Source organism: Phalacrocorax carbo, chromosome 27 (genome assembly GCF_963921805.1).
Source record: "Phalacrocorax carbo chromosome 27, bPhaCar2.1, whole genome shotgun sequence".
In the NCBI taxonomy this organism is placed as follows: Eukaryota; Metazoa; Chordata; class Aves; order Suliformes; family Phalacrocoracidae; genus Phalacrocorax; species Phalacrocorax carbo.
In genome coordinates this window covers 2,126,666-2,365,393 of record NC_087539.1, presented here as the reverse complement: position 1 = coordinate 2,365,393, position 238,728 = coordinate 2,126,666, and the positions used below count along the sequence as shown (strand labels likewise).

The window sequence follows — 238,728 nt, the reverse complement described above, 5'->3', positions numbered from 1 at the left end:
ACTGAGCACCCCCCAAAAATCACACAGTTAAAAGCAACCCCCGCCCGCAGCAGAGCTGGTTTTAAGACCGGGGCATGCGGCTGCAGCCTAAGACAACAGCAAGGGGGGGGAAGAGACAACTCTGGGGAACAGGAGGCTGCGTCGCCCCACAAGGAGAAGCTCCCAGACAAGGAGGAAGTTCAGGAAATGAAATGGCTAAAAAGCAAAGTTTGTGATTTCCTCATTTTCCTTAAAAAAGAAAGCTCGACTCATCATAAATCAGTGGGTTTAGAGAAGTCGTGTGAGAAGCTCATGACCGAGAGCGGCAGGGACTGTGCAGCGCAACAGCCACGGAGGTTGGGTCGGTGACTCCGGTCACTGGTCCCAACTGCCCGGGGTGGGAAGGGAGGTGCTTCGCTGCTCTCTTGCTTGAGTTACTCAGCCCCAAACCCCAAAAATCACCAGTAGAGAATAGGCGACATGACACCAGTCACACCACAGAGCGCTAACTCTAGGACAAAGTTTGATTTCTGCAGGAGGAAGCCAGAGCTTTTCTTTGAATAAAGGACTCTGCACAGAAATGTACAACTCGGCTTTAATAAGTAGAATTCACTCCTAGAAACACCGTTAGGCAGAAACGCCACTTTTTAAAAAAGCAAGGTGTGCTTTTAATTCACACTCACACAAGATAAAGTATCCTTCATTGAAAACCACCACGATCCCTTTCCCTTGCAGCCTTTATCTGTGCTTTTTTACCACACACACACACACAGAGACCCCCTGTCACACAACCTCGCATCCAACAGGCAGCCAGAGACAGGCGTAGGTGCCGGCAGAGAGGAAACGCGGGCAGCCGCAGCAATCAAGTGCCAGAAAAACTACAAAGGGCGGAGGCAGAATGAAACGCTGCCGGCTGCAAACGGCACAACTCCGCAGCGAGAACCGCGGCGGGCTGAGCTTTCGCATTTATTCGCTTTAAGAACGGGGTTGATGCCGTCCGTCGGGAACGGCTCCTGGGGGTAAGCCTTTGAAAACAGCAACCCCCACAAAATCAGTTTAAATCCGGGCTCGTTTGCTGCAGGCACAAGTAACAAAGCAACACTGAGCTGCGAGTTCCCCGGTTTCAAGCCCCAGAGACCCCCGCAGCTGCCAAATGTGGGGAGAGGAGGGTTCAGGGCCGTGCGCGGAGGAGGAGGAAGGTCTAATTCACAGGGGCCCGTCGCACGTCCCCAGCAGCGCCGCGCTTACCGAGGCCCTCTCATTAAGACAGGGGTGTTTTGGTATTGGTTTGCTGTAGGTGGCCTCAGCTGCCAGCAAACGAAATCTGCACAACAGGGAAAGTGTGTTTCGAAGGTTTCGATTCCTTTGCCTCCTACTAGTGCAAATTAGAGAGGTTATCTGTGCGTTCCTCGCAAAGAACTATCCCTTTTTATCCAGCCAGGCTTTGAAACAAGCCAGCGACACCCTGACACCAAACACAAGTGGAATAAATTAATTGCACAGAACTAATTTCTGTTTACCCTGAAAGGACCCGACAACAGGGCTAAGCTTCAAAACAGCTGCACAAGTCAACTCTAAATCTTTGGGATCTTCAGACCCCAAAGCATGAAGCTTGGCTGTCCAGTTTCCCTACCAAAAGCTAGTTCTTCAGAAGCCAAGAGGAAGGCAGGCCCAGCAGGACCCCGACTTTGGGAAGGGATCTGTGCGCTTGCGTGTGAGCAATGCCCCAAGCGGGTTATGCAGACAGGCCAGCAGCGCAGCCCAGCTGCCCACAGGAAAGCGCAGAAAGGACCCAGAGCTTCCAAACAACTCCCACCAAAGTCACTGGTTCCATTTGAAAGTTCCCAGTCCCTTCTCTAAACCCATCTGCACAACCGCCCGCCCACGGAAGACGTCAGCTGCGCCCTCAGGCCTTGCTCTCGGCTTTGGCTGCGCCTCGTGTCAAAGGGGGTGGCAGAGGTGGCAGGTCCTGGGCGGCCGTGGAGTTGGTGCTGCAATCCACGTAGTGGTACGTTTCCAAAGCGCTCTGCGTCTTGTGGCCGATGTACAAGAGCTTCACCGATGTCCTGGGAGAGGAGAGAGCAGTTTAGTGCGGACAGGACCTGCGACAGCAAGCCCTCTATCAAAATAAAGCCACCCCATCAGGTTTTTACATGCCTCACGTAACCCCTCTTCCCCCTCAAAAGCTGCAGATCCTCAAATTTTTGCTCAAGATGACTCGCTGCAGCGGGCAGGGATGCGCAGAGCTGGCGAGCGCAGCCTCTGGAGCACACCACCCCTCGCGTGAAAGCTCGGCACGGAGCAACCTGGTGTCCTCTCCTCTGTCTTACATTTCACCCAACTGTGTCAACTGGCCTGGATTAAAAGCTGACACAGTGAACCAGGCTGGGGTGCTTGCCAAGTGGGATTTTCTTCATGTACCCTAGATTTGCTGCGGCAGCAATTCCCTTTTGAATCAGGAGCCGAGCAGAAAACCACCTACCTCATGAAGATCACTATGTTGTGTACCTTCACCTTGGGAAACGTGCAAAAGAAACTAGAAGAAATCAAAACAAAGAAATAGGTCAGGATGGGCTAAACAGGGCTGCAGAAACACTTGCGTTTCTCGGTATCTTCTGATGATATTTTCTCTTTGGTGCTAACAAACATGGTCCAAAAGCCACGTCACAACACCCCGACAAAGTGGCCTTTCAAGTCATTTCTAGCAAAGAGTTACTTTCCTGGAAGTTAGCAGAAAACAAGTCATTTCCAGAGCAGATTCTAATTAAAGCAGCTTAAACCCACCCCCAACCCCAGCTATATGCAGAGAGTAGCAAATCCTTACTACACATAGGAGAAAGGTCCACCCAGCTCCACCTTCACAGTGAAGTTCACCTGTAAAAGATAAAGACACATCCACATGCAGCTCAAGTACTCGCTTAAATCCACCCCCTTCAGAGTCTTTCCTACTTGCTGTTGCCTTTCAGCTGGCATGCGTAAAGCACAGGCTGCTCTAGCCATGAGGCTACTTTGCCAAGCAAAGCTTTAAGGTATGGACAGACTATCATCAAGTTAACTCGTAGCAGCCTGCGGGTTTCACGCTTGATTTGGTGACGCCTACATCATAACTGCAACGAAAGACAAATACCAGTTTGTCACTCAGCGGCTGGATGCTGGAGACGTTGGTGATCTGCTGGGTTCCTATGACAGTGTTCATGTACTGCACCTGACTAGTCAGGCTGGTCACCGTCACTGAGTAGAAGTTGGAGTTCCTGATCCGTAAAGTGGCCTGGATGGAAAAACACAGGGGGAGGGTGTGAGTAGGAGTGACCTTCCTGGCAGCTCAGCGCAGAATTTATTCCCTCAGGAACAAAGACGCACGAAAACCGTACCGTGATGGCAAGAATGACAACGGAGTTCTTCTTGTCGAACCAAACTTGAACCACTTTAATACCATCGTCATCCACCAGGACCGAGTGTGGGAAGAGGAAGAAAACCACCAGCCCCGATATCAGCAGGCAGAGCAGCACCGACAGCAGGACATACAGCTTCCTGGAAGAGGCAGGGAAGGGGTCACCTCCTTCGCCCTAACGCAGCGTCTGCAGCTGCAAGAGACCTCGTATCTGAAACCCAACCTACGCAGCAAACAACACGTATTTGTTCTTCCCTAGAAGGGACACAGAAGTGCTGCTCTAATGTTTTCAATATCTGAAATTGCTCAAAATCGTCACCCTTTAAACAGCTTATTCTTTGGTAATGAGTAACCAAAGAATCATTTTAGCCCCCACAGTGTTCTCATAATCTAATTTTTTTTGCTGTTGGCGAGGTTCTCTCTAAAAGCTTCAGTAAAGGTTGCGGGGATGAAGCGTGTGAGTAGAATCATTGTTTCCACATTCACCCCACAGTGGGATTTCACAGGAAGCAAAGTTAAACTTTAAATTGTATTTGTTGACATACTTGGATGAAAACAAACCACTAGAAGAAGCAGCAGGCTGGGTGAAGCGTTTAGTTGTGGCAGCAAACAACAAAAGAGCCCTCTTTGCAAAGATGTAATTGCTCTCTTACTACACACTTACGTTCTCTGCGGACGAAGCCGTTGGTCACTGTAGGGTATCAGAGCCACCAACTCATTTACCTGCTCTGGAAAGCAAAAGGAGCACGTTAACCAATTCCAAACACATGTGAGGTTGCTCACTTAAGTAAGCAACGTTTTCTTTTCTTATTTAAGTGGGAGGAGCAGTCACCTGTGGGAATGCAGCCGGTGCCTTGGCAAGTGGGACAGGTGATGCTGTCCTGACCTGTGAATTCAACATACGGGAACTTGGCAATGTCTTCCACACGGTCTCGGCTATCGAGTAAGTCATCGTCATCATCCTCAGCCTTCTTCCTCTGCCTTGAAGAAGCGTTATTAACGGAGAGGGAAAGCACAGAACCCATTGCAGCTGCTGTAGGAAAGCCGCATAACCTATGATGGAGGCAGCAAGAGAAGTCCTGGTCATTAAATAGGTTTTCAGCCTGCTTCTGGCCAACGAGGAAGCCCTACCCTGAACTACAGGCATGAGGGGAACAACCTTCCCCCCAACATCCCTTAGAGAAATACCCGCACACAGAGACACCCTGCCAGGGCAGGGGGGTCCAACACCCACCACAGAGACCTCCCCCCAAAGGGGTGACTTCCACAGCACCCCACAAAAAGAGACACGCTACTTCAGGACACCTCAGTGGAGGCTCACTTCCAGAAGGCCCCCCTAAGCAGAGACCCCCCCCAGAAGCCAACAGCCTCCAGAGAGAGAGACCTAGAGCCCTCAGGACCCCCCAGAGGGGACCTGCCCCTCCTCCACAGTCAAGCATACCTTCTTAGACACCCCCCGCCTCAAAAAAAGACATTCCCTCCAACTCCCCTCTCAAACCTCCCCCCTCAAGGGTCCCACAGCCCCTCAGACCCCCCCCCAGAAACTACTGCTCCCCTCAAACGACCTCACAGAGACGTGTCCCCCAACACCCCCATGAGAGAGACACCCCCCCGCCGCCCCTCAGACCCGCCGCCGCAGCCTCACCCCCTCCTGCGCAGCCGCCGTCTCTATGACAACGCCGCGAGGCGGCGGCGGGCGGAGCCCAGCCCTGGCCCCGCCCCCCCGTGGCCAGCGCAAGCGTACAGAGCTCAGGGCGGGATGAATGGGGCGGGTTCCCGAAGAGCCCGCCCCCTCGCTTAACGCCCAATGCACGCCCGGGCGGGGCGTTTCGTCACCGCGGGGCCGCCCCACCCGCCAGCTCAATGGGAGGGGCTTTGTGGGCAACGCCTCACCGTGACGAAAGGCCCCGCCCGGGCGTGCCTCTCCATCAGTGCGCATGCGCTGCGCCGCAGAGGGGGCGTGCCCATGGCCCCACCCTTTTGACGAGACTGAAGGGCGTGTTCCGGAACTGCGCATGCGCCGCAGCTACGCGGGGGGTCCTCCGAGGGCGGATGGGCGTGTCTTTGTGCGCATGCGCGCTGTGAGTTGCCCCTCCCTCCCTGCGCATGCGCACGCACGGGGCCGGCCGGCGGGGCAGAACGCGCATGCGCGGGGGGAACGAGGAGGGGCTCGGTACGGAACTCACCCCCGAGCAGTGGAAGGGCATCGAGCCAGTATGGAACCTTCACACACCAGTATAAGGGCCCCTGTCCCAGTCTGGACCCGCCTATCCCCAGTATGAGGGCACCTGACCCAGTATGGGACCTTCATACACCAGTGTAAGGGCCCTCATACCAGTATGGACCAGCCTCCTCCCAGTGTGAGGGCACCTGGCCCAGTATGGAGCCTTCACACACCAGTATAAGGGTCCCCGTCCCAGTATGGACCCGCCTCCTCACGATGTGAGGGCCCCTGACCCAGTATGGAGCCACCCCCCACCCCAGCATGATGGCACCTGACCCAATATGGGACCTTCACACACCAGTATAAGGGCTCTTGGTCCAGTAGGGACGCGCCTCCCCGCAATGTGAGGGCACCTGACCCGGTATGGAGCCCCCACACCCCAGTGTGAGAGCACCCAACCCCGTATGGGACCTTCACACACCAGTATAAGGGCCCCCATCCCAGCATGGACCCACCTCCCCGCAATGTGAGGGCACCTGTCCCAGTATGGAGCCCCCCCTCTACAACTATGAGGGCATCCATCCCAGTATGAACCACTCACACATCAGCAGGCCCAGTCTGGAACCCATACACATCAGTATGAGGGCAACCATCCCAGTATGGAGCTTTCCCACACCAGTATGAAGGCTTGTGCATGGCTGTGCAAGCTCGTGCGATGTTGTGTTTGCTCGAGCAAGGCTGTGTGTGCTTGTGCATGCTCGTGCGAAGCTGTGCATGCTCGTGCGAGGTCGTGTGTGCTTGTGCAAGGCCATGTATGCCCGTGCATGCTTGTGTAAGATCACACGAGGCCGTGCATGCCCGTGTGAGGCCATGCAAGGCTGTGTGTGCTTGTGCATGCTCATGCAAGCTCGTGAATGCTTGTACAAGGCCATGTATGCTCGTGCAAGCTCGTGCAAGTCCATGTGTGCTCGTGCGAGGCTGTGCAGGGCCATGCAGATTTGTGCATGCTCTTGCAAGCTCATGTGAGTCTGTGCAAGGCCATGTGTGCTTGTGCAAGCTCGCATGTGCTTGTGCAAGCTGGCACAGCAATGTGAGCTGGTACAAGGCTGTGCAAGACTCTGCGTGCTCATGCAAAATGTGCGAGGCCGTGAGAGCCTGGCACGCTCCACCCTTTGCCGCAGCCTCACCAGATATCAACTCATTCTCCCCCGGCGCTTCCTGGGGGTGTCAGTCGGGGGGTCCTCAGCACCCTCACCCTGGGCTCTGCACCCTGGGGACGTCCCCACCGCAGGGAGAAAACTATGGAAAAAGCCCAATTCCCCCCTGAAACGGACCCGCAGGGTCTCTGCCCTCGTGACGGCAGCGCCAGGCGCTTGATCTTTGCTCCGTCTCCTTTACGATCCCCTCCCCAACTCTCCTGACGTTTTTATTTCGTTTTTTTTTTTTCCAGTTTTACAGCCCGAAGGCCCCGGTGCAGCAGCCGGTTCAGCCCAGCATCGCCCCCAGCACCCCACGACCCGGCCTTGATGTAATGCAGCATCTCAAGTGTTTCTAAACCTCTGAATTTTGGGGCAAAAAAAGTCCAACCAGCTCTTTCCTCCCACCACCCCCAGCCCCGACAGCTCTGGGTCAGGAATGAGCAAAAACACCCCATTTGGGTCAACATTTATTTAATGAACTCCCTCCCGTGCAAACACTGGTGAATTTTTTTTCCTCCGCAACAAACGTGAGAACTTACTGGAAAAACGAATTCCTTCCCCTCATAATCACCCAAACCATCAAAATAAAGTTTACGGCGAAATTAAATATTTCCATCGGCCTCGCACGCTCCGGAGGCAGATGCTTCCTGCTGCTCTCCCGTGCGTCGCCGATGGAAACTTTATGGATCATTTATTCTCTCCTTCCCAGGAGCAAAATGCCAGGGAGAGGGAGGCTTCCCAGCTCGCCTTTCCCCCCGCGCTAATTGCCACCTCCTAGTTGCCTAATTGCGGGCTGTGCATCTCCCATCGCCCCTGAGATGGTTGTTGCACGCCCGAGGAAGGTGCTGGGTGCAGGACTGACCCATGCGGACAGACGGCTGCATGGGTGGACGCTGCGAATGGCATGTTGAGAGGGGACAGGGAAGGGGAAACCAGCACTGAGCCCCCTGGGGACGGGCTGTGGGGCAAGCTCAACCCTATATTAGACAACAGAGAATCGCCAGGTGGGTGGGGAAGACGCTGCCTCCAAAAACGGCAGTGCAAAACCCCGCAGCAGCCTCTCCTCAGCTCTTCTTGCCGTGGTGTATCCTGAGCTTAATCCCTCTTCTTCCCATTTTAAATCCATTCTCCCCACAAAGCCAGTGGGGACGGGTGAAAAGGGGAGGGGGGGTGCCAAGCCACACCCCGCCCGGCACATCGCCACACTGGCGGGATTTTGCAACCGCTTCCTGAGAAACTTTTGCTCACCGGGGGGACGGAGCAGGCACGTAAGTCGCCCCGGGGAGAGCTGGCTCCATCCCCCTGCCCGGGGCGGAGCGGGACGGGGCAGCGCCGCTCCCGGGGGAGCTGCCGCCGCCGCGGTGGAACCCCGTTGGTGAAGCCGGTGGCTGCGGAGCAATTTCCAGCCCAGTTGTGGAACGTTTCCCTTCTCCGTGTGCCCGTCAGGGTTAGCTGGGGAAGTGACATGATTTGGCCGTGCCCGTGGCCGAGGAGGGCTTTGATTCCTCCCACTCAACATCCCACCCTGGCTGTTGAACCATCCTCATCCTCCCCCAGCCCCACCGATCCCCCACCGAGGCGAGGGACCCCTTTTCCCAGCCTGGAGGAGTGTGAAGACACCGGCTCACGGTCACAGCTCTCGGTCACCGTTCCCACCCCATGCGTGGTGCAAGAATTAAATCCTCCTGCATCCGCGCGCGCCCCCGGGCTCCCGCGCAGGAGGGGTTTTGCATCCTCTTGTGCAGCTTCTTGCCAGCACGATGCAAGTCACGGGGGTGCAACGACGAGCCGAGCAGGAAAGCAAGAGCTGTGCCAGGGTCTGGCCCCGGATTCCCTCGTGTGAGGGGGATTGAGGGGGGAAAGCAGCAGGAGAGCTGCTGGAAAACAGCTATGACCACCACAGGTCATGACGGAGGGAGCAAATTAAACCTCTCATCAGCTGCAAGCCTTCCCCATAGCTTGGGGCACAAACGCAGCCGTGGCTGTGGAAAAAAAAGGTGGGTTTGGCAGGAGAACAGTTTTTTATGGGGTTGAGGAGCATGTTGCACCGGTCCCGGCAAGGCGAGGTCAGTGGGACATCTGTTGTCCGAAGGCTTGGGACATATTTTAACATTTAAATGGCTGCGATGGTGGAAATCAGCGGCGATGGAACGTGTGTGTGCGACTGTGCCCGTGCAAAATCACCCACTCCCCACCCTCCTGAAAAGGTTCTGCGCCACTAAATTGCCTCTAATCGTCTCCCATTTCTTCCCAGACGTTGTTTTCTCTCATTGGCCTCATTAAATCCATTTGAAAACAGTTAGTGAAATGTTTACCCCACGCAAATTAGAGCTGTTGAACCCGGTGATTGCAGCTGAGAGGCGGTGATTGCCGTCTGCCTCGCTCGTGTGCGTTGGGGGCTCATTTTCACCGGGGATTTTGGGTTTAGGGGACACTTAATAAACCCTGGGAGCATCTCGTAGGGCCTTTCTCAGGGCATTTCTTGCTGTTTTATTCGATGTTGCTGGTGGCTGAACCCTGGATGGGGTTTTGAAGTTGGAAAGGGAAAAACTGCCAAACATCCTGAGTTTTTCAGACTGGGGGTGTAACGAGCCCGAGCGATGGAGCAGCTTTGGGTTGGGGCTGTGACACCGGCTGAACCGGCTCAGCCCAAACCCCCACGCTCCAAGTTTGACTCACGTCACCGGTAATGGGATTTTGGGTGGTCAAGGTCAGTATTTGTGACCCAGCTTATTGCGCTGTCCCAAATACCACCAGGTCCCACAGAAGCAGCCAAACCGAGGTGTCCTGTGAGCCCTTGGCCCCCAGACTTGCGAAGGTTTTGCACAGGGTCGGTTCATGCTTGGGACATGAAGCCCTGGACTCTGCGGCATGCCGAGAGCAGCCGCGGGGCCGACCGGAGCAGTCTGGATGCTGCAAACAGCCACGACTCTGCCGGGAACCTGCCCACCCTTGGTCGTACACGTCTCCGGCACTTGGAGTTGCGCTGAGGCCCTTGCAGATGCTGCTGTCTCTAGTCTGGAGGCAGAGGATGAATCAGCTCTCCCTCTGCCCTTAATCTGATCTAAGAGTAGAAAAATACAAGAACTCTCTCAAGGCTGTAATCAGATAGAGGTTTTGCAGTGTGCGGTGGCAGGTCTCTCGGGTGTCCTCCTGAAAATAGGAGAGGAGGGAGATAAGCCCAGCAAATACTGCAGCTGCATAAGCCAGATGGAGTTTGTTTGCTAGGTGATGAATGCAGCGAGCGCTCCGAGTACGTGGGGGCTTGTTACTTAGAAATCCGGAAGGGAAGCAGCCTCTGAACCGCCACCGGCTCCAGGGACAGAGCTCTGCAACCTCTGGGCTTCCAGGAGACACCAGAGCAAGGGTGAGGTGCGGGGGGGGACACACACACTCAAATGCGCTCAGGACCTGGTGCTGCAGGGAGACAGTTTGCCTGGGAGTGCTGGGGGGGGCACTATTGTACTGGTGGTGTTTGCCCTGTCCCAGTAAGGGACTGATCACAGGCCGGGAGGAAATGGGTAAGCTGCCTGAGCCCATTGGGCTTTCTGTAGGGCTTGTGCCCCCCAAAAGTGCCAGGCAGCGGCACCCCAAAAGCCCCCCGCGGCATCCCTGCAGCCCCTGGCAGAGCACAGGGCTCCCCACAAGGCACGGGAGCGGGGCAGCACGGGCAGGGGCTGGGCCGAAGGCGGTGGCCGGGCTGGGCAGGGGGGCTGCGGCCGTTGGGGTCCCCAAGCCGGGCAGCCCAGTGGGAGCCCCCGCGCCGCAGGCAGCCACGTGCAACCTCCCGCCAGCCCTCGCCACGCCCCTAGTGGGCGGAGTTTCGCGCAGCAGCGATCCTTATTAGGTGCTGGTAGGCGGTGTCGGCGCAGACACGCCTCCTAGGGGGCGGTGCTGAGGCGGCGCCGCGCTGGTATTGGCGATGGCGGGGAGGGGCGTGTCTCGGAGGGGGCGTGGTCGCGGGGAGGGGCGGGGCGCGGAGCCGGCCGGTTCCCGTCAAAAGGCGGCTCCGGGGCCATGGAGGGGGTGGCGGTGCCGGAGCGCAGGTACCGGGCGGGGGGCGCTGGGGATGTTGCTTCTGAGGGGAAGCCCCCACTCGGTGCCCACCGTGGGCTGGGTCTTGGGGGCGGTGGTGGCTCTGGTGGTCGCTGGGACACGGGTGGTGCCGGGCGTGGGTGGGGGTCGTCGGGGTAGGCGGCTGTTGCCGTGGTCCCACGGACACGGGTGTCGGGGGACACTGGTGCCCCCCGTGGCCGGAAGGGTGTGGGTGTGGGTCAGCCCGGGTTCCCCCTGCTGGTTAGAGGGTCCTGTGGGTTTGGGGGGGGGGGTGTCCACTGAGTCCCCCTGGGGTTTGGGGGTCCTGTGGGGGTATTGAGCCTCCCCTGGTGCTCTGTGTGCTCCCTGTCTTGGGTCCCACGGGGCTCCACGTGTTTCTCATCCTGGTTTGGGGATCCTATGTATGTTTGTGGCCCCCCCCACCAGGTTGAGGGTCCCACATGAGGTCCCCTGACACTCAGTGTCTCCCCTCATCTGGGGGCTATCAGGGTTGTAAAGGGCTTCACCTGCCAAAACTGGGGACTCCTTAGGGTTGGGGGTGTCCCTGTCCCTTGTAGGCTCTCTGAGCTGTGGGGGTGGCTCCTGGTTTTTGGGTGTCAGGGCCCCCCCAATGCTGCCCAGTCTCTGCTCTGACCACCCCTTACTGGGCCCAGAAATGAGGGTTCAGCTTGGAGCCGTGGGGTGTCCTGGGGGCTGAATGTGACTGTGTTGGGGGTGCTTTCCTTCCCCCTAAATTCTGGCTCACATAACCCTTTCTGGGCTGGCTGGCAATTCCCACGGAGGTTGGCATGAGGATGGGGAGCAACTGGGCCCAGTCATGTACCCCTTGTTGGTGTGAACTCCCCCTTTCCTCTCTGTAGCCCTGAGCCCCTTCCTGAGCTTCACTCTCTGGCCCCCACGAGGGGAAGTCACCCCTGTCCCCTTTCCCTGTGTCCTGCCCTTGTGGGCCCTTCTCTGGGGCTCTCCAAACCCTTTCTGGGGGGCTCTGAAACTGGTGAGTTACCTGGGTGCTGTTGGGGTGCTTAACTGGTGTTTCAGGGTTTCCAACCTGTTTCTTATCAACAGGCTGGCTTCTGATTCAGATAAGTGCCTGATTAATGGTTGGCTTTAAAATGTATCTTAATCTCCCAATTAGTATTTTTTTGAAGCAGGGGAAGCGATTTCAAATGCCAGGCTGAGACCCCAGCAGGGCAGTAATTGCACTTGTTGGTAATTCCCCAGTGACTTTTCGTCTGCCTCTGAGTGATCCCGTTGACATTGTTGGATGTGACTGCCAGGATCTTTCAGCTGCGAGTTCCCAGCACAAAGAAAACGAAGGTACTGGGGATCTTCCTGCAGTTCCTACATGAGGAATGGGGGATTTCTTTCTCCCTAGGCTAAGCAAGGCACCCCTGGGCCAGGACCAAGCATCCAAAGGCACTTGGGGGGTTGTGGGTGGTGCAGGGCAGGTAGATGTGCCCCTTCTTTAGGGTAAGCTGCTCCTTCCTCTTTATTCCCCCTTATTTAAGCCTGGGGCAGGAGCCTTCAGCATTAAAAGTTTCTTCAGAAGCTGGTTTTCATGAGAAGCCAGCTCTGGCTTTGCAGCGTTTTGTGGCATGCTCTCCTCCCACATGAGCTGGGCAATGACTCATCTTCCTCCGAGGACTTGGTCAAAGGAGTACCAGCGATCTCGGGGCAATGTGCGCCGCCTCCTGAAGGGAGATGGACACATGCTTGGCATCTCACGCCGGTCTGCAGACCCCGTCGGTGCTTTTTCCCCGTCTGCTGGGGAACAAGAGCGAGCCAGGCTGCCTTGGGTTAGTGCCCCGAGTGCCTCTGCACAGGTAGGGAGGAAGATTTAACCTATCTGCTTTGGGGGAGGAAGTTAAGGCTGTAATTACTCATTTGAATAAAACCTCTTCTTCCTTCTCCAAAGCAGCCGGTTAGAACTGAGTCAAATCAGATTGGGTCAGTAGCTGTCGGCTGTGCTGTGACTTTCGGATGGGCCTTGTGAAAGTGTGCTGAGCTAGGGGGGGGAAAAAAAGTGCCAGGCTGAGGTTTGGTAGCTCTGAGAGCCACGTGTTGGCACTGCGTGGCTTGGACAGCTGTCCCTCTGGCATCGCGTACCAGCACCCGGAGGAGTGAGGAAGAGGAGTGAGGAAGGCCCATCAGGTGCAGGAGGCGTTGGCAGATGTCTGCCCCAGATCGTGCTTGTCTGTAAACAGATCAGGTGTAAGATCTCGCGGTGGAATTCTGAATGACAAAGGCATGAAGCGCAAAAATAGGTTTTTCATCAGGCAAGAATTTGCCTCGGGTCAGTTAGTTTTTCACTAGGTGTTTGTTTCCTGAATCCCAATGTACTTAAGACAAAATAACTGGATAATCCAGCCTCTTTTTCCATTTAATAGCTAACTGGATCTGCGGCTGTCCCCCTCTCTGCGGCTAGAGGTGCACTCAGGAATAATTTTTAACCTGCTGTCGTGGAGCCAAGCGAAGTCAGTCTGGCCCAAACTCCCTGTGGCTCGCAAAGGGGCAAATGCTGAAATCTCAAGTCACTGGGAGAGGAATAATCAGAGTTAAAGGCTATAAGCGTGTCTGGTTTTCTCCCGTGTGATGTCTGAGCATGAAGGTGAGGGGGGTAAGCTGTGCCGCAGCTTGGCTGACATCTTCCCCTACTTGTGCAAGGGAATGTGAGTCCACAAGAGCGATGAGAGGAAGGGGACGTGCATCTGGGTAAGGTCTGATTGCTCTGGCGTGAACTTCCTCGGTCCAATTATGGCCACAACCGAGGGCAATCAGCTGATGCTGCAGCTGGAGAAAAGCTGTGCGGGGATGCAGGAGGCGTGGGGGCTGTTACGTGGGTGGGCACTGGACGCTGCTACGAGGGACTTTCCTCAACCCACGTCACGTGGGAGGAATTAAATCCCACTTCTGTGGAAGGCGATGTCATTTATGGGGTGTCCTGTTTTGGAAGTGTCTTGCAGGCAGTGGGTTTTACATGGTGCCCTTCTGTATTTGAATATGATGCAGGTGGCATCTAAATAATGGTACTGCGTTGGTGGGGACGCATCTAGGTGCTGAGTAGGGTCTTGTCCCATCCTGCAGATGCTGGGTGCAGCAGCCCCGGGGGGAGAGCTGCCTGCATCACGGTTCTTCCTCCCAGCAGGAGATGCTGGGAACCAGTGCTCTGGATGGCTTTTGCCCCAGCTCCTGCAGAAGTGGCTCTGCTCTGACTCTTCCCTAACCATAGCTACAAGGGGGTGGTTCCCCCTTTGGGTAACCTCCTGGTTATGTCTCTTGGGCAAGAGGTGGCAGTGGAGCGATTCAGCGCTCTGCTCTGGGGCTTGCATAACTGGTGAGAGATGGCTCACGCTCACCACGCATCACTGAGGCCGAAAGATCGGGGGGCAAAACAACCGCCGCGTTTTCAGGCGGCGGGTGAAAGTTGTTGCGACAGCTGGCTGCTTGTCTCGCAGCCCGTGGAGGGCAGGCGCGGAGCATCTGGTTTCTGTTGATGGTTTTCTTCCCCCTCACATGAAAGCGTATTTCAGGAGACCCGGAGCCTGACTGCTTCTGCACCGCAGCTTCCCAGTTACCCTCTTTATTGCCCGCTCCGGTGTGATGGGAAATGTGGGGTGCTTGTCCCTGCGCGTGGGCACCCCCCTGCTGTCTGGCAACACCCTGTGGTGGGGATGAGAGGCAGTGGCATTAATTTAGAACAGTTTGGCAAAGGTGGAGATTAAAATACAACCCCAAAATGAGAGAAATGCAAACAAAACTGCTTCTTAAAAGAAATATATTGACCTACGATGTAGTGCTGAGTGTTAATGCGGTGATTGCGGAAAGCGTCCCTGTGATGTGGGCTGTCTGGGTTAAACTGGCTCTGAAGCTGTACCCACTGTGGAGGAGGACAACTGAAGAACCAGGTGAAAATGGAGATGGAGTAGCTGATCGCTGTAGGTCCCTTCCAGCTGAACTACTCTACTGTAAAAATGAAAAGGACCTTTTTTTTTTAACAAGACCTGTGTGCTGGCATTTGGCTGAGAGCCCACGAGGACGGCTTGTGCCCCTGGGGTCGGGAGAGGGAAGGACGGTTAAACCAGGGTGTGAGGAACACTAACGACCAGGGGAGCAAAAGTCCAGGCAGATAAGGAAGGTCAGAGATTCTCAAAGGCTTTAAAATGGAGCTTCTCAGCAGTGACCTGAAGCAGCAGCGCTGATGTCTGGGGAGCGGGTCTCCTCTTAGAGCCGAGACCTCGGTGAGACTTTAGCTGAAGGACCAATGTGGCAGGGTAGTCACTGGTGCCGCTCTTGCCTGCTTCCACCTTCATTTTATTTGCTGAATCAGCTGCAAGTCCAGTGCTGTTTTCTTATCTGTGGTGTTTAACGGCAGTATCAGTGTAAACCTCACGTGTAAGTGACTTTTGGCTACTAATAAATGGAAACGGGGTGTAAAATGGTGAAAAACAATACCTGGAACCTTTATCTGTCTATCTAAAAGTAGTTTCCTCATTGCCAGGAATACATGCTGCCTGCCCAAGGTGTCAGGACCTGCTGACGTGACTTCTGAGCTCTGATTTTCCTGGTCAGTGGGACACTGGTGAGTGACTCTTCTGTCTTAAACAAGTCTTGTGTGTGCTCTCAGTTCCTAGAGGCTTTTGGTGGAAGCACTGGGGTGCTGGATGAGGGGAGTTAGGTTGAAAAGGGCGTTCTTAACACACAACACCTTTCTACTCTCAAAGCCAGTGCCTTAATCCTAAGGGTCTGCACACCAGAAACCTACGCTCCCCTTTGCTACAGACCTTTCTGTCCCAACTGCTGCAAGCTGGATGCCCGGCTCGCGTAGGTGCTCTTTCAATTTCTCAATGCCAGGCTGCAACGCACAACACCCCTTGCTTTTATCAGCGCTCCCACTCCACCAGCTCGCTTGGGCAAGAAGCCTCCCACGACCGGCTGGTGCGATGGGCGAGGTGATCGGCGGTGGGGGAGAGCCTGTTCCCTTGCCTGCCGGGCAGGCTGGCGTCCTGTGCCGTCTGTCCCCTGCTGCCAGGCGAGGGACGGGGCTCTGGGAGCTGCCTGTCACATCAGGTCTGTACAGGTTTCGCTTCTCTCCCCTGCCGCAGGGACATGGATAGTGCTGACATGGGGGGTTCCTTGTAAATAAACACTCACGGCTCCATAAATATGCCCGTTTAATGGAACGCAGATAAGACACCACATGGTCTATATTTAGATTTGCTTAGTTTTGTGGAATATGTGCAGTGTCCTTGATCAGAGCTGTGAGCGTTGGCTCACCCTTGCGTCCCCAGAGGGGTGGTGAGTACTGGCTGCCACATGTAGATCTTGAACGCGATACCCTGGGAAATGTGGTCTGAGACACTTGTCTTTCATTGATCCACAGTTTCCCAAGGCCCTTATGCCCTCTTAAATAGGACACTTTTTTTTAGCTCGTTGCTGTTTTCACCAGGTAAAGAGATTTTCTTTCCATAGCCTGGCTTACGCTTAGTGTGGAGACGGTGCCGACTAGTTCCTAATCCTGAACTGAAATCTCTGTTTCTGGGGGCTCCTCCCTAAGGAGCAGAGCCCTTCTCAACCCAGTAGTCCCGGCACATCCGCCTCCTGTCCTGGGATCTGGGTGCAGGCAGTTCTTGTACCTGTCTGTGCCTGATGACTGGCGTTTCAAGCTGTTCTCACTGGCACGCTCAAAGGAGAGGCGACTGTTTTCCAAGCGTCTCTGCTTCATGCTCAGACATTCGAGTAATCCTGTGGTCTGGTCAGCGTTGGGCAGAGGAGGAGAAACCTGTTTTTCTGTGCTCTGGCTGCTGCCCTGGGTGGCCTCCCACACTGTCCTCTTTGTTGACACTGCGCATTACTGGGAGAGGGCACGAAAACTGGTGTGGTCGGGCTGCCTGATGCTCTTGAAATATAAACTGTCGCTCACCGTGGCAGGGTAGGAGGCCCTACGTCTGTGCCAGAGCCCTTGCACACGCACAGGGCTACTGCACTGCAAGAAACACTTCCTTCTGTTTGTTTTACTTGTCATGGATGACAGAATTTCAAACCAGTGAAGTATGTTGTGACAGACTGTGACCGTGGTGGTGTGATCTTTGCTACACAAACTTAGCAGGGAGGAGGATGAGCTGGGATCTGAGGCAATGCACCAACGCTGGGTGCCTAAATCCGTGGGTAATGTGTAGACCTGATCACAGGAGAGGTGATGCTTAACTTCTGGCAGGTCAGGGAGAGTGTTCAGTGGCCTCCTCTGCTCGCAGACACTGGGTCACAAGCACAGAAAACGTAATTTCTCTTTCTTTCTGCAGCCCAAACATACCTGGCCGGGGTGCCTTCTGCTCCGGGACAAGCTGAAAAAGTGGCTGATGGGGGGAATGGGATTGCTGCAGGTCATCTCTGGGAAGGAGGAAAGCAGAATTAACCACAGATTTCTTAGAAGAGGGGTGCAATTTCAACCCTGCCCACCCACTCACTTCCTTAAGTACCAGTAAAATTGCTGGAGAAGGAACTGCCTGTTGAGGGCAGGGCATGACTCTGCTCTGGCATCACGTGCTGTGCCGTGGCTGTACTTAGCTCTGAATTTACCCATTGGCTCGTCCAGACAGGCAAGAGAAGCAGAGAGCTAGGAGCCAGCTCCTCCTAGTCACGCTCCCTGGGCACCCACTGCAGGTAAACGGCTGTCCTGGTCTGGGAGAGCAGCCTGGCTGGCTGGGGAGGACCAGGGGCTCAGCAGAGCTCGGCTTGCGGGCCCGATTCCTTCCTTAGGGTCCCCCTGGTCTGCAGCAATAGGCTGGAATTCCGACCAAAACTTCACTTCCAGGAAAAATAGCGATTAATGCCAAAGTTTAATGGTCACTGGGCTTGTTTTATCTTTCATCCGCCTGGTGAGAGATGACATGGGGATGTCCTCTTTGTTTTGTCTCACTTCTGTTTTGCTGCTTGCTCCTTCCCTCCCCGGCTCCTTTGACTGGTCTTTTAACCTGTGGCTGCTGCGTTTCTAGTTGTCCTTTAATCAGCTGATAGAGGTCTGCTGAGAAATCACCGCTCTGCTCGCGGCTCGTAAGGAGACCAAAGTTTCTCAGGATTGCTTGGGCTGGAAGGAGGTACGGGTGTACGGGCTGGATTTCAGCATGGATGAAAGGTCGGGGGCAAGACAGCGAAGAATTAATATAAGTAATGAACAAGAAAACATTGCTATGACAAGCTGAGCTTCGGGAGCTTGTGTGCAAGGCAGAGATCTCTCCTGAGGAGATGGAGAGAGTTAGTCTGGTCCTGGGGACGTTCACTTGTGGCTCCTAATCTACACACATGCAAATAATCCTGGCTGTGGAATAGCTTCAGAGATGACATGACTCAGGGGTTTTATTTTTTTTGCTCCCATAAATCAAAAGATATCCCACGGATGCTCCAGCTTCGCCTCTTCAGTGCAAGCAGCCCAGGGATGTGCTGATTTTTCTTTTGGGTCCCATCTCACCCACAAGCTGGCAGCTCCTGTGGTCCTATTGTAACGTCCTGCTCGAATGCAGTGACGATACTTCGGGTCTTGTTATGCTGTATATTGGGTGCTAATCTTTTTTCTTTAACAATAAGACTCTTGTAATGCCACTTAATGTCTGCTGTAATGCCAGATTGCTGGGGAATGTGCTTGGTGGTGAAGCTGGATCTCTCTTAAACCAGTGGGGAAGCCAGCTGTGTTTTTCTACTCCTTGTAACAAGGGCTGGTCAAGGCTTGTGTTTCTAAGGTGTTGATTTAGGGTGACTAATCCATCACAAATCAACTCTCCTGTCACTCGCTGCTTCTCTGAATGCAGCTTTCTCTGCACTGATGTCTTTCCCCACCCTGATAAATGCCTTACAACTATTTAGGAAATAGGGCAGCAGGATAGAAAAATCTGTATAGGTGGGTGTATTAGACCTCTTACAGCAAACATCTGCTAACATAATCTGCTTCCAGCACAGGTTGACCAAAACTGCCAGGTCTTTACTTCTGGGAATGACCTCAGATGTTGTCCTCTATCTCCTGGAATCTTAGTAAATTAGTTTATTATTTCAAAGGCCGCCGGAGCAGATAGGGCCCTTCTGAGGCTGCCGATCTTTTCCACGTACTTTATGACTCTGTGAATCCCAAGACCTTGAATTCTGGACTCTTCCTGCAGAGCTCTGGGTTGGTGCCTTGCAAAGGGGAGCTGTTCTTCTGTAGCCTAGTCTTGATCTCCGAGTGCCACTGGGGTGGCTTGCCTGGCTTAAGGCACTTATTTCAGGCAAGTCCGGGGAATGTCTGTGGTGTAACGTCTGACCTGGCTGTTTGGGTTCAGCTGTGGCATTGAAAGAGAGCTTGTGTGGCTCTCCCAGCCCTCCCATCCTCTCCTGGGCAGCCTGAAACCAGCCAGGATCTGCCTCTGCTCAAGAGTGGATGTTCAGCTCCTGGCACTTGCTCCAAGGCGGGGGATAAAGGTTCAGATTCTCTTCAGCCAAGCTTCAGTTCCTCTCCCAAATCCAGGGCATGTCTTCAGCAGATCAGTATTTCTGTGCAGACTTCAGTAGCATTCTGCAGCTTAATCAGCTGAGGTTTTTCTTCCATTTCTAGCAAAAAAAGAAGATACAAAACCCAAACCCCACTATAGGCTTGATATGATAAATGAAACATTTTCAGTATTAAAGCTGGAGTCCCTGGGGGGTTGTGTATTCCTGGTGCAATTTCTCTCTGAAGTGATAGAGCAATTTGCATTCTTAGCAAGAACCTGTTTGCATATATTTCGAAATAAGGGAGAAGCTCTTAAGGAGTGTGGTATTTGCCACATGCAGGGACAGCTCCTTTCTGTTGGCCTTTCCTGAATCTTTGGAATATGAGAGAAAGGATTCCTCGGCTGCTCTTACCGTGGAATTCATGATTGGGAAATGAAGAGATGCACGCAAGCATCTCCTCATGAGCGAGAGGAGGGGATGATTGAAATCTGGGAAGGGTTCAGGTGACCCTAAGTGTCACAGGGAAGCATCTGTGGAAATAATTGCGGTTCTCAATTTGTTGGGAGCAGAATATTCCCTTTGACCTGTCCTTGCTGTGCCCTGCAATTAGCTGGGTGCAAACGTGGTGGTGTTACTTGGAGGCACAACGGTACAGGCAGAGCAACGGTGATATCAGCGTGGAAATCGTGTTGACTAAGCTAAAGGCAGAGTTTCCATTGGAAACATTAGCTTGGGGAAATAACTCTTCTAGATAAGAAGTGAAAATGTGGAAGAAGGAAATGGCTATTACGTGCTACTCCTGTCTGTAGTTAAAATTACAAGCTGAAGGGGGTAGGAAAGGCAGAGACATCTGCGACTGATAATTTGTGAATGGGTTAGGGTTACAGCACCTTAATGCCAAGTACTGCACAGTGCAGCTGGTGTAGATTTGATTTAGGAGCCTGTTCTGCGGCTGGAAACGCTTCGTGCTCAGCCAGCTCCGCCGTCCTGCAGGATTTCCATCCGGGAGCCAGGGTGAGCAAGTGCCTGATGGGGCGATGCCGCTTCCGTATCCTCCGGCTGCAGGCGCAGACCCTGCACGTGGAGGTCGACGACTTTAAATGTCAGTGAAACCATAGCGGGCAAAATAAGCGCCGGCTGTACAGGCTGTGGTGCCGCAGGGAGAGGGGCCGTGCTGGTAAACGTGTGTGTGTGTTCACTGCATCCATCTGAAAAGCAAGCAGAGCTCTGCTCGTGGCTTGGCAGCCCCAGCCCTGCAGTGGCCTCAGCTCGTCATAAGGTGCCTCTGGTAGCTCCAGACTTGGGGTTTTTTGTTTTCCTCCATGTCTCTGATTTCTTTTTTTAATAGCTTCCCATAGCTAGCGTTATTCTGCAGCTCTTGAACACCTTAGGACAGTCAAACAGGATGCCCTGCAGTTGAAGATCAGGCTGAGCATGGCTTTTCTCCACTTCCCTGGCCTGCAGTAAGTCATAAAAGGCAGCAAAAAAAACCCTTTTAGTAGGACTAACTCTTTTTTTTGTACTTTGTCCCTCTTTCTCCTGAGCTAATGAATACTGAGGACGGGGCGATGCTGGCTGATAGCTGGCCTGCCTGAAGCAGCGTCGCCCAGAGAAGCGAGCAGGGAGCTCGTGGCAGCCTCCTGCTGCCCTGTGAGCAGACCTGCCGTAGCTTTGCAGGGACAGGAGCTCGGGGCGTCTCCTGTGGCCGGTTGGATGCGCCTGAGGCGCAGCCAGGAGCAGGCTCTTCCCCTGAATCTGGGCAGAGAGCCTTGCGGGCTGCTTCGGTGAGTCAGAGGGGAAGTTGGATGGGGCTGAAGCCTTCCCGTGAACTGGCACTCGTGCACCTACTTTCCTGTTAACTTCAAACCTGAATGATCCTCTTCCAGCATCTTCCAGCATCACAAGAGTGAGGTAAAACCGGGTTTCGACACCAGTGCTGAACCAGCTGCAGCGTGACGGGCATCGCAGGGTTCCTTCCGCGGCGGGAAGGAGCCCGTAGTAACCGCTTGGCTGAGGTGCAAGCGTGAACACGCCACACGCGCTCACTGCGCCTGCAGACCAGTGTTGACGGACGGGAGCATTTAGGGGCAAACATGCGCAGAGCAAACCCCTCGGCTGCAGCGGTGTTGACCACCTCCACCGCCGTGGATGTCACGGTGCCCTTGGGCGAAGCAACGCAGTCCTTGGGAAGAAGCTGTAGTGACCCAAACTCATTGCACGAACCAGTCTGTCACTCAAAGAGCATCTTTCCTGGGCTCTCCATCTCAGCGGAGCTGCTTGCCGGGATCGCAGCCCGGCATAGGCTGCGACTGGGAAGGTTTTAGGCTAACCCAGCTGTGCTGGAGAGCTGAAAGGTGCTTATGTTAAGCCTCGCATCAGCTAAGCTGGCCAGGCACTGGGTCTTTGGCTGCTGGGCTGGGTCTGGAAGAAGGTCCATATGTACTCTCAGAGCAGGTGGTGAAGTGGTGGGGATGTTAAGTTGGGGAAAACCTGGTGTCTTGCAGGTTTTCCTGGTAGAATAGGAGTGAAAAGGCTCTGTCCTGTTCTGGGGGCAGTGTAACTGGATTTGGCCGTAATCAAGGGGCCATGTTTTAGGTAGCGCAGACAAGCGGTTCTACCAGCATTTAAAATTCTGATAGCAAATACAGCACCGTACTAGCACCTAAACTACTATTGAGATAATCCAGTTTAACATCTTACAGCTGCCTTTTTTTTGTTAAACAAACCATAAATGCAGCAGCTTCTGAGCAAAGGAAAACCAACACAACTTCCATTGTGCGGCTCCAGTGTGTGTTTGGTTTGGGGTTTTTTTTTGTTGTCTGGTTTTTTGTTTTCTGGCCTGTGAGATGTGGGTTTGGTGACTGCTGTCACTTCTTGTTCATGACTAACATCCTCCCTTGGCACTGCTCAGGAAATGAGGCACCCTGCAGCTCGCTCGCTGCAGGCACGGTGGTCTCCCCCCTCCAGGAGATGCCTATTATTATTTTTTTAAGTTGCTGTTGAAGCCTAAAGCATCGGGAAAGGGTGTTTTTTGCTCTTTGTGGGTTGCAGGCTTGCAGGCATGGTCCCAGGTGGTGCTGCCTGCTTCGATGAAAGCCTGCGGAGCAAATGCATTGTCTGTGGGCAGGGGATCCTTGCCAGGAGGAGAGGTATCGCTTGCAAGCCACGTGCCTGTGTGGTTAGCTTTTTTCCACCTGTGATTTGGGCAGGGAGGCGGTGATCTATGGTGGTGCCCTCTCTTCGAGGCACAGAGGATGTCAATCCAATGATTAAATAGAACTTCTTTGAGGCGCCAGCTCCTAGGAGGATCAAATGAACAAGGAATATCACTGTGCTTGTGGCAGGCTCTGCAGATTCTGTTATCCCAAATACCATGGCTGGCCTCATCCAACACATGGGATCCTTGTCTCTTCCATGTCTGAACTTGGCTTTGAGGGCTGGGAGCTCAGAAGCTGCTGGGCTTCCCCCCCCTTCCCCCAACTTCTGCTCCCTGCTCTCCTGTTCCTGGGGTGCGCTGCCCTAGCAGAGATGTTTGATCTCACCTGCTGTTTGCTCTATCAGTTGGCAAACTTTCACAATTCCCTCTCCTTGTTTTCCTGGTTTTTTAAATCTCTGGACCAGCTAGAGCTGCTGCAAATCACCTCTCTGCCATATCAGCGGGATCTTCTAATTAAGAAGCATCACTTGGGGATGGGGCAAGCAGTCCCTGTGGTTTGGGTGCTCAATGGAGGAGAGGCTGGGGGGGCCCTAATGAGGCTGGGAGAGGCATCTCCTGCTTTCCTGTCCCAACTGCAAGCGGTCGTGACTTCCTACAACAGGGGAAATAGAATTGTTTAGCCCATTCCTGGAAACCAGCCCTGGTCTGTTCAGACAGAGCCCTGCTACACTCTGATGGGAAACAGTGCCAGCTTCCCTGACCCCCCCAGGGGCCCTGGTGCTGCTGGACCCTGACTCTGGGGTCACCAGTGCTCCCCAGTTTGGGTCTGCTCAGCCCTGCAAAGTGCTATTGCTGTTCTTGTGTCAGCTCAAACTGGAGGAGGCAGCGGGGTTGGGAATGGTTAATCTGTAGGAATGGGGTGTTTTGGCTCATTGTCCCAGAAAATGGAAATTCCTACCGCTGTAGCTGATAGATGTGTGTCCTTAAATAAGCGTGTGATGTTTTCGGGGCTGCTTTACACAATGTTGTGAATCATAGCTTAATGCTTTCTTTGAAATCCCAGTCCAAGAGAGTGATGCTCTGCTGAAACTGTCCTCCTGTCTAAAACCTTGTTTTGATTAGTTTTACCCTAGAAGTGTTTTTGGGCTCTGAATCTCTAAATGAATCTGTGTTGCAGATGTGAAATGTTAAAATGCAGCAGCTCCTTCATTGTTACAAGCAATTTAGAGCCTTGCTTTTCCATGATTAGTGAACACAGGCGTTAGGAGCTGGTTTGATCTAGAAAGGGGGTTTTCAAACAAGGAGGAAGAGCTCCAGATCAAGAGGTGGCTACTGACAAGGCTTCTCAGGAAGCCCAAAAGTCTGATGGAGCCCATGGCAGCCTGTGATGCAATGCTGGAGGATGCTCCACCCTTCCCACTATGTGTTTCCTCCCAGTTCCCATGCTGTGGTGCTCACAGTTCCTTCCCCAGCATTGAAATTCACTGAGTTTTGGGCCGGCTCTCTCTTTCTTGCCTCTTCTGCTGTGTTTGCTCCTCGGGGCAGGGACGGGGGTCTGTGGGTGCTCCTATAACTGAGCACTACTCTGTTATTACTGTTATCGGCAGCCGATGGCCTCCGCTCCGTGCGGGGTGTGCCAGGCTTGCTCATCCCAGTTGGCAGACAGTCTTGAGACCTGGCTCTGTGTCTGCAAACTCTTGCATCGAGTTAGTCCGGAGAGGATGTGTGCTTGGATGAGGCTCATCGGTCGGGAACGAGGGCAGAGCCTGAGCCGGGCCGGCGCCAAACAGCCCCCTTGAGTTTTCCCACAGTCAGCCCGGATGGCATCAATAGGTACCGGCTTGTGCCGAAAAGCCGCAATGCAGGGAAAAGGCAAAAAAGGGAAGTTCTGCCAGCCCGTGTCGAAGTTGTAGCTGCGTGAGAAGTTGCTTTCATTTATTTGTTGAAGGAGAGTTTGGGAAAGGGTGTGTTTCTCGCATATTAAAGCCATCCGGCCGCCAGTAATGTGGTGCCGGTGGGGTCTCCCTTGGCTCGCGGATCCAGACGGGGTGCTGCAGTGAGTGCTCCGTCTACTTTTTGTGGCTTAAATGACACAGCGTTGTGCCAGTGAAGAGTCAGGTCGGAGGTATTTTTGATGTGGTGCCCAAGCCATAATCTGGAAATCTGTTTACTTCATTCCTTCTAGTCGGGGGAATGGCACAGAAGTGTTCTCTGCTTTTACCTGCACATGCAAGGATTTGTTGTCTAATTACAATGTGAGATCCCTTAAAGATCTTTGAGTAATGTGGCAGAAGAGCTTGTAAATGGCATGGGGTTTTGTCTTCTGCCTCTCCACGCTAGTGAAGCCGCTGGGGGTTTGCGCAGTGATGCTCATCTCCAGCCAGCCCTTGTCCCTGCCGTACGCTGTCTCCCTTGGCCCCTTTCCCAGGGCGCCGAACAGGCTTCTCCTGTGCTTCCCATCCAGGGTGGATGCAATTTGTGCCTGGACTCCAGCCCCTGTCTCCTGTCTTGCAGCACGTGAGAGGAAGCACATCTGCCAACCCTAGACCTGCCTCGCACGTGTGTTTGTTTGCTTGAGGACTTGTTGCTGTGCCTTTGGATGTGGGAGGCTGGATGTGTTTTGCAGCCTACCCAGAGGGCTGCACGCTCTGCAGCTCCTGTGTGCCTGCAGGCTCTCCTGGCGCTGCTCCGACACCTTGGGAGAGCGACCACCCCTCTCAAAAGAGTTGGGAAGGGCGATATTGTTGTGCGGATGACCCTGGAAACCCAAACTGGGGCTCTGGACCTGTGCATCCCGTCTCTTCCCTTCCGCTTTCCCAGATGCGATGGCTGGAGGTGTGGGGTCACGGAGAGTCCTGCTGGGCTGAGAGCAGACCTGGGGTTGCTCAGTCGACGCTTTATTTTCTTTAGCTTTGCTGCCAGGGTTGTGGCTGCTCAGATGTCCGCTCCTAACTGCGTTACTGGGGAGCACTGGTGGCCGTAATCGAGTTCAGTGTGTCCCCAGGCTTGCTCACTCCCGTACCACAAAACCCATAAGTGCCCAATTCCTCACAAGAAATGAGATTAGCATCCTGTTCCTTAGAGGGATGTTTTAAAAGTCTCTCTGACCTTCTTGAAACTAATATTCGTAGTGGATTGTCACACAGCTGGATCCTCCTCTGAATGCCTCACTGCGGTGACATGTTCGCAGACTGGGAGTGTCTGGGCTCTCTGGGGTAGGAATTGTCATGCTTACGTGTTGCCTGACATGGAGGAGCCTCCTGCCTCGGTCTGGGGGTGTTAGCGGAGGCTCCAGGAGGGTTTCACATCTAATCAGATTAATGGAGGAAGGGGTGGCATGAGCTGTCTTGCGTCAGGTAATAAATAGCTGCCAGTCTCCTGAGGCTGCCAGGCTTGCCAGATCTCCTCGCCCAGCTCCCAGAAGGTTGCAGCCACTCTGGGTCCTGCAAAAAAAACACCAACCCCCAACGTTCCTCCAACCTAGAAATGGAGGTGAGCGGCGGCAGGAGGGATCCAGCCATGCGGCAGCGCAGGGAGCCTCACCTGCTACATCCGTCCACGTGCAACGTGCAGAGCCACACGTGGGCTGGTGCTGGGCTCGTGTGGGAGCAGTGCTTTGCCGGCTGTCAGTCTGCTGTCTAATAAATTATGGAAAGCAGCTGAATAACAGGGCTCCCTGGAGCTCCAGGAGGAAATCATTTAATTGTTCCTTTTCTAATGGAGAAAGGGGTTGCTCACATGCTGCAACTAGATGTCATGAATAGGCTGATTTGTACTGGGGAAAAAAGGCTTCTTAAAATGCAAGCGTGCTGCCAGAGGCTCTGCAGAGACTCCGTGGAGCATCGTTTTGTTTTGACATGTCAACAGTGGTGCTAACTGAGTGTGAGCCAGGAAAATAGTAAAACCTCCATGTAAATGAGTGGGTCTCTCCAAGGCTTAACAGAGTCTTTAGTAGCAAGTCAGAGCGGTGCTAGGGGTGAGGATTTACTTAGACTTCAGAAACCAGCCTGTTCCTTTCAGGCCACGCAGGTAAAGATTTTTTTGTTTTGCTTGGCAAATAAATTAACAAAAAAAAATCTATTTTGATGGAGCCAAAAGAGATTGAGAACGTGACAAATGCTTTCACGGTATTGTAACACTTTATTTTCTGCATCCTGAAAATGTTTAATGATGTTAGTCTCAAATTCCAAATACTTCAAAGCCTTTTTAATGAAATGTCACTCTTGTTTTTCTGGGAATGTTCAGCTGTTCCTTAACTGGCTTTGTTTCTTCCCCAGATTTCAGCAAAGTCTGAACCTCCTGGGGAGCAGTTGGCTGAATACAAACCTGCATGTTTGGTCAGACAAAGCCCTGGTCTTGCTTCTACATATTTCTTACTCTGGGTGTTCATGTTTAAATGTGTTTCTGGCTTTGCTCGTCAGGAAAGCGCGGGGCAGCTGAAGCCCAGCTGCCACCCGAGCAGCAGCCCCAGGACGAGCCTCCCATGCTGGGGTTTACGCATCGGCCTCTAGCGCTGGTTTCTGGCTCTGGTTTTGTCTTAGCTGGCGTGTTACCCCCAGCTCTGCCTATTGCTGTGGCTAGTGGAGGAATGTCCTGTTGGAAGGAGGCATTTCAGTGCTGGGGGCGAAACCTGCTGCTGTGCCGACACGGAACGGGAGTGACTAAGGCTTTCAGCTGGAGCAAATCGTCCTCTGAAGCCTTTTCCCTCCTGCCAAGTCCTGATGAGCTGTGAGTCTGAGTTTTGCAAGTTGTCCAGAGAAAAATGAAAGTGATAAAGCATGAGAAAAGCCTACAGCAAAAGACTTCCTACCAGTCCCCGAGTGGCTACTGAGGGTACTTAAAAATAAAAGGAGACTTAAAAGTAAAGGATTCTTCCTTGGGCTCAGCATAAAGGAGGAAGAAGAGCAGACGCTTGCCCATCTCCCTGTATGAGCAGGAGACTTTCCATGCTCTCATTTCTCCCCCAGGAGCCGTGATCCCCCTGCTGCACCCCACACCAGAGGTCCCAGCACTCGTGCAGCCACCCCACAGTCGTTGGGCTGTGGCTCCAATGCCTGTTACGCTACTTTTCAGGGTGACTTGCCCCGTTTCCTTTACGCTGGGTTACGTTTGGGGAATGGCAAACCCCTCCAGAGGATGCTCTCCTCTTTGTACAGTTGGCTTGTTTCTAACAGATGTGGTTTAGCTTCCTGGCTGTGTGTTACTTTCCCTGAGCGCAGCTGGTGAACCGCTGCTCACACAGGGCTTTCAACCAGCAGTGTGCGGCTCCGTCCACGCTTCACCATCAGCCACCTGCTCTGGGAAGCTGCCGCCTGCCCCCGGTCCACATCTGCGAGGCTCCGGTTAGTCAGACAGGGCTGGAGGCCAAAGCTGGAGACGTTTCCTGCTTGCGATTAATGACTCCTCCAGTTGCGGCGATGGAGGCTGCGCGAGGGCTGTGTCGCTGGCCCATCGCACGCCGGTGGGAGACGGGCCAGCTGTGCCACAGCGATGTACCAAAGGGGAGGTACGGCACCACCTCGGGCTGCGTCTTCCTGGCACCAGCGGCCAGCAGAAGTGAGTCACCCCTCCGGGTAAGGCAGGGAGGGGTGCGCAGGGGGAGCGAGCTCTTGCCTCTGCCTTGCCACATCCTCCCAGCATCCCAGGTACCAGGGTTCTATCGCAACCCTGGCCGAAATAACAGCTGCTGGCAGGGAGGCTGGAGCCGAGCTACCAGCGGCAGCCCTTCGCACAGCAGTCAGCGGGCTGATTTGTGCTGTTCTTTCCCTCTGCGTCTCCTGCAGGTGAGCTTTTCCCCCCCCCCGTGTCTTTTAAACCTTGACCATGGTGGCTTCTGTGCTGCTTCATCACCTGGCAGTATCCCAGCGGAGGGCTCCGGTTGCTAATAACAATCGTGCAGCCTTCCCTGGCACCATCTTGGGGCTGTTTGAGCTTTGCTGTTGTGACAGCTCTGTACAAACCCCAAAAAAAAGGATCATCTAAAAGTTGAAGTTTCCTGACCTGGGCGTGGATTTGTCGCCTTGGGAATGAGGTGGTGAGAAACCTCAGCTTTAGTGAAGCACAGCTGCTCAGAGCCAACCCTGGCGCTTTGGGGTGACAACAGGGTTGCTGCAGCTTTGCTATAACCGGCTACAAAACTGGTTTGACCTTTCTGGTGCCTGCCTGAGAGAGGTTAGCGCTTCTAACAGAAATTATTTTCCTTCTTCCAAGACGTGAACGCTAAATGTCAGGTTTGATGAATGAGCAACCTTTCATGGGGGCGGAGGGAAACTCCTGTGCACGCTCCACCCTGCTCACTGACGTCACTTCCATTATGGGGCTGAGTAACGTTTTCCAAGAAGTCAGAGGTGGTAGGTTGAAGCAGCGCTGTCATCCACGTGGGAATTACATCTGGCTCAGACTTACTTTCTAATGAACATCAGTGACCTCTTGCTTTTTTTAACTGGGAGCTGGAGAAAGCAAGAAGCATGATGATAAGGGGAGACCCCTCCGAGGCTGACTGGTTGCCATCAGTACTTGCTTTCCCCATCCTGCCTTGTGATACTGCCAGTGTCAGCATCCCTATGCATGGTCCTGGGAAGACGTGCTAGAGCAGGGAGCAACACAAAGCACTGGAGAAGTATTAAACGGTGCATCATATGGCAGGGAGAAGGTTTGCTGAGGCCTCCACAAGGGTCTTTGTCCAAAAGCAGCCCTGCTGCTTGCTGGAGAGAGGTGCCCTGCATGATCAATGGAGCAGCTTCCAGTCTGGGTGCTCAGCAGGTGTTTTTTGCCATGGCCCAGTACCTGGCGGCTGGCGGCACTCCTGGAATCCAGCCCTTCAGGAAGGGGAGCCTCCTCCGGGCTGTCTGTGCCCTACTTCCCCCTGCAGACCTTGAAACCTGGTGGGATGGAGGTGGATGCTCAGCACGGTGCTCGGGAGCTGGCCTGAGCAGGTTTCTGCCAAGCACAAGTGAGTCTTGGGTGGCTTCTGGATCCAGAAGCTCCACCGTGCGCTGCTTTCCCAGGGGGAGATCCCCAAGTGTGGCTCTTGGCCCTCTCGAATGGCCAGCCGTGCCCTGGGGGGCACCGAGCCCCGCATCGCAGCCGGGCGAGGGGGGGATTGTCCCGCTCTGCCCCGCGCTGGGGCGGCCTCACCCCGAGCGCTGCGGGCAGCGTTGGGTGCCACAGGGCGTAGGATATCAATGATATAAAGGGTATAGAGAATATAAAGGGTATAAAGCTACTGGAGAGTGTCCAGAGGAGGCCACAGAGCTGGGGAAGGGTTTAGAGGGGAAACCGTACGAGGAGCGGCTGAAGCCCCTGGGTTTGTTCAGCTGGAGCAGAGGAGGCCGAGGGCAGCCTCATGGCGCTCTGCAGCCCCCTCCCGAGGGCAGGAGGAGGGGCAGGGCTGGTCTCTGCTCTCTGGTGCCCAACGCCAGGCCCCGAGGGAACGGCAGGGAGATGTGCCAGGGGAGGGTGAGGCTGGGCATTAGGAGAAGGTCCTTCCCCCAGAGGGTGGTGGGGCCCTGGCACAGGCTCCCCAGGGAGGCATCGCGGCACCAGCCTGGTGATGTTCCAGAAGCGCTTGGCCAAGGCCCCCAGAGACACGGTGTGAATTTGGGGTGTCCTGTGCAGGGCCGGGAGCTGGGCTCGATGGTCCCTGCGGGTCCCTCCCAGCTCAGGGCACCCTGTGGTTCACCTCTGGCACGACCCTCAGCGGCAGCTGCAGCACCACCCCGCAGCACAGCATATGGGGAAAATAAGCCCTCCTGGAGGCACGTTTTGTGAGCTGGCTGGCCGTGGGATGTGGTTTGCACCCACAGCTCTCCTTGCTTTGGCCCTACATTGTGGCACCTTCATCATTTCGGGCTGTGAGCCTGTGTTGAACATGTGGGGTGACCCACGGGAAGAAGCCAACCCATCAGCCTGTTGCTAATACAGGTTAGCCAGGCCTCAAGGAGAAGCTCGGGGAAGGTAAAGCAGCTCAGTAAAACCTTTTCCAGGCTCTGTCCCAGCACCGTGTTAGCCCAGTGTCAGTGTGGTGCTTCCCATCCAGGAGCAGAGCTGCTGAAAGAACAAAATGACACAAGAAGGGAGGGGAAACTCCCGCCACTCGGTGCTGCAGTGATCCCATTGACTTTGAGCATACATGCTCTGTTGAATGAGAGCCTGCGTTTATAGCAGCCATTTAGCTCTGCTTTATGCCATCCCACGCAAGCCGGCGGGTCTCACACTGCTGCACGCTTGACAGGCTGAATTGTGAAATTTAAATTTATAGGAAAATATTACTGAGGGTGAAGGAACGAGCTGAGCACCTCTCGCTGTCTTCTTTCCTTCCTGTGCCCTTGCTCTCACCGAGGGTGTCTGCTCTGAGTGCCGGCGCGTTCCTCCCGCTCCCTTAGCAACCCGCCAGCACGTGGAGGGTGGCCGGGCTGCTGCTCTATCTCCTCCCGGATCCACAGCGAGGAGGTGGTGAGGGAATCAGACAAGCAGCCCCCGAGCTGGCAGGCTATTTCGAGGTCACCCCACCCTGGGCACGGTGCTCACACCTTGCCAAGGGGCTGGAGCGAGCTGTGACCGGGGCGTCCGACTGCACGCCCTCCTTTGACTCATTGACCTCAATAGGTTTTGAGCTGTCTCAGACCGTGTCCTGTCTCTTTTTAATTGCAGGTGGCTCCATGTCCCGGCTCCAGAGCTCCTGGGAAATGCACCAGCAGAGCGTAGCGTATCTTCCAGATACAGGTAAACACTAGCCCTCCTCTGCACAGAGCATCTTCTGCTTGGGGTTGTTCCCTCTGTCTTTTCCTGGGAGCTTTCTCCAAGCAGCGTAGGTGACTACAACTCCTGTCTAAAGGTGCCAGGACCATTAGCTGTGCTGTTTCAGGTAGGGACAGATGAAACCAAGAGTAGAGAAAACTCCATGCTCCTGGAGTTGCTTTGGGAGCTATGCACGCCCAGGTACTCCGGGGATATCCCTTGCTGGCCGTAGGGCCTTTGGGCTTCCTGTGGCAGCTCTGCAGAGCTGCTGGCAGGGGATCCAGGGGAGTCCAGGCTTTACTGGGATCAGGCAATAGCACTCCAGTAGGCTTACAGCGAGACTTAAATTGCAGGGTTGTTCTCCTGCCTTTTTTCTGAACTCTCTTTTGCTCCAGACTCACTGTTTGGAGTTACTGAGTGATAAAGAGTATTTTACACAGGGCAACTCTAGCACCAGCTAAAAGCCTTTTGAAGGCAGCCTAGATGCCGCAGCTATCTGCAGCGCCTCTTGAGAAAACACCTAGCCATACTTAAAACAGGTTGCTTGAAGCTCTTGAATCCACTTAAAATTGCTCACCCTGGGATGCGCAGGTGGGATAACTCTGCCCTGTGCATGGGGAGACCGAGGCACGGGAGCTGCTGAGAAGCCGCAGGGTGAGCTGAGCTACAAACGCAGCCCGTCCTACCGAGCTACCGGATGGTGCTATCTGAAACTTCACCCTCAGCGTGGCCTTTACCAAGATTTGGCACCACGAGGGCTTCTAACTTTTAGTTTCCCAGTGCTTTTAGATATTTGGCCTTTCTAATAGGAGACAGACTTCTACCAGTGGATATTGTAAGGCAGGGAAAGTCTATTAAAAGCTCTGTATTTATATTAAAACTCCACAAGTTTCAGCGATCTGCACTAGTGCTATTTTTTCCCTCGCTTGTTTATGTCCCTGTGGAGGACTTTTTTTTTTTAAACAATGTTCGCTTGACTTGCGTTTGGGATTTTTTTTTCTTACTTACGGGAGCTGGCGTGAGCGTGCCGGTGCCGCTTCCTGTCTGAGCGCAAGGGAAATTCTGCGCCAGCGTACGGGCGGCGTGACCTCTTTCCCTGTGGTTTTGCAGCATCGATGGGGGTGAATTCTGCTCCCTTCAAGGCTTTCTGAAAATAAACGCAAAGGAGCGTGTGTGGCGAAACGATCTGGGGTTTGGGGTAGGCTTATAGGAGTTTTCTCCCTGATGCAGGGCAAACTACCATAAGCTCTGCAGCGTGTTTAAGGCTGGGGGTGCGGGAAGTGGGGATCGGTCCCGGTTTTACTGGGTAGGTGAGTAAACCTGTACATGCACTAAACCTGCTTTTTGCTGGTGTTAGTGCACAGAGCCAGGCGGAACACAGAAGCTTTTCTCGCCGGCTTGTGCTGACAAGGAAAAATCCTTTACTTGTATCTAATTTGCTGTTAGTGTAGCTGTGATAGCTTTACAAAATAAAATACCTGGCTTTCTCTGCTGTCCCAGACATGGAGACTATGGCTGCTAGCACATCGCTTCCCGACCCAGCCGGCGAGTTCGACAGGAACATGCCCCGTATCTGTGGCGTCTGTGGGGACAGAGCCACTGGCTTTCACTTCAATGCCATGACCTGCGAAGGCTGTAAGGGCTTCTTCAGGTGAGTGAGAGTCTTCAGGGAGGAGGAGTTTTACTCCATAACCAGCAAGCCTTGAGGAGCAGGCGATCTGACCCTCAGGGTGCTGCCTGGCTGCTCTTCCAGTTACCTGCATCCCTACAAAGCTGGGCTATTGATGGTCTTGCCAGACCTGTGCCTACATCTGCAGGCACGTCAGCTGTCTGCAATCTTGATGATGGAGAGATCACAAATTATTTCCATTCTTGTGGCACCCTGGTACCAGGAAATAGGTTGTTTACCCCTTAGCCAGAGATTTCCATCTGTCTGGGAGCCTTGCAGACCTCCACGTGCTGCCTAGGCAGGGATGTAGCACGTTGTGGATGGCACCTGGGAAAAATACACCTGAAACTAGCAGTCTTTGAAAACTAAACTGGTATGATGGCCACAAGCTTTTCTTTAAAGCAAGCTGCCTCTGCTCTGAAGGTCTACATGCTTGTGAATGGAGATGTGTGGTGCTCTCTGCCCACCTGCTGGAGTGGGCACCAAGCTCTTTCCAAAATCAGGCAGTCTTTCACTCCCAACTCTGGCCCTTGCGGGGTTTAAAGTAGCTGTAGGCTGGATATGCAGCTGTTTTGAGGCTTTTTCCCCCTGTCAGGTGGGGGTCTTGTGTGCTCTCAAGCTGGTCCTCAGCATGGCAGAAATATCTTTGGAAGCTGCTGTGGTCCCTGAGTCTGGAGGGTTGCAGGTGTGTGGATATTAGCGACTTGGTTTTGCCCCTGCATCTGTCGAGGCGATGCTCCCGTACAGCCGGCGCCGACCCATTCACGTGGGAGTTCAGATCGCTTGCACCAAGTGAGAGAATGACTAAGCGCTGGCGAAATGAAGCAAGATGATGATTGGTGTGGGACTGGCTGGGAAAAGCCTTGCTCAAGTATTTTGCACTGTAATGAGACGGTGGCACAGGTGGCTGCGGGATTGCAAACACCCGAGCGCCCAGCTTTACACCTTGAGCTGGGCTCTTACAGCAACCAGAGCTTGAACTTTCACAGCAGAGTCATAACTCCTCCTCTTGCAGGAATTTCGGGGCTAGATGGGGGTTTTCACATACCGCAGTCTGTTTTCGAACGGGGCAGCTTCAAAACCTGGCCAACCTGAGCAACAACATTTTCCTCAATTACTGCTGCTAAATGAGTAACTCTTCTTTCAGGTGCTCTGGCCTAGCGTCCCTGACCTTCCCTGTTCCCGTTGTGGCCACAGAGACAACGGTCTGGCTTTTGACCTCTGAAATGGCCGGTGCTGCTCAACAAACCCTTCCTGGGTGCGATGTGGCTCTTGCACTGATGTTGAGAGCCCTGCTGCTGTGCTTCCCCACCTCTCCTGTCACACCATTGTAATCATGCAAGGCTTACAACTGTGACAGTATTTCTGAACAGACATCTTAATGGTGTGAAAAGCTCTCATCTTCAGCTAGCCCTTCATGCCCCATATAAAGCATTTATTTTCAATTTAAGGCTCTTACTACTACTTTTAATCTTGCTTTCCAAGCACACTCTCCCCATGCTAGGTCTTGGTGTGCTCCCTCTGGCTTACACAGGCTTGTTGAAGTGCCATTTTCAATCAGTGAATTAATTAATGCTTGCTGCTGCCACAGTATCTAAGTGCTTTCTGCATTAAAATATAGCAGCACTGCCGTGGAAGAGCCTGGACCCCTTAAACTCTCCTTAAAAGCTATGCAGCCCTTTGCCAGCACCCTGGGTTTTAAAACGGGCTGTGTCTGCGGGCACTTGCTGGTTGTTAACGTCCAGCTTGCGCTCCCTGTGCAGGTCTTTGAGGGGGCAAAACCCCCCTCCCCATGCTGGTATCAGTTTGTGGTGGCTGATTACGTGTACCTGGGAGGTCAGACTTGCAGCCTTGGCTGGAAGGGGCTAAAAGAGGGCAAGCAGCTGTGAATATCGAACTGCAACAGCAAAACCCTGGGAAGGTTTCACAGCTCTTTTTTTTTCACCAGTGCACTCAGGCTGCAGACACGAGCCTTGGCTCGCTGGGGTGGCTGCAGAACTGCTGGAGGACCTCCACAGGGACGACGTACCTGCGTGACGTGATTCCCTGGTATGAAGTCCCCCAGGAGATTTTGAGTTTAACGGCTCTATAAAAGGCATTAGCAATTTACTGCCACCTCTGGGTGCTCAGACGCACGCGTAACCAGCAGCACAAACAGGCGTGAGGCAACCTTTGGCTGGTTGCTTCAAAGTCCGCTGTTTACTAATGATGCCAACGGCAACAGTAGCCTTTTATTGAGCGCTGCTGTTTGTTCAGGAGGTCTTAAAAAGCAACTAAGCCCGAGTGATTTATTCTGCTGTGACTTGGCTGAAGCATCCACGATTTCTCTGGTTTCTTCTGCAGTCCTAGTTTTCCCCCGGTGCGATGATACTGGGCATTAATAGCAGAGCTGCTTGGAAAGGCTCCGGGTATTTCAAAACCTATGAAGTCCCCACCCATCCTGTCTGCATCACTGCATCTCCCACTCCTGTAATCTTCCCCAGTTCTTTGCCATGTTCTACATGACACTTTTTAAAATAAATCCATCCCCTCCTCCTCTTTCCCCAGAAGTCTCTATAGATACTTCAGGGAAATATGTGGTTGTCTGGAGGGTTCCTGGGATCAGATGTGGGGGATGGAGCTGGCAGGGTTTGGGGGAGAAAATGCAAACGGATGCAAAGCAGGTGCCAGGGAGCTGCAGCTCTGCGCCGGTGTTGGCTTGGCTGTTGGTGTACCGAGGGGCTTCCCTGGAGGGCTGTGTAGGTGTAATGGGGGAGAAACAGGGGATTATCCTAAAAAACGGTTTATGATGGCTGCGTGAGATGGTTCTGCTGCAGCCTTGGTGCCAAAATGACTCGTCATGTAGTAGCCATGTGGTGGGTGATGGAAAGGACGTAACAGGAACGCCGCTGTGGGGTTTGGTTATGAGTAGGGTAGCTTTCAGGAAACGGTATTTCACAGGTCCTGCAAATGTGAGAGCTGTGTATCGAAAGCCCATTTTGCTAATAAGAAACCCAGAGTTACTTTGAAGATCAGTCCTGGCTGGTAAAGGGGAAGGCCCAAGAACTGCACTAATATCTGCCGTAGGATGCAGGTCTGGGCTGGGCTTCGCCCCCACTCTGGTCGGGGCTGTTATTCACCATCTGGTTTTTATGTAACTTCACATCTCTGATAACCTAAAAGCCGTTTTATAGAGGCACCGGGGCTCGCTTTCTCCTCAGCGTGCTAGGGAGGGCTGTCGGGCATGTGCCTACCAAGGATGGGGCTCAACCGCTACACTTGGGGGGTGGTTAAAGGTCAGGTTTCCTGGCTTGCAGAGCTGGAGTTAGGCAAATCACAGACCTCAGTGTGGCTGGAGTGCTCTCTATCAGGGACGGGATCTGCTGGGCAAGACAAAACCAGATGGGCTCTTCCTGCCTCCATGAGATGGGCATCCTGCAAGCACCCTGAGTGACGGACGCTACCCCTCCGTCCACAGCAGCCTGTCCTTTGCAATGCTGCATTTGCACGCATGGGAAAGCTGTGCCTATTTTTCCTGCCACCCCGACCTCAAAGTAACATCTCTCCCTGCTCAGCAAACCCCAGCTTCCCTTGCTGCTGGCTGTGGCCGTGTTTACTCTCACCCGCAGACTGGGTTTGTGCAGGGAGGAATCTCGTTATTTTTAACGTTAGGCAGCTTGCCTGAGACACAGATCTTAAATGAGCCTTGAAATGGGTAGTTCTGGAGCTTTATAAAAATATACCGGAGCTGGACGGTGTGAGCTCCGGCTGTGGGGTAGACGGCCGCTCCTCTGTGCTGCTGGTGTAACGTGGGGCCCCTCGTAGCCGAGAGCCATGGACCCTTGGGGCAGAGAAGCGACTGCTTAGAAACCCTCTATTGTGTGTCCAGCCACCCTGTATTCGACTAAACTACAATTTTCATACCAAAACCATAATGTTGGCTTGCCCTCGCAGACGGGACATCTTCCCTGCCCAAGGGCCTCGTGTTTCTCTTGCTTGTTTGTGCATTCCCCAGCCTTGCCCTGGGCTGCAGGGGAAAAGACGAGCTGCCTGCGTGCCCTAGGTGCTCAAAACTCGAGACGCTCACCAAAACTGGGAGATTTTGGGATGGTCAGGTCCAAATCCTGACGTGCCCCTGAGCTGAGCAACATTCGTCCCCGTTCCCGGGAAAGCAAAGGTCCTGCTGGTCTTGGTAGAAGGGGAAAACCCCGAGAAAAGCAATAAACTGAGACCCAGCTGCTGGGTGAAAGAGCGTAAGGCAGATTATGGAGGGCTCTGCCACCCACCTCTCCTGTATTAATTCCCCTAAATGCATTTATTCATCTGTGAGGCGAAGGGAGAGTAAAGCCTCTTTGTTTACATCTCCCTTTTTAAAATAGCCTCTAATTGCACGCTACACGCTGCTCGGGTCTGCAGCCCAAAAACATATTTTATATTTATACCCTATAAGCGCAGGCTTGGCGCCGTTCCTGGGGCGGAGGGGCCCCTCTGCCGTCGCCCTCTCAGACCCTCCGGTGTGGTACGTCCGCGTCGTTGGCCTGTGGAGCGCAGGGTCGTGCACCATCAGCTCAGCTTTGCGCAGGGATTTTATTGCTAGAAGAGAGACTCTTTCTAGCAGGAGACTCTTCATGCCGGTGCTGAAATACAGCATTAACTTGGTGGCAGATTCCTGGCTGTTGTACCTGAATTGTGTCTCAGCTCTGCTTCTCTGCTGCATTTATCTCTGAATATCCTCGCTCTGACTTTCCAGCCTGGAGGCGTCCTAGGCTTGGTTTAACCTCCATTCAAAATCACGCCTCCATTTAAAGCAAGCAGCACCTTTAGAAATACTTGAAAATCCGGAGATAATTTTGATTTGCTCATGGCAGGTCATTGAGTAACTTTCTCTGAAGCAAAGACGGGGCATCTCTGAGAGCCCAGAGGAGAAACTGCCCTTAATGGACCAGCTCAGCTATGCCTGTAATGTGTCATTAGTGGATATCGCGCAGGACGGCCCCGCAGAAAGGCGAGTTCTTGCTGGGACCTCTGGCTTTGACCCTTTGTACTTGGAAGGTTTTACAGTCATGATTGCAGCAGCAGATTAACGTGGCACGGTGTGGTTTGGGTGGAAGAGAGGGTTATTGTGTTAAGTGTTGTTTCTCTTGTATCCTGCAGTGAGATTTTTCTCCTGCACACATAAACATGCGCTCCAGCCAGTATTTCTAGCAAAGCCAGGCTTTAAAGGCTGGTAAAGGTTTAATAACATGGGCTGCTCTGGTACATGCCGGCCTCCACTCTAGTTTGTTTTGCTGCGGGTGGGGGTTTCTCCACAACCTTTCCACCTTTCTTTTGCCCTTCAAAATACCTGTTCAAAACCAGAAAGCTGCTTAACCTGTGGTTGAACCCCTGAGCTGTGTCCTTGTAAGAAGTTGTCCTTTTTCCATACTGTCCAGCAACGCCTGAACGTCTAAGATCAAACCTGTAGATGCACCCAACCAGGTACAGCCTCTCCAGCTTAGTCTTCTCAAGCAACCAGCTGAGCTGAACAGTCAGGCCAGATGTTTCCAGCATCCTCTTAGCAATCTCTCTCCAGCCGTTTGCTGTCCAGAGAGCTAGATTTGCACTTGCATCTCTTCCTGATGTTTGGAGTGGCCTCTTGCGATGTCAAAACGGTGTTGATTTGACCCAAAATCTATTTATTTTTTTTTTTCCCCCCCTGTTCCTCTCCAGGAGAAGCATGAAGAGGAAAGCGATGTTCACGTGTCCCTTCAACGGTGACTGCAAAATCACCAAGGACAACCGGCGGCACTGCCAGGCCTGCCGGCTGAAGCGCTGCGTGGACATCGGCATGATGAAAGAGTGTGAGTATGCGGACACGCGTCCCGTGGGGAGCGGCCCGGCTTCGCCCGGTGATGTCCTCCTCCTCCTCCTCAATTACCCTGCGGCGCAGCAGGCAGGCACGCGAGGGTGAAAGCTGAAAGCCCTATAAGGACTCGAAGAGGACGCAAAGGGCAGGGGATGTGGCGGGTAATGATTGAGAGGAGCTTGTTTAATGATTGAGGCTGTTCCTGTGGTGGTTAGTGATCTGGGGGGTTGCTTTTATCGGAGCCAAGTTGCCTTTGCTGGCTCTTGGCGGGGGGGGGGGAGCATCAGCTTAGAGCATCTGGGGCTGTTTGTGATTAACTCCCAGTTACACTGACTGAACTCACTCCGTCCTGCCCGTGCAAAGTCATCGTCCTCTCCGACGTGTTTTTGCGTGCTCCTTGCTGCATCCAAACAGGGATGAGAGCTGAATGAGCTTCCCCACAGCGACAGTAATTCCCGTTAGCGTGGAACCGGCTCGCGTCTTGCTCTGCCATACCTCTTGGGTTTTTATGTCTTTTGGGGCCCTTATTCTTGCAAAGCGGGTCTGTCCATCCAGCCACGTGCGCAGCAGAGACTTAAATAAATAGCAGAGGGAAGTAAAGTAGTTTTTAACCCAATCCAAACACGCTAATGTTGTTCAAATATTTATTTTCTTCAACTCTATTTATAGATAAGCAGCTTTTAAAAATAAAATGTTTGACACACTTCCTCCTACATACACATGCTTTCCACGTCCTGAGTCTTCAGGAGAAGGCTGTTCTTCGCGTAGTATTCAAACCAAAATAACAGCCTTCTGTTAGGGGACGGTGCAAACAGGACGTCACATCGAATGATTGATGGACCTCAAAATTTGGAAAATGAAAGTGGTGCTCGTTTCCTTACGTGGTGAGCAGAGAGCAAACAGCATCCCACGTCGCAGAGTGCCACCAAAGCACCCGGGTCCTTCAGGAAATCAGAGCTTGTAGGTGTTTGCAGGAAAAAAAAAAAAGCCTAAATTTCCAATTGTCCCAAAGATCGAGCAGAACCATGATGAAGAAAAGATTCCTGGAGCTTCTTTTTTTCACCTAGCAGCTGTGTCCTATAAACAGGGAGAAAAAGACCATGTAACACACTATATGTACCCGTGTTTTGGGTGAATATGAGGACGTGTGAGCCCATGGGTAGCCCATTGGTGCGGTCCATTTGGTGTAGCTGTTGCTAACGAGGGAAATGTGTTGACTTGTACTGGTTAATTACCTGGGAAAGGCCGGAAAATTCAGCGGCAGCGAGGCACAGGGTGCTCGCACCCAGCCGGGGCCAGGTCCCGGGGGGGTGTGTGCTCTCCGCAGGAGTTAACTTGTAAACGACCCCGTTAGCAAACTGTTACTGGCTTAACAAAACCTAACCTAAGGAGATTAAAAATAGCCTTCCTGTGGACTTTGCTGCTGGTTAAATGAAGCGGAACGAGGTGTGCTGCTGTTATTTTTAGGTCGAATCAGGGATCTCGAAGCTCTTGAGGGGGGTTTGTGTCTTCCCCAGGCTGTCTTTGAGGGCGATGAGGGTTGTCACAGGCAAGGCTGGGCCAGTTTGACCCCGCTGCCAACAGAATCTGAAGCAGAAAAGAGGGAGTGAGATGGGGATAAAGAGGAGGAAGAAGAGGGCAGACCCCCGCAGACCTGGTGCCTGTGCTAGTTTGGGGTTTGGTGCAAGCAGACCCTTCTCCATCCCCCGAGTGTGGCGTGGTTGGATGGCCTGGATGATTTTAGACATCTTCAGCTCAACCCATGCAGGGCTGAGCCGTGCTGAGGGTCCCTTCCCCGACGCATGATCCAAGTTTGGGTACAGCCGAACCTGTGGACCAGATGCTGCGGTGATGGGCTGGAGGAGCCGGTGCTTGTCAGGGAGGTGAAGCAAGGAAGGGATCACGTGTGTTCAAGCTCAGAGCAAAAGCCCTGAGCCACCGGGGAGCCGGGGACGGCGTTGGGGCAGCCACTGTCCCCTGAGGAGGGAACAGGCAGGGGAGGAGGTCGAAGCTGGAGGGCAGCCAAGGTTACAGCCATAAGGCCGGAGCAGGATTTATAGCCCCGTCACAATGCCTGGGTTCACCCCAAGCTGTCCGCAGCCAACGTTAGCAAATATTTGTGGTTTTCTTCCTGTCTTATCTGCGCGGGGTAAAGCGCAGGGCAAGCCTGCAGGGCTGCGTGGCGAGCGATCGGCCAAGGAGAAATCGACCTCGCAGCCAGAGCCGTGGTGTTTGGGAACGCTCCTTTTGCCGCTCTCGGGAGCGGTTCCCCTTCGGGCGGCTCCAAGGAGGGCAGGTCTCCAGCCTAGGGGTGCCTTGGTTGCCCTGTCCGCTTGCCACTGGTTTTTCCTAGGATGATGCTTAACTTGAATGTACTTTAAAGCAGGGCAAAGGGTCTGTTGGACTATCCTGCTGGCTTTGGCACTGTTTTGGGTGGCAAAATGCTGAAGTTACCCCTTCCACCCTGCAAAATTGCCTTTTGCCAACTGCCTGGAGCTCAGGAAGGGATGTTTTATCCTTTGGGGCCATGATGGCCAAAGCGTGGGGCATTAGATGGACCCAGGCTCTGCAGCCACCTGTAACCTTTGGGTGATTCACCTTGCTTAGTGTCTCTGCCCCTTCTCCCCCAACTTTTAACAGCTCTCCAGCGTTTGCAGCATACGCACACAGGGACAGGTCTCCTGCCCTGCATGATCTTAAAGGTGTTGCTGCAAAGCAGGAAGATAAATTATGCATCACCAAATCAAGCAGCTGGAGGCACCCACAAGCTTCCTGGAGCTGCAGCAGTCTCATGGCATTGAACTTATTCTCTCCCTGTCACGTTATGTGCTGCTGGGGAGTTATTTTTTGTGCTTGTCACGGTGCCAGTCAGCTGGGAATCAGTGAATATCCTTGGGAGGGTCCCCCGCTGTGTCCTGGGGCAGTTTGTCTGAGGACACGGCTGCAGAAGGACATCGGTGAAGGTGGTTGCAGCTCATTCCCCTCCCTGGTGCTGCAGAAAGGTCTGTAGCTCGCCTGGGATCAGCACCCCATGGATCTTCCCTCCCCTTTTCCAAGGAAAAGGCTTGCTGGGATCTGGTTGAAGTCAGGAGCAGCTGATGCTCAGCATCCTCACTATGAGGCTTGATTTGTGTTCTCAGTGTTGAAAATCCCCAAAGGGGAGGAGGGGAAAAACCAAACCATCATCTTGAAGCCAGAGAGAGGAGTAGAAACTGGAAGGAGATTGTGTGGAGAAAGGGAAATTTCCTCAATTGGTTAGGTGGGGAGCAGAGATGCTCAGGGGGACAGGCAGCGTGAGGGCAGCAGTAGCTGGCAGGGTTACGATGGTTTAGGGTGGGACTGCAGGATGAGGGTGAGCAAGGAGGGAGGTGGTGTTTCCAGCTCTCCTCCGCTTCCCCGAATAGGCGTTGATAACTCAAAACAAAAAAAGCCCCTGCTGTCCCAAACGTGGAATGTGTTATTCCCCGGCCCGGGAGCCGCTGCAGAGCAGCGTTGTGCAACGCTGGCCTCCGGGACGTACGCTGACGCCAGGGACTGGCCAAGAGGCAAAGCAGAAAACACAAGAGGGAGGGAAGAGTCGTGGCTGTCCGGGAAAACGTCACTTGGCAGCAGCTGGAGTTCGCAGGCTGGCCGGGAAGCGTCTCTGCTCCCTGTGGGGAGCTTGAAGCACGTGCTAGAAGCATCCAGCATCCTCTGTAACTAGAGCAGGCTTGGAAGCCGGCAGGGGTTGAGCATCTGGAAAGCCCTCTCTGAAATCTATGGAAGCATAGCTTCAGTTAGCTGTGTCAGAGGGACACTGCCTCCTTGGCAGGAGGAGAGCAGGAGCCAGCGGCCCTGCAGCTGCTGTCGCAGCTCCGATTTGCTCCAGCGCAGGCCTGGGACCTGCGACTTAAATTGCTGCAAGCTTTCCTCCTCGCTGCTTTCCAGGCAAACCCACGTGCTGTAGGAGATGCACACCGGCCAGCCCGTAGCATCCCGTTCACCTCCCTCCCACCATCGCAGTGTTTGTGTTCCTGCCGTACAACATGGGTTTTCTTGCCCTGCCACCCCTTTCCCCATCCCTGTTTGCCGCTGGTTGCACTGTCGACAACACCTGCAGGGGTCTGGCCGCCTTTAGAAATGCTCTGTTTTCGGGTGACAAAGGTGTCTGGGGTGGTCGCAGCTGGGGCTTGGAGGAGGTCAGTGGGGCTGGAAGATGAGGTTTTGGGAGAAGCAGCAGGGATGAATTAGGCTTCACTCCCTGGCTTTAAAGGCTGCATCCTGAGTATTTATTACATGAACTGGTGTAGAGCGATCCTGGGCATCCTCGGCAGTTAAGAAGGCTTACAACACCCTGCAGGGCTGCTCTGGGGATGATTCCCAATCTTGATGCATATGCCTCGTCCCTACAGCGTATTAAACTGCTTCTTTTGCTCCTTGACCCTCATTTAGCCAGGAATCACCCTAAAGCTGCTCCTGCGAGGGGTGTTTCCGCAGTCCTCACTGCAGCCGCTGTCCCAGTGAGATCCCGAATGCCACCCCACAGGCAGGCTGTCCCAGGCTGGGGGAGCAACCACGGGGCTTTTTGCACCCCTGGGGCTGGATGGTGTCCCTGGCTCCAGCTGGGGCATTCAAGCTTCAATGAAATGCTCAAACTCCATCCAGTGAACACGTTTCATGCTTGATGTTTCCTAAACTTCATTTTTGCTTTATATTTGACTGTTCTTTCCTTGCCTGACGGAGTGAGTCTGCCTTCGTGCTGCTCCACATCGTTCTCCAACACTTCCAAGTCCCTGTTTTTGGCCGGGGTGGCAGGGTTGTATCCTTGCCTGGCTGGCTGCATCCTCCTGTGCTCGGCAACCTCAGTGCAACCCTCGGTGTCGGCCGTGGCTCTCCCTGCTGTCCTTGTGGTGCCTCCCAAAAAGGGGCCAGCGTCTGTCTGGAAGCGATGGGCAGATGTTATCTCAGCCTCCGCATGGACTTTGGGTCAGGGCAGCCCACAAACGCTCAGCCACATCCCCGGTTGTGCTAGGAGTCTGTGGCTAGATGTTTCCAGCTCAGGATTTGGGAGGAGATCAGATCCGGGGCGTGAGCCAGGATCTTGAGGGGAAGGTGCAGGGGTTGAGCTGCTTCCCCATCCCATATTCCCCCTTGAGGCAGGCCGGGATGCAGCGGGCAGCATCTATCCTTTGAGTACAAAGTGAGTGAGTCAAATCCTTTTCCCCAGGACTTTATAAAAGCAGGTGAGTCACTGCCCTGACATCCCTCATCCACGTTACCACCGGTTCTATTGAGAAGCCGTTCCTCTGGCACGGCCAAGCAAAGCGCGCCTCAGGTTTGCCGCTCCCCGGCGTCACCGGGAACGATTTCACCAGAAACGCTGGGGGCGGTTGGGAATCCGCAGCACTGGTGCCAGGCTGTGTCTTGGCTTGCACAAGTACCGCTGTGTCATGGCATGAGCGTTCACAGCACCAGACAAGCTGGGAGGGAATCGTAACTCCCTTTTATCTGACTTTTTTTTTTTTTTTTTAAACACCTGTAGGGCTTCCTTTGGGTTTTAGTCTCCTGTGAGCTACAGCAAGGGCTATCAGAGCATAGGCCTTTAGTAAGGCCTTTGGCACTGCCTCCCACAGCATCCTCCTGGAGAAGCTGGCTGCTCTCGGCTTGGACAAGCGCACTCTGCGCTGGGTTAAAAGCTGGCTGGTGGCCGAGCCCAGAGAGTGGTGGTGAACGGAGTCATGTCCAGTTGGCGGCCAGTCACGAGTGGTGTTCCCCAGGGCTCAGTGCTGGGGTCCTCGTGTTTAATGGCTTTATCAATGATCTGGGGGAGGGGATCGAGGGCGCCCTCAGGGAGATGCAGGTGACACCAAGCTGGGTGGGGGTGTCAATCGGCTGGAGGGCAGGAAGGCTCTGCAGGGGGACCTGGGCAGGCTGGAGCGATGGGCTGAGCTCAGCCGTGTGAGGTTTAACAAGGCCAAGTGCCGGGCCCTGCCCTTGGGTCACACCAACCCCAGGCAGCGCCCCAGGCCTGGGGCAGAGGGGCTGGGAAGGGCCCGGCGGAGAAGGCCCTGGGGGTGCTGGCTGACAGCCGGCTGGGCATGAGCCAGCAGGGCCCGGGTGGCCAAGGAGGCCACCAGCCCCCGGGCTTGTGTCAGCACTGGTGCGGCCAGCAGGGGCCGGGCAGGGATGGGGCCCCTGTGCTCGGCCCTGGGGAGGCCCCACCCCAAATGCTGGGCTCAGGTTTGGGCCCCTCGGGACAAGAAGGGCCTGGAGGGGCTGGAGCGTGTCCAGAGAAGGGCAGCGGGGCTGGGGCAGGGTCTGGAGCACAAGTGTGCTGGGGGGCGGCTGGGGGAGCTGGGGGGGTTTAGCCTGGAGAAGGGGGGGCTGAGGGGAGCCCTTCTCGCTCTCTGCAGCTGCCTGAGAGGGGCTGGAGTGAGGGGGGGGCTGGTCTCTGCTCCCAAGTCACCAGTGACAGGGCGAGAGGGAACGGCCTCAAGCTGCGTCAGGGGAGGTTTAGGTTGGACATTAGGAAAAACCTCTTCACCGACAGGGCTCTCAAGCATTGGCACAGGCTGCCCAGGGAGGTGGTGGAGTCTCCATCCCTGGAGGTATTTAAAAGAAGGGTAGACGTGGTGCTTGAGGCTATGGTTTAGTGGTGGCCTGGGCAGCGACAGGTTAGCGGTTGGACTCGGTGCTCTTAAGGGTCTTTTCCAACATTAACGATTCTATGATTAAGTACAAAACCCAGGACCTGCTGCCGGCCAGAGCCACGACCCATTTTTGTCACCATGGCTGGCAGTTTGGCGATGGATTCACAGCAGCGCGCAGCCCCCGTGCTCTGCCGAGCCTCGGTGCAGCCGGCAGCCCTGGGGTGTGCAGGGGAGCTGGATGCTGCATTGCACGGACCCCGTACAGGGAAATCTGGCTGCCTTAGGGGATCGCACCTTGCCAGCATTTGTTCCCTTGCTAAGTGATGCTTTGGGAAATGCTTTTGCTTTTCATCTCCTACCAGACTGAGAAACGCTGTCACCTCGCTGTTTCAAATCTGTTTGAGGGCTGGATTTCCTAAAGGTGGGTGGGAAATCCCATGGAGGTTTCCCTTGCAATCTTGCCCCAACACAGAAACATCCTTTTCTTTCTAGTCCACTCTGTGGATGCTTCCTAATTTCAGGTCAATTCACTTGCAGGCTCTGAGCTGTGCTTGGTGTAGACACCTGCACTAATCCCTCCCAAAGCCCCGATGCTCGGGACAGACCATGCTGGCAAAGACTTTGAACACCACGGCCACAGCCCAAGTGCTTGGCTCTTCGCCCTATCCTCCTTCCCAGCCCCACGTGGCTCTTTTCCTACGGATGCTGCCTCATCTATGAAGTTTCCCTTCTTGCATGCAGTGCCCAGATGGGATCTGATGCTTTTGTAATAAAAACCAGGATGGGAGGTGGCAAAATCCTCATTTTTCTCCCCAAGCAGTCGTGCTGCTCCCTGCAGAACTGGCTGTAACGTGCCGATGGTGGGAGCAACCTTTTGGCCCGAGCCGGTCGTTCCCGTGCCTCTTAGATCTTCAAGGCCCCTCAGATTGTGCAAGTTTGAAAACATATTGGAAAAATGCCGTCGGCTAAAGGTGGCAGAAGGGAACGGGGACTGCAAACAGTTCCTTGCCTCGAGCCCTGCGACCGTGGCTCCTGCTGCCCTTCGCCAACCTCTCGTCCCAAGTCCCACCTCGACTCGCCCAGCATCCAATCTCTCTGCAACCCAAGGCAGGCAGAAAGCCGCCTGTCATCAGATAACGTGCTTGGGTTTTTTTTTATAATGATGGGTTAAAGAGCTAATAACATCTTGAGGAATGGGCCTTGCTATTTTTAGGACCTGCTGGTTGGTGTGTATTAATGAGCTTTTCTGAATGTGTGACTCTTACAAGGATGGGGGGTTACTACCCCAAGAGATCACTGCGGTTCCCTGTTGCTTTTCTGCTCTTTCAAGCCTGTGAGCCTAGTCAGGTCTTTAAGCTCTTTTTATAAAGGTAAGATTTGAGCCTAAATTGCCTGTGGAAGCTCCCTTTCCCTAAATAAATGCGAGAAGCCTCGCGGATCGCCTTTGAGTCCAACCCTTGGCTGCTGCCGAAGGTTGTCACCCTTAACACAAACCATAAATACCCAACCCTGGGCGTGGGGGTACATTTATATCTCCCCTTAGCTTAAAAGTACTTGTGATGCTGCAGAAGTGCTGCTGGATACTTAGACTATCGCCGCTGCAGCGTGATAGCGGGACACGGAGGCTGAGTGATGCCGCAGCGGGCTCCCTCTGTTGTCGGGCGCTGACAGCGGCGCAGGAGCCATGCTGGAGTGAGATGAACCCACTGGCCTGCCTCTTGCAGGACCAAGTTTTCTTTCACCTGAAAGCACAGAGCAAACAGCGGGGTTGCAGCACGGAGCAGACGTGTGGCTGCGCTGACGTGACCTTATTTGCACCTGGTCCTTGCCTAAAAGCACCCAAATGGGTTATAAACTGTTGTGGTCTCATAGCGGGAAGCTGTGACCTGGCAGTCGAGGACAGGAGCAGGACGAGATTGATGCAGGTTTAATAATTGATTAGCAAGGTGATGGGGGTGCTGGCTGCAGTGGCCCGGGGTTGCTTCAGTCCCTGTTGCCCTGCGCCTGTTTCTGATGCTTTCCCTGTCCCTGCAGTCATCTTGACAGACGAGGAAGTTCAGAGGAAGCGTGAGATGATACTGAAGCGCAAGGAGGAGGAAGCACTGAGGGAGAGCTTGAAGCCCAAACTCTCAGAGGAGCAGCAGAAAGTCATTGACATCCTCCTCGAGGCTCATCGCAAGACCTACGACCCCACGTACGCCGACTTCACCAAGTTTCGGGTACGTCCAGGGCACACCAGCCCTAATTCCCCTGCACAGGATCAAGCAGTTCCTGCCCAGATACACCAAACCCGTTTCATCCCATGCCCTCTCCCTGGAGAGGAGTTAAAAACCCCAGCGTAAGAACCCTGATGCTGTTGGCAGCAGGTGAACACCTGCCATCAAATTGCTCTCCCAGCCCTGTTCCTCACATCCTGCTCTCTCTTCCAGCCTCCCGTGAGAAGCAACCCCAGCAACAGGGGTGCAGCAAGGTCCCCCTCCATTCTCACCCAAGATTTGTCATCGGAGGACTCCACTGACCTCTTTGGCTCCGATGCCTTCAGTACGTTTCCAGGTACCGCACTCGCCCCTCTGTATGTGATAGGGGTAGAAGTGCAGCAGCTTTACTAAGTCTGGCCATTTAGACCCTTGTTTTACCTCTTCTGGGGAGTTTATTTGACTGTAAGACCTTCCTGGGGGGTGTTGCAAAGGCTTTTTGGGAGCAAAAAGCATTAAGCGTTTGGCTGGATCGTGGCCCTGCAGACCTCTGTGTGTCTGAGCCCTCCAGGATGGCCAAGAGGAGCGTGAACGGGAATGCTGGGCTGCATCATCGCTGCTCTGGCTGCGGTCAGACTTGATCACTGCACAGGAGAGGAGTTAAAGGCCTCACTGCAAAAGTCTTGATGCTGTTGGCAGCCAGCGAACAACTGCTCTCCCGGCCCCGTTCCTCGTGTCCTGCTGTCTAAACGCAACGCAAAGTGCTCCTGGCCAGCGGGATGCCGTTCCTGCTGCGGGCTGGCATCACTCTCCTCACCTATAATGTCTTGCCCACAACCGAGGTACCCTCTGACCATCTCCCTCTCTCCAGAGTCTGTGGAGCCCCAGATGTTTTCGAACCTGGTCCTCTCCGAGGAGAATGACGAGAGCTCCTCCATGAACATCGACTTCTCCCACCTCTCCATGCTCCCGCACTTGGCCGACCTGGTCAGCTACAGCATACAGAAGGTGATCGGCTTTGCCAAAATGATCCCGGGATTCAGGTGAGATGTTTGCTCCCAGATCTGATGTTTGTGGTGGTTTCCGCTCTTGGAAATCCCGTCCTACTCTTCACAGCCAGATCACTTTTCTTTGTTTCATCTTCACAGCTGTCCCTCAGGCTCTGTTCCCTTCCCAGGTCTGTTCCTACTTTCATGTTTTTCTGCCTCTCCTCCTTCCTGGGGTTACTCGTCTCCTATTTTACCTTGTCTGATTCACCCAGACTCTGTCAGCAAAGTGCTTGAGCTCCTAAGAAAGATGCTCGAGGCGACCATGGGAGTGGTCCCGTCCTGGTCTGTGAAGGACTTCAGGTCCTGTTTAACTCCAGGCTGGTGCCCAGGGTGCTGAGTGGTGCCACTCAGAAAATGTAGCTGCAGAAATACCTGCTGCTTAATTACATAGAAACCTGGGGTGAGGGAGAAGCTGGGGTGCCCCCAGCAAAGGGACCAAGTTACCAATGGAGAACCTGGTGCATGGGCAGTGTGGGCTGTTCCTTCGCTCACCAGACAGGTCTCACATCACCCTCTTCCCCCGTCCAGGAACTTGGCAGCAGAGGACCAGATCGCCCTGCTGAAATCCAGCGCCATTGAGGTGATCATGCTGCGCTCGAACCAGTCCTTCACCCTCGAGGACATGACGTGGACCTGCGGTAGCAATGACTTCAAGTACAGGATCAGCGATGTCACCCAAGGTAAAGGCTGCCAGTCACTCTCCTGCTTGCTGCGGGCTAAGAAGTGTCATCCCAGCCTTAAATTCAGATGCAAAAATCCCATGCTGAGCAGTCTGGAAGCAGGGATGTGTTGGCAGGGTGCATGGCTGCGGAAGGCGGTAGCACCAGCAGCTCGGCAGTGCCACGGCTGGGCCGAGATCCCCATCCCCGCATCAGCTGTGCTCTGTTCATCTCCCCAGCCGCGCTATGGCACGTGTGGAAAGTGCCCGGCGGAGAAGGCCCTGGGGGTGCTGGCTGACACCAGTGACAGGGCGAGAGGGAACGGCCTCAAGCTGCGTCAGGGGAGGTTTAGGTTGGAGATGAGGGAAAATGCCTTCCCTGCCAGAGGGGTCAGGCCCTGGCACAGGCTGCCCAGGGAGGTGGGGGAGTCACCATCCCTGGGGGGGTTCAAACACCGTGCAGCCGTGGCACTTGGGGACATGGTTTAGGAGGCCTGGGGGTGTTGGGCTGGACTTGATGATCCATGAGGTCTTTTCCAACCTTAATGATTCTATGATGCTGCAGCTGGACCAGGTGTTGGGAAAGAGCCATTAACTTGTGAAGGAAAGCAAAGCTGGAGCATGGCTGTAGCTCAGAGCTTTCTCCAGCCCCTCTGCCCTGCAATGAGGGTTGAGTTCAGTTTGCTCCAAGCTGCCGTGAGGGCTGGAAGGCTGCTGTGCCTTCCCGCTGCTGCTGCTCTGCAGCCAGGAAGCCCTTCTGCTGGGAAAGGTGGTGAATCCTGGCCTAAACCTCCCCCACTTGAGCATCTGGGGACCAGCATGGAGAACAGGATGTGCAGATGATATAATATGGACCTTAAATCTCTCCCTGCACCTGGAAGAGCCTTAGAGTAACCCAGGGATGCCGAGATCCTCAGTGCAAGGGCAGAGATCCCCCAGCGAGGTCCCAGGAGAATCAGAGCAAGCAGCATGTTGGGACCAGGCACAGGGCAGTGGGTACCCACTGAAAACAGGAGAGAGCTCTGCTTGCAGCGAGGGCACACAGGGTGTGGACTGTGATACTTGTGCAGGACACGGGAAGCGTGGAAGTGACGATAACGAGGTAAAATATCTGTAGGTTAATTATCTTTATAGATTTCGAAAGCAAAATCTGCTCCATAATCTCCTGCTTTAGAGAAACTGCCGGGGAGAAAAGTACAAATAAAAACCAACAAGTTTTAAGCTCTACCAAAAGTTGTCTTCCACTGTCCCAGCTCTGCTGTGCTGAAAGAGGAGGTGTTGAGCTCCATGCTCATCCTGCAGCTGTGGGAGATCTTGTTCCAGAGCAGGCTGTGCTAAAGCTCCTTTTCTCTTCCCAGCTGGCCACAGCATGGACCTGCTCGAGCCGCTTGTGAAATTCCAGGTTGGCTTGAAGAAGCTGAACCTTCACGAAGAAGAGCACGTGCTCCTCATGGCCATCTGCATCCTGTCCCCAGGTAGGAGGACACGCATCCCCCAGGGTCACGAACCTGCCAGGTTTTGGCTGCATCCCCAAAAACATCACCTTTCCCTGCCTCTCCATCACGACCGGCTGGGAAAAGGGAATCACCCTGGGTCCCTGGTGTTTCCTAGATCGCCCAGGTGTGCAGGACACCTCGCTGGTGGAATCCCTCCAGGATCGCCTCTCGGAGATCCTCCAGACCTACATCCGCTGCAGGCACCCTCCTCCCGGCAGCCGCCTGCTCTACGCCAAGATGATCCAGAAGCTGGCCGACCTACGGAGCCTGAACGAGGAGCACTCCAAGCAGTACCGCTGCCTCTCCTTCCAGCCCGAGCACAGTATGCAGCTCACGCCGCTGGTGCTCGAGGTCTTCGGCAACGAGATCTCCTGACTCCGGCCGTGGGGTTGAACCACCCACCAGTAAAGGGATAAGTCAGCCTGGCTTCCCCAAGGCAGCGAGCGGAGGGACGTGACCCCGGGCAGGAGTTTTGTACATAGACGGTTTGGTTTCACACTACTGGAGGTCCTGCTTTGTCTCCTCATCCACGGCGCCTGAGGTTTGCCTGCTGCGGAGCGGTGACAGACCCAGATCCGTGTGGTTTCCCCCCACTCCGCGAGCAGCTTTTCCGCTCGCCTGCCGTCTGGGAGAGCTGACTTATCCCTTTATGGATATTTTGAGTCTGGGTCGCCTCAAATCACTTCTTTCTTGACCCGAAAAATCGGGCTGCTTGGAAGGAGTAGTACTGTGGTGTTTTTGTGTGGGGAGATGGACTCTACTCCCCTCCTAAAATCTGCAATGCTCGCCCCCCACCCCTGCTTTTAAAGGGAGATGCTGATTGAATTGCACCCCCTCAAAGCCCTGCCAGAAAATGCCATGGGCTGTGTCCCCACAGACCAGTTAAAACCACTCCCGTGAACTGCTGTGAGACTGGGACGAAGCCAAAGACACCTGTATCAGCCCCGAGAGGGGGAATTTGTCCTCGGCCCTCAGAGGGAACAGCCGGACGAGCTGTAATGAGCAATCCCAACACTACTGCCTGGCTTTGGGGGAGCAGGGCTATCTCGGGGCCACTCCTCCGCTCTCTGAGCTGACCCCCTTTGCTGCGGATCTTGCGCAGGACCCGCGTGATGCCCGCGCCCCGTGACGGCGTCGCGGGAAAGGACCGCAGTCCCGGCTCGGCTTCGGCACCTTGGGGTGTCCCGTGCCATGCTGCAAGCAGGTGCTGGGGGCTCCTCTGTGCCCCCATCCCCCCTCGGTGCTGGTGGAGCAACCCCTGGGGTGGGGGGCTTGGGGCTGGGGGGGGTCTCGGCGCCTGCACAGTGTCTGGGAGGGGTCCCAGCTCGCTGCCGGGTGCTGCTCCTTGCAAATAAACTCTTGCTTGGGAACGGCGCCTGGGGTGGTCTTTTTTATTGCGTGTCCGTCTGTCCGTGGGTGGGCTGTGCAGGACCGTGTATGTCTGTCCATCCTGGGAGGGGCTGGTGCAGGTCTCCGCGTGGGCCGGGCAGCCCCAGTGCCCACGTCCGTGTCTGCGCGCCCTTGCGCGCTCCCGCGTGCACGCCGCTGTGCCCGTCGGTCCGACTGCGCGCCCCCCGCCCGCCCCAGGGCGGGGCGCGCCCCGCCCTGGCCCCGCCCCCGCGGTGCCGTGCAGGGCGCATGCGCAGCCGCCACAGGGCGCGGTCGGGCGGTGGTCGCGCGCATGCGCAATCCCGTAGAGGCGTGTGCTGGGCGGGGTGATCTGGCGCAGGCGCGCGGCGGAGGGGCGGGGACCAGGGTGAATTGGCGCATGCGCAGGGCAGAAGGGCGAGGACTGGGCGGGACTGGCGAAGGGGCGGGGCGGATGCGTGGAAACAGGGCGCGGTTGACGCATGCGTAGAGCGAATGGGCGGAGGGGTGGGCGGTGCGCCGCTTGCGCAGAGCGGCGGGGAGGGGTCGGGTGGGGCTGACGCATGCGCAGACTGAAAAGCCGCAAGGTGCGCGGGAGACATTGGCGCATGCGCCACATGGAAGCGTAGGGGTGCGGCTCTGCGCATGCGAAATACCGTGGCGGGGGGGAGTGTGCACTCGCGCGCATGCGCAGTGCAATGCGCGCCGTCCGCCTCATGGCCGCCGCCGTGGGTACCAGGAGCGGGGCCGTGGCCGGACCCAAGCGGCCGCGGTCCGAGCCCGCCGTGAGCATCGGCACCCACGATGGCACCTTCCACTGCGACGAGGTGTTGGCGTGCTACCTGCTGCGCCTCCTGCCCCGCTACCGGGTACGGCCCTGAGGCACCGGGCGGCGGCACCGCGGTTGCGGCCGTGCTCGGGCCCCCTCTCAACCGGGCCGGCTCCCTCCCGGGACCCCTGCGACGGGACGGAGACACCGTGCAACAACCCGACCCCTGCTCGCCCTCGAGTCCCGGCCACTCCTCGGAGCTACCCTTAGATGCCCAGTGCCCTTTCGGGGTCCCCCGTTACCCGGGGGCATCTCTCCGGATTCCCGATCGCACCCGGAGGCCAACCTTAGGTCCCCAGACACACCTGTGAGTCCCTGGTCCCGCCTGGGGGCCACTCTTCGGGTCCCCAGTCCCACTTGGGGTCCCTGGTTGCACCTGGGAGCCACGTTCTGGGTGCCCAGACACGCTTGGGCATCCCTGGGACCACCCTTCAGTCCCCAGTCCTACTTGAGGATCCCTGGTCACACCTATGGGCCACCCTTAGGTTCCCCAGACACCCTTGTGGGTCCCTGGTCCCACCTGGGGGCCACCCTTCAGTCCCCAGTCCCACTTGTGGCTCCCTGGTCCCACCCAGGGGCCGCCCTTATGTCCTCAGTCCCTCCTTGGGGGTTCTTGGGACCACCTTTCAGTCCCCAGTCCGACTTGAGGGTCCCTAGTCACACCTGGGGGCCACCCTTAGGTCCCCAGTCCTTCCTTGCGTGTTCCTGGTCCCACGCAGTGGCCACCCGTAGGTCCTCAGTCCCTTCTTGGGGTCCCTGGGCCACCCTGTGGCCACCCATAGGTCACCAGTCACAACTCATGGTCCCTAGTTGCACCTGGCAGCCACCCTTCAGGTCCCCAGTCCCACCTGGGGGCCACCTTTAAGTTTTCAGTGCCTTCTTGGGGTCCCTGGTCTCACAAGGAGCAGCTCTTGGGGGTCCCCGGTTGCTGCTGGAGACCACCCTGGGGCTCCCAGCCTCACTCCACCCCTCTGGCAGGATGCGGAGGTGGTGCGAACCCGGGACCCCCAGCGCCTGGCCCAGTGCGATGTGGTTGTGGACGTAGGGGGTGAGTACGACCCTGAGCGACACCGCTACGACCATCACCAGAGGTGAGGCCCCCCCACGTTGGACGCCAGGGTCCCCTGGATGCTGGGGGTCCCTTGGAGCTGACCCCGTGGCCCTGCAGGTCCTTCACACAGTCCATGCGGAGCCTGCGGCCTGACAAGCCGTGGACCACGAAGCTGAGCAGCGCCGGGCTGGTCTATTGCCACTTCGGCTCCCAGATCCTCGCGGGGCTCCTGGGGCAGCCAGAGGACAGCCCTGTTGTGACAGCGCTCTACGATAAGGTACCGGGGGAGCCAGGAGAGTTGGGGGGGGGGTGTGGAGCTTTAGGAGCTTTAACCCTGCCAGTGCTGCACAGCTTTTCCCCAGGGCTTCTCCTTGGTGGGGGTCACCCTGTAGAAGTGCACTCTGGGAAGGGGGACCCCATAAAAGAGGGGACCAGTTTGTTCCAGCTACTGGTGCGCAGTGGGGCTCCCATCTGGGCTGACCCCCAGTGCCCTCCGCTCTGTCCCCAGCTGTATGAGAACTTTGTGGAGGAGATCGATGCCATCGACAACGGCATCGCACAGGCAGAGGGGGAGCCCCGCTACGCCCTCACCACCACCCTCAGCGCCCGCGTGGGACACCTGAACCCCCGCTGGAACGACCCCGACCAGGACACCGAGGTGGGGATGGGGACTGTGGCATGGGGAGGGACACAGCATGGGGCCACCCTGCTTGGGGTCACCACTGACCCTCCTCTGTGTCCCCAGGCGGGGTTCAGGCGGGCGATGGAGCTGGTCGGGGGTGAGTTCATGGACCGACTCGACTACTACCACCGCGCCTGGCTGCCCGCACGGGCACTGGTGGAGGAAGCCATCCGTCGACGCTTCGAGGTACCCACCGTGCCAATTCTGGGAGGTCAGAAAGTTTGGGAGGGGCATGGGGTGAGGAGAGGCTGGGTGCCCATGGTATAAACCTCCCTGCACAGCCCAGGGCGTGCCTTGCACCCCATAGCCCTACGCACAGCTGTGCACCCCATCCCGTACCCCTGCACACAGCTGTGGACCCCCTTCCATTCCCCTGTACACCTATGCACGGCCGTGCACCCCCTCCTGTGCCCCTATATCCTTACCTATGGCCGTGCACCCCCTCCTGTGCCCCTATATCCTTACCTATGGCCGTGCACCCCCTCCTGTGCCCCTATATCCTTACCTATGGCCGTGCACCCCCTCCTGTGCCCCTATATCCTTACCTATGGCCGTGCACCCCCTCCTGTGCCCCTATATCCTTACCTATGGCCGTGCACCCCCTCCTGTGCCCCTATATCCTTACCTATGGCCGTGCACCCCCTCCTGTGCCCCTATATCCTTACCTATGGCCGTGCACCCCCTCCTGTACCCCTATATCCTTATCTACGCCTGTGCACCCCCTCCTGTGCCCCTATACCTATGTATTGCTGTACACACCCGTACCCCCACACGGCCATGTACCCCACGCCCCATACCCTGCACATGACCCACCTGTACCCTAGTATCCTCATGCACCCCCCCGTGCACTCCCACATCACTGTGCATGATCACACACCTTCCCATGCTCCCCTGGACCCCCTTTGTGCACCCCAACATCACACACACACGCTCACGCACCCCAGAGCTCCCTGTGCAGGCTCGGCAGAGCACCCAGCAGCAGACACATGTGGGTGGGGGCGGGAAACCGAGACGGGCGGCAGTTTGGGGGCCGCGTGGGCAGGACCCCCGTGTGCCCAGTGTGTGTCCCCCCCTCCCCAACCAGGTGGATGCGAGCGGGATGGTGCTGGAGCTCCCGCAGGGCGGCTGCCCCTGGAAGGAGCACGTCTTCAGCCTGGAGCAGGAACTGGCGCTGCCCAAACCCCTCCAGCTGGTGCTTTTCGCCGACCGCAGCGGGCAGTGGCGGGTGCAGAGCGTCCCGACGGGGCCACACACCTTCCAGAGCCGGTGAGACCCATCCCCTCGCCGTGTCCCCCCGCCACGGCAGCATCCCCCGCCACAGCAGGTTGTCACCCACTGCCTCCTTCTCCCCCCCGACAGCCTCCCTCTCCCCGAGCCCTGGCGAGGCGTCCGGGACGAGGCGCTGTCCCAGCTCACCGGCATCCCCGGTTGCGTCTTCGTACACGCCAGCGGCTTCATCGGAGGCAACCGCACGCGGGAGGGGGCGTTGGAGATGGCCCGGCGGACGCTGGCGCAGCGGCCTGAGGCGGGGGCGCAGAGCGGATGAGCCCCCTCCCATCACCGTCACCCCAAAAGGGACCCCTTGCCCTGCGTGGGGGCGGTTCCAGGGACGGCTGGGATCATCCCGCATGGCATGCGTAATGGGATCGTGGTGGGATGCTAACTGGGAGCTGGCTCCCCCCCAGGGGTGTTGCTTCTACCAGTCCCAGTGTTGGACTGGTGCAAACCCAGTCAGAGCCCAAACCACGAGACTTCTTGGATCCATTTCTCTGAAGGTTGTCCCCAGTCTTGATATGTATCTGCTGCCAACAGGTTTCCAACGCCAGTAAAAACCAGTGTGTTCCTAGTGCGTTCGCTCCTCAGGCAGTGGGGGGGCTAGTGGAGGGAATGTGGGGGGCTCTTTGGGGGGGGTAGGGGGATTCTTGGGGGGGGATAGGGCTGTGTGTGGTGATACGGGGTTGCAAGGGGCTGTGAATTGGGGTGCAGAAGTGGGTGCAGTCATCACCCCCCCCTACAGGGAGAGGAACCCAGGCGTCCTGCTCCCCCCTCCCGCCATAAAACCATGCATCTGGCAGTACGAAGCGGGGGGACGCAGAACCCCCCCTCGCTCCCAGCCTCCTGTCGCAGGGCGATGCGGGCGACCTGGTTGCTCCTGCTGGCGCTGGGGCTGCCTGGCTGTCCCTGGGGCTGCCGGTGCCCTGGGGGGGGCCCCCCGTTGCTGCCCCCCACCGGCAGCCGCAACGAGACCCTGGTGGGGGGCGGGCGGCCGCGGGTGCCAGATGTGGCGGTGCTGGTGGCCGTGGGCGGGTGGCTCAGCGCCATCCTCATCTTCGTGGGTCGATACGTCCGGAGGAGCCGAGCAGAGACCCGGCTGCACCTCGAGTACCTGCGGGCACTGCCCTGCGAACCACCCCACCCCAAGGAGGAGGAGGAGGGTGAGGAAGAGCCACTCAGCACCATCCTCTGAGGCGCCGAGGGCACAAGCCATCACCAGCAGAAAACTGGGGAGCCCTGAGGAGATGAAGCGCCCCCAGACCTGGCCCAGCAGCTGGAGCAGGTTCGTAGCCTGTTGTTTTCACCCCATATCCTTGTGCAGGCTCGGCTCCACTCCCCGCGTGACCCCACTGAGGTGCTGGCTGCTGCCGTCCTCACCCGTGTGGGGTCTTCCCTGCCCCGTGTCAGGGTGTGCCCTTGGGGAGGATTTTGGGGGTCCCAGGGGGGTGTTTGTGTAGCCAAGGATGTGGGGGTGAGTGGGGCCCCTGTAGTCTCCCCATCATCTCTGCCCCAGCTTTACCAGAGGGTTTACAACGCAATTCCAGGGATTAACCATGTGTAATCCCAGGGTTTAACCACACTACGCCCCTGGCACCACTGTTAATCCCCACTCTGGGCAGGAGGGCAGCCTGTCTGCTCCCCACGGCCACGCCAGCAGTGGCTGGGCTCACGTGGGCCCGCACGAGTGCTCAGGGCTGGGGCTCAGGCTGGAGCAGACCCTCCAGTGCCGTTTACCACCCCGTTGCAGCCCCAAATGGGCCAAATTTTGGTTTTTACGGACCCCCAGAGTTTTTGGTTCACTTTGGGTGGTTCTTCTCACTCTCAAGGTAAAGCCCAGAGGCTGCACTCACAGCCAAGGAACGCCTCAGCCCCTTCTGCCCTCACCTTCCCCCTTAAGGCAGCATTTTAACCCCCCCAAAAAAGCCCCAGGGCTGCAGAGGGCTCACACCCACCAGTGCTGCAGCCTTAAATCTGTCCAAATTAAAGCACAGGGAATAGCTGTTCTCCTGCAGGTTCATCCTGAGCTAGTTTTGACATCGAAAAGCAGAACTGGAGCCCCAGAAGCATACCCAGACCTGCAGAGCTTCAAGAACTTACCCTCCCCAAAAATTTCAGCCGTACCCAGGGCAAGGGAAGAGCGAGGTGCAGAGAAGGCGAGGAGCGGCAGGGGGGAAAGAGCCGGCTTTATAAGCTACAAGACCCCCGCGGAGTTATTAAAGGCACCCAAGGCCGTGCCGTGTGTCCCAGGAGGAGGAGGATGGAGGGCGGAGGGAGCGTCCCGGCGCCGGCTCTGCAGGAGGACGCTGTTGAGGAGCCGGGTGTTGTCACAGCTCCGAGAAGAGGGGCTGCTCCCGCACGCTGGCGCTGGCCATGACCGTGACGGGGCTGCGGCTGGGGCTGGCGCAGGGGACGTGGGCGCTCACAAAGAAGAAGGGGACGTGGCTGATCTTCCCCGTGGACCAGCACTGGAGGGGAGAGAGGACGTGAGCAGGCAGATACATACAGGACACAGCAGGGGATGAGAGCCTGAGCGTCACCCTCTTGTCCTCCCCGTGATCCCGGCAAGGACACCTTCCCCACTCTCTCCTCTCTGCAAGGACACTCTGGGGAGGTTTCTCCACCCACCCTGCTCAGCCACTGGATTTATCTCCCTCAGCGACAGCGATGGGGAGCCCCAAAAACTGCTGCTGAAACCGGGGACTGCACTCACCACAGTCAGGAGGGCGCCTTTCTTGAAGCAGGGGTGGAAGGCGATGAGCTGGGGCTGCGCACCACGCTCGCCTCGAAGGAAACCACTGCAGGGGGAAAGAAAAGCCCTAAGTTACAGCACGACTGTGGGGCAGCACTCGGTCACGCTGGCAAACGCAGCGCTTTCAGGGTAGTCTGTGGTTAAGCGGAGAGATCTGGGCCCTGCTGGGATGCACCAGGCAAAGGCAACCTGAAACGAAGTGTTTTCACGTGGATAATGGACAATATGGCCAAAACACAACTGATTCTGCGGTAAAACGGCGGTGCTGCCCGAAGCAGGAGCACAGGCGGCAGCATCTCTCTGCTCCGAGGCAGGTCCACTCTTCCCCACCAAGCCCCAGCGGATTACTGGTATCCAACCAACCCCAAACCAACCCAAAACCCGGCGCTACGCACCACGGCAGGAGCTCAAACACGGGGCTGTTGCGGGTGCGAAACACAGCGATGACCGTCTGGCTCCCGGGAGCATCAGGATTCCCTGCAGACGGGAGAGGGGAGCAGTGAGGCTTTCCCTTGTCCGAGGGACGGCGCAGACGGGCACCTCCACACCAAACCGGGGACACGGAGGTCAGGTTTTTGCAGGGAGCAGCCGGGCGCTGTGGAGACCGGGGCAGGCAGCCACCGAGGAGGGCGAAAGCTGGCTGCAGACCGCGTTTTCCTCACACCAAGGTGCGCAGGAACCCAGGACAGGGCTTTCAAAAGACCCTCAGTGATTTAAAGCTGGCTCCGAGGTTTCGGGCAGGTAGGTTTGGCTGAAAAAGGTTTGGGCAACAGATGAGGCGATTCCTTTGGAAACACCCCAGCCTTTAAGGTGTGACGTGGGGGCCTGGTCTCTCCAACGTGAAGGTTATTTTCCATCCTATCGCAGTTTCTGCACTGAGACCCTCGCAGGATGGACCTGGAGGTGCAGAGGATGAGGGGGAGCCAGCTATGGGAGTCCTGATACCCTCGGATTTTCTCCCAACCTGGTTTCTTCCCCACCCAGCTTTAAGCACAGCAAAAACCCCTCACGTTTGGGCCCAGCAGCTTCAGCCATCTCCCCACCGGTGACGTGCAGGGAGGGAGCCCCAGGCAGCAGCATCCCCAGCACTGTGTTTCAGTGCTCCCTCAAAGGTCTGCTTTGTCTCAGAGCATGGCCCATCCAGAAGAGCCTGAATGGCTCGATTATCCCAGGGGCTGCTCCTAGAAATGGAGCCAAGAGGCCCAGTCGGGCTCTAGGCGTAATGTGGGCACTGTGGGAACACAGAGACCTTGCTGGGGGGTTGGGAGAGGTGATTCATCCAACTGGAAGTGGGGAGGGAACTGGGATGCATCCCTCTCCGAAGGATACAGAGGAACCAAGTCGCGGTGAGGAACGAAGGCGCTGCCTTCTCGACCTGACTCCTCACCTCAGCGGGGTTTGCCCCCCTTCTGCCTGCTGGAAGGGGGATTTTCAGCCAAAGCCCGGCGCTGGGGCAGGCAGGGCAGAGGCAGGACTTACCTCTGATGATCACTGCGAGTCTCTCACCGGTGGGGTCCCACACCATGGAGTGGACTTCGCCTCCAATCCTGAAAGTGGCATGAGCAGCAGTGAGATCCCCCATCCCAGCCAATGTCCCCAGCACTGGAGGACTGCTACCGAGGCGGGCACGGGCCCCCTCTGCCTCCCAAGTGTCGTGTTAGGGCAACGGATGCAGCCAGACCCACCTCTCCTCACCATAGAGCGTCTCGAAGGTGGTCTCGGACAGATCTGCCACAATAGAAGCTGTTTTTGAGCCTCCCACTTGCCCTTGCATCTCCCCTGAAACAAACAACCTGGTCACTTCTTGTCTCCTGCTTGAATTACTGCATGGGTCATCTCGCTCCATAAATCACACTTTTATTTCCAAAGTGATTCATCATTTAGCTCTGTTTCTTAGGGCAGCTGTGGAGCAACATGCTGCTATCCCACAGCATCTGCCTCTCTCCGGGATGAAGGACAGGAGGTTTCCCCTCAACAAACATCAGGACCAGTCACCTCCATGGAAAAAAGCCATGTGAGCTGGGCATTTAACTCATTGTAAAAGTTTCCCTGGGAACTGTTTGTGAATATAAGATCATAACTGCAAGCATGAAGCAATGGTAAGGGGAGAAAAAAAAGTGACCCCACAGAGATTCTGTGCTCTGAGACACCCCCGGGACACCCTTCCCCCTGCACATCCTGGCTTTGCCACGCTGGGAAACACAGCTAATAAACAAAAAGCCCGTCTGGCCAAGCCCAGCCGCAGCCAAAAGCAAGAAGATGGCTTGGGGACCAGCCACCAGCTCTTGGAAAGCTTCGCCTCGGTGGCCAGCTGGCGCAGACTCACCCCTATACTCCGAGAAGGACAAGGAGTAGATGACGGACTCGCCCAGCACTGTGAAGAGCAGTCGGCTGCCATCAGGGCTCCAGCACCCCGTCTGTGGGACACAGAGCCCCGTTAACACCCGCAGCCCAGGCTGGGGAGCTGGCAGCTTGCAAGGCATGTTTTAGAGCCAGCTGGAAACAGAGGAGTTTTAATAATGCATGTATGTTTTAGTAGTGCATACACGCACCCGAGGGCCTTAGAGGCAACATCTGCCCGGTGTGGGTAGGAAATGCCCCCATCCTACCTGGCAGCGTCCTTTGATAGTGGGCCATCGCTCACACGTCCACATCTGAGCCTCCCACACTCTGGAAGAGAGACAAGCTGAAGTGAGCGGGATAAATTGCTGGGATACGCCCCAATTCTGCTGCTCCAGGAGGAGTCCAAGACATCAGACCCCATTACCCACCCGTTTTCCCCCCGCCACATTGGATGCAGTAGGAGTGGGAGCAGTTAGGACACAGAGAGTCCAGATCTGCTTGGTTTTGAAGTCAATGAAAATGACAATAAGGGCTGAAAGAAGACATCTCGCAGGCAGGGAGCTCACCTGAACACCGCGGAGGGAGTGGCCGCCAGGACCTTGCTGCCGTCTGGTGACCAAGCCAAGTAAGTGACGCCACCGCCCCCAAACCACTGCAGCTGGACGCAGTTTTCGGTGGACACGTCCCATACCTGGAGGAGGGGGACAATGGGGAGGATAACGACACCAGGACCTGAATGCTGACCGGGTAATTAGCACAGCTTTGGGCAACTTTTTGTATGGATTAGGAAATAAAGACTGGTGCTTTCAGATCTAGTTCAAATTCAGGAGCTGCCTAATCCATCCTCCAAGGAAATGCTGCCTGTGCCGAGCAGTCCCACAGCCAAACCATCCCCTGGTGACCTCGTGGCGTGTTCACGGCTCCGGTATCCCAAAAAGCACCCCGGGAGGCACAGCCTCTTACACACCAGCATGGCCGTGTTGACCGGTGATGCTGAGAGCAGCAGGTCCCCGCTGGGAGCCCACACCAGGCTGGTGACGGGGCTGTGCCCGGGGTAGGACAGCACCTGAGCGCAGCCGGACGAAGGTCTGGAGGGAAGGAGAGAGAAACAGCCGTGGTTGATTGCAGGAAGGGCTGGCCCGCATGCCACTGAAGGCTGGGGTTGTGTCCGCTGGCAGGACAGGCACCTGCCTGGATTTAACCCCAAGCCAACCCTAAGGGGCTCGCAACAACCCACAGCAGGGCTGTGGAGACGCCCGGGGCTGTCACCTCGTGGAGAGGGAGGTGGGATCCAGGTGCCACACCAGGACGCAGGTCTGGCAGGCGACGGCGAGGATGGAGGCGCAGAGCGGCTTCCAGGCCATGGCGGCCACGTTCCTCTGCAGGCGATGCTTCAGCGAGGGGATGGTGGCGCTGCCAGAGAGGAGGGAAGCGTGACAAGAGGGAAAATGGGGGATTGGAGCCCTCACACCACCCAGAGAGGGCTGTGGACCATCTCCCAGTGTCCTCTCTCCAGCTCTGACCACAGTGGGGGGCCTAAAAGCTTAGAGTGGGAGAGGGAGTGTGCCCCAGCATGAACCGCTTCCATGGGGGGGGACAGAGGAGATCCCAGCCAGGTGACACCGGCGCCGTGCAGCGAGCCAGAGCACACCTCGTGCGATTAAGCACCATGCCCTGTGCTGCCCACGGCCAGACCCCGGGGCGGCAGATGGCACTTGCTGGCTTGAAATCCCAGCTGGGGGAGAATGCCTCAGCGGGGAGGCGCGGGGAGGGCTGCAGGACCAGCCGGCAGAGTCTTCTCCTGAGGGAGGCTTTACATGCACTGGGGGAGCAGGGAGACCTGGAGGAGAAAGGAGACTCAACGACGCTCGAGAGGCTGCTCTGCCTATGATGGCAGCCAGGCCATACGCTGCCACAGCCTGCGCCTGCCCAGGCTGCCCCGAGGAGCACAGAGGGAAAGAAAAACCAAAGCTTAAGTAGGCCAGAGATTTTTGGAGATGTCTTGCTGGAGAACACAAGAAGTTCTGGGGACATGGTGCCGGTGAGAGCAAAGCCTGAGCAAACACCGAGGCAGTGCAAGGCAGCGAATCCTCAGTACGAGCTTGAGGTGGATGTGAGAGGGCAAAATGGGGAGCAGGGGGGTCTGTGGAGGCACCCCCCAAGGAGCAGTGTCTCCAGGGATGTGGCCAGTGGTGCCCGAGGAGCAGCCCAGCCCTCACCTGTTGGAGTTGTAGACCCGAATGGAGTCATCCAGAAGAGCCACAGCAAACTTGCTGGTGTGGGGGTGCCAGGCGAAGGCCCGGATGGTGCAGCCAGCCCTGGAAGGAGGGACGGGGCAGGTTGAGGCACACCAGCTGCCGCACCAGCATTTTGGGCTCAAGGCAGCAATGATGGGCTCAGGCATCAGGCGTGACCACCCAGCAGCCCCCCAAGACCAACAAAGGCAGTACCCAGAGTCACCAGTGAAATAAAGTCTTTTCGCTGTCGAATGGGACCGTTTTCTCTGATAAATTCCCCATTCCTGGCAATGATTTGCAGGTCTTTGCCGAAGGGCCAGTTAACAGTCAAGGGATGATATTTCAAGGAATTTTCCAAGCCCTGATCTCGTTTAATGCAGCTCCCCCCATGTGCAGTGCATTAGGGCACGCTTTGCTCCTTGCTGTCATAGACAAACTGGGGCAGCCAGAGGCAACAGGGAAATAGTTGCTGTAACATCTACCCAGTGGGGAGGTTGAGCACATAAAAAATGAGGTGATCCTGCCCTTGTACCCCCACCCCTTTCACTCAGCTCCCCAGCCCCATTTCACAAGGTTTCACAGACACCCAGACACGGTGGTCTCACAGCACGCAGGACTCACCAGTCCACTGCCTGGGAGAACTCTGCGATCATGTCTTCGCTGGTTAGCTTCAGGGGAGAAGAGTTAACACTGAGCTGGCAGCGCACGTGAGAGCAGGAGCTGCCTCTGGTACAGCAGCGAGGACCCCCCCGGTATCCAAACCCCTGCTTCCCTCTCCCCCCTCCTCGATTTCAGTCTCTTTTGGAGTACTTTGTTGTCCTAATCCCTTTCTAGCGCCCATTCTCCTCCCTTTGGAGCAGGAAACCCGCAGCATTCATAGCTGGGCACCACCAGGAGGAATATTTTGCTGTGTTTTCAGCTGGGAAGCGCCCACCCGCCAGCCAAACCATCCCCCTGGTACAGGGTCAGTGTCGCAGGACATGCCGCATCATCCCTGCCTTCCTGAGCACAAGGGTTAAGTCCTGCAAAGACTCACCGAGAGGTGGGGGAACAAGGAGCCGTGCAGTGAGGAGAGCCAGTGGCACACGGCCAGCGTGTAGCTCGAGCCTGTCTTCACCCACTGCAGCCCTGCGGAGAGTAAAGGACCATCGATCACTTCTGTGGGCTTCAACAAGAGGCCCGACAGGCAAAGGAAACACAGGCAGCTGTGACAGGCAGGGACAGCAGCGGTGGGAAAGGGGCTGAAGGGAACCAAAGGATCAAAACGAGATCCAGAGAGACCCAGGAAATCTTCAGGTCCTCCACGAGCAGCCCAGACTCACCCTCCTCCTCGGCACTGGCGATCTCCTTCAGCACCCCGCACAGCCCCACGTCCCGCCTGCAGCAGAAAGCTCAGTCAGCCTCCCTCACCCTGCACGTTGGTGACACAAAGCCCAGCCACCTCCCTCCCCCATCCCCTCAAAATCCCCCTCACCTGCTGAGAATCCCCCCAGGCCTCCAAGGCAGTTCTCCCCTCAGCTGGCTGCACTTACCCCAGTCACCAGTGACTGCTGGACCTGCCCTGAGCTGCGCTGAGCTCTCAGCTATGTTATGAACACCCAAACTCTCCCAGGAAGCTCAGACTGGGGTGTTGCACAGCGCTGTGAAGGCCTGGGAGCCAGCTGTGCCCTCCCACGGCTCGTTCAGCTGGAGCAGAGGGGGCCGAGGGCAGCCTCATGGGCTCTGCAGCCCCCTCCCGAGGGCAGGAGGAGGGGCAGGGCTGGTCTCTGCTCTCTGGTGCCCAACGCCAGGCCCCGAGGGAGCGGCAGGGAGATGTGCCAGGGGAGGGTGAGGCTGGGCATTAGGAGAAGGTCCTTCCCCCCGAGGGTGGTGGAGCCCTGGCACAGGCTCCCCAGGGAGGCATCACGGCACCAGCCTGGCGATGTTCCAGAAGCCCTTGGCCAAGGCCCCCAGAGACACGGTGTGAATTTGGGGTGTCCTGTGCAGGGCCGGGAGCTGGGCTCGATGGTCCCTGCGGGTCCCTCCCAGCTCAGGGCATTCCATAATTCTGTGGGTGAGGGCTGGCAGGGCAGCAAGGCCTCTGCGATGCTCCTGGGCAAAGAGGCTGCAGAAGAAGTACGGGGAAGGGGGTTTGTGCGCAGATATTCGGTGAAGGGGCAGCTCCTGGCTTTGCCTCCCGCAGGCCTGGCTGTTTCAGCGGGGCGTGCACTCACCAGGCACTGAGGCATCTCTTCCAGAGGGACTCGCGGTGGTGGATGAAGGCCGGCCGGGTGCTGTGTTCCAGCCGGCTGTGAGCCTTGAGAGCTTCCTTGGGCAGGCTGAGGACGGGCAGGTCTGCCAGCTGCGAGCAGAGACACGCTGAGTGGTGAGCGAAGCACTCGGGGCAGGGGGGCAGCTGGGGAAAGGCCCCCCCCCCCCATTGCAGAAAGCAAACAGCAATGTGAGAGAAGGAGGGGCACAAAGACGGGGTGAAGGGATGAAGAAACACCCTAGGCGTGAGCCTCTCTCCTCCATGCTGAGGGCAACCTCTGTGGGGGGCAAGGAGGCACCCCCAGCTGAAGGGGCTGGAGCTCCAGTCACAGCTGGGGGGGGCACAGTGTTACCCCGAGCCTGGAAGGGCTCACCTGGCTCTGGAAGGCGAGCGGGAGCTGCTCATAGAGGCGGCCACAGACCAAGGCGTTATTGAACTCATAGAGGGTGATGTCCCCAGGGGGTGGCGGGGGGGGGAACAGCGCCAAGGAGCACATCCCGCTGGAGGTCCTGGGGGTGAGAGACGCGCCATGGGGCTGAGCGGTGCAGCTGCCCCCCTCCCCCCAAAACAAGGGGCTGAGCAGTGCAGCTGCCCCCTTCCCCCCCAAAAAAAGGGGCTGAGCGGTGCAGCTGCCCCCTTCCCCCCCAAAAAAAGGGGCTGAGCGGTGCAGCTGCCCCCTTCCCCCCCAAAAAAAGGGGCTGGGCGGTGCAGCTGCCCCCTTCCCCCCCAAAAAAAGGGGCTGGGCGGTGCAGCTGCCCCCTTCCCCCCCACCAACCGGGGCTGAGAGGTGCAGCCCACCCCTTTACCACCCCAAAGAGGGGCTGAGAGGTGCAGACCCCTCTTCACTCCTAAAAAGCGACTGAGAGGTGCAGCTCCCCCCTTCCCCCCAAAAAAAGGGGCTGAGCGGTGCAGCTGCCCCCTTCCCCCCAAAAAAAAGGGCTGAGCGGTGCAGCTCCCCCCTTCCCCCCCAAAAGGGACTGAGAGGTGCAGCTCCCCCCTTCCCCCCCCAAAAGGGGCTGAGCGGTGCAGCTCCCCCCTTCCCCCCCAAAAGGGGCTGAGAGGTGCAGCTCCCCCCCTTCCCCCCCAAAAAAAGGGGCTGGGCGGTGCAGCTGCCCCCTTCCCCCCCACCAACCGGGGCTGAGAGGTGCAGCCGCTGGGGAGGGGGCATCCTTCCCCCCCGGGGCGCGCCAGCTCCAGCCTGAGCCCCCTCCCCAGCCCCTCACACACGCAGCGCCCCCTCCCCGCCCTGTCAACGGCCCACAGCCGCCCCCCTACCCCGCCGCCCCCCGCTCCCTCGGGCGCCGCCATCTTGTCGCCCCTCACCCTTTTCCCGCCTCCCGCGGACGGGTCCCGGCGAGGGCCAATCCCTTTCCGCGGCCGCCTTCGCGCGCCCCCTGGCGGCGGCGGCGGTGGGGAATTAAAGGGGCCGCGGCCCCGCTTGGCGCAGAGCCGGGGCGGCGGGGCGGGGCGGCACCCGGCCCCCTCCCCGTCTGGCTCACTCCGGCAGTGACTCGTCCTACCCTCGGCGCCGACCCCCCTCCGGTGAATTGGGGGCTCCCCCGCTGTAATGGTGGGCTGGTAAATTGGAGGGTGCAGCTTTGGGGGAGCATTTCCCCTTTAAGAGAGGCGGTGCGCCCCCCGCCCCTTCGCAGGGGCGGGAAAGCGGCGGGTGGTGCCCGAGCCGCGCTGGGACCACCCCCCCCGCGGTGTCCTGCACCCCCCCGTGGGGTCCCCGCGGCACCCCCGTGTCCTGCACCCCCGGGCACACCCCGCACCCAGGGGTGCCCCGAGCACATCGTGACCCTCCCGTGCGCGGTTCCGTGGGGTGGGGTGCTCACCTCCGTGGGTGCCCTCCCCCCGTGCTCGGGTCCCATGGGTGCAACCTTTACCTGCCCGCACCCGGGCCCCGTGGGTGCCCGTGTCCAACCCCACCCCGCACCCGGGCCCCGTGGGTGCCCGTGTCCCCACCCCACCCCGCACCCGGGCCCCGTGGGTGCCCGTGTTCCCCCCCCACCCCGCACCCGGGCCCCGTGGGTGCCCGTGTTCCCCCCCCACCCCGCACCCGGGCCCCGTGGGTGCCCGTGTCCCCACCCCACCCCGCACCCGGGTCCCGTGGGTGCCCGTGTGCAACCCCACCCTGTGCCTGGGTCCTGTGGGTGCCTGTGCCCCCCACCCTGTACGTGGATCCCATGGGTGCCCGGGTCCTGTGGGTGCCCATGCCCACCCCCCGCCCCAGGTCCTACAGGCACCCAGGTCCCACGGGTGAATATGTCCCTCCCCACCCCATACCTGAGCCCCACGGGTGTCCACATCCCCCTCTTTCACCACACCCAGGTCCCATGGGTGCCTACATCCCCCCAGGCAGGACAGTGGGTCCTGCGCCCCCCCTCCCCCCCAGCCCAGCCCCCTCCCCTTGGATCACTCCCAGCTCCTCTTCTTGGGCTCTCAATTTCCCTTCCCCTCCTGTTTTCGGCTCGCTTTTATTATATTTATCTCTGTGTTTTCCTTAGCGGCCGCAAAAGTTATTTTAATTTTTTCAGGATATTAAATAAAGGCTGCGGCGGGGGGGGCTGCGGCGGGGGGCCCTGCATTCCTCACCCGTTACGGAGCGAGCGGGGTTTGATAGGAGACAACGATTTGGACGGCGCCGACATCAGAGCCACCGCAGGGCTGGCGTGGCCTCGTGGCTTCCCTTCCCTTGGACCCGGCGGTGGGAGCTGAACACATCATATCCCCCCCCAAAAAAAAAAAAAAAAAAAGAAAAAAGAAAAATAAGGCCCCTTGGGGCAGCGAGAAGGGAAAAACTGGTGCTGCCAAAGTGGGGGAGGCCCTGATGGGGTTTTGAGGGGGGGTCTTTGGATGGGTTTGGGCTCCGTGGTTTGGGTGGCTCCGGGCGGTCGAGCCCTCGGTGGCCGCCGGGTCGGGGTTTGGCTCGGGAACGTGGCTGGATGCTCTCGTTGGCACTGGCCCACCCACGGCGAGCGGCAGCGGGGCTGGTGCGTTCGGGGGGGGCGGGGATAAACACCCTGAAAAGAGCAAACCTGTGCCTGGGAGGGGGGGCAGAGTTGGGGGGCTGTAAGGGGAGCTGGCACCCACCACTCCAAATTCCCCCGGGAGCCACGCTGGGGACGGCTCAGTCACCCTCTGCGGCGTGGCACTGGGCTCCGGCCGCCCTGTTGGCACGGGGACACCTCCGTGCCTCAGTTTCCCCACTTCTGGGGGGGGAGGGTAACGTGTCACCCCCCCCCCCCGTTCCCCGGGGACACCTGGGTCCTGGCCAGCTCTGCGCAGCCGTGGCCGCCGTGACTCACCCCAGGGCTGGCACACGTGGCCGGGGGTGGCACCGGGGGCTCCGCCACGCTGGCACGGGGACCCACCGCCATCCCTGTCCCCATCCCCCCGCGGGGTGGTGGGTGCCGGTAGCTGCGCCCCCACCCCCGCCTCCCCCCTTTGTGCTGGCACAGGAGCCCGTTTCCGCCTCCTTTGCCTTTTTCCGTGGCTTTTTTGGTGGGTTGGTTTTGGTTGTTTTTTTTTTCAGAAAAGCCCCAAACCAGGGCTGGGCACATCAAAGGGCTGGCAGGAGCCCAGGGCAGCTGAGGGGGGGGGGCTGCTCGTGGGGAGGGGGTGTGGGGTGCTCGCCAGCCCACGGCGCCCAAAATTGGGGTGTCCTCGGTAACACATGGCCCTGCCGCGTGCCCACGCGCTGCCACGTGGCCCTCGCCCGTGATGTTGCCGTGGGGAAACTGAGGCACGGGACAAGGTTTGGCTGAGCTGGGCGGGGGCCGTGCTCGTGTGTCCCTGTGCACACACGTGTTTGTGTGTTCCCGTGCATGGATGTCCCTGGGACCGGGGACGCGTGGTGTCGGGGGGACGCGTGTGTGGCTGGCTGGGGTGGGTGTGCGGGGCTGGGGCACACTCGTGTGCGGGACAAGGCCGGCGTGAGCATTGCTGTCACGTGTGGATGGCAGCGTCCCATCGGGTCCCCGAAAGTGGCTTGGGGGGGGTTCCTGAGCTTGGGGACATGGGGACACAGGGACAGAGGGGTATGGGGACATGGGGACACAGGGATGTGGGACGGGGGGACATGGGGACACAGGGACAGAGGGGTATGGGGACATGGGGACACAGGGATGTGGGACGGGGGGACATGGGGACACAGGGATGTGGGACTGGGGGACATGGGAGGACAGGGACAGAGGGGTATGGGGACATGGGGACACAGGGAGGTGGCACCGGGGGGACATGGGGGGACACAGGGACAGAGGGGTATGGGGACATGGGGACACAGGGATGTGGGACCGGGGGGACATGGGAGGACAGGGACAGAGGGGTGTGGGGACATGGGGACACAGGGATGTGGGACGGGAGAACATGGGGACACAGGGATGTGGGACCAGGGGGACATGGGGACACAGGGACAGAGGGGTATGGGGACATGGGGACACAGGGATGTGGGACCAGGGGGACATGGGGACACAGGGATGTGGGACCGGGGGGACACGGGGACACAGGGACAGAGGGGTATGGGGACACGGGGACACAAGGATGTGGGACCAGGGGGACATGGGGACACAGGGATGTGGGACCGGGGGGACATGGGGACACAGGCACAGAGGGGTATGGGGACATGGGGACACAGGGATATGGGACCAGGGGGACATGGGGACACAGGGACAGAGGGGTGTGGGGACATGGGGACACAGGGATGTGGGACCAGGGGGACATGGGGACACAGGGACAGAGGGGTATGGGGACATGGGGACACAGGGATATGGGACCAGGGGGACATGGGGACACAGGGACAGAGGGGTGTGGGGACATGGGGACACAGGGATGTGGGACCAGTGGGATGGGGGACACAGGGACAGAGGGGTGTGGGGACATGGGGACACAGGGATGTGGGACGGGGGGACATGGGGACACAGGGACAGAGGGGTGTGGGGACATGGGGACACAGGGATGTGGGACGGGGGGACATGGGGACACAGGGACAGAGGGGTATGGGGACATGGGGACACAGGGATGTGGGACGGGGGGACATGGGGACACAGGGACAGAGGGGTGTGGGGACATGGGGACACAGGGATGTGGGACCAGTGGGATGGGGGACACAGGGACGGTGGGGTGTGGGGACATGGGGGTGTGGGGCCATATGGATGTAGGGACATGGGGACATCAAGATATGGTGTCATGGGGGCATGGGGCTATGGGGTCTGGAGGACACACGGATATGGGGACGTGGCACCATGGGGTCCCAGGAATGGGGAGAGACAGGGGCAGGAGACCACAGGGACCCAGGGTCCTGGGGCTGTGGGGACACAGGGACCCAGGGTCCTGGGGACATGGGGACACAGGGACACAGGGTCCTGGGGACATGGGGACACAGGGATATGGGAGCACAAGGCGCCAGCGGCGTGGGGCTATGGAGGCACGGAGCCCCAGCGATGAGGGACAAGGGGACAGAGCTGAACTGACCCCACTCAGCTCCCACCACCCCCCAGAAAGGGGGGGACACGGTGACCCCGAGCGGAGCCACGTCCCCTCCGTGCCTCAGTTTCCCTTTGAGCACCGAGAGCTGCAGCAGAGGAGGAGCGCGGGAGGAAGGCAGAGCCCATCCCTGTGATGAAGCTGCCCGGCCTCAGCCCCGCTGACGCAGGAGAAGGGGGCACGGCTCCGCTTTCACGCCTTAGCAATCCCTTTATTACTTTTTTTTGGGGGGGGGGCAGCCAGCTAAAAAAAGGGGGGTGTGTGGTACGTTACATTAGCGCCTAACGAACCGGGCGTGCTAACGAGGCCGGAGGAGAAGGGGTGAACCCTGTCCCTGAGCTCTGTGCGGGGGCGCGCGGCGACCGGCGAGGTTTCGGGGGCGAGAAGATTGGGGGGGGGTGGGGAAGAAAGAGGAGGGGTCTCACCTCAACACCCCACCCCCCAGTGAGCCCCAGAGCACTCGGAGAGCCCCCCCATAATTTAAGACATAAATTATAATCGCTAACGAGGAGCTGCCACCAGCCCCGGGGCGGGGGGAATGCGGGGTTTTGGGGGGGGGGGGGGGCAGCACCCCGTAATAAATATCCCCAGCGGCGCAGAGGAGGATGAAGACGGAGGATGAAGGCTCAAATCTCCAACAAACTGCCTGCCTCGGGGCTACCGGCATCTTTACCGGGAGAAGCCGGAGGCTGCCGAGGAGAAGCGGGGGGCTGCTCCCCGGTAGCGGCGGGGGTCGGTTTTGGGGGGCCGGCTTCAGCGTGGGTCTTCTGATGCTTGCTGAGATGATCGCTGCGGGTAAAACGCTTGCTGCAAAGGAGACACGTGAATTTTTTCTCTCGCGTGTGGGTACGGACGTGCCGTTCCAGCTCGTCGGAACGGGTGAAACGTTTGCCGCAGAAAAGCCAGTTGCAGACGAAGGGGCGTTCGCCCGTGTGCCAGCGCAGGTGGGCTTTCAGGTGGGAGGCTTTGCCGTACACCTTCCCGCAGCCCGGAATGTGGCAGCTATGAACCGGCTTTCGTCGGGATCCTCCCGGACCCCCCAAACGCTCCAACTCTTGGCAATTAGGACAATCGCAGGCCGGACGACCCCCTAACGAACCGCCGCGTGGTCCCTTAGGGGTTTCGCCCGGGTTGGTTTTAGGGGTAGGGGGTGCGGCGGGGTTACTGGTGTACGGCGGGGGGTTGAGAGCCCCGAAATCGGAGCCGTAAGTGGGAAGCGGGGGGCTGAGGGTGGGCTGGCCCTGCAGCGAGCCCTGCAGCCCCTCGGCGCCCGCCGGCCCCCCCAGCCAGCCCCCGTTGGGGTGCACGTCCCACCAGGAGGGTGCTGCCGGCCCCGAGCCCCCCGGCAGCCCCCCGCCGATGCCACCCTTGTACCAGGAACCGTAGGGATGTGGCATTTCCAGCGAGGGGTAGACGCCCGGCAGGCAGTCGCCCGGTGGGTGCCCCTTGGCCGTCACCACTACGGGGGCACCCAGCACCTCCTGGGCACCGGTGGGTGCCGGGAAGGGGTGGCCGAAGGGGCCGTAGTCGGGGCCGTAGGGGCCGGGCGATGCCTGGGGGCTGGCCGAGGGCGAGAGCAGCCCCGGGGCGCTGGGGAAGGCGGCGGTGTAGGAGTCACCCATGGCGGCGGTGAGGGGGACGGGTGGGAGCACCCCGAGGTGGTGGGGGCGGCGTCAGCGGGGGCACGGGGCCATGGCGCCCGGCGGCCTGCAGGAAGAGGGAGACGGGTGTTAGGGTGCTGGGGGGAAGGAGATAGAGGCGGGTACCCAGTTGTAAGGGGGGCCACCCAGTACAACGGGGCACCCAGCACTGTGGGGCACCCGTATTGGGGTATCAAGGACCATGGGGCACCCAGTGCTGTAGGGCACCCAAAGCAATGGGTATTGGGGTATCACAGACCACAGAGCACCCAGCACTGTGGAGCGCCCAGTATTGGGGTGTCAAGCAGGGCAATGGGCACCCAGTGCCGTGGGACGCTTGGCCCCATGGGTGCCCAGTATCGCGGGGCACCCAGCCCCAGGCAGCACCCACACTCCAGCTATGCCCAACCCCACGGTGACACCCATCACCTCCCTCCCCACCCCACCGCCCCCCGGTGCTCCCTGCTCCTCTGTGCCTCAGTTTCCCCCCCTCCCACAGGGTGAGAACACCCTGTATCCACCCACAGAACAGAGGCATCCTCACAAGGGGCTTCTCTGAGGGCTAACAGCAGGGTTGTACCAGCAGCGGGGGGCCCCCTTCCCACCACCCCCCAGCCTTCCCCTGCTCCCAATCTCAGCTCCTTCTGCTTTTATGGCCTTTTAATCGAATTACGCTGTGGCCGCCCCCCTCCCCGGGTGACTTCCTCTGCTTTTATGCCCTTCATGGCTTTCAGCTGCCGTGGGCTGAGACCGGGCGTCATGAGCTGCTCCCCCCCATCACCCCTAGTTTTTTCCCTTTATTTGAATACTTTCAAATTTATCCCTCCCCTTCACCCACTTTGTGGCTTTTCCAGCTTTTTTTTTTTTTTTGGGGGGGGGGTCCCCCGCCTTTTGCCGTGGTTATTGCGCCTATTTTTAAGCCGGCCCCGGCCGCGGCCGCAGCGCGCTCCCGGTTTTCCAAGGATAACAAGGGCCAGGCCTATGCCCCGGGAACGCTGCCCTGCCGCGAGAGCCGAGGTAATTAAAACCAGGGCGAGCGTCTAACGGAGGCACGCTTAAAATAGTGTAAACCTCCCATAAATCAGCTCCGCTTGCGCCGGGAAATTAGGAGCAGGGCAGGCGCCCCAGGGAGCCGGGAGCTGTGGGCTGAGAACGGCGCGAGCTCGGTGCACAAGTGGCTGCTGCAGGGCTGGGAGGGGGGAAATGCTGGTGGTTTCATGGCTCTGCGTGGCCTCTGCACTGGTGGGGACCCCGACCCTTCCTGTGTCCCCCCCACTCTAGAGCAGCCCCCCAGGGTGGGATGGGTCCAGCCCCTGCTCTGGGGGTCCCCGGACCCCAATTCCTAGTCCCTTGTCCCTGATCCCCCGTGCTCGGTTCCTGGCCCCCAGTCTCAGGTCCCCAATCCCTGTCCCTTTGTCCCCAGTCCTTGATCCCCACTCCCTGGTCTCCAAACCCCAGTTCTGGGTCCCTCGTCCCCAGTCCCAGGTCCCCACACCCCATCCCCGGTCCCCACCCCTGATGTGCCCCCAGCCCTGACCCCAGCGGGTGCCCTCTCAGCCCCTGCCTCAGTTTCCCCGGACACTGTGCCCATGAGCCCCCAGGCCACCCTCCCGCCACCAGCCCCCGTCCTCACTTGGCCCCGGCTTCCCCCCTCTCCCCATCCCGTGAACCCAGGCGTCCGGGACGCCCCACCACCCAGGGCCCTGGCTCCCCCTGCTCGCACGGTGAAACCGTCCCCAAGGAGGGGGCAGTTTGGGGTGGAGGTGGTAGTTAGCCGCCATCCCCGTGTCCCTGTCCCCTCCCTGGGGACAGTGGGGTGCAGGTCCTGCTAGGGTGGGGGACACCCTGGTGGCACAGGGACAGTTGGGGCAGAGGATCGGGCCCCACACAGGGATGGGGGGTGGCAGGTCCCCATCTGCCGGTCCTCACGGCTCCCAGGGACTGCGGTGGCCTCTGGTGCCTGTCCAGGGGTGGCCCCGTGCCAGGGACGGACGTGGCCCCGTCACCGCGGCCTTGGGGACGGATGTGTCCCCAAGGGGTGCCAGACTCCTGGGGATGGACGTGTTCCCATCGGCTGCTCTAGGGGTGCCACGACCCTGGGGACAGATGTGTCCCCATACCCAGGTCTGGGGTGCGATGGCCCTGGGGACCGATGTGTCCCTAACAGCAGGTCCCGGGGCATCGCAGCCCCATCCAGCCCCTGCCAGCACCCAGGGCTCAGCACCCCGGGGTGCCCCAGTGCCGCAGGACCCCAGCGGTCCCCGGGTTGGGTTCTGGTGGCCGGTGCAGCGGTGGCAGTGGTGACAGGGTGGGGCTGGGGGGGACACACACACAGAGCCTGCCTAGGAACAGCCACAAAGTCCCTGGGCTGAAAATATCCCCGGAGCTACCGAGCCCCACGCCCGGACGCCTGGGTCCTCCCCAGGCCAAGTCCCATGCGGGGGGGCGGGGGGGTGTCCCATATTCCAGGGGACCCTTCCTGACTCAAAGGGGTCTCCTTTTCCGGGGAGGGGTGTGTTGGTCCTGTCCCAGAGGGTCCTGGTCCCAGGGGCATCACCCCATCCTGGGGGTGTCCTGTATCCCGGGGGACTCCCCCATCCTGGAGGGGATCGTTGTCCTGGAGGGTCCCTGTCCCGGGGCGGGGGGGGTCACTCTCCTCAAAGGGTCCCTATCCTGAAGGGTCCTATAACCCGGGGGGTCCCTATCCCAAGAGGGTCCCCATCCCAGGGGAGTCCTCCGCCCTGAAGGGGATCCCCCATCCCACGGGGTCCCATATCTCAGGGGTCCTTGTCCCGAGGGGTGTCCCCCATCCCCGGGGTTCCCTGTCCTGGAGTGTCCCACACCTCGGGAGTCTCCCCCATCCTGGAGCGGGTCGCCCACCCCACGGGTCCCGCACCCCGGGAGTCCATGTCCCGGGGCGGGGGGGGGTCCCCCATCCCGAAGGGTCCCTGTCCCGCGGGGTCCCCCCCTCCCTCAGACCTCCCGGGGGTCGGGGCTGTCCCGGGTCCCTCCCCGGGCTCCTCACCGCGCTCCGGGGCTCCGCGGGTCCGGGGATGCCGGGGGTGGGTGGGTACCGGCCGCGGGGATGCCGGTGTCCCGGGGTGCCGGTGTCGGGGTGCCGGTGTCTCGGGGTGCCGGTGTCCCGGGGTGCCGGTGTCCCGGGGCTCGGTGCGGGAGGGAGGGAGCGCCGCGGCGGCCGCCCGCCCCGCTGTGCCGCTGCGGCGGGGCTGGGCCGGGCCGGGACCGGGGCCGGGAGCCCTGCCCCGAACCGCCCCTCGCCGGGGGGGGCCGGGGGGGTCGGGGGAAGGGAGGGGAGGGCAGGGGGAAAGGGAAGGGAAATGGGAAAGGGAAAAGGAAAGGGGAGGGAAAGAGGAAGGAGAAGGAGGAAAAGGGGAAAAGAAGGGAAAGAGGCTGAGCAAAAAGAACAAGGAGCTGAAAGGGGGAGAGAAATTAGGAAGGAAAGGAGAGAAGAGGGAAGAGATAAGAGAAGAAGAAAGGAAAGGAAAAAGGAAAGGGGAAAGGAAAGGGAAAAAGGAAAGGGAAAAGGAAAGGGAAAAGGAAAGGAAGGGAAAAAATATAAGGAAAGAAAAGAAAAAGGAAATAGAAAGATAAGAGAAAGAAAAGAAAAAAGTTGTGAAGGGAGGAAGACAGGGAGGCTGAAGGCTGAAGAAGGGAGGCCGGGGGCTGGGGGACAGGGACGGTGCGGGGGGGCAGGAGGAGGGGGGGGAGAAGGGGAAGGGAGAGGAGTGGGGAGCGGGGGGAAGTGCAGAGGGGCTGCCCCGGCAGGAAGGGAAGGGGAAGGAAAAGGGGAAAGGCGGAGGAAGGAGAGAGGGGAGAAAGGGCCGGGCGGGGGGAAGGGATGGGGAAGAGGGGGGGAAGGGATGGGAAGGGGAAGGAGGGGGTGAACGGGAAAAGTGCTGGAAAGGAGGGAGGAAAAAGGCAAAAGGGGGAAGAGAGGGACAAAGGGGGGGGGGGGGGCTGTCCCCCTGTCCCTCCGCCTCAGCCCAGGGTCTGCAGGGGTGAAACAGGGCAAAACTACCCCAAACCAGTGCCAGTGGGGAGGGAGCAGGGATGAGGGGCTGGGATGGGGCTGGGGGACAAGGGACGGGGACAGGGGCAGGATAGGGATGGAGCAGGGATGGGGACAAGACAGGACCCAGGATGGAGCTGGAGGTACCAGGGACGGGGCTGGAGCAGAGATGGGGCTGGAATTGGACTCAGGATGGGGACAGGGGAGGGATGGGGACAGGGGGAACTGGGGATGGGGGGAACTGGGGGTGGGGGTCAGGGATGGGGACGGGGGAACTAGGAATGGGGATGGGGGTCAGGGATGGGGACAGGGGGTACTAGGGATGGGGGTCAGGGATGGGGATGGGGGGAACTAGGGATGGGGGTCAGGGATGGGGACGGGGGAACTAGGGATGGGGATGGGGGTCAGGGATGGGGATGGGGGGAACTAGGGATGGGGATGGGGGAACTAGGGATGGGGGTCAGGGATGGGGATGGGGGGAACTAGGGATGGGGATGGGGGTCAGGGATGGGGGTCAGGGATGGGGACAGGGGGAACTAGGGATGGGGATGGGGGGAACTAGGGATGGGGATGGGGGTCAGGGATGGGGATGGGGGAACTAGGGATGGGGGTCAGGAGTGGGGACAGGGGGAACTAGGTATGGGGATGGGGGTCAGGGATGGGGATGGGGGGAACAGGGATGGGGTCAGGAGTGGGTACTGGGGGGGCGAGGGAAGGGGATGGGGGCCAGGGTGTGGGACAGGGCTGGGGGAGCAGAGCTGGGGACAGGAACAAGTGACACTCGCAGGGGAGCAGGGCTGGGGACAGGGTCATGAGTGGCCCTGGAGATGGGGCTGGGGATCCCCCCCCGCCTCAGTTTCCCCACTATGGGGAGGTTATTCCAACCACTCTTTTTCTTCCCCTCTTCTCTTTCCCCCCACCTCTTTATTTTTTCCCTTTTCTTCCTCTTTTCCCCTTTTCTTTTTTATTTTCCCCCTTTCCTAGCTTTTTTCCCCCGACACGGCCGTTTGGGAGCCAGCGGGGCCCTTTCCCAGCCCTGAGTCAGGGCTTTCCGCTCCGGAGCCGCCGGCGCCGCGGCCGCCCGCCGAAAGGCCGCAACCACCGTTGCCCCCCCCCATTCCCCCCTCCCTCGTCAGGGCTTCCACTGCCCACAAACTGGGAGCAAACTGGGACGGGCCACTCCATCCCTCCTCTTCCTCGGCCGGTGGAGTGGGGGCACCCCAGGGGTTTTTTTTTTTTGGGGGGGGGGTCACTGGGGTTTGGCTCCTGCCAACGTTGACCGCAAAGGTTTGGTTCACCGGTGATGGGGGGGTTTGGGAGCCGCCCGAACGCAGGGGTCCCCTGGATGGGGGTCCAAACTGGGGTTTGGGCCTCCCCCCCAGCTTTGGGGTGGCAGGGACCCCCCCGTGTCCCCTGGGGACCTTCAAAGCTTGGCGGTCGCCCGCCAAGGGGAGCCGGGGGGGGATGCGAGGGCTGGCGGCGGCGGGGGCTGATTACAGGGCGGCGCCGGGCCCGGCCGCCCACGGGCCCCACGGCCGCACTCGGGGCCCCCGCAATTACCCGGGTATTTATACCCCGGCCGGACGCCTGGGTTCGCTCGCGGGGGTGGGGGGAAATGGGGGGGCTCCTTCGCCACGGCTTGTCCTCGGGCTCTGCTTCCCTCCGGCAGCCCTCCACCCGCCACCCCTCCCTCCCTCCCTCCAGCCTCCCTCCCTCCAGCCTCCCTCCCTCCATCCCTCCCTCCCTCCCCCTCATCCCTGACTCATTTACCCCCATCTGTCAGCCTGGCTCAGGACCTGACATGAGTTTGGGGGTCTCAGCCCCCCGACATGAGTTTGGAGGGTCTCAGCCCCCATGGCATGAGTTTGGGGGGGGTCTCAGCCTCTGTGGCATGAGTATTGGGGGGGTCTCAGCCCCCATGAAATGAGTTTGGGGGGTCTCAGCCCCTGTGGCATGAGTATTGGGGGGTCTCAGCCCCCATGGCATGAGTATTGGGGGGGTCTCAGCCCCCATGGCATGAGTATTGGGGGGGTCTCAGCCCCCATGAAATGAGTTTGGGGGGTCTCAGCCCCTGTGGCATGAGTATTGGGGGGTCTCAGCCCCCATGGCATGAGTTTGGGGGGGGTCTCAGCCCCCATGGCATGAGTATTGGGGGGGTCTCAGCCCCCATGAAATGAGTATTGGGGGGTCTCAGCCCCCATGACATGAGTTTGGGGGGGGGTCTCATCCCCCTGACATGAATTTGGTGGGACTCAGCACCCATGAAATGAGTTGGAGGGGGGAGCAGGTCTCAGCCCCCATGGCATGAGTATGGGGGGGTCTTCAGCCTCTATGGCATGAATATGGGGGGTTTTCAACCCCCCTAAGATGAGTTTGGGGGGGCGTCTCAGTCCCCATGACATGAATTTGGTGAGTCTCAGCCCCCATGACATGAGTTTTGGTGGTCTCAGCCTCCATGACATGAGTAGAGGAGGGTCTCAGCCCCCGTGGCATGAATATAGGGGGTTCTCAACCCCCCTGACATGAGTTTGGGGGGTCTCAGCCCCCATGGCATGAGTATGGGGGGGGTCTCAGCAGGACAGAGGTTGCAGTCCCCAGGCAGGGCTGGAGATGTCCCTGTCCCCATCCCAGTGCCTGTCCCCAGGGGCTGGGGGACACCCCCCTAGCTGTAACCGCGGACCCCCCCCGCGCGGGGACCCAGGCGTCCTGCGGTAAGCGCCGGCAGCTGGGCCGGGGGCACCGCGGCCCTTCAAAGGGGAGCGAAAATCAGCCCACGAATCGCTTCCATGTGTGCGCAGGGGGGCACTGGGGGCACTGGGGGCACTGGGAGAGGGGACTGGGGGTGTTGGGGATGGGGACTGGGAGTGCTGGGAATGGGGACTAGGGGCACTGGGAATGGGGTCTGGGGGTTCTAGGAATGGGGACTGCGGGCAGAGAATAGGGAGCGCTGGGAATGGAGCACTGGGGATACTGGGAATGGGGCACTGGGGGTACTGGGAATGGGGATTTAGGGCACTGAGAATAGGGAGAACTGGGAATGTGTTACCCACCCCCCCTTCCACAGCAAAATGTCCCCAAGCCCCTCAGCCTGGTGTCCCCCCTCCCGGTGTCCCCAAGCCCCCCAGCCTGGTGTCCCCCCTCCCAGTGTCCCCAAGCCCCCCAGCCTGGTGTCCCCAGTGGCACAGTGTCCCCCTGCCCAGTGTCCCCAAGCTCCCCACCCTGGTGTACCCCCTCCCAGTGTCCCTAAGCCCCCCAGTCTCATGTCCCCAAGGCCCCCCCCAGCAGATGTCCCCAACCCCACCACAACACAGTGTCCCCCTACCCAGTGTCCCCATACCCCCCAGCCTGGTGTCCCCCCTCCCAGTGTCCCCAAACCCCCCAGTATGGTGTCCCCAGTGGCACAGTGTCCCCCTGCCCAGTGTCCCCAAGGCCCCCCCCAGCAGATGTCCCCAACCCCACCGTAACACAGTGTCCCCCTACCCAGTGTCCCCATGCCCCATGGCAGGCTGCCAGCCGGGGGACACCCGGGGTGGCCCCGCGCGCCCCCACCCCACTTGGCGACGACAGCCACCACGTCCCCTCTGTCCCTCGTCCCCCCCCGCCACGCTCCGGCCCCCGGATGTTTCTCTTGCGGTCAGAGGCCCCAAAATAGCGGCGGCCCCAGCGCGTGTGGGTGCGCCGGCCACGGCGTGCCAGCACCCGCGGGCTCCAGCCGGCCGCGGGGACGGGGGGGTGGATGGGGGGGTGGAATGGCGGGGAGTCTCTGAGGGCTTGTAGCAGGGTTGAGCATCTCCCCAGCACCCCACTGGCTCTGCTTCCCACCCAGTATGGGGGACCCAGGTGTTTGGGTGGCCCCCTGGCATCCCACCCACCCCCCAAGTTCAGCCCCCATGTGGGGTGGGGCAAGATGAGGGTCTGGGGGGACCTATAGGGCATGGGGGGACAGGAGGGGAATAGGGGTGACATGGGGAGCGGTCCATGAGTACACAGGGGACACAGGGAGGCCTGGGGGGTCCCAGGGAAACATGGGGGACCTGGAGGGATGCACAGGTCATGGGGGAGATTGGGGGGGACCCACGAGGACACAGAGGACCCAGGGGGACATGGGGCAGATTGGGCAGGGACCCATGGGGACATGGAAGAACCTGGGGGAGATTGGGGGGACCCATTCAGTCATAGGAGAGATTGGGGGGACACAGGGGATGTGGGAGACACTGGGGGAGGTTGAGGTGGGACATGGGGGACCCCCAGGGACCGGAGACACCTGATGGATATGGAGGGACCCAAGGCGACATACAGGATGTGGGGGACTCATGGGGATATGGGGGGACCCAAAGTGACAAGGGGGACCAGGAGGAACCTGGAGGGACTGGGAGGACCCAGAGGGACCTGGGGGTTGGGGGGGGTGGGAGCTGGGGGTCCCCAGACCCCGGGGAAGCCGGGGGCAGAGGTTGCCCCGGGGCCGAGCCATGCCCACGTCCCTGGTGCTTCCTTCCCACCCTCTAATTATCCCCCGGCTGGGCTAGAAATAACTGTGGTGGCCACGGGGGACAGGCCTGGCCCGTGGGGACACGAGGACAGACCCTGGGGGGACTCCGGGGGGGTCAAGGGGGAGACCCCCAGGATGGCCAGACAGACCCCAGGATGGCAGGACAGACCCTGGGGTGACAGATATGGACCCCAGGTGCCATGGAGAAGCCCCCATGGTCTGCACCCCATCTGTCTGTCCCCCATCTGTCCCCCCATCCCTCCCCCCACCCTGTTCTCACCCCCCTCCATCTCCCCACCCCACCATGTGGCTCTCATTGCGCTGCGGTGCAGAAGCCGCATCAAAGCAGTGGCAGCAGTGGCCGCGGGGCTGGCATTGGGGGGCCTGACCCCCCCCCTCCAGCTGCCAAAAGACCCCCTAAGGGGTCCTGGGACCCCCCCTAGGCATGCCAAGAGACCCTCCCCCAGATCCTGCATCCCCCCCCAGGCTGCCATGGTGCCCTGGGTCCCCCCTAGGCTGCCAAGGACGCCCCTATGGCAAGCTGTGTCCTCCCTTAGGTCCCGTCCCCCCCAAGCTTTGTGACCCCCCCAGGCTGCCAGGACACCCCCATAGTGCCTTGGGGACCTCCCAAGCTGCCAGGGATCCTCCCCCAGCCCTGAGACCCCGCCAAATGTCCTGGGACCCCCAGACTGCCAGGGATGATGGTGCCTTAGGTCCCCCCCAGGTCCACCTCAAGACCTGTGACCCCCCCAGGCTGTCAAGGACCCCTCCCCATGGTGTCCTGGGACACCCCCCCCACAAGCTGCCAGGGTATCACCCGGTCCTTAGGACCCCACCATGATGCCCTGTGTCCCCCACAAGCTGCCAGGGACCGTGGTGCCTGGGGTCCCCCCAAGTCCCTCCATGGTGTCCTGGGGCTCCCCCCCCCGAAGCTGCCAGGGGACCCCCCCCCGGTGGCCTGGGCCCCCCGGGCCATGCCCTGTCCTTGTCCCGGTCCCCGTCCCAGCGGTCGGGCCGGGCCTGGCTCGCGCCACGCTGCATTTCTGTGGTTCCCAACCCAAAATTGCTGGGAGTCGCCCGGCGTCGCCCTGATTCCTCCGCGGCCGCGACCTGCGGGGGGGCCCGGGGGGACGCTCCTGGGGGGGGGGGGGGGCCCTGGGGGCTGGGCACCCCAGGCTGCTCCCACTGCCCCCACTCCCACCCCAGCGCCCCCATTCACTCCCATACTGGTCCCAGTATCCGCATTATCCACCCCACTGCCTCTCTCCCTGCCCCAGACTGGTCCCAGCATCCTCATTTCTCATCCCAGTGCCCCCCTTCCCTGCCAGACTGGTCCCAGATTCCCCATTACACACCCCAGCGCACCCATGACCCACCCCAGTGACCCCCTTCCCTGCCAGGCTGCTCCCACTGCCCCCCCACCCACCCCAGCGGCCCCATGACCCCACCCCAGTGTCTCCATGCCCTCCCACACTGGTCCCAGTGTCTGCATTATCCACCCCACTGCCTCTCCCTGCCCCAGACTGGTCCCAGCATCCTCATTTCTCATCCCAGTGCCCCCCTTCCCTGCCAGACTGGTCCCAGAGTCCCCATTACCACCACCATTTCTCATCCCAGTGCCCCCCTTCCCTGCCAGACTGGTCCCAGAGACCCCATTACCCACCCCAGCACCCCCATGTTCCACCCCAGTGTCCCCATTCACTGGTCCCAGTGTCTGTGTTACCCACCCCAGTGCCCCCATTTCTCATCCCAGTGCTCCCCTTCCCTGGCAGGCTGCTCCCACTGCCCCCCTACCCACCCCAGTGCCCCCATTTCTCACCCCAGTATCTCCATTCCCTCCCACACTGGTCCCAGCGTCTGCGTTATCCACCCCATTGCCTCTCCCTGCCCCAGACTGGTTCCAGCACCCCCATTTCTCATCCCAGTGCCCCCTTCCCTGCCAGATTGGTCCCAGAGAACCCGTTACCCACCCCAGTGCCCCCATGACCCCACCCCAGTGTCCCCATTCACTCCCACACTGGTCCCAGTGTCCGCGTTATCCACCCCACTGCCTCTCTCCCTGCCAGACTGGTCCCAGAGTCCCCATTACCCACCCCAGTGCCCCCATGACCACCCCAGTGTCCCCATTCCCTTCCACACTGATCCCAGTGCCCCCATTACCTACACCAGTGCCCCTGTTACCCCCAGGCTGGTCCCAGTGCCCTGTTTCCCCTCCCGGTTTGCCCTCATACTGGTCCACCCCCCTGGCCAGAGCTGAGGGCTCCTCAGGCCCCCATCCTGTGTCCCCAGCACTAACGCAGGTGGTGTGAGATGGGGACAGGGACGGGACGGGGACAGGGATGTACGTGGGGACAGGGAAGAGGGATGGGACTGGGTTAGGGACAGGGTCGCGACTGGGACGGGAACAGGGTTGGGGACAAGACAGGGGCAGGGATGGGAACAGCAACAGAGCTAGGACAGGGACAGGGACAGGGGGAGAGAGAGGTTTGGGGACGGGACTGGGACACTGACAGGGCAGAACTGGGAATGGGGCAGGAACTGGGACAGGACAGTGACATGGCTACGGTTGGGGACAGGAGAGGGTACAGGACAAAGAAAGGCCATTAACAAGGTTGAGGCAGGGGAGGGACAGGAACAGGACAGGGTTGGGGACAGGGACAGGACAGCACTGGAAAATGACAGGGATGGGGACAAGGACAGGGCTGTGGACAGGAGAGGGTTGGGGTGAGGACAGGGTTGGGGACATTGTTGGGGACAGGACAGGGTTGGGGTAAGTATGGGGCCAGAGCTGGGGACACTTCTGGGGACAGGACAGGGCCAGGGTTGGGGACCCTGACAGGGACAGGACAGGGTTGGGGACAGCACATGACAGGGTTGGGGACCCTGCTGGGGACAGGACAGGGTTGGGGACAGCAGAGGACAGGGTTGGGGACCCTGCCGGGGACAGCCGGGCCAGGTGCCCCCGCCAGGCGGCAGCAGAGACCCGCGCCCGGGGGCGGCACCGACCCGCTGCGGCCACCGGGGGGCGCCGACACTGGGGGTGGACTGGGAAGGACTGGGGAGGGGCTGGAGGGACTCGGGGAACGAGGGGGGACTGGGAGGGAGGGGGGCGACTGCGGGGGACTGGGAGGACATTGGGAGGACACTGGACGGCACTTGGGGAGACTCGGGGGACTAGGGGGGACGTGGGGGCTGGAGGGCTGGAGGGACTGGGGGGACTCATGGGGACTCGTGGGAGGCTGGGGGGACTGGGGGGCTAGAGGAACTGGGGAGAACTGGGGGGTTGCTGCGGGGCTGAGGGGGACTGGGAGGACACTGGGAGGGATTGGGGGAGACACTGGGTGGGACTGGGAGGGCTGAGAGGGTCTGGGGGAACCCTGGTGGGGCTGGAAGGATGTGGGTGGACTGGGGGAGACTGGGGAAACTAGGGGGGACTGGAGGGACTGGTGGGACTGGGGTGACACTGGGGGGCTGAGGGGGACCGGGAGGACACTGGAAGGGACTGGGGGGGACTGGGGGTAACACTCAGTGATGCTGTGGGGGCTATGGGGGCTAGAGTTACTGGGGGACACTGGGGACACTGTGGGGCTGGCATGCTAAGGGGTGGGGGGAGTAATGGGAGGCAATGGGGAGCTACTGGGACAGGGAGCAGTGGGATTGATGGTGTGCCACTAGCGGGGGGGATACTGGGGATGATGGGGTGGGAGGCAGTGGGGCGTTAATAGGGTGTGGGTTGATGGGGGGGTTACGGAGGGGGCAGATGGGGGTAACGGGGTGGGGGGTAATGGGGTGCTAATAGGGTGGGGGTTAATAGGGGGGGTCCTAATGGGTGGTGGTGGTGCCACGAAGGAGGGGTTAATGAGATCAAGATCCTGATGGGAGTCACAGGGTGCTGGGGGAAGGTGAGGGGCTCTAAGGGGAGCCCTAATGAGGGGGTGGGGGCCCTGTGCTGGCTCTCTCCAGCCCCCCCTCCCGTGGCCCCCAGCCCCATCCACCCAGCTTGTCCCTCATCATTCCCTCTCAGCGGGGCTGGGGGGAGGCCAGCGTGGGGGCCAGGAGGAGGAGGAGGAGGAGGAGGGGGAGGAGGAGGAGGCAGCCTTCGCCCTCGAGAGACACAGGCAGGTCCAGCCTTCGCCCCGTACGGGGGTGGTGTGACGAGCTGGCCGGGACTCAGCGCCGGTGGCAGGATGGGGACAGTCCCCACATCCCCCACCCACCTTGTGTAGGTGTCCCTGCGTGTCCCCAAGCGCCACCGCTGTGGGTTGGGAGGTGAAACTGAGGCACAGGGATGGGGGGACACATGATCCGTGTCCCCGAGTGCCACCGCTGTGGGTTGGGAGGTGAAACTGAGGCACAGGGATGGGGGACACACACTCCGTGTCCCCGAGTGCCACCGCTGTGGGTTGGGAGGGAAACTGAGGCACAGGGATGGGGGGACACACGCTCCGTGTCCCCGAGTGGCACCGCTGTGGGTTGGGAGGTGAAACTGAGGCACAGGGATGGGGGGACACACGCTCCGTGTCCCCGAGTGGCACCGCTGTGGGTTGGGAGGTGAAACTGAGGCACAGGGATGGGGGGACACACACTCCGTGTCCCCGAGTGGCACCGCTGTGGGTTGGGAGGTGAAACTGAGGCACAGGGATGGGGGACACACACTCCGTGTCCCCGAGTGGCACCGCTGTGGGTTGGGAGGTGAAACTGAGGCACAGGGATGGGGGACACACACTCCGTGTCCCCGAGTGGCACCGCTGTGGGTTGGGAGGTGAAACTGAGGCACAGGGATGGGGGACACACACTCCGTGTCCCCGAGTGGCACCGCTGTGGGTTGGGAGGGAAACTGAGGCACAGGGATGGGGGGACACACACTCCGTGTCCCCGAGTGCCACTGCTGTGGGTCAGGAGGGGAAACTGAGGCACAGGGATGGGGGGACACACACTCCGTGTCCCCGAGTGGCACCGCTGTGGGTTGGGAGGTGAAACTGAGGCACGGGGATGGGGGGACACACACTCCGTGTCCCCGAGTGGCACCGCTGTGGGTTGGGAGGTGAAACTGAGGCACAGGGATGGGGGGACACACACTCCATGTCCCCGAGTGCCACCGCTGTGGGTTGGGAGGTGAAACTGAGGCACAGGGATGGGGGACACACACTCCGTGTCCCCGAGTGGCACCGCTGTGGGTTGGGAGGGAAACTGAGGCACAGGGATGGGGGGACACACGCTCCGTGTCCCCGAGTGCCACTGCTGTGGGTCAGGAGGGGAAACTGAGGCACAGGGATGGGGGGACACACACTCCGTGTCCCCGAGTGGCACCGCTGTGGGTCAGGAGGGGAAACTGAGGCACAGGGATGGGGGACACACGCTCCGTGTCCCCGAGTGCCACTGCTGTGGGTCAGGAGGGGAAACTGAGGCACAGCAGGGGACCGGTCCCATCCCTGGCTGCTGACACCACAGCTGGCGGGACACGGACCCAGATGAAAGGAAGCACCGTGTCCGCTCGGCGCTGGGGGCACAGGGCCACGGACCCCTCCTCGGCCCCCAACAGCCGCGGCAGAGGCGACTTCAAGGCCGCAGCGGGGTCTGGGGTGACGCGGCAGCCGCCTCCCCGCCAACAAAGCCATTGCTTCACTCATCTGGGAGGGGACAGAGGGCAGGATGGCTGTGTCCCCCCACTGCCAGGGTTTTGGGGGACAGGCCCCGTGCAGTGCTAGAGCCAGGATGAGGGGTTGTCCCCAGAAACTGCCAGCTGTGGGAGGGTTTGATTTTATTTTGGTTCAATTTTACCTCCCCAGGGTGGGTCTCTGCTCTTCATCCAGCGTTGTTTTAATGACTCCAGGGGCTCACAGCTGGCCGGCAGGGCCGGTGCCGCACCAAAAAGCCGAAATAAAACAGTTCCGCTGGAAGCGGGGTGAGGTCGCGGTGAGCAACAGCAATTTTCCAGCTGCGGGATGAAGGGAATTAGGCCAAAAAAAGTGCAAAATAAAAAGGTCACGGCGAAGACAGCATCTGAGCAGTCAGTGGGGTGCCAGGCGAGGGGCTCGCTGGCGTCGGCAGCGCCTCCAAAATCAACAGCAGGGCTGTGGGGAGGGTGCTGGGGTGGGGGGCTCCCCGTGCTGTGGCCCCCCGACACTGGGGGACATCAAAGGGTGGTGACCGGCGGGGACGGGCAGCGGGTGGAAAGGCGGCTCCGGTGGGGTGGCTTTGATACTGGAAAGCAAAAAAAAAAAAACCAAAAATAAACAAACAGAAGAATAAGGCATTAAATGTCACCTCCCGTCTCCCCTTCCCGGTTTGTCACCCGCCGTGCCCATGTCCCGCCGCCGGGGTGGCTGCGTGGCCACATCCCCAGGGACTGTCACGCCTCGATTACCATCAAAAACCTAATTTCTTTGTAAACCTGGGGCTTTTTCCTATGAGCCCGCCCAAAAAGCTCTACCCCCACCCCCAACCGGAGCAGGGTTGACCCCAGGAGCTCGCACCGGAGGCGGGGAGAGGACCAGGCGTCCCGCTGGTGACAGTCCCTGTCACGACAAGGCTGGGTGCTGTGACAGGACGTGGGGCAGGTCGTGACAGGGCCCTGGGGATGTTTTCACAGGAACGAGGGCCTGTGAAGACATGTCACAGCGGGATGGCGGCTGTCGTGACAGGGCTGAAGTGGCTCGTGACAGGAAAAGGTGACAGGAGAACGGCTGTCGCGCCATGGGTAGGGCTACCGAGGCAGCGTGGCCGCCCCGGGGACGCCGCCCGGGCTGGGGGACGCCCGGCTCCCGGCAAAGCGGCCGCCGCTGCCGGGGCGGAGCCAGCACCAAAATGGCGCCTTTTCCGCCACATTCCCGGCGCCGCCAAGCCGTCCCTCCAAGGGCGCAGCCCGGCCGTTCGCCCCGCCTCTTCGCGGCGCCCATTGGTCAGTTTGAGACGGACCGCCGTTATCATTGGCGGGGCGCCCCGCCGCGGCCGACGCCTCCGAGTTAGGATTGGGCAGCGCGCCCGTCAGTGTACGAGCCCGCCTTCCCCACCTCGGCGCGATCTGCGCGGCCGATTGACGGTCCGCACTGCCAGTCACTCCTCCGCCCCGCCTTCCCCTCCTCATTGGCGGCGGCGCGCGCCCATCACGCCGCGGCCCACGCCGCCGCGGCCGCTCCCATACGGGGTCTCCCCTGCGAGCCCGCGCGGGCGCCGATTGGCCCCCGCCGCCGCCGGCCCCCCCCTCCCGCTCCTCCATTGGCCGCCGCCCGCGGCGCTCCCCCTCCCCCACGGGGCGGGGCGGCGGGGGCGGTGCTCCTCCCGCCTCCCTCCCCCCTCCGCCGTCCCGCCCTCGTTCTCCACTGGCCGTTCCACCCATCACTCGCCCGCCCGCGGCGGTGTTTCATTGGCGGACGGGTCGGCGGAGGCGGGCCGCGGGGCCGGGGCCGCGGCGCGCGGCTCCCTCCCTCGGCAGCCCCTTGGCGGTCACCGGCGGGGTTAGGCCGCCTCGTCAGCGAGTCGGGCCCGCCCGCCCCTCCTCTCCCCCGCCCCGCCGCCGCTCGGGCTCGCCCCCCCCGGCCACCATGAGCGGTAAGGACGGGCCCGCCGTGCCGGCGGAGGAGGAGGGGGGAGGCGGGCGAGGGGCGCCAAGGCCGCCCAGGCACACGCAAACGACGGCGCCCGCCCGCTCGGAGGGGCCAGAGGCGGCCCCGCCCCACGCCGGGCCGGGCCCCGCCGGGCCGGGCCTCGCCGCGCCGCGCCGGGGGGACCTGACGGGGGAGGGACCCGGGGGAGGGGGAAGGCCTCGGGGGAGGGACCCTGCGGACGGGCCGGGCCGCGCTGGGAGCAGAGGGGGGGGCGTGATGGGGGAGGCCCCAGTAATTGGCGGGGGGGGGGCAGCGGCGAAGTGGGGGGTGTTTGAGGGAAGATCCCGGGGGATTGGGCGCGGAGAGGAGGGTTTTTTGCGGGGGGGAGGGTGTAGGTTTTGGGGGGAGGGGGTGAGGGCGGGTATTGGGGAGAGGGGCGCTTCTCCCACCACCACCCCCGCCCCAGCTGAGGAAGGCGCCGTGCGGGGGCGGATGCGGGGGGGGGGGGGCCGTGAGGAGGGTGTGACCGGGTGGGGGTGTTGCGGGGGGGCCCACGGAAGCGGGGCTGGGGGGGGACCTTGGTGAGGGGCGCTGGGGGCGGGGGGGGGAATGGGGGGCACAAAGCCCGGGTTCTGGTTGGGGAGGGGGGGTTGCAAGCGGAGGAGGGCGTTCCTGATCGGTGGGATTTGGGGGGAGCAGGGACACCCTCCCCCCCTTCGGCGGTGGGGTCACAGGGAGTGCGGATGGGGGAGCCCCGGCCCGGGGATCCCTGGGGAGCCCCGTGGGCTGGACCCGCGGTGGGGAATCCCGTGGGCAGGGCGGGCAGAGCGCCTCCGGGGTGGATCCACCGAGGGCCGGGGCAGGAGGTGTGCTCCCAGGCAGCGGGGAAGGGAAAGGGGAGGCCCGGGGAGGACCTCGACGGGGGCCAGGGAGTGTCCCGAGCAGCCGGGGAGGAGCTGGGGCCTGGAGCTGGGCCGGGTCCTCCTCTGCCTGTCCTGCTGCCAGCTCCCCTTTGGCAGCTCCCTCTGGTTCCCAGCCCCTTCGCGCCAGTGCCCGGGAAAGCACACGGTCCCCCCAGAGTGCCTGCCAGCGTGCCATCCCCACTCTGCCCAGCTCTCCTGCCTTCCCTGCCCGTGACTCCCCGTGCGTCCTCGCACTCTTCACCCCCCTCTCCTGCTCAAAAATGTCTTTAACGCCGGCTGTCGTTTCCCGCCCGCGCAGACCAAGAGAGTCCCGAGGAGATGGCGACAGCCAAGCCCGAGAAGGGCGAAGGAGATGCCAGCAGTAACAGCAGCACAGGCGGTGGGGAGGGCCAGGTGAGTGTAGGGAGGGAGGAACAGCACCAAGCCCTCGGCCTCCTGGCTCCACTTGCCCTGGGGAACTCACTGTCCCCGTGGCAAAGTCCAGGGCCAAGCTGAAGTGTTTGTTTGGCCCAGCCAAGCGTTACTGCAGCTCCTCTCCCTGGGGAGAGGAAGAGAAGGGTGAGTGCGTGCCGGGGGGATCGTCACACTGCCAAATGCCCCGCTGGAGCGCTGACCCGCAGCGCCTGTGGCTTCCCCTCCTCCCCCAGCTCTGCACGGTGCCCTCGAAAACATGACAGTTCCCCTGCCCCCAGTAAACACCACGGCCCTGACTGGCCCTCTTCCAGGTCGGGGTGCCTAGAAATGGCCCTCCTTCCCTGGAGTTCTTCTCCTGTGAAGAGATTCGCCTGCTTTGGGGTGGAAGAGATGTCTCTCCTTGCCTTTTACATATAGAGTCCATCCCCTTTGCTCCCTCTCACAGGGTTTTTCCCTGTGGGTTCAGTCTGTCCTGGCCTGACAGCCCTGTGTCTGGCAGTTGTATTTTTCCGGCTGTGGGTGGGTTTTCTCAGGAAGGAGTGTTTATCTTTTCCAAGTACACTCCTCCTTGCTTTCTCTTTTTTTTTTCTTTTTTTTTTTTTTTAATTCCCCCGTTGGGCCGCCTCCCACTTCCTTAACTCCTCCTCTCCTTCCCAGGAATCACAGCCTTCCCCGCTGGCTCTGCTGGCAGCTACCTGCAGCAGGATCGAGTCTCCCAACGAGAATTCCAACAGCTCCCAGGGCCAGCAAGGCGGGAGCGGCGAGCTGGACCTGACAGCCGCCACTGCTCAGATCGCCCAGTCTGCCAACGGCTGGCAGATCATTTCTGCTGGCTCCAGCACACCGACGGCCTCCAAGGAACAGGGTAGCAACGGCAGCAATGGTGGAGACGCCTCCAAAAGCCGGCCCATGAGCGCGGGGCAGTACGTGGTCACGACTGCTTCCAACCTGCAGAACCAGCAGGTGCTCACGGGCCTGCCGGGAGTTATCCCGAATATCCAGTACCAGGTCATTCCCCAATTCCAAACCATTGATGGGCAGCAGCTTCAGTTTGCCACCACCCCTGCCCAAGTCAACGTGCAACAGGATGCCTCTGGTCAGCTCCAGATCATCCCTGGCACGAACCAGCAGATCATAACAAGCCGAGCGGGGACGAGTAACCTCATCGCCATGCCAAATCTGCTGCAGCAGGCTGTCCCCATCCAGGGTGTGGGCTTAGCCAACAACACCCTCTCAGGGCAAACCCAGTACGTGGCCAACGTCCCGGTGGCTCTGAACGGCAACATCACTTTGCTGCCCGTCAACAGCGTGGCCGCCAGCCTGGCTCCCACCTCTCAGACGGTCACGTTGAGCAGCTCCGGCTCACCGGACAGCAGCTCCCAGCCGGCCACCTCAGGCGCTGCCATCAGTTCCACCAACACGGCCACATCTCACGCTAGTTCCAGCGCCTTTTTTACCAACGCCAACAGCTACTCCACCACCACCACCACCAGTAACATGGGCATCATGAATTTTTCCACCAGCGCGACGGTGGGGACCAACGTCCAGGCGCAGACACCCCAGAGGGTCAGCAGCGTCCAGAGCTCGGACTCTCTGCAGAGCCAAGTTTCTGGGGTGCCGTTGCAGCCAGGGCAGCAGAAAGAGGGGGATCAAAGTCAGCAGTCGCAGCAACAGCAGCAGCAGATTCTGATCCAACCTCAGCTGGTCCAAGGAGGGCAGGCAATCCAAGCCCTCCAGACCACCCCACTCTCTGGCCAGACCTTTGCCACTCAAGCCATCTCCCAAGACGCCTTGCAGAACCTGCAGCTCCAAGCTGTCCCCAACTCCGGGCCCATCATCATCCGAACGCCCACGGTGGGTCCCAACGGGCAGGTGAGCTGGCAGACCATCCAGCTCCAAAACCTTCAGGTTCAAAACCCCCAGGCCCAGACAATCACCTTGGCCCCCATGCAGGGAGTGTCACTGGGGCAGACAGGCAGCACCAGCACCACGCTCACCCCCATCGCCTCCCTCCCCAGCGGCACTGTCACGGTCAACGCTGCCCAGCTCTCCTCCATGCCAGGCCTCCAGACTATTAACCTCAGTGCCTTGGGAGCGTCTGGGATCCAGGTGCATCAGCTGCAAGGGCTGCCGCTGGCCATAGCAAACACTGCTGGTAAGTTGTTTTGTCTTAGTTCCTTTCCATAGCCGGGCAGAGGAAATTGAGGGCGAAATGATGTTGCCTGGCTGCACACAGCCGCCTCTGTGCGCCGTCTGGGCTCTGCAGGGTTCGGGGCGCTGGCACACCCGTGCCAGGGCTAGAGCTGGGGGTGATCAATGCCAAAGCGAGCTGGCAAGTGGGCTGGTGCTTATGTTGGCCCTGGGAAGGTATTACTAAGTCTCTGCCTATCACCAGAAAAGACTGAAACTAATTTTGGGGAGTTTCTGATCTAATTAACTCTCTTGGGCGGCTGATTGCATGAAAAGAAACAGGACGTGCCTGGGAATGGGGAAGGAGGGAGATCAGAGGAGAGGCAGGGGAGAAAGGGGATGCTGTGTGCGGCGCTAAGGGTGAAGCGTGGTTTTGTGCGAGGCTTCTGTCCTGCCCTGAGGGTCTTGGGTCGGGGTTGGGGAGCGGAGCCGAGTCCAACTCAGCTCCTCAGCTGCGGGAGCCCGCAGAAAGTGTCACGCCTTATAAAACTCAGGAATAACCTAAATTCCGCTGCCCTCCCCCTAGAAAACAAACAAACAAAAAGCCCTGGGGAGTTTCCTTGCAGGGGCGGAAGAACGGGCTCTTTAAGTGTATATTTAGCCTAAAGTTGGGTGCTGGTGTGGGACGCTGTGATCTCATCCTGCCCGAGATGGGCCCATGTTCACGGCTGGCACGGATCTCCCTGCTCAGTTCCCCCTGGATCAGCCCCATCGTCGGCTCCCAAAACCTCCCACCAACCCCGGGGGGTGTGTGTGTGGACACGGGGGTGTGAGCTTGAGTTCGCTTGGCTTCCCTTTGGAAATGCCGTGCCTGCCTGTACAAGGGAGCTGTAAGCTCCTGCTGCAGAAGAAATTGGTGCTGAAAAGGAGCCCTGCTTGCTTTTCCAGTGTTTTTCTTTTTCATTTTCTTTTTTTTTTTTTGTTCTGGCTCCGGCTAAAAAGGCAGTTGCTAGATTTAGTCACAGCTGAGAGGCAGCAAAAAAATGTTGCTCAATCCAACTCGTGCTTCCTTCTCGCGAGAGGAGGCGGCTGCTCTCCCGGAGTTGTTTTGCAGCAGTATTTTGGGCTGTTGCTACAGCAGCTTGGCTTGCAGGCATCCACGGGTTTATTACAGACCGCGCCGCAGTCGGGATTAGCCTGATCCTTGGATTTCCCCAAGCAGAGAGACCCATGTGTGCTAGAGCACGTTCGTTTTTACATCCAGAGCGGAGCCGATCGTGCGTCACCTCTTTTAGACGTTGAAATGCAGGTGGTGGAGGATCCCTTTGGTCTTTGCCCCCCCCCCCCGGGTTGGGTGGGATCCCCTCGCCCTGCAGCCTGGCGGGGTGGCTTGCGTTGAGGCGCGCTTGTTTTGAAGGCGCCGGAGAAACGCATGGGCGACTCCTAGTTCCTGTATTTGTGCCTGGCTCTGCCCTCGGAGGTGGGGCAGGGAGGAACGCTCCAGAGACCACCCATCCAACGCGCTCACGCTGGGGAGCCGCCTCCTCCTCCCCTTTTTTTTTTAGCTCAGCAGCATGTTTAGCTTTTGATCCGCAGTGACAAATTCACCATCCGACGCTGGCGGCTGCACCGAGAACCGCAGCCGAGGGCCTCGCTCTTCCCTAGCTCAGAGGATGTGACGTTCAGGCGATGCTTAAATGTTTTGTACATTTGAAAAACCAGAGCAGGGTTCAGGTTTCAAAGGGCTTGCGGGGACCCACCGAGACTCCCCCGCTCGATGGGACCTTAAGTCGGGCTCCTAGGATGAGATCACAGAGGCTGTGGCTGGGGCAGAAAGCTTCCTGGCGGGGATCCATTTGCGCAGTTTGCACAGTTTAACCCCAGGCTGGAGGAGTTTTTCTCTAGCTGGGTCTGTCAGATGTGGCGGTGGGTCCGTTTGTCCCCCTGCCACCTGCAAACAGCCCCTCTCTGGTGGATGCTGAGGCCCCCCCCAGCCCTTGCACTGGGTGCGTTGTCTTCATCTGCACCCTAGCCACGTAGCTGAGCCATCCTGTACCATGTTGGGGGGGCTGTGAAGGCCGATCCCTCCCGGTCTGAGCTGTCTGACGGCAATTTAAGGGACCGGTTTGTTACCGACTCTGCCTGTTGCCCAAATTTTCCATGAGAAGCCTCCCCTTCAGCTGCTGGCGGCTCTGCGAGCACACACCACGTGTGCTGGAACTTTCTGCGCTCGCTTTCTGCTCGAGGCTAAGAGTTGGGAGGGTATTTTTTGTAGCAGAAAATGCTCCTCTGCTTCCGAGGGAGGTGAATGGAAAATAAAACCCAGGTTTGCTTGGGAGGGGAGACTGACAGCTGATCTTCCCGGCCCCTTGGGTTTTGCCACGTGTTACAGTGTGGTGGGGAGAAAGGGGTGCGTGGCGAGGGGTTTCGGTAGCTGAGCGTGCACCCCAGCTGCCTCCCGGGCTTGCAGCCACCACGTTTCCTGCCACTTCCCTGCAAATCTGCCTTAGCTGAGCTGCTTCGAAGAGCTCAGCTCAGCTTCTTTCGGGGCTGACAGCAGCTCTGGAGTCCCAGTTTGGCTGCTGCCGTGCTGCGGGAAGCACACGTCTCCTCTCCTGCACCCCGCTCCAGTCCACGGGCAGGGGGACTCCTCTGGGCTGTGGCTTTCAGCCTCTTGTGAGGGCTCGGGGCGAGTCACTGATGAGATTTCTGCTTTTTGCTTTCCTTTTTGCAAAACCAGGGAGGGGAAAGGTCACCCTGGAGTAAATGACACCTGAAAATGTCTTTTAAAATCAGATTTTTGCTCCTAGGCTTGAGGCAGAGCTTAGTGCTCTCTCTAAATGTAACTCATAACTCAGCTTGTGTAACTCAGCTTGTGTTTGAATCACTTAGGTGGTTTGCAGGCTGCCTCCTTCTCCTCGGTGTTAGATGGGCTGTGAATTGGGCCCCCGTGGCAGAGACATGAGGTCTGTGACCGTAATGAGCTGGTATGTGGGCAAACAGGCCTTGCAGCCGGCTCTGCTGGGGCGGGGGGGAAGGCAGACGCAGAGCTGGGGAGGGGATTTCCTCAGCTGGCATCGCCCCAAAAACCCACGCGTGAGTTTGGGTGTCACCTCTCCCCGTGCGAGTGGGCAGCAGGACTGCCTCCAGGATGAAGGAAAGAGGTTTTGGGTGCTCTTCTGTGGGTGTAGCAGTGCAGAGGTGAGCCTTGCATTGCTCGGACACCTGAGTGGGGTCCTTACCCCAGAGAGCAGTGTCACCCGAATGTCACCCCAATGCTGGCTTGCTCAGGGAGGGGACGTCCTGCACGAGGCCCCTTTGCACAGAGGCTCTGTGGCAAGCAGGGTGGGGGCGATTTTGAGAAGTTTGCGATGCCGGGGTTTCTCTTCCCCTTTTGATGGAACTTTAGGGAGGAGGAGAGGGACTTTTTTTAGCTCCATGTCCATATAGTTTTGCCAGCGAAATGGCTCTGCCCCACATACCTGTCCCTGGCAGAGTCCTGCTGCTCAGTGCTCCGTCCCTCGGAGATAAAGAGCCCTGCCTGGCTGAGGTATGTGCTGGGTAAACAGGCGTCCGCCAGTAGCTTCCCATTAGGCCGGAGTTAAACCCCTCATCCGAGGCCCTTTTTTTGTGCAAAACAGCAACAGCCTAGCGCTAAAGGATGTTTTATTCCTGGGGAGGATGGAGCTGGGAGGATGCAGGGGGCAGTAGTGGGACTGGGGATTTGCACCAGCCCCGAGCCACGCCGCTGCCTGGGTGTGTTTGGGCAGGTTGAGCTCCCTTTCTGGGTTCTGTCTATCATTCGGACCAAGGCTTGTGGTCGAATCGAGCAGTGGGACGTAGCAAGGACATCCTTCTGAAAGAAAAAAAAGGCCTTCATGGGGGAAGTAACCCTTTGAAATCGGTTTACCAAATGCATCCACAGCTCTCTGCTGCGACTTTGTTCTTACCAGGGCTCTTCCCAGCTATCGGGGCACTGACACAAAGACCTGATTGTCTCCTATTTTCTGTTTTTTAAGGGAAGCTTTGTAGCAGGGCCTTGATGAGACATCCACATGGCATCGTCTGCAAGAGGGGAGGGGAGAATCGGAATCAAACTCGGGCCAGCAAGCCCTGACAGGATCTCTCCTTAACGTGCTGTAGTTGTTTGTTTCATTACGCCCATGACATCACGTCAGAAAATAATTACATTGTGAAATTTCCTTCTCTAAACTCTAACTGGGCTGGACTTTAAATACCCTCCCAGCTTCCTTGGCTGACCTCTCTCCTTGCTGTAATAAAGAGGGTGGTTTACTGAAGAAATTACACAAATCCCAAGGGATCCTGGGGTCTGCTTGGGAAAAGGGAATGATCGCGATACAGAGCCTGTGTTATTGCCGTGCAGCTTCGTCAGGGCGAGGCTGTGCCCTGCCCAAAGTTGCTGTGGGTCTGGGGCTCCATGGGGCAGCCCTGCTCCTCTTCCTCCTCCTCCTCCTCCTCCTCCTCCTCCTCCTCCTCTTTAAGGCTCGGCCGCCCAGGAATGGGAGCGGGTTGGCAGCTGTGCTGGTCGGACTGGTTGGGTGCTGCACGCCCCGTGACTCCCCGCGGAAGAGCTTCCTCGCCCGGCTCCGGACTGTCTCGCCGGGCCCTAATCTTCCCCTTCCTTTTATCTGTGGCGACCTCAGATCCGCTGCCTCCTCGCCCAGGAGCGTGGTTTTATCACCCCTTTGCAGGAGCTGGATCCTGGGCCCCAGGAGTAGGGGTAGTTTCAGCGTGGCTCCTTTCCAGAGCGTTGGCTTTCAGGACGCTGGCTCCGCTTCGGAGAGGCTCGCGCCATCCAGCCATCTCCCCATCCCAGCGCAGGACCTGTAGGTTAGATGCTGTGAGCGATGCCGGCACGAATTCCTCCCTCTCTGCAGAGGGGCATGATTGAAAACATGGGCTTTGAGGCTCGGGAAAAGCATCCGCCCTTGACTGCGGTGGACGAGAGGAATACAGAGGATCAGGTGCAGTGAGAAATGCATGTGGGGATTTCCCCGTCTCCTGGGTGTGCTTTAGGCTGGGCTCAGGCCATAGCCCTCCTCCTCAGCGGTCACAGGGATCGCCCTTCCCCATCTCAGCTGGGCATTTTCTCTCTTCTGTGTTCCTCGCACATCATCAGGGACTTCTGTTTTTAACTAACCTGATTTCTTTTTCGGAGTGGTTTGGTAGGACCTGCCTATGCTGGAGGGTGAGGGTGCTCTGGCTGCCGGTTGCTGGTGGTCCGCTTTGCCCCGGCAGCACCACCCCAGTGAAGGCTTTGGCAGGACTAGAGGCTTCATCCCAGTTTCGCGGCGACCCAGACTGGAATTTAAAGGGCAAAGGAGATCCGTGTTTCAGTTTGCAGTGCGACAAAGGTATTTAGCAAGTCCTGGGGGGGTCAGGGATCTTGTGGATTGGATGAGGTGACTTCCTAGCTCACCTCCACGTCTGTCCACCCATCATGGGGCTGGACGGACGCAGCTCCGGCTCTCCTTGCAGCCCACCTCACTCTTGACCTGACAGCTCCGTCCCTATTCCTTCTCCAAAGGAAGTGTAATTTATTGTGACGCACAGAAATGTCCAACAATTAAAGGATATCGCCGAACTTGCCATGTGGCTTTTCAAGTCATTAAACTCCAGATTAAAAGACAATTATTCAACGTGCTGCAGTCCGACTTCAAAACTGCACCGTCTTACACAGCCGGGCACCGTATGTTCCCCGCTCCACTGTCCATAACTCCGAAGAATTATTAAGCGAAAGCTTGGCTAATTTACATGAATGACTTCCTACTGCAGATTAACTCATTTTGCAAATTAGTGAGGAAATCAAACGAGATAAAAATCATGGGGACTGCGTTACAAAACCTACTTTGTTCCTTTGTGTAGCAAGTGCAGCTTAATTGTCTTTGATCTGTCTGGAGTAGAGCGTGGTGGTGTGTTTCGGGGCAAGGAGCGAGCACTGGCGAGGCAGCGCTGCTCGCTGCCACCCCGGGCTTTCAGACTGCAAAAGAAAAAAGAGGAGGAAACGGGGAGAACTTGAGTTGTGAGCTAGAAAGGTTTGATTTTGGGGGTTTTTCTTAGGCTCATGCCTGCTGTCTGTCATCCGCTGTGAGTGGAGATGCACCAAGAGGTTCAGGGAGCCCCGGGGCTGCATACCACTGGGTTTTGCTGCCTTTTCTTTTAACCTTAAAACTTCCTCTTGCCTCTTTTCGTTGCGTCTGGAAGAAGCTGACATCGGTTTGTCATGCGTGCCCTGCTCTGCGTGGTGACGACTTACCCCCCTCTTCCTCTCCTGCCTCTGCAGAGTTGCAGCTGCCAATGTTGCACAGTTTGCACAAGAAACTGGTTTGGTGTTTTTTTTTTTTCCAGATCCTTCCTAAAAATGAACATCGAGTCTGTTTCCCTTCTCCTAAGGTCAGCTGGGGTGGATCTAAAAATGCTCCTCTCTTCTATCCACAGGGCATTTCTCACCTCGTTTTAGTTTGCTAAATAAAACTACTAAACCAAAGCATTTTTCCTCCAACGAGCAGTTAGAAGACAAGAAACACCTTGTCTTGAGAGAAGTCACAAGCCAAGACTCGGGTGCTTTGGTCTTTTTTTTAATGTGTGAGACCAGCAAATGACAGCCCCTCTTCTTGGGGGTCTTGGAGGTCGGTACACCCATCCCGTGCTGAGGGAGCAGGGGCTCCTTCGGGCAAAGACGGGTCGGGTACAGGAGCCAGGTGTGGCAAAGCAGGGTCAGCTCCTGCCCCTGTTGCCTGTCTTCGCAGGCAAGTCCCTCCCAGGGGTTTTCCAAGGATTAAACCCCCTCCTTGCTCTGCTATTAATATATTTTCTCAGGATTTCAATGACCTGAGCATGGACCAGGGACTTGGCAGCCTTTATGAAAGCTTTGGTCTTAGAAGTAATCTATATTAGTGGAGATAATAAATGTAAATTATCCAGCTGGTTTCTTTCCACCAAGCGTTCTCCTGAAACTGCAATATTCTGGAGGCTTCGGCGCGTCCTGATATGCGAAGAATGAAGCGTGTACGTACAAGATCTGTCTTCTCTTGCCATAATTTATTTATACCTTAATTAGATGCGAGCCATAGATTACCAGAAGGAGGATTTGGGTTTTTTCCCCTCCATATGACACGCCAACAGACTATAAAATGCTGCGTAGGCTTTTGCATGTTTGAAGATTGAAGCCATTCCAAGACATCAGGGCTGGATTCTCCCCCTCCCAAGCATATTTTTGGGGAATGCGTGTGTGTCTTCTCCTTCCTTTTTACAACAGCTCTCCCCGGATGGCGCATACGCGACAGGGAAATCTCTAATCTGTCGCTGTAGTGCAAGCTGTTGTCGTTGGCTTATAAAGCTTAAAAAAAAAAAAACCCTCCCTGGTTCCCTCCATGCTGGTTTTAGACTGTAAACATATGTTGCAAGAGCTGGAGGGGGGACTGAAAAGGTTTTGTCCTAAAATTGCTAAACTTTGTGGGAGCGCAGGAATGTTACCGATGAGGTACGGGAGGGCCCAGCCGAGATTTCTGAGCGGGGCTCAAAATTGTGTCCCCTTTGGGGGGACAAAGAATTTCCTTCCTCCTGCCCGGTGGTGGTGTTGAACAGCCAGACCTGGCCTGGTCGCTGTCACTCGATGGCCAACAATATTCCTCTGCAGTTTGGTGTCCTGGTGTGAGGGCAGACACAACCATCGCCGTTGTGGTTATTAACGCTCCTGCCACGCAGGAGCCCCATCCAAGGGCTGAACTGGTCCCAGTGTGTCGGTCACGGGTGTTATTTGTCGGGTCTTTCAGCTGTGATTCAGCCGAGCGTTTCCTCCCACCCTGGTGCGGGCTGGAGGGGACCATCCACAGGGTTATATGGTCTTTGAGGCCGGCGCCATCCTTTAACACACGATGCTGGGGCGCGGACACGTGAGCGCAGCCCATCGCTGTAACACAGATGACATCCCGGCTTCTGCTTAGACGGTGACGTGTGCCTTGTCCCCCTGCAGACAAACCAGCCCTGGTGTGACGTAAGTAGAGACGGGGCGAGCAGATGAGTCAGGGTTCGTTTCCTTGATCGCAACCCGTCTCTCTTGGTTGTTGCTTTGATGCTCTGCGTGTCTCAGTCCTCGACGGCAAAGGGCTTGCCCAGTGCTGCCCTCTCCCAGGAAATCTAGACCCCTGTGGGCTTGAGGGGCAGAGCGGTCAGCCCTAATTTTAAGCCTCCCTGTTTGTGCGCTGCTGCCTGGGAGAGTGGAGCTCCTCTTGAGCCGGCCTGGAGGACTGAAATCGGAGCTGTTCCTCTCGCTGGAGGAAGCCCAGGCTTGGAGCTTGGCCCAGCTGCGCACATAAACCCCCACCGGCCGCGCAGATCATTGGCAGTGCCACTGCAGAGCTGTTGGGTGTCGTGGCCCTGAGCTGGCTGGTGCCCCAAGTAGCCAGGCATCTATTCCTGGTGGCTTTTGTCCTTTCCTGAGCGTGGGCCCCTGCCCCAGCTCCTCCGCTAAGCTTTGCCAGGGCACCACTGACACCTGCTGGTAACAGCAAAGCCGTGGGGCCCGAGGAAGGCTGCCCGCTGAAACTCTTCGTCATTCCCCCCTCGCTGTCTCTGCGTTGTGAAACTCCCTCCTGGCCACAGGACGAGAGCCCAGCGTGCTGCTAATGGGCGTTTCGGGCCGGCATAAGTCTGAAGTTTATCCTTCTTCAGCGCCAGCACCTCTCCTGCGGATGCTTGGTGTGCTCCCTCCCGCCTAGAAGCTGTTACGTGGAGAATCAGGTTTTTAAAGCACATTTCACGGCTTTGCTGAAGGTACTCGTCCCAGCTTCTCAATACGGTGGCCTCCTGTGGTACCACCGCTGGCGGCGGCATCTCAGTCCCCGTGCCGGGGAGGGGGCCTTCATTCCTGCAGCCCCGTCGTGACACGGCTCTGGGGGACGCTGGCAGCGGGACCATGGGCTGTTTTTTGCGAGCGCCGGCTTTGGAAACTGCAGCCTTGTGATGTTTGCGCTCCCGGTTTAAGAAGCACCTTCCAGGTACGGGGAAGAGGAGATGGAGGGAGTGAAGTGGCATCCCCCAGGCACCACGTTATCCCTTACGTCCCGATATCCCCATCGGCCTTTGTCAGGGCTGGCTGGCACGGTCCTTCCCATTAATTCATCCTCGCTGGAGCCAGCTGGGCAGCTGCTGATAAACAGCATCGGGAAAGCCCCCAGATGGGTGTTTTTGGGGAAGACACCCCGCAACACAGCCTCATTTCCCAGCAGTGGGAGAGGATCTCCGGAAAGAGCGGCAGAGCGCAGTGTCATTTGCTGTTGGTGACAAGTGTGTGCTTGTTTTACACTCGTTTTGTCTCAGCCCTGTCTTCAAACGCCACCACGTTCAGGCAGCGGTCTCGACCCTGGCTGCCTACTTGCGAGGAACTCGGTAGGAAAAAGGTGAATTTTGGGCTCAAATCGCAGCCCGTAGCCAGCCAAGGATGCCGCCGCCCGTCCGGCGGAAGCGGCTTGGCTCTAAATCTGCCGTTAGACCTATTGGCATATGTTAATTGCAGCTGAAAAGAGATTACTCAGCCTGCCGTCTCTGCGCCCGCTCTGGCTTTTCAGCATGAAAATAATCAAGCAGCGGAGCTTGAAGGGAAATAAAACACTTGTGAAGTGTAGATGGGGTTATTGGAGAAGCAGTTAGATGACAGCATAAGCGTAGAGCAATAAAATGGCAATGAAAACTGATAGGCTTAAAAACTTCCTACCCCTCAACCCTGCCGTTACGGATGGTTTATATTTGTCTGCATTTGGGAGATCGTCAGCACTACCCTGCGGTTCCTACGGCTTTTATAATTGGGAATTGCTCCTCGGGAGAGGGAGGGACTGCGCTCCGTGAGCAGCGCCAGATGATTTTTCAACTTTATATATATATCTCCCTTTCTGTAATCGCAGTAATTAACCAGTGAGCGCGTGCCGGTAATATCTTTGCTGATGGATGCTGCTGAAGACTACGGTCTTCCAGCCCGCTTTATTTATCGCTGCCTTTTTTTCTTGGGGGTGGGGGGGGTTGGCAGGAAGGTTTGCATCTGCTCTGTAGATTTATCCTAAATTGTTGCTTTCATCAAGTTCAAGCCGGAGAGATGCTGGAAGAGGGAAAACTGCCTCTTTCAGCCCAAAAAACAAAGGGGGCAAAGGGACCTTGGTGAGGTCAGTAGCAAGGTGTGATTTGGAGAAGCCCAGGTTTCCCTTGGCAATATTTTGACACTTGCCTTATCGCTGACACCGATTCAAGCTGGCCGGTGCTGCTCAGCTTACATTTTTGCTCTGTTTTCTGCGCTGGTTTAGCTGAAATAGCTGAAATAGTTGGCAGGTGGCTGGAGTGACGTAGGGGGACTGTTTTTCATGAGAGACGCGGCTCTTGCCTCTCCTCTGGACACAAGTCAGAAGGCGTGGACCAAAATGTGGGGCGATGTGTGGGAGCTGGGGGGACCCCGCTGCTTTGCTGGGGGCTGCAGAGGGCGGGGAGAGCCCCGGGGCTCTAGGGAAGGATTGGTATGGGATTGCCAGGGCTCAAAAACACTGGAGCCTGTGGAAAGCCGAGGGAGAAGGCTGTAATTAATGACTTCCTTTGGCTCAATCAGGCTGAGACCCTCCCGGCTTTGCGGCTGTCGTGGGGAAAGGCCGGGCAAAGCCCCTCTCGCTTCCCTCCTGCTGCTGGGGGCTTTGCTGACTGAGAGCCCACAGTAACCTCCTGTGGTTTTCTTCCAGGCGACCACGGTGCTCAGCTGGGTCTTCACGGCACGAGCGGAGATGGGCTGGGAGACGAGAACGCGGCTGTAGAGGAAGGAGAGACCAGCCCGGACCCACAACCCCAGCAAGGACGGAAAGTACGGAGGGAAGCATGTACCTGTCCTTACTGCAAAGACAGCGAGGGAAGGTAAGGCTGCTCTGCTGCAGATCCGGCAACGCCGGGCTGCCCAAGCAACCTCCGAACCTCCGGGAGCAGGCTGAAACCCCAAAAGCACCTTGTTTGGCCCCATTCTTCCTCTCTCCAGTCAGCTGGAGCTTTCAGGGTTGTTTTAACTCTTTCCATCGGACTCTTGCAGGAGCTCTGGGGATCCAGGTAAAAAAAAGCAACACATCTGCCACATCCCGGGCTGCGGGAAGGTGTACGGCAAAACGTCTCACCTCCGGGCTCACCTGCGGTGGCACACCGGGGAGCGACCCTTCGTCTGCACCTGGATCCTCTGCGGCAAGCGTTTCACCCGCAGCGACGAGCTGCAGCGACACAAGCGCACGCACACAGGTAGGGCTCGGGACGCTGCTTTCCCTGGAGTCCGTCACCTTCTTGCCAGCCTGGGTTGGGGGAGGGCCCAGCCTCTGCCTGACCCCTCTCCCCCTCCCTTCTTCCAGGGGAGAAGAAATTCGCCTGCCCGGAGTGCCCCAAACGTTTCATGAGGAGCGACCACCTCTCCAAGCACATCAAGACCCACGCGAACAAGAAGGGAGGCGCGGGCAACAACGTGGCCATGAACGTCTCCACCGTCCCCATGGACACGGGGGCCTCGGCGGAGGGTAACGGCGGGGCCACCCCCTCGGCCCTCATCGCCACCAACATGGTGGCCATGGAAGCCATCTGCCCCGAGGGCATCGCCCGCCTGGCCAGCAGCGGCATCAACGTGATGCAGGTGGCCGATCTCCAGTCCATCAACATCAGCGGCAACGGGTTCTGAGGGCGAAGCGGGACGCGGGCACCGGCAGGCGACACGGCGGCGCCGGGCGGCACGGGGCCGAGAGGCGAGCGGAGACGGAGCCGGGAGCTATTTTCACCGCGAGGGCGATGTCCCTTGTCACCCTCCAGCACTAAAGCCCAGCTCCTCTTACCTGGGATCGCAGCCCTCCTTGAGCTGTCCGACCTCCGGGGCCCGGTGACCACACACGAAGGCCAGAGCTATATATATATTTTTTAATTTCGGCTTGACCTTATTATTATTATTCCCCCCCACCCCCCACCTCCCACTCCCTCCCTAAGATCCATCTGCCCCTCCGTAGCTAGCCTTCGACGCCATCATGCCTTGGTAAAAGTATATGATCGTTGAAATACTTTTTAGGAAAAAAAAAAAAACAACAAAAAACCCACAAAAAAAATCAAAGAAAAAAAAGACAAAAAAAACCCAGCCAAAACACACACACCCCCCCTAAAAAAAAGGAAAAAAAAAAAGGAAAAAAAGATTCTATATTATTATTATATATATAAAAATATAAAATGTGTTTGTTTGAGAGAGGAGAGATTTTGCTGCGACCATGGCTTGGTCCCTTTGATGCCTTATCTTGGAACAGGTCGACCCTGTGGGGCAGTTCGGACAGTGCCCGAGCTGACCTTCAGACCTTATATTACATTTTACATTGTAATCTTAAAAGAAAAAAAAAGGAAAAAAAAAAAAAAAATCCCCCCGTCGTTTTTGTACGCTTTGCTTTTAGGTTGTTCTTTAATTTCTTTGTAATTATTCGGGTGAGGTTTTGCTTCCCCCCCCCAGCCCTCCACCCCCGACCTTGTAAAAACAGCTGCCCTCTCCTTGCCCTTCACTGGACTTTTTGATCTTTATTTTCCAGCGATCTTCTTTACGAAGATCCTTTTCCTCTGGCTTTTCTAAATCCTCGCTCTGGCGGGCTGAGCGGTGACTCTACACGTGGAATCGAGTTGTAAAGGGTTTCGTGCGGGTTCACTCGAGCTATTTAGCAGAGGGTCTGGGACCCGGTGCGTTGGGGTACGGCGGGAGACGGCTCGGGAGGTCCTCCTCGGGGAAAACGTCTATTTTTCTGGGGCCGCTGTTGGTCATAAGAATAATAATAATTCTGAAAAACCAGTGCCTCCGGAGCTGGTCGGCGGGAGATGGCACTTTTCCACCCCGGAGAGGTCCCGGCGGCGAGGGGACGCGGGACGGGTTTTGCCTCGTGGGTTTTGCCGTGACGCTGCTGGAGGTGGCTCCTTGCGCTTCCCCCTGAAAAAAGGTGTTGGAATTGGGGGACGGTTCAGGGAAAACCCTTTTCGGTTTTCCATACCTGGCTTTTTCCCCACCCTGGGAGGGCCGGGACAGCTCAGTCCTCTTCCGTTCTTCCTCCCACACCCTCCTCTTCCTGCTCCAGTCCAGACAATATCTGCCCTTTCCCCTCCGGCTGTAAACAGGCAGGGGCTGCCCTGCCCGCCGCAGGAAGGAGCCGTGGGGGGGCCCGGCGCCGTCCCCCCGATACCAGGGGGGATTTCATCTCAGGGTGATGCAGAGCACGTGGGGCAGCTTTGATTTCATCCCCGAAACAAGGCAACGGTGGGACGTGGGTCCCAACCACCCCCTCGAAGGCAGCAGGGAGCCTTTTTGGTGAAATCTCTTTGTTTCCGAGCAGAAATTTTGGGGCGAAACGAGGACGAAACGGGTTTGAGCTGGAGAGGAGAGCGCGCCGCCGGGAAGCTTAGAGGAGAGCTGAGCAGAGCAGGCAGCGTCGGTTGTAGGAGCGACCCCGGGGTGTGGAAGCAAACCCCGGTTCGGAGCTGGAGAGCGTGTTGAGTGGTTTGGGGAGGTGGAGGCGGCCGCCGGCATCCCCGTCTCGCTGGGTCGACGCTCGTCGTGTGTCTCCCCTTTGCTTGCGGGGGGAACCCGGTGCGGAGGCCAGAAAACACACACACACACACCCCCCACGGGTTTTACTCGCAGATCTTGGATCCGTGAATCCCACCTGCCAACGGCGTCTTCCTCCCTCCCCACCCGAACGCGAGGGGTTCTGCTGTATCATTTTTCTACAAGCGTTTTATTTTTCCCTGCCTGAGGATAACCAGGAAATTTCCCGGGATGCGGAGGGTGGGTGACACACACACACAGAGCCCCCCGCCGTGCTCCCCGCGCCCGGAGATGTCTCCTCCCGCCCTGGGCTGCCCGGTGGGCTTCGGCATAGCCGGGGGGCAGATGTCGGCTCGGGGCTGAGGTTGCCAAAATCACTCAGGTGGGCTTGAAAGGCCTTTGGAGAGGAATTAAACCAGCGTTCCCCAGCCGGGGCACCCCCGGGGGAGCCTCGGGGGCTGAATTTTCTACAGAACCCCGAGTTTATCCACGCTCGGATGCTTCTCATGGCAAGGTGGGCTCCGCCGGAGCCAGGGAAACCCCTGAATCCACACCAGGGACCCCCCCTCCCCTCCCCGGGGCCGAACCATCGGTGGCAAAACCCAGCCAAACTGTGAAGCGCGAAGGTGTTTTTACCTTGGTTTGTTGGTTTTTTGGGTTTTCGGTTTGTTTTTTTTTTTAAAAAAAAAAAGAAAAAAGAAGAAAAAGCTCTGCAGGGAGGGAGGCGGCGAGCGTGGCGATTCCTCCGGCCGATCTTTCCGCTCTCTCTCTCTCTCGATATATATTTTTGCATTTGTATATTTTTATATAGGAAACTTTAAGCATTTGTATTTTAATAATCTGTGAAGCACTATGAGTTCCCCAGCGCGTCGTGTCCGTCTCTTCCCCCCCCCTTGATACTGGAAGCTACAGAGAATTGGTAGAAAACAGGAATTTTTTAATTTAATTATTGATATGGGTTGGGTTTTTCCCCCCCCCCTTACCCCCACCCCATAACCTGGGGGTCCCCGAGATCCCCGTGCTTGCCGGCTCTGCTCCGTCCCAGCCCACCCTGCGCCCAGCAGGGATCAAGTGCCAAACCCGCATCCCAAAACCTCGCCGAGGGGACGGGCTGTGCCGTGGGATTTTGGGGTGTCCTCGTTGTCCCCCCCCACCCCAGGTTACGTTCCCCATCATCCCTGATGAATCTTAATTTTCCTATGGAAACGCGGCCGGGAGGTGGGGGGGCCCTCGGTGGGGTCCTGGGGGACCCTGGGGTCAGCGGGGGGGGGGGGGGGGCTCCACACGGAGCTCGGGGTGCTTGCCCTCCCCCGTGTTTTGGGGGGTCAGAGGGTTTGGGGGGGGCGGTGAGGGGAGGGCAGCTGGACCCGTTCATCCCCTTTTTGGCTCTGTGGCACCCAGGCCCCCACCCTGCTCCGTGCACCCCACGGGCCCCCCCAAAACCCCACCAGCCACCCCCAGGGCGGGGGGGGACACACAAAAACGTGCCTTGATAAGGGGGTGACAGGCTGGGGATGAGCCCCCGCTCCCCTCCTGCCTCCCCCGGACTTTTATATCCCCCTCCAGGGGGTTTGCAGCGGGGGGGGGGGGGCGCGGAGGGAGGAAATTAGGGTGTCAGGGCCATCCCCAAGGCTCCCCCCATCTCCCAGCTTTAATCCACTGTCACCCCTTAATTTTGGGGGGGCCGGGGCCAGTCTATGCAGCGCGGGGGTGGGCAGGGGGGTCCCGCAGGATCCGGCCCCTCCACACTGGCAATAATTCTCTCTCCCTGTCTAAAGACTGTTTGATCTTGTCATGTCTGTGCTATATATTAAATCTTTTTTTGGGGGGGTGGGGGGGGTATTTTGTGTTTTAAAAATCAGGTGGCTGATGTAATAACACCCAAAAACATGGGTTTTGGGTTCGTTTGGGGGTTTGTTTTGTTGTTTTTGATTTTGTTTTGTTGTTTTTGTTTTGTTTTGTTTTGTTTTTTCCCCAAAGTGCTATTTTTTGTACAAAAAGACTTAGATTAAAATGTTAGGTTTTTTGGGGGGGCTCCTTTGTAAACGGGGAATGACGATTTCTTTTTGTAATAAACACGAGTCGCTGGCGTTGTCTGGAAATCTGCGGGGGTTCGACTGGGGGAGCGCGGCTCGTTTTTTGGGGGGGGGTGGGGGCGGGTTCAGTCCCAGGTGGGGAAACCGAGGCACGGCACCAGTTGGGGGGGGGGGGAACTGAGTCAGGGAGCGCGATTTGGGGAGGGGGGGGTGGCAGAGGTGCCTTGGGGCGGGGTTGGGCTTTGGGTGACGTGGGGTGGGGGTGCAAGGGCTGGCTCCCACCAGGGCACCCTGTCCCTCTCTCCTCCCTATTGCGGGGGCAGCACCTTCCTCCTCCTCCTCCTCCTCCTCCCCAGGGGCTGCCTCTGGCCAAGGCCCGCTTTTCTCTTCCCACCGGCCCCCGCACGCATCCCGCCAGCTCCTTCCCCGCAGCCGGAGGCACCCATGGGGCTGGCACGGGGGCTGCCAGGTGGGTGCTGGGGGAGCCCCCTCACCCTGGGGTGCTGCCCTGGGGGGTGAGGAGTTGGTTTGGGGGAGGGGGGGCTGGGAGTCATCGGCACCCTGTGTTCCTTCCCCCCCTGCCCCAGGCCCCCACAACCTCAGCTGTGTCTCCTACAAGCACCCCAGCGTGCGGGGTGGGTTGGGGGGGCCGGGGGGGGCCAAGGCTGGCACCATCCGCTGCCCCCCCGGCCAGTGCTGCATCGGGATCTGGAACCAGAGCCATGCGCTGGTGCAGGGTGAGACCCCCGCCCCAGGGGTGTATGCTGGGGGGGGGGGGGTCGGGGGGGGACAAGGGGCCTGATCCTGCCCTGGGGTATCGCTGGGGAGAAGGGGCCAGGGCCTGATCCTGCCCTGGGGGGGTATGGGGGCAGGGGAAAGGGCTGGGGCAGGATGGAGGGGCCTGATCCTGCCCTGGGGGGGTATGGGGGCAGGGGAAAGGGCTGGGGCAGGATGGAGGGGCCTGATCCTGCCCTGGGGGGGGTATGGGGGCAGGGGAAAGGGCTGGGGCAGGATGGAGGGGCCTGATCCTGCCCTGGGGAGGGGTATCGGAGGTGGGCAGGAGGAGCTGGAGCAGGTACAGGGGCCTGATCCTGCCCTGGGGGGTATCGGGGGGGGGGGCAGAAGGGGCTGGGGCAGGATGGAGGGGCCTGATCCTGCCTTTAGGGGCCATTACGGGTTTTGGGGGGTGCTGGAAAGCCCGGATGCCTGAGTCTCTTCCCAGCTGCTACGCTTGACCTTGGCCTTGAGAAGTAGCTACAGTGGTGCTGGGATGGAGCAGCGCTGGGGGGGGGTTCGGGGAGGGGGGTCCCAGGCAGGGGGATGCCAGGGAGGGGAGGGGCACAGGGGTCTGGCCTGGCCCTCTGCCCCATCCCCGGGCCTGGGGTCCCCCAGCCAGCACCCTGGGGTGCCCCGGTGACGGCAGTGTCCCTAGGCTGCTGGGGGGGTGGGGGGGCCGCCTGCCCCTCTCCCACCTGTGCCCCCAGTCCCGCGGGACCCCCCGGCGGCGCCGTCCTCGTCTGCCTCTGCCACGGTCACCTCTGCAACGGCAATGCCAGCGGGATGGGGACAGCCCTGGGGCTGGGGGGGCCCCGCCATGGCCCCGGTACTGGGGGGCACTGGGGGGCTGGATGGGATCCACTGGGAGGCATGGGGATGCTGGGGGACACTCGCGGGGGAGGGGGCAGGCTGGGGATGCATGGGGGACTGGGGGGACCCATGGGGGACCCTGAGACCTTTGGGGACCCATAGGGGGATGTGGGACCCATGGGGAGGCCCATGGGGGGCTGGAGTCCCACGGGGGAAGGCCTGGAACCCATAGGGGACCCATGGGAACTGGAGGACCCATAGGGGGACCTGGGACCCATAGGGGACCTGTGGAGGGGACCTGGGACCTTTAGACTTACAGGGAGAGGTGGGTCCCACAGGGGACTGGGGGAATGATGGGGGGTCCTGGCACCTATAGGGGACCTATATGGGGTTGGAGGACCCATGGGGGGGGTTGTCCTGGGACCCATGGGGTGTCTCTGACCTGAGTCCCCAAAGAAGGGGGCCACCCTCAGGTGTGGGGGCTCCCTGTCACCACAGCCTCTGTCCCCAGTGCCTGGCCGCACGGGGTCTGCGAGGACCCTGTGGCTGTGGGGTGCCGGTCCCCTCCTCCTCCTCCTCCTCACCTGCCTGGCCATCCTCGGTAGGGATGGGGACACAGGGGGGACACAGGGACCCCTGGGCACAGGCCACCCCCTACCCCGTGTCCCCTGGGAGTCCCTGGGTGCGGGTGCCCCCAAGGGTTGGTGACCCCAAATGCCACGTCCTTGCTGTCCCCAGGGTGCGGGTCTCCTGGGGTGTGAGGGGTCCCCAACTGCCATGTCACCCTGTCCCTGGGCCAGGGGGGGTCCCAGTGTCTTGGGGAGCCCTGGGTGTGAGGGTGCCCTAGTGGGGTGTCCCCTGTGTCCCCAGGATGGGGGGGTCTCTGGGGTCCCCACATCATATGTCCCTGAATATGGGGGGTCGCTGGGTGGGGGGTCCCTGGGTGGGTTTGACCCCGGTGTCCCTGTGTGCCACACATCCCCCTCCCAGGGCTGCGACGGGCAAGGACCCACACAGGGCGGCCACCCCGGGGGTGCCAGGGGACCAGGGTGCCCCCCAAACCCCCCAGCCCAGACCTGCCTGCGCTGCGCTTCCTGCAGGTGCGGGCACCCATGGGGTGTGGGGCACCCACAGGGGGGGGCACCCATGGGGGAGCCTGAGGGGACACCAGGTTTTGGGGGGTACCAAAATGGTGGCACTTAAGGAGGCAATACTGGGGAGGCACCCACTTGGGAGCACCTGTATGGGGAGGGGGCAGGGGGGCACCCATGGGGGGTCACAAATGGGGGAGCAGCAGTTCAGGGGTGGGCACAAGGAAGCCCAGGGCTGAGGGTGGCCACGGGTGCCCAGGACTGGGGCTACTAGGTTTGGGGAGCCCGGGGCTGGAATCCCTGGGTATGGGGGTGTCTGGGGCTGGGAACACCCATGGGTGCCTGGGGATGGGGATCCCTGGGTGTGGGCACGTCTGGGGATGGGGACACCCATGGGTGCCTGGGGATGGGGATCCCTGGGTGTGGGGGTGTCTGGGGATGGGGACACCCATGGGTGCCTGGGGATCCCTGGGTGTGGGGGTGACTGGGGATGGGGACACCCATGGGTGCCTGGGGATCCCTGGGTGTGGGGGTGACTGGGGATGGGGACACCCATGGGTGCCTGGGGATCCCTGGGTGTGGGGGTGTCTGGGGATGGGGACACCCATGGGTGCCTGGGGATGGGGATCCCTAGGGCTGGGGACACCCATGGGTGCCTGGGGATCCCTGGGTGTGGGGATCCCTGGGGATGGGGACACCCATGGGTGCCTGGAGATGGGTATCCCTGGATGTGGGGGTTCCCAGAGCCGAGGCCACCCATGGGTGCCCTGAGCTGCATGTCCCTGGGGCTGGGGTCACCCAAGCCCGGATGGGATCCCATTGCCCTGAGGGGACACCCGGGGTGTCACTACGGGCACCCATGGGTGCCAGCAGGTGCTGCAGGCGGGGCGCTTCTCGGAGGTGTGGCGGGGCACCCTGCAGCAGCGGCCGGTGGCCATCAAGGCCTTCGCCGCGGGGGCAGCCGGGCGCTTTGCGGCCGAGAGGGCCGTGCACGGGCTGCCCCTGATGGAGCACGACAACGTGGCCCGGCTGCTGGGCACGCGGGGTGCTGGGCCCCGCGCCCGTGGGGGGCTCCTCGTCCTCCAGCTCTACCCCGCCGTGAGTGGCAGTGGGGGGCTGGGGGTGCTGCTCATCGTTGTGGGAGGGATGCTCAGGGTGTGCGTGGCGGGGGTGCGGGGTGCTCAGGGTGCACGTGGGCATGCTCGGGCTGCTCGGGGTGTGCATGGGCTGCTGGGGGTGCTCAGGGTGCACATGGGTGTGCATGGGCTGCTGGGGCTGCTCGGGGTGCACATGGGTGTGCATGGGCTGCTCAGGGTGCACATGGGTGTGCACGGGCTGCTGGGGCTGCTCGGGGCGCACATGGGTGTGCATGGGCTGCTCAGGGTGTGCATGGGCTGCTCAGGGTGCACATAGGTGTGCACGGGCTGCTCAGGGTGTGCATGGGCTGCTGGGGGTGCTCAGGGCGCACATGGGTGTGCATGGGCTGCTGGGGCTGCTCAGGGTGCACATGGGTGTGCATGGGCTGCTGGGGTTGCTCGGGGTGCACATGGGTGTGCATGGGCTGCTGGGGCTGCTCGGGGTGCACATGGGTGTGCATGGGCTGCTGGGGCTGCTGGGGGTGCACATGGGTGTGCATGGGCTGCTGGGGCTGCTCGGGGTGCACATGAGTGTGCATGGGCTGCTGGGGCTGCTCGGGGTGCACATGGGTGTGCATGGGCTGCTGGGGCTGCTCAGGGCGCACATGGGTGTGCATGGGCTGCTGGGGCTGCTCGGGGTGCACATGGGTGTGCATGGGCTGCTCAGGGTGTGCATGGGTGTGCATGGGCTGCTGGGGTTGCTCGGGGTGCACATGTGTGTGCATGGGCTGCTGGGGTTGCTCGGGGTGCACATAGGTGTGCACGGGCTGCTCAGGGTGTGCATGGGTGTGCATGGGCTGCTGGGGTTGCTCAGGGCACACATGGGTGTGCATGGGCTGCTGGGGTTGCTCAGGGCACACATGGGTGTGCATGGGCTGCTGGAGATGCACGGGGTGCACATGGGTGTGCATGGGCTGCTGGAGATGCACGGGGTGCACATGGGTGTGCACGGGCTGCTGGGGCTGCTCGGGGTGCACATGGGTGTGCACGGGCTGCTGGGGCTGCTCGGGGTGCACATGAGTGTGCATGGGCTGCTGGGGTTGCTCGGGGTGCACATGGGTGTGCATGGGCTGCTGGGGTTGCTCGGGGTGCACATGGGTGTGCATGGGCTGCTGGGGCTGCTCGGGGCGCACATGGGTGTGCATGGGCTGCTGGGGCTGCTCGGGGCGCACATGGGTGTGCATGGGCTGCTGGGGTTGCTCAGGGTGCACATGGGTGCACATGGGTGTGCATGGGCTGCTCAGGGTGTGCATGGGTGTGCATGGGCTGCTGGGGCTGCTCGGGGTGCACACGGGTGTGCATGGGCTGCTGGGGCTGCTGGGGGTGCACATGGGTGTGCATGGGCTGCTGGGGCTGCTCGGGGTGCACATGAGTGTGCATGGGCTGCTGGGGCTGCTCGGGGTGCACATGGGTGTGCATGGGCTGCTGGGGCTGCTCAGGGCGCACATGGGTGTGCATGGGCTGCTGGGGCTGCTCGGGGTGCACATGGGTGTGCATGGGCTGCTCAGGGTGTGCATGGGTGTGCATGGGCTGCTGGGGTTGCTCGGGGTGCACATGTGTGTGCATGGGCTGCTGGGGTTGCTCGGGGTGCACATAGGTGTGCACGGGCTGCTCAGGGTGTGCATGGGTGTGCATGGGCTGCTGGGGTTGCTCAGGGCACACATGGGTGTGCATGGGCTGCTGGGGTTGCTCAGGGCACACATGGGTGTGCATGGGCTGCTGGAGATGCACGGGGTGCACATGGGTGTGCATGGGCTGCTGGAGATGCACGGGGTGCACATGGGTGTGCACGGGCTGCTGGGGCTGCTCGGGGTGCACATGGGTGTGCACGGGCTGCTGGGGCTGCTCGGGGTGCACATGAGTGTGCATGGGCTGCTGGGGTTGCTCGGGGTGCACATGGGTGTGCATGGGCTGCTGGGGTTGCTCGGGGTGCACATGGGTGTGCATGGGCTGCTGGGGCTGCTCGGGGCGCACATGGGTGTGCATGGGCTGCTGGGGCTGCTCGGGGCGCACATGGGTGTGCATGGGCTGCTGGGGTTGCTCAGGGTGCACATGGGTGCACATGGGTGTGCATGGGCTGCTCAGGGTGTGCATGGGTGTGCATGGGCTGCTGGGGCTGCTCGGGGTGCACACGGGTGTGCATGGGCTGCTGGGGCTGCTCGGGGTGTGCATGGGCTGCTGGGGGTGCACACAAGCGTGCATGGGCTGCTTGGGCTGTGCATGAGTTGTTCAGGGTGTGCATAGGTTGCTCGGGGCGCACATGGGTGTGCACGGGCTGCTGGGGTTGCTCAGGGTGCACATGGGTGTGCATGGGCTGCTGGGGTTGCTCAGGGTGCACATGGGTGCACATGGGTGTGCATGGGCTGCTCAGGGTGCACATGGGTGTGCATGGGCTGCTGGGGCTGCTCGGGGCGCACATGGGTGTGCATGGGCTGCTGGGGTTGCTCGGGGCGCACATGGGTGTGCATGGGCTGCTGGGGTTGCTCAGGGTGCACATGGGTGTGCATGGGCTGCTGGGGCTGCTCGGGGTGCACATGGGTGTGCATGGGCTGCTGGGACTGCTCGGGGTGCACATGGGTGTGCATGGGCTGCTGGGGTTGCTCGGGGTGCACATGGGTGTGCATGGGCTGCTGGGGCTGCTCGGGGTGCACATGGGTGTGCATGGGCTGCTGGGGTTGCTCAGGGTGCACATGGGTGTGCATGGGCTGCTGGGGCTGCTCGGGGCGCACATGGGTGTGCATGGGCTGCTGGGGCTGCTCGGGGCGCACATGGGTGTGCATGGGCTGCTGGGGCTGCTCGGGGCGCACATGGGTGTGCATGGGCTGCTGGGGCTGCTCAGGGCGCACATGGGTGTGCATGGGCTGCTGGGGGCACGCCCGGGTGCACATGGGTGTGCATGGGCTGCTGGGGTTGCTCAGGGTGCACATGGGTGTGCACGGGCTGCTGGGGCTGCTCGGGGTGCACATGGGTGTGCACGGGCTGCTGGGGCTGCTCGGGGTGCACATGGGTGTGCATGGGCTGCTGGGGCTGCTCGGGGTGCACATGGGTGTGCATGGGCTGCTGGGGCTGCTCGGGGTGCACATGGGTGTGCATGGGCTGCTGGGGCTGCTCGGGGTGCACATGGGTGTGCACGGGCTGCTGGGGCTGCTCGGGGTGCACATGGGTGTGCATGGGCTGCTGGGGGCACGCCCGGGTGCACATGGGTTGCTGCAGGTGCAACAGCCTCTCGGGGGTGGGCACACGTGTGTGCAAGGTGCTGGGGGTGTGCATGGGTGTGCACAAGCTGGTGGGGGCACAGATGGCTGCGCACGGGCTGCTGTAGGAGGGACCGGGTGCGTGTGCAAGACGTGGGTGCGCGTGGGGTGCTGGTGCATGTGGGAGAGTTGCTGCGCGTGTGCCCGTGGGTGTGCACGGGCTGCTCGTGTTGCACACGCACGTGCACGGGCTGCTGGAGATGCCCACGCAGGTTGTGCTGTGGCCATGACATCGGGGTGCTTCTGCACGGGATGCAGCTGGGTGCGGGCATGGGGGGGGGGGGGGGCTGCCCTCTGTCCCCACGCGTGTCCCCACGCGTGTCCTCACGCGTGTCCCCACGCGTGTCCCCGTGTCCCCAGGGCTCCCTGCGACACTTCCTGGGGCAGCACGTTGGGACGTGGGCCGGCAGCGTGCGCCTGGCGCTCTCCCTCGCCCGCGGCCTGGCCTTCCTGCACCAGGAGCTCTGGCGTGACGGTGAGTAGGGCCACTCCTGCACCGAGCTCGCCCGGTCTCTGCAGGGGTGTCACCCCACGGCTCCCCGTTCCCCCCACCCCACCCCCGGCCCCCCTCCCCAGGCCTGTACAAGCCCAGCGTGGTGCACCGGGACCTGAGCAGCCAAAACGTGCTGGTGCGGGAGGACGGGACCTGCGCCATCGGGGACTTCGGGCTGGCGCTGGCGCTGCCACCGCGCGCCCAGGCTGGCACCAGCGCCCGCCACGCCGTGCCCATCCGCAAGGTGACGGGGACGGGGATGGGGTGCGGGCAGCAATGGGGAGGGGGCCCCCCTCACGCTGCTGGCGGTGGGGCGCGGGTGCAAGTGCCGCCCTCGGGCGTATGAAGGGACAGCTGTAGTGCAAGGAGGGGACTGGTGCATGTGCAAGCATGGCCCTGGTGCAAGCTGAGCCCTGGTGCAAGCACAGCCCTAGTCTAAGCCTTACCCTGGTGCACGTGCAAGGATGACCCTGGTGCACGTGCAAGGATGACCCTAGTGCACATGCAAGGATGACCCTGGTGCACGTGCAAGGATGACCCTAGTGCACGTGCAAGGATGACCCTAGCGCAAGCTTCACCCACTGCCCGTGCAAGCCCAGCTCTGGTGTGAGCTGGTTACCTGGTGCATGTGCAAGCGTGGCCTGGGTGTAAGGTGGGACCTAGTGCACGTGCAAGCACAGCCCTGGTGCAAAGCTCACCCTGGCGCACATGCATGCGTGGCCCTGGTGCAAGCTGAGCCCTGGTGCACGTGCAAGGATGACCCTAGTGCGAGCCTTACCCAGTGCACGTGCAAGCACAGGTCTGGTGTAAGCCAGCACCTGGTGCACATGCAAGCACAGCCCTCCTGCAATCTTTACCCTGGCAGATGTGCACATGTGGTCCTGGTGCAAGCTGGGACCTGGTGCACGTGCAAGCACAGGCCTAGTGTAAGCTGGGCCGTGGTGCAAGCACAGCCCTAGTCTAAGCCTCACCCTGGTGCACGTGCAAGGATGACCCTAGTGCACATGCACGGATGACCCTAGTGCAAGCCTTGCTCACTGCACGTGCAAGCACAGGCCTAGTGTAAGCTGGGACATGGTGCACACACATGCGTGGCCCTGGCACAAGCCTTACCCTTGTGCACGCGCACACACGGCCCTGGTGCACGGCCGCGGGTCCCCGTCCCTCCCTGCGTGCCGTGCAAGCCGTGCGGGTGGGCGCAGGCGGGCACCCAGCGGTACCTGGCACCCGAAATCCTCGACGAGAGCCTGGACCTGCGGGCGTGGGGCCGGGCGCTGCGGCAGGCGGACGTCTACGCCCTGGCACTGCTCCTCTGGGAGATCCTCTCACGCTGCCAGGCCCTCAGCCCCGGTGAGCACCCATGGGTGCCCCCACGCCCCGCTCCCTTGGGTCCCCACCCACCCCGCCCTGCTGAACCCCACCCCCCATGCCACGCAGGAGCCCCCGTGCCGGCGTTTCGGCTGGCGTACGAGGCGGAGCTGGGTGCCAGCCCCACGGGTGCCCAGCTCCGGCACTTGGCCGTGGAGGAGCGGCGGCGGCCGCTCATCCCCCCCGCCTGGCACCGAGCCCCCCAGGTCAGCCCCGGCGGGCGCCCGTGGAATGGGGTGTGTGTGTGTGTGTGTGTGTCCCACCTCGGTGCCAGTGGGTGCTGAGGGTGCCCATGGGTTGGGGTGACCCAGGGGGGTTCATGCCCAGAGGTCCCAGGGGTGTGTGGGGTGGCCCAGGGTACCTATGCCCAGGGGAGGTGGTCCCTGCCTGGGTGCACAGGGGTGTTTGGGGGTATCCAGGGGTGTATGTGGGTGCCCAAGGGTGTGTGTGGGGTCCTTCCCCCTGGGGGGGTCCCTGCCTGGGTGCCCAGGGTTGTGTGTGGGTGCCCAGGGGTGTGTGTGGGGTCCTTCCCCCTGGGGGGGTCCCTGCCTGGGTGCCCAGGGTTGTGTGTGGGTGCCCAGGGGTGTGTGTGGGGGCCTTCTACTCTGTGGGGGGGGTCCCTGCCTGGGTGCCCAGGGGTGTGTGTGGGGTCCTTCCCCCTGGGGGGGTCCCTGCCTGGGTGCCCAGGGTTGTGTGTGGGTGCCCAGGGGTGTGTGTGGGGTCCTTCCCTCTGGGGGGTCCCTGCCTGGGTGCCCAGGGTTGTGTGTGGGTGCCCAAGGGTGTGTGTGGGGTCCTTCCCCCTGGGGGGGTCCCTGCCTGGGTGCCCAGGGTTGTGTGTGGGGGCCTTCTACTCTGTGGGGGGGGTCCCTGCCTGGGTGCCCAGGGGTGTTTGGGGGTACCCAGGGGTGACCATTCCCAGGGTGGTCCCTTGCCACAGGGGCCCCGGGGGGGGGATCTTTGCCTGGGTCCCCAGGGATGCTGAGGGTGCCTGGGGGTGCTCCTGTGTGGGGGGTGGGTGTCCCTGTTTGGGGGTGTCATTTCCAGGGGGTCCCTGCAGGGGGGGTGGTGTGTGTCTCTGCTGGGGTGCAAAGGGGTCCCCCTATGCTGGGTGGGGCCAGACCCTTCTTGGGGGTCCACTTGCCCGTGAGGGGTCCCTTCTTGGGGGTGTCATGCCCGGGGGGGGGTCCCCCACCCCCCGAGGGGGTCCCTTCCAGGGGCTCCCCCGGCCGAGGGCTCCCCGCTGAGGTCGGGGTGGGGTTCCCGCAGCCCGGGGGGGCTCTGCCGGAGCTGCTGGAGGATTGTTGGGACCCCGACCCCGAAGCCCGCCTCTCGGCCGAGCGGGCGCTCCAGCGGCTCCAGCGCCTGGCTGCCGGACCCCCCCCGCCCCCCGGACCCCCCCCGCCCCCCGCCGGACCCCCCCCGCCCCCCGGACCCCCCCCGCCCCCCGCCGGACCCCCCGGGGGCCACGGCCTCCGGGCCGCCCCCCCCCCCAGCTGACCGAGAGGTGGGTACGGAGGGAAACTGAGGCACGGGGGGGGGGAGGGGCGTGGGGGGGGCGTGGGGGGAGGGGAACAACAACAACAACCCCGGAGTCCCGGCCCCGCCCCGGGGAGGACCCAAACGTCCGGCCCCTCCCCCCCCCCCCCGCTTCCTGACGGGCGGGGCCGCGGCCGGAGCGGAGGCGGCAGGTTGGAGCCGACACCCCCACCCCCGACCCCCTCTGCACCCCCAAATCCTCCCTGCAGCCCCTATGCACCCCGAGTCTCCTTCTGCAACCCCCAGATCCCCTCTGCACCCCCCAGCCCCCCCAAATCCTCCCTGCAGCCCCTATGCACCCCGAGTCTCCTTCTGCAACCCCCAGATCCCCCCTGCACCCCCCCAGGTCCCCAAAATCCTCCCTGCAGCCCCTATGCACCCCGAGTCTCCTTCTGCAACCCCCAGATCCCCTCTGCACCCCCCAGCCCCCCCAAATCCTCCCTGCAGCCCCTATGCACCCCGAGTCTCCTTCTGCAACCCCCAGATCCCCCCTGCACCCCCCCAGGTCCCCAAAATCCTTCCTGCAGCCCCTATGCACCCCGAGTGTCCTTCTGCAACCCCCAGATCCCCTCTGCACCCCCCCAGGTCCCCCAAATCCTCCCTGCAGCCCCTATGCACCCCAAGTCTCCTTCTGCAACCCCCAGATCCCCCACTGTGCACCCCCAAATCCCCTCTGCACCCCCCGGTCCCCCCTGCACCCCCAAATCCTCCTTGCAGCCCCTATGTACCCCAAAGTCTCGTTCTGCACCCCCCCGATCATCCCTGTGCACCCCTACATCCTTTCTGCACCCCAGTGCACCCCCAGCCCCCCACACCCTCAAATTCTCCCTGCAGCCCCTATGCACCCCCCCAGTCTCCTTCTGCACCCCCCAGATTCCCCCTGTGCACCCCCAGTCCCTCCTGCACCCCCAAATCCTCCCGGTGCACCCCCAGATCCCCCTGCACCCCTCAGATCCCCTGACCCACCCTGTAACCCCTGAGCCCTGCCGCAGTGACCTCTGAGCCCCCCACCCACCCCACCCCACGTCCCCCCAACCCCCAAGTCCCCCCTACACCCCCTTGATGCCTGCACCCCTAAACCCCTCTGCCCCCCCCAAATGCCCCCCCGGCACCCCCCACTCCCCTGGATCCAGCCCCGGGACGGGGGACACAGCTAGGCCCCCCTCCGAGCTGCTGTGACTCAGAGGCAGCTGGGGGGGTCCCCACGGATTTGGGGGTTCCCCACAGTGGTGGGGGTTCCCCAGAGACCCCTCCTGGGGTTTTGGGGAGGCCTCTGCTCACCCCATGTGCTCCCCCCAGGTCCCGGAGCTGCCACCCGCCATGTGGGACCCCAGTGCAGGTAAGGTGGGGGTCTGATAAACTGTGGGGGGGACACCCCCAAATTTGGGGGGTGCTGCCTGGCCCCCACTCCTGCCCCCCCGGGGCAGTGAGAGGGTTGGAGTCCTCCACTCAATTTTCTCTTTTCTCCCTCCCCAAGGGCAGCCACCCCCCCCCAACCCCGTGTACCCCCCAAACCCTGTGCACCCCCCCCAGCCCCAACCCCACAACCCTGTGTACCCGCCCCCCGGGGTACCCCCAAACCCGATGGGAGGGCCTGGGCAGCCCCCATACCCCACCGGCCCTGCTCCGTACCCCGCAGGGGCTCCCTTGGCCCCCTCAGGACCCCCCTTGTGCCCAATGGGACCCCCAGGGTGCACCCCCCTGCAGCCCCCCCACCCCAGCGTACCCCCCTTGTACCCCACCGGGCTGGACAAGAAGGCGGCAAAGAAGATGAAGAAGAGGATGAAGAAGGCCCAGAAGAGGCACAAGGTGAGGGGGGAGACTTGGGGGACACAGGGGGGTCAGTGTCAGCCCCCCTCCTGGGTGCTCATGGCTGTCTTGTCTCCCTGCAGCGCTCTTCGTCGTCGTCGTCCTCCTCCTCCTCCAGCAGCGACTCAGACTGAGGCCACCATCACTGCCCGGCATCCGTGTCCTGCCATGGCCACCCGTGACCACCCATGACCACCCATGGCCTCCTGTGTCTTCCTGTGACCACGCGTGTCCTCCTGTGACCGCCCGCGTGCCCACGACCACCCCAGCCCCGCCATGTCCTCCTGGGTGCTGGGACCATGCGTGGCCAGACATGATCACCTGTGTCCTCCCATGGCCAACCATGTGCCCATGACCACCAGCACCACCCATATCTACCTGGGACCTCCCGTGTCCACCCATGACTATGCATGACCAACCAGGATGACCCATGACCATCTGTGCCCATCTGTGACCTCTTGGAACCACTCATGTCTACCTGGGACCTCCTGTGTCCACCCATGACCACGCATGACCAACCAGGATGACCCATGACCATCTGTGCCCATCCATGACCACCTGGAACCACCCATGACCATGTGGGACCTCCCATGTCCACCCATGACACCTGTGCCTACCTGTGTGCCCATGCCCATTGTGTCCCCATGCCCATGGGGTCCCCCTGTATCCCCTCACCCCGTGGTCCCGTGGGGGGCCCAGCTGCCGGTTGCTGTGTGGTGGGGTGCCCCTGCTGCCCCCCAATAAAGCCCTGGGATACCCCGTCGTGTCAGTGTCTCCTTCTCACCATTGGGGTGTTGGGGGGATGACAATGGCCCCCGTCGGCCCCTGGGGGGGGGGGGGGGGCTGCACCTGCCCCACCCATTGCCCCTCGTTGCCCCCATGGTCTCCTCCTCCCCCACCCCGTTTTTGCCCCCGACCCCCATTACCCCCTTTCTGCCCTCTTGCCCCCCTCCCCTATTGCCCCCCATCCCTATTGCCTCCATTCCCTCCCGTTGCCCCCTCCTGCCGCCATTCCCCCTCCCACCGCCTTCCTCATGCCCCCCCATTCCTTTCCGTTGCCCCCCATTCCCTCCCATTGCCCCCTCCTGCCACCTTGCCCCCTCCTCTATTGCCCCCCGTCCCTATTGCCCCCCCATTCCTTCCTATTGCCCCCTATTGCCCCGTTCCCTCCCATCGCCCCCCATTCCCCCTCCTGCCCCCTTGCCCCCTCTCCTATTGTCCCCCATCCCTATTGCTCCCCCATTGTCCCTCATTGCCCCCCTTCCCTCTCATTGCCCCCCATTGCCACCTCCTGCCTCCACCGCCCCACTGAAGACCCTTTCCACGAAGTCCTCCGAGCCGCCGGTGGCGCTGCGGTCCTCAGCTGCCGCTCAACCCTCTGCCCCCCCCACCCCAACTCTCTGGTGCGAGCGCGGCAGGGCGGGGCGCGGGGAGGGGGAGGTGGCCGCTCTATCCCCGCCCCGCCGCGCCTCGCTGGTGCGCGGCGTCCGTTTCCGGGTCGGGGCGGGGTGTAAATCGGGCCGCTCCCGCCGCCCCCTCCCAGACCCGCCGCGGCCGCCGCAGCAGGAGCAGCCGCCGCCGCCGCCGCCTCCTCCCGCCGCCATCCCGCCCGCCCGCCCCGGCGCGCTCCCTTTCCCCCCCCACCTCCCTCCCCTCCTCCCCGCCCTCCCTCCTCCCGCTCCGCCCGGAGCGCCCTTCTCCCGCCGCCGTTACCGGCGCCGCTCCAGGTAGGCCCGACCCCCCCCCCCCCACCCCCCCAAAAACGCCGCCTCCCGACCCCTTCCCAAACCTCGCCCCGCCGCCATCCGCCGCCGGTCTCCACAACGGCCGCGGAGCCGCGGCCTCGCGTAGCGCCCCAGCGCCGCCCGCCGCCGCTCGTCGCCGGCCGCGCCCTCACGCCAGCCCGCGGCCTACGTGCGGCCTAGTCGCGGCCTAGGCCGCGGCCTGCGCGCGCGCTGCGCCGCCGGCGGAGCGGACGGGGGGGGGGAGGGGAGAGGAGGGGAGGGTGGGGGGCACAGCCACCCCTTCCCCCCCCCCGGCGGGGACCGGGACCGGGGGGAAGGGCCCGGGGAGCCGCGTGCGTCACATGGCGCCGCCACCCCCACCCCCCCCCCCCCCCCCGATACCGAGCCGTTTCGGGGGGGCGGACCGGGGGGGTGGGGGTGGGATTTTTTTTTCACCCTCTTTTTTACCCTTTTTTGTGTGTTCGTTTTGCTTTATTTATTTTTTTTTTTCTAACGGCCGGGCCCGTTTTTGCCGCCATCCCGAGTTGTTTCACCCCGGCCCAGTTCGCGGCGCCGCCGCCGGGGGGGGACGGGATGCAAACACGGCTTGGAGCCGTCAGTCCCCCCCCGCCCCCCACCCCCCCAGGGGGTCGGGGTTCCCCCAGCGCCCCCCTGGACCGGCCCGGTTCGGAGCTGCGATCCCGGGCTTGGGCTCTGTCTGTGTGTCCCGTCCCTCCCCTCCCCGTCCCGTGGTGTTATTAGAGCCTCAAAGCCGCCTCTCCCGGCTCGGTTTGGGGCCCAGAGCTGCCCCCCCAACTCGGGACCGAGCTGGGGCTGAGCTGTCCTCCCGGGACTCTGCCGGTTTTTCCCCCTCCGGAGTCCGGATCCGGTTTAAAGCCGTGATCCCGGGCCTGGGGACCCCCCCCACCCCACTTTATGGATGGGCCCAGTCCAGAGACTCAATCCCAGACCTGGGGATCGGTCCGTGGCGCCCCCCCCGCCCCTTCGGGTTTGGAGCTGGGATCTCCAGCCCTGGACTTGTTTCCCTCTCCGCCCCGCCACAGGGATGAGCTGGTTTTAGGCCACGTTTCCTCTCGCCTGAGGGACAGGCTGGTTTTGGAGCCAAATCCCTGTCCCGGCAACCAGTTCCCTCCACCAAAACGGTCCCAGTTTGGGGCCGGGATCCTGAGCGGGGAGGCCCCTGGGTGGGTGTTTGATGCCGGTACAGGCTGTGGGCAGGGGCTTTCCCTTCCATGTGCGCTGTGGAGGCAGGCAGGGCTGCCGGATGGAGGTAAGGAGAAGTTTGACTCTCTGTGAGCCCGGATTGGAGTGACGGCTGCCTGCCAGCCTCGGCCTGCCCTGCACGGCTTCGCTTCTCCCTTTGCGTAACCCCCCGGCAGGTTTGGTCGGCTCCTTTTGTCCCCGGCGGGCTGCAAGGCGGCCCTGTAACCGACCCAAGCTCGTTCGACTGGCAAAACCGCTGCTAGGAAAGCAAATTAATGCTAACGAAGGCAAACTGGGACGCTGAACTGGTGGGAGGAGGAGTGGGTTCAGAGCTGGAGAGACGCGGCGGGTGCCAGCGAGGCTCCTGCCACCTCCGGTGAACTGGGAAACTCGTAAACAACCAACTCGTGGGCTCGGGTCTAGACTCTCCTCCTCGCTCTGCCACCACTGGGCTCGGATCCTGAGCCCTTCTTTCCAAACTAGGAAAACGGGTGCCTTTTTGGATCTGATGGGATGTCAGGCAGAGTTTTATGGAGGCTGTAACTCCCTGCTAGGGCAAAATAACCCTCTTCTGTGCCAGTGGCTTCCCCTTAAAAGAGCATTAACCCAGAGTGAGGCAGCACTGCCCGCTTGGCATGGTCCCCTGCCAGATTAATCCCCCTGCCCTTGCCCCGGCTTCTCTTCCTGGGCTTGGTTAAACTTTGATGGGGCTGTGACCAGCTGGACTGATAAAAAAACCAGCTGCAATTTAGTTTATTTAATTTATTTTTAAAGCTAAATGGCTGACTGGTCGAGCTGGTGGCCGGTCGTGGTGTTTTGCAACTGCTGTCGACTCAGGCCGCAGGTTGTTTGAAACCCGATCGTGTGCTCATGTGGCCTTATCTGGTTTGAGTAAATCAACTTGGAAACTGGTCTGAAAGGCCTCCCCACGCAGGCTCAGGGTGCAGATAAGTTATTTTTTAATTTTTTTCTCAACAGGCCAGCTCCCCAGGTGGGTTAAACCAAAGGGAAATGGGGCAGTCGCTCCGTCTGGTGTGTGTGTGTGTCTACACGCAGCTGTGGAGGAAAACTCATAATCTAAATTAAGGTGTGGGGCTCACAAGTAGAGGCAAGTTCCCCGGAGCTGTAGGTAAAGCCTCTGCGAGGAGTGGGGCTGGAAGGAGGCAGGGGATGAGCAAGACCTTTGTAGCTCTGGCTGTTGCTTGATGCAGGTGGGATTGTGCCAGTTCATCTGCCCTGGAAAATGTCTGGCAGGAGGAGCAGCGTGTTGGGGAGCTGAACCACTGTGGATTGGCTCTCCTGATCTCTGCTTGGAGAGGAGCGTGGCCCTAAAACTGCCGGGGGGTACTCAAGGGGAGAAGAAAGTAATAGTGGGGCTTGAATCTCCCTGGGATGGGCTTGAAACTGGCTGGGGAGGGTTGGTCGAGTCCTTCAAATGCAATTCCTCTCTCATTTGTAGCTCTGCTCGCCCAGCGACCAAAGATCTGACAACTGACGAAGCCTGACTCAACCCAACGCAGCTCAAGATGGACACCGGTGTTATTGAAGGTGGTTTAAATGTCACACTCACCATCCGGCTACTTATGCACGGAAAGGTACGTGTCCGTGGGACGCAGGGCTGTGCCAAAACCCTTCAACCAACGCAGGGACGGCCCTTCCAGCAGGCTGCACAGAGGCTGGGCGCTTCCATGGCAGTAAATTGTGTCGGTCGGACGACTCTGGGCTGCCTCGTTATTGCGGCCATTAGGCAGTGGTGTTAGGAATGCGCTCCTTGGCACCCGGCCCACTCCTGGATATCTCATGGCGAGTGAGGCGGCGTTTTAAAAACGCAGCGCATCAATAAAAATAACAGCCTGGGAGAGGGGGGAGAAGTGACCTGATGGAGAGGTCAGCTGGGAGCAAGGTGTCACTATGTCTCTGGGGGGGTATCTGGGGTCCTGAGGAACTTGTTTTGGCTGAAAAAAAGGAGTTTTTAAGCTTGGGACTCCTGGAGTTTTTAAAGCACTGACTAAACGTGGCTTTTGTTTCCATCTCAGGAGGTGGGAAGCATCATTGGGAAGGTAAGTGAGCAACAAACCCCCTTGCCCTGCCTCCCTTTCCACCCCCCTCGCTGCCCAGCACAGGCTACACTAACGCCTCTCCCTTCTCTCCCTCCACACAGAAAGGGGAGTCTGTGAAGAAGATGCGCGAGGAGGTGAGTCCCGGGGCCGGGAGAGTTGGGGGGGACCCGGAGGGATCCAGCAGGGCTGTGGTGGCGCGGACCTTAAAAGGAATTTGCAGGCAGTGCGGTGCCAGCGGCACCGGCAGCAGATGGGAGCCGGCGGGCGCGAGGCATGCTGGGAGGTGTAGGCAGGGCCGGGGCAGGAAGCCGAGGAGGCTAAGATGGCTGCCCGGAGCCGAGCCGAGGGAGGGAGGAAGGCTTCGTCAGTGGCAGTGGATCCCAGGGGACGCCAGCCGCCCCGCACAGAACTGAGCCGGCTGCGTGGACCCGCTGCTGCTTTTGGGGATCTGAGTGAGGGGGCAAGGAGCCCTGATGATTGCTCCCTTTCCTCCCGCAGAGTGGTGCTCGCATTAACATCTCAGAAGGGAACTGCCCCGAACGGATCATTACCCTCGCTGGACCCACCAATGCCATCTTCAAAGCTTTTGCAATGATTATTGACAAACTGGAAGAGGTGCGTCTGCGGCCTCGAGCTCCCCCCGCCCACAGTGAGCAAGCATCGGCTGCTGCCCTCCCTGCAGTCATCCTTTACCCCTGTCCCCAGATAAATTTACCCTGGGATCTGCCCCAGAGCGTGCCAGGGAGTCGGGAGTACAAGGAAAAGCTTTTCCCTGGGGATGAGCAGCAGGATGCGCTTGTTCCGCATGGGCTGGCGGTGTTTTCTCTGTGAGGCCTGATCTTTGCCCGGCTGTGAGCTCAGGGTCAAGGTCCAGGTAGTGACACTTCCCAGTGTGCGCTCAGCCATCCTTAAGTGGCTGCTTGCTGAGTGCTAGAGCTCTGTCCTGGGCTGAAAACACCCTGTGGCCACTGATTAAACAGTTTAAAGCAGCAGGGCATCGAAACTCCCCTGGCTTCCCTCATCCTCCTGCGTAGTCGTGCTGGTTCTCCTTTAGCATGCCCTGGTGGGCAGTGGGGGCTTGGCTTTATCTCCGGCCCTGCTGAGGAGGGGACCTGGGGGCGCGGCTGTGCGGCGCTGAAGGAGGAGCTGCGTTGTGCCCCTGGTCCCGCTAAGTCGGTGGCTTCTTGGGGGGATGTTGATCCTGGATATCCTGGATAACCCGGATCCTGGCTGCAGGTTTTAGAGCCTGCTCAGAGCCGTGGTGTTGAGGAGCTTTCTATCCTGCTCCGCATCGTTTGGAAGGTGTGAGCGCTCCTTGCCTGGTGTGGGGCAGAGCTCCATGGCCCTCCCCTTGCCTGCGGGGATAAAAAATCCTGTTTCCATTTGGATTTGGGACCCTTTCCTGGGAGGAGACAGCCCAACACCAGCAGATCTGTCCCCAAGGCCCCTCTGCTCTCGCCTCTGCCTAAAAGGCTGCTGAGCCCAGAGCTGTTTCTGCCATACCCTGAGAGCTGGAGTCTTCTGAGGGCTTCCTGTCTGAGCGTGGCTCCTGGCTGCCGGCACTCTGAGCGCTGGGCTTGGAGTTAAAGCTTTTATTTTAGTAGGTCAGCTGAGCTGTGGCCTTGTGCCTCCCCTCCCCCTGCCAGCACATGACCACTGTAATCGGTGCTGGGCTTGTTTTTTCCCTGGAGCCGTTCCTGCCTTGATCCCCTGATACAACAGGAGGCTCCGTGCTGAACTGGGAGCTGTGGGTGTATCGAGCCCCCAGCCACTTGTTCCCCTCCAGCACTGACACAGCCAGTTCCCATTTGGCTGTGGTGTGACCAAGCTGGTGCCTCTGGGCTGGTGGAGGTTAAACCCCCATTTTTGTTGAGACAACCGAATTTGGCTGCTTCCTCCTTCCCCAAAAAGTTGCCCTGTTTGTTTCTGGGCTGCTAATGAAGTCCTGGGAAATAGGACTGGGAGAACCCTGGGGTCACCTTGGCCTCGGCTGCCCGTGCCAGCGTCATCCTCTCTGTCCCTCTGCCGGGTGCGTCACCTCCCTGCGTGCCATTCTGGCGAGGGCACTGCGCTGGGCTGACCCCTCTGACTAACTCGTCTTCCTCGCAGGACATCAGCAGCTCCATGACCAACAGTACAGCTGCCAGCCGGCCCCCTGTCACCCTCCGGCTCGTGGTACCTGCTAGCCAGTGTGGTTCCCTCATTGGAAAAGGAGGCTGCAAGATCAAAGAGATACGAGAGGTGTGTGTTGGCCAGCCCGAGGGGGGGGGATGCACGGGGTCAGGGTGCCCCCAGGGGTAAATCCTTGCGTCAGCCCCCACCCCGGGTGGTACCACATAGTAGAAATGTGGTGTCATTCGACCTTTTTAGAGCTTTTATTTTTAGCGCTTGTGAAACTGAGACTTGGGGCAGACCTTCCCCTTCCCGGCGCTGTCCTGCACAGCGGGATGCCTGGGTTCCTGCTCCCCCTTTCCCCGGGCTCTCAGTCACCTCCCTCCAGCCTTTCTCCAGTTGTGGGAGGTGGGGGAATGCACTACCAGGCCTGTGCTGCCCTTGGTAATACCACTTAGCACAGGGTGCTGCCGACCCTGGGCTGCTGGGGGATTAACTCTGTCCAGCTCTGCTGCCTGCAGAGACAGGCTTGGCTTGGGTTACAGGGAAAGGCTGCAGCCCAGGTCCTCCTCTCCTGCCCCGGGCTCCTGATCATCGTGTTATTTCCAGCTAGGATTAAAGGACTTTATTTTTGGGGAAAGGGCGGGGTGGGGGGGAGTTTTGGCTATGTATAACCCGGCCACGGGTTTTGTTGTTGAGGTCACAGCCCTTGCCAGGGTCTGACCGCCTATTTTTAATCGTAAACTTTGCAGAGTACGGGGGCACAGGTCCAGGTGGCAGGAGACATGCTGCCCAACTCGACCGAGCGAGCCATTACCATCGCTGGGATCCCACAGTCCATCATTGAGTGCGTCAAACAGATCTGCGTCGTCATGCTTGAGGTAGGGCTGCCCTGCGGGCCTGTTAAGAACCCCCCCAGTGAGGCACGTGCAGTGCAGGGATCCCCGCTGTCCTTGGTGAGCTGCAGCCCTCCTCGTGAGTGGAAACCACTGAGGACAGAGAAGTGGCTGCTAGGGGATAAAGGGATATCTGGGGATTACAGCCTCATCCAGGTGAGGCAGGGAGCTGCTTAAAACAGGGGTCGAGCCAGGCCTCTAGAGCTGCTCACTGGCTAATGGTGTCACCTATGGCTTCATGGTGACAAGTGCCTGCCACAGTGACACCAAGCAGCAGCGTCCTGCTGTCCCAAGCCTCCCTCACATGCCACTCTGCTCCTCGGGCATCCTCCCTCGGCCCCATGCCTGGGATGAGGAAAGAAGTAGGATTGCTCAGCATCCTCCCAAATGGCTGATTTTAACCCGAAGCAGAGTATTGGCATTTAGGGTGCAGGGAGGGGGTTGTTGGTGCCAGTGGCACTCGGTGTCTAACCTCTGCTCTCTGCCTGTCACCCAGTCTCCCCCGAAGGGTGTCACCATCCCGTACCGACCCAAGCCATCCAGCTCTCCCGTCATCTTTGCAGGCGGTCAGGTAAGGCCTCTCCTCTGCTCCTGGGGTGCGGGGTAGGGAGGGGAAGGGGATGTGTTACCGAGCTGCCACGCTGCCAGCCCACATCAGCTGCTCTGCGTGCCTGTCACCCACGCCGCTTCCTCCAGCAGAGAGAGGCTCTGCTTGGCCTCGGCCTCCCAGAGCCCTCTCCGAGCCTTCCTCGCTGAGCTCACTGAGGGATGGAAGAGGGCAGAGGTGGGATGGGGTGGGGGTCCAAAAGGTTGATTTTTGGGAGGAGGGGTTGCTGGCAAACAGCTCTGGAGTTAACCAGCCAAAAAAAACCAAAAAATCCCAGTGTGGTGGGGGATTTGAATCAGGCCGAGACTCCAGCTGCCAAATCCAGGCTTTGCCCCTCTGCCTGGGGCTGGCTCTGAGGACTCGGCGTGACCCATTATGGGTGACCGGCCCAGAGGTTTGGGGGGGTTCTCTGCTCTCCGGGGCTGGCTCTTGAGGTGCAAAGGCTTAGCCTGGGGTGCGGAAAGGTTTTGTTTTGCATGAGGGGAGGGTGTCAGATAGGAGTAGCCATCAGGTGATGTGGGATTTAGTCCCTCCTGCGCTGAGCTGATCCAGGGGAGTTGCTTGCTCCCTGCTGCCGAGCCAGGTTACAGGTGACAGGGCTCCCTTGGGATCCTGTCTGCTGTAAAGCCCTGAATCCCCCTGACCCTGTTTGGGGTGGGGGCTGCTTGCTGTGCATCCTCGCCTGTGGTCCCATCTGGGCCACTGGGCAAGATGGGAGGCTCAGACCTGGGTGCGGGTCACTGGTTCCCAGGGATGCTGTAATGCTTGGAGAAAAACGCGGCGACTCGTGCAAATGCATCCGCTGCCTTCCTGCTGTCAGGGAGACCCCTCTGGGGTGGGCTCTGGCAGGGCCTGGAGCCCCTAGCCGGCCCAGGGGACCCGCTCAGGGCAGCGCAGGCAGAGTCTGGCATTGTTGATGGAGGCCTCCGTAGGCAGGGAAGGGGGTAGCTGCCGCCGGCCTCCCTGAGAGCCAGGCCTGACTCTGCCCTTCCCCCTCACCCGGCTGGCACGCCATGCTTGTTTTGGGGACTGACCTGCCGCCGTCCCCTTCCTCGCCTTGGCCCCCCCACCCCCCATCCCTTGCCCTCCCTGCCTCTTCCTCCTCCCTTCCCTGAACCCGGTCAGCCCCCCCCGCCTCTCCGACAGCTTCTCCTGCCGCTCTGCGCCCCGGGGGAAGCGCCTGGCCGGTACGTCAGTGCCCCCCCGCGCCTCTTGCAAGCGGAGGGCCGTACCATGCGGCCCCCCCCGCGGCGCGGGAGCAGGTTGCCTTCCCCGTTAGAGCAGTGAGGAGCAGGCTTCCCACAGCCACGCATCTCTTCCCTCCCCTCCCCTTTCTTCTCCCCTCTCCTTCTCTTCCACCCCTTTCCCCTGGCCCAGGGCCGCGGCCAGCCCCATGCAGCCATCCGGGCCCCGCTCCCGGTGGTGTTGCGCTCTGTCTTTGCAGCTCAGAGTCGTGCGTAGAGCAGGGTTAGCCCTCGAAAAGCAGAGCTAATGTCGATGTGACTTTGGTGTTAGCGGAAGGTTTCGGATTGACAGCCCTGGAGACTGAAGTCCTCTAATTTATCCACAGGACAGGTACAGCAGCGGCAGTGCGAGCTACCCCCACACCGCCCCATCCATGTGCCTCAACTCTGACTTGGAGGGACCACCTCAGGAGGTGAGAGGGGAGTTCAGTCTCCACGGCCCGTTCAATCCTTGGCCTCTCTGAGACTGCCAACAAGGGTGGCATCCCCGTCCCCGTCCCCCAAAACCGTCAACGGTGGCTTTTGTGCTGTGGACTCCTGTCCACTGGGAACTGGACTCTGAGCCCACCAACCTCTCCTCACGCAGGCCACCCGGCAGCCACTGCATGGCAACGAACTTGGGCCAATTCCAGCCTGGGCTGCAGTTCTTCCGGTGACCTGGAAGTGAGGCTGTGTACCCCCCTCTCCCCTTCCTATCCCACCCACCCCCACCTGCCCGGCCCCCCCCAACCCCCCCAAACCTTAGCCAGCCAGGCCCCAGCCAGTGACTCGCCCTTTCTGGGTAGCTTCAGGAGGAATCTGAAGTCTGTGGCTGTCCCTTTAACCTCAAGACATGGAATTGTGGCAGGTCAGGCACTCAGCCTTGTTACCCCCCCCACCCCCCGAATGCCTCTCTTTTGCCTTGTCTAGCATCGGTAGCCAGCTCCAGCATTTACCTCTAGCTTGCCCGGCGACGTTTTCCTAGGCGTGCGGAAGTGACGAGAGGACTCGGAATGGGACTTTTTTTTTGGGGGGGGGGCTGCTGGGCCGGGGAAAGGAGGGGCCGGGAGCTAGCAGGGCTGGCGGGGGCGTTGGAGATCTTCCCCTGTCGGCGAGGCGGGGGGCGCAGGGCTAGAAGCATTGTCGGACTCCACCACACCATACATCTTCATCAAGATCCCAGCCGTTCTGTTTTTGTCTGCCACTTTTTTTTTTGGGGGGGACGGCGCCATACTGTCCACTCCCTCCCTGTAACCGCCACGTAAGGCCAATTCGAGTAACCGCCCGACTAGAAACTGCTTGTTACAGCATTTATCCGTCCCCTGCCTCTCCCTGCCCCACTTCCCTCGCCCCGGAGAACTCTCCACCTTGGCTCTCTGACTTCCTGGCTAGTTGAAATCTGTCTGTCCCTGGGTGGCTGTCCGATGGTTGTTAATAGGACTGTTTTCCTCCTTTTGTAGGCCTATACCATTCAAGGACAGTATGCCATTCCACAGCCAGATGTAAGTTTTGTTTACAACTTCTTGTCTTGAAATCCACCCTCTTCCTCCCCCCTTCCAAAATTTTCTCCGTGCTTTCTCGACTCGAGCCGCTAGCCGTCAGCTTGGGCTGAACACTCGATCCGATCCGAACTCCCCCCCAAAAAACTCGCCTCCCTTCAATTCGCCCTCCTGCAGCCAGCTTCACCCGGTCTCAGATCTCTCCTTTTTCCTTCCCCCCCCGCTTCTTTCTGACACTTCCCTCCTATATATATATATAATTTTTTTTTCCGACCCACCTCTCCCTGGCTTGGCATTTCACACCAGCTCTGGCTTTTCCCTTGCCCCCTCCCCGCCCTCTCCTCTTGAATTTGGCACGCAGCCCATCAAGAGAAAACAAAAACAGCACATGATGGTTCACTGTCATGGTGGTTCTCCTGGGGCAGGGGACAGCTGGCCCAGCGAGCGGTCGCAGGTGGCAGTTGGGGCGGGGGGCGGGGGGTTGGATCCGGCCCGGCCCAGGCTGCTGCCAGCCTGTCGGGGACCGTTTGGGAGAGGCGTGACAGTCCAGGCAGCGGCTGCCTCTCCCAGCCGGCGCTGTCCCGGCTCGCTGTCGGACACCACCATCCTCTGGCACCCATGCTCATCCCGTATAGGCTCGTTGCAGGCTCGGTGGGGGCCGATCTCTGCGCCTGGCACCCTTAGAGCAGCGAGGGCGGGGGGCTTTGACGCGCCAGGCCAGGGAGGAGAAGGACTAGAAGGAAGCTGGGCTAAGAGCTACTCTGGGGGCTGAACCGAGCCGGGCTCCATCCCCATCTCCCTTCGTGGCACTACTGTCCCCGCTGCCGCTCCCTGCATGGTGTGGTGTGAGCACCCTGCCGTCTCGTCTCTCCTGCTCCTCTCTGCTTCTCTCCCTGAGTTCCTTTCACACCTTGCTTCACCAGGAGGTGGGCACAGCCCCTCCCAGCCCACCTTGGCCTGGTGCCTTCCTCCTCTCTGTGCGGAGAGGGCCAGGCCGTGTATGGAGGGGCCGGGGAGGGTCCCAGTGCCTCTGGCAGTGTCTGTGTTGATGTGCGTGCTGTGTGAGTCCTGGCCCCCTTGGGCTTGGGAAATGGCTAACATCAGCCTTTTTCTTTCTCTCTTTCCCCTCTAGCTGACCAAGCTGCACCAGTTGGCAATGCAACAGTCACACTTTCCAATGTCTCATGGCAACACTGGATTCAGTGGTATGGAAACTCCTTCTCTCTTCTGTACGCTAGCGTGGGCCAAAGGCCAGCCTGCGAGCCGCTGCTTGGCTCCTCTCTAACGGGGCCTCCGCTTGGGTCTCGCGCTCTCAAAACAAACCAAACCAAACGTTCCCCCAGAGCCGAGCCCGGCCAGGTAATGATTTTTGTCGTGACGTCTCTGGGGGCGACTTGGTACCGGCCTCTGCGAGTCGCGGGGGGCCGCAAAGGGTAGAAAAAAGAAAACCAAACCAAACTACTGAGCAGGCAGGGCCTCCATGCTGCTTTCCTTCCTCTTCACCCGCATCCTCCACAGCTCTGCCAATGCACCGGGAGACCCCCTGACCCACAGCACCCTCTCTCTCCCCTCCGGCTACTCCAGTCCTGAGCAGGCAACTGTTGAGTTGTACCAAATTTGCTGTAGATTTGCTAAGATGGCTAAAATATCCATTTGGGGCTCTAAACTTGAGACAGCCAAACTCATTGTCACTTGTATCTTAACAGGCATTGAATCCAGCTCTCCAGAGGTGAAAGGCTATTGGGGTAATGATTAAAAAACAAAATCTGTAGTTATTCTATTGTGTATTAATACTGACCGGGGTCTCGTTCTCCCTGTTAAATGCTGCCCGCCTTTGTGCACGGATGGGAGGGGAAAGGGGGGGTCAAGGGGAGCCTTAGAAGGGCTGGAGGTACCGACTGGCTTGGTTGTACGTGCCCCAGAAGTCAGCTGGACGGTGGAGAGCAGCAGGACTTGTTGGAGGGCTTGGTCATCCACCGCCTGACGCTGTTAGCGAGCCTTGGGCCCCCCCCTTCCTTTACCCCCAGCCCCCAACCATGCACTGGGAGGGGGGAAGCGATTCCCCTTGCTCGAGGAGTTGCTGGAGCAGATCGCCTGCAGCAGCCGAGCCCTCGCTTGCTGCCAGTGGCAGAACCACTGGCGACTTGGGGGGAGACAGCACCGAGTTAACCCCCTTGGCTGCCTGTGTATCCCCAGGCTGCTTCGCCCCTGCCAAAGCCTTAGGGTGAGGTCTTGAGGCTCCCGCCGCTCCCTGTAGCAGGGAGCGAGCTGGGATGGGGGAAGTTAAAAACACCTTTAAAAAAAAAAACCAAATCCACTTAGCACACGCACTTGACCCCACCTGAAACGTGAGCAGCCTCGCAGCGCCCGCGCCGGCCGGCGTAGCACTGCCCTGCCGGGGCTGTGGCGGCGAGGAGGAGGAGGAAGAGGAGGAAGGGGGGTAGTGTAGCCTTTTGAAGCTGGTGAAGGAGCGGGCAGCAGAGCCGAGTGCCCGAATGGAGCCCCTGCAGTGAGGGTGCACTGCTCTGGGACTGTCCTGACCGGATGGAAGATCCTGTGGTGACATTGTGGGGATGGGGAGAAGGGGGAAGAGAAACTGGGGGTGAGCAAGGGGGGGAAAGCAGGCGAGCGGGGAGGAGGTGGGGAGCAGCGGGGAGGGTTGGAGTAACCTCACAGCTTGCTCTGCCCTTCCCCTTCCGTTTTAAACCGTCTTCAAGGTAGCCATGAAGCCAGCAGCAAATGCTGGCTTGACTGCTGCGGTCTGTCTGTGCTGCGCCCCTCTGTCCCACCGCCTCCCCCTGAACTTCTCCTGCTTTTTCTCTGTCTCTAAGCAGGTTTGGATGCCTCCGCTCAAACCACCTCTCACGAACTCACCATTCCAAATGATGTAAGTATCTGGATGGGATCCATCCTTCCCAGCCTGGGTTGGGGAGGGAGGGTGGTGGGCCGCGGGCAGGCAGCTGCCCCCTTGTCCCTGTGGGTCACCGGGCTCTGCTTCTAACAAAACGGGGTGTGGGGTTGCCCGTGCTCAGCTTTAAAGCTGCAGGAGGGCTTGTGACAGCACCCACGGGTGATGGGCTGCGCCCCAAACTGCCTCCTTGGGCTGCTCTTGCTGGCCCTTCTTCCCTTCTCCCGCTTCCAGCCAGCCTTTAAGGCAGAAAACCCCTTTCTCTGGCCCCCTGAACCCTTCCTCGAGGTGCCACCCCTGTCCCTGTGGGGGCCAGACACATGACAGGGGAGGAGGAGGATGGGTTAACATGCTTGGCTCTTAACCTGCTGCTAATGAAGCCGTGTTTCCCCCCCCTCCCAGTTGATTGGCTGCATCATCGGGCGTCAGGGCGCCAAAATCAATGAGATCCGCCAGATGTCTGGGGCGCAGATCAAAATTGCCAATCCAGTGGAAGGATCTACTGACAGGCAGGTTACCATAACTGGATCTGCAGCGAGCATTAGCTTGGCCCAGTATCTAATTAATGTCAGGTAAGTCTCCGGGCGACGAGGCTCCGCGGGTCGGCGGGGGGGCTGGCACTGCACGCCCGCGCCGTGGGGTACCACTCCTGGGGCCAGGGACCCTCCTTGTGCCCCAACGCATGAGAGGAAGGGGTTTCCTCTCCCATTTTTGGTTGTTCCCCACCCCCCTTCTTTCCTTTCCTTTTCCCCTCCCTGTGCCTGCTGTCCCATTTTTCCTGGTGCGATCGCCTCCTGGTCTGCGGGAAGCCGTAGGGTAACGGACCCTGCTGGAAAGGGGTCTGGCCACAGGGAGCCTGTGGCTGCTGAAAAGCCGTGCCTGGCCCCGCCAGGCTCTCGGCAGTTAGGGCTGTGCTGTTTTGATCCGGCGCTCGTGTGGTGAGGGATTTTTTTGTGGGCTGATAGAGGAGGGACTCCCCTGGGCCTCCTCCTGGAGAATCCCAGGCATCTCCCAGTGGGATGCTGGGATCCCAAGGAGAAAAGTTGGTGCTGGCTTGGCTCCTCGGAGCGGCCAGCGAGCCCCGATGGGGACGGCTGGCTTCCCTGCAGCCCGACGTGGGGCCTGGCCGCCTGCCCGCCATGCGGCACGCTGCGGCTCGCTCTGCCGCACCGGGGATTTAGCGCCCGGCTCCGACTCGGTGCGCTCAGACCCATCCCGCTGCGGCATCCCGTGTCCGCCGCGATGAGTCGGGCTGGGAGCGACGTCCTCCCCGGTCCTCAGCCCCCGGGGCTCTGGATGGAGGAGAGCTGAGCGAGCCCCAGGTCTGTGCAGGGACTTGTCACCTTTCTGTGTCGCGTGGGTTGATGCCGCTGTGGCGTGGCAGCTCCAGCCTGCTCCCAAGTGGGAGCAGAGGAGAAGCTGCCTGTGATTTCTCTTTTCTTTTTCTTTTTTTGGCTTATTCCACTTGCTCCCCACCAGTTGTGTTGAGGTGCCCGGCTCCAAGGGCGCTGGGATGACCTTGCAGCTGAGCTGACGGCTCGGCCCAGGGCTCTGGGGTGCGCGGGGGGTCCCGGTGCAGCTCAGAGGTGAGGCCAACCCTCGCCTGGCACGGCTGTGTCCTTGCAGGGCCATTCCCTCCTTCCCTCCCTCCCCGAGCTCGGCTCGTGCGACTTTACGCTGTTTGTCCTGTGCTTTTTTTTTGTGGTGTTCCCTTCCACCCACCCGTATTTTTTTTTTTGTTCCTTTTCTCCTCTGTTACAGTTTAGAAAGCGCTAAACCCTCCTCCCAGGCAGCCTCCGTCACGATCCCTGACCACCTCAGCATCAACCTCTCTCAACCCTCCACCCCTTCTTCTTCTTCCTCCTCCACCACCACCCCCTCGCTCGCCACAGCGGGGGCCTCCGAAGCACCCGCCAGCCTCCCCAACCCTCTTCCGACTGCCCCTTGTGTCTCCAGTCTGCTTGGCATGAAACCTGTCCCTCTCCTGGCTCTAAATGTTGTGTCTGCTGCTAAGGGTACCTCCGCTCCAGCTGTGCCATGTGTCACTAACAAACTGAAAGCGGAAAAGCAGAGATTTTCTCCTTACTGAGTCTGCTTGTGGCCTTAGAGGACCAGCAGATCGGTGGCAGCATGGAGACCCCATAGAGGAGACTTGGAAGAGCAATTTTTTTCTCTTTTTCACTGGGTTTTTCTTTTTTTCCTCCTCCTCCTTTTTACTCCAAAGTGAGCTTGTGATGTTTCTTAGAACGGAGTTTTCTTGCCGGCCGAGAGACAATTTTCCCTGTGTCCCAGCCCGGCCTGGAGTCTAGTGATCTGTTCGATTCCTTCTCGATCCTGCTATCTTGTAGCCGTTGCTTTATGGTTTTTTTTTCCTCTTTTTTTTTTAGTAGCTTGGTTGCAATCGCGGTTTTGGGGAAGGGGGGGGGTGGTGGGGTGGTGGGAGGGGTTCGTTACCGAATAAACGAGTTGGGATTTAATTGCATTCCTGGTGACGTTGCCCACGGGGCTCGCGGCCTCGCCTGTCTCTCTTTAATGTCTGTACCTGTAATAAAGTTGCCACGGTGAGAATCTGCTCTGCTAGATCTGTGCTGACAGCGGGGGGCTGAGCCCCGGGGAGGGGGCCTTGCGGGGTGCCCTCTTTCTGGGGAGGGGGCTCGCTGCCACTCAGATTGGGGTGCCCCCCCCCTTAAATTGCAGGGAGGGAAAAGCTTTGAGCCGCGGAGGTGGCAGCTCCTGGGGGCGCTCGGTGCGGGTTGGGGGTGCTGGCGTTGTCCCTGCTTGCTCGGGGACCCCCTTGCATCGTGTGTCCTCACCCCCCCCGCTCCCTGAGGGGTCTGTGGTGGGGGTACAGCCCTCCCCCTCCCCCAGCCTCTTGCTCTCTCCCTTCCCTGCAGGAATCGCTGCCTAATTCCTGCCTGCCCTCACCCTGGGGTGCCCAGGGCACCCCGGGGTCCCCCTTCCCCTGGGTGTCCCCACCCCAAAAGCTTGGCCCCGCTGCTTGGAGCAGAGCCTGCTGACACTCTTGGTCTGGATCCCTCCCACCCTGGGGGGAGCCCTCCGGCTCCATTTTGAGGAGGGGGGGGGACATCATTGGGGGTGCAGCAGGCTCCACCTCCCCCCTCCTCTTGCCGCACCTTCCCTGCTGCTTGTGCATAAAGCAACCCCCTGCACCCCAAAAACCTCCTCCCTTCCCTCCCTTTGGGGGACTGTTTCCCCCTCCAGGGCGCTCCCCATGGGGAAGCCCTTCCTCCTTTGCACCTCATCCCTCCTCTTCCTCCTTTCCCCCCCTCCCTTCCCCAAACTGGGGCCCACTCTGACGCCCTTTTCTTCGTTGCAGGCTCTCCTCGGAGACCGGGGGCATGGGAAGCAGCTAGGGGCCCCGACGCGGACCCTCGGCCTCACCTCACCATCCATCTGTGTAGTCCCTTAGCAGCCAGCCCCAGGTTTTAACTAGTTTGTAAATTTTTCGGTTCCTCCATGCTCTCCGTGGCCACTCACGAGGTTTATTATTTTTTTGGTTTTTTGTTTTGTTTTTTTTTTTTTAATTACAGCATTTTAATTCCTTTTTCTCCGTTCAGCTGTTAAAACGCTGAGCCACAGATCTTAGTTTTATAAAGCTTCTCTCTCCTCCCTGCCCCCTCGCCCCCACCCTCCCACCCCCTTTTTTCGGCTCATGAAGTTTCTGTTTTGTCATGAAATGTAAGAGTGGAAGAGAAACATTTCAGTTTAGTTCTGTAACGTCAGGAAATTTTTCAAAAAAAAAAATTAATAAAAAGATGGACTGGAGCTTTTCCTTGTGAATAGAAACTGGAGGATATTTTGGTTAATGGATCTGCCTGTCTCAGTCTTTATTTGACACCCACCCCCCCCCACTGCTTCTCCCCAGTGCTCCCAGTATGGGTTGGGCTCCCTCTGGGGGTGGAAGGGAGCCCCCAGGCTCGATAAACTAGGCCATGGGGGGGCGGGTTGTCTTTGATACTCCAGATGAGTTTTGGGGGTTTCTTTGCCTCTCCTACTGCCTTACACATGGGTCTTTAATGGAAACCAGTATCCCCCCACTCTGCCCTCCCTCCACAAAATGCCCCTGGGCCTGTGCTTTGGTTCCCAGGGGTGAGGGGTAAGAGGTGTGTGTGCCCCCCCGCCCCCCCTTTAGGGGTCTAGCACTGCACCTCTGCCGCATCCAGTGCTCCCAGTTCCCCCAGTAAAGAAGGGGTGGGACTGTAGCCCCTCATGTACTGTATTACCCACCCCCTGCTCCAAATTACCCCTCAGCCTGTCCTGGGGAGACAGGCCCTCTCCAGCTCTGGGGTGGGGGCTATTACAGGAGGGCCTACATAAACACAAGTGAGGCAGCCCCCACCCCCAAAATAGCCCCCAGTGCCCCCTCCCTGAGTCCTGTTTCCCCCCCCCCACACCTCCAGGCACAGAGACAGCACAGAGCTTTCTGTAGAGATCGATAGATATTTATATAAATATTTGGGGCTGTACAAGTAGGGGGGGGTGTGTGTGCAGGGGGGTGGGGGGGACAGGTCACAGGCCGGGGGGGGCTGTGGGCCGGGGGGGCCCCTCGCCGCTGCCTGAGTGGTCCAGCTCCGCGCTGTCGCAGTCTGAGTCCTCGGAGACCTGGGGGGGGACGGACATAAAAGGGGGGGGTTAAACATCCTCAGAGCCTCCCCCTGCCCCACAGCTGGCACTGGGGGGGCTTAGGGGACCCCCCTTCTGCAGGGCAGAGCCCTGAGGACTCTCCCCCCCCCCCCCCAAACTAGTCCTAGGGAGCCTCTCCCCAGGGACCCTGCTATTTGGGGGAATCCCCTCTCCACAGCAGCCACCCCTGGGGGCCTTGAGGACCCTCTCCCCAAGCTGATAGATCCTGGGGGCCTTGTGGGACACCCCCCCCCCAGACATGACACCCAGCACTGGAGGGACCCTGTCCCCGTGGTACCTGGTCCTGGGGGGAACTCAGGGGCCCCCTTCCCCTGGCCTACCGGGCTGGGGCACCCCTTCCCCATGTTACCCATTTGGGGGGGGCTTTGGGGGACCTGCTCCCCATGAATCCGATCCTGGGGGTGCCTCTCACATGGCATCTGGTCTGGGGGGGGCTCTGAGCACCCCTTTGCTGTAGTACCTGGTCTTGAGGAGAACCTCATGGGGACCCTCCCCATGGTACCTGCTCCTGGGGGGCCCTGCAGGACCCCTCCCCATAGTGCTTGTTCCTGGGGGGGGTCCCTGGGGACCCCACTCCCAGTGATGCTTTATTCCGAGACCCCCCCTGCCCATGGTACCAAGTCCTGCGGGGCCCTGGGGGACCCCTACCTATAGCACCTGGTCTTGGAGGACTCCTGCAGCCCCCTCCTCAAGGTGCTTGGTACTGGGGGACCCCCCTCCCCTTTTCCTCTGCTACCCCATCGTGGGGAGCCCTGGGGAACCCCTGGATGTTCTATCCAGCCCTGGAGGGCCCCGGGGGACCCCTCCCCATGACAGTCAGTCCCTGGGGGCCCTGAGAGCTCCTCCCTAAGGGACTCGGCCTTTGGGGGGGGCTCAGTGGTGACCCCGCCCTGCTGCCCCACTCCCCCCTTGCTACCAGTCCTGGGGAACCCATGACCATGGTGCTTGGTTCTGGGGGACCCTGGCACCCCCTCCCCATAGTGTGTGTCCCTAGGGGGGATCTCCAGAACCTCCTAGAAGACCCACTCCCCATGGTACTTGGTCTTGGGAGGTCTCTGCCTCCCCCCACCCCTTCCCCTTGTTACCTTGTCATAGGGGGGGTTCATAAGACTCCTCCCCAAGGTACCTCATTTGGGGGGGGGGCACTGGGGAGAGCCCCTCCCCCTCGATAACCCCATCCCAGGGGGCTCAGGGGACATCTACCCCATAACACCCAGCCCTGGGGGGGCCCCAGTGACCTCCCCCCCAGGCAATAGCACCCAGCCCTGGGGACCCAGGGGACACCCTTCCCCTTGCTAACCCCATCCTGGGGAACTATCCCATAGTACCCAGCCCTGGGGGACACAAACGTCACCCCCCACCCCCAACCCCCGGGTAATGGTACCAAGCCCTGGGGGACCCTAGGGACCCCTCATTCCATGGTACATAGCCTTGGGGTCCTAGGGACCCTCTTCCCCTTGCAAACCCCAGCCTGAGGGGCTCAAGGGACCCCCTACTCCGTAATACCGGACCCTAGGGGACCCTAGGGACCCCCACCCCCAATCCCATAGTACCAAGTCCTGCACCATCCTAGAGACCCCCTTCCCCTTGCTAATCCTGTCCTGGGGGGCTCAGGGGACCCCTATGCCATAATACCAAGCCCTGGGGGACCCTAGGGACCCCCAGCCCATGATACCCACCCCTGGGGAACCTTGCTAACCTCATCCTGGGTAACCTTACGGACCCCCACCCCATAGTACCAGCCCTGGGGAACCCTAGGGACCCCGCACCGCATGCTACCCATCCCTGGGAGCACCCCCTCCCACGATGCCACCCATCCCTGCGGGACTGTGGATGCTCCCCAGCACCCACCCCAGGGTGGGGGCATCACCTTGGGGCTGAGCCCCCCGTGACGGCGGCCGGGACCCTCAGGGGGGGCGGCATCTAGGGGGATCTCGGAGCCCTGGGAGAGCAGGTCCTCGGAGCGGTCGTCGGGACGCTCGTCCGTGTTGGTGCTGCCCACGTCGGGGGTGGCACTGTGTGAGGGCTCGCTCGTGTGCCCCTCGTCCCCATCCCCATCCCCGTCCCCGTCCGAGAAGTTCTCCGAGCTGAAGGTCGACAGCGACTGGCGCTTGCTCATGCCTGGGGGCCACCTGGGATGGGTTGGATGTGGGGGGGGTAAGGACCCAGGCACCCACAGAACCCTCTTGCCCCCATCCCAGGTGTTTGGGTTCTCACAGCCTCCCCTACATCCATCCTGGGCAACTGGGCACCCGCTGACCTCCTGCACCCAGACTGGGGTGGCCCATGACTCATGGACCCCCCCCTACACCCATCCCAGCTGTCTGAGCACCCATGGACCCCTCCATGCACACATCCAGGGCATCCAGGCACCCATATGCACCCATCTTGGGCTTCTGTACACCCATGGACCACCCCCACCCAGCACCCATCCTGCACTTCCAACCACCCATGGACTCCTTCCTGCAACCATCCTGGGTGTCTGAGCACCCATGGGCCTCACCTGTGCACCCATCCCGGGCACCTGGGCACCCACCGACCCCCTCCACCCATCCTGGGCTTCCAAGCAGCTATGGCCCCCCCTGCACCCATCCTGGGCTTCCAAGCAGCTATGGACCCCCCTACACCCAACCTGGGCTTCCAAGGACCCATAGACACCCCTCCTGCACCCATGCTGAAGGTCTGAGCACCCATGGATGCCCCTCTCTGCACACATCCTGGGTGTTTGAGCACCCATGGACCCCCCTGCCTAGGGGTACAGGCACCCACTGGCCCCCTGCACCCATCCCAGGTGTCTGAGCACCTACAGACCCCCAAATCGATCCTAACATCCAGGGTGGGTCAGCACCCACCTCTGCCGCAGCGGCAGCTCCACCTCGCTGTCCACTTCACCCTCCTCCTCCTCCGACGAGACCCCCCGCTTCTGGGGGTGGAAAGGGGAGGTGTTGGGGTCCTCCTGCTACACCTCAGGAGGGACCATGGGGTCCTGATCCCCCACCCCCACCCCTGGAGAGGACACAGGGGTCCTGACACCCCCCCCCAGGATGACCCAAGGGTCTTGACCCTCCTCCTCAGGAGGCACCTCTGTGTCTGACACCCCACCCCCACCCCAAAACCTCTTCCCAGAAGGGATCCAGCCCACTCCCCACTGCTGGGATGGACCTGGGGGTCCTGTCCCTCTCCCCAAACCCCCCCAAAAAGGGAACCAGGTGGCCGGGGCTCTCACCTGCCCACGGGTGACGGCCGCCCGGTACAGCAGTGCCGCAGGGGTGAGGTGCTGCCCGGCCCCCACTTTCCCACCCCGGCCGGCCCCGCTCTCCCGCTCAGGCTCGCCAGGAGCTGGGGGCCGCGGTGGGGGGGACCCTTGGGTGCCTGTTGCCCCCCCAGGTCCTGCATCAGGTACCGCAGCTGGGGGGGCACCCACAGCCTCCAGGGTGCCTCCAAGGAGGTCAGGGCCGGCAGTGGTTGGGGGGGGTCCGGGCAGTCCCCGGGGGGGTCCGGCCTCGGGGCCCAGCTCCGCGCAGCCCCCCCGGGGTCCCGCTTTGCGATGGCGCCCTTTGGCCCGGCGGCTGCGCCCGGGTGAGGGGGGGCCCTTGGGACACCCCGGCAGGGCCACCTGCGCCATGGCCGCATCCAGCTTGGGCAGCAGCACCTCCGGCTTCAGGATGTCGGGTCTGGGGGGGGACATGGGGAACAACTGCAGAGGGGAACCCAGGTGTTCCTGGAATACCCCACACACAGCCAGCAGGGACCCCCATGTCCAGACCCCCCAAAAGATGCCCCCCTCCAAGGGACACTGGCATCTGGATCCCCAGAGCCCCACAAGCACAGAATCCAGGCGCTGAGATGCCACCCCCCCTCCCCAAAGGACCCCAGGCACCCAAGCCCCCAGACCACCCCCCAAAGGACCCGAGTGTCCAGGCTCCCAAACCCCTCCAAGGTCCCACATGTCCATGTCCCCAGACCCACCCCAACCTTGAGGGACCCACATATCCATGCCCCCACCCCGCTCCAAAGCACCCAGGAGTCCAAACCCCCAGACCCCTCCACCCCAAAGGACCCAGGGTCCACCCCTTCCCGCCGAGGGACCCAGGCGCCCCGGCGCACCGCTTGCCGTGGGGTGAGAGCTTCTGGGGAACGTTGCGTTTCTTGATGAGGGTCTCGACGGCGTTGCCATGCAGGAGCCCCCGCGGCGCCCGTGGCTTGAAGAGTCCGGGGTAGCGCTTCTCCAGCGCCTGCTCCCGCCTGCCATGGGCCACGTGTGGGTGCCCGCACCAGGGGATGCAGTGTGGGGTGGCCGTGGCCTTGGGGTGGGGGCCATGGGGTGGGTAAATGCTGGTTGTGGGCTCTGGGTAGCCATGGGGTGAGTATAGCGGGGATCATGGGCATGGGACAGCCATCAGGTAGACATAGGGTTGGCCATGACCATAGGGTTGGTATAGCATTGGCTACAGCAATGGAGTGGGTATAGGGTTGGCCATGGCGATGGGGTGGCCATAGGGTAGACATAGGGTTGGCCGTGACCATAGGGTTGGTATAGTGCTGGCTACAGCAATGGGGTAGACATAGGGTTGGCCATGGCCATGGGCCGGCCATAGGGTAGACATAGGGTTGGCCATGACCATAGGGTTGGCCATGACCATAGGGTTAGTATAGCATTGGCTACAGCAATGGGGTGGGTATAGGGGATGCTGTGGGGTTCTGGGAGTGCTGTTGGGTGCTGGGGTGGTGCCCGCTCACCTGAGCAGCTCCTTCTCCTTGAGCTCCAGCTGCAGCATGAGGGCGCTGAGCTCCATGTAGAGGTTGTTGGCGCGCTCCAGCTTGCGCTCGTAGTGCTCCCGGATGTCCAGCGCGTGTCTAGCAGCCAGGGCACGCGTGGCATCAGTACATGCGCCCCACGGCACCCAGTACCCGCCACGCATAAGGGCAAGCACCCAACACCCCTCCTTGCACCCCGGCACCCCCTGATAGCCCCTGATCCTAGTCCCCCCGCCATGTCCCTGATGCCCCTGTGGCCATGGCACCCTGTGACCCCACTGTCCATGTCCCGCGGACGGGCCCCACCGGAGCTCCTCGCGCCGGCGGTTGATGAGCTCCTCTTCCAGCCGGTGCAGACACGTCCCCTCCGACTTGATCTTCTCGAAGTGCAGCTTCACCTCCTCCCGCCACTCCGCCTGCGGCACGTGGGCACCAGCTACCGGGGGCACCCCAGCAAGCGAGCGCCCTGCGCTACATGCTACCACACGCACCGGGCACCCTGGGCACCAGGCACTGGCTACCATGGCACTGGGTGCCACAGGCACTGGGCCCCATAGGCACTGGGTCCCATAGGCACTGGGCACCCATAGGCACTGGGCACCACAGGCACCGGGCACTACAGGCACCAGTTACTGCAGGCACTGGGCACCCCGGGCACTGGGTCCCACAGGCACTTGGTCCCACAGGCACTGGGCAACACAGGCACCAGTTACTGCAGGCACTGAGCACCCCAGGCACTGGGTCCCACAGGCACTGGGCACCCCTGGCACCAGTTACTGCAGGCACTGGGCACCCCGGGCACTGGGTCCCACAGGCACCGGGCACTACAGGCACCAGTTACTGCAGGCACTGGGCACCCCGGGCACTGGGTCCCACAGGCACCGGGCAACACAGGCACCAGTTACTGCAGGCACTGGCCACCCCGGGCACTGGGTCCCACAGGCACTGGGCACTACAGGCACCAGTTACTGCAGGCACTGGCCACCCCGGGCACCGGGCAACACAGGCACCAGTTACTGCAGGCACTGAGCACCCCGGGCACTGGGTCCCACAGGCACTGAGCACCCCTGGCACCAGTTACTGCAGGCACTGGGCACCCCGGGCACTGGGCACCCCTGGCACCAGTTACTGCAGGCACTGGGCACCCGGGCACTGGGTCCCACAGGCACTGAGCACCCCTGGCACCAGTTACTGCAGGCACTGGGCACCCCGGGCACTGGGTCCCACAGGCACTGAGCAACACAGGCACCAGTTACTGCAGGCACTGGCCACCCCGCGCACTGGGTCCCACAGGCACTGGGCAACACAGGCACCAGTTACTGCAGGCACTGGCCACCCCGGGCACTGGGTCCCACAGGCACCAGTTACTGCAGGCACTGGCCACCCCGGGCACTGGGTCCCATAGGCACTGGGTCCCATAGGCGCTAGGCACTACAGGCACCAGTTACTGCAGGCACTGGGCACCCCGGGCACTGGGTCCCACAGGCACTTGGTCCCACAGGCACCAGTTACTGCAGGCACTGGGCACCCCGGGCACTGGGTCCCATAGGCACTGGGTCCCACAGGCACTGAGCACTACAGGCACCAGTTACTGCAGGCACTGGACACCCTGCGCACTGGGTCCCACAGGCACTGGGCACCCCTGGCACCAGTTACTGCAGGCACTGGGCACCCCGCGCACTGGGTCCCACAGGCACCGGGCAACACAGGCACCAGTTACTGCAGGCACTGGCCACCCCGGGCACTGGGTCCCACAGGCACTGGGCACTACAGGCACCAGTTACTGCAGGCACTGGCCACCCCGGGCACTGGGTCCCACAGGCACTGGGCACTACAGGCACCAGTTACTGCAGGCACTGGCCACCCCGGGCACTGGGTCCCACAGGCACTGGGCACTACAGGCACCAGTTACTGCAGGCACTGAGCACCCCGGGCACTGGGCACCCTGGGCACTGGGTCCCACAGGCACTGGGCACTACAGGCACCAGTTACTGCAGGCACTGGGCACCCCGGGCACTGGGCACCCCGGGCACTGGGTCCCACAGGCTCTGGGCAGTACAGGCACCAGTTACTGTAGGCACTGGCGACCAGCTACCATGGGCATGAGATACCCCAGGCACCACGCACTCCGCACACTGCACTACCTGGGTCCAGCTACTCTAGGCACTGGGATATGCTGGGCATGGCTACAATGAGCACTGGGATATACTGGGATTGGATACACTGGGCACCAGCTACTGCTGGCAACAGTTGCTCCAGCACCAGCCCTCATAGTCACTGGGATTTAAAGCAGGTCTCCTTTGTGGTTTGGGAACATTGGGGTGCTGGGGGGGGTCTCTCGGTGCTGGGTATTTTGGGGGTGAATGGGGTGCTGGGGACCCCAGGGTGCTGGGTACCTGGGATTTGAAGTAGCTGTCCTGCAGGGTTTGGGGGTCCCAGGGTACTGGGGGGGTCCCAGGGTGCCAGGGGTCCTGGAGTTCTGGGATGCCATGGTGCTGGGGGGTGTCCCAGGGTGCTGGGGTATCCCAGGGGTCCTGGGGTGCTGGGGGTTCTGGGGGTCCCAGGTGTGGGGTACCTGGGATTTGAAGTAGGTGTCCTGCAGGGTTTGGGGGTCCCAGGGTACTGGGGGGTCCTTGGGTGCTGGTGGGAGGGTCCCAGGGTGCTGGGGGGGGTCCCCGGGGTTCTGAGGGTCCCAGGTGCGGGGTACCTGGGATTTGAAGTAGGTCTCCTGGGGGGTGGAGAGGACGTCGGCGGAGGCGATGTCAAGGTGCAGCAGGATCTGGCGGAAGGACGGCCGGTTCCGGGGCTTGCTGTTCCTGCGGGGAGCGGCATGGCACTGGGTGCAGGCTGGGGGGCCGGCTGGGTGCTGGGGGGGTGCTGGGGCTTTTTGGGACCACGGGCAGAGAAGGGTGCACAGGACACATGGGGTGCCTGAGGTGCAGCCTGCCATAGGGTGCCCACAGGCAGACCCCCACAGCGTGGGGTGCCTCCAGGATGGGGGGCCCTATGACCAGGGATCCCCCCTACACTGCCCACATTGGGGCACCCATGATGGGGTCCCTCAGGGTGGTCCCTACAGTGGGGTGCCCATGGTGCGGTCCCCCATGGCATGACCCACCCATGGCATGGGTGCCCATGGCATGGCCCCAGGCGGGGTGTCCCCACGGTGGGGTGTCCCCACGATGGGGTGCCCCCAGGCGGGGGTCTCCCCTCGGGCGCACTCACCAACACTGGCGCAGCAGCACCTTGAAGCCGTCGGGGCAGCCCGAGGGGACGGGCAGGTGGAGGCTGTTGCTGCCCACCCCCCAGATGATGGCCGAGGAGTCCACGTCCTTGTAGGGGATCTCGCCTGTCAGCAGCTCCCACAGCACCACCCCGAAGGACCTGGGGGCACCAGCACCCATGGCCCCCGTCACCCACGGCTGAGCACCCCCAGAGTCTTCCCGCTGTCCCCTGGTCCCCCTTGCCCTGCCCCAGTGTCCCCTTCCTGCCTCTGCCCATGCTGGTGTCCCCTATGTCCCCTGCCCCTCCTGACGTCCCTCAACCCTGTCCTCGCAATGTCCCCACCAGCACCCCCAGTGTCCCCATCTCTGTTCCCCCCAGGTGTCCCTGAGGCCTCGTGTCCCTGATGTCCTTGCAATGTCCCCTCTTCCTATTGTCCCCAATGCCTCCTGAGCCCCCCAGTGTCCCCATTGCCTCCCAAAGCCCCCTGTGTTGCTGTGTCCCCAACGCCACCATGGTTCCTCAGTGTCCCTAAGTTTCCCATGTCCCCAGTGTCCCCGAGGTCCCTGCGCCCTCACCAGATGTCAACCTTCTCGGAGACAGGCTCGTTGCGGATGACCTCGGGTGCCATCCAGGCCACGGTGCCGGCGAAGGACATCTTGGTGCTCTTGTCAATGAGCTCCTTGGAGGTGCCGAAGTCCGAGATCTTCACCACGTCGTCGTAGGTGATGAGCATGCTGGGGGGCACCCACTCAGCGCCACGCCAGCGCCACACCAATGACACGCCAATGACACGGGCACGGCACCGCCACGGGCATGCAACTGCTATGAGCATCATCAGGTCATGGGTAGGCCACCACCACGGCCACAACACCAGCATGGACATGGCACAACCACAACACCATCATGGACATGGCACCACCACACCACCACCATGGATGGACATGGCACCACCATGGGCACGGTGCTGTCATGGGCACGCAACCGCCATGAGCATGGTCCTGTTGTGGGCATGCAACCGCCATGGACACAGCACCGCCACCACAAGCATGGCACCACCACAGTCATGCAACTGCTATGGGCATGGAACCACCATGGGTATGGTACTGCCATGGACATACAACGTTCACAGACATGCAACCACCAAGGTCATTGAGCTGCCGTGGGCACAGCACTGTCATGGACATGCCAATGCCATGGACACGCAGCCACCATCGACAGGGCACTGCTATGGGCATGCAGCTCCCATGGGCGCTGCATCACTGTGGGCCCAGCATGGCCATGGCACCACCAAGGACGCGTCACCGCCATAGACGTGGCATCACCATGGGCATGCAACCGTCACCGACACGCAGCCATTGACGACAAGGTACCGCCACACGTACGGCACTGCCGCTGTCATGCAACTACCACATGCATGTCCCCACCACGGACACGGCACCATCGTGGCCACGGCACGGCCGGGGTCACCCACCCCAGCACCCACGGGTCCTCCCCAAGTCCCCGTTCCCGCTCACTTGGGTGACTTGAGGTCGCGGTGGATGATCTTGTGGAGGTGCAGGTAGTTCATGCCGCCGGCGATGCCCATGGACCAGTCGACGAGGAGGGAGGGGGTGACCTTGCGCCCGGCGCGCAGCACCTCGTACAGCTGGCCCTGGGCGCAGAACTCCATGATGATGCAGTAGCAGGGTGCCTGGGTGCACACACCCCTGCGGGCACAGCGGCACCCTCAGCACCCGCTGCCCGGCCAGCCGGGACACGCGGCAGCACCGGGGCACCCAACTGTATTGGGGCACCCAACTTCTCCAGGGTGCTTGTAAGCATCCATCCGCACCAGAACGCTTGGCTGCACCCTGGTACCTGTCAGCATCCATCAGTGCTGGAGCACCCAGGTCATCAGTTAGCACCAGGAGCACCCATCTGCACCGTGGGCACCCCTCTGCACCCAGACACCCAGTAGCACTGGGATACCGGGGCATCCACCTGATTTGGGGCACCCATCTGCACCCAGATCACCCTGCCCTGAGAGTGGCCCGAGACAGACCTGTCCCGTGCGTGGCCATCCCCTGCGCCACACGTGGGTCATGCCAGTGTGCCCCATGTACATGGCGTGCCGGTGCCCCGGGTCCATGCCGTGTCCTGACCACCCGGGTCCATGCCGTGCTGGTGTTCCCCATGCACATGTCTCAGCCACGACCCTTATGCCTGCGCCCATGGCATGTCCATGCCTGTGTCCATGCCATGTCCATGCTCATGGTGTTCCCCATGACCATGGCGTGTCCATGCCTCATGCTGCGGTCATGCCCATGCCGTGTCCACGTCCTGTGCCCATGAGGTTCCCCATGACCGTGGCTTGGCCATGGCGTGTCCATGCTTCATGCTGTGGTCATGCCCATGACCACGCCATGTCCATGCTCAAGCGCATGGTGTTCCCCATGACCATGGCGTGTCCATGCCTCATGCTGCGGTCATGCCCATGCCGTGTCCATGTCCTGTGCCCATGGAGTTCCCCATGACCATGGCTTTACCACGGCGTGTCCATGCTTCATGCTGTAGTCGTGCCCATAACCACGCCATGTCCGTGGTGTTCCCCATGACCATGCCGTGTCCATGCCTCATGCCATGTCCATGCCCACGCCGTGTTCATGCTCATGCCCATGGCATTCCCCATGACCATGCCATGCCCATGCCACATCCATGCCCTGTGCCCATGGTGATCCCCATGACCATGGCTTTCCCATGGCATGTCCATGTGCCGTACTGTGCTCATGACCGTGCCGTGTCCATGCCTCCATCCCTCATGCCCATGGCATGTCCATGCCTATGCCCCATGCCCATGGCATGTCCACGCCCCAAACCACATCCATGACCATGCCGTGTCCATGCCCTGTGCCCAGAGTGTTCTCCATGCCCACCGCTTGTCCATGCCACAACCGCACTCCATGACCATGGCATGACCATGCCGCATGCCGTGTCCATGGTGTCCCCATGCCCATACCACGTCCGTGCCAATGCCCTTGCCCCACGCCGGTGCTGGCAGCACCCACGCTCACTTGAAGGTGATGATGTTGGGGTGCTTGAGCTTGCGCAGGTGCTTGATGTCGGTCTCCTTGAGGTCCCGCACCTTCTTCACGGCCACCTCCTCGCCGTGGAAGCGGCCCAGGAAGACGGCGCCCTGCGCCCCGCTGCCCACCCACTGCAGGTCCAGGATCTCCTCGAATGGCACCTCCCAGGGGTCTGCGGGCACCCACGCGCACGGCACCCACACATCAGCACCCCCAGGTGCACCCACGCCCACGGCACCTCCATGCTGTCATGGGCAGGGTGCAACCCCGCCTTGGCACCCTCACCCCAGCCCTACTGCCCCCCACCCTGCCCCATTGAACCCTCTGCACCCCTGCACTTACTCCCTGCCCCACTGCCCCCTGCTTTGCCCCATTGCACCCTTCTTTGCCCCATCCCTATCCCATTGCACCCCTTTCCCTGACCAATCACCACCCCTTTTCCCTCAGCACCCCAGTACTCCTTTCCCTGTCCCATAGCACCCTCCTTTGCCCCACAGCACCCTCCTTTGCCCCACTGCATCCTCCCAGTCCCCTTGCACCCTCCCTGCTCCATTGCACCCTCCCAGCCCCATGGCACCCATGCTGCACCCCCTCACCTTCCTGGGGGTGCTTGTGCTCGGCGGCGTAGGCTTTGCCGATCATGGTCCAGACGGGCTTGAGGCAGCCGAAAAGCCCCTCCAGGAACCCCCCACCCGCCTGGCACCGCAGGTGGGCGGCCTCGGCGGCCAGCGGCCCCGCTCCCTCGGGACCCAGGTCAGGGTGCCGGGGGGGCCCGCGGCGGGGCCAGGCCTCGGGGGGGGCGGTGGGGGCGGCGGGGGCGGTGGGCAGCACGTCGCGCAGCACGCACTGCGTGGGGGTCAGCTCCTGCTCCGGGGTCCCGTCCGAGGCCAGCGCCAGCGAGGGCGAGGGCGTCCGCGTCTCGTGCAGGCAGGCCATGGCGGGGGCCCCCCGCGCCCCCCCGCCGCCCCCCGGCCTGCGGGAGGGGCCGTCAGTGCGGAGTGGGGGTGTACCCCGTCTTGTACCCGTGGGCACCCCCTTGTACATGCACCTGCACCCCTCGCCCCTCTCTGCAGTCTCATCTGCGCACCTCACCCCGTCACGTGCATGGGCACCCCCTTGCACCCATGGGTGCAACCCCATGTGCACACCCCTGTGCATGCATGTGCACCCCTTGCACCCGTGTCTGCAGCCCCACACGTGTGTGTACACCCATGGGCACCCCATTGCATGCATCTGTACCCCTCGCACCTCTGTCTGCAGCCCCAGCTGTGCACACCCCCCGCGTCGCGTGCATGGGCACCCTCTTCCACCCATGGGTGCGACCCCACGTATACACCCCTGTGCATGCATGTGCACCCCTCTTCAACCATGTCTGCAGCCCCACATGTGCGCACACCCCCCCTTACACCCATGGGCACCCCCTTACAAGCATGAGCACCCACTTGCACCCAAGTGGAACCCAGTGCGTGCACCCCCTTGCAACCATGTCTGTAGCCTCATGTGTGAACCCCCTTGCATGCATGGGCGCCCCTTTACATGCTTTGCACCCCCTTGCACCCCCTTGCACCCCCGGGCACCCCCTTGCACAAGCACCTGCACCCCTCGCCCCTCTGTGTGCAGCCCCACCTGTGCACACACCCCCCCCCCATCGTGTGCATGGGCACCCCCTTGCACCCATGGGTGCAACCCCATGTGTACACCCCTGTGCATGCATGTGCACCCCTTGCACCTGTGGCTGTAGACCCACATGTGTGTGCACCCCCTCGCACCCACGGGCACCCTTTTACACACGTGTGCACCCCCTTGCACCAATGCCTGCAGCTCTGCATGCGTGTGCACCCCTTGCACCCATGGGTGCAGCCCCATGCTTGGAGACCCTCACAACCACAGGCACCCCATTGCAGGCACCAGCACCCATGTGTGCAGCCCCACGTGTGTGTGCATCCCCTTGCACGCACACGCACCACCTCACATGCATGTGCACCCCCTTGCACTCACGTGTGCAGCCTAACACGTGTGTGCACCCCCAGCACGGGTGTGCACCCCCTGGCACACACGTGTGCACTGCACCCCCTTACAGACACGTGCACCCTCGTGTGCAGGCCTACCCCTCGCACACACATGCACCCTCTTGCACGCGTGTGTGCACCCCTACACATGTATGCGCCCCCTCTCCTGCGTGCGCACCCCCCTTGCACACGTGCAGCCCTCTTCACACATGTGCGTGCACCCCACGAGGGTGGGGGGGGCTGGAAGAGAGCACACAAGCGTGCAAGAGGGCGCACAAGCATGTAAGGGTGCACAGGAGCGTGCAAGGGTGTGCACAAGCGTGCAAGAGGGCGTGCAAATATGCCAGGGGAAACTGAGGCAGGGCTGGCGGGGGGGGGGGCAGCGTCCGGAGGGGTTCGGGGGGGACCCGGGGAGGGGGAGGAGGGGATCGGGCCCCATCCAGCTCCCCTGAAAATTGGGGGGGGGACATGGGGAGGGGGAGTTGCCATGGCAACCGCGGAGCCGGCGGATGAGGTCATCACTAAAATTAGGTGGTGCGGGGCGGGGGGGGGGGGGGTGAGTCACCGCGGGGGGGCGTGGGCGGGGCTTAGCGTCACCCCGAGGGACCCAGGCGTCCGGGCCGGGGGGGGGTGGGCGGGATCGACCCGCCCCTCCAGGTGTCGTGTGTGTGTCCCCCCCCGTGGTGACATCACGTCACGCGGTGACGTCATCCCGGTAAGGGATGGAGCCTCCCCCCTCCCCCCCCCCGGCGGCTCCGCACGGGGAAACTGAGGCAGAAGCGGGGAACCAGCGACCCGGGGGGGCGGGGGTGGGGCGGTGTGTGTTTATGTCACGACATGCGACAGCGCCGGCCCCGTGTCGCGACAGAGCAGAGCTGGACGAGGGGAGCGGGGGGGGGGAGAGAGCGCCCCCCGCGCCGCCCCCGCCGACATGGCATGTCGGGACATGGCGCCCTGTCGCGACACGGGAGGAGTTGGACGGGCTGCGAGGGGCACACGCGTGTGCGTGGGGGGAGGGGTGAGCACACGCGTGTGCAAGCGGGCGCACAGGCCTGGGGTAGTTGCACACCCCTGTAGGGGCGCCCACGCGCGTGCACAGGGCGGCACGCGCGCGGGGGGGGTGGGCACACGCGTGTGCAAGGGGGGGCACGTGCGTGTGAGGGGGTGCACGTGTGTGCAGGGGTGCACCCACGCGTGCAACGGGGTGCGAGCCCACACGCAGGTGCAAGGGGTTGCACGCCCCCAGGCTGGGGGTTGCACACGCGCGCGTGCAAGGAGCGGGCACGCTCGTGTGCAAGGGGTGTGTGCGTGCACGCGCGCGTGCAAGGCACTGCACACGCGTGCCGGGGGGGCACACGCGTGGCGGGGGATGTGGGGGGGAGGGGCACACGCGGCATGCGCACCTGCAGGCCGTTGCACACGCGTGTGCAAGGTGGGGCGCACACGCGTGGGCACGGGAGGGGGGTGCGAGCACGTCTGCGAGGCGGGGGGTGGTGGTGTCACGCGCGTGCACGGTGCTGCCCACGCGTGTGCAAGAGCGGGGGGTGGGGGGGGCACACGCGTGTGCAAGAGGCCGCTCGTGTCCCCTCCCCCCCCCCAGCCCCCCCTTACCGAGCCGCCGGGGGCACCCAGGCGTCCGGGAAGGGGGGAGGGGAGGGTGCGGCCCCCCTCCCTTCCCCCCCCGGGCCCGGCCTGGCGGGGGGACCCGGGCGTCCGGGGGTGGGGGAGGGGAGCACGTGCCCCCCCCCATTCCCAGCCGCATCCCTGGTCCTACCCCCCCCTCCGGTGCCCGCCCTCCCCACCCCCCCGGGCCTCCCGCCGCGGCCCCGTGCCCGGTGCCGGTACCTGGGGGGGTGCGGGCCCCGCGCCCGGCGGTGCCGGTGGGGGTGATGCCGGTGGTGCCGGTGATGCCGGGGGTGATGCCGGTGATGCCGGGGGTGGGACCGGGACCGGGGTTGGGCCCGGTGGGGCCGGGGGGGGGCGGGCGGGCGGGGCCGGTACCGGGGGCCGGTGCCGCGGTCAGGGAGAGCGGAGCGGAACGGCCCCGCCCGGCGCTCGGCGCGGCCCCGCCCCGCCCGCCCCGCCCCGGCCCCGCCGGCACCGGGAACCACCGGCACCGGGCACCCGCCGGCACCGGGACCCCCACACCGGCACCCGAGACCACCGGCACCGGGCACCCGCCGGCACCGGGACCCCCACACCGGCACCCGAGACCACCGGCACCGGGCACCCGCCGGCACCGGGACCCCCACACCGGCACCCGAGACCACCGGCACCGGGCACCCGCCGGCACCGGGACCCCCACACCGGCACCCGAGACCACCGGCACCGGGCACCCACCGGCACCCGGGATCACCGGCACCGGGCACCCAACCGGCACCGGGACATCCACACCGGCACCCACCAGCGCCGACACCGGGACCCCCATACCGGCCCCGAGCACCCACTGGCACCGGGACCCAACACCGGCACCCAGGACCCCTAGCACCGGGACCCACCAGCACTAGGACCCCCATACTGGCACCCGGGACCACCGGCACCAGGCACCCTCCAGCACTGGGCACCCACCAGCACTGGGCACCCACCAGCACCGGCACTAGGACCCCCAAACCAGCACCAGGCACCCACTGGCACCGGGACCCAACATCGGCACCCAGGACCCCTGGCACCTGGACCCACCAGCACTAGGACCCCCATACTGGCACTGGGCACCCTCCAGCACTGGGCACCCACCGGCACTGGCACTGGGACCCCCATACCGGCACCCAGGACCCCCATACGGGCACTGGGCACCCACCGGCACTGGGACCCTCACACCAGCACCTGGGACCACCAGCACTGGGACTCCCATACCGGCACCGGGACCCCCACACCAGCACCCGGGACCACCAGCACTGGGAACCCACCAGTGCCAGGACTGGGACCCCCATACCGGGACCAGCACCAGGACCACCATACCGGCACTGGGACCCCGAATCGCACCAGGACCCCCATATTGGCACCAGCACTGGCACTGGGACCCCCCTACCGGTACTGGGACCACCAGCACCAGGATGCCCCCACCGGCACTGGGACCCCCTATTCCAGTATCGGGACCACCAGGACTGGGACCCCAAACTGCGCCAGGACCCCTGACCACTCCCGGGACCCCCCAGGACTGGTGCCCCCCGGTGCTCCCCCGCCACCCGAACTGGGACACCCCCCCCCGTGGTGCCAGCACCACCCAGGCTCCCCAGTACAATCCCAGTGCCCCCAGTCCAGGTGTGCTTCTGACCCCAGTGCTCCCAGTCTGTCCCCAGAGCTCCCAGTATGGGAGTCCCTCTGTCCCCAGTGCTCCCGGTCTCTCCACAGTGCTCCTAGTATGAGTGTCCTTGTCCCAGTGCTCCCAGTCTGTCCTCACAGCTCCCAGTCCAGGTGTGATTCTGTCCCCAGTGCTCCCAGTTCAGGAATCCCTGTGCCCACTGCTCCCAGTCTGTCCCCAGCGCTCCCAGTCTGGGTGTCCCCCTGTGCCCACCCAGTGCTCCCAGTATGTCCCCAGTGCTCCCAGTCTGGGTGTCCCCCTGTGCCCACCCAGTGCTCCCAGTATGTCCCCAGTGCTCCCAGTATGGGTGTCCCCCTGTCCCCAGTGCTTCCAGTTGATTCCCAGTGCTCCCAGTCCAGTGTGATTCTGTCCCCAGTGCTTCCAGTTGATTCCCAGTGCTCCCAGTCCAGTGTGATTCTGTCCCCAGTGCTTCCAGTTTGCTTCCAGTACTCCCAGTCCAGGCGTTCCTGTCCCCACTGCTCCCAGCCTGTCCCCAGTGTTCCCAGTCCAGGTGTCCCCGTCCCCACTGCTCCCAGTCTAGTCCCAGTGCTCCCAGTCTGCTCCCAGTGCAGACGTCCACTTGTCCCCATGGCCCCTTGTCCGACCCGTCACAGCCCACCCATCCCAGCCTGACCTCGTCACCGCTGGCCTGTCCCCACCACTGCCTGTCCGTCTGTCCCCCTCCCTGTCTGTCTGTCCCTTATCGGCCCCTGTCACACCCTGCTCACATCCCCGCCAAACCCTCCCTGTCTCTCCCTGTCCGTCTGTCCCCATCAGACCCAGGCCGTCCCCACTGTCCCCACCCACCCCTCTCCCATCCCCTCTGTCCCTCTGTCCTTGTCCCTTGTCTGTCCATCCTTATCCCCATCCATTGACCCCCCCCCTCCATCCAGAGGGGGAAACTGAGGCAGGACCGCCCCCCCCGCTCCCGGCCTCCCGCGTCCTCCACCTTCCCAGCATTCCCAGCGCGGGGGGTGATGGGAAGTGTAGTCCGCCGGGGACCGGCACTGCCTCGCTGCCCCCCCGACGGACTACACTTCCCATCACCCCCCGCGGCGCCACGATCCCATCGTCCCCCGCGGCGCGGCGGGGGCGGAGCGAGCGCCCCCTGGCGGCGCGGGCGGCGCGGCGGCGGGGACGGAGCGCGGCGGGGATGAGCGAGGAGGGGGCGGGCGGCGGGGCCAGGCGGAGCGGCGGCTTCCCCAGGTACCGGACACCCCCCCACCCCAAATCCCACCCAACACCCCCCCCCGTCCCCCTCAATCGAGGGGTACACCCCCGCACCGGTATAATCCCCCCCCAACCGGCGTTACCTGGGTCCTGGCGGAGGAGGGGGGGGTTGAGGCCTACTCCAGCCCCCCCCGGGGCTGGCCCTCGGTCAGCGGGCCTGTGGGACGGGGCTCCACGCTGCCTCTGTGGGTGTGGGGGGGCTCCAGCCCCGTCCCTGTGTCCCCATGTTCCCTCTGCCACCCCTCTGGTGGGTCCCCACGCTGCGTGGGGGCTCCAGCCCCGTCCCCACACCGTGTGGTGATGCCACTCCTGTCCCCATGTCCCTGTGCCACTCGGCAGTGCCTCCCCTGTGGTGGGTCCCCACGCTGTGCCGTGGTCCTGTCCCTGTCCCCACGCCGTGTGGCAGTGCTATCCCTGTCCCCGTCTCTCCACGCTGCGTGGGGGCTCCAGCTGTGTCCCTGTGCCGTGAGGCGATGCTACTCCTGTCCCCATGTCCCTGTGCCACACGGCAGTGCCACCCCTGTCCCTGTGTCCCAATGCTGTGTGGGGCTCCAGCCCTGTCCCTGTGTCCCCATGTCCCCTCTGCCACCCCTCTGGTGGGTCCCCACGCTGCATGGGGCCTCTATCCCCGTCCTTGTGTCCCCATGTCCCCTCTGCCACCCCTCTGGTGGGTCCCCACGCTGCATGGGGCCTCTATCCCTGTCCTTGTGTCCCCATGTCCCCTCTGCCACCCATTTGGTGGGTCCCCATGCTGCGTGGGGGCTCCAGCCCTGTCCCTGTGTCCCCATGTCCCCCTGTTGCACAACAGTGCCACCCCTCTGGTGGGTCCCCACGATGTGTGGGGGCTCCGTCCCTGTCCCCACACCGTATGGCGACGCCACCCCTGTCCCCATATCCCTGTGCCACATGACAGTGCCACCTCTTGTGCCCGTGTCCCCACGCAGTGCAGTGGTTCCATCCCTGTCCCCGTGCCATGCGTGCCACCCCCATCCCCGTACCCTCATGCTGTCCTGTGTGCCCATACTACATGTCAGTGCCACCCCTTTCTCCGTGTCCCCGTGCGGTGTGGCAATGCCACCCCTCTCCCCATGCCACCCCTGTCCCCATGCTACATGTCACTGCCACCCATGTCCCCACATCCCCACACTGTGTGGTGATGCCATCCCTTTCCCCATGTCCCCACGCCATATGGCAGTGCCACCTCTATCCTCATGTCTGAATGCTACGTGACAGTGCCACGCTGTCCCCACAGCATGTCAGTGCCACACTGTCCCCATATCCCCATGCTACATGTCAGTGCCACTCTGTCCCCCTGTCCCCACACCATGTCAGTGCCACTCTGTCCCCGTGTCCCCATGCTACATGTCAGTGCCACACTGTCCCTGTGTCCCCACACCATGTCAGTGCCACGCTGTCCCCGTGTCCCCATGCTACGTGTCGATGCCAGCCTCTCCCACCGCCCCACTCCCCCCAGTCCGTACCCCCACGGGTCCCCTCTGACCCGTGCTTGGGCTGGTGACAGCCCTGTCCCCAGCCTGGAGCAGATGCTGGCCGCCAACCCCGGGAAGACGCCCATCAGCCTGCTGCAGGAATATGGCACTCGCATAGGCAAGACCCCTGGCTACGACCTCCTGAAGGCCGAGGGACAAGCCCACCAGCCCAATTTCACCTTCCGTGTCACCGTTGGGGACATCAGCTGCACCGGTGGGTCCCTGACACCCTTTGTTTCCAGGCTGTCCCCCCTCCTCACCCCGCGCTTGGTGGGGTGAGGGGTGGGAACGGCCTGGAGAGGGTGACCTGGGGTGGATCTCGCTTCCCCAGGATGCCATGGGGGGACGGTTGGGACACGGGGATTGTCCCCAGGGTGGTGGGGATGTGTGTGGGGATCCCTAAAAATGGGTTGTGGTGGAGGATCCCCTGGCACCCCAAAAAAGTAGGGCCTGGCAGGGGGATTGCCCAAGATCCCAATGCTTGCGACACTCAGGGATCCCTTGAGACCCCCAAATATTGGGTCCTGGTGGGGGTCGCCTGGGTCTGTGGTGCCCAGACATCCCCTGGGACCCCAAAAAAGTGGGTCCTGGGAGGGGATCACCCAGGATCCTGATGCCCGGGACTTGCGAGGATCCCTTGGCACCCCAAACAGCATGTTGGGGATCACCTGGGACCCTGATCCCTGGGGACACACAGGGATCCTCCTGGGGACCCTGACACCCCAGCCGTGACACAGGGATCCTGTGGGACCCCAAAAGTGGGTCATAGTGGGGGATCGCCCAGGACCTTAATGCCTGGGACATCTGGGGGCCCCCTGGGACCCAAAATAAAGTGGGTCCTGGTGAAGGATCACTGAGGACCCTGATGCCTGGGACACGTGGGGACCCCCTGGCACCCTGCTGCCGGGGTTGTGGCAGAGGGATACCCCAGGACCCCAACAGCAGGGCTGTGGCAGCTCTAACTGCAGCCCATGGTCTGCGAGGAGTCTGGGGGGGCCCCGGGTGTCCCCCACCCCGCTCAGCTGGTGTCTCCCCCAGGGCAGGGGCCCAGCAAGAAGGCGGCAAAGCACAAAGCGGCGGAGGTGGCCCTGAAGCTGCTCAAAGGGGGGGACATGCTGGAACCCGCCACCCCCGAGGAGCCCAGGTGAGGGGGGACGGGGTCCCCAGGGTGCTGGGGTTCAGGGTGGGGGTCAGGGCATAGCAAAGAATAGGGTTGGAGGGAGCTGGGGAGGTGCTGGGTGCACAGGGGAGGGCACTGAGTGTGTCCAGGATGTACTGGAGTGGTCTGGAGTGCTCTGGCATGCTGAGGGGGGGTGGAGGGGGTGCCCAGGCTGTTTGGGGGTACCCAGGGGGTTGGGAGTACCCCAGGGGTGCTGGGCACCCAGGCCTGGTGGGTTTGGGGGATCTGTGGGTGGGTTGAGGACATCCAGGGGAGTTTGTGGGTACCCAGGGTGATCGGGGATTATGGGGGGCTTGGGCATCCCAAGGGATCTGGGGGGGTTCGGGGAGCTCAGCTGGGTTTGGGGGTGCCTTGGGGAGGGTTGAGGATACCCAGGTAGATCTGGGGGAGCCCAGGGTGGGTCTGGGGGTGGCTCGGGGAGGGCAGGGGTGTCTTAGGGGAGCCAAGAAAATTGGGGATGTCTGGGGAGGTTGGGAATGCCTGGGGGTCCCAAGGGAATTAGGGGTGCCTGGCAGAGTTTGGCACGGCTGGGGGTGCTGGGGGGGAGGTTTGGGGGGTCTGGCTCGGGCGTTAACGTTTCACCTTTTATCCCCAAGCTCTCCTTTCCCCCCAGAGCCCCCGGCTGAGCTCAGCCCCGTGGCCGCCCCCCCTGCACCCACTGTAACCCCACCCTCGCCCAGGTAACGGAGTGGGGGGCACCCACGTGCTGTGGCTGGGCAGGGGGGACACCGAATCCCCCCCAAACCCTCGGCTCCCGGCACCCCGATATACCTTCTTGCCTCCCCAACCCGGGGGTCCTGGCGTGGGGGTGCTCTGAGGTGCCCCCCTCACGCCGTCCTTGTCTGCTCCACGCAGGGGCACCCCCCTGGAGATGAAGACGCCCGTGTCCCCCCCCCAGTCGGAGTGTAACCCCGTGGGGGCTCTGCAGGTGGGTGACACCACGGGCTGGGACAAATGGGGACATGCCCCCCACCCCTGGCTCGGTGGCCATCCGTTTTGGGGGTGATGAGCCTGTTTTGGGGATGGCCATCCCTATCCAGGGGGGGCCATGCCCCTTTCGGGGTGATCTTACCCATTCTGGGGGGGGTGGTGACCCTCGGGGGCTCCCTCTCCCCAGCTGGAGTGTGGGGACTCTTGCCCCTTCTGGGGACAGTTATCCCTGTTTTGGGGACAGGGGACCCATTTTTGGGGACAGTTATCCCCATTTCAAGGACCGTTATCGCCATTTTGGGGGACGATTATCCCCATTTTGGGACTCTTATCCCTGGTTTGGGGGCAGGGAACCTGCTTTGGGGACAGTTGCCCCCATTTTGGGGGATGATTATCCCCATTTTGGGGACAGTTATCCTGTTCCAGGGTTGGTTATCCCCATTTGGGGGACTGTTGTCCCTGTTTTGGGGACAGTTATCCCCGTTTTGGGGATATTTTATACCCTTTTTGTGGACGGTTTTCCCCATTTTGGGTACGGTTTTCCCATTTTGGGGTTGATGATCCCTATTTTGGGGGGCTGTGGACCCATTTTATGGCTGGCCCTGTCTGTTTTGGGGATGGCAGTGCCCGTTTTGGGGATGGCAGCTCTTTTCTGAGGGCGGCTCTCCCCATTTCGGGGGGGTCTCCATGGTCCTACCCTCCCTGGACCCCCCTATTTGTGTCCCACCCCCCCAGGAGCTGGTGGTGCAGAAGGGCTGGCGCCTGCCCGAGTACACGGTGACGCAGGAGTCGGGGCCGGCGCATCGCAAGGAGTTCACCATGACCTGCCGCGTGGAACGCTTCGTGGAGATCGGTACGGGGCCGGGGCACCCCTCGGGTGCAGGGGGGGACGCGACAGGGTGCCAGGCTCACCTCGGTGTCCCTTGTCCCCTCCCCGCAGGCAGTGGCACCTCCAAGAAGCTGGCGAAGCGCAACGCGGCCGCCAAGATGCTGGTGCGGATCCACAACGTCCCCATGGAGCCGCGGGAGGGCAGCGAGGCCGAGGTGGAGGAGGACCAGTTCTCCATGGTACCCCCAGGCCGGCAAGGGGTTAATGGGGGACATGGGCACCCCGAGGCCGTTGCAAGGGGTTAATGGGGGACACAGGCACCCTGAGGTCATCCTGGGGGGGTTAATGGGGGACACAAGCACCCTGAGGTCCCCTGAGGGATTGATGGGGACAGAGGCACCCTGAGGTCACCCTGGGGGGTTAATGGGAGACATGGGCACCCCAAGGCCACCCTGAGGGGTTAAAGTGGGACACGGGCACCCCAAGGACACCCTAACGGGTCAACAGGGGGGACATGGGCACCCCAAAGTCACCCCGAGGGGTTAACGGGGGGACATGGGCACCCCAAGGGGTTAATGGGAGGGACGTGGCCACCCTGAGGGGACACGGTCACCTCTGTACCCCCTATTTCAGGGCTTAAGGACCCCAAATGATTGAAGTTGTGGGGGGCAGCAGGGCAGGAGGACACCCAAGGGTGACCTGGGGGGACCCTCTAGATTTGGGGTCCTTGGGTGTGGGTGGTCACCATGGAAAGGCCCTGAATTGGGGGGGGTCCCCGCACTCCCCAAGACCCCATGTCCCCTGGGGGGAAAACTGTGTGGGCTCCCTGAGGCCCCTTGTCCCCAGGGTGGCCCCACGTAGGGTCCCTACGGTTCCTGAGCCCCTGTATCTCGAGGGTGTCCCTGTATGGGGGTCCTGGTGGTCCTCAAGCCCCCATGGGTGTCCCCATGGTGGGTCCCCGCAGTTCTTGAGCCCCCACATATCTATGTGGGAGCCCGGAGGGTCCCTGCGCCCCTGTGTCTCTTGGGTGTCCCTGCACGGGCCTCTGGGTGGTCCCTGAGCCCCCGTATCCCCATGGCGGGGTGCGGGTGGTCCCTGCATCCCCATGGGGGGTCGGGATGGTCCCCGAGCGCCCTGTCCCCGCAGGCGGGCCCCAGGCTGGAGGGGCTGCGGGGCCGAGCACCCGGCTGCACCTGGGACTCCCTGCGCAACTCGGCGGGCGAGAAGATCGTGCAGCTGAGGAGTCACCCGCTGGCACCCATGGGTGCGGGGGCCTGCGCCCTCCTGCAGGAGCTCTCCGAGGAGCAGAGCTTCGCCATCAGCTACCTCGACATTGGTGAGCCCCCCGCCCCACGGGCATCCCCCCCCCTCCTTCTGGGCATGGCCCCCCCGAGCCCCATGGGTGCCCCAGCCTGGGCTCGGGGGTGTTGTGGTTGGTTTGGGGGGGTCTGGGGTGACGGTGGCCCATCCCCGTGTCCCCCCCACCCAGATGCGTTGAGCCTCAGCGGGCTGCACCAGTGCCTGGTGGAGCTGTCGACGCAGCCGGCCACGGTGTGCCACGGCGCGGCCCCCTCCCGCGACGGCGCCCGCTCCCAGGCCGCCCGCAACGCCCTCCAGTACCTCCGCATCATGGCGGGGGGCAAGTGAGCCCCCCACACTGACACCGAGACGGACCCACGGACACTCCGACGGACCTACAGACGGACCCCTGGACTCACCGACTGACGCACGGACCTCTCACAGACGCCTGGACCCACTGGTGGACACCCAGACCCACCCACGGACACCTAGACAGCCAGCCAGCCCCACTGACACACTCTATGGGTGCCCAGACCAGCTGACAGACAGACGGACAGACACACGGCCCCCCAGGTGGAGCCCAGACAGACCTCAGGACCCGGGGGTTCCCTCCGTCCCGGCCCCCCAGGGGCGAGGAGGGTCCCTGGGCGCCAACCAGCCCCCGGGAATAAAGCTGGGGGGGTTTGTAAACTCCCCGCGTTGGTGTCTTTTTGGGGGGGGCTGGGGGGTGGGGGGGGCAGTTGGGGGGTGTTGGGGGGCAGAAAGGAGGCAGGTCCCCCCCATCCCCTCCTGTCCCCCAGGGGCAAAACCAGAGCGAGCGTTCAGGGTGGGTGGCACCAGTTTATTGGGTGACGGATGGACCCACGGACAGACGAACTCACAGACAGACTCAAGGACGGACTCACAGACGGCTTGCGGGACATCCAGCTCCCGAGATGGACGGACAGCAGGACAGATGGACGCTCAGCGGCGGCGGCCGAAGCGCTGCGGTGTCGCCATGGTCCAAAACGGGGCGGCTGGAGGGTCCCAGCTGCGGGGGCTGAGCTGGGGCTGGGCCCCCCCCGGCAGCCCCCGCCCGAACCTGCCACGGGGACACGGCACCACTGAGACCCACCCAGGGGGGACGGGGGGATGCGGACGGATGGACGGACAGACAGGGGCGGGTGGATGGGGATGAAGGGATGAGGATGTGCAGGCATGGGTGGATGGGGACAGATGGACACAGGCAGGTGGGGACAGAAGGGTGGGAGAGGATGGACAAACGGACAGGGACAAGCAGGATGGGGACAGATGGGGATGGGTGACTGGGGATGGACAGATGGAAGGGGAGAGACTCAGTGCCATGGGCAGGCGGAGAGGCAAGGACGGATAGACGAGGCAGATGGCAACGGACTTGAGGAACACGGACAGATGGGGACAGACAGACAGACACCAGCAGGGACCCCCCGCCCCATCCTGGCACTGGCCAGGCCACCCACTGGGTGTCCCCAGAACACCCCGGCTCCTTCCCCACCCCCGGGTCCCCGCCGGTGTCCCCAAACACCCGGGCCTCTCCCTGGTCCCGACGGCCCCGCAGCGCCCAGGCCCTCCCCGCACCCCGGGGAACCCCCGCGCCCCGGGGACCCCGCAGGTCCCGCTCACCTCTGCGGCTGGAGGAGGGAGCCCGGGCTGCGGCCGGGGCGCCGCAGGGAGCGGAGCAGCGCGCCCAGGGCGGCGGCGGCGAAGGGGGGCGGCCCCGGGGGGGCGGCGGCGGCGGCGGCCTGTGGTGGGGTCGGACGGAGCAGGGGAGGGGTGTCACGGCAGCCCCGGGCCCGGGGGGGGCGCCCCCTCACCTCCCCCCCCCCCCCTCAAACCGAAAAGCCCGTGTCCGTCAGCCCCCGCCCCGGGCGCATCCCGCTCCCCCACCCGACGGCGCGGCGCGGGCCGGGGCTCACCGGGGCCGGGCCGGGGTCGGGGCCGGGGTCGGGGGCCCCGGGGCAGCAGCGGGCGGCGCGCAGGGTCCCCGCCAGCAGCAGCAGCAGCAGCGGCAGCCGCCCCGCCATCGCCCCCGCTGCCCGCCACCCGCCGCCGCCTCTTATAGCCGGGCCGGGCCGGGCCGGGGCGCCGGGGGGGTCCCGGGGGAGCGAGAGATTGCGGGGATCAATCCTGGCCCCGCCGCCGCCGGGCGCCGCTAATGAAACCCATTTACCAACCGCGACAACCGCTCCCGGGGACGGACGGACGGACAGGGGCGGCCCCGCACCCCCTCCCCCCCCCTTCCCGCCCGGGACCCTCAACCGGGGCTGCCCGCACCGCCGGAGCGAGACAACCACACCCCCTGCCCCCCCCCCCCCCCCTCCCGGGGGCACCTCGGTCCTGGACCGGGACTCCCCGAAACCAGAACCCCTGCCCTGCATCGGACACCCCCCCCCCCCCCCCAAGCCCCCACCCCCGGAGCAGGACCCGGAGACACGGACCCCTGCCCCGCCCCCGCCGTCCCCGGGCCCCCGTCCCGCCCCGGGCCCCCCCCGTCCCGTCCCGCCCCCCCGGCCGTGGCCGCTGCCGCCACCCCGCGGCCACGCCGCGCTCCTGCAGCCCCGACGGGGCGGACGCGGCTCCGCCGCTCCCCGGTACCGCCCCCCGACGGTCTCACCCACTCCCTCCGACCCAAAACCAGCTGAAATCACCCCAGCCACTCGGCCCGAGGGTGCCCCGGGCCACGGCGGCGTGTCCCCCCCCCCCCCCAAAAGCCGGCTCACCCACTGTGTCACCCAGGTGGGTTCCAGCCCGCCGGGTGTCACCCAGCTGCTGGTTGAGGGTTGTCACGCCCCCACCCCCCCCACCCAGTGACAACCCCATCGTGTGTGTGTCCCCCCAGGCAGGTGACAGCCAAGGGTGTCCCTTGGACAGGTGACACCGGGGTTGTCCCCAACCTCGTGGCTCCGGGACCCCCCCCCCCGAAGCAGAGGGCGGCAGCCACCAGCTCCTGGGTAATATTTTAATGTTATATTTGCAGCATAAATAAAAGGCACATTACATGTTTGGTACGACGCGGCCGAGGGCGGGGGCGGGGGGTGGCTGGGACGTGTGTGTGTGTCCCCGCGTCCCCCCACCGTGTCCCCGGGCCCCCGCGGGTGGGGGGTGTGTGTGTGGGAGGGGGCTGTGAGGACCCGCTCACAGAAGCCCGTGCGGAGGGCGGGGGGGGGGGGGGGGGGGGGGGGGGTCGTCCCTCGGGGCCCCGGGGGGGCCGCGGCAAGGGGTACAGCTAGAAAAAAAACCAAAAGAAAACAAAAAAAAACCAAAAAAAAACCAAAACACCATTTCGTTGCGTAAGGAGCTGCGCATCCGTTCAGGAAGTTGATATATGTCTATATAGGTCTGTATATACTCATAGATATGTAATTTTTTTATAGATACTACACCCTCGTGGTTACGCTTTTCGGGGGATTTCCTTTTTCTTGGCTTCTTCCGTTATTGATCGTCAAAGCTCGTCGTAAAAAGCAGCTGGGGTGGGGTGGGGGTGGGGGAAACGGGGTCCTGCAGCCCCGGGGACCGTCGGGGTCCCTCTGTCACCTCCTGGGCTTGTTTCAGGGCCGAAAGAGCATCACCGCTGCCGGAGCCCGCGTGCGCACGAAACCGGGGGGGCGGGAGGAAACCAAACAGAAACGGGTCCGCCAGACCAAAAAACGACACATTTCCTGGCTGAGCATCGAAATCCAGAACCGAGGAGCCAGTTTGGGGGGGAAAAAGGCAGCACTGAACCCCGACAATCCCTTATCTCCGCCGGAGGGTGAGCTCCCCTCCATCACGAGCCCTCCCGGGTTCGGCTGCGCCGGGATGTGGTTTTCAGCCATTTGTTTCCATTTGATGTTAAAGCGAAGGCGAAGCGATAAAATCCCCAGACTCCCAACAGCCGCCGCCGCCGTTCGGGCTCTCCCCGACTCGATCGCGACCCTTAAACCCTGCCAGGCTTTTCCACGTTCCTGCGAGGAGCCCCACTATCGCTCTTCCCCCCTCTCCCACCATCAGTTAGGCCACGGCGGCGGGAAGGAGGTCGCCGGCGACACGGCTACCGCAGAGACGGGGTCTGGGGGACGGCGCGGGAGGAGCCACAGGGCTGACACCGGCACCGAGCGGGGTGTCGGTTAAGGCACCGCGGCAGGAGGGCTGGCAGAGGGAGGTGCAGGCGCCCGGCGAGCGGAGCCGGCTGCCATCCCCCGGCAGCCTCTGAAAAACAGGAGAAATCATCCTAGAGCAGAAATCGGGGTGGGTGTTTTTGGCCTCACCCGAAGATGCCCACAAAGTCTTCAAGCAAGAGTTGAACCAGCATGGGAAGGAGAAGAAAAAAGCCACTGCTTTCACCCTCCCGGCTCCTGGGGGGAGCCCTGCATCACCGACCTGCCCCAAAGTCCATCTTCCCAACCAAAAAACAACGACCAAAACCAAAGCGCGTCCTCTACAGCCACTGCTGCACCGGCCTGGAGAAGCAACTGCCTCCAGGAGAGGCTCTGAGGGAGGAGGAGATGACGTGGGGCAGACACCCAGTGGCCACTCGGCTCTTCAGAGCTGTTAGAAGCGCTCAGAAGGGATTTCCAGGCCTCGGCGCCCATTGGCTCCCCGGGAGCAGCACGGGCAGCTTGGCTCTGGGAGAGGAGACCACACCGACCCCGGCTTTTTATTACCCGGGAGCCCGACGTGTCCACGCCCGGCCGCTCCATCGGCACGGAGCTGCTAGAAATAGCGCTGGTGAAAAACGTGCTCTCCAGGCACCCTCCTCTCCGGAGAGCCTGGGGAGAGTCACCTCTTACAAACCAAACCTGTCCCTCCCGCTGGGAAAGCGGCAGCCACCCCGGCGCCGAGACGCTCAGCTCCTTCTGAGGTTTAAGACCGACTCGGCATCGTCTCTGCCGGGGAGGACGAGCCTCACCCATCTGCCCCAAAGCGGCATTTATGGCTTGGGACGTCCATCCATCGCACCGGGATGGCGTCGGAGAATTCCCCCCATTGCCCCAGGAAGACGTGGCCGCTGAGGGTCATGCTGGGAGTTTTGGCTACCTTCCCCATCGTGGACTCAGCCTGCCCGGGCTGGGAGGATTCCTGCTTCCCTCCCCGCAAGCAGGGATGCTGTGGGCAAGAGAAACTGGGACCTGAGCCCTGCTCCGGGACCTGCTTTTGCAGCAGCGGTGCAGGTGTTGAACACTGCTGGGGGGGTAAAACGCACCCGAAGGGGACCCGGGAAAGCTGCAACCCTGTTGATTAAAAACAAAACAACGCTAAGGTATGGTCAAACACTTGTTCCCTGATTATCGCTGCCCACGTTTGGAGCTTTCCGACCGCGTTTTCATGGGTTTGCACATTTTTCAAGACACTAAGCGCGCGCAGGAGGAGGGGCGCTGACATGGGGAGATGCTGGAGTGCAAGCGCCGACGGCGTCCCGAGCACCGAGGCACGGCGGGATGGGGAGAACCCCCCCGACTCGTCACCGGCGAGGTCTGAGCTACCTGATGGTGCTACGAGGTTTCAAGGGTGGGAGCGGTCAGGGCAGGGAAAGCCCTGTCGTGGGACGCAGGTGAGTCGCGGGCAGGCTGGGCCATCTCGGCTCTCCCACCATGCAAAATTGGGTCACTTTTAGTCACTGAAGTTAAAAATAAGAGCTCGGGGAAGCTGCTGCGTTCGATGCGAGCACCGCCGCGTGCCTCACTGCCCTGGATTTGTAGCCTCGCCACTGTCGCCCTTCGGTCCCTCCTTCCAACCCCACCAGCAACGCCACCGGCTGCTCCTCGCCTCTGCCTCACCCACCAGACCCTGACGCCACCAAGTAAACGAGGAACGAGCAGCGGGATCAGCCCAGAGCTCAATTCCTCCTTCCCTCTCCTTTCCACAAACACTTTTCCTCGACAGACAGGGTGTTTCTGCAGGAGCCGAACGCTCGGTGAGCCTAGGAGGAGCTGGTGAGCCGCCGTCGGCGCTGCTGGACACGCAACCGCTCGCTCCTCGTACGCTGTCCTGGCTCCGAGCACCACGCGCCAAGGGACAGGGACCCAACAAAGCAAATGTTTACAACACATCTTTGTCGTTCTTGCTCTTCCCCGACGAAGAAAGAAAGAGAGAGACTTGTTTCAAAGCCCCCTGAAGCAAACCCAGCAGATCTGAAGACCAGAACAAATCCCTTTGCTGCAAGACGGGTCATTTTTACACCTTTTTGGGCCATGTGAAGGAGCGCGGGGTTTTCTGCCGTTCCCTCTCCACAACCTGCATCCAGCAGTGGCTCCAAGATAGGAAGCAGAGCTGGGCTGGTTCTTGTACCTCCTGCAAACCCTCTGCCTGAGATCCTGGCCCCCCAAAAAAGGTCCTGATCCCCTGCTGTGCCTCACCTGGATGAACCCCTTTTTGTCCAGGTCAGACGGCTTTAAGATGTGCCAAACCCCCACCATGTCCTCTCCTCCCAGCTCGCTCTCGCGACTGAAACACATACCGTGTCTGGAGAGTAAAAACCAACACATCTTTCCACACACAGACCCTGCAGAAAGGGCTTTACAGCAACAAAAGGTGGGTCTGGGGGGGCTACGCAGGATCCGAACCAGAAGCACAAACTGCCGGGGCCAGAACTGACCCTGGTTACGCACAAGATGATGCTCGAGATGAGCAAGAGAAACCGGGAGAGCACGAGAGCTGCACCGCGCCGAGACAAACCCAACCCAGCAAACGCCGCGGCCGACACTGCCAAGAAGTCGAGGAAAACCTGAAAGGGAGGGGAAGGGGGGAGAAGACAGATCCCGTCGATAGGAAAACCAAACCGCTGAACTTCCCTGTCCGTAACGGGACACGGTTCCTTGCTCAGACTTTGCTTTGGGTTTTGCTGTCCCTGGAAACCTTCCAAGTCTGGATAAGCCAAACAAAATCACTTTGACAAACAAACTTGGCTCAAAAGTGGCGAGTGCAACCTGAGGTGGGCGAGAGCTCAGGTGAGGAGGGAACTCCCGAGACGGAGAGGAAGACCAAGGGCTGACGCAGCGCCACGGGCTTCGACAAGGTTCCTTGCAAGAGCCCGCAGGCACACAGCACGCACCCCTTCCCGTTTCCAAACTAGCAACTCCAGCCGCCTGCCCTGGGGCCAGCGGCGGCCTCGGGAAGCACGCACAGACACACAGGCGTGCTACGCCTGCCCAGCAAGAAAGCGGACCCGATTCCAAGCGTCCTTCAACATTTAGGCTGGGCTTTTAACCTGCCCTAAGAAACTGGAAGCTCTGTGAATCCTTTGTTTGCTCTGGCTGGAAGCAACGGATGCTCCATCACCGAGAGTGGAAGATAATCATGAAGAAGAGGTAAAAGACTGGGCAAAGAGAAACCCCGCTTTGTGCTCCCTCCCCTTGGAACAGGCAATTAATTCGTGATTTAAGGCCACCGTTATTAAGGTCATCGAGGTTATGTGTAAAGGAGATGATCCTTGGAAATGGAGGGATTTGTTTGCTAAGGTGTACAGTGGATTTGGGAGCAGATGATGAATTCTGGGGCTCACATTATTGCTGGGCTGGGCTCATCCTTTCGTGTACCTCCCAGAGCGCCTTCGCACCGGTCCCAGCCGACGCACATCAGCACCAATTTACCCTAAGGAAGACTGAGAGCGGCCCCTCCGCTGCTAGACCGGCCGGTGCCTTTTCTCCAGCACCCACAGCGTCCCGTCACGAGAGCAGCGCGTGAACGTCTGCAGCTCTCGGCGTGGCACAAGCGACCAGGAACACGCGCGTGTCCCCCCCCCCGGGCCCTGCGTCTCCCTCTCCCAGTCGTTGGGCACGAACCAATTTACAGCGATTACACTCCCAGCGTGTCCAAAATCTGTCGCTGGCGTCTCGGGAGTTAGCGCGTGACGAGACTAACCTCGATCCCTTTAACCTCAGAGCTCAAGGAGGCTTCTTGTGCGAAGGTGCAATGTTTCAGGTAGCTAGAGCGGGGGGGGGAGCAGATGCCTGGAAGCAGCATGCTGTTAAAAATAAAATACATTGACAGCACGACTAAATGTCACAGCCTCCCAAGAGCTACGTTCTCCTTTGCCGAGAGTGGAGGAGGAGGGGGTGGGGGGGCCCTGGAAGAGTGAAAGCGCCAAGGGGATCCGCCGAGCATGGAGGTTTAGTGTTAATGTAACCGATACCTGAAAGCGAACCTTTCAAGGTGCTTCTCAAAGTGAGGCTCTGTCTGTTCGGATGACTCTGCGAGTTGACGGATCGTCAACCGAAGGATCGAGAAAAGCGCTCGATCCGCGGCCGTCCTGCGGGGACGGGCGACGGCAGGGCAGAGGTTGGGGGCCAGGATCTGTACAGGCTATGCGGTGTAAGAAGCGCCATAGCTGCCCTTAACTCACTTGAAAAAAACGGGGGGGAGGGGAAATAAAGAAAAAAATAAAATCCTTATCGGCCCCCACTCATCAGGGACTTGGTTAGGGTCAGTCTCTCCGGCTGCGAGTTCGCGGTGAGCTCCGTGTCACACGCACAGGCTGCGACATCATCTGCCAGCAGACTGCGACTGTGGAGCCATGATGACGTGTGACGGTATCGGCATGCTCAGTTCTGTCCTTTGGCTCGCCATCTGAGTGAGCACCGACGTGGCAACCGCTTCTGCCGCCGAGCGGACGCTGAGCCCGTTGGGGGAGGCCGTCACGGAGCTGTGCTGGATGACGGGAGCAGGGGAGCCGGTGGGCTCAGAGCTCTCCTTTGGGCTTTCTGCTCGATCAGAGAAGGGGGTGGGGGGAAAAAATGAAGAAAACAAGGTTAGAGGGAGGCTGTGCGTGTTGCTGCCGGCGTTAGCAGCGAGGCGGTGGGATGGGAGGCTGCTTCTGCCTCGGAGGGTGTGCGGAAATTAGCCAGGTATTTACTTAACGCTCACCTTTCCAGCCAAAGCAGCCTGGAGCGGAGAGGCTGATCCCTACAGGAACCCCAGCTCCCCCCACCAAGCTGACCCCCAGCCTCAAGCAGCTGTTTGGCAAAAGCAAGTGAGGACTGGAAATAAAACTGATTAGAGTCGGGACGTAACGACCCACCGGGCCCGGCTGGCCCCGTCCCTCGGAGAAACACCACCGAATCTCACTGAATTCGCGCCAGGAAGGCATAAAGCGCAGGCTTCGCACCGGGGACGGCAGACCCAGCGTAACCTTTAGTGTAATAAATCTGTTTCCTCATTATAACAAATGAACTTTCCTACATGTTGTTTCCTGGCGTGGTACTTGGTTCAAGGCCATTTAGCCCAGAGACTGAGCAGTTCCTTCAGAGTCCTTACCATCTGTTGGGTGAGCACACAGGAAAGCGTGGAATAGAAAACCTTCTGCAAAGGCAGGGTTTTGGGCCATTTTTTATATAAATTACCTGGTTTGCTCTTTATTGTTCTCTAGAACATTAAAATCAATTAGAGCCCATTACAAACTGTTTGCTTGCTCGATTTCTTTCGGTAACTTGAAGCAATATGATTGAAGGGATGGGAGGCAAACAAAGGCAGAGACCTTCTTCCGTGCTCTTTTCCGAGCGACGCAGACTGGTTTCCAAAACTTTGGATTCTCTCCCACAAACAGCCCACTGCGCCCAGGCAGAGCTTCTAGCGCAGAGGATAATTTGTGACCTATCAAATGCCAAGGCGAGAGCAATCAGACCTCTCTCTTTGGGGGTATACACTCATTATCTACAGATGTCAGGAGGAAATTCCCTCCTGTGCACTTGGCTAGATGAATTACGGGTGAGATGCGGTCACCTTCCTTTAAAAGAGCAAAATAATGGCATGAGCTGGGATACTTCTTCCACATCAAGAGGGTAAACCCCATGACACCAGGGAGGGGGGGGGGGGAAGAAAAAATCAGAGAAGAGGTTTACAACCTTACCAGGGACCGGCAAATATACTTTAGGGCTCAGTTTTCTGAATATCGTACCCCTTTCCCCACGCGGGTTTTACCTTCCCTTGTGAAAGCTTGGCTTGGCCTTCGCCAGCGTATTGAAAGACGCGGCTAGCGCAGCAGATTTGAACACTGACTTGGCGGCGAGAGAGAAGGTCGAGGGGAGCAATGTAATAGCTTGGCATCCCAAAAAGGAGATTTACAAGGTATTACAAATAAAACAACCCGACTGTACATGAGGCAGCTGTAATTCCGTCGAGGGAATCTGGCATTTTTGTTTAAGGACCTGCTTAGTCACAAATCTCAATAATAAAAAGGCAGGCTGGGGGGGGGGCACGGGGAGGGAGGTGTGAATTTCATTTTTATTATTCAGATGTGTGATGAATTCCTATTATTGGAGTAGACAGACTGTGAGGAATAATAATAGGAACTGTAAACTTTGGAAGTTAACAGGAAAAATCATGTCGCCTCTCTGCGTTATACACAGAGCGAACACCTGTCTGCAAGGGCTGGGGGACAGCGAGGATTTTCACGACCACATTATTCAAGCTCCAAGTCATTGTAATGAGTGAAAATAAACTGCCCGTGCCAGGCCCTGTACGGCACGTATCTGTGCCTCAGCGCGCAGGCGAAGAGCGTTTCAGAGGCCTGGGAGGTGGGAAGCGGGAGGCAATCGGGAAGGACGGTGCCTGCTTTCCTGGCTTTTGTTTTCTCCCCTCTCCTTTTCCAATCTCCATCCATCCCTGCCTCTCGTCCCGTTAATCTAGGCAACGCTAGGGGACTCCAGCATCCTCCCAAAGTCTTTGCACAAATACCACAGCGTGGAATTGTTATTGCAGAGATGACATAAGAATCCAGACATAATGTTTAGCTCCCGGGTTGATTATAATGAAATAGGCAGCATTAAAAAAAAAAAAAAAGGAAAGAAACTAAAGAAGATTAAAAAAAGAGGCCTTCATGGTCCCAAACCCGAGCCAATTTGATGTGAATTGCAGAGAATGAGATATAGAGCCCCATGATGTCATTTATAGAGTCTGGCCTTTTCTGACTCTGGCTTCGCTTTCAGAGCAGCAATAGTTTTTAACTTCAAAGAGAATATCAAGTGCTTGGCACACGGCCTGGGAGCGGGTGGAGAGGCGCTGGCCCGCACTCCAGGGAGGAGCAGAGCTATGGAGCTCAAATATTCCCCGCTACAGAGACGCGGAGGGAGATGCATCACCTCCTTCCCGCGGCGCTTTCGCACCGCGGTTGGCCTCACTGCCCGCTTGCAAGATCTTAGAAAGCAGGTTAAAGTGCCGATTTGCAGTGCAAATTTGTGGGTCCAGCCGGAGTGATCCTCCTCCCTGCGGAGGCCGTATCAGCAGAAGACACGGGACCAAGGCCTGGCCTGGCCTGCTGGGTGCAGTTGCTGGAGGGGGAGGGAGGAGAGTCTAAGATAAAGACTCCTTTTCTTTTATATCTTACGCAGGTTTCATCTGCTTAGACCTACTTAAAGGGTAGTAAGGACCAGCAAAAGTCATCACTCACCGAGATAGCCCTGTGTTTTCTTCTGTAGTGCAGTGACGGGGCAGTCCTTGTGAGCCAGCAGGAGCTGTTTAAGCTGAGCAACTTCGTTCCTCAGTAGCGTAACTTCATTCTGAGATGAAAAAAACAAACGCGCACGTATGCATCACTCACGCTCTCGACAGCAGCCTCTAGCAACGGCAGGACGTTAACTTATGTGCCCTGCAAACTTACAATTCGTTGTCTAGTTTGAGATGCCTCTGGCCCAAGAACACCAAACAACGTCTCTGGGGTTGGGGAATTTCGTGTGCAAGACACGGACTGCAGCATTTCCCTCCAGCAGCCCCCACCGCTGGCTGGAAAGCCCCTCGCTATGGTTAGTCACCTAATTCTGGACCTAGATTTGTCTGAGCCCTCCTGCTAATGCCAACTGCTTGAGTCAGACACTCCGGCGTGCTGTTGCCTCCCAAGGAGAAGCAAACGGAGTGAGAAGCTGAGTGTACAAGCAGCTCAGCCCACGCCAGGCTGTGGGGAATGTCAGCTCCTCCAAGCTCTCCGTACCTCTGTCAGCTGCTGTAAACCAGGTCTGCTGCCCTGAAAACTTTGTGCAGTATATTATTCCTTTATTGAAATGTTTGGAGAAAACAGCTGAAACGCAGTCAATTGTGTTTAAAATTGCCTGAGGAAACAGTTTCTGTAATTATCTCAGGAAGAGAATAAAAATACCATGACCGGTGCTATTGAAAAAATCCCACCACAGGAGTCACCACCCAGCAGCGAAAGAAAAAAAGCCCAGAATGGACCCGAGTTCTGTCTCTGCAGACCCTCCGGCCGATGCCAAAAGCATTAACAAGTGGGTTAACGGCAATGGAAGAGAAGTCTGTATTTTCAGATGTGCTGTGCTTCTGCTAGGCATGCTGTGGGTGCTGCCAGCGAGCCAGGGAAACCCAGTCCTTCAGAAAAATCAGTACGGCTGCGGGCCGCGGCTGCAGAGCCGCCGTGCTCACCCCTACGCCAGGTCCACTATGCAGGGAAGGGAACTGGGACTGCTTCTGCTGACCCCGTGCCAGCAGAGAGCTCTGCCTCGCGCAGGGGAGGTTTCCACTCTGCAAACAGCTGCTTCCTGGGGCCTCTGCGCTCTGCTCCTGAGGCTGGCATTGCTCCTTGAGCTACTGCCTTGAGCAGAGGCAGAACCCTTTCGAGGGGGACAGGGAGAGAAACAAGAGCACTGAGGTGCTCTTCCCCCATGGCCTGCTCAAGGCAGAGGGTGAGGATGGAAAGCAGGGAGTGAAGTCTAGGCAGAGGCAGCAATCCTGCTCCAGACAGCAGCAACCAAATGCATGTTGTCTCTGCAGCACGGGGAAGATGTTCCCTCCGGAGCGACGGTCCTAACGCTGGCAAAGGGCTGTGCTCAGCCTCCACGGTTACATACTCACGCTCAGCTGGATGTTCTGGGTCGTGAGCTCCTCGGCTTTCTTTTCCAAGGAGGACACCCAGAGCTTGCGTTTCTGACGGCAGCGGGACGCCGCGGCCCGGTTCCGCTCCAGGAACCGCTGCCGACGCTCGTCCGGGTCTTCGTCAACCGTGCGTCTCCGTCGCCCGCCGGTGCTGGGGGTGGGCTGGGCAGGGGAAACCTGGAGATGGGGCAAGTGAAAGAGAGACACTGAAAAGAAGCTCTGGTGCAGGCAGGCACACCGGCGTAACCGAGGCTTGGCAGAGGAGCTGCCAGCCCTTGTGGCTGAGGCACAAAGGGATTTGCTTTTGCAGAGCAGCCAGAGCTGCACGCCGCGGGGATGGACCGAGGGGCGGCCCTGGCTGCCGCGGGGGAGCTGGGGGATAAAGCCCCTTTCACGGGCGTTTCTGGCAGCCCTTCCTCAGCGGAGTCTGAAGTGCCCTGCAAACTTAAGGTGTGAATCCACATGGACTCTCAGAGATCCCGAACCTGGTGAACGTGTGAATGTCAGGGGAATTAGTTAAATCCCAAACTCCTACTGTCAGCTAATGGCATGTAGCTGACAGCAGAAGTTTCCTCCCCTCCGTGACGAGAAGCTAATGTGGTAAATGACCACGGGCAGCGCAGAGAAAACAGCCTTCCTTTTAATTTCACTTAAGAGACTTTAAAAGGCACTTCACACTGCAATGACTTAGGAGATTCCCACACAGCCAGCGACCAGTATCAGCTGTCGGAGGGTAACTTCCAGCTGCAGGGCTACGAGCGCTTGATCCCGCTCTGAGGCGCGCAACCGCGCACGGTCAAAGCGTCGTCTCCGTTTGGGTTCAGTGACTCACTCGCGGAGCACAAATTACAGTTTTTGAGTGGGTCATTTGCTTTAAAAATTAATTTGGGTTAAGTTTTCCCTGAATGTCTTCAGCTGAACAGGCTCTCAGAGGCAACGGGTACAAAAAGATTTCATAATGCTGTACATTTTCTGGTTTTATTTCAGGAGAACAAAGGAAAAGTCAGCGAGGGCAAACAGTCCTGCAGACACAGCCTTGCCAGCGCTTCTGCGAGGGCTCTGTAATTACACCGCCACAATCGGGGAGTGCAGTTACACTTCGGTACTCGCTGTCAGGCAGCATATGGATATTAAACTTTTGGAAGCCTATCTAACTGACGGAGCAGGTGGTGATCCTGATGGAAGGCTGGCATTTGGTTAGCTGGCAGGAGCCAGTGGAGTTGATTGCCTAAGAGGGGAGCATTTAACCCCAGTAATTGAGCAGGAAGAAGAGAGCAAAATATTCTTTCGGAACTCCAGACCTTGTCAAGCAAATTAACATGTTGCTGAAGTTTTCTGCCTGGTGGTGGTTGAGAACGTTAGTGCTGAAGCGGCACTGAAAAAACAAGGTTCTTAACCCATTCTGCAAACCAGGAAGCTGCAAGATTTTCCTCCCCTTTCCCTGAAGCCCAGAAACCCGCAGCACCTCCAGCCCAGCCTCGCGGGCTAAGCAGCGGCAAACCTGTGGCTGAGCTGGGGAAGGGGCGTCAGGGTGCTGGACAAGTATCTGACTCTGCTCTGGACGTGCGGTCACCATCGTGCTGGCTGAGCCCACCACCAGATTGCTCCCATTCAGTGAGGAAGATGCCGTCAAGCTGGCCTTCAGCCGCTGTTGAGGGAGAAAAAGGGACGTCAGCGGACCTGTTCTCCACGCTGTTAAGGCTTTAACCAGCTCCTCTATCATCCAAGAAGCCAGGCCACGGGGGAATGGGCTCTTCAGGGACTGCGGCTGATTCAAATCCAACCGAAAGCCATCACCATCTGGCCTACCCAAAGACAGACAGCGGCTTCCAACTTAGGCTCAAGCGGACAGGTGTCCGCGTCCCAGAATTGCTACTGCAACTGGCACCGATCCGCTCCCCAGCTGGCAGGCTCCGCAGAAAGACCACGGACTGAACAGCCTGCGGAGCCCAACCATCCTAGAGCACCCACAGAGGGGTCCTTCTGGGGTGGAGAAGGATCTACGTGTGATCAACACCATGCCTTGCAAGTTCCTTCTCTGGGCAGCCAGACACAGGCCAGCGGGGCAGGATGGCTGTTTCATGCCTCAAGGTTTAAGATCTCTCAGCTCACTTGTAGCTCTGGTCTGCCCATGAGCCCTGCAGACACCCAAACAGGGCGCAGCGCGGGCAGCGACAACGCACCCGCAAGGGCGAGCAGCACCGCTCTAAGAGGTGGGTTTGCAAACGCCTCCACCCCGTCTCAGCCAAAAAAAGAGGGGGTTTCGCTGTTTTTTGTTCGCAAGCTTAGGTTTGCTTCCTGCCCCTCTGCCTGCAACCTAGTTTTGAGCCACGAAGAACCAGGAGAGGAAAATTCTTTTGTACACTTTTAGAGAGGTCTACATGAAAACCATTACCAGGATCCTTAGATTACAGCACAACATCTCTTCTGTTGGCTCTGCCTTTCTCAAGCCCACCTCCAACCCATCTGTTACCTTGGAACTAGAAGCACCAGCTTTACAAAACAGCCGTGTTTAGGATGGGGCTGAGGTTTGTCTTGACAATAGCATGCCTGCTCTGCCTGCCAGAGCCGCAGCGCTGATTAGTCTAATATTCCTGGTGGCATTTGTAACACCTGCTCTCGGCGCGGGGAGGCACAGCGCAGGATTTTGGGGAAGCAGCAGCTCTTTGCGAAGGCTGCAGGGAAAAAGCCTCCAGACGGAGCCTCTTCTGGAGGAGCTAGCGAAGAGTTAGGGACAACACCGTGGACGTGACACCCTCCCCGGCATGTATTTGGACCCCTTACCATTTTGGTTTCGGAGTGCACTGGAAGTCCTGATGGTGAAATGGATCCGCTGCTGTTGATGGGTGGCCCAGGAATACCGGGAATGTTCGGCACCATGGACATTGGCCGAGCCAGCTATCGGGGAGGAAGCAACGCATGGGTTTTGGAAGCTGAGGTGCTTTCGCAAGCGCGCTCCGCGAAGCAGCTCTGTAATAATTCCCCGACCAAGCACATTTATAAATCTTGACAAACGTTTAACTACTGCCATCAATAATGTCTGCTGTCACTGAAGGCCAGCAGCCACTCCTTTGGTGGCCACGGTGACTGTTTCGGAATCACCCAGCCATACCAGCCTAGCGCTGAGGACAGGGAGGAGGGCAGCCCTAAAGCCTCCCTCCCTCCCAGAGGGATTTTCCCCACCAGTTCAGCAGAGCAGATGGAGAGGGAGGGTATGAGATCCCTTCTGGTTCTATGCCCAGCTCTCTTGCACAACTGCCGCAACACCAAGGGTAAGTCCTCCTGAACACGGAGAGGTTTCTCCCTCACCGAAGAGGGGGAAACCCAGAATTTGTGCTTGCATTTATAAGCCACTCAGGTATGCTGTTGCAAAGCACTACCAACGCAAGTTGTATTTCAAAAGATCAGGAAGGTGCGAAGATATTTCCGTGCCCACAAGCTACGCCGAGCTGCCTGCGGCCTGCCTACTTTGACGTCAACGTTCCTGTTACCTGAGGCAGAAGGTTTTGGCCATTACTCACTCAAAACCCAAAAGACACGCCCAGCAGGACAGACAGGATTCACACAGGCTGCTCGGTCGGAAGCTGAAGCGCTCGGAAGATGTACAAGCCACCCACCAGGCAAATCTGCTCGTGAGTTCTGCACCACGGAAAATTATCCGTATGCAAAAAGCACAACCCGCAAGGCTGATATTCCAACAGCTCTTTAGCACACTGGTGAGGTTAGGGTGGCTTTTCCTGGACTGCAAAGACCAACATGTTCTCTGCAAGCTCGAATGGTTTCAATTGAGGCACGCTGTTCCAAATGGAAGCAGCTAATCAGGGATCCTACAGTTCCCAGCCCTGGATCAATGGCATGAGCCATCTGTCCAGGCAAGGCTTTGTTTTTTTCCAGACTTATTGCCCTCTAGTGTGATCGACACGTTATTACTACCTTGCCAAAGCTGGGCCCCCTCCTCCTCCTCCTCTTCCAGTCATATCTTGCACAGAGGGGGAGATACATTTTAATTTTTTACAAAATGGAAGTGTCTGCATATATTTGGCAGGGGAAAAACACTGTCCCCTCCTCTGCCGCGCCGAGCTGTGTTGGAAGTTTCTCTCACCGATATAACAGAAGGCATCTGTACGGGAGGGCCTGGGAGGACGGGCATAGTCTGTCCGTTTGCAAGCTGCACGACAAGTGGAAGGGAACCTGTGGGAGACCTGGAGAAAAAACAATTCAAGTTCTCATGAATTATTTCAAGTTTATGCGGTCCCAGCAGCCCCTTGAGCTCAAGGGCAGAAGCACGAATTAATTCTGGTTAGTGGATTTGGGCTCATTTTCCCATTTCTGAAGGGGATGTTCCAAACGGGTGGGTGCAAAGCCCAGCTGAGCACGGCCTAAGGTAACTCAGCCTCCCACACGCTCAGTGCACGGCAGCCAGCGTGGGCCAACGTCACGCCGAAGCGACCCAAGCTGCCGCTCCTCGCCCGGGGCTGGCAGCGATGCTGATGGCCAGCGTTACGGTGTGCCCTGGTTAACTCCTGGGTGTACAGCGGCTGGCCAAAATGCCACGGCTGCCGAAGCCCCGAGGCACGACGCCCACCTGAACGGACACAAAAGGACATCCGGGGGTTGCTGCAAATCCTCCTCGGGGAGATTCAAAGTGCCCGCCCAGGCTGAGCCTGGCTCCAGGCAGATGGGGGATCTGGGCAGCTGCTCCTGCCTACCAGTAACTCCTTGGCCTGTCAGCCACGTCTGCTGGGCTCCCGCAAGGATTTAGCTCTCCGTTAACAAGCGCTTCTGACTCTGACTCCAGAGAAAACCTCCTAAATATGGAGTCGATGCAGGGCTGGCTCATGTCTGCCCAGACAATGGCTCTGGGAGACGGGAATGGCCCCATTCACTGCAGGCTGGGGGAGGAGGCGATCAAGGCAGAGCCTAATTGTGACAAATTAAAAATACCAAGAACTTTTTCCATTGTGGATCACTTTGCAGCATTTCTGCGAGGCGGCGTTTCTGCGTGCGGTGACAAACAGGCACGCACGCCCCTGCCTCCATTTTAGAGCGTCACGAACCTCACCATGCTCCAGCTCTGACCCTCCAGACTCAGCCTTTCTAGGAGAGCAGAGGAAAAGCTGGAGCTGATCCGTTCTGGCTGATGGGGAGAGGAAGGAAACCGTCTCTGCCAGCAAGGGCTGATCTCCTGCTCCTCCTCAGCTCGTGACAGCACAGCAGGGAGCCGAATGGAGGCAGAGACGAACCGGGAAGAGAACAGCAGAGCTGCTGGGAGCCTGACTTTGGGGGAGGGAGAAAAAAATTTGCTGCTGCCTCCTCTGCCAAGCCCAGGGACAACGCTGGGCTGCCGGGATCCTCGGAGGAAGCCGCACTGGCATGGAGTAATGGCAGGGTGGGGAGAAGCAGGGGATGAGGGTCAGAGGGGGGAGTTCATCGTGCCAATAACTCAGGCTGGAATTTTTAAGACTGCCTTGGGAACGCGAATGCTCGACTCTCATTCATTTCTATTGGGCATCCCAAATCCTCCAGGCTGCTTTGAAAATCCCAGCCTAACAAGCCAAGTTACAGGGAGGTCACAGCCTCCCCTCCATCTCTGTCACGCTGACAACCCCACCACATCTGCAGTGGCCCTAACACAGGGACCCTCGTTAAAGCTGCAGCCCAACCTCTCCGTAGAGCGCGTTCTACACCCTAGGAGGGATCTACCCCCGGGGGCTGCAGAGGGCACATAACAGTGTATTGAAGCCTGGCTTACTCCAGTTCTGATTTTTCATGCCTTGGAGCATGAAGGGACTCGGTTCCAAACAGCCCCGCAAGTCTCCGCGTGTGTGGGGCTCCAGAAGGACTATAATGCCCTTTCAAAACCCCAGGACAATCACTTAACCCCTTAATGCCTCAAGACAGGATTTAAAACTTTCCGTCAGGAAGTCTGGATTGATGGTGCCAGAGGGTCAAAGCAAAAACACACACAAAAATATGAACTGACAGCCGAAAAGAATGGCCTGGTTAATGTAAGGAGCCAGCCTCAAACAAGGGTAATTAGAAAGAGGCCAGGATCACAGCAAAAAAGAAGCATCCTGACACCAAAGAATAGAAGTGGGGCTAAATATACGTCTCCTGAGGGCTCATTGTAATGCGTTTCCTGCATCCTTCAGGCTCCTTCCTTTTATGTGCAGGGCCAGAGCTACCTAACAGCGTGGCAGGCTCATAACCGCCGCAGCGAGTGCTCTGGAGCCTCCGATCCAGATTGTTAAAGGGGCAAAAAGGAGCAGGTCATTAGATCTGCTGAAACAAACAGCTCCCGAGGCAGAAGCTGACCATGAAAGAGGCCAGCAGGTTGCAGAAGAGGTTACACTTCAGAGGCAACAGCTGTCTAAGAAAATCCCAAAGCCATTAAAGATCCAGACAATTTCCTACCGTCGGTTTAGCTGAGCTCTCTCCACCACATCAGGCTGCAAAAGCAACTTGGGAGTCCCCAGTCAGGCCACGCTCCCATCGTAGACAGCGAGTGTCATGTCAGTGTGTTTGGGGATTGGGTTTAATTTCTCCCCGCGGTGAGTTTTGCCTCGTTTCGTTACACTACGACAATTAGTTCCTGCTTTCTGCACTTACACCCCATTCTGCTTTTGTAGACAGTGCTGCAACGAGGCCCTTATGCCCAAGCAGCCGCAGCCGGAATCGCGGCACCTCAGTTGTTCTGACAATCAAGGAACTTATTTAGGTACCTAATTACTGCCCAGGAAGCCTGACGGTATTGGAGAAAAACCTCAGCGCATGTGTTCCTCCTCCGCACTTACCCGAGCTGTCTGTTGGAAGGGGGAGCCTGGGTAATGACAGAGGTTGGGGAAGGCAGCGTAGGGTGGAGCGGGTCATAACCCAAGTGTAGTGGCAGCGAGCCTGGACGCACGATGGTTGGAGTAGGCGTAGAAATGATTACAGGCTTGGAGGTGATCTCCTGAAGAGGCTCAACAGACAAAAGGAGACACGCTGTTACTTACTAGCTTCATAATCACCTGGCTGTCTCTTCCTTCTGACGGCTTAAAAGCCATTTAGTGAAAATTAAGGCACCTTCACCACCGAAACTGAGGCACAGAGGGGAGCGACTTACCCAAAGCCACACTGATTTGGTGTCAGTGCAGGGAACGGGGCACAGAAATTCAGACTCCCGCTGCCTGCAGCAGCCGCTGGGAAATAACGCCCCTCTCCGAATCACCGCTCCAGCCCCAGCTCGAGTGGGAAGTTATTCAGATGGAGACCGTGTCACCTGGACTAGTCTGCTCTGATTCAGCAGCCAGGCCCTCCAGGACACAGGGAGCCGGTCTCGGAGAAGCTGCGTTACTTGTTTGGCACTTTTGCCCTGCCAGAAAAGCATTCCCAGAGCGAACAGCGAGGCTTTCTGCGTTAGCCAAATCCATGTGGAGACTTAAGGGCAGCAAACGTGTATTTTAGCGATCAAGTTTTTCTCTTTTTTTCTAAAATGAGGGGAACCTCACAAGCCCAAATCAGGCCTTGGCACTCAAGTGGAGAAAAAGCTTGTTCTCATCCAGAGAAGAGAGACCAACATCTCCGCGGGGCATGGACGGGGAGACCTACCTTCTCCTTGTTCTGGGGTGACTGCGGGTTAGATGCAGGGCTGTCCGGCGGCGAAGAGTCCACCTCCACCGGCTCTTCCTCCTTTATCTTGATGTCTGGGGTGGAGGGCAGAGACATGTCCAGGGCTCCGGCACTCTACAGGAAAACCAGCCACGGATTGAAAGGACAATTAGCTCATATTGTTTGTGAAACATTCGGCTGCTCCCAGAGGAAGAGCTACAGCTCTGAGCTCTTGCCAAATTATTATTATTTATTTGTACTGAAGTAGCATCTGGGAGCCCGAGGCAGAGAGCGGTGCCGTGCCGCGCCGGCCCCGTCCAAACAGAGACAGAGGCCTAGGAAAGACGGTCTCTGCCCCAGATGGCACCATTTTGTGGTTTCTCAGTAACACACACACACAATTCTTTCCATGGGTTAGTCCTTTTTTTTTTTTTTTTTCATAAAAGGGCTCTGCTAAGGAGAACAGGTAACAAAGCCAAATGCCTGCGAGTTACAGAAGGCACTTTCATTCACAGAAGAGCTGTAAAGCATTGTATAAATCAGCCTGAATTATTTTATTACCCGATTATCAAAAGCAAACAAAGAGCCATGCAAGTTATTAAATATCTATGAGCGCCCCATTAAAATAAAACCCAACCATATGCCTGAACCTGGCAACTTGCCACCACCCTGGGTTCCAGCAGTGCCACGTGCCCCATTTTAACCAGTTAATGACTTACTGGGGATGGGAAAAAAGGCAGGGTGACAAGAAGGGAGGGGGACTAAACTGTGCGGCCCCCTCTCCCCTCCCCAGGCCTGGAGGAAGAGAAGACCTGGGAGAAGATGGCGTACAGGAGCACCGGAGGAGCACGCAACGGAGCGAGACTCCAACTGCAGGATGCTGCATTCAATTGGGCTCCAACAGACCTTGCAAATCACCCGGTCCCTCCCTCCCTCCCTCCGTCCGGGGCAGGAGAAAGTCTCCCTAAATCAGTCCTGATGGCTGTTTGTCCGACCTGCTCTCCCTCCCTCCACAATCAATCCCAGCACTTTCCTTCACTCGCCCAACTGCTGACAGTTTGTCCTAGCATCTAACCTAAACCTCCTCCTCTGCTGCATTTTAAAGCCTCTCAAGGGAGGGAAAATTGCGGCAAAAGGGTAAATCCGGGCATCTACGGATGCTCTCGCTGCTCTCGAGTGGGGTGCGGCTCCAGCGCCTCCGCTCTGCACTGATTTACGCAGGAGCTTTGCTTGCAGTGCGTGCAGTAACCATTTACCTGCCCTCTTAAGCAGAGATGTTGCACTGGGAATCACAAAGAAGAAGGGATTAACATGCAGGAAAGTTTCAAACCACTTAAAGCGCCTCCAGGGAAGCTCCTGCTGTGCCGATGTTTTTAATTAACATGCTGGTGTCGAGACCACCCTTGGAACTGGAGGACAAAACACAACAGCGGCAACTGGGCTCAGTGCGGCCAAATGTTGAAAGCATCTCAGAAATGCAGCAGGCAGCTCTGGCCGGGTTCGGTGAGTGACAAGCCATCTGGGCCCAGGGAGCTCGCCTGTGCCGAGATTTTCTAGGCGGGATAATGCTTTCCCTAACGCCTGAAGCCAACCCAAGCTTCACGCCACCCCGTTTCGCCTGCCTGCCGGCAGAAATATTTAGACTGCAGTCATCCTAAAGCAAAAAAATGAAAACATCGAACAGCCTAAGGATCTTAGCTGCGGCTATTAGGTAGCGCAGCCCAAGAGATGGGTGGTCTTACATATAAAACAACTGGCTAGACTGTGGGCTGCTCAACCATTTATATGTGAAACCACAAACGAAAAGCTACCTTCTCCCAGCGCTCGGGGTCTGGGCTGCAGAGAACAAAAGGCAGGGAATTCAGAGCATAAAATGCCACGCAGCCCCGACAAGGGCCTGCAGCATACCAATGAGAGAGATCAATTTATGCTTTAAAGAGCCCTGTTATTAGGAGAGCGGGTGAAAGACAGTTTTCAGTTTTAATTCTGAATTCCTCCGTTCCCCATCTCGGTGAAGATTTACGCGGCTGCGCTCCTGCAGTTTATTTCCGAGCAGCGCCGCTGACTGTGAGCGTATGTACATACATATATCAATTTAGTAAATGTATGTGCCAGTCTAAGAGCCCAATACGCATCTGCTGCTCCTCAGAGCCTGGAAAAGGAGGGGGGGAGAAACGTCCTTAATTAGCTGCTATCTGACAAGATCCCGTTGTCCTTCAGACCCTTGCGCTCCTGAGGTTGGCAGGGGCAGCCTGAATCGATACCGCTTGCATATGAGGGAGCTCTTTGTTAGAAAAAGCCTCACTCCTCCATGGAGCCCCTCTCCCTATTTGCATGTGCCACGGCACCGTTCAAACGCTAAAGGCACACGGCTGAGCTCGGTCCCTTCCCTGCCCATTAAGGATCTGGATCCCCAAGGAGGCTCTGAGTGAATTTTTGCTCAGATCCTGAGCACTTAACAGAGTCCTGCTCTTTTCCTGCATCTCCTTCCCAAGGTGCGAGGTATTTTGGGTACTGCTTTTTTTTTTTTTTTTTTTTTGAATTGAAAAGCCAAAGGAATAATAAACCATTAAAATCCGCTCTCACCAGGCCTCGGATTGCAGGATAGCCAGCCAAAGTCACCCGAGTTAAAAAAATAAAGTCCCATGTAAGCCAGCATATTAAATCTGAGACCACACTTAGTTACCCTACAACATATGCCTTTCATCAGAACAGCACCGTCCCCCCTCCAGCCCCCACAATATGCACCCGGCTCAGTTTTACGGCAACAGTGGCCTTTGCCTCTTGCCTTTTTCTCATCATCCTCCGCGGCTTTCTTGAACTCGTGCTCAAAGGAGCTGGCCAGTTCATTGAAGAGTCCCACTTCTTCGCAGTTCTTCAAGAACCTAGTTGGGGTCGGAGTCTGATCTGTTTGGGTTGTAACACCAAGCACCGGTTAAAGAGAGGCTAGAGAATTCATTTTAACCACCTTAGTCCTCTCCGGGGACCCCTAGCAAATGCAGCCTCTGGTTTGTGAAAGTCTGGATGCTTTTCTGCTAAGGTGTGTGTCGTGTTTGCAAAGCAAGTGACAGTTCAGAAAGGGGAAAAGAATTTCGTGTCGATTTTGTTTCTCTGCTAGATGCTGTTTAAGAAAAAAAATAATCATTGCAGCGAGAGGCGTGCAGTGATCTCTGTGAAACTCCTACCTTTGGGTCGTGTCCTGTCCCTCCCACCCCAGGGTTTTGCTTGTCCTCGTCTGAATTGCTGCTGCAAGGAAGGAAAATAGCGGGGTTTGATCTCCCTGTGACGGCAGATCTTAAAAATATGGAGTGATGAGAGGGGGAAACAGCTGATCGGAGCAGCTCCACCGCTGATGTGGAATAGAGCTGGGCAGAGTTGCTTCCCGCCCTGTGCCGGCTCCGCACATTAATGCGCATCCTAGGACAGACAGCTATGTGGGAGTGCTAATAATTACCACCACTGTCCAAAGCAATCCCTCTGGGGCCCGTTTTCCACCATATTAACACGTTGAGTCATGATCTCTCTGGCCATCACCCAGGCTATAAAGCAGAAAGAAATCTCCCCGCTCCCAGCGAGCCTCGTTTTTCTGCGTGACGTTAGGTCAGGAGTCCAGGTACTAGCGGGAGCCCGGCACGAGCACATTACGCCGAAAGAATCCATCTGGCAGAAAACTACATAGATTTTTAAGCACAAAGGGGATCCCTGGGATAGTTTAGCCTGACCTCCTGCATAAAACCTCGGCTGTTTGGCACGGATGCTTCCCGTCTGAGCGCAGTAGCTACGCTCGAGCTGAAGTGTCTACGGAAAACATCCCATTTGATTTCAAACCGGCCAGCGGTGGAGAGTCTCCCACAGCCTTCGGGAAGCAACCCCAGCGGTAACTTCGCCTTGCTGTCACAGAACTACGCTTTGTTTCCAGCCTGACTTCAAACCCTACCTCCTGGTTTTGTTAATAAAGCAAAGGCCTCCTCTAAGCACACTTTGGTTCCCCTCAAATCTCTCTTCATTAAACCAAGAAACTTTGTCAACCAAAGGTCTCGGCAGGAGGCTGTTTTTCCTGTGCTTTAACGGCTCTCAGGGCTCTTTTCGGACCATTCCCCATTTAGCAATGTCCTTCCGAGCCGCGCACGCCAGCCCGGGGCCCAAATCTCCAGCAGAAGTTTTCACAATGCCACAAAGCAAAGCCATATAACCCTCTCTCGTTCTACCCTTCCCCAATTCGTACCTCCAGGAATTGCAGCAGCTCTTCCACCCACAGCATCACCCCAGAAGTGCGCGCTCCCATTTAAATAAGCCCCTCTGCCGCCAGCTGTAACCGGCGGAGAGAGAACAATTCTTTACAACTCTCTTTAGCTTAACCATGGAGTTACGGCAAGGGATGCACGCCGAATCCTCCTGCTCATTAACACACGGGCTGCTGCCCTGGACTCAGCACAAAGCAAGAGGGAGGGAGAGAACAAGAGAAAACCCAGAGACAAAATGGTGGCTTAAAAAAAAAAATGAAAGGACATTAGGAATGTAGGGCAATAACACCCTAGATCTCACTGCTCAAAGCCAGCGTGCTTTATAGCCCTCACAAACCCCCCGGCAGCTCTATCTGCCATCAAGATCTCAGCCAGGGAAAGCTTCTGTTAAACAGGCCGGTCTTGCACTGACCACAGCTAAATACGTTTGGGGTTTTTTTTCCCTTTGTGGTTACCCACCAAGCACCAGCCCAGAGATGCTGGGAGAGGGGGCCAGACCCACCCTCGCTGCTGTTCCTTGTGCTAAAACTGAAGCGTTTCGTCCCAGCCGCGGTTTCACCCATGAGAGTTTGTGTGCAGGAGGAGCATACACCTCTGGGAGCTGCGAAGATGACGGCCTTGAATGCTGCATCCCCGTTAGAGCAGGTGGGACTGTGGCTGGAGATGGGACCGTACCCCATCTCTGCTCCCCCATCACCACCTGACCAGGTTTATCAAGCAAAACCTAACCCTCCCGCTCTGCACCCTCTTTAGAAAGGGGGTGAACTGAAGGAAAAAAGACCTTTAGGAATCTGAAGTTTCCTTCAGCCCCTACCCCAGATTCTTCGCCATCAAATCCCATTAGCCTGATCCCATTTGAAATGAATTCTCCCTCTAGGAGCCTGTTTCGTCTCTGCGAGCCCTCCCCCGGGAGAAGCTTTCTGCCCTTCCAGCGAAGGCTGTGTGAGCTCCCTTACGATCCTACCCACGGCTATAATTAACTTGAAGGCTTTAAGAAACCAACTGAATTGCTATTTCCTGCTTCAACAGCAAATTGGGGCTGGAGATGAACCTGGGAAGAGGGTGCCAGGCTCTTGAGCAGACGCTTCGTTTCCCCTTATGAACCCTCAAGGCTTCAGAAAGCATTTCCTCCTCATTCCTTGTTCTCAGCAACAGCCTTTTCATCCAGCGGTAACACAAACCTCACGCCCTTTTAAGAAGCCCGAACGAAAGGGGAGTGACAAGGCAGGAGAGTTATCTGTAACCGGCAATGATCTGCTGCCAGACAACAATATACATGGGTTTTTTTTTTTCCCCCCAATCTTATAAAGGCTGCATTGACCGTGTGCTGCCAGAGTGCCTCATTTGGGCTCTGTAAATGCACTCTCGGCAGTAGCCAGTGCACTCGATGGCGTTTTAATTTATTAACTGCTAGCCTAAACGCTCAAGAAAATTGACACCTGGGCTGAGGAGAGGAAGCTGGGTTTGTCAGATTTTGTTCATCGTCCTCAAAGCACACGCAGAAACGTTGAAAGACCTTTTGTCCATAAATCTTCCAGTCTTAATAAAAAGGGTGAGAGCTAAAAAAAAAAACAACCACCAAACCCAAACCCACCCCCCGCCGCCAAAACCTGATACTACCATAAAAAAAAAGAAAAAAAAAAAAAAAGAAACTTGGAAGCCTCTGGCTTTCCTTTCCTCCTGATTAAATGCAGATCACAAGAGCTTTTTATGGGAGGTAGAGACGTTTTTCAGTGCATCTGGTCCCCGGTATTAATCTTGCAGTCATGCTGTATTAATGTGCACCGTTTTCAGAGCTGGCCTGGATTGAACGCCACATACCTGCTATGATGACTGAGTCAGTTCGAGCAGGGCCGAATTTCAATGTCATCTCATGCTTGTGTTTATGAACCGCCAGGTGGTCCTCGTTTGTAAACCTCTGAAATGAAACAATTTAGAAAATCGTGAATAAATGCATTTTGTGTTTTACGGGTACATCCTGCAGCAGGGTGGGGGAGAGAGAGCCGCCCGGAGAGCAACTGTAACACAATCGCTGCCGAGCGTTAAGCAAAACCAGAGCGGGACAGATTGTTTGAGAAGCGGTGTGTGAACACATTGCTCCAAATGAAAAAGCCATTACGCGGGGCTTCTAGGGAACGGGGGACAAATATTTTTAATAATCTATTATTTTTTTTTCTAAGCGGCAGAGCCACACGGTGGCTGCAACCGATCTAAGAAATGCAAATCCGCCCCGCGGCTCGGTGAGATGCGCCGCTTTATTGCTGGCTAATGGAGGGATGAATTAGGTGCTGTTAGAGGTCAGGCAACTTTTTTTGGATGGCGTACGACAGAGCTGGCACCCGCCCGGCAATTCAGGCCGTGGCTTTATGGAGCAGGATGCAGGCGGCTGCCCCGATCGATGCCCCTGCCCGGGGCTCTTTGCGATGGCACAGAGCAGCCCGAAGCACGGCTGCCGTTGAACCTGGAGGGGACGCGTTTCACGTGCCGTAAAGACGCTGTCTGAAATTGCACTTAGGGGAGAACAGCAGGATAAAAAAACCCGCCCGTGATGGCTTTAGGGATGTGCTGGGTGAGGGGGGAGCTCGCATCCACCCTGCGAGGCCGGGCTGGGTGCGCAGGCAAAGGGCAGCATCGCCCGCTGCGGGGCTGCTCTGAACGGCTGCGCCAGCCCCGAACATCGAGACTGAGGAAAAGGGGGGGAGAGGCAGGGACGGGGTTAAAGCAAATAATCATAAAGACCCGAGGATGGATTGCGCCTCTCCTAATAGACTGCGACAAACCAGGAGGCTGAGGGCACTGCATGGGCCGTACTGCAGGATTTTTATGCATCCAGGAGCCGCACAGCATCGGGCTTGTTGTTTCTAGAAAGAGCTGCTGCTGGCAGCAAAGGATTTCTACCCTTTTCCCCTTCCTTTTTTCTCTCTCTTTAAACCAACCAACAAACCAACCAACCCAAAGCCACCTGTTTCTGCGAATTAGCTTGCGCGTGACACCCCGGGTTCGCCTCACTCTTTCCGATGCTTATTTACGACTCAGTTTTTTTTTTAATCGAGCAAAGTTGCCTTTTCCAGGCTGGAAGCTGCGGCGGCGCCTTCCCGGGAGCCGTGCGGCAGGGGGGACGTTAGCAGAGGCAAGGGACAGCGCTGCCGAGACAACGGGCGCATCCGCACGCGTCCCATCCATCTTCCCCTTTGGTGCAATAACAAGTGTATCAGGCAAAGCGTCCTTCAAAGACGTTTGTAATCGCACGGTGCTTTCTGATGGTGGCTCGGAACTGGGGCTCATATTAAAAGAAATTAGAGCTGGTGGGTCCTAACACGCTTGCAGGGAAAAAAGCAAAGAGGTTTTTGCCCGCGTAACTCCGGGCAAGCACACCCCGGCTTTCCCAGCCGCTGCTCCCCCGATCGGGTCCGTAACTGAACCTGAAATAGAATTTCTCAACGGTTTTGCTGAAGACACACGTGTTCTCAGTTTCTTTCCTCCCCACAGCTTCTGAAACCCTCAGCTCTGCTCCAGCCCAAACGTGACTCATTCCCAAACAGCGTTACAAATCTCGGCGATGCCAAAACGCCACCGAACAAAGGAGAAGCGAACGAACCGCCGCCGTTTTCTGAGGGAGACAAAATTTGCAGCGTCGTTTTGCACCGCACCATAAAGCGCTCGCGGAAGGGGGGACCAGGGAGAAAGGGTGGGCACTGACACTTTGTCATCTTTTTGGCCCAAAACCACCCTGGCTTTTAACGTACTTGGCTGCCAACCCCGCTCGCCCCTCGCGACGCGGTGATGAGCCGTTAGCGGAAGAAAATAGGTGGGTTACGGTAAGCAGAGAAAAATAAATCAGGTTTTTTTGTGAGGGCAGAGGAACAGCCGGTTTCAGATGAATATTTAGCAGGCAGGCGGCCGCTGCTCCAGCGGTGTCTCGAAATATTAAACACACAGAGACAGGGGAAAAAAGGAAAAGGAAGAAAATTCCCAATTCTCTGACTCTGTTGTGCACTGGGTAAAGAAACGGGAGATTTTTAGGTCAATGGGGGAAGCAGCGAGAGGACGAAGTAGGGAATGGGGTCACATTTCTCTCCCCTCCACACTCTCCCCACCAGCCCCGGCTCCACGAGGGGCATGTTTCAGCCCAGCCTCAGTACCTCTGAATTTATTTTAATCTTTCATTTTGCTCCATCGCAGGATTTTTTTTTTTTTAACCTTTTTTTTTTTTTCTAGGGCAATTTTCCTGCTTTCGGTGTGCGTTACAGCTCTATTTAACATCTTTATGTGGTCTCACTAGCTTGGGAGCTCTCTCTTTCTCTGCACAGAAATGCTCACAGACACAATATATCTTTCTACATACATTTCCAAACGCCGAAACCTGGAGGCTGAGTCTGGCACTTCAGTTCTAAATCATGTCATTTTACACAGAGAAGAAAGCAGGGGGGGAGAAAGGGGGAAGAGTTGGGGGGGGGGAAATCGAATGAGTTAAAGCCACAGCACTGGCTTTAATATTTAATCTCCTTCCATCAGCAGCTGACATATAGCAGTGTTATTTCAGCCTGCTATTTTGCGGGTGTCTGAATTAAAAAGAAGACGTAGACTGTAAACTCTTTGGGGCGAGGGACAGGCGCTGGGATAACGCCGCTGCCTCGGCGCCGCAAATCGGCGGCGACCCTTCGTGCTGCAACGGCCAAGGGCTGCGTAAAATCAGAGTTTCAACACCGCACGCAGCCCCAATTCCTGCTTTTCTCTGCCCCCACCATGGCCCTACGGCTGCCTTTGGTGCAGGGGCCGGAGCAGGAGGCTGGCATTTGGGGTTTGGGTAAGCACAGGGCTGCGTTTATTTACCCCAGAGATGGTAGCAGCTTTTTGGAGAAAACACATTTGAGGCAGACTGAGGCTGGCCAGTCTGCATTCTTTACTCAACAGGCTGTGACAGCTCGATGAATAAATGTGTTCATTTCAAAAAAATCTTTATTTAATAGGACACAATACTTCCAGCTGGACCAACGAGCCATCTCCATTAGAGCAAGAGCCAGAGAATAAATGCAGTAGGCTGAAGCCTGGATCTTTAGTCAGAAGGAGATTTTTCCATCGGTTTAATAAGCACTACGTGAAAAACAAGGGGTTGCTCGTTTTTTTTCCTTGCTTTTGTAAAGCCTCCACAATTGCATTTGATGCAAAAGGAGGGTCAGGCGAGCACCAAACCCACCCCATCCAACCCTCCGGCCGTGCAGGAGCCCAGGCGCTCGCTGGCTCTCCCAGCAGCTCCAGCGCACAAGCTGCATGGCTATTTTTTAACCTTGACAGTAATTTTCAGAGAACATAAACACCGGCTGCGCACCGAGCCAGTCGCCTGGCCAAAATTCAGTTTTAATATAGACCAAGTGGAGGCTGCAACAGCACAAACTCTTCCATGGGCACACGCGTGTAAAAAGGAGGCTCTACCTTGCCGAAAACCCTGACCTGAAAGGGGTGAGGAGCCAAACCTGCCTCCATCAAGCTCATCACATGGCTGAATTAATAAGCTGCCATTAATAAGGGGAAGCCAAAATGCTGCTCCAGCCTTAACTCCAGCACAGCGGTGTGTTATTCTGCCCACAGACACCATGATAGGGTTGAAACACCTGGACACCAGGGGAAACAAAAGAAATCAGCACGTGTCTCGCAACTGCAGCGCTAGAGGTAAATGACTGCACTAAGCGCTCTGGCGCGGATAAGCCGAGCTCAAAGTCACCGACTGTAAAAGGAGCCACAACAGGTTTCACTCCCAAAGTCCTCCTGGTTGCTGCGATGCCCTAGAGCGAGCGATCGCGGTGCGATCAGCCCAGGACGAGGGGGCTGGGCGATGTCCTGAGGTCTGCCTTGCTCTCCTGGCACCCATCTCCTTCGTTTGGGGACCTCCCGGCAGGCAGGACACACACACGAGCCTGGAGACAGCAGCGTGCGGAGAGCAAGGCTAAGGCCATGGGGAGGTGGTGGACCTCCTGCACGCATCCCAGCCCACCCAGCGTCCGACGCAGCACATCCTCCCCGCACTTCCCGGCTGCGGCAGACTCGCTGCCTACGCCCCCGTCCATACATCTCGCCGTGACAGGGCTCAGATGGATTTCTGGCTGCGTGGCAGGCTGGATAGATATTCCCCGTTCACTCGGCACAACTGCAGAGGTAACTAATGCAGGGTCACGGATGCCCCCAAGGGCTGGGTGCCCAAAGGTTAGCTGTTACGGCTGTGAGTGATGTGACCCCCAAGTTCTTGTGCAGATCTGGGCTCCATCTCACCCATTTCCCATCTGAGCAATGACAACGATAATTCCCTCCCTTGCAGAGAGGCTGTAAGTATTAATTCGCTAATGTGCATAAAGTGCCCCGATACTGGAGTGATTCATAGATTTTAAAGGCCGGGGGGACCATTACAATTATCTGCCCGGGACCACGTGAATCCCCAGATGAGCCCATTTCCATAGGAAAGGAGGTGTCATGAGACGACGTGGAGTTAACGCCGCAAAGACTTGTTGGTTTGAAAGAATGCAACAATAGCACGGCCAAATTGTCTTATTTTCACACTTACGAGAGGCGACACGCAAAGATTTCGGACCCGTTTCCTCTCGGAGGGTTCCCCGTAAGGCAGTGCTCACCGGGCCAGGTTTCAGAAGAGCTCGGAGCCCAGTTGCTCCCATTGGAAAGCTCGTGGCTACGCTTTCAAAAGCAGCCAAGGCACCGAGTCCGTGCAGCTCGAAGGTGGCCGCAGCAGCTGTGGTTACCGAGCGCTTCTGGAAAGCTGGTTTCAGTGGCAGCATCCTTCCGCTAGAGGAGGGAAGAGACAGCACCTCTGCGAGCCTGAGCGAGGATAAATGAGAAGAAGAGTGAAGGTTTATGAGTGATCAGCTCAAGAACAAAAAAGAACCAGAGTGTGTATCGCACGTATAGGTATTCAAAGAGCTCTGCGGCTCCTGCTCGAGCACAAAGGCTTCTGCAGGCGGGGGAGCGGCTGCTCGGTCGGCTGCAAGCACAGCACAGGCTTTTACTGAGAACAACCCTGAGCCAAGGTCATTTCACCCCAGCCCACGCAGGGGAGAAACTAAAACCTGAAAAAGGGGTGAGAGGCAATATCCACGACCGCGCTGCCGCAGCGGGGCCATCGCGTTGCAGCAGGATGCTCGCTGCAAAATGTTCGGGCGCTACGTGCCCGCTGCCCTTCCTGAGTTGGAGGTGGCAGGAAAAGCTTATTTCTACTCAACTTGAGTCCTATGAACATCAGGAAGGTCACAGTCAGCTCAGTCACTTTGGGGAGGAGCGGGCTTGGATGCGTGTTGTGCAATGCCCCCCTGCAGCTGCCCCCACCACCACTAAAACTGCATCGAGATTAAACCTTGAAATGTTAGTTTTGGCTCAGGCAACTCCAGGGACCCATGTGGCTATGTCTTTTACTTTAAAAATCCGCTTACATCCTGCCTTGTGATTAATTCACGTTCCTTTCCTTGCATTAAAAAAAAAAAAAAAGCAGAGAAAGAACAAGAATAATAATCAGAAACTCCAGCCTGTTCACAGGCAGCATTCGGTGCTGGTGTTAGGAAGCCACGACCGAAGAGACAGAAAGCCCTTTACCAAGCACTTTGTTTGGGATTAATATTGTGCAAACCACGAAAAAATTAGCCTTTTTTTCCTTTCTTTCTCTTAGAGAGGACCATCTACCTTCAGAATTTGTTTTTCGGGGGGACTGTGTGTTTTATTTTTAAGGTAGTTATCACAGATCGGCGCTGCACAGCAGCATCTTCTCTGTGTCATATAACCTGCCCTCTAACTGCAGACGGCTCCACATCAGGCTTCTCCCACCGAGGGAGAGCAGTGGCAGGGTTAAGATGCCAACATGTGACATGGGATGCTTTGGTTTCCCCGAGATCAGCACCTGGGAGGTCACAGGTGAGCTGTGTTTTTTATAAAGCAGTGAGGGCCAGGCTGGAGGGAGCGGATTTTTATGGGCAGTTTTTATTTGGCTCCTACCAAATCACTGGCAATTAGTGCTGAGATACTCCGGTTGCTCCACAAACTTCCCTGTAATTTAAACAAAGAGTTAACCAGGTTCTGGAGCCCGACCCATCCCGTTCCTCCTTGGCCAGAAGGGCAGAGCATTTAACTCAGAGTAGGTAAATAATTTAATTTACATTTCTATAGCTTCACTTATCCCAGAGGGCTTCTCATACACATGCCCCTCCACTGAAATGCAGGTGTTTCAGCAGGGGGGAAGGCAGCAACCATCTGGCCTACAGCACACCATGTAGCAGTGAGGAGGGAAGCATTCGGCCAAGGACATACGGGGCAAAGTCTTTAATAAACTCTGCATTCAACTTTTCTTTTTTTTTTTTTTAATTTTAATAAAGACACATATGGTAGACACAACCTCTCCTTTATCTCTAGTGCACCTAAGTTGAGCATCAGCACATTTGGGTGGAGACAAAAAACAACTGCCAACCCTCCGGAGCAGCCAGCAGCTGACCTGCTCGGCCAGGAAGGCATCCATCCCAGCTGGATTTAACCTGGGTTGGACAGCGGGAGCTTTAGCTATCAAACCCAACCCTCCAGCTACTGAGGAATTTCTCTGCAGCACACCAAAGGACCATGAACCAACCTTCTCTCCTTTTAAAAAGGGGCATATGTAGAAAAATAGCAGATGGCTGAGGTGGTTTATGGAGCACCTGGGAAGAAAGCAGCCCCTTGTTTTGCTCAAAGTCCACCCGGTCCCACAGACGAGGAGCCCTCCGTGCCTCGTAGGCACGGCTCCCCTGGGCATGGCCGCTGGAATTACAGCCCTAAGCTGGGAAGATCAGGCTCCTAAATCTCCAAGGGGTCCTACACTACGTGAGAACAGGCAGGATTTTCTAAGACACCGATAACCCTCCTCCTCTGCTCCTGCGATGCTCGAGGGGGACGGACACCTTGAGGAGTCACAGTCCGCTCCTCCCCAGCTCTCTGCCCGCAGGCATCGGCTGCTCCATCCCGCCGGCAGCCGATCTCTGCAGCCAGACGCAGAGGAGCGATGCGGGGACCTGCCCACAGTCACACAAAGCCTGCGGCGCACGGCTAGAACCTGGAAATGCAATAATTATTTACTTCCACACGGTGGAGCATTTTTAGCCTTGTTTCGATAAAAGTGAAGGTTATTAAAATACATGTATTAATTACCGCTGCCACATAACTTAAGAGGAGAGGCACAGCGGTAATTAACGGAGGTGAGCGAGGGGGTGGAGTTGCAGAGCGTCAGCGACTCCACAGCTTGTGCCTATGGATACGCGCCTGCCCCATGGGAACCCCCAGATAGCTCCAGTGTGGATGTGAATCATTATTACGTCCCCGGCTCGAATCCCAGCAGCACCACAGGTTTTCAGTGTGACCTTGGGCAAGCCATCAATTCTTCCCCTACCTACCAGACAGAGCAAATAAAAAGGGAAAAGGCACCATACTTCACGAGGGCGTTAGGAGAGGAAGCCGACCGCGCATGCAAGTACCAGGAGCCATGTGAGAAGCACTGCAAAAAAAAAAAAAGAAATATTAACAAAGGCAATTACAGCTGTGTTTCCCTAACCGTATTTCAAGCGTGGGCGCTCGGTGATTCATTAGGAGCTCAGCATCTCTTCCCGTCACAAGAGCCGGGGAATAGAGAGCAAGGAAAACGGGCAGAGGCACGGCGGAGGGCAGGGAGCTCAGGCTAAGTGAAATTCCTGCCCTGCCCTACCGCAGAGAGCGGCTGGGGCTGAGCAGTTTAGGAAGTTATGTGGCATTAAGGGAGGAAAGGGGTGAATTACGCAGCCGCGCTGTTGTGTTATTCATGGGGCCCTGCCCTCCTGCAACGCGGAGAAAGAATCGTGAGCCCCTGGTGCTGGTGATAGAGAAGAAAGGGTCAAAAAAGAGGAAAAAAAAAAAAAACCCCGAATACCCCCCTAAAGACTTCAGATCTACCACAGAAACCCAATCTGGGCTCCTGCCTTTCCCTGCAAGCCTCTGCTGTTTACTAAATGAGTCACCCTTCCTGCCTTGAACGCTCCACAGCTCCTGAATGAATAATCTGGGAGCAAAGACTTTCTCGGCAAACAAACAGCATCGGCAGCAAGTCCCGCGCGACGCATGCATGCGAGAGATAATTTATAGAGTGAAAAGAAAAGAATAACAGGAAACTCCTTCTCTGCATACCCCAAGAAACAAGAATGTATGTGTAAAAATAATTAAATCTGAACTGGAGTCGATTAATTTGTCTACAGGGCTGAGGATTTGTGCTTTGGGAGGCTGCATGGGGATCTTAAAAAGTCTCTGGACGGTGGCCAAGTCTATCAATACCGCACGGGCGAGGAGAGGCTTTGGCAGCAGGTGCCGGAGCACATGCAGCTCCGGCAGCGCCGCGGTACGAGCTGCTCCGGCTTCCCCGCTCCCTGCCAAGCCATACATCGCAGCCGAGTGCTCGGCGTCAGTGGAAACGCAGAACCCTTAATCCCGGGGTGACAACGGGGAGCCTTGCAGCCTGCACGTCCCCTGCACCTGGCAGGGACGCTGCGACGCTCCCCCAGCAAGGCAGCGCTATTGGCACCGGGGAGGCGAGCTCTGAAATGTAGGTAAAGGGAAACCGAGTAGTTTGAGACAGCAGAACTGAGCCAAAACCAGGACTCAGATATCTCTCTTGGACCTGAGATACCCAACGCAGTTGTGTCTGAGCAAGGGTCTGCGGTCGGGTCCTCTGGCAGCAGGACAGCGCTGCAGGGAGCTGCCATGCCCGCGCGTGGGCCAGTGATATCTCCCTTTCTGTACTTACCCTGGGAAGAGCCTAAGAGAAAGCTGTGCTGGGAAAGCAGGACTCCAGCAGCGGGCTCTGCTCCGGACAGCCAGACCCTCAACTCCAATCCAACCCCCTTACGGTCATTTCCAAAGAAACTTCTCCGCTGAGGGAGTGGACGTTAAATTTGGTCTCATCCGAGAGGTTTGGTGGTTATCCTCTCGGAAGATGCCTTGCACCAGGCTAACATGATCCTCTCCGATGCACTATTGTTTCAGGGCTACAAGAAAGCCAATCCTAAAAAAAAAAAGTTAGCTCCAATGGAAAAAAGCACTCATTGTGCCAGTACGCTGCAGCTTGAAAAAGTCGACGTGACTCAGCCTTGACCTTTGAACAACACTACAATTAGAAAAAAGGATGCCATGGTCCCCATTCAGTCTTTTAATGCACTGGAAGGTTGATTTCCTTCAATTCATTTGCAATATTGAGTATGTGCCCACCCATTCATGGTGTGCTGAGCCTCTCCTTCCAGGCTTTAGTGCCTGAGAAAAGGGGTGGGTTTTGTGGACCTGAGCTAGGACCTCTCCTGCGGAAGCTCCGACAGCAACAGTCTGGAGAGGGCATCATGTCAAATGAAGACAGAATTCAAGTGGCTTAGAGGCTTGGGGTTTTTTCCCCTGTAACGTTGGCGCTCGCTAGTTAGAGGACAGAACCTGTAAGGAAATGTAGAGCCACGTAACCAGAGGCGCATGCGCATGACTTAAATACACTCACGCAGCCTAAGAACAGGAAGGGGTAGTTATTGAGGGTGGTAGATGGGGATCATCGAGTGGAGAGGGACAAAATGCAGGAGGCAAATTGAGGTTTATGGATTCTTGGTCGCCTTGAGAAGAGACTGGGGCTTTTTGGAAACAAGCTGTAGAAACCAGAGGGGTTTGGCCCCCTTCGCCTATGCTGAGAGGTACGAGCGCTCTGCAGAAGCTCAGCGGAGACAGCTTCGGCCACCTCCGATTTCCACGTATGTCCCCGTGCAAGATGTGAAAGCAGAGACCGAGGAATTCACCAAACCCCCGCAGCGACTCCCATCAGGCTGCAGCCGGTCCTGCCCTCACATCCCTTCCATCCATCCATAACCACAGAGCTCCCAGATCTTATCCGAGGGCATGATTTCCCCCCACGACTAACCCATTCTGTAGCTCCCTTCATCTTCGTTATTCCAAGGAGCTTTCCCAGCACCAATCTCACCAACACCGCTTACAGAAACGCATCCTTTGTTCTCCTCCGCACCTTTCTCCCAGAGATTTTGGCCGACCTGCAGAGCCCCTTCATTCTTTTTCTGCCCCTGCTTTCCAGGCACAGACACAAAACTAAGTCCTGCATTTTAGATAGGCCATGATTGCCCATGATAAGTTGTCAGATGTCAGCGCACCACGATAATTAAGCTTTTAAAAGGAGATAGGCAGCAGCAGAAAAAAAAAATTCCGGGCGTTTGACTATTTTTGCCTCTTGGAAGAGCCACCTGTTTTATCGTAACAGGTAGATTTATGGGCATATTAACGCGGCGCTGCTGCTCCCACCCTGATGAGGTTCTCAGTGACCCTCTTCCCTTGAGATTTATGACTTCTCAGAGCAGACTATTGCAGAGGGGTCTAACTCCAAGCTCTTTGCCTGACTCCATCCTGCACCCAGAGTGCCGGGAGATCTCCCGTACTGAAGATCTGGATCCTTTTTTTTTTCCCACACCCCCCCCAAATCATCTGCAATCATTACACAACCGCACCGCCTTTCAAAAGGTGCCAAGTTTTCCCCAGCAAGTCAGGTCAGGCTTACGGGGAAGCAAATCTCCTCGCTCTTCCCGCATTCGTTTCCAAATGCCTCGCAACCCCTGCCATTACGGGAGGTTTCAGCTGTCTACACAACAGGATTACATTTGAGGAGCGCATTAGCGTGCTCCCAGCTCTCCGGCACTTGTCTGTGTACTTAGTGACCCGACAAAATCCCCAGCAAAAGCCTTTCTGCGTCTGAAGCGGACTCCCCAGCTGCAATTTGCACCAGCCCAGGGCTCCCGCTCGCATCTAATTGCCTCCTTAGCTGCTCCTGGCTAATGGTAAACCCTTTTAACATTACTTTCCACCTGCAGCCCTTAATAAAAATTAAGTGGATAAACTCTTAAGTGCAAGAAAAATCAGACGAGATAGAGCCAAGCATAACACAAGCAGCTTTCCCATAAGCTTTTCCCCACATTGTTTGATCTACAGCCCTCCTCCCCAGCCCCGTCTGCGCTCCCAGCCTCCCAAGCAGAGATTACCCCCGCTGAGGTGCCAACTGGGTGATGATTCAGCGATGTAGAAATATACAGCTGAGGTCACCAAAATCGCTTTACTCGCATCCTTAGGGTCTTAACAATTTTTCTGCCTACGTTATGGGCTGCAGATAATAAAATCTCACATGCAGTCAAAGCAAAATGCATTTAAATTTTCTTCTAAAGCTTACAAATGTTTGAGGTTTATAGCAAACATCACACAAGCCTCTTAAAAGGGAGACAAGCTAACACAGCAATTGCAAATTGCTTTTAATACCTAAAACGTGTGCAGGGAACACCTCCCCCAGCCACAGAAACAAAAGCTTGCGTTAATACCCCAGCGAGTAGGTGAATTAGCAGATTTTACAAGTGCAGAAGCCAGTATCAAGATGTCGACAGCGATGCTGTGCCACGAAGAGCTCACACCTTTATCTTCAGCGCTGCAAGCGTCTGGTAACACTGTGACTTTTGCAGGTGTCTGGGGTGGCAGAAGCAGCGGGGAAGGCACGAGCCTCGCAACAGAAAAAGCAAAGAAAAGAGCCAGCAAGATACACACGAGCAAGACATCAGTGGAATGCTCTGCTCCTCGCTTTTAAGTCTAGCTTGGATTGCTTAAAATCCAGTCCTTTGAATATTTATTCTTGTAAATGAGCTTTTTTGAGACTGAACCGCTTGTCTCCCAGTCTGAAGCCCACATTAAGGGGGTTTAAGCAGATAAACATGACAGGTGATGCTTTGAATTCCTGTCAATTATTCTAGTGACCATAAAACCCTGTCTATCCCCCAAAATAAACCCCGCTCCTCTGCCTAAAAGCAGCGACTGACACAGCTACAAGACACATTAACCATTTATAAATAACCTGAAGAAGTTAAGAAGCCAAAAATCTTTAATCGCCCCAAAGACAGACTGATTCGACATTTTGCAAGAACTTCATTTTATGAAATGGTTTAATTTAGCAGGCTTTATTGCTGAGATTAATTTATAGCTTGTTTTGCACTGCTGCAAAACTCTCCCACCCCATCCCCTACACACACACAATTCTTTATTGTCTAGATGTTTACTCTCAGGGGGAATTTTAGGACTTTAATGTTTTTATTGTTTTAATCCGGCATATAAAAAAATTATTTGAGCAAAACAGCTGGTACAAGTGCTTGGAAAGTAGCGGTGCAGTTTCTCAGCTTGCATCATTAAGCAGGTGTTAAATAAACACGATGCCACGCTCCTCCCGAGATTTACCACGGCAGGAGATTTGCAGGGGATCTTTTAAGAACGGCGGGGATGTTACCAAGCTGACAGCTCAGCCTCTCCTGCACGGACCTTCGCTTTTCTGCCAACACACCCAGGACCTGCTTTAGCCTAAATTCCTCCAGACAGCACCACTAACCCAGGGAAGGGGTGAACCATGGCAAAGAGCTAAAAATCCCCGCTTGCTACCTTCTGTACACAAAGGGGATTTCTGCAGATCGGCCACGTGCCCTCTTCTTTATGCGCAGAGGAGAAAAAGCCCAAAAGGTGCTTTTTTTCCTTCCACATGCCAGTCCTTTGTGCGGCTACAGCATCGCAATCCCCCAGCGGCAGGATAACGCCCAGCGAATCCATCAGGCCTTTACAAATCTCACAGTTCCACCCGTGTCAAAAGAGCTACTAGAAGTAAATGTATTTATTGTGAGCTTTTACACCTCGACCCAAGAACTGACTCTTTGAGGAAGGTTCTCATGCAAAGCAGCAACCACCGAGGGGAGAGAAATGTTAGCCAAAACCCCCTGAAGCTTAAAAAAAGGCATGAGTAGAAATCACTCCTATGAATAGCTCTGCTTTCATTCTCAGATCTCACATGAAATCTCTAGAAAGGACCCAAAATATTACGGCTTAAAGGGTTTTTTTCCACCCTGCTCTCCAGCAATGAGATGCTGCAGGGGGTTTCTCCCCACCAAGTGCATAAGGACACGGCACCTCCCGCTCGCCTGTGCTCCGGCATCGCCGCTACCGCCGCCGCCACGGAGAGCCGCATCGAGCGCCCGACGCGCTGCTCTGCGCCAGCAGCCGCCGGCCCGGCTGCCGCAGAGGGGCGGAGCGGCCTCCGCCATCCAACAAAGCCCGGCGAGCATCCTTGGGAGAAAAAGAGAGGATCTTAGCTGCCTTTCCAATTACCAGGAGCCATCTCTAGCTGCCTCGTCCTGTCTTTGCAAAGCTCAGTTGTGTTTATCTGGGATTAGAGAACTGAACAGGGGAAGCGGGCTCATGAAAGAAAAAAAATCCCCCGGTTATTTAGATTTTGAAATAAAACCAGGTCACAGGCTTGTTGGTTACTAATAACTCCGTCCAGGGTTTAAGGAGCATAAGGAAAACACGCCTGTCTTTCTCCTTGCGACCCAGCGCAGCAGCCTCAGCATGGTTTTTGCTGGGGAAGGAGATGGAAATCCCAGGCAGAGCCCCCCCTACTCGATTTTTGTCCGTAGGCGACAACTTGCCTGGATTTTATGCAAGGAATTTACAGAAAACTCCTGCAGACTCAGGCACCTATTTTTAAATTAAACGTATCCATGACAGCATGATATCGAGGCCTTTGTCAAAGCTACGTGCTGCATCCGCACTTGGGGAATAAGTTATCTGCTCATGCAGTAAAATACAAAGCATTCTTAATTTTCTCAGAGATTAGCAACAACAACAAAAGAATCCCACAAAACCAAACAGCCTTGTCTTCAAAAGACTGGTTTTAACATAAGGAAGTATTTTGCCGGCCAAGAAAAAACCCAGAGCTCAAAAGCAGGAGGAAAAGCTCAATACCGAGCGTACGGTGCCTTTGACTGTACCTTAAGATCTCTATCCCGTTTCTTAACCAACCCTCCTCCCTCCAAAACCTCCAAACCCCGTGCCCTATTTCTCGTTTGCCGTACAGCACGGATGAAAAACAGGTTTTGCAGTTCTTGAGATAAGATCACATGAGGTTAAACTCACAAGCCACAGTCAACATGGCAACACTCACAGGTTCACATGCGGCTGCGAGAGCATGCAGCCACCGGCAGCTTTCTGCTCCTATTAAGCTCAAGACCACAAGCAAGCTTTTAGATCAGTCTAATTTCAAGTTAATAAAAGAGCCTGGCTCAATTTATGGCTCTGTGCTAGCAGCACACGCAGTTTGCATTTTTGATATAGAGCAAGAGCTTTAGGTAAGGACTGGGTTGAGATTAGTTCGTTCCAAGCAGAAGCTCCGTGGCTGTGAAACTCCCTTAAATCAAAAAGAGAAGAAACCATTCCCTGCAAGTGCACGGCCATGTTCCTTTGTGGGTATTTTTGCAGCCCTGATCATGTTCCCAAGAAAGGGGAAACCCTCCCTCCTCATTCCCCGCTGCTGCAGAAAGTGGAAACCATCCCATAACTGGGAACAACGAGGATATGGCTCAGTTAAAAAAAAAACAAACATGAAACAACCAAAAAACCAACCAAAACAGAAATTTAAATAATTAGAAACCTGGCAGTTTCTGAGAAACTCCAGCCCCGGCTCGACGGGCTTTGCTGGCCTGCGAGCGGCGCGACCGAGGGGTGCTGCAGGTGTGCGATGCGCACGGGGGCTCCCGCGCGCCCTGCGAGAGGGGAGGCGAGAACGGCAATGCCCTCTCTGAAAGAGCAAGCCCCGAGCAAAGCACGCGCAGCAACGGCTACCCTGCAAACCCGGCACCCCCCAGGGGCCACCTTTCAAGCAGAGGATGCTCTCTTACATCGACACCCAGAGTAATGACCGCTGCTGACTTGCCTTCCTGCTGCCCTCAAGTATGTGGCATCAAACAGCCCCAATAAAGAGGCGTATAAAGCCAGGATATGCTCATATTCATATAAATATATATGTAGATATACATATATGACTTTATATAGGAACATATCTTGGCGTGCGCTCTATCTCTACATATTTATAGTTGCTGAGTCTGCAAGTCACCCATCGAAAAGCAGATGGCTTGACAGTCCAGCTTTCCCTGGAAATAAGGCTTGACGCCCCGCAGCGCTGCTCAGCGCCCTTCCTCTGAAACGAGGAAGGTTAAACAAAGTTTTAAGCGGCTCCGAAGAAAACCGTGTGGCTGCCTTCGAGCTCTCAGCCCCCGTCTCGCTGGCAGGAGGGGCTCCCTTTGCGCGGGAGACCAGAAACGCACCTTCCCCAGCGCCGCAGCTCAGCGGTAGGTGCATTTCTGATGTGATTTGTGACCGGTTGAAGAATCCTTTGGGACAAGAGGTGCTCCAAAAGGGCAATTAGATCCATTACTGGCTATTCTATTGCCACATGAAATAGGTTTACTGGTTGTGTGCCGCCTCATATACTCCATTTTTACGCCAAAATGAACAAGTATGCTAATGAAGCAATTGGAAAGCGTGCCTGATACGGCGGCAGCGGACGGCGAGCCAATGCTTTGCGGCACTGCTCATCCTCCGATAGCGTTTTCTTTGACAGGACCTGCATTAAAGCTGGCTTCTGCATATTTTAAGGTGTTATTAGGCATTCTGCAGCCTAGGCACAGCATCTCTAAGACGATAGAGGGGAAACCCAAGCAGCTATTTCTTCAAATCCAGAGGTGCTATTTCTTCATTTTAATTGCCGTAGCAGCCAATATGGCTAAGAAATCCTAACAAGGGCTTGTTTTAGAACAGGCATTCACCAGAAGAGGAACGTAAAAGCTACGGCCATATCTCGCTGCATCTCCAGAGCAAGAAGCCAAAGTCACAGGCCAGGTGCTTCTGAGAGAATACGAACTAGAAAGGAACTAACACGAGTTGAAGTTACTTTTCTACGTAACACACTAATCCAATTTGTGCTAGTAAGCAATCACTTCACACAAAAAACCCCACAAATATATTTCATCAAGCAGAGCGGTGTGGTTTCTAGTGAAATATGCAGCAGAGCCTTATCAAGCACGTCCCCTGCGGCTTCCAGAGACCTTTTGCCAGTGAAATTCTAGTGCTGCACACGCAGTACACCCAGGAAGAGGACACTGCAACAGCTGAAAACACGTATAGTAACAGTTTCCAGGCAAATTTTGCTTCACTGCCTGCCCTTTAAAACAGCCCCCTCCTAGAATGGCCCTAGGGGTGGACGTCCCAGCTTGTGGCTGTCCCTGCGTAGGAGGGAAAAAGCTGCTCTTACACACCCAGCCCTTCACACGTGGCTGCAGAAGGGAGAGCAACTCCTGCAGCTCCCACGAGAAAGGAGGAGGAGGAGGACGGGCAACAGCGTGTGCACGTACAAGTGTGCTTGTAGCATCGCAGAGTTTCACCTTCGAACATTCCTAATTTCCAGGTTACGTGGTGTTGTCTTCTGATTAAGACTTTTAAAATAAAAAAAGAATAAAAACCCTATATAAAACATATCACCCCAACAGGTTAAGGTGAAGATCTCACAGGTCTCTGCCTCCCGCTATCAGCGCCCCTGGTAAGAAGGGCTGTCATTTGGCAGCAGGGTTAAAGCCAGCAAGCTTATTCACCTGCAGAAGGACAGCGGAGAGCAAGAAAACCAGCAGGAAAAGAGAGAAGATGCGGGGCCGTAACTGTGGCTCTCCCACTGCTAGTTCCACTTTCGAGCCAGCCACGCGACCGTACAGGAACCAAGTGTTGCAGCAATCCCTAGATCGGTGGCACTGCGGCGACTATCCAGGGGTTATTTTTAAACAGCAGCATTTCACGTGGCGGGGGAAGAAAGGCAGCAAAAGAGAGGAATTAGCAAGTCCAAGAAAGGGGGCAGGGATGAAAACCAAGCCCCACGCTGGGTGGGGTGTGACAGCTGCGCAGCACCCTCCTGCCCCGTGGCACCAGGCCATAGCCTTGCACCAGGGCTAATAAAAAGGGCATCGGGGAGGACCGCAGTCCGGAGCTGCGACAGCAAGCACACCCCTCCGGGAGGGGGGAGAAGCCTGTGCAAAGCCTTTGCAAAAGAAAAGCCTTTTCTTTTGCCTGCAAGGACAGCTCTCCGAGCCGCCGCTCTGCGGCGCGAGGGGCTCCCAGATTCATCGCGGCCAGACCGGCTGCTCCGTCCACAGCTTTCCAAAGCGGCCTGAAAGGCTGTCGGCATGTGCCGAGAACACCGAAGCAGCCGTCTCGCTAAAAGCACAACTCCTAATTAATACCTAATCAGCCGGAGGGGATGCAAACATGTTTTGCTGCGAAGAATGAACCACCGGCGTATCACGTTATTAAAAGTTGAGTCTTTGGCAGAGGCTTACGCGGCGGTTTCTTCCCAGAGCCGCAGGATTCGTGCAGGGGTCCAGCATGTCCTTTGGCATCCAGGCTCTTATTTAGAAAAGGGGAATTTGGAAAGCTGTCCAGACCCATTTCCATTTGACAGACAAGTGTCTGTGTCGGTTCAGCACTGCACACGTGCTCCAAATGCAAAGCAGAGCTGGCATTCTCAGAACTGGCAATGAATCCCAGCCATAGGAATGATAAAGATTTTAACTTACAGGAAATGCTGCTATTAAATAATATTTAAGTCTTAATTATATTTTAAAACAGCCATTTTATAAAAAAAAGAAGTTCTATTATAGTGCTTTTGTAGTTAAAGGTCTGTCAACATTTCCATTTTAAACCTTCATTTCTAGGGGGTTTATAATTTGGTCATAAAAATTCATTCTAGACTGGAACTTGGCATACAGGGGCTCAGCCTAGGAGCAATATTTTTTATTATCCAATTTGGTTTAAATTGGTTTGGCCATTTTTAAGTTATAGGAGTGTAAAAAATAAACGTTTACTGGTTTCAGATGCCTTCTCAAGCTTATTATTATTCAAAATTAGCTTTCTCCTCCCCACCTCCAAAAATACCTTCAGCAAGAGGTGGGAGATATCATTTTACTCTGCTGACAATACATGAGTTACAAGTCAAATTAATTCACTTCTTTTGATGCTAACAACCTAAAGAGTTACTATAACCAACCAGTACTTTTACGCAGACCCATTACATACTGTAAACGCTCGGAGATCTGTGTAGCATCTGCCATTTTGTGCTTGATGTACAGGTACCGCAGCTGTAAAGGCCTTAATTTGAAATAAATAATTAACTCTGGAAACCTGCATTCCTGGAAAATAATAGAAGACCTTTAACCAAGATGTTTCTCTGTAGAATTTTATTTCAGCTGTGGCAGCTTCAAATAAAAAGCTGCAGATGTGAAGCAAGCAGGCGTATACAGCTAGGAATTCCTCGCCACAGAGCTTCAGACGTTTGCTTCAATTTAAAAACCAGAAAAGAAACTCTAGTTTATGGCTCAGCTCTTCAAATCACTTGGGTGCAGTAGGGACACAACACATACGTGACTTTGCATGCTAACTACAGACAAGGGGTATCTGTGCCCAAGCATAACAAAAAGCTCAGAGAAGGATTTTATTCTCGCTCCATCATTAACATCCACAATTTTTCATTTTAATACCTGACTGGTAGAGGGGGGCGTCAGCCGCAGCTCGACCCCAACGGGGAGCCACCCTTTCGGCTGTGCAGGGGATGTCTTTGTACCGTCTGGGGCCACCCGCAAGGGCTCGCAGGCGGACGGGAACTGCTTCCCGTGTGATCCAGCCCTCTGCTCGCGTCCCCCGGTGACACACACCGAGCCCCACAGCATCGGGGTCTCCGGGTCACCCAGGGCACCCCAGGAGCTGAGACCCGATGTTGATTGTGCCACGTAACCCCGGACGGGGCCAGTTGCAAGTCCTGCTCTTGGCTTGCCACTCTCACCAGCCCTATCCAGCCTCGGTGATTGGCATTATCCACCCTGCTCCACAGAAGCCATTCTCCCGATTAATAAGGCTCAGGTTTCCAAAGACATAACGGCTCCTACCTCATTAAATCAGTGGGTGTTAGGAGCCTGAATTCTTTAGGAAAAACACCCTGCGCCTGCGTCCAAGTCCAGTCCCACTCAGTTCCCGTGCCAGGACAGTAACAATTTCTACTGGAGGACCGGGTGTCATAACTCTGCTTAATAACCATTTAAATTCCTGTTTGCTCTAACAGCAGGTAGCCAATTGGGCTGAGGGTTCTCAAAGATTCGATTTTTAACTCTCTGAATTTCTCAGGCAGCTTGTCTGGCCTCCCTTCACAAGCTTCAGGAACGAAGTCTCAAGAGGCAGACCCTAAGGAGGCTGTTAAATCCACACACAAGTATTTCTTTCTGTATCTGCTCACATTCAAACCAAACACGTTCGCGTCCCGCGCACGCGTGGTCCCAGCCAGGGCTGGCAGCGAGGTCCAGCAGGGCTGAGACATCCCTTTGGATTTTCTCATATGAGTAAAGGTGGCTCCTGGCAGCTCTGAGACAGGGAATATTTTCTTACCTTGTGCTTCAGCCCATAACTGGAAGGAGAGGAGGAGGGTAACAAAGCAAACCTTTCAAATTATAGCAAAAGAAAGATGTTTTGTTGTAAAGCAAATGGGCACAGGCACCTTCCTCTCACCTCTGGGCTGCTCTACACACCTACCTACTTGCTTCACGATACTATTCTGCCTCTTTTAATCACAATAACTTGTCCTGAACGATCTGCTGAGGACGTTCGGCCACCGACAGATCTGCAGAGACAGGGACAAGACTCGTTCCTCGCACTGGCGGAGCTGGTCCCTACCTGAAACTGGGGTAAAGATAACACGGGTACAAATGGCAGCTCAGGCTGCCCAGAGCGGTAACTCCACGGCTGGAAATCCCACGGCAAACCTCCCAGCGGCCGAGGCACCGTGCATGTCCTGGGCCGCCTGAAAGTTTGAGCCGTGGCAAGGAGAGCTCGCCGCTTCTTGGAAAGAGAAGAGGGCCGTTTTTTCCCTCTACACCAGCACTCATATAAAAGGAATAATCTATATTCGTTTGGATTATACAAGCTACAAAACACACCTTAGCTTCAGTTCCACATTTAACCAATCGCAGAAGCCATTTGTTGCCTCGTATATTACAAAGCAATAGAGATTTAAGGGATAATGGTCATGGCGGCAGAGTATACAAAGCAATAAACTGCTTTTGAGGTTGGTTAAATGCCAAGTGATGCTGAGGCCTCAATGCCATAAACATTATTTCTATTATATGACAAGATAAGAGGATACAATAAACCACAAAGAAGAAAAATCATTTTCTGGCCTCGTGAAAGTTCTGGGCTTCGCGTTTCTCGGACACTGCACGAGCATCACCTCAGTGGCATGGGTTTAAGGGGAATAAATTGTTAAATTAAGGGTGGGTTTAAAAAGCAAACGATTGTTTGAGGAAATGGCCTGTATAACTGTAGCGCTGAAATTAGGACCTGAGTGATGATTTGTGTCACTTATAAAAAGTGAAATGGTGTGGAGTGGGGAGGCAGGGGCTAGGGAAAGTCTTGGTCCCAGTAGAATATATTCGATATTACAGCCCCGCCATTAGTTTGGGCAACAGGAGTGGACAAAACAGTTTTATTAATAAAGATGTGCCTCCGTTATGACACTTCATAAAGCCTCAAGCATCCAGCGCTCCTGAAGCCTGCCGGAGAGGAGCAGGAGAGGCACGTCTATCCACCAACCCACACGTCACGCTGCCAGCCTGCCTGCCCAAATCAGCCATCAGGCACCCTGAGAAGGGTTTAACACAGTTTTATACGGGAGGATTATAGAGGCAGACGTTGAGCGACTTCCCTCTGCCACCACTAGCTCACAGTAATGAAGCAGCACCAGAGCATCCGAAGCCCCCGCCTTCCTTCCAGACCTTTGCTCTAAATGCCTTAGACAGGACGGCCAAAGTTTTAATTACCTTGTGTTAATGAGTCAGAGCTGTCTCATTATACAGACTTAGTTAATACCTTTCAACTTTAATGGCAACACTAAAGTTTACAGCTAACACTTCGTTGCGCTAAGGCTGCCTTTCATCACTCAGTATGTTTTAAATGGGATTAGAAGATTTTAATAATGATTAGCAGCGCACACCACCCCCAGATGAGTTTCACTTAACAGATTCGATGAAAGCCTTACTCGAGGCATAGCTCTACGTCTTCCGCAGACATTTCGGAAGCAGGGGCCTGCCTCTACCTCCCTCCCCTCCTTCAGCAGTGGCGTGGGGCAGGGGGGCACGTCCCTGCTGGGGAATAGCTCTTCTCCCTCTACGCAGAGAGGGCCAGGGGGAAGGGGGTCAGGGAAAAATGTGTCACCTGTCCTCTTCGAGAAGAAACCAGATCAATGACCTTGAGAAGAATCTTTTTTAAAAGCAGTATATGCGGCACATTTAGAAGTCAGCTGTGTCACAGCAGACTCGCTGTTGGGTAGCGATCGCACACAGAATCCAAAAATAACCACCATTAAAGACCTAGCAACCAAAACATGTTTACGTACCCACCGAGAGCCCACTAGCTGTGGTGATACGGTGCGGGGGGGTACGTCAAGATCTGCTCATCTATTTTCGGTGGCCATTCCCTCCTTCCCCTCCTCACTTCCCTGAAAAGTTAACTTTACAGCCTTTTTCTATGTAGAAAGAGTGAAGGAAAAGGAGGAAAAAAGGGCATGCAGCATAAAAACCAGGGCTGGTACCAGCTACAGAGGGAAAGCAGCAGATAATGGTTCAAAGAAATTACACCGGGAAGCAAAATAATTTTATTTTCTTTAAACTAAAAAGGGGAAAATCACCACTGGCTTCACAGTAATTGTCTCCAGTCTCCTGTTCAAATTAATTTGGCTGTGCTCTCCCTTCTCCTTCTCCTGTGACCTCCCGTGCTACTGCACATCTCAAGGCAGCGTTTGCAAGAGGCAGATCACTAATTTTAGCAAGCGGAAAAGGACCGGGCGATTCGTCCCCATGCCTGCTGCCCCAGCTGACAGAGAAATCCAGAAGCCCATCCCAATTTGCTCAGGACCAAAGCAGCCTGTTCCCACGGGAGCAACCCACCAAAACCAGAGTGCACCCCTCAAACAGGAGAATACCCAAAAGAGCAGGAATCTGCAGGGATAAAAACATGCCAATGGACTGGGCATGGGATCAAAGGTTTAGAAATCAAAGAAAGGAACGGAGACGCTGGAGCCACCGTGCTGAAAGGACCCAGTGAGGCCGGCGTCATCCTGAAAACGTTGATGCCAATGATCAAAAAGGCTCAACAGCCACCGACACTCTCCCATTCAAATGGCTTTTTTCCTAAGCAAAATGCACCCAAAGGTCTTAAAGAATCAGAAAAAGAAGGCTGAATCCTGCAATGAAATCTCCCTCTCCAGCACCGGCCACAGCCTGGCTTGGTTTTGAGCTGGGGAAAAAAAGCTGTAAGCAATAACACAGCACCACTTGGGCATGCGTTTGTGTGCCTGGGTGAAAAAAAACCAGATTACCTTCCAGAAAGCTCAAAACCCTGGATCGTACAGACTCTGACAGGAGCCGTAAGCACTCAGCACCTGCGGGAAGGTCAGGATGTTTCTGTAGCAGATCGCACAGAGCTGACTGCTCCTTTTTGTCCCCTCTGTTTGAAGACAAGGGTCTCCATCTTCAGGAATGAACCGAGATAAGTGCAGCCACCTCCAACCCTCATTAAGGCTTCACTTTAACGTGAGTCCACACAAAGAAGCCATTTCTGACGGGGTGATCCATGGTGGCTTGTCAAGGGTCAGGGTTTAGTGCCAAAAGGCAGCACGAACTGCTGGGGAAACAATGCAGCACGTGCTTCAGAGGTTGAGCCCTGCAGACAGCTGCTGGCCACCACCAGCCCCCCAACTTCAAATTCGGATTTATTTTTAATATTGAAAGCTACCAGCTGCACTACCCTGTCCAGCTCCTTGCAACGATTCAATTTTACTCCACTTGCCCCGGAAAATAACAGCTCACCAAACATTAATTTTAGCTGATGATCCTTCTGCGACGGTCTGTACGGCTCTCAGGTACCACTGCGCTTCTACAGCGGTACTGCTGCGTGTTAGCGGTGAGCAGGATTCGTAAAGGCTTTTAAAGACCTTCAACCTGAGGCTGATGTACGGAGTAGAGGACAAAAAAAATGCACGTAAGACACTAGGACTTACAGGGAGAGGCTCGGAGCTCCATGTATTTAGTTAATCCGAAGCACTGTGAAGGGATGACTTGAGCAGCAAACACCTACCGACATCAGAAATTTGATAGGAAAGATCTTGTGTCTAACAAACAAAAATTAACAAGATCCACAGCCTGGAAGCTGCAGCCGAACAGGTTTAGACTGAAAATAAGGCATAATTTTTCCTTACCAGTGAGAGCAATTAACTATTAGAACAACTTAACCAAGGGCTGTGGTGAATTTTCCATCACTGGAAATATTTTAAATCAAGCTTGGATCATCATTATTTAATACACGCTCTGGTTTGAACAGGTATTGAAGGACGTTCTAGGAAACTGTGCACGAGGTCAGGTTAGATCACAATGAATCATAGCGGTATGAATTACCCGGATTCTAACATTTCAATATTAACATGAAGAATTGTCAGAATTACCCATAAGCAGCAGTCTGGAACAACGAAAGGAGGAAGCAACCACCTTTATATGTCATTTGTGGGAGATTGTGGGAGATTAAATTTAAATACATTGTTGTTTGCCTTAATTGCTTGTTTGAATCTGATTTTAAGGTTGTATGATTGAAGTCCTCACATCATTAAGTGCTCAAATACAGCTAATACATTTTATAAATGACTTGCACAATTTCACAGGCAAAGAAGTTTAAGATAAAAAGCAGCCTAGAAAGAAAGAAGCAAAAAAAAGAGGAAGAGAGAAAGTGGAGAGAAAATGCTTCAGATGAGACTAGTGCTAGAATGACCAAAAAGCTGAGAAGTCCTAACGGTGTATTTTTAAAAAGCCCCAGATGTCAAGAGTTACCTGGAGATTTCTGACCCATTTCTGCACCAGAAAAATAAACGCGACACAGAATTCACACGCAGTCTCAGAGGACGTGCCCTGGGGATGCAGAATTATCTTTCATTTCAATTGAGAGACCCACAAGAGGCATTAAGATATTAAATACACTGAAGAACTGGGAAGGGGGGGCGATGACAGGGGGAGTACCCTGGGATCGGTTAGAGCTCCCAAACACGTCACAGCCAGAATAGTTTGGCAACCTGACATCCAACGGTTACAGCCAGGGAAACAAAGTGTGCGCACATCACTTAATATCTAATTAAAAGCCACAATTCCCTCCCCACACCTTCCCCTGCAAAAAGCACCTTAGCATTTTGAGGTTCGAGCGCTTCAGAACAGACAAACCCAATTCTCCCTGGACTCTGCACAGGGCTGTACTTCCACAGAAGCCCCAGTTTCTAATAGCTCCCATTAAAACCGCCCCAGCAATAATTGCACAATCCCCCTGGTCCTCCCATTAACACGGCATGTGAACCGCCAAGACGCCGCACCACCGAGCGCTGGAGAGACCCTAAGCTCGGCTCTGGGAAAGCATTAGCGTCACTGCAAAACTAAACAAAACTCAACGGAAAGGTGCTTCCCAGGCAGGCGAGCCTACGAGAAAGGTCGCACGACCAAAAAGGGAACGTGACTCATTCAAAGCAATCACCATTTGCCCTAAGAAAGCGAACAAAAAAGTTTTGCAAGGCCACAGCCAACTCTAGCACGCTGTCTGCGAAGGAAAAGTTCACAACGGGGTTTGAGTTTGGGTTTTTTTCTGTTGTTTTTGGAAGCTCAAAATAGACTACGGCAGTTTGGGGTTCGCATAACGCAAACCATCAACTGTCACATTCTCAGCTGCTTTACAGAATATGCTATAGCAGGTAACTCATCCAGAGAACGAATACCTGTCCTTTGGTTAAATAGCCTTGAAAGAAGATGAGCAATGTTATCAGAAAACATTAACAGGAGATCAGCATGTTTTCTCGCTGTGTGGGTCTCGTGGAAAACACCAGCAGAATAACAATACGCCACAAAGCAAGGCAGATTTCATTACTTTGGAGTGCCTGCACTTGCTCATAACCTGGATTTACACACTGCAAATCCTCTGATCTGATTACCTCCAGTGATCACGTAAAACACCGGCTTTAAACTCTTTGCCTCAGTGATAAAACAGCCACTTTGATTCACAACGACACATTCACAATAAAGTATACTGTAAACGTACCTGTCCACAGCCGGGGGCATTGCACACAAACGGCCTGTCGTCTCCCATATTTCATGCAGCTGAGCTAAGCTGAGGAGAAAGGAGAGAAGAGGAAATTGTTAAATAAGCTAAAAAAATTAAAAATATCAAGAGCAGAAGCTGCCCTTTGCAGGGCTGTAATTAATCAACGCCGCGCCCGCCGGGAAGGAGGATCTCTTTGTGCCCTAGACACAATCAGGGAAGAGAAATTAATCCAACCCAAGTTTAAATAAGACTTCGGAGGGCCCAGTCGATTTTTCACATACGAAGAGAAAACGTGGCATCGCAGCTCGAAGGGCTCATTGGGAACCGTGACAGTGAGACAGTGTGGGCCAGTGGGTGGGAAAGGAGCAGTTTTCCACGCCTGGGCTCCCACCGAGGCCCACCACCGATTCTCTGAAGGGCCAAGGGACCTTCTGCATCTCAGTGTCACCACCTGCAAGACGGGGACATGGCTCATCTCTTGCAAAGGACCGCCTGGCGCAGCAAGGACCTACGGAACATCCCCAGACGGACGGTTTCGAGGAAGGACACAGCCTGCTTCACCCTCCCTTAGTATTTACAGCAGAAAGCACAGACACATAAGCAAAGACAGTGACAATCTACAGGAAAAAAAAAAAGTGCAAGCAAGAAGCGATCAAATAAATCCAAGTCCTCTCTATGTACAAGTTATATTTTCAATGGGAGAGAACTAAAATTTGTCATTTAATTAATTAAGGGATTATAGGAGTGGTGCTCCGTTTTACAAGGCAATAATCTGGCTCCCTAGTGAGTAAACTACAAGGCTGATGGCAGGGGTAGTTTATCACAGATTATAGCCAAGGATAACAAAACACTCAGTCCTATTATGCTACAAGAGAAGCTATTCTTATTAATAAAAAATAAGAGTAAATAAAGTAACCCCCACCACCTCAAATTCAAGAAATAATGGTTCCCTCCACCCACTGATATTTTTATAGCAGGATTTTAAAAAGCTATAATAAAGCAAATGCTATCTCTTCAGGGGGTTTACTGTGCGAACATGTTCTGGCAGTTCACGTTGCTTCCAGCATCTCTTACTCCAAGTTCGGCACTTGGCTTCAGCGACGCATGTCAGCTTGCTACAGCCAAGAGCAGAAATGAAACCAGAACGCAGCCAAAATGCGGCCACGAAGACACAGGCTCTTTGAGTTAGCTTTTTGCATTTCTAACCATTAACACACACGCGCGCGCACACACTGAGCAGCAGCGAGAGGGTGGGGAGACTTGTTATTTTTAGGAGCTATATGAGAAAGTGCTCCAAGAATGTGACTTAGCAGCACAGGGTGAATGCATGCACTACAGAAAACAGTCCCCTCTCGCTTTTATTGAAAAGACGCAGAAATCAATTATTCTTTAATATGAATGAAAGATTATTTTTCTATTACCATGTGCTAGGGCAGCGCGCAGCTAAAATGGGTGGCTACAAGAGGTGGAATTCCCCTCCTCAAGCCCTGGCGCAGCCACAGCACACAACAGCACAACCAAAAGCTAGGAGAAAGCAGCTGCCAGTTCTTCTCCCACAAAAAGGGGAGAGACGTCCACAACACTGGACTATCTTTGGCTTTATTAAGCAAAACTCCAGGGCCTATGCAAACACAAACTCACAAAGGATAAACAGCCCTCTCGCAAATGGAACGGGAGAGCGGCCAAAACGCTCCCTAGCGTAGGACAAGCGTAATAAAGGCAATAAAGATGGCCAGGACCATCCAGCCACCACAGCAGCCCCCCAGAAAAGCCCCCAGAAGTGAAACGGGGCTTGCAGAACCGGAGGGTGGGACGGCAGGAGACGACAGCAGCTCTGAGGTGACATGGGCACGGATGACAGGAAGATGAGTCTGAGCGGGGGCACACTGAAACGACAGGACTCTTCATACCATCCTTCTGAACTTCCACAGAAGCTCCAAACTAGGAACTCGAGAAACCAAAATACTGACCTGTTGCTCCTGCCTGCTAAACAAAGGGTATCTCACCTCCACCTCTCCACGACCAACTGATCCTCCTCCAAGGGGAAGCTCCTTCGGGCCCTGAAGCAGCTGATGTAGGTGCATCTGCTGCATCCTAACAGTGGACACACGAGCTGCTGTCACGACCTGCTCTGAAGGCACAGGCTTCCTCAGGAAGTTTTAACATGCAAAAGCAGTCTCTAGCAAGGAGGGCTGAAGCGGTCAGACCTTCTTGTAATACCAGACCACTGCTGGGATCAACTCCCTGATGCTACAAGGAAGAGAAGCACAAAACCGATGGAACGCTTTTTATCACCAGTGCTTGAGGTCCAAAAATATTGCATCTAAACCTTCCAGTTAGCTGCAAAGCTACAACTCTGAATAAGTCGAGACACAGGACTTAGTCCTTCATCACCCACTCCTAGCAGAGGGCAGCCTAATTACTGCTCCTTCTGTAAGAAAATAATAAGAGAAATCAGGCCAGACACAAAGGAAACATCAACTGAATGACTACTGGAGTTATTTTACCATCACCTTCGCAGCATGGCAGCTGGTAAGACTATGATATCAGGACACAGACCAAATAAAAGTCAACAGTTGCTGTCTTGGTCAGCCTGGACCTCGTTTCTTCCCTCCCAAATCTTACTTGGCGCCTGTCTGAGCTGCCAATAAGAGCCAAGGATCTGTCCCATGGCTCTCAGCATAGCCAAGGCTCCCAGGAGCTCCAGTCTGTTTATCAAGCTGAAGGTAGAAGCAAGAATCGTTAGTTCCAGATTTCTTACTCTCTATTTAGTCAATGATTTGCGCACGCTTTGACAAGTTGGTTACCTGCCTACAAGGTGAGCGGCACAAGTTTGCACTAGTGGGGGCTCACGGGTTTGTGTCTGAACAGCACTTCGATGACGTAATACTTAGAGGAACGACCATACTTAGAGCTGGCAAGCTAAGCACATGGTGAGATTAGAGCCTGAAAGCTCCTCTCAGGAGTCCTCACAGCCAGGTACGCGGGTGAGCTGGACTACAACAGGAGCCTGGGGCATCAGTTTTTACAGTCTGTTCTCAAACTAACCACAAAACTCAGGAGTCCTCTGCCAGACCAGCGCCACATTCAGCAACCGTCAAGGGATCAGGCAGCTCCAAGCTAAGAGCTATGGTACTAAGCAGCGGCGAAGTCACAAAACTTTAAAGGACAGTTGTAATGCCCCTTGCTGTCAAAGCCAGGCTGGCGCTGGAAGTGTTTCAGGATTGTTTAAATCACTCCTATGCATTTAAACTTGGTTGCGTGGGATAAGGTTGGGGATGTGCTTATTTCTACTGTTAAACATGCAGCATAATTATTATGGAGGGGGGTTGCTGTATTTCACAAGGCAGCCAAGCCTATGCTTTTTAATTAAACGCAGGTCAGAAATCTGTCCTTACCACTGTCGCCTAAGCAGCTTGCTGCCTTTGCCAATATGACGAACTTCGGGGTCTCTCTACCTCATATTTATGCTTCCGATGCATATAAAAAGCTATTTGAGAAATTAAAGAAATGGATCAGCTGTCACTCCCAGGGCTTTGATAACACTAACTGAAACAGAGAGCAGGAAAACAAAACAAACACCCAATGGCATTTCAGGCTGCCTGCCAGCTACTTCTGAAAGCATAACAAGCAGCTCTGTTAGAAAAAAAACCAACTCAGGACCAACACACTGCAAAAACCTCAGTTTACTTGATCTTGCAAAGTGTCAGGAGGATTCACTCATTCTTTAAAGAAAGATTTAGCTGCTCGTTCACTACAGAATATGACTGGTATGTACATACATGTGCTCAGATTTATATCACATTTAGTCAGGATAAATTGCTTCAATAAATTCTATTCTTAAGAACAAGCAGAATAAGCAGATGATTGGATACTGGGAACACACTCTCATTCCTCTTCCTGCAGCCGCGGGACAGTATTTCACTGTTTTGATGATTTTTAGCATGTTGGAAACAGCAAGGGGAAACGAAGAAATGCAGACAGATTACTGGAGCGTGCTTCAAAGTTCTGTCAGCGCAGACCTGACAAGCAGCTGCCGCCTCACGGAAAACAGAAGAGATGTTTTCAACCAAAACAGACTCTGCTCCCCAAGTCTGTCTGTGTTTTTCCTCTCTCTCTTGCCTTATTAACTCATGCAAATAACCTATAGGCTGTCTGTAAAGAGAAGTAAACCCAAAGCCACACTTCGCAGCGGTCTCCAGTGTGTGTTGTGCTGATAATCAGGCACCCCTTGGAGTTTGCACAGGGTATTTAAGAGTACAAATTTTCTGAAGACTAACTCGTATAGAGCAGCGCTCTCAACAGGAGCAACTCCTCTGGAGCACTCACAGCATGCAGAACAACAGAATAAACATGAGCTTTGCATCCAAGAGCGCATCTGCTCTGTAGCGGATCTCATTCCCACCTTCAGCCGCGACTAACTCCTCACCAAAGCAACCGCAGCATCGCAAGGGGATGTTTCCAAAGCCGGACGAGCGTAGCCAGGACAACAGCCACGCTTCCACCATTTCTCCAGCACTGCTTATCCGAGGGTGTCAGCGCCGACAGAGCAATGACAACTTTTTCCTGAAGTTAATCTCGTTAGCGATTTGGTGGGGACATCGCCTCTTCCTACTTCTAGCATGGAGATAAATGAGAAGTATTATCTGGAGTGGTTCAGCGCATGTCAGGGTGCTGGGCTGGCATCGAGCTGCCACAGGAGGCATGTGGTGTGATATCATCCGAGAGATGAGGTGCTCTTCTGCAAACGAAGCGAGGCAGAGCCCCAGGGCAATGTTCACCCAAGTCCTGTTCCCAGCTCCGTCACTGCCTTGCGGTGCCATCTGGGGCAACCCACTTACGACTGCTTTGCAGCTAGAGGAAACGAACCCTCTAGAGATTAAATGCACCCCCATGTAGGCTCCACTTATTCAACTGCTGCACGAATTGCATTTGCGGGGTATGAAGATATTTAAAGTTTTGATTCCGCAAGGAACCGGTGCACAAAGCCTTTTGTTAATTCAGGTCCTTAGCTGGGAGGGATGGCATGTGTTTTTTAAAGGAAAAAGTAATCAAGTCACAGCTGATACGTAATAAAGTTAAGTATTTTGAGGTGTGCGCTATGAGGCAGCATGCTTTAAATGTCCATTAACAAGAGAGCATTTTGGGCAGCCTCAGGCCTTACTGATAGCAAAGGGCTTCTATTAAGTTCAGAAGAACTACAAGATGTTGTTTTGGAGATGATTATTGGTCTGATGAGAATCGGAGACAATCGACTTTCCTTTGAGGCTTTGGAAAATCTGAGTCAAGAGTATGAACATGGTGGTGCAGGCGACACATCAATTTTGTGTGCAATACACCAAGCATGCTGCAGATTGCTTAATAAATAATTCAGCCAGCAGACCCACCTGAAACTTGCTGGAAGAATTCCCTTGTGAAGAGTCAAGAGAATTAAAAAAGAAAACCCTCAAACAAATCAAAATATCAAATTAGCACCTGCAGAACTCAAACCACAGAAAATCCCCTTAGAACCATGGAGGCTTATAAATGAAAAATCTATCACGGGCTGAACCCGGGCACAAGAGCTTGCTCTCAGCGATGAAGAAGGTGGTAATTTGCCCCTATAACGGATGTTAGGAGACTATGAGCTTCGATACAGCTGCGCTGAAGAGGAGACCACTTCCCACTTTTGAACTGTTTTGTCCTCTCAGAGTTTAAACCTAACAGAAGAAGGTTTTCTCCACGTTTTGGAACATATACCTATTACCTTAGAACAAATATATTTAGAACTATGTTTTAACTAACCTGTTTGCAATGCCTGGTGTAGACAGGATCAACTGTAATCCAAGGTAGCCGTGAGAACCCCTAATCTAGGCAAGTCCCTGCAAAGGGAAGGCAGACAGATGGAAGTGAAGAGTTTTGCCCACAGCACCAGCGCCAGCACAGGAGATTACACACCGCGACGTTCGCTGCGCCTCCTGCTGCACCATGGGAAGAGAGAAGGGTCTTCCCAAAGAGCTGTGCCAGGCCACAGTCGGAGCTGGATAAGCCTTTGCCAATTTTGTGACGAGATGCACAAACCTCCCGCTACCACCATTTTAGGGATGTAAAACTCCACATGGCTTTTCAAATGGGTGCTTTGGAAGTTGCTTTGCTACATTTCTTCCCTATGACTCTTCGCAGAAGTCTACTGGGAAGCAAGAGAAGAGGAGGCTGAGGGGAGACCTTATTGATCTCTACAGCTACCTGGAAGGAGGTTGTAGTGAGGTGGGGTTTGGTCTCTTCTACCAAGTAACAAGCGATAGGATGAGAGGAAACGGCCTCAAGCTGCATCAGGGGAGGTTTAGGTTGGATAGTAGGAAAAATTTCTTTACCAGAAGAGTGGTCGGGCACTGGCACGGGCTGCCCAGAGAGGAGGGGGAGTCACCATCTCTGGGGGGGGATTTCAAAAACCGTGTAGATGTGGCACTTCAGAGCATGGTTGAGGAGACAGGGTAGTGTTGGGCTGGCGGTTGGACTTGATGATCCTAGATCCTTGATAATCCAACCTTAATCATTCTATGATTCTATGAAATTAGTTGCTGGGACTGGGAAGCAGGAAGGGGTCCAGTCTAGGACTTGTGCGTCTTCTAGTAGACAGCTCATTTCCCCCAGCACAGGCCCTCCCTCTCTTGCACACAGTTCTCCCCAGTCTAATAGGAAAGTTCTGCCTTTTCCCACTATTACTGCTGAATTTCTCAATCATGAGCTTGCAAGTATATCAAACACAAAGAAAATATGTAATTTCAAACCTGGCAATAAACCACAATCTAGGTGTGAAGTTCCAGAGAGGTTAAAAGTGATTCCCAGGTTTGTACAGAGACGGGATGATGTTGTCATCTTTAAAATTTAAATATGTATTTTACCCATCTGAAAAGGCTGCTAGTACCTGCAAGAGCTGGAGGCGAGAAGGCTGCAGGTATCCAATGCAAGCTGAAGCCTCCCCGTCCCGTCCAAACGAACGCAGCTACCCATCAGATCCTCTGTTTATGATAAGGAACTTGATGACGACAAGGTCTCTTGTTTATGGTGAAGACACTGGTCTGGGGACGAGCTGGTTTTGCTTACCTCAATAGTCAAAATTTCCACTTATCTAGAAGCTTAATTCTTCCTGCAGATATTAAAGTCAGCCCATATGCTACTTTCCCCCTGGTATATCAGTCCATAAACCGAAGTGGTCCCAAAGCATGTTAACTAACCCATTAAGAAAAAAACTAAGCTTGTTATCCTAGTCTAGACAGACACCTAGGGGTAATATTTTAACTCCCTTAAAAGGAATTAGAAATACTACATGCATCGACAACAGCAATGAAAGACCAGCCTTCCTGAAAAGGATTTCCCCCAGGACGCGTGTTGGCACCTCATGGAACCCATTTAAAAAACTTCCATTTGGAAACAGTGTAGGAAGAGACACGAGAAGCACGATACCCATTTCCAAAAGCACATTCGGCATTTATGGATCCTGTCATCCAAGACGCTCTGTATCCTTTCAAATGCACTATTTTAGCTTTACAGAGGAAAAGAGTTTCCTAAGTATGCCCGTACCCACAGGACAAGTCATGGTTTTGGTTGGCAGCATTAGCCTGATGCCACAGAAAGGGCCACAGTCAGACTTTTAATTGTCTTTAAGTATTGTTACCCACAGCCGCACATTACCACAACTGCACCATACCCTAAGCAGTGAGTACACTCGATTGCCCCAGGAATCAGGGTCAGGGGGTTTTTGTGTTCGTGAAGCTTTCAGGGCCCTGTTCTAGCTGAATTATTGACAAGTAGCCAAGACCTAGAAGCAGTCTCAAGATTTGTAAATCTGAGTCATGCCTCTTCTGGCTTGCAAAAGTCATGAGCAACTGGCCCCTCGTACCCTCCGAGGACGCTGCTGGGTCTCTTACCCTCCTATGCTACATCCAGCGATGGCCCGACATCTCCCGCACCCGACACTGGCAACTTCACAGCTCCCGCCAACTGGAAAACACTTCTTATTTTTCTCCTGAATCACCTCAAACTCCCACCAAAAAAACCCTTTTCCTAAAACCTCAGTGTTAAGATGGAAGAAACTCCCAGGTCATTAACTCTGCTGAATGTTGGGGGATAGAGCTGGTATGAAAAATGCTCTAAAAATAAGGCTCTATTGTTGTACTTGCACGTGACTATTGTTATTGCAGGAATGCTTGTGCCCAACACTCTTGCATCTGTGCCTTGCAAGACAAGCTGAAATACTTCAGATCCCAGTGAACACTTGGGCGTGCGCAAAAATTGTTCTGCTTCGAGTTTGCCAGCACGGCTCCCCTCTCCGGCATGAACGCGCTTACTCGGATACCAGTACAAGCACATTTATGGTTTATTCCCATAAATCATAAGGATAAACTTTACATTAATATGACCACAAAATTAAAGCTAGAGGTTGCACCAACCATGAAACAAAACCAAAAGAGCTGCAGAGCAACCTCCTAAAAATAGGCTTAAAGTAGAACAGAAAACAAAAGCAAACTGCACGCTCTGCTGACAGAAGTCTCTGCCTGCTAAGATTTACTTGCCTGGGAAGACCTGAGCTAAGAATGAGCTGCAAAATGAGTTAGAATAAAGAAAATTGCTAGAGATAGGGACATCAAGAGAAAGGACGCGCCCAGGGAACCGACTGTAAGTAAAGGTTGTCAGTGAAAGGTGCGGTGCAGAAACAAAAGGGCTGTTAGTTTCCAAGAGATGAACGGACGCCTGCAGGTACGATCAAGCCTCCCTCGCTCCATATTCTGTCTGTGCATGAGTTTATCTACGGTTATTTTTCAGATTCCAGTAAAAGGCTTCAGCCTTCCCTCGCGCTCTCACCCCTCAGATTTGCAGCCACCAAAAGAACAAACAATTGCTTGAGCGCTGCACTGCGAAAAGGGACAATTTAGGGAATTTCAGCCTCAGTTTTAAGAGTCGGCCAAGAGTTACGAGGAGAGGTGGCGAGGAAAAGCAGACAAATCACACAGGAGAACTGTGTTGCTGCCTCGGTGTCAGGATCAGTGCTGACAGCGTGGTGACTGCAGCACCCAGCGCCCCAAAAAGGCTCTTACCAGGGGCTCTGGGATGAGGGGGTTCATCTGACACGGGCGATGCCATCTGCAAGCATAAAGAGGATATCCAGATGATTCAGTGCAACTGCCCCAGCCTGTATCACTGCAGGACACGTCCTGGCACAGAGATTATAACTGTTTTACTCTCCAAAATGAAAAAGCACCTTTCACAGTCAGACATAAAACCCATCACAGACACCAGCCTCAGGCATGCAGGAGCAAGTCCAAGCAAAGGTGCAGCTAAAGGTAAGATGTCTTTCTACCAACAGGCAATAGAGAAAACCTGTTTGCAATTGTCCCAGGCTATTAAATAGGGCAGAGAGTTCTCAATGGTGGAGGATCCAGGGAGGGCTGTGATTTTCATAGGAAAATTACAGTAACTTAGCTGACAGCAGGAACAATGGCGGAATTGGATCAAAAATGGTGTTCTTTTAATAATCCCCATATTTCCACAAAAAAAAGAGAAAGCAGTCTTCCCACAGAAGGCATCGTCACCTGGGATTATTGCGAGGTACGACCTTGGTACTACTACACCTACGGCAGGTGAAGCTTGTTTTCTCCTTGATCAAGTCACTGTGCTCCTCACTTCTCTTCTACTTTTGGCATGCCAGTTTAATGCAAAAGGTAAAACAGAGCTAGGAGTTAACTTTTTATGAGACTGAGCTACATGGGATTAATTCTCAGAGACTAATGAGTCGCAAGACCATCCCAGATCAATTTGGGTAACTTCCTTGAGACCTGGGAGCCATGCCAAGAGCATTAACAACCAGAGCCGCGATACAAACAAGCCTATTCAAACACAAATAGTGCTCAAGACACTAGACCAAGCCCCAAGGACAGGCAGTACACTGCTACTGGGAAGAAGAGATAAAACCACAATAAACTAGATTATTATAGATGGCTGCACAGAATCTGTGCTGCAGCGTACATCTTACTACAGGAGAATATACAAGATCACAGGCAGACTCCAGGCAGAATCTGTAATTGCCACTGGGAGCTGGAACTGGAAGAGAGGTTGGTTGCAATCAAAAACCAAACTGCTTTTTGGTAAGTACGAGGGAAAGAAAGTCAGACTAAGAGGGCCATTTCTACTCCACTAGCCAAAAGAGAAGGAAGCTTAAGGCACTGCCCCAAGCTCTCAAAAATAGTAAGAGATTTCCTACTAAAATGCAAGGAAGGAAACATGTTGCTTTGAGACCGTTCCAGGAAAGGCTCTTTATTATTTTTCTAAGTGCAGTCATTAACAGCTCTCTGCCTCGAGCTTCCTGACCATCCAAACGAATTTTCAGCACACAGCGCTCTGCCTGGGTTGCGATCAGCAGGGTCACAGAGGCAGCTGCACCCAGAAAATGCGTGGAGGGGAAGCCAGTCCTTCCACAGCACTTGGCTGGGTTTCAGCATCAGCATGCCCCACGCCACCCCAGAGTACAACACTGTGGTGATGATTCAGAGCACCATAATCCATCGTGAAGTGGGGTAAAAACAAATAGGTCAAGTTCTTCCTTAAAAACAACCCCAAAAAAACAAGCCCCTTTAACATTTAGGCTTCCTTGTCGCAGGGTTAGCTCCACAAGACAAAGGGCGAGGTGCCCAACTTACTTTTAGGTGCTCTGTAAAGTCAATTTGGCACCTAATTTCCGCTGGTGAATGACCGCTGACTGTCAGACTGAATTGGGTGCCTGCAGGGACTTGGGAACAGAGCTTATTCTGCACCTTTGTTCGCCCAGATCTCTGACTATTTATCGCCAGCTATTATACACCCAAAGACACTGCGCAAGATTTTAAGTTTTACAGGGAGAGGCCACCAGCGAGCTTAGTGAAAATGCGCAGGCTGCTGTTAGTCCCAGGCTCTGACCTTAAAGTTATTTTGGGGTGCGAGGGAAGGAGTGAGAATGTTTGCTTTGTAACTCAAAAGCTACAAGAGAGCTTAAAATTGTCATCTGGGAAAGAAGGCCAAAAGCCGATGCTATAAAACCTGCTTTAGAGGCATAACACCCTTATGCTTTATAAGCTTGATAAAGCAAACCCAACTGTATAAACTGGAATATTGGCAAGGAACTCGCTTGAAGTAAATCTCCAACAGACATTCAGTATTTAACAAGTCATTACGAGTTAACCTACAGCACAGGGCGAAAGCAAAGTGCAACCACTTACCGTCTGACTGTACTTTTCTGGGTGTTCAGGTCTGCTCTCAGGCTTGTAGAGGATCCCCTGTGCACAAGAGCATCCCCAAACAGTCTTGAGAGCACCAGAGATGCACTACACCCTCGCTCCTTGCTTGCAAGTGCCTTAAAACAGCCCTGGCGCTTCACCACCCCAGTGAGCTGCAGTTGCTGCTATCAGAAGAACAACCTTTCCTACGAGGCATAGCATTTGGCCCTAAAGTGACTTAAAAAGCGTCTCTCCTCAGCTCACGCAGGAGCAAATTAACAGTCTGGCTGCAAAGAGTATTTTCACGTGCTTTGGGAAAAGGGTCAAACCTGACATGAAGCAACAACCATGAACAAGAGTCGCTCTCCTCCTCTCAATGCATGAGCTATGGGATAGGGAGGCATTGTCAGTGTCCTGCCAAACGTAAAACAAATGCCAGCAAAAGGAGTAACACAGGCCCCAGACCAGCACATCTGCCACAGGAGACTTAGCTGGAACCAGAAAAGCTTTTCCCCTGCAGTTAGAGCAACAAACCTGCTCGGCTGAGAGCTCCTGGCAGCCAGGCGGCTTCTCCCAGCACAGCTTCCACCAGTTCTCCCAACTACACAACTTACGCTGTTTATAACCCTCTTACATAAAACAGTAACAAGTTTACCGTTACCATAACAAAAAGTGTAATTTGTTAATGTTGCCTCCACATTAGGGTCTGGCAGGATAAAAACTGTGATAGAAGCTCCTTTGTCCAAGAGCCTGCTCGCGCTGGCCGGCCTCCAGATCAGATCTGGCCTGGCCTCCGACTTCGGAGCAAGGTGTTAGAGAAAGTCTCGTGTCATCTCAGCGCGTCTGGGGCCCAGCCAAGCCACGGGGCTGCCCGCGCACAACAGGCAGTACAAAGGGAAGAACACTGGTTTGGTTTTTTTAATCTACGTAGAACACCATGATGAAAAAAGCAAGCGAGACAAACCACAAGAAGCTCGAGTGATCTGGAACCGTCTTCAGGAGGTCCTTCTGCTCTCTAACATCGAGCTGAGGGACACCGGTGTGCAGATGCCTTGTGAGCACTTCTTGGGTTCGGTGTTTTCGAGGTGCAAGGAGGTCAGATTTCATCGCACTAGCAACACGCATCCTCCTGCTCCTCCTTTCATAGTCAGATTCCTGACAAAGAAGTAGCTGCTGCTCTTCAAATACCTACTTTAACTAATCCTTGCCAAACATCACCGAAGCAGTCGTAGCTTGGCAAAACATGCTTTAATGCAGGCAAGGTTTCTCTAGTTAGGTGCCAAGTATCAGATTTCTAATACGAAAAGGCATCTGTCCAAAGGGTTTTGAAGCCTTTGATGAACATGAGACAAAATCCAACATAAACGAGCAAGTCAGCAACTTCCCCAGGCAAGAAGATGGAGAAAGACCATCTTAAATCATCATCCAGTTACTCATATGCCAAAGTTGTGCTTCCACTCCCAGTTTCTGGAGGAAAGATGGACTCTACAGGATGTCCCTAAGGTATCTACACCAAGGCACAAGGGACACAAACTGCAAGACGCCGACAGCAGACAGAGCAGGACTCACTGGCAGCACCTAGATCGGGTATTTGATGGGAGCACCTAGCCAGCCCTCATCAGATACAGCATCCCGCCTCAACGCTGCAAAGAGCAGCAAGGTCCCAGGTTTATCATCAACTGGTTGCTCCAGAACCTCCTCCAAAACAGAAGGAGCTTCATGGACATCCCCGAGCCTCTCCACTGAGGTCAGACAAGCCTCCACTTAATTGCCACCGTTGCTGTCACCTCCAAGATCGGAGCAGACCCCATGCCTTTGGCTAGACCCAGAGGTACGCCTGCCACCAGGAGCAAGGTGACGACCTAAGCATGAACCCAGAGCGACAACAGGCAAGACCACACCTGTACACCCCTCTAGCCAGAGCAACACGGCACGAACCGTCCCCACAATTTCAAGCAAAACGCCTTTCTTTCCTCCTTCACACCACAATCGAGCAAACCCTTGCAGCTCACAGAAAGAGAGGCTCTAAGCAGAGATCACCAGATAGGAAATTTCTCTGGCGTTGCTTCCAGCAGGCTTGGATTTGTAGCACAACAGCACACTGAGTGAAGAGACACGCTACAAGGCAGACTCCAAGACGCACGCAGGCAGCCTCCAGATCTTGGCATTAGAGCTCTCGGGTCGCCTTGCGCTTCTTCATTAGCGGTGATACATCTTCGGCTATATACTTCTTCACAGCAGGGACAACATATTGCAAGAGATCTACTACAGGAGAGAGAAATAATTCAAGTTTAAGAAAGGGAGGAAAAACCTAAGAGACCCACTGTTTCTTACTGAGTAGAGATAATTATAAGAAAGCCATGACAAGCCTTAGAGGATGCATTATTTTACCTAGGAAATGCCTAAGTGACCTAGAAACTAGAGTCCCATTTCCTGAAATTATTTAGCCGCTTAAGAGCCCTTGTTTCAATGAAAGTGAGGAAAAAACCTGCTGAAAATGGGACGTAAGAGCCCGAGTCAAGCTTGAACATATTTTCCCCACAACGGTACATGAAGAGTTTTAAAGGAAGATCAAAGTCAAGGCTGCACGGAGTTAAGAACAGGAGAGGCTCTTATGTAAGCGACTACCTACGGATAAAACTCTCGTCAATGAATTAAAATAACTGAAACAGCACCAGCGGGACAGGGGACAGAAAGGCACGACGCTCTTGCATGTACGCATGGTCATAAAGTAAAAATATTTTGTCCCACCTGTTATTATTTACATCACATGTGGGCATTTTTATTTATTTAGCATTCGAAGGCACACACATTTTATGGCATCATTATTTGATATGTGAGCCCTAAAATCAGAGGGGAGCAAGAAATATTCCAAATACAAGCAATGTCTAGAAATCTGGTACATTATTGTGAGTTGTTTAACTAGAACAGCATTCTGCCTTTGGAATGATTGCGTTTTAGCAGGGAACAAAGCAATGATTTCCTATCTATAGTTTACATAATTCAAAATGTGAAATCTTGCATAGATGAAGGATACAGCGCCCTAAACGTGGATCATACAAATGGGTGCTCTATATGTGTTAAAACTAGAGAGCTTTCCAAAAAGAAAGGAAAGGCAGCATGGGGGTAGAAGGATGAAAAACATCCACATGAAGAGGAGCGAGCATCCCTCAGGAAGCTTATCACCTCCACCAGAAAACGAACTTGCTCGTTAAAACGCTGCCAACACACTCATGATTATGTTCAAAAAAAGTCACATTTTGTCACGTTGGCTTTGCACATGGCTCCGTCAGAGCAAGGATCTGGACGATGAGCAATGCTCGCTCTTATATAAACTCTCCAGGTTTGTAACAGCGCACTCTGCCATATAAAGACTTCTAACCCAATTAAGGTTGTAGATAAACTTCGTCAGTTCCGTTTTCATACAGTAAATCTACCCTGCGCTGCGGGATGCTCAGCTAAGTCTCGGCCTTTGCATTTTCAGGACCCAACAGTTAATGCCAGGAGACCTGGCACCCAACTGCTGTCACCCCGGTGACAATCTGCCTTTGGATCTCATCTCCCTCTGCTGCTGCTCCTCCTCCTCCGGCTCTATTTTACCAACACTCAAAAAAAAAAAAGGGAATATTCCTACCGCAGGAACAGCAAAAGAATGGCCCGTGAACGGCTGCCAAGCCTACCTTCAGCTCCTGCTGCAATGAGAACAGCACGAAGTAGAAGAAAACTACATTTCACTGTGAGATTAACTGCCAAAGCTTCCCCTGCCCACACGCAACCTACTTCAGCTTCACCGGCAGCAGTTCGACCTCACTTTTGAAACTTCTAAGGATTTCCAGCACCTTCAGCCGTGGACACGACCAGCTGTACCTCTAGAAACAAGTCTATTTTAAACACCAGCTATTTTAAATAATTGCAGGCATCAACTGCTTAGCGATTTGAAGATTTGTTCCCTTCATCTCAGCAGACTCAGCACCAACGAGAGCTTTTTGGCAGAAAATCCAAAAGCCACGTTCTGCTCCAAGTCTGGTTTACTCACTTTGGAAACAGTTAAAGGGTAGAAGACAGCTTGGTACGGTTAGTTACACAGGTATAAATACACTCATTTGGGCATTGCTTATTCCCTACCACTGCCAAGTCCACATCGAGCCAAGTCCTTAATACACTGAAGCCTGTAAAAGACTGCTTTTTTATTATTATTTTAAATGGTAACAATGGTATTCAGAACAAGGTCTCTGCCAGCCAGGGCCGAAAACATTCTCCATAAGCACAAAAAGAAACAGGCAAGCTGTGCAAGAGCTCTGCTAAAGGCAGTACTGCAAGCGTGGCAGCACATCCCCAAAAGGCAGGGAAGTGGCGAACTTTGCAGCTTTACACACTTCTGAACTCCAGGCACAACATGCATTTCATACTAGAGGAGTTCAAACATCTTTTTATTTTTTTTTTCAGGAGAAGGGGAAGAAAATGTCTTCGTACAGCTCTTCTTTTAGGATTTATTTGGTAGCTGTGCCACACAAAGAGAGCTCAGAAGCAAGACTAGCTCTGCAGAGCGTGCCCAGAGAAATGCCCCCAGTGGGTAGCACGGCCCGTAGCTGGCAGAGGAGCTTTGTTTATTCATGAACCAGCTTGCAACGGCTGGCACCGCGTCTCCACCACCACTTCATTCTCTCGCGCAAGGGTGGGACAGCAGAGCGGCATTCCAGACGGCTGCAGGCACTCCGAGGGCTGGCTCGCTCCCGCGACGAGAGCGGCAGCGCCGTTCGTGATCCCTGCGCTGCGCCCCAGGAGCCAAACCCGTTGCTTTTGTTGGGAAACTTCAGTAAATGGCTGCTCGCAGGCGGGAGCTCAGCTCTGCGCTTCTCCCGATACAGGACAGCAGCCCCTGCTCATGTACAGCAGCAGAAGGGAGATGGGGAGGTAGGAAAATTCACCCCAGCCAGCTCGGCCTCTCACCGCCACCCCAGCGAAGCGCGCCAAGGGCTTAGAGGAAAGAGGCGCAATGCAAAAATCCCGCTCCACTAAATAATTAGCCAGCATTAAAATTAGGTTTAGCTTCTGCAAAACCACACCGTGTTGGAAACTGTTAAGGCACTGAATTTATCGTGGTTCAAAAACAAGCGTCAAGCTTTGGCATGCATTAAAACAGAGCGTGTGCTATACAAGGGTTACTGCACAGCTGACTCCTGCATCAGCACGTGCCCCACCAGGTGTATCAGGGAGGTGGAAAAGAGAAAAAAAAAGGGCAAGGAGCTCTTGGAAGATTATGAAATTGAACTTCAGAGAAGCAATTAAGCCAAACTCCCACGAGCCAAGACTAATTGCAGCAAAACACGTTGTAAATACCAACTCTAAAGAGGGAGAACAAACCCGAATGCACGAACATCAACCAGCAGCTTGGAGAGGAACCTCTGTGGGTACCACCACTACCAAGGGCTCTAAGTCAGGAAATCTGGTGTCCTCCAACGTGCGTGCTCTCCGTCGCCCCGTCTCGCTGCTCACCCACCTGCGTGCGCATCGCTTGGAGGAGAGCTGAGGCCACAGACCTGCTTCCAGATACAGCTCGGCCAGCCTCAACCCCCTGCTCCCACCGCTTCTGCCGGCAGAGCACCGCTGCGCGCAGGTGAAGCCTTAACTTTTCGGATCTGGGCAAAGCGATGCAAAGAAGCGGAGAAGGAACAGAATTAAGAGATTTGCTGAGGACTTCGAGTGATATGACGTAGGAATTCATCAGCCAGACAAAAAGATGTGACAAATATTGCCATGTCAAGGCTGAGCATTATGCGGCTTATTAAAACCTCAGCTTTATATTCAAAAGGAAGCAAGGCTATAAATGTGCTTTTGTTTTAGTCTCTATAGGCAGCTTCCTACGCACCTCTACACCAAACAGAAACCACTTCTGGCTCCCCCAGGAAGCCCAGTCCCCTCGCTTACATCTCTGCTCAGCCTACACTACTCAGCATTCACCCATTGTATTACAAGTTCCTTGAAACCAAAACCAAGAACCAGGATTACTTTTAAAGGGGGGGGGGGGGATCTTAATAAACATGAAGTTACAGGAAGCAGCAGGTCCTCAATCCTGAAGGTCTGTTACAAAAAAGCATTTTCTCCCAGCACTGCAAAGCCCTCTCAAAATGCATTGTAGCTGGGTGCTAAACGACGGAGGGAAGAGCAGTTTTGGAAATCCGGCCTCCATTCTCGGCACTAGGAATATTAAAAAAAAAAAGATGAACAAAAAAAGGCTCCAAGAAAGTCAGAAGAATAAATAAAACCAAACAGAACGTGAAAAAGCATCACATGTGATACAGCAGAAAATGAGTCCAAAACAAAATCCAACCCAGAGATCCTCTAACACATGCTGCAAAAAACAACACGTGCACCACAAGGCCTGCCAGAAGCTGAGTGTATTTTACTAAGCCATTTTAGATACATTTCCACCACAAAGAGGTAGCGACTAGCTCTGGGTGAGGACGTGTCCTGGTTGCCCCAATCCCCTCCACGCACCCTCAGGAAAGCTCCAGTTCCTCCTGGCTGCTTTATCAGGTGAAACTGGTGGACCTTGCAGTCAGGTTCCTGCGTGTTCAAGGAGGAAGATGGAAGGAGGATTCGGTTTCTTCCCCACAACCATCCTCTCACACCCATCCACTCGCGCTTCCTCTCTCGAACTTCTCCATCTTTCAAAACGGGTAAGGGAAATTTCCTGCCTGCCCCACACCACATCCGCAAACCCCCTTTTAGCCATCCTGAGAACATCCTCCACAGTCAGCGTCGCCTCCAGCTGAGCTCTGAGGGGTTTTGGAGGAGATGGGAATAAAGACATTAACAAGAAGTTTGAATTTTTTTTTAAGCCATGTCCTTTTATTTTTGCCATCTTCCTACACTGCCCATCTAAGCCATCACCATCATAGTCCTGCCACACGCACCGTATGGCGCTTTCCAAGTGAACTCAGACTAACCACAGTCCCATCAACCAGCTGAAAAAGGGTAACAACACTTGCAACCTACCAAGGTGGGCTGAGGGTCTAACAGTGGACTCAGCAAGGCAATTTTCACCTGACATCTTCATGAATTACACAGAGGAAGAAAAAAAATCAGAGCGCTAAATACATACGGTGGGAAACGCTGGAGATGACTGGAAAATAAGGAACCTTGAGAAAATAGAAATATGAGCAAGAATAAGTAGAAATTAATGTTAGAAATACCCTTCAACAGGGGGAAGTGAAGTTACAGTAAAAGACAAATTGCAAGTGGAAGGTTTAACACATTCACAAAGTTTGCGTAAAGCTTTTCCTTCTTATAATCTGAACAGACACAAGGAGGGAAAGTCCCGATCTCCAGCACGCTGATGCAAGCCACGGTCGAGTCCAAGCTCTTTGGTATCAGGAGGATATTGGCAAATCGGAAGGCATTCGGGAAAATATAGTTAAGCAGCTGTAGGGATTGATTTACAAGGAAAGATTAAAATAACTAGACGCCTAGTTGGGCTAAGCTGTAAGTAAGGTGGACAAGATAATTTTTTACAGTTAGTTGACAGGCAAGTGCCAAAAGGGAGAGGAAGTGTTTAACATACTACAATTAGGTATAACCAAAGGATTGGCACGCAATTAAGGAAATCCACAGCTGCATTAAAGTTCTCAAAGCAGTGAGGTCTATCGGATACTAAAATAGCCTCCCACTTCTCAATTCCCAACCACCTTCTAGGACCAGAAATAAACACTCTGCTGAGAAAAGACCATCCCAGCCACAGGTGATCATTACAAACCTCGCAGGTCGATCGCTGACTAGCTGCTTCCACCAGCTGAACCCACTCCTTTTTTTTGTTTGTTTGTTTTTAACACTAAGAGCAAACAAGCACTCCAGCACTCTCCAGCCCGCAAAGTGATTACAGTTGGCAACGGTAATTACCCCCCTCATGTCACAGAGGGTGAATATGATCCCTCGCTTTAAGGAAACAAGGAGCAAGGATGTTTAACCCTGCTCGTTTTCCAAACGGGAATCTGGCTGTTGAATCCACCTCCCACGAACTTCTTCTCCACATTCAAACAGTGAAGTTATTCTTAGTCTCCGCTGAGAAAACCCCAATCCAAAAAAACTGTCCAACAAAGCCAGTGGTTCAGAACTGCTGCTGAATTCCTCTCCAGAAATGACTGCATTTTAGTGACAACTATTTTTAAAGCAGTTTGCAAAGAACTAGACAACCCCTTTCAGAACGTGCCCTTCGACACTGCTGATGGAAGAAAGTCCCTGACCAACAAGTGAGGCAAAATAAAGTGGGAAGTCCACCAAAGGATTAACAACACTTTTATGTTGTACTCCTGAACATTAAATTGAAATGTTGGTCTTTAGAGAGACCTGAGCAGGAAAAGAAGTGATAACTTCATGAAGAAAGATAACGATGGGACCCGGTGAAGAAGAGGCAACAAAGAAAGAGGCAGAAAGAGCAAAATGGGGAAAGCTGAGCAGAACAAGGAGTTTTTGTTGTTGCACGCATTTCATCTCACACCTGAACCAGCTGATCTCTTTGCCTTAGTAAGGTTGAGGGACTCCATACCAACGGTTCTGGCGGTAGGAACAGAACAGCTTTGAGACCTGAACCGGGTTGTGCTTGCAAAGTCAGAGCTACTGAGAGGCCACAGATTTCACAGCACCAGCAGCAGATAAGCAAGCACCTGGAGAAACCTCACCCCTTCAACAAGCTCTCAAAAGCTTGAGCTCTCAAAGTCCCCCAGTGAGAATTATCCACTGTTTCAGACTTTAAAAGAAACTACTCAGTTCTCTGATTTCTGCTCTCTGTGTGTCTTCCTTCACTCAGTGCTGTGGGAATCACTAATCCCCCTGGGACTGCATGGGGTGGGATGGGGCTGAGAGCCCCCCACCTTCCAACACCCTGCAGACCCACAGCCACTCACCAGCCCTCACCCTGCTCCCCACCTCATGCCCATGGGCACCCACAACCTCTCTGCATCCTTTCCGCACCTGCCTGCCACTGGGAGCCCCCCGCACGTAGGCCTGGATCCTCCCCAGCTGCCCCAAAATGAGTCATGAGCCGTCACACTGAGCCCAAACCCCTCTTCACCTAGAGGAGGGCAGAGTCCCAGTTTAAGGGGTTCCCCCAGCACCTGCACCTCAGGGGGTCCCCCTCAGAATCCCCTCTAAGCCCTGAGGTCCCCACATCTGCCATTGCCCAGAGCACCCCATATCTCTTCAGGATCCCCAGGACCCACACACCGAAGGCTCTTCCTTATCTACAGCCTCCAAAGCCACCCCCCCCCCCCAATTCTCTCTCAGCTTCCAAAGCTCCCCCACCCCTTAACTGCCCCCCACCCGCAGTCCCTCAAGTCTCCCCAGTACCCCTCCAGGGCTCACCCCCCAGAATCCCACTGCAAGACCGCCCTCCCTTTAAAGCCCCCCATATCTGCAAACCTCTCCAAACCCCCTCAAGAAACCCATCCCTTGAGCCCCCCACTACTCCCCAGGACCCCTCCAAACCCCCCACCCCAGAGGCCCCCCCCAAACCCCCACCCCTCGTGCGCCCCACACTGATGCCCCGTACCCCACTGACCTCCCTGTACCTCCACCCCAAGCCCCCCATTTTCCCGGGTCTCCCCCCCCTCGGCCCCCCGGCCTCCGGGCTCCCCCCCTCAGGCACCGCCCGGGCCCCTCGCTGCCTCCAGCAGCCCCGCCCACCCGGGGAGGGGCTTAGCCTCATCGCGGCGCCCCCTAAGCCACCATTGGCAGCGCCGCCCGCCACTCCGGACCTGGCGGCGAGCCGATTGGCCGGAGGGCGTCGTCAATCAACGAAGGGGCGGGGGGGAGTACAGCGGCTGCCTCACGAAAAGTCAGGGAGAGTTGTGGGGGAGGGGCCGGCCAGTGCTCCCCGTGGCCCCCCGGGGGCTGCCCCGCCGCCTCTCTCACCGCCTCCCCCGCCCCTGGGCAGCCCCGCGGCCCGCCGAGCCCGGGCGCAGCCCGTTACCTGAGGGAGGGCCGGGCCAGGCCGGGCCGCACCGCCACCGCCGGGGCCTCGCGCTGGCTGCCTCTCGCGCTGGGGCTCCCGCCTCCCCTCCGCGAGCCGCCCCCCCCGCCCCCCTTCCCCACGCGCGAGAATCTCGCGAGACCTGAGGGGAGGTAACGGCGCCGGGGCCAATGGGGGGCTTCGGGGGCGGGGTCCCGCCGTGGAGGGGCGGGGTTGACCACGCCTCCTCGGGGGCGGCCAACGAGAGGAAGGCCTCCGGGGGGACAGCGAGGCCGCCCAGGGGGACCTCCATCCTGCGGGGACACCGAGACAGGGACACACCAACACCGGGACACACCTGAGCCCAGGACACGCCTGATGCCTGCACCCCAACACCCACGAGCACCCCAAACCCCGGCTCCTGGGGCTGCCAGGCAGCAGGTCCTGGCTGAGGTGTCCCCAAGGGGGTGACATCCCTGGGCAGGGACAGCTGGAGGTGTCGGCCCTCGCTGCAGTCCCCAGGGCTCCTGGCTGTCCCCAGGGATCAGCCATATCCTTGTCCCCTTGGGGACTTGGCTGAGGGCTCAGGGTGACAGCAGGGCTCAGCCCCAGGCACCTGGTGTCCCCTGTGGGGACACTGCCACCTCCTGGGGGGGGGGAAGTGCCATGCCCCAGTGGCAGCCGTAGGCAAGTGACACAAGACGGGGCCACCAAGGAGACACGAGGAGCCAAGACCCCGTTATCAAACCGTATTTATTCCTCTCCCACCCATGATGGGGTTGGGGAACGGGAACAGCGGGGTGCTGGCTCCGTCACCATCACTGCCACTGGCTCCGTCACATGGCGAAGAGGATGAGGAAGGCTACCATGAGGCAGAAGAGCCCCATGGCCTCGGAGAGGGCGAAGCCCAAGATGGCATAGGAGAAAAGCTGCTGTTTGAGCGAGGGGTTCCTGTGGGGACAGGAGAGGTCGGTCAGCATGGGCTGGGGTTGGCCCCCAACCCCCCCATTTCCATCCCCTCAGTGTCCCACCCTGACCTGGCGTAGCCGATGATGAGGCTGCCAAAAACGGTGCCGATGCCGGCGCCGGAGCCAGCCACCCCCACGGTGGCAGCACCGGCACCAATGAACTTTGCGGCGGTGTCGATGTCCCGGTGGGCCGCGCTCGTCTGGATGGCCCGGTGGGTGCCCGGCCGCACCTGGGGGACAGGAGGGTGGGCAAATGGGTGGGAAGGGGGAACCTCAGGCCTTAGTTCCCCCCTTTTGAGCTCCCTGAAGCCTCTCGGGGAGCCCCAGAGTGGATGGGGCGCACAGTTGCTTCACTGTGCCCCTCCCAGGCCGGTGCTCAGCACCCCACTGCCCCCCTATACCCCCCCCAGTCCGAGCTAGGCACGTTACCTGCTCCGTCCGGGCCTCAGGGCTGCTCAGCACGGAGGCAGAGAGGGGCTGGCACAGCACCCGCGAGCTCCTCCTCACCTGCAAAGCACAGCACCCTCAGACTGGGAGAAGGTGCCCCACCCCACACACCCCCAGGGCAGCAAAACTCCACCTGAGGGTCCCCTGAGGCCACTGCTGCCACCTCTGGTACTCCCCAAACCTGCTCGGCCCCTTGGGGCACCCCATGAGCCAGCAGCACCCAACTGGGAGAGCCTGTGCCAGCACCCAGCACCGAAGTGGAGCTCCCAGGCTCCACGTGGCCCTGCTACAAGCACCCCATAGCCGCAGAGATCAGGGTATAGATCCTCCATGCCACTGGGACCGGCACCCAGCCAAAGGCAGCGCTGTATCCACCTCCATGTGGGTAATTAGTAACCATCAAGGGATGGCAAATGATCTTTAACCAGAGCAGTTGAGCGCTCAGGGCTCTGCTCACCTTCAGTGCGGTCCAGGACAGCTCTAAATCTCCAAGTGTCCTCAAACCTCTCCCCTTGTCCCCAAGGGGGCATGCGTTACCCGCCCCACACCCTCATCCCACAGAGGGGACGTGGAAGACGAAGGAGGGGTTTGTCACTACTCACTAGTGCAGGAGCGGAGACAAACTTTGCACAGGCGTACATGGTGAGGGACGGAGGGACACACGGGTGGGACACGGCTAGAAGAGACACACAGACACCGGGGCGTGAGGAGCCGCAGCACGCGGGATCTGGCCTCACAGATGCGAGGTGACCTGCAGGACAGGCAGGGGACTTGGGGACACACAGGAGGTCTGAGCCATGCAGGGATGGTGGCAGAGGATGTGCTTTTGTCACCCAGGTGACAGCTCCTGGCTGAGTGCCACCACGGTGGCAGTCTGGGGCCCAGCGATTTTGGGGTCCTGGAGTTGCTCCAGTGTCCTGGGGGATGTCACACCCCTGGGGGCCAACAGGACTTCATGAGGCCCCTGGTCCCCATAAGACAGGCCGGGCCGTGGGGATCCCACCTCGGTTCTGCCTCTGGGGACGTGGATGGAGAATGGGGCAGCTCTGGGGGGGGTGGGGTGTCACAGCCTGGGGACCCCCAGACCTGGCAGGGGACATGGGGGCTGCAGAGGACCGAGCGTGAAACCCCAGTGTAGGAGGGAGATCGCCCCAGAAGGCAGCGTGAGGGGATATCACCCCAAAACAGCGGGGGCGTCACCCCAAAACTCTGTGTGTGGGGGTGTCACTCCAAAACTCGGGGAGGGGGAGATGCCCCAACCCCAACCAGCTCCTTGGTGGGGGAGGGATCGCCCGTCTCTGTCCCCTCCCAAAGGGGGGGCGGGCTATCTTGGCCGCCCCCCGCCCCTGAGAAGGGGTTCCCGCCCCCCGCCCCCCACTCCTGAGGGGGCCTCCCGCCCCTGAGGGGATACCTCTCGCCCTCCCCTCCCCCCGAGGGGGTCTCTCTCCCACTCCCCCACCATGAGGGGGTCTCTAACCCCCCTCCTCTTGTCCCCACCGAGGGGGGTCTCTCCCCCCCGGGGATGCCCCCCCTCACGCCCCGGCCCGCCGCCGCTCACCTGGCGAACCGGCAGCGGGCAGGTCGCGGAGGCACGGAGTGCGCAGGCGCGCCCGGAAGCACCACTGAGAGGGAGGTCGGTGTCATCGCCCAGAGCGTCCGCACGCCCGGCGGCGCCGCCTGCGGGCCGGGAGGAGGCGGGACCGGGGGCTGCGGGGCGCGGGGGCGGGGTCTGGAGGGAGGGAGGGGGCGGGGCCGCGCGTCGCGCCCCCTGGCGGCTGCGAGGCGCAACTTCGTGGGGGCTCAAGCAGGGGGTTGGGGGGGGGCGTGGGACCGGAGGGGGGGCGGGGGGGGGCGGGGGGCCGGGGAGGGGGCGGGGGGGGGCGTGGGGCCGGGGGGGGACGTGGGGGGGCGGGGGGGTTCGTGGGGCCGGGGAGGGGGCGGGGGGGGTCGTGGGACTGGGGAGGGGACACAGGGGTGCGTGGGCGTGCGTGGGGCCGGGGAGGGGGCACACATGTGTGGGAGGGGGTGCGTGTGTGCACGTGTGTGTACACGTCTGCCTACACGCGTGACACGTGTGCGTGCCCAGGTGTGTGTGCGCACAGGCGTGTGCATCACTGAGGTCTGCGTGATCACGTGTGTGTGTCCGCACATGCGTGTGCAGGGCGTGTGCACGTGTGT

At 57.8% G+C, this 238,728-nt stretch overlaps 13 protein-coding genes and 2 long non-coding RNA genes across 39 annotated transcripts; 8 read left to right on the top strand and 7 right to left on the bottom strand.

Moving 5' to 3' along the window:
* Positions 1–560: 560 nt before the first annotated feature.
* Positions 561–5,079, bottom strand: TMEM106C (transmembrane protein 106C). Of its 2 annotated transcripts, none has more exons than XM_064474470.1 (8): positions 5,016–5,079; positions 4,203–4,423; positions 4,035–4,098; positions 3,351–3,510; positions 3,107–3,247; positions 2,804–2,853; positions 2,462–2,515; positions 561–2,045 (listed from the first exon to the last, which is right to left on the bottom strand). In XM_064474470.1, the coding sequence occupies exons 2-8, from the start codon at positions 4,393–4,395 to the stop codon at positions 1,886–1,888; spliced, it is 822 nt and encodes a 273-aa protein (XP_064330540.1). In that variant the 5' UTR covers positions 4,396–4,423; positions 5,016–5,079; the 3' UTR covers positions 561–1,885. The 2 variants fall into 2 exon arrangements, with proteins under 2 accessions (XP_064330540.1, XP_064330541.1); XM_064474471.1 differs by lacking the exon at positions 5,016–5,079 and adding an exon at positions 4,936–4,949.
* A 5,635-nt stretch (positions 5,080–10,714) lies between these two features.
* On the top strand, positions 10,715–51,997 carry VDR (vitamin D receptor). Of its 6 annotated transcripts, none has more exons than XM_064474423.1 (12): positions 10,715–10,779; positions 12,011–12,106; positions 15,288–15,368; positions 31,056–31,127; positions 32,643–32,793; positions 38,500–38,630; positions 47,299–47,483; positions 47,694–47,817; positions 48,331–48,502; positions 49,037–49,188; positions 50,525–50,641; positions 50,778–51,997. In XM_064474423.1, the coding sequence occupies exons 4-12, from the start codon at positions 31,064–31,066 to the stop codon at positions 51,035–51,037; spliced, it is 1,356 nt and encodes a 451-aa protein (XP_064330493.1). In that variant the 5' UTR covers positions 10,715–10,779; positions 12,011–12,106; positions 15,288–15,368; positions 31,056–31,063; the 3' UTR covers positions 51,038–51,997. The 6 variants fall into 6 exon arrangements, with proteins under 6 accessions (XP_064330493.1, XP_064330498.1, XP_064330496.1 ...); XM_064474428.1 differs by having other exon boundaries at positions 47,694–47,805; positions 50,778–51,990; XM_064474426.1 differs by lacking the exon at positions 15,288–15,368 and having other exon boundaries at positions 10,721–10,779.
* Positions 51,998–52,701: 704 nt separating this feature from the next.
* MYG1 (MYG1 exonuclease) lies at positions 52,702–56,438 on the top strand. The gene is made up of 7 exons (XM_064474455.1): positions 52,702–52,899; positions 53,838–53,950; positions 54,028–54,187; positions 54,419–54,568; positions 54,656–54,778; positions 55,677–55,858; positions 55,952–56,438. The coding sequence occupies exons 1-7, from the start codon at positions 52,717–52,719 to the stop codon at positions 56,136–56,138; spliced, it is 1,098 nt and encodes a 365-aa protein (XP_064330525.1). The 5' UTR covers positions 52,702–52,716; the 3' UTR covers positions 56,139–56,438.
* A 1,595-nt stretch (positions 56,439–58,033) lies between these two features.
* Positions 58,034–66,868, bottom strand: AAAS (aladin WD repeat nucleoporin). 4 transcript variants are annotated; one of them, XM_064474412.1, is made up of 17 exons: positions 66,771–66,868; positions 65,821–65,956; positions 65,410–65,537; positions 64,519–64,574; positions 64,233–64,324; positions 63,818–63,864; positions 63,179–63,277; positions 62,229–62,372; positions 61,927–62,047; positions 61,526–61,650; positions 61,226–61,286; positions 60,943–61,033; positions 60,302–60,395; positions 60,096–60,163; positions 59,012–59,093; positions 58,578–58,662; positions 58,034–58,332 (listed from the first exon to the last, which is right to left on the bottom strand). In XM_064474412.1, the coding sequence occupies exons 2-17, from the start codon at positions 65,941–65,943 to the stop codon at positions 58,192–58,194; spliced, it is 1,557 nt and encodes a 518-aa protein (XP_064330482.1). In that variant the 5' UTR covers positions 65,944–65,956; positions 66,771–66,868; the 3' UTR covers positions 58,034–58,191. The 4 variants fall into 4 exon arrangements, 3 of the variants coding, with proteins under 3 accessions (XP_064330482.1, XP_064330481.1, XP_064330483.1); XM_064474411.1 differs by having other exon boundaries at positions 66,723–66,779; XR_010376472.1 differs by lacking the exons at positions 58,034–58,332; positions 58,578–58,662; positions 59,012–59,093; positions 66,771–66,868 and adding exons at positions 59,381–59,513; positions 59,627–59,847.
* Positions 66,869–71,133: 4,265 nt separating this feature from the next.
* On the bottom strand, positions 71,134–76,268 carry SP7 (Sp7 transcription factor). Its single transcript, XM_064474459.1, has 2 exons — positions 75,600–76,268; positions 71,134–72,641 (listed from the first exon to the last, which is right to left on the bottom strand). The coding sequence occupies exon 2, from the start codon at positions 72,554–72,556 to the stop codon at positions 71,561–71,563; it is 996 nt and encodes a 331-aa protein (XP_064330529.1). The 5' UTR covers positions 72,557–72,641; positions 75,600–76,268; the 3' UTR covers positions 71,134–71,560.
* Positions 76,269–85,015: 8,747 nt separating this feature from the next.
* LOC135317896 (uncharacterized) lies at positions 85,016–87,334 on the top strand. The gene is made up of 2 exons (XR_010376494.1): positions 85,016–85,315; positions 86,883–87,334. It is a non-coding gene; the product is annotated as an uncharacterized LOC135317896 (long non-coding RNA).
* Positions 86,742–88,262, bottom strand: LOC135317891 (uncharacterized). The gene is made up of 2 exons (XR_010376488.1): positions 87,570–88,262; positions 86,742–87,297 (listed from the first exon to the last, which is right to left on the bottom strand). It is a non-coding gene; the product is annotated as an uncharacterized LOC135317891 (long non-coding RNA).
* A 210-nt stretch (positions 88,263–88,472) lies between these two features.
* On the top strand, positions 88,473–107,782 carry SP1 (Sp1 transcription factor). The gene is made up of 6 exons (XM_064474376.1): positions 88,473–88,644; positions 89,862–89,956; positions 90,635–92,132; positions 102,847–103,015; positions 103,185–103,384; positions 103,492–107,782. The coding sequence occupies exons 1-6, from the start codon at positions 88,638–88,640 to the stop codon at positions 103,809–103,811; spliced, it is 2,289 nt and encodes a 762-aa protein (XP_064330446.1). The 5' UTR covers positions 88,473–88,637; the 3' UTR covers positions 103,812–107,782.
* A 265-nt stretch (positions 107,783–108,047) lies between these two features.
* On the top strand, positions 108,048–118,154 carry AMHR2 (anti-Mullerian hormone receptor type 2). The gene is made up of 11 exons (XM_064474176.1): positions 108,048–108,197; positions 108,316–108,465; positions 109,161–109,331; positions 109,827–109,916; positions 110,306–110,415; positions 111,280–111,504; positions 115,157–115,271; positions 115,373–115,533; positions 116,492–116,639; positions 116,727–116,863; positions 117,924–118,154. The coding sequence occupies exons 1-11, from the start codon at positions 108,173–108,175 to the stop codon at positions 118,152–118,154; spliced, it is 1,563 nt and encodes a 520-aa protein (XP_064330246.1). The 5' UTR covers positions 108,048–108,172.
* A 140-nt stretch (positions 118,155–118,294) lies between these two features.
* On the top strand, positions 118,295–120,761 carry PRR13 (proline rich 13). 3 transcript variants are annotated; one of them, XM_064474496.1, is made up of 4 exons: positions 118,295–118,345; positions 119,493–119,532; positions 119,952–120,002; positions 120,086–120,761. In XM_064474496.1, exons 2-4 carry the CDS (start codon positions 119,514–119,516, stop codon positions 120,355–120,357), a joined length of 342 nt encoding a protein of 113 aa, XP_064330566.1. In that variant the 5' UTR covers positions 118,295–118,345; positions 119,493–119,513; the 3' UTR covers positions 120,358–120,761. The 3 variants fall into 3 exon arrangements, with proteins under 3 accessions (XP_064330566.1, XP_064330565.1, XP_064330564.1); XM_064474495.1 differs by having other exon boundaries at positions 119,949–120,002; XM_064474494.1 differs by having other exon boundaries at positions 119,671–120,002.
* Positions 120,762–121,542: 781 nt separating this feature from the next.
* PCBP2 (poly(rC) binding protein 2) lies at positions 121,543–138,041 on the top strand. Of its 11 annotated transcripts, none has more exons than XM_064474433.1 (16): positions 121,543–121,729; positions 124,410–124,545; positions 124,987–125,010; positions 125,112–125,144; positions 125,509–125,625; positions 127,120–127,251; positions 127,875–128,003; positions 128,515–128,589; positions 130,196–130,282; positions 130,456–130,521; positions 131,309–131,350; positions 132,480–132,552; positions 133,054–133,092; positions 134,179–134,234; positions 134,658–134,827; positions 137,593–138,041. In XM_064474433.1, the coding sequence occupies exons 2-16, from the start codon at positions 124,477–124,479 to the stop codon at positions 137,627–137,629; spliced, it is 1,149 nt and encodes a 382-aa protein (XP_064330503.1). In that variant the 5' UTR covers positions 121,543–121,729; positions 124,410–124,476; the 3' UTR covers positions 137,630–138,041. The 11 variants fall into 11 exon arrangements, with proteins under 11 accessions (XP_064330503.1, XP_064330504.1, XP_064330505.1 ...); XM_064474434.1 differs by having other exon boundaries at positions 121,544–121,729; positions 134,182–134,234; XM_064474435.1 differs by lacking the exon at positions 133,054–133,092 and having other exon boundaries at positions 121,544–121,729.
* Positions 138,042–138,708: 667 nt separating this feature from the next.
* MAP3K12 (mitogen-activated protein kinase kinase kinase 12) lies at positions 138,709–154,028 on the bottom strand. Its single transcript, XM_064474375.1, has 14 exons — positions 153,820–154,028; positions 150,562–150,938; positions 149,954–150,137; positions 148,418–148,609; positions 147,479–147,637; positions 146,904–147,062; positions 146,386–146,494; positions 143,985–144,094; positions 143,661–143,777; positions 143,028–143,165; positions 142,147–142,594; positions 141,773–141,843; positions 140,791–141,052; positions 138,709–138,878 (listed from the first exon to the last, which is right to left on the bottom strand). Exons 2-14 carry the CDS (start codon positions 150,899–150,901, stop codon positions 138,786–138,788), a joined length of 2,382 nt encoding a protein of 793 aa, XP_064330445.1. The 5' UTR covers positions 150,902–150,938; positions 153,820–154,028; the 3' UTR covers positions 138,709–138,785.
* Positions 154,029–156,388: 2,360 nt separating this feature from the next.
* On the top strand, positions 156,389–162,923 carry TARBP2 (TARBP2 subunit of RISC loading complex). The gene is made up of 9 exons (XM_064474457.1): positions 156,389–156,481; positions 158,028–158,209; positions 159,034–159,139; positions 159,772–159,855; positions 160,031–160,103; positions 160,841–160,958; positions 161,046–161,173; positions 162,081–162,270; positions 162,424–162,923. The coding sequence occupies exons 1-9, from the start codon at positions 156,429–156,431 to the stop codon at positions 162,579–162,581; spliced, it is 1,092 nt and encodes a 363-aa protein (XP_064330527.1). The 5' UTR covers positions 156,389–156,428; the 3' UTR covers positions 162,582–162,923.
* Positions 162,924–165,196: 2,273 nt separating this feature from the next.
* Positions 165,197–235,382, bottom strand: LOC104050286 (cyclic AMP-dependent transcription factor ATF-7). Of its 4 annotated transcripts, none has more exons than XM_064474403.1 (13): positions 235,157–235,382; positions 213,959–214,027; positions 193,504–193,705; positions 188,702–188,798; positions 185,425–185,543; positions 182,637–182,771; positions 181,841–181,998; positions 179,149–179,248; positions 177,831–177,944; positions 176,548–176,694; positions 175,026–175,223; positions 173,614–173,722; positions 165,197–170,929 (listed from the first exon to the last, which is right to left on the bottom strand). In XM_064474403.1, exons 2-13 carry the CDS (start codon positions 213,976–213,978, stop codon positions 170,712–170,714), a joined length of 1,617 nt encoding a protein of 538 aa, XP_064330473.1. In that variant the 5' UTR covers positions 213,979–214,027; positions 235,157–235,382; the 3' UTR covers positions 165,197–170,711. The 4 variants fall into 4 exon arrangements, with proteins under 4 accessions (XP_064330473.1, XP_064330475.1, XP_064330476.1 ...); XM_064474405.1 differs by lacking the exon at positions 193,504–193,705 and adding an exon at positions 219,746–219,822 and having other exon boundaries at positions 181,841–182,007; positions 235,157–235,274; XM_064474406.1 differs by lacking the exon at positions 193,504–193,705 and having other exon boundaries at positions 235,157–235,295.
* Positions 235,383–235,870: 488 nt separating this feature from the next.
* Positions 235,871–238,209, bottom strand: ATP5MC2 (ATP synthase membrane subunit c locus 2). The gene is given in 6 exon segments (XM_064474489.1): positions 235,871–236,086; positions 236,173–236,333; positions 236,533–236,610; positions 237,153–237,200; positions 237,202–237,226; positions 238,109–238,209. Coding segments are annotated over 6 exon segments (513 nt in total). The 5' UTR covers positions 238,195–238,209; the 3' UTR covers positions 235,871–235,971.
* Positions 238,210–238,728: the final 519 nt, after the last annotated feature.

Coding starts and splice junctions, on each gene's coding strand:
- TMEM106C (XM_064474470.1), bottom strand. CDS start 4,395: ATGGGTTCTGTGCTTTCCCTCTCCGTTAATAACGCTTCTTCAAGGCAG. Junction 3,248..3,350: donor TTGTCATTCTTGCCATCACG/GTACGGTTTTCG, acceptor TTTTCCATCCAG/GCCACTTTACGGATCAGGAA. Junction 2,854..3,106: donor AGCCGCTGAGTGACAAACTG/GTATTTGTCTTT, acceptor TATCTTTTACAG/GTGAACTTCACTGTGAAGGT.
- VDR (XM_064474423.1), top strand. CDS start 31,064: ATGTCCCGGCTCCAGAGCTCCTGGGAAATGCACCAGCAGAGCGTAGCG. Junction 31,128..32,642: donor AGCGTATCTTCCAGATACAG/GTAAACACTAGC, acceptor CTGCTGTCCCAG/ACATGGAGACTATGGCTGCT. Junction 49,189..50,524: donor GATCAGCGATGTCACCCAAG/GTAAAGGCTGCC, acceptor TTCTCTTCCCAG/CTGGCCACAGCATGGACCTG.
- MYG1 (XM_064474455.1), top strand. CDS start 52,717: ATGCGCAGTGCAATGCGCGCCGTCCGCCTCATGGCCGCCGCCGTGGGT. Junction 52,900..53,837: donor GCCTCCTGCCCCGCTACCGG/GTACGGCCCTGA, acceptor CCCCTCTGGCAG/GATGCGGAGGTGGTGCGAAC. Junction 54,779..55,676: donor CCATCCGTCGACGCTTCGAG/GTACCCACCGTG, acceptor CTCCCCAACCAG/GTGGATGCGAGCGGGATGGT.
- AAAS (XM_064474412.1), bottom strand. CDS start 65,943: ATGTGCTCCTTGGCGCTGTTCCCCCCCCCGCCACCCCCTGGGGACATC. Junction 65,538..65,820: donor CGCTCGCCTTCCAGAGCCAG/GTGAGCCCTTCC, acceptor CTCTGCTCGCAG/CTGGCAGACCTGCCCGTCCT. Junction 64,325..64,518: donor CGCCAGTGCCGAGGAGGAGG/GTGAGTCTGGGC, acceptor TACTCTCCGCAG/GGCTGCAGTGGGTGAAGACA.
- SP7 (XM_064474459.1), bottom strand. CDS start 72,556: ATGGGTGACTCCTACACCGCCGCCTTCCCCAGCGCCCCGGGGCTGCTC.
- SP1 (XM_064474376.1), top strand. Junction 92,133..102,846: donor GGCCATAGCAAACACTGCTG/GTAAGTTGTTTT, acceptor GTTTTCTTCCAG/GCGACCACGGTGCTCAGCTG. Junction 103,385..103,491: donor ACACAAGCGCACGCACACAG/GTAGGGCTCGGG, acceptor CCCTTCTTCCAG/GGGAGAAGAAATTCGCCTGC.
- AMHR2 (XM_064474176.1), top strand. CDS start 108,173: ATGGGGCTGGCACGGGGGCTGCCAG. Junction 109,332..109,826: donor GGGGCCCCGCCATGGCCCCG/GTACTGGGGGGC, acceptor CTCTGTCCCCAG/TGCCTGGCCGCACGGGGTCT. Junction 110,416..111,279: donor CTGCGCTGCGCTTCCTGCAG/GTGCGGGCACCC, acceptor GGGTGCCAGCAG/GTGCTGCAGGCGGGGCGCTT.
- PRR13 (XM_064474494.1), top strand. Junction 120,003..120,085: donor AGGCCCAGAAGAGGCACAAG/GTGAGGGGGGAG, acceptor GTCTCCCTGCAG/CGCTCTTCGTCGTCGTCGTC.
- PCBP2 (XM_064474433.1), top strand. CDS start 124,477: ATGGACACCGGTGTTATTGAAGGTGGTTTAAATGTCACACTCACCATC. Junction 133,093..134,178: donor AGAGGTGAAAGGCTATTGGG/GTAATGATTAAA, acceptor TCTGTCTCTAAG/CAGGTTTGGATGCCTCCGCT. Junction 134,235..134,657: donor AACTCACCATTCCAAATGAT/GTAAGTATCTGG, acceptor CCCCCCTCCCAG/TTGATTGGCTGCATCATCGG.
- MAP3K12 (XM_064474375.1), bottom strand. CDS start 150,901: ATGGCCTGCCTGCACGAGACGCGGACGCCCTCGCCCTCGCTGGCGCTG. Junction 150,138..150,561: donor GCACAAGCACCCCCAGGAAG/GTGAGGGGGTGC, acceptor GGGTGCCCGCAG/ACCCCTGGGAGGTGCCATTC. Junction 147,638..148,417: donor CGCGACCTCAAGTCACCCAA/GTGAGCGGGAAC, acceptor GGTGCCCCCCAG/CATGCTCATCACCTACGACG.
- TARBP2 (XM_064474457.1), top strand. CDS start 156,429: ATGAGCGAGGAGGGGGCGGGCGGCGGGGCCAGGCGGAGCGGCGGCTTC. Junction 160,959..161,045: donor GGAACGCTTCGTGGAGATCG/GTACGGGGCCGG, acceptor CCCTCCCCGCAG/GCAGTGGCACCTCCAAGAAG. Junction 161,174..162,080: donor AGGAGGACCAGTTCTCCATG/GTACCCCCAGGC, acceptor CTGTCCCCGCAG/GCGGGCCCCAGGCTGGAGGG.
- LOC104050286 (XM_064474403.1), bottom strand. CDS start 213,978: ATGCCCCCGGCTGTGGACAG. Junction 181,999..182,636: donor CACCCCAGAACAAGGAGAAG/GTAGGTCTCCCC, acceptor GAGCCTCTTCAG/GAGATCACCTCCAAGCCTGT. Junction 175,224..176,547: donor CTTCCCCAGCTCAGCCACAG/GTTTGCCGCTGC, acceptor CCCCATCTCCAG/GTTTCCCCTGCCCAGCCCAC.